General features: G+C 41.6%; 12 protein-coding genes across 16 annotated transcripts in view; 5 read left to right on the top strand and 7 right to left on the bottom strand.

The window, feature by feature from the left end:
* The window catches only part of ttc7a (tetratricopeptide repeat domain 7A), a 63,471-nt gene extending 46,626 nt beyond the window's left edge, over positions 1–16,845 (bottom strand). For 2 of the 3 annotated variants that reach the window (XM_085368922.1, XM_085368924.1), the window contains exons 1-9: positions 15,833–16,297; positions 11,938–12,101; positions 11,577–11,745; positions 7,711–7,841; positions 7,409–7,533; positions 6,544–6,622; positions 5,397–5,566; positions 3,535–3,598; positions 3,063–3,200 (exon numbers count right to left, since the gene is read on the bottom strand). In XM_085368922.1, coding sequence (XP_085225048.1) covers positions 3,063–3,200; positions 3,535–3,598; positions 5,397–5,566; positions 6,544–6,622; positions 7,409–7,533; positions 7,711–7,841; positions 11,577–11,745; positions 11,938–12,101; positions 15,833–15,962 — 1,170 coding nt within the window. In that variant the 5' untranslated portion in view covers positions 15,963–16,297. Of the gene's footprint in view, positions 1–3,062; positions 3,201–3,534; positions 3,599–5,396; positions 5,567–6,543; positions 6,623–7,408; positions 7,534–7,710; positions 7,842–11,576; positions 11,746–11,937; positions 12,102–15,832; positions 16,298–16,788 lie in introns of those variants that run through there. The other variant, XM_085368925.1, reaches the window with a different exon arrangement.
* A 2,204-nt stretch (positions 16,846–19,049) lies between these two features.
* mcfd2 (multiple coagulation factor deficiency 2, ER cargo receptor complex subunit) lies at positions 19,050–22,839 on the top strand. 2 transcript variants are annotated; one of them, XM_085369565.1, is made up of 4 exons: positions 19,050–19,126; positions 19,657–19,827; positions 19,922–20,081; positions 20,961–22,839. In XM_085369565.1, the coding sequence occupies exons 2-4, from the start codon at positions 19,658–19,660 to the stop codon at positions 21,090–21,092; spliced, it is 462 nt and encodes a 153-aa protein (XP_085225691.1). In that variant the 5' UTR covers positions 19,050–19,126; position 19,657; the 3' UTR covers positions 21,093–22,839. The 2 variants fall into 2 exon arrangements, with proteins under 2 accessions (XP_085225691.1, XP_085225690.1); XM_085369564.1 differs by having other exon boundaries at positions 19,654–19,827.
* A 1,870-nt stretch (positions 22,840–24,709) lies between these two features.
* Positions 24,710–26,834, bottom strand: prop1 (PROP paired-like homeobox 1). The gene is made up of 3 exons (XM_085369655.1): positions 26,741–26,834; positions 25,563–25,792; positions 24,710–25,081 (listed from the first exon to the last, which is right to left on the bottom strand). The coding sequence occupies exons 1-3, from the start codon at positions 26,832–26,834 to the stop codon at positions 24,710–24,712; spliced, it is 696 nt and encodes a 231-aa protein (XP_085225781.1).
* A 26,139-nt stretch (positions 26,835–52,973) lies between these two features.
* socs5b (suppressor of cytokine signaling 5b) lies at positions 52,974–70,579 on the bottom strand. The gene is made up of 2 exons (XM_085368921.1): positions 70,253–70,579; positions 52,974–59,952 (listed from the first exon to the last, which is right to left on the bottom strand). Exon 2 carries the CDS (start codon positions 59,931–59,933, stop codon positions 58,242–58,244), a length of 1,692 nt encoding a protein of 563 aa, XP_085225047.1. The 5' UTR covers positions 59,934–59,952; positions 70,253–70,579; the 3' UTR covers positions 52,974–58,241.
* Positions 70,580–78,423: 7,844 nt separating this feature from the next.
* LOC146620346 (rho-related GTP-binding protein RhoQ) lies at positions 78,424–105,982 on the bottom strand. The gene is made up of 5 exons (XM_085368920.1): positions 105,439–105,982; positions 105,085–105,143; positions 84,888–85,052; positions 81,622–81,717; positions 78,424–79,176 (listed from the first exon to the last, which is right to left on the bottom strand). The coding sequence occupies exons 1-5, from the start codon at positions 105,578–105,580 to the stop codon at positions 79,015–79,017; spliced, it is 624 nt and encodes a 207-aa protein (XP_085225046.1). The 5' UTR covers positions 105,581–105,982; the 3' UTR covers positions 78,424–79,014.
* An 11,192-nt stretch (positions 105,983–117,174) lies between these two features.
* Positions 117,175–119,791, bottom strand: LOC146620345 (uncharacterized). 2 transcript variants are annotated; one of them, XM_085369967.1, is made up of 4 exons: positions 119,776–119,791; positions 118,832–118,858; positions 118,228–118,412; positions 117,175–117,852 (listed from the first exon to the last, which is right to left on the bottom strand). In XM_085369967.1, exons 2-4 carry the CDS (start codon positions 118,848–118,850, stop codon positions 117,175–117,177), a joined length of 882 nt encoding a protein of 293 aa, XP_085226093.1. In that variant the 5' UTR covers positions 118,851–118,858; positions 119,776–119,791. The 2 variants fall into 2 exon arrangements, with proteins under 2 accessions (XP_085226093.1, XP_085226092.1); XM_085369966.1 differs by lacking the exon at positions 119,776–119,791 and having other exon boundaries at positions 118,832–118,850.
* A 6,163-nt stretch (positions 119,792–125,954) lies between these two features.
* On the top strand, positions 125,955–128,843 carry tmem254 (transmembrane protein 254). The gene is made up of 4 exons (XM_085369563.1): positions 125,955–126,065; positions 127,396–127,499; positions 128,043–128,102; positions 128,313–128,843. The coding sequence occupies exons 1-4, from the start codon at positions 125,979–125,981 to the stop codon at positions 128,431–128,433; spliced, it is 372 nt and encodes a 123-aa protein (XP_085225689.1). The 5' UTR covers positions 125,955–125,978; the 3' UTR covers positions 128,434–128,843.
* A 3,685-nt stretch (positions 128,844–132,528) lies between these two features.
* LOC146620343 (uncharacterized) lies at positions 132,529–140,910 on the bottom strand. The gene is made up of 11 exons (XM_085369562.1): positions 140,795–140,910; positions 137,480–137,807; positions 136,067–136,183; positions 135,711–135,952; positions 135,425–135,590; positions 134,876–134,975; positions 134,630–134,705; positions 133,908–134,033; positions 133,481–133,648; positions 133,318–133,375; positions 132,529–132,627 (listed from the first exon to the last, which is right to left on the bottom strand). The coding sequence occupies exons 1-11, from the start codon at positions 140,908–140,910 to the stop codon at positions 132,529–132,531; spliced, it is 1,596 nt and encodes a 531-aa protein (XP_085225688.1).
* Positions 140,911–151,883: 10,973 nt separating this feature from the next.
* LOC146620342 (placenta-specific protein 9-like) lies at positions 151,884–159,814 on the top strand. Its single transcript, XM_085369561.1, has 3 exons — positions 151,884–152,151; positions 159,235–159,326; positions 159,665–159,814. The coding sequence occupies exons 1-3, from the start codon at positions 152,088–152,090 to the stop codon at positions 159,812–159,814; spliced, it is 306 nt and encodes a 101-aa protein (XP_085225687.1). The 5' UTR covers positions 151,884–152,087.
* Positions 159,815–164,794: 4,980 nt separating this feature from the next.
* Positions 164,795–270,184, bottom strand: stk32c (serine/threonine kinase 32C). The gene is made up of 12 exons (XM_085369560.1): positions 269,765–270,184; positions 226,081–226,136; positions 197,043–197,194; positions 188,144–188,317; positions 180,796–180,833; positions 179,840–179,929; positions 179,325–179,428; positions 179,079–179,195; positions 172,913–173,038; positions 172,509–172,637; positions 168,863–168,930; positions 164,795–165,002 (listed from the first exon to the last, which is right to left on the bottom strand). Exons 1-12 carry the CDS (start codon positions 269,844–269,846, stop codon positions 164,795–164,797), a joined length of 1,344 nt encoding a protein of 447 aa, XP_085225686.1. The 5' UTR covers positions 269,847–270,184.
* A 1,580-nt stretch (positions 270,185–271,764) lies between these two features.
* Positions 271,765–278,979, top strand: LOC146620340 (leucine-rich repeat-containing protein 27-like). The gene is made up of 10 exons (XM_085369601.1): positions 271,765–271,977; positions 272,097–272,227; positions 272,654–272,712; positions 273,203–273,355; positions 274,130–274,325; positions 277,265–277,405; positions 277,498–277,603; positions 278,101–278,180; positions 278,657–278,777; positions 278,866–278,979. The coding sequence occupies exons 1-10, from the start codon at positions 271,765–271,767 to the stop codon at positions 278,977–278,979; spliced, it is 1,314 nt and encodes a 437-aa protein (XP_085225727.1).
* Positions 278,980–279,721: 742 nt separating this feature from the next.
* Positions 279,722–287,285, top strand: pwwp2b (PWWP domain containing 2B). Its single transcript, XM_085369558.1, has 3 exons — positions 279,722–280,118; positions 282,298–284,026; positions 287,073–287,285. The coding sequence occupies exons 1-2, from the start codon at positions 279,979–279,981 to the stop codon at positions 284,024–284,026; spliced, it is 1,869 nt and encodes a 622-aa protein (XP_085225684.1). The 5' UTR covers positions 279,722–279,978; the 3' UTR covers positions 287,073–287,285.
* The last annotated feature ends 1,073 nt before the right edge of the window (positions 287,286–288,358 follow it).

Here is a 288,358-nt window from a genome sequence, read left to right as displayed (position 1 = left end):
TAAGAGTCCAACAATGTTCAATTAACTTCAAAGAAAGTTTCACTAACAGCGGCTAACAGCTAAAACAGCAGCTAAAACAGTGGCTTACAGCGGCTAAAACAGCAGCTAACAGCAGCTAAAACAGCGGCTAAAACAGCAGGTCTTACTGACAGAAAAGTTCAGGATATCCTCAGTAACTCTCTTTAGCATCGCTGTCATCAGACAGTCATATTTAAAAGTGGGATAAACAGCGGTCTAACAACAGACACTCACTATAGATGAATGATGACTAAAGTTGTTTGGATTACAGCAACCACCAGAATTATGCACTTGAACTGGGAGGGGTAAGAAAACCGAATTCAGCTGACTGCAGTCTTCAAGCTTCTATCGGTGAGATTTTACACGGTGTACCTTTAAAGAGTGCACAAGTAGGCAGGTGGGGGGTGGGAGGTTTAAATTATACAACATTGATTCTGGAAACTACAGTTCATGTTTGGTTTCATAATCAGGCCAAAACTACATGACTGGGTTAATGACAATGTTTGGGTGGGTTAAGGTAAAATTTGACAAGCTGACTATCACATAGAGACACCTTACAGGTGAGAAACCAGCTGTGTCGACTAAAGGGCAGCATTTGAAGCCCTGAGACTGACCAAACATCTATCCATCTGTCCATCCAGACATCCTGTTAACTAGAGAGATGGACCCTATCCCAGCTGACTTTGGGTGAGAGGGTGGGGTACTCCCAGGTCACTAGTCCATCCCAGTGGGTATAATTCATAAAATGATTATTTCCTGTTTGAAAAACTGACATAAATAAACATAAATTATGACATCACCAGTGATTAGTGTGAATTATTAATTACTAGAGTTTAAATTTTAAAAATAAAATTTACTAAAGTTTAATTAAGTTTATTAGCAATAGTCCTTTTAAAGTTTTTCAGTCAGGTGCTTATGTTATAATGAAAGTGTTTCTGCTACTACTCACAGTGGACATTAGGAGACATAACAGTGCTGTAAGCAGGAAAAACACGTTAGACCTTATATAAAACTAAGATGGAGCTGCGGCACATACTTGACAGATTAAAGGGATATCATTCAGTTTCACTTGCTGGGCCCACGTCTTCATTTGAGGTTTGATAGCGTTTTAGTAGATAAAGGTGAATGGCTTGGGCATGAATTGAGCTGCGGTTTGGGGAAGGCCTTGAAGGGGACTGGCCGCGGCTCCCGGGCCTGGCAGATCCTCGTGTACTAAATATAAGTGAAGAAGTTAAAGAATTAAAAGGGGAGTGAGGGAGGGGCATGTAAACAAGAACGAACAGCTTGTAGAACTGGGGGAACCTATATAGATGAGAACCGGAAGGAGCATGTTTGGGGGCGTGGTCCCGCTTCTGAAATTCAGATACTTTATTTCCAATTATTTAGTACAACATTTGCCTTTTTTCCTCTCCTCCACAGCTCAAGACTGAAATACTGTTTGGAGACACGCAAAGAGTGGAACTTTTCAACTCAGGTTACTAAGTTACTGTCACGATCTGCGGGAGCAGACTGTGTGAGCTGTGAATTGTGGACCCAAACGCAGATACAAAGGGAGGCGGAGCTTGACTTAAGTTTCAAACGGAAAACAAGCCTTTATCATGGCTGATTACAAGAAGGCAAAACAAAGCAACAAGGACAGTAGCGAAACTAAACTAGAACGTAAACTGGGAAAACGAAAAACTATGAAAACTGTGACTCAACTCTAAGAACTATGAGAAGACGTGAGGGAGGTAACACAGACGACCTGGCAAAGACAGAATGAAAACACACAGACTAAATACACACAGGAGGTAATCAGGGGAAGTGGAAACATATGGAGAAACAGCTGACAAAAATGAACATCATGACGCCACAGGGAAAAGTAGCACTAAGCACGATGAACATATAAACAAGACTTTCAAAGTAAAACAGGAAACATGATGGGACACAGACATGACACGAACTTGATAACATGAGCCACGCAGAAACACACGAAGGGCGAAGGGGACTTAAACACAGGGGATGAAGACACAAGGGGAATCTGATGATAACTATAACAAGGCAACGTAGGCAAAATAGACATGAGCACATAAACAATGAATATCAAAATATAAGAAAATGAAAAAACACAGGGTTACGACCCAGGACTGTGACAGTTTGTGCTTCAGACAAACATTCTGTGCACAAAATGAGAACCGTGACCTTTGACTCTGACTTCCACTGACAGGAAGGGTATTGAACTGAACTGGAATGCGTACAAGAGTAAACTAGCTCTAGAGATTTATGTTTTTTAAATGCATCAGTGGTAAGATAAAATCTTTACAGTATATGAATAAGAGATAACGTTTATATTCCTTAGTATTACTACTTTGATAGACAAGTCTTTGGAATAGGTTGCTTATTTTCCTTTTCCTTGAATATGAAGGGAAAGCATAACAATAATATGAATTCCTGGTATGAAATTAAAACATGATTTCTTACCACAGAGACACCATGGACTGACTGATGCTACAGTAAGGATGCAATCAGTCTTATTCATGACGTCAAAGATGGAATGTATTGACTGGCTGACACCTGATTTTAAATAAATGGCCCATGCAGGCCTCATACATCAGCAAATTGATCCACTGGTGTAGGTGGAACTACCTCAGCGTGTGTGGTCTCCCATATGCTATATATGAATCAGTGAGACTTGTGGACAAACCTAATTTGAGACAACCCCGCTAACCTCCGCCTCTTAAACTTCCCACATCTGGGTAGAAAGTCACACTGGGGGGGGGGGACAGTTTAAACAAAAAATGAGAAAATGGAGGAGGAATTCAAAGCCAGAAGAAGAACTAGAAAAGAACAGGCAGTGTGGGGGATGGTGAGAGATGAAGAAAAGACTGAGAGGCAGTGAGAGAAAAAGACACATAATCCCTGTGCTCCAAGTGATAAGGACATTCATTAAAAAGTTTGGCAAAGGCAAAGCTCTCACTAACACATCTCATCTCTCCCTCTTTTGCTCGCCTCCCCTTAGACCTCCAGCATAGTGTGCGTCTGCATGCGTGCGTGTGTCAGAACACCTCAGAGAGCATGGCGTACTGCCCCCTCCTGACCATGCCGATGGTGAGCAGGTCATAGACTGAGGTGGCGTCCTGCAGACTGGTCTTGCGAGCCTCAGCCTGATCCGGCAGACAACTGATCACCGCGTCACCGCTGGCCTGGATAAAGAGAGACGTGGGATGAGGAAGACGAGGAAGCAAGGAAAGGTGGATGTGTGTGTGCGTGTTTACATATCTTTGTGGGGACCAAAACTGGAATTTTACCAAGCTTATGGGGACCAGCAGCCCTAATGGGGACAAAATCCCGGTCCCCACGAGTTTGACTCAAAATGTGGTTTTAGTGTCGGGGTTACAGTTAGGTCACGGTTAGGTTTAGGCTTTCATTTTGGATGGTTAGCATTATGTCAATGAGGTGTCCCCACAAATATATGAAAACGAATGTGTGCGTGTGTGTGTGTTGTGGTTTGTGTGTGTGTGTGTGAGAGCATCTCACCATGGATTCTGTGATGAGTAGCAGCAAAATGGCCTCCTCCACCACGTCCTGAGGACAGAAGCAACTGCCAGGACACAGAAAGCCGGAAATAGTACCAAGAATGGGAATTTTATCCCTCTCTCACTCACACACACACACATCCAGAAGTACACTGGTGTGAGTGTCACGTTTCTGTCTCACCTGTGGAGCTGTAACATAATACAGACCACCCTGGATATATCACTATACAGTAGTATCTCAGATGTCTCTCGCTCTCTCTCTCTCTCTCAAACACACACTCTTTGGGTCTTACACTTTTCCTTCTATTCATCACTTTCTTTGCCCCTCTCATCAACTCCGTGTCCTTTTAAAGGACACGTTTACCAGACACCACAGAGGCCTTTTCAGGAGGCAACTGATAACAAAAGCCACGAACAATGCCGAAGCACAGCCTGTTTCTCCTGTTCCTCCTCTCTCCTTCAAATCTCAGACATGGATTTAGATCTTCACTTATGATAGTGTGGGCTAGCTTAGTCATGTTGCGGTGACTAAGTATGGCTTGCAGGGCCCGAGCAACAAGCGCAGGATTCCTTTGCAAAGAGGGCAGAAACTAGACAACTATGTGGTGATCATTGTTGTGTGCTGTTGCACATAACCAGTTTGTCCTGTCGGGGCTGGCCAAGGGTTTCTTCTGCCTTCTGCCGTTACGCTACGCTGACATGTTATGTTATATAAGCACTATGTTCAAAGAACCGCCCTATAGCACAGATAAAACAGCAGCCTGCTTTCTGGTGTCAGAAATGAACTAATGAATGAACTGAAGTCTGGCTTCGCTCTGAGCCCTTTAACCTCCTCTAAAGCAGGTTTTCAGCCAGTGTTAATTAAGCCTGGGATGTGATGACCTCTAGTGGCATTCTAGTGGTTTCTCCAGGACAGAGCTGAACCACAGGCGCAGTGAAAACCACCCGAATCAGCTTCAGACATCACAGACGACCTGAAAGACCGTGTGATTTGTTTTGTTTCTCCAGACAAAACCTGTTTAAAAGTTCAACCTTCAGCTAAACTATTGACAAGTAATAGTTCTTCTTTAACTCCGATGCTTATGTTTTGTTACAAATCAGGTTAATTTTGTTAGGAAACAAAAAAAGCAAATTTATCTCACAATCTATAAAGAATATAGACCGTCCCTCCCAGCCCCAGAAAAGAGAAAATAGAGCAGCCTCTGGGAAAGTAACAAAGGAGGGAACCCATGACTGATGGACATGTTGTGTTTACAGAAGAGACAAAAATAGCAAAATCCCATCACAGGCATCACATTATTAAGAACAATATTGTTTTTTGGGGGCCATCTTAATGGTGTCCAACCAAAAAACTATTTTCTTGTTTCACATTTGTCTCTAATAGACTGGCAGCCAGCCCAGCATGTACCCCACCTCCCTCCAAATGACAGCTGGGATAGACTCCAGCCCTCCCAGATCCTGAAATTGGATCAGTGGTTAAGAAAATGGATGGAAGGGAAATTCATCTTAGTGTTGCTAAGTCAGTGGACATGGGAGTTAATGTAGGTTGTCATGCAGCAGGTCAACACTCGGGTCAAACTGCAGTAAGCACCAAGGTCTTAACAGGAGGGTAATTTAGACAAAAGAGATACTCGTGGGCTCAAAGTACTAAAGCGACACTCCTTAGTGAGATAATCTTTGTCCACTATTGTCAGCTGATACGGTGAAGTAACTAACACCATCATAGCAGTCATGTATAGCTTTATAAGCTAAATACTTAGCATGACTCAAGTAATTGCATTTAGCACGATTAGACTAGAGCAGACTGAAACAGAAAACCAAAAATACTGAAATGAAAACAAAAAAAACAGAGAGTGTACAAACCATTCTGTGCTGTAGCGATGTGGTGGTTTAACAGTGGGGTAGATGGCGTCTTTGGAGGCGGCGGCTCCTTCTCTGTGAAGCCAGGCTGAGGGTGGGGGGCCCAGCGGGGGCCAGTAGCTGTCCTCGCTCACAGAGCTCAGCAACACTTTTGCTAGTTTTCTCGCTGCAGACTAGGATGGAGCCACATGCAGATGCTGTATTAGTGCAGATGTGGAATACTGATACTTTGAGTCCTGTATTTATGCTGTTTTTCAGCTTTCATGGTTTAACTTTGTATGATTCTCAGTTCTCAATCTTTATTCATCTCAAGCAGCCAGGATACGATAAATAAGTCTGTCTGAAACAAACTATTTTAACTCCCTTCCCCCGCCTGTTAAGTGCGCTTTCTCCTGATTGGCTGCCCCTCGCAAAGGCTTCTTAACCACAGTTTGTAACTGAATTGATTGTATTTTAGGAGCTCCGCTCTCACTGGCATCATACAGATTCAAGAACAGTCCTGAACTTTCAGTTTACAGGGATTACTCATATCTGACTATATGTGATCATGTTTAATATGATCATCCACTCACCGCTGTAACAGTTTATACACATGACAGAAAAATGCAGAATCTGTCCACTTGAAAATTTGAATGATAATAATAATAAGAATAGAAATAACTTTCTTTTTTCTTTTTTTTTTACTGATCGTTTTACAGAAAACATTCCCGTATAAAGATGTGTTTTCAGTGTTTTTCTCTAAAGCCAAAACACTGGACTTCATCAGATTTGGTGCAGAGTTGGAACAGTCCCAAAGAAAGAAAATATTACATTTGAATGTGGACAGGTCACTGGCTTTGGTGGAAGGCGCGTTCGCCTACAGTCTCTCTAGATTACAAATTGTGCTGAACCAATCACCTGCACATCATATGGCAGCAGGTCAGTTAGTACTTGTTCTTGTGTTATTATGTATGTGTATGTATAATATTACACATACAAACTGCATGAAAGCTGGTGAAAGCATACGACTGGTGTCGAGTAAATGGACTTGAAGTATGTCACAATGGTTAAGTATTAGAATACAGTGCAGTGTGTGGGTGTGTGTGTGTGTGTGTGTGTGTGTGTGTGTGCGTATGTGTGTGTGCATGCGTGTGTGTGAGAGGTGGCCCACCTTTCTGAAGTTCTGAGACCCTCGTGACTCCACCACCCTCAGCACTCTACGCAGCTGGTGAGCACCCTGTGCAAGATGACTAACACACACACACACACACACACACACACACACACACACACACACACACACACACACACACACAGTAAGCATATATCAGTGTGACATGTAGGTGTGAAAGTGTAACATTAAACAAAAATAAATGTGCAGAAGAAGAAGAAGTTAGGCGATCTAGTATCACAGTGTTACAGAGATAAAGTCCTGCAGGACGTTTGTTGCCATGTAATCAAAGCAAAGGTTTTTCTTTGACTGAGACAACACACTCGAACTCTTCTTTACTCACAGCGACCTCATTTATGGGCAGTGGATGAATGAGTAAGACATAATATTATACTTTTTACAGAGATGGTGTTCCTATGTGACCATTCAAACGCACCTTGCTTTTCTATGTCTAAGAGCAACACTGCCACCTATTGATCACGAGTAAAAATGCATCTGTGGTGCACTAAGGTCAAGTGGTGCTGGAAAGCTTAGGCTTGATTTCTTCTTCTCCTCTTCACTTTAACACAAGCTAAACGACAGAGCACACAGCTCTGCTCCGCAGAGCGAGTCTTGTGATCAAAGGAGGAATCAGCAATAAAACTCTGCAGTGCACAAAACAAGAATCCAATCTGCAGCTACACATGTAACAAATTCTATTTAATAATTATGTAAATATAATCAGAACAAAATTGAAATCATCTGACTTGTACTCTTATCAAAGACGTTGGAATTATACTGTCACATGTGAGCATGTGTAAAGATGTTTGCTGGTCTATTTTTTGCTTTTGAAAAATAATATGGTTGTTATGGTTGCTACCCTCACCCCCTATGCAGCAGACAAAGGTAAGCACTCTGTAATGCAGCCTGCAGGAAGTAGCCCAGTTCAATATCACTGGGTGAGTGAAGTAAAATGGTTTTGGCTGACTTGATGTGGGGTGTTGTTACAACCTGAAAACACAGAGATAAAACAGACAAGATTATTAACCCCCTATGAAATTTAAAGTTTCTGTCAAAAGATTATTACAACAACTCAGTAAACAGTAAAATGGAGTAAAATGCCAAACCAAACACAGCCATAACAGGGTCACACACGCTCATGCTCTCACACGGGCATAAAAAGCCCACCTTATCGAGCTCCTGCAGGTAGGACAGAGCTGCATCACAGGCCCTGAGGTAACAGGACAGGGACTCCTCCTCTCTCTCAGAAAGACGAACACGGGACACGGCAGACAGCGTCTGGTGATCCAGAGACAGACCTGAAACGCACGGAGAGAGACCGTGGCTTTTTTACGAGCACCTGCTCTCAGCGACTAACTAAGCAAACAAACTAACAAAAGCTACCATTAAAAATGTAACTGCTTTAGTTTTCAGCTGGTCAGGTTAAGCTGAAAATGTAATACAGGAGCTGTGGGTGACTGGAAGAGGTCAGTTTACCTGATAAAATCATTAGTATTACTAATAACAACATTTCAAACAGGGTTTTTCGAAATGTGGCAGCTAGGGGTAAATGTTGTGACGTATATGTGAAATACAGAGGCTGAGCCTCACAAAATAGACTGAAAGTGGCGATAATCAAACTTTACTGCTTCAACTGTTTGTCCATTCATCGTTACTCGGTCTGCACTTGCAATGCTCAGTTGCTCTGACAGACTTCACCGAGATAGATCTGAAAATACAAGTAAGTTTAGTCTGTTAAAATGAGACTCGGATGTGCGTTGGACAGCTCTGACAATATTTACTAGTCCCAGAGGATGAATCCTGATCTTAGATGATCCCATGACTTTTCCTCGAGCATCTCTCAAGGTTAGTATTTGTGATTTCAAGTGAAGTATCTCAGCAGTTCTTGGATGGAAAATTGGTACAAATGTTAGCGTCTCCTTCAGGATGAGCATCTAATAACTATGGTTATCCTGTCTGCATGGCCATTTTCAGTTATACAAACGAAGGCATCACCTTTAGGGCTTTGATTGTCTTCCTGTGGAGGGTTAGGGCTAGTTCCTTTCTGCATTTCTATGCTCATGAACATCCTTCCTGCCTACATTTTCCCCTAATCCCCCTTAGTCAGTTGTGGTAGATGGCTGGTTCACCCAGAGGTTTCTTCCTTTCTTCCATTTGGTTTTGTGGAGGGGCTTTCACCTTAAAATTTAAAGCTTTGTGCTGTATACATAAAAATTTAACTGAACACTGTCCTTTTGTTTTTGTTTGTTTGTTTTTTCTACTTATAATTGCATTTCTGATGCACAAGTACAGAAGCGGCCGTTAACAGGCTGGTGCTGTCCAGATGATGTCTGCTAGTGCACTTATTTGTACAAACAAGTGGGAGGGGGGGGGGGACTTCTCGAGACCGCAGGAGGCCTGTGACGGGCAGCAGTCTCAAGCCAGACGCCAAGCTAAATCAAATAAGGAGACGTCATCATCCAAGTATTCACATCTGACTTCATTTCCAAAGCAACCCTGGGAAAAGTGCAGGAAGGAGACAAGCAGCTCCCGGAGGATCTGATCTACGTTAAAAGTGTTTGCAAAGACAATCCTTCAGTGGGCTTCAAAGCAATCAAAAGAAATCTGACAGTTATTGCAACAAATTCTCTCCAGTTTGATGAGCGTGAGGTCACATCCGATCATCAGGAAACAGGGAGTGTAGCCGCGTAATGATGATGATTATGATGAGTGAAACAAGATTATCCAGGCCTCCAGTGTAATGTTCTGTGAATGTGATCTGTGACCTTTAATGATGCTGGTATTCAGTGAGTCACATTAGAGCAAAAAAAAACAAACAAAACACTTAAGGCTGTATCTGACTGGAAAGAGCATATTTTTAAAATGACTCCAAAATAAAAAGTGATGGAGGGGGAGGGGGGCGTTCATGTTTGGGCTTGAGACAGCTTGTGATTGTGACTAACTGTAAATCCTCCCTTCACGTATGACTCATGATTGTTGTGCTTTTAAAAGAAGCATCTGTAGAAAAACGTGTCAAGACAAAGACCAGAGGTGGGAAATCAGCTTCCAGACGAGCTTTACGTTGTTAGCTTATTCCCAATCTGCTCCCTCGAGGTGTCTGCGGGACAGAACAGCGATGCATAGAAAGAAAATGCACCGCTTCATCAGGATCTTTAAGGTTAAAACACAATAGTAGCTCCGTGCCCAATCAAGCTGATGTTTTCCAGTCGTGCAACGTTTGAATCCACAGTCTGGCCCGTTGCCTCCCTTCCATTTCCACTTCCAAACCCCATAAAAGGTCATTGTGATTTTAAGGCTGTAACAGCTCCTATCAGAGGGATTAGTTAAGGGATCATTAAGGAAATGTATGACGAGAGTAGTTCAACCTTGCTGCTGGTGTTTTTCAAGGAAACCTGCCAGTTCTTAGAGCTGCTTTTGCTTACTGAAGGTGCAGGCTGACAAGCAGGAGATGTGCTGTAAATGTAAACTGTGCAGCGGTGTAGCAGACATCCAGAAGCCATACTGAAACACTGTCAGCTGTGTTATGAAGTGCATTATATTTCATGTAGATAGGGTTAGAGTGAGACCACTGCACAGATGCGACATTGGTGGAACGTCCTGAAAACATTGAGATTGCAATATATAATGTATGCTTTCCACCTCGCAAGTATTCTTTAAAACCACCACGGGTGTGTCTCAGCACTCATACCTGGCAGTATTAACAAGCAGTCAAATTTCTCCTGCGTGACATTTTTATACTAACTGTGCCTCCAAGGATTTTAGAGGTTTATGGAGCTCACTGGGACAGGCTTCATTAATAAGGACATATCGTCACTCTTTCACACAAAGACTGTGGGCACAGCCAGGCTCCAGTGACACTTACAATCAGTTGGCATTAAAATCACACATTCAGGAGTGGAGAGAGGAGTTCCTGGAGTTAGTGGAGCGTTAAAGTGTAGAGTCTACTGTTTGTAAGAGGAAAAAGTTTTAATGGCTTCTGTCAGGTATATTTTTAAGTAATGATCCTGTTTCTAAATTAAAAGAAATGTTATTGCTGCTGAGTGCGAAAAAATCAATTAAGGTCTAAAGAGATTTTATTATTATTACGTGTCCTTGGTAGCTAGCGGTCTTCTGCTGTCGGTGCGCTGCTGCCACCAGCTGTCAGTCAGTGACATAGTGTAGAACCAGTAGCACGGCTGCAGTTAGCGGTACACGCTGATCGGCCACAAGTCAAAATCACAGGAAGGTGAGGTGAATCACATGCACTCGCTGTCGCCTTACAGTGAAATGCATTGGGAAACCTTGTGTCCTTGGGTTCATATGCATCGTTACTTAGACACATACCTAAATGCTTTTGAGGGGCATCTGCAGAATGAAGTGGAACACACCTGAGCTACCTGCCCTGTAACCCCCCTCATCCCAAAGGAGCTACTGCCAACGTCCTTTAAAATTAAATAAAAATGATCAGGAAAACCTCAAGTCCTGGTCCAAACTAAGCTAGTTTCTCCCCCATGACATTTCCCACGAGCCCTCCTGCTTCCTGCTGTCCCCTCGTTGTCCTCTGGTGCTGGTGAGTGTGCCGTGTTGTCAGTGATTTTGCTTTTTCATCGACCTTTCAGCCTTGCAGCTTAAAAACAGCCACTACCGTGTGAGTACGAAGATTAAAGCTCACTCCTCTTAACTTAAATGCATTCAAGACACTGTAGGATTTTCTTTCTCTTTGGTGTACCTGCAAAAAAGTGGATGTGCAAATCTCTTTCTTAATGCTGCCCATTGCAACGACTGTCGATCATGGCAGCTTAAAGAAACAAAGTCACGCAGTAGACAGCCATACAGGACAGGAAGTGCAGAAAGATTATGTAACCAACTATATTCAGTTAAAACTGAGCAGAGAGCATGCGCAGAAAACTACACACTCCCTACTGCACATGCAACAGATTGGATTCTCTGCAGTGTTTATCTTTGTTTTCTCTTCAAAATTAGTTTTTCTTTTCTTTGCTATCAAGAACCAACCAATTAAACTCTTAGAAATAGGAAAGAAAAACATTTTTTACCTTTAATCACGAACGCCTCAGCCAGCAGGCGGAGGTGGTAGGTCGGCTGGTCATCCTGCGTCAGCTCCTCCAGCCCCACCCTGGCACACATTCCCTGGGCGTCCCGGTAGCGTCCCTGCACGTAGTGCACTTTGGCCATCAGCAGCAGAGCCTCGTTCAAGTACCGGGGCTGCAGGACAGCAATATAAAGAAATGCTGAATAGGAAGAAGCCACGGAAAAGGATGGAATTTATAGAAGCTGTCGGTGCTCTGTGAAACAATGGCTTTAGGGCTTTGTTTGATTAAATGAAGGAAGTCGTTTTTTAAAAAGCAGAGCAAAGTCTAAAACTCAGATGTCAGAAGTAAGTTAGATGAGACTAACTGTTAGACGGCCTCGGCTAAGGATGGTATTGAGGAGTCTTTTGGCCTTGCACAGTTTGGGCTGGGTTTTGTCCACCAAAGGTTTGGACCTGCGTAGCAGATCCATGTTTTCCAGCACGCACTCCTCCAGCAGCGCCTCTGCCATCAGCAGCGTCCCGTAATCATCTAAAGGAGGGGGCGGCATCAAAAAGGTTCACAGTGAGCGGAGTATGCTGAAGGTCTGAGCTAAAGGTCACAGGTCATTTGTTTCTGTAGCCAAAGCAAACCTCCCTCAGTCCATTCAAAACAGCAATTCCCAGGGAGAGCAGTTTAAACATGCCTGAGTCCTTAAGTCTGTTTAGAAACTACAGTTTCCATTTCTCCTAATATTTTTCCTAAAGAACTTTAATCTCGGTATCAGCAGATAAACACTCCCATCCACCTACAGCGATTTAAAGTTTACATGTGTAGTAAAACAACCCGCTTCAGATGGAGCCTTGCACTCAGTTACAGTCCAGTAGTAAACCTTAGTGTCTGTGTACACACACTCGATTAAAGCTTTCCTGTTTGGCTTTTTCACCGTGCGTATGTGTGTTTACCACTGCCAGCTCTGTGCGCAGTGTTTATGCCCTGATATACTTGACATATTTGCAAGTTTGGTTTATCAGCACAGTCAAGGCTGAAAATATCTGCGAGGGGAAGGTGGGGGCTAAACACCAGGACGTGTCTCAGCCCGTGGCCACATTAGGAGCAATGTAATAACTGCACCGTCAAGTTGGAGCCTAGACTTTGGCAAGAATCGGTGTTGTAAGGTCTGAGATAAAAAAACAAAAACATTCTGGTTTCACTTCAAGACTTATCAAGTAGAAAGATCAAATTTACTCTGTAGTTTGCTCACACTCAGTTCTCTTGAATATCATCATTGCTCTGATTATCTGATTTTCTCTATTTTCATTTTAGGAGCAGCCTTATCATTTCCTACTAATCACCTCCCCTTTAGTCAACAATTTCCTTGGATTTCAATAAACATTTGAACCTCCTGTGAATAGGATTAAAGCGTTTCTTGCTATTACTGATGAGCTTTACTTTGTTTGAAGCGTGAGTAATAATGCTGGTTTCAATATTTTCATAGTAGCACATGGATCTCTTTATGAAAGAGGTCACTCATAGTGATAAACACAAAGAAAGTTTGCTTTTTTAGTTCTAATTCCCGGATGTTTTCAACCCATTGCTTGTTCTTTTATGAAAAACTCACAGCATTGATTTGGTCTCTTCTGTTCCTACTTTGTCCCTGTCAGACATCTCCCTCTGGGAGCCAGCATTCTTTCTTGTTTTTATTTTATTTATTTATTTATTTTTGCTAAAAAAAAATTTAAAAAAAAGGAAAAAAGAAGCTCATTCAAGATTGTTTGAAACACTGAAGTTACTAAATTACTTTTTTCATTGTGTTTTAGTGGAGGTAGTTGCAAATTATCAAACACTACTGGTTAGCTAAAGGTTAGCCCTATAGCTAGATATGCTAATATATGAAGATTATAAACTCAGGGTTTGCAGGGAGATAAAGTACAGCAACTAGCTATCCAGTTAGTTAATGTTAACATTAAGTGGAGGTAGTTGCAAATTTTCAAACACTACTGGTTAGCTGATGGTTAGCCCTGTAACCAGATATGCTAATAATATGCTAAGAGTGATTTAAGGCAGATAAAGTATAGCAACTAGCTAGCTAGTCAGTTAAAGTAGTAGAGCATTTGGTTGCTTAGTAGCCAAATAACCCCTTTAGAAGTCAGTGCAGACCAAAATGGAGTAACAGATAGCACGCACTGCACTAACATTAAGGTGGACAGAAACACCACTCTAAATGTTTGCTAAGATGTTAGCTGTGCAGGCGTGCCTTCCACTCTGGTATGTCTGAAAGCCACCTGTTTTGTAAAATAACTTGTGTTCCTCTAAGCTAAACCTCTGTGGGTAAACAGCTTTCTAATTTGACCTGAGTACACACTTTCCAGCTTAGTTTATAACATCCAACATCCCTTTCCTCATTACACCCAGAATTTTTAAACCAAAACTGTAATGGTGAAAATGCTAATATTGAGGATTCAAAATGAGACTTCAGAAGCCTCACGTCCATGATTTTCTAACACTGGAAAATAACTCAAAATGTTAGAAATATTCCAGTGTTAGAAAATCAGCACTGCTCAGTGTTAGCCATTGTTAATCTTCAAAACTGACTAGGTTACTTTTAAACATATAACACTGTCAAAAGTGTTAATTTAACACTCAACAGTGTTGTATTTAACACTCAGAGGTGTGGACCCATTTAGACACTCTCTAGTGTTAATTTAACACTGGAGATTTTGCTGTGAATTAACGAAACCAGACACTGTGTTACTATGAGGTCTGTTTTAGTAGCTGAAGAACACAATTTTTTTTGATTAAGGAAGAAATTGACATTTTTAAATTGAGATTGAAACATTAGATTAGTTAGAAGCAACATTTCAATGCTCTAATATGAAATAATTTCAGATGTACACAGATGAATATAATGCTACACTACAACTTTCTGGTAAAATGGAGACACCTTGTGGTGAAAGCTTTTATTACATTTATAAAGGGTTTTTACAAAAAGTAGCTTTAAGGATACGTGCGATACCTGTGGGGAATAAAATGAATGGTCACATAATGTTTTTTAAATTCACAAATAAAAATGAATAAATAAATACATTTACTACACAGTAGAATATACTGTACTTCCCGTATTTTACTAAAAGCTCCAAATCTTCGTCTGCCTTACACACCTTATCCAAGTAGCTATCCTAAAAGATCTGCTGTTTTTAAGTAGCGCATTACCCCCATCTGTCCTTTCTGTTTGAGTGAGATAAAATCAGACTGTTACATCTTCCTCACAACATCACCTACAGCAAACTCCCCAAAGAAAAACATTTGAAACTTGAAAGCAGAGTACACCACCTATTACTGCTTTTTTACAGTTTTACAGTTGGTTGGAAGTTTAACAGCTTATTGCTTTACTTGAAACAAAGTTCCTCTATCTCTAATCTAAAAAGAAAAACCGTTCCACACACAGTTCCTGACAGATCAGCTACAGTGTGAGTCATGCATGCTCACAGAAATACCACATTAATTTAACACATGAGCGCGTGTGCGAGCAAGGAGAAACTGCTGGTCTGCACTATCAGCCAGGACCTCAGCCCATATTTACTCTGCTAAGGTGAGGGTTGGAGGCAGGTGCATTAGTGAGCTACCAAATGAATGCTTTATGAGGCACAGAAACAATATGCGTGTTTGCATTTCTTTGAGCACGTGTACAGTGTCAAGTGATTTCAAGGGCAGAGGCAGGCAGCTAATAACCTGTTGGAAAAATCTTGTTTTGCATGCAGGCAATACTGCTCATCTTGCACGCAGAAGGCCACTCAGTTCCTTTAATTATTTATATACCCTTTCAGTGTGTCTACTGTAAACTTTCATTGAGGCCATCCTACTGCCCTGTGTGACCCTCTCTGCACATCACATTTATTGCTGTAATATCAACGCTTGAATAGATTTGCTTAGAAAAACTTCAACAAGCAGAAGCCAGTGTTGAGAGATCAAGGTCCAACCTGTGCGCAAAAAACACTGCAAAAACTGTCCATGCTTGATCAACACTCAGTGAGTGTTTTGTGCAAATCATTAGAACTAAAGCTCGTGGATATTGCTATAAATCCTCAGTACTTTTAATTGTTTAAGAGAATTTCTTACCGCTTCTCCCCTGGAAGCAGCTTCCCGAAACTTAAAAAACTTTTTCTTTTTTTCCTTTTTTTTTACAGTGTACAGATCAATGAACAGTTAAAAAACAGCCAGGAAGTGACAACAGCCACCTGAACTTTAAAAAAAAACCCAGGTGCATACCACCATCAACTCACCGTCTTCGTGGATCCGCGCAGCCTGCATCTGCTCAACTATCGCCGGCATCTTGTCCCACTGGCACTCGGCCCGGTAGCGCTCCAGCTCCGCTTCCAGCCGGGCCTGAGTGAAAGAAATCCGGGATGCCATCGCCGCTCTGTCCCGATGGTGACTGTACTCCCCGGACACGATGGGAGTAACTGCAGACTAGGACCAGGAGAAATAAATGTGTAATCACAGAGTGCGGAGGGAGACTGGTGGAGGGTGGGGTGTGGGTTATTACGGGCACAGAAAGTCAACAGCAGCAAAGTCCAGAGAAATACATGCAGGCGTTAACATGGGTTTAATTGCTGTTACATTACACATCTGTAGGAAGCCCCAAGAACCCGCACACTCTGTTTGTGCAGGAACTATTGCTCGTGTTTATTATAACATTCACATTCCTGCTTTTCTGTCTAAAGCTTTTCCCCCTTCAACTTCAAATGAGTGTGGCATATGGAGAGGACTTGATCTGTAGCTGTTTGAAGGGAAGGAAGTCCTCTTAAAACCCATGCCCCTAATCTCTTGCCGTCAACACTTTAACTGGATCAGGTAGAGCTTAAGAAACAGCAATGCAAAGAATGCTGCAGCAAAGTGGGCAACCCAGCCGAGGCAGGATATACAGTACAGACACATATTGTGGGTTGTTTTTTTTAAAATAAATGAGTGAAAAACAAAATCTGTTGTAAATCTTTGGTTCACTGACGCTGGATCAGTACATCTGACAGCTATTGCGCTGTGAGGTGTAATTGCGCTTTATCAAGCTCAAGCTCAGGAATGTGATGTAAAATATAATTCAACTAAATGGGGGACGCTGGGGGGAATCACACAGTGAGCATTTACCCATGAAACCACAGCACAGGGTGCACATACAGAGGAAACGAGGGTCACTGACTACTCAGGATCTATCAGCTACTTTATGACATTAAAATAAAACCTCAAGCCTCCTGAACAGAGACTTAGCTGCTTCATTTTCTCTCTGGAAAGTTGACATTTGCTTGACATAAACGACGCTCGTCCCTCTTGTCGTGTCCACCACCCTGTGCCGTGCGGTGCTGACAGACCTCACAGCTGAGCGGCCACGCCCCCTGCTGACGTAGAGAACGTCTCAACTCAAAGTGACCCGATAAGATAGGTCCGCCACCAGGGGCGTGGCTTCGTTTGAGCATACAAAAAGGGGGCTCTTTAAGTGGAGGTGTGTATGTGTGTGTTCATGGATATTTAGAACTTTATGGTAGCAATACTTTTACATATGTAAATATCTGGGACATATCATTGGATTCTCCAGGCCTCTCTGAACCCCGGTGGGAATTTTCGCCAACCCCAAATTCTAGAGTGGCTCCGTGGTTTGGTGGGTCACACAATTTGATGTGAAGTTTGCTGGTTCTATTCAAGGAAGAGACAGACAAAGAAAAGCCCAACATCAGAGGGTCACAAGCTAGTGTATACTCCTTCAGCTGGTGTTGTGCCAAAAAAGAGAGTGTGTTTTTTATGGGTAACGTATTTTATTATGTTGGTAAAAAAGACTGTAGTCAACAGGATTTATGGAGGGGTTATATATGGAGAGGAAAGAAATGACATGTTTTGCTGGTATCTTTATGATCCAGCCTTATTGTAATTACATTATATTCAATCTAGTGCTTTTTGGCCACTTAAAATATCTCTTGAGAGCTATTACATTATATTTGTTGCAATTTCTGCTGCCCTCTTGGCCATATTCCTCTTTAGAAAATACATTTTTAATGTTGATGTGTCTTTTTAGCTGGATAAAGCAATAGTATATAAAACTCACTTTGCCAAAAACTGATTGCTGCTTTTACCTTCTGGTAGGAAAAGTTGCTTGTGGTTTAAAATGACTTTATATGATTCTTGACATAACCCTATTTGACAGGTTATCGGTCATTTATAAGAGTTTAAATACTGGAAATCACTTTTTTCTTGGCACAACACCAGTCCTTAGCTGGCAAAGGTTGTGTCAGGAAGTGAAACAATGTGGATCTTTTTCCCGTGGTGACCCCTGCATGCTCATAGCACAACAGGAGAGGAATTGACGCTGTGCTGCTATTGGCTGAGATCACAAATGCTGTGTGGGATGGGAATAATTAGGTTGGCCTCAAAAGATTCACTGGTTCCATAAACTTGTCATTAAGCATATTCATATTTGAGATGTGAAAAACACCCAACATTAGAGAAAATATGCCTGCCTCTGTGACAGGAAATCTTTACTGAGATTTTTCTTTTAAATCCATCTATCGTTTAATGTTTTATTAGGGAAGACAACACTGACACATACAGTCTTGTGGGGGGGGGGGGGAGTACATTCTTACTGATTCTGAGGAACTAAAGAGATTCAAGACTAAACTGGAGATGTTTGGCCAAAAGCAAACACAGGATAAGAGCACAAACACCTCATAGTGTCATGCACAGTGGTGACGGTTTGGATCAAAGTCCAGATTGAAACTTAATTGAAAGGCTGTGCTGGGACCTTGGGAGAGCTGTGCATAAACGAATGCAACCAAAGACCAATGAACCAAATTCTTGATGCATGTTCAATCATCCAGGTAAATCCCAAAAGGTTGGAACTGACCTCACAGCTCTTCGTTCATTCAGTGGTCTGGTTTTAGTCATTGTGCAAATATAAGATTGGGGAAACCTGCAGTCAGCTGAGACTGAAGAAGTCACTTGGATGAGTGACGAAACGTTTCTCCCACTGAAAACGCTACGTCCAGATGAACAGAATCAACTTTTTGGGGCCAAAATTCCTCCACGATGACGAGAGAGGCTTGTAAAGTCATACAAAAACTAAAAGTTTACAAAAAACCTTCAAGTTATTACCGCTAAAGGTGATTCAACAGCATGTCTGTCGCATGAATTCGTAAATTCTGTCAAATGATCAAAACGCTAGTTCGTGAAAACGGAAAGCACTAGAAATATATAAAATTATTCTATACGGAATATTCTACAAGGTTTAGTTTGAGCTTATTAATGTATAGCAATTGTACACGAATCTTACTGTAACCCACAACAAAATGATAAAACTAATTTTAGCTTTAGACAGAGAAAGACGAAGAATTCAGAATAACGTGGAGGGAATCATCTTGCCCCAGTTGAGCGCTCTCGGATAGCTGCAGCCAATCACAATGAGCTGTCGTGTCAAAGTGAAGCTACGGAAAGCCGCTCAGTCCGAGAAAGCTCGGATTGATCATTAAAGCAGCAAACTACGCACAACTGCACAACTGTTCGCGGATACAGGTGAAGATAGAAATTATTTAAACGTAAGTACATATACATCTTTTTTATTTCTTTACCAGTTACACCAAGTCATGACCCATGAAATTATGTTATTTCAGCGTAGCCCTGAGATGCAGCTTGTTGCTGTATTTATCTTATAATGGCTCTCAAGCTAACGGTCATACATCCCTCTTTTAATGTGGCTGTTTAACTGAGTTAGCATAGCAGTGTAATCTCACAGTTTACTGCAGAAACATCCCTATTAGTGCGGTCCATGCACTGTGTGTGTCTGTGGTGTTTTTTGTTAAAATGGGCCATAAACACATGGTGCTTATTTGTAGCACCTTGCTGTTGTCTTATAGAGCCAGATATCAAACTTATAAAACAGGTGTGAATGTAGTTTGATCAGGAGAAACATGTTAATCGGTAAGAAGGACATTCAAATGTGTTGCTGGATGTAAGTGAGGTGCTAAACTGAGGACATTTGAGTAGTAAGAAGGTGATGTCCAACATAGATATTCAGGAGCTGTGTTCCTGAACTTGCTGACTCTCAGTCTTTGCCTTTCCGCAGCAGAATGAGGAGCAGCAGGTGTAGTGTGCAGTGGGGGGGTATGCTCCTCTTTTTGTCCTGCTGTTTTCTGTGCGCTCACGCTCAGATGAACCCAGACCACCACCATCAGCAGCAGATCGTAGAAAGTGCAGCCAGCCAACATCGCCTGGATAGAAACATGGTTCAAGACAAAGAGTGAGTGGCATGGCCGTGCACGACTCAGGACGAGGTGAACTTTGGGTTCTGTCTAATCAGTAGCTGTGTTTGTTTGTTGTTCCTCTGGTGGCAGCCACATCATGGAGCATTTAGAGGGCGTCATAGACAAACCAGAGAAAGACATGACGCCCCAGGAGCTCCAGCTGCACTATTTCAAAATGCACGATTACGATGGGAACAACCTGCTGGACGGGCTGGAGCTTGCAACAGCAATCTCACATGTACACAGAGAGGTGAGAATTCATGTGTGAGCACGTTTTTTTTGTCATAGTTGGCATTAAAAGGATACATAACGGTTACTTTCCCACTTTCTCATACCCTTCTTATTGTGGGATGGGACTGAGACATTTAAATGCTTTGTGTTTCAGAAAGTTGGGACAGGGGCATGTTTACCTATCTTTTAGCAGCACTCTGTAAATGTTAGCTTTGCTCTAGTGTTTTTTTTCTTTTATATAGAATATCAGCATGTCTGCAGTTCAGGGTCTCTTCTCATCATAATATTTTTAAAATTTGTTTCATAACGCACCAGATGTTTCAGTGGGTGACAGGTCAGTACTGCAGGCGGTCTTTAAGCTCCAGGACTTCTTTATATGGGAGTCATGCTGTTGGAATATTTGCACAGTGTGTTAGGAATTGTCTTGCACAAATAAGGTATTCTCACCAAAGGCACAACTTGCCACCAAGTTGCAATACACACAAAGGTCACAGCTAATCAGTACAGATTTTTGGCCTTGTCCCTTGTGCACCGAGACTTCTCTGAATCTTTTATTGACACTGTCTCCCATTAAGCCCGTTACTAGCTTTAATTAGCTGGTAGGTTTTGAGCCTCATCTTTGTTATCCCGCTAACTTTTTAAATGTTCAGGAAGGTGTCAGGAAGTGTGTGTGGGACAAAATCGGTGACAATGCGGATCCATCACCCCTTAGGAAACAAAGAATTCATGCAACGTGACACCAAAGCGATTAAAAAACAGTTTTGTTAGCTGACACGTTTTCTGCTCCTTTATTTCTGTGGCTGTGATTAAAAATATTGTTGTGACACATTTTTCGCCTCACGATTCCTGCGCACAGAAAGGTCCAATCGTTTTCGCTGCTCTGCTCGTCTCTGTTTAGGAGAGAGGAGAGAGCAGCCAGCCAATGAAAGAGGAGGAACTCATTGCTCTCATCGATGACGTTCTGAAGGACGATGACAAAAACAATGACGGCTACATAGATTACGCAGAGTTCGCCAAATCGCTGGAGTAGAGCGTCTTTCTGTTGCTTCCCGTCCACGACGACAGCGAGGAATCAGCAGAGAGGCTGGAGGGTGAGCGTACCTGCAGCCAAAACTGAGAAGCCGCACAACTTTTTAGAGGACCGTCTTTGATTTCTTTCTTACAGATTATCGGTCAGGAGTATCGATCGTTCGTGAAACTTCTGACGGATGATTTTTCCAAGCTGAATCAGCAGTAATCTGATAAATGACAAAAAGGGTGGAACACAGGATGCCCTTTGTTTCAGTCTGGTGGAGTCTTCCACTTCATTAGGACCTTTTTTGTGTGTGTGTGTGTGTGTAGATGCCATTTCAAAGGGCCAGTTCACCTAAATTGGTATTTTTCTAGTTAATCCTTAGCAGTATACTTTCAGATCTGAATCCCCTGTTTTTTGGAGCTGCATATGTGCAGGTGGGGAGTTTTAAGGCGGCCTCATTCACACACAAGCCCTGAACGACTGGAGGAGCAGTACTCCGAGTGTGTGGATTAAAAAAACAAAGGAACAGGAAGTGATTAAGGTACAACAAGCAGGTGGTTAACTGAGGCCTGGTTAACCGCCTGTAACTTCCGGTTTCCACAGTGAAGCTTGGACTTCACTATATTCTAAATACTGTATTCTAAGCAAAGCTGCCTTTGATTTTGGGTGAACTGATCCTTGACATGTACAAAAGCTTGGGTAGAGTGTTTTCTTTTAGTGGTGCTACACTTTGATTCTCTCTGGCAGCACAACAGTCTGTAAATAGAGTGTCCTCACATTAAAGGGGACCTGTTCTACTCATTTCCAGTTCTATATTTTTATTCTGGGACTTTCGAGAGTAGCTTTGTGTTATTCAGAGTTCAGAATATGCCTTATTGATCTTTGATTGGCCACTGCACAACCACATTAAGGATATCTGTTCTCATCGACATCATACTGAAAATAAAAAAAGGTAAGTGGAGCGTTTAGATCAATCTGAAACCTGAGCTTTACTTTAATATACAGCCAAGAACATCCAACACTGTAAAAGTGTATTTATATGACATGATGGGTCCCCTTTATGTGAAGTAGTTCTGCTTCAGACGGACACACTCATTTACAAGCACACTCATGCTGAACACAGCGGGCCAAATGGTTCCTCCTGTCAATCTGTTTAATTTGCTGTTTGTGTGAGGATGGTTCCCATGACAACAGAAAGTGACCTTGACTTGATCACAGTCCGTATGTTTGATGTGAAGCCCGAGGCTGCAGGTTACAGTAGCAGAAATACTGTCTGTGTTTCAGTTGTGACACCTTCCCGATTAAAACGACAAAAAAAATGAGCCGGCGTGATAATCGCAGAGTCAGCAGGAGCTCGACGCACACCTGTCCTCGCAGAGTGAATGTAAAGCAGCGGCGTGTTGCAGATTCTTCATCACTGGATAAGCTAGACTAAACGCACACTGCCGTTAGTTTTTAAAGCGGACTCTGTTTTACGGGCCTTCAGGAAAGGACTTGAACACAACACATTTGCTTCAGACTTTAGCTGCCTTTAAAACAGACGTGAGTATAATATGTCAGGTTAGGTCTGTTCAATTCATCTGTGATTTCTTCTGAAGTAGTTTTATTTTTTTGCCACACGTTGATGACTTCTCTATATTTTTGCCATCTAGTATTAACTCTTCGGTCAACTCAGGTTTTTCTGAGTGCAAATATTTAAAAAGCATAACAGATGCGACTGTGTTGTCTCTGTAATGTGAAATATTAAAAGAAGACTGTATTCTGCACACCTTTTTCATGTAGTGCTGTCTGTGTTATTTGTTGTTGGTCACGTTTGGAAAAAGAAGATACGATAGAAGGATCGCCCTCTGCTGACCACTAGAAAGAATGCAGCTTGAAAGTGTTGTGCATTGGCTTCAATTATCAGATCCAGAAGGTATGTCCACAGTTTCTATGTAGGACATAATTATAATTATATCAGGACATAAAACTGTTTATATAGACATACTGCGGGAACTCCACCTCCTTTAAGGGGACAACAAGTACGTCTTCATATCCTAAATAAATATTACATTTCATGTCAAAGCTGCAGGGGCAGCGAGGCTATTAAGGATTTGTGCGTGCGTGTCTGTGTGTGTGTACACACACACATGTTTAGACATCTTTGTGAGGACAGAAAATTGGCATGCTACTATACTTGTTGGGACCAACAGTCACTTATGGGGACAAAGTGCCCATCCACATGAGTTTGAAAACATTTTTTAGGCTCAAAATGTGGTTTTAGTGTTAAAGTTAGGTTATGGTTAGGTTTAGGCTGAGGGTTAGGGTTAGGCATTCATTTTTGATGGTTGGGGTAAGCGGCTGGGGCAGGGGTGGGCAACTCCAGGCCTCGAGGGCCGGTGTCCTGCAGGTTTTAGATCTCACCCTGGGTCAGCACACCTGAAACACATGACTAGTTTGTGACCAGGCCTCTGGAGAACTACAAGACATATTATGGGGGTAATTTAGCCATTTGAATCAGCTGTGTTGGATCAAGGACACATCTAAAACCTGCAGGACACCGGCCCTCGAGGCCTGAAGTTGCCCACCCCTGGGCTAGGGAAAGCATTATGCCAATGAGATATTCTCACAGGGGTCTCAAACTCCAGTCCTCGAGGGCCGGTGTCCTGCAACTTTTCCATGTGTCCCTGTTGCAACACCTGAATAAAATTAGTAAGTCATTAGCAAGAGTATAGAACTTGACTGCATGCTGAAGTGGCAACCACTAACTCTACTTAAGTAAAATGAGGTAAATGTAAGTGTTTGGAAAAATGTACTTCTAAAAGTACTTTTATTGCACCATGTTCATTCACTCATGAGCTGCTGTAACATGAATCAAATGGCTGAACTGGCACCTAAGCATGCAGGCAAGTTCTATAGTGTCTTGCTAATGAATTGTATTCATGTGTGTTGCAACAGGGACACATGGAAAAACAGAATGCAGTGATTTGCAAATCTCATGAACCATCATTGTTGCATTCACCATAGTTTTAAACTCCATCCATCCTCTTCCACTTATCCCAGCTGTCACAGGGAGAGAAGCAGGACAAATCGCCAGTCTATCACAAGGCTAACACAGAAACAGACAACCATTTACACCTATGGGTAATTTAGAATCACCTAACCCCACTAACTGTGTGTATTTAAACTGTGGGAAGAAGCCAGATTACCTGAATTTGTCAAATTCAAACAGGGATTTGAAAATCATTGCATTCTGTTTCTATTTACATTTCATTTAACATCCCAACTTTAGATTGTAGTAATGTTACCTGTAGGTGTATTAGGGAACTATGAAAGCCATGACATGAAGCTGAAAGGTTTATAAAATTAAAAACAAATTCTAGTGTGTGCTCCTTGAGCTAACCTTTTTTTGCAAAGTAAAAAAAAAAGTATCCTTAATGTTCAAAGAACCTTTTATTGCATTTCTATAAATCCAGTAGACATCAGTCGTTTCCAGCCAAGGGACTGGGGAAGCTCGGGTGTGGCTAAGAAGATACATTTTATTTTACAGACTAGCTGGAAAATTCAGCAGTGAGAGAGCAAACAGGATGTGTGTAACTGTGAAGATGAAAAAGAGGCTTCTTAGTATTCTGTGTGGAAACATCTGGTGCTTCTTAGCTCCAGTGAGAGGTGGGATCCAGAGGAGGCATGGAGGTGAGCGAGAACATGGGCGAGGTGAGGTTGCTCCTCAGCGAGCCGTACCAGTCATCATGCTGCCGCTGGGAGGTTGGCTGAGTGGAAGCGCCGGGACATGGGCACTGGCTACCTGGCCCCGGGTGGCGGGTGTATGCCCCTGAGGGCAACATGGAAGAGAGGCGAGGGATGTGGGGCAGGGGCTGGGGGTAGTACTGCCGAGACATGCCGGACGGCTGGATGTGCACGCCTCCCAGAAGCGCCCTGTGGCCTGGCATCACTCCCACTGGGAGAACCTTCTGCGAGGCCCTCTCCTGCTTACGCTGTTTGGCTCTCCTGTTCTGAAACCACACCTGCTGAGACAAGGATGGGTTAGTCGAGGCTTTTACATACAAAGCATGGTGGGTTCAGCAACAAATAGGGCCACCACTGAATTAGACTGAACCAAATCAGGATCATTGATCAGACTGTTGCACGCAGCATTCCTGCAACACAACTTTGGGACAAAAATCTGAAGCATTCATCCAACAATGATACGCCACAGAGGTCAGGGTCCCTTATATTTGTAACTGTCCCAGGTCCTCCCAAAGCAAAAGGTATCAGTGATTTGTTACTGATTTAGTGAGATACAGAATGAACAAAAAGAGCTGAACTAGAGGTGGGTTGCAAAGTGGCTTGCAGATGTAGACCAGCTCTTTTGTTGAACTGTTTTATTAGCAGTTTTGAGCATTTGTGCCTAAAACACCCCGCCCTGTTTCTTTTTTTTGGAGTTGCACACCCCAACTCCTAAAAAGCCACAGTTGTCAGAGAGCTCTAACATGAAGACCATCCCACCTGTATGCGAGCCTCATTGAGTTTAGTGATTCGAGCCAGCTCCTCTCTGTAGTAGATGTCAGGATACTGATTTTGTCCAAACGCCACTTCCAGCTGCTCCAGCTGTTTGTGGCTGAAGGTGGTGCGGTGGCGTCTTCTGGCTGGGGAGGGGTATGCTCTGCTCCGTCTATTGAATCCTACAGCCACAGAGGTCTCGCACAATGTCCCCTTCCTCACCGACTCTCCTATATCTGTTTTCAGGGGCGAGAAAAGAAAAGGGGAAGGGGTTGTGTGGATCCTTTCTTTTTGTTTTTTTGTTTTTTAGGGAAAAATTTCCCAGGTCTTATTTCTTCACTTCCTCAACATGACACAAGAAATGCGGCCTTAACTGAAAAAGCAGCAATTCACCAATGACTGTCTCAAAAAAAGGAGGGATTACCCGACTTTCTGGTTCCCACTGGCATCAGGCAACCTGAGAGCCAGAGAGCTTTAGCTGGCAAACACAAGCTCGTGAGAAACAGACACCAGAAACTGGAGGATTTGTCCAAGATTATTACCACAATCACCAGCAAAGGGACTCATCTCCTTAAAATGAGTCGACTTGGTCTGCTGGTATCAGATGACATTATAAAACAGCTGGATGTCGAATGGCAGAGGCAATTATTATGATTACATGAGCAAACTTGGTAACTTGCGGGGGGGGATTGTGTCAGGAAGGGCAACCAGCGGGGGGAAAAAATCTGCCAAATCAAACATGCGGAGCTGCCCCGCTGTGAAAATCAGAGAAGCTGAAGTAGGGAGGTTTTATATAACAGTTTATTTTTCTAAAGCTTTAAACTTTTATATCGTGTGTTCATCACTTTCCAACACTACTATACTCTGTTTATTAAAGAGTACGAGAACAACAAAGCATCGCAGCTGATTAAATAATCTATCAATGGTAAACATAGAAAATACTGCCTTAAAAGCTAAGAAGGTAATCCAAAGGTTGCAAAGTAAACCAAATCAGCAGGATGACAGTATAATAAAGGGAATTAACATAACACCACTTCTTTACATAAAGTGGTTTTGCTAACTCTTTATAACAAAGCTGACAATATACAATGTGCGACTCGTGTGTCAATAAAATTAGAACTAATTTAATGTAGATGCTGTGGAAGAACACAAGAACGGGGTCATTAGGATGTTGTTTGACTCACCTGCACTGGAGCTGACTGTAGTCATGTCGGAGTAAAGATCCGTGCTGTCCTGGTGGATCCTCACACTCTCTCCCGCTACCTTCACCTGGGCCATCACTTCACTTCTGATCCCCCCTCACACAGACGCAGCTAAACTTAAAGTCACATGTCCCACCCATCTGTTTTACCTTCACCTGTGTTGGTGGGCCGGTTGAGTGAAAGGCACCGTATGTTTCTGCTGGTCCAGCACAGAAACCAACGGTTGTGTTCTAGTAGCTTCATGCTCATCTACAGTTTTGCAGTGCACCATTGCAAAGACTTGAATATATGCAAAGAAAGTTGAATGTAAAGAATGCACATTTCAGTAGAAAGCGGCAAGAAATGTATCATATGTAGAGAGGATATAAAATAAAAACTTGAATATATGGATAAAATTGTCAACATATGCAAAAGAACATGAATATATGGGATGAAAGTTGAGTATTTAGAATAACAACTTGACTACATGACAAGACATTAAGTCTTTAGCAAAAAAGTTGAACATATAAAATTAAAAACCTTTAATATACAGAATGAAAGTTTAATATTTGGAATGAAATATCAATATATACAAAAAACCCTGTATATATACAAAAATTACAAAAATTTTCAGTTTTCTTCCCATAGAAAATATGTGAAAGATGAATATATACATCCAAATCTGGGAAGTAATGTAAAATCCAAACTTCAAATATGTTGAATGAAAGATGAACATGTGGAATAAAAACTTGAATATATGCAAAAAAAATCTAATAAAAGCTGAAAATATAGAAAAGTGTATATGTAAAAAAAAATGTTAAAGCTATATGAAATAAATATACTGAGTGAAAGTTGAACATGTGGAATAAAAACTTGAACATGTGGGCTAAAGAGGATATTCTTTGCTCTATGTGACCACCAGGTGGCACTGTTCTGTCAGGTTGAGGCAAAGATTGAACATGAATTATAAACATTTTTTCATATGGATTTATGTGGTGCCTGTAGGGGGGTGGGGGACTGGGGATCCTCCATAAACCCAACCCCTCCGTGGTCACCTCCAGCCTTCGGTTCACTGTCTCCCGACTGAAAGAGCACCCCGTCAGCTGGATTAACTCAGCTGAACTCCAGCGTAACCTCCCGGGACCCTCAGCTGCTCTCAGAAATTCCCATGATGCTAAACTGAGTCCAGGCCCAGTGTAGAGGAATGGCCCTGATACCAGGAAGAGACCCACTAATGTCCCACTCAGCACTGAGTCATGACAGGGCAGCAAGAAGACAGCTCACATAGTTGGAGAGCAGCAGCTGGCTTTTTATCAGCGCGAGACGGCCATTCATCACGCGCTATATTTGTTGAACAATGCTATTTGTTTGTACATGTGCTCCGTATATACATATCCACTGTTAAGTAGCTTATGCAAGAGGCCCTATTAGACTACACGTTTACATTAGGAGTACATTCTAAGCAGGCCCTCTCCTTGTGTAATATTATAAGATGCCATTTGGCCTGAGCCATACGTGCAATTCCCAAGAACCAATAAATCAAAAGTTCAAATGCTGGACTCTACACGTGTGTGATCCAGCAGATCGTAGTCCTGCCTGGGACCAGGATCCCTGCCAGGAAAGTCTAACAGACAACGTAGAGTGATTGAATGGCTCACTGTATAAGCAAGGCCTGCATGATCGTCTGAACCAACTTTTCCTTGAGAAAGTCCCTCGCCTTGTTCTGGGTTCTCAGCGTATTAACATATAATTTGATTCCTTGTGACATGCCGTCTGCCAGGGCCAAATCCTGTGTGTCCAGGAAGAGCTTCCATCCTGCCTGCATTATGTGTGTGTGTGTATTTGTGCATGCACATGTGCCAAGCCTCTTCAGAGCTCATGTTTCCTGTTCCAGACAACCCAGCCACAAACCCCTCCAGAAACCCCCCCGAGCCTGTCTGTGTGTTTTACTTGCAGTTGCACTTCCTTTTATCTTCTTAATAAATATAATTCCTTGAAATGTGGAAAACGTTCTTAAAATCCATCTTCTTCTTCTCTTTTTTTGTTTAAAGACAATGGAGAAAAATAAACTCCTGGGAGGTTTAATGCACAGAGCATCCATATCACAAACTCCAAGCCATATTTCAGAGAAAGGGGGAAGTTATCATACGTCGTCTTCTTCGTCCCAGATGCGGAGCTTCGCAAACTTCATTTAAGCCACTAAAAATAACTTTTAACCAGAAGTGGAACCAAAGGCTGGATGTGGAAATAAGCCAGCTTCTGCTGACAGGTTCCACATATCCAGTTAAAGCTGTTAATTTTGTGCTCACGGCTTGTTTATCCTGAGGCCAAAAATGTGAAACAGCTAACGCAGGTTTTACGTGAACAATGATAACACCGACCACTTACATGAACACAAGCACTGCTTTAAAGAATCAGATGATGACACTAAAGTTCCTTCAGAAGAACTGCCTGTGAAAAAATGTATTTCTTGTGCAGCTTTGTGCTGATCTTCCACTAACTGTTTTATTAAATAGCTTACCTTGCTTTAATGTAACATTGGCTGATTGTTAATTTCATTTGTGGTAACCTGGGGTTTAATGAACAAGCTCCAGACACAACATATTCTCTCTGTGTACAGTTCACTTGGATATTTTGTTGTTGTCTAATATTGACTGTCATCCTCTGGGATCTGTTACTTTATGTTTAGTGTTAAACAGCTAGTGAGTTTATCCGGGCACTCTGCAGGCAGCAGCTGAAATAACTGTAAGTGATACTTACATAGCACTTTTCTACTCTGAGCACTCCAAGGGTGTCAAGGTTTCCTTTCTAATTCAATCTGGTATTTCTGTTTTGTCGTCTGAAAAACAGGCTTAGAAAACCCAACAAAAACTGAAACGGCAATTCTTTGGAGTCTGTTTTAGCAAAGCAGAATACTGAATGAGTGGACTTTGGCTCTGACTGAGAAACACGTCAGAGACACAACGTCACTCAGCATAACGGCTTCAGTCACTCGCTGCTTTACTGGCCATTTTCCTATGAGTGCAAAATTTACCACACAAATGACATTTTGTGTTTGGAAATCTGGCAATTGAGACCATAACACTATTTGCAAAATATTTACTGAGATCATACATCAAGTAATAACTACGGCACAGATTTATAGAAAAGTCGCCCCCTGCTGACCATTAAAAGAATGCAGGTTTAAGGCCCGTCTAGCCTGGCTTTACTTTTCAGGTCCGTCCTTTATATACAGTCTCAAACTGTGATGGTGGGCTAAAAATTCTTTTTTAAAAAGCTTCATTATTCTTGAGCTTAAGTTCAAACCCAAACTGCAGATATCCTGAAAAGTCCACAAAAGCAGTGGATTGGAATAATAGGCGAGGATGATTCACTAGAAGGTGACAGTCTTGACAAATTGCAGATGATGTGTAACTGGGAGCATGTGTGTGAAATGGCTTGTGAACACTTTGGAGGCCTGTGCGTAGCGTTTTATCTGCAAACATGTCGCTTTTTGTTTGCGCACGTTAACGTGATTCATGCCTTTTTCATGTCACAGCAAATGCAATATTGAACACCGCTGTCCCTGCTGGCCTGTTACAACACGGGCTTAACGCAGCACAAACCAATAGCAAGCAAAGAATAAACTTCATCCCCTTTTCTGTTCCCGTAAGTTTATCTTTCCATCTTTCTATTATTGGGCTGCAGCTTGTGCCAGACGACTTGGAATCTGTTGGGAGTATCTCTCATCTGTGTGTTGTTGTGCATCGTGTGAAAGTGGGGAACAGGAGGTGAGATGCAGGGATTCCTAGTAGGAAAAAACAATAAATATACAACAACTTGTTTGAGCTTGTGTCAAAACGGAGGTCGTGGGAGGTCATCAAGCCGATCAACGCAGAACTTATTGTGAAAAATATGGCGCTATAGTTGAAGGAGAGTACACACGTGCCTACACAATCTGATACTTTCCAAACATGTCCGCACTTACACACCACATATGTGTGCATGTGTCCTGCGTGGTAAGAAAATAACATGCAAGTTATATTATACCGGGTGCTCAGTTTCAAACATTACACATGCATGCACACACGTGCCCCCAGTGCATACAGGTCTCTGTGCGGCTGTGCTCGTGTCCAGCATGGACAGCACAGAGGAAATTCTTCCCTCCCAATTTCCCGGGACTGAACTGGGAGTGACCTGGTTGGCAGACGCACAGCCCCGATGGAAGGAATGTAACTCAACCCCCCCACCCCATCTCGCTCTCAGCCCCTCAACCCCCTCATCCATCCAGAGCAGTGTGGGCCCAGCTGTGTGAGGACAGACAGAGAAACATACAGTACTGTAGGGTGAGAAGAACAGCTTTTATACCCCCAACTAGTTGAGAAACACTCCCTCGTTTTCCCCCCCATGTGAAACAACCACAGACCCGCAGTCATGTAAACAAAATACAAACAAAAATAACAAAATGAAGCTAACAAAGACAAATAAAGAAATAAACAATCAATAATCGAGTGTGTAGTCTGTCGCAAAGAGGGTCAGGCACCGAGAACCGTCCTGTGACTGCTGTGGTTGGTAGCAGATAACCATTGTAGTTTGCATTGAAGATTGTAACATGTCTGCAAATATTTGCTAACCAGCAATAGTGTCACGAGTAGTGACATCACAGAAACAGAGAATGTTCACATTTACAGCTGAAACCAACACGTTTCAAAAGACGGAAAAGTTTTTACTCAACATTTTCCGTCTCCAGTTTGGATCGCACTTTTCTCAGTTTCATTACCACGAGTAGTTGCCAAATGTTTGCAGACCAGTCTGCAACTATATTCACTTATTCCATGCAAACTACAGGCAACTGCAGCAATCTGCTAACGACAAAGCAACTGCAAGGACGATTTCAGTGAAACACTGTATAGCTTTTTGCAACCTCCAGCAACCGCTAACCAGTGGTTGTCAGCAGTGTTGCCAACTTAGCGACTTTGAGTTTTCAGACCCCCTTAGCGACTGTTTTTCTAAAAAGCGACTAGCGACAAATCTGGTGACTTTTTCTGGTGTTAATGGAAGTTTATGATGACTTTTTGACGTGAAAGCACGGATCGCTCTTACACTCAACAAGCAGCGGGTGCTGCCATGGGCACCTCGCCCATGTCAAAGCGCTCACAGGTGGCAGATAGTCCTCACACAGCGGTCGCCCCCAGCCATGGCAAGCAGCTGCTGTCAGAGCAGATGTTCACACCTATGCGTCCAAACTACTTTCTCGCTTTTAACAATAATTGCTTAAAGAATTTAATATGTACACTCTAAATGCATTTAGAGTGTTTTTTTCCTTTTTTACGATGTTATTTTTCTCTCCTATAGCTAGGTTACAAGCATGACCAATTATGCAAATTAAGGGATGATGTCATTTAGCGACTTTTAGGACAGCCAATAGCGATTTTTCCTTACTGAGGAGTGGGCAACATGGGTTGTCAGGGGGTCACCAGACAGTTTTTAGGTGCTGTCAGTTTTTTATGACTTCAAATTAAATCTTCACACATCTGGACACAAAATGAATTCATTTCTGTTTTATGTTTAAATGTCCTTCTACTATCACTTCTGCTGTAACTGTTTAGAGTTAGCTCGTTGTTTTGCAGGCCATCATGAGGTGTCCAGTACGATACATTTTCCATGGGAAAATGTATGAACACTACCTTTCATCCCACACAAATGCTCGCATGCAGCCATAAAGCTAACGAAATAAAGCAGATTTTATTCAATTTTCTTTTGGACATATATTTGGCCTTTCCTCTTGGCACTATCCAAAGGCCAAACTTTCCAGTCTTTAAGCCTCCCAAGTAGAATCTAAGTCATTCCAGTCTTGTTTTCTCATCATTGCAGCCTCATCAGACACGTTCAGAACTCGCAGTCCTGTTCTCTGACAGCTTCTCAGTGTAAAATTTCTTCATATTCTATTTTATGCAGGCTGATTTACAGCTTGTTACACTTGGAAAGTGTATGTGGTTACTCAAGTAATTATTACTTGGCTGTTCCTAACCAGACATTTACAACCTGAACCATTTTGGGAATTAGCCTGTCTTTCTGACCACTGAGCCACTCTGCAGGGTGAAGTGGGAACCCATTATGACTCAGCAGATGGTGTGGCACGCAGCACCACCCTCTTAGTGCTCAAGTGCTCGCAGCAGTACTGTATGTTCTCTAATGAGCCTGAACTCATCCAGGATGTCACATTACCCTTCGCCTTGGGATTCTCATCTTTCCCAGCTTCAAATATAAAACCAAATGAGCCAGGTTTGTTCCGAGCCGGCCGTCCTGGCTGCTGCAGTGATGTCCCATTCAGAAAGTTATACAATACAGCTTTGACAAACATACTCAAACATAATAAGAATGAAGCACTTTTAGGCTGTCTCTCTCCGTCTTCTTTTCGCTCCGTCTGTCACGCTTCCATGGAAATGTCAGCTTTATTGTAGAGTGATTGAGATAATGGTGGCGTGTGGCAGCCTGCCCTGTGTGAGGTTTTCGAGGTTCAGCTGTTTGGCGGGGAGGGCCCGTAGATTTGCAGAGTTGTTGTCTGGATGCCTCCTGCTGCTCCAGACTCCCTAGGTGGTGTCCTCTTTCCTCCACGACAGCCTTTTATTGGCTCCACAGGCCTCTTGTGCTCAAAGGCGCTCTAGACCTCAAGCATGATACTCTGCCCCCACCCCTGCCACCTCTTTCTTGCCCTTATTCACCACTATGGGGGAGAAATTGGCCTGAAGAAGGATGTAGAGTGTCACGGGATAATTATCTTCTTTCCACATCGCTCCCTCCGCCTCGGTTCCCTCATAACATGTCTCATGGCTTCACTTTGCAACCTAAACAGGATTGGGCATCAGCACTCTCAGCTCTAAGCTATGGCAAAGATGTAGGGTAATGAAACCTACTTATATCGGATTATCGTGTGACAGATTGATGTGATATTATTACTTAGTTACTATTATAACAGAGCATTTGCTGTGTTAGCAAGAACTGCTATGCATGTTGTTCTTCCTTTACCCTGAAAAAAAGGTGTAGTAAACTTTCTGAAAGTGGGCAACCAACAACAGGTGCCAAAGGTACATATTTAAAGTAAAAAATACGGTGGCCCTGAAAGCTCAGATGTAAATGCAATTGCTTCTGTCCTGGATGCTGTTTGCACTTTACCATCTCGGCCTTTTGTGTAAAAGCATCTACACAAGTACAGGCACATGAAAAAAAATCTTTGATCAAGTGTAAGCATCTCTATAAAAGTAGAAGCATTCAGGTGTTTATGCCACTTTTTTGTTATTTTTTTTACTTTATTTTATTAACACAGTGACAGAATCTTCCCAAGGACTGAATGTCTAAGCAAATTCATGAAAAGGTCAGACGGTGCAGCGCTCAGAGAAACTGCAAAATACCCTGAGCGTCAACTAACCACTCAACATGTTAATTTCCTTCAGCCAGACTAGAAAAAATGGGGATGTTTGGAGTAAACCAAACAGAGCTTATCAGCACAAACACCTCATATAAAATGTCATCATGATGGTGGAGGGGCGATCATTTCCGCTCGTCTTGCAGCCACAGGACCTGGAAACCTTGTAGTCGGAGTCAACCTTGAGCTTCTCTGTATAACAAAGTATTCTAGAGTCACGTGTGAGGCCATCGGTCCAGCTGCTACGGTTTGGCCAAAACTGGGTCACGCAACAGCGCAATGATCCTGACCACACCAGCAAGCGTACAGCAGATTGGCTGAAAAAGTGAAGAATCAAGATTTTTGCAACAGCCCAGTTAAACTCCAGACCTCAACCCAGTTGAAATGCTGTGGCGAGTGACATCATGATGGCTACAACCATCTTTTGTATACAGTTCATGGCCACATCCTAGAGATCTTTTTAGTTATTCCAAAATATTGCTAATAGGATCATTTCTGACTTCTAAAGATCTCATTCCACAACAATTTCTCTTGTGCAACTTTGTTTCTAAATATTTTATTTGATGAGTTGTGCAACAACTTGCTTTTCAAAGCAGGGTGTGCGAGTGTAACCATGACGACAGAGGCTGGTCTACAAGAGCTGCTTGCAGCCTTTGTCATCAGAGAGAGGTTGCAAGCGGCCCTTATATATCTCCCAGATATATCGACACCACTGAGCTGACTGCACTGCTCACCATACACTCGAATGCCTTGCGTGCTTATCCTCATGTAGACATGCATGTTTTCTAACTTAATGTATGTGTAGACTATCGTTTGTCTCACAGACTACGTGTGCCCTCTTAAGTGGGACCAGCGCTTGCTTGCACACTGTGTGACCTCTGGTCGAGTGTTGGATTTCTGCTGCTATTACAGTGCATATTGTAGTCTGGTCTGCAGGCTATTCTTAGCAGCACCATAAGTGAAAAACATGAGGAGGAAAGCTAGAGGGCTTTTAAAGGCTGCGGATCAGATATGTGCTTTTTAACAAATCATCATCTGATGCACAGGAATCTGAGACAGGAATACTTTTACTGTCAAGGTCCATTTCCATTAGTTTTTAACTGAAGTGAACGCCAAAAATCAAAGGTAGACACACTGATAAATCAAAGCATTATGAATAATATACTGCTGCTCCTTCTAACTGAGACACCTACAGCTCTGTAGGTTCCCTGTCTTGATCCACAGCAGATTATTTATGATATAAAAGTTCCACTTTGCTGGGCCAGTTTGTCTTGATTGATAGAAACCACTGGTCACTGGGAGCACCTCTCAGGCCTTACAGATACAGGAAAGCTCCTACATCTAACAAGTTAACCAAAAGATCGGAGTGCTACGCTAGCCAGTTTTACAGCCTTTCCACTACTAGAAGCCAACCTCACAAACTATCGATATCATTCATATAAAACACAAGAAACAGAAAACACTGGCTGTAGAAATGGACAGTGTGAGCAGATTTGGCAATTCCACAAATAAAGAAAGAACACAGCAAAGTTATAATAATAATAAAAAAAGGAAACACCCACCAAAGGCATTTATTTGACACACAGCATCCCAGCTGACTGCGAATCATACCACTAATCTTTTGTACTACAGTTTTCACTCTGCCAGAGGAGAATCGTATAAAACTGAATGAGCTGGATGGCTTCCGGCATTTTGGACTCTAACTTTGACCACCCAATATGAGGTAAAGAAATTCTGACTAGCTCTGCTGCTGATGACTGTGACTATAAAAAGACCACCAAAGTTTAACTAGACATGACAGCTAGTCTGGAGTTAATTTTAGAGGACAAAAGTATTGCTGTTAAACAGTAACTACAGGTATGATGTGTCTTAAATATTCTGTTCTATCCATGATACTCTATAGCGCCTGTATGCTTGAATTTTTTGTGATAGCAAGATAAGCAACTAAATTCTTCTAACAAATATTTTCAGAAGCTCTTTGTATAGAAGGGAGGCTTTGAATTGCCTGTTAAAATATCAGTCAGACGGAGAGCAACATTAGAAATGCTTTTATGACAACCTGAAGAACTCAAGTCTAATATTTAGCTGCGCTTGACTCTTTATTTGCTTAAATCTCCACCATGTTCACCAGAAATTAGCTTCCCGTTTGCTTGGTGATAGGACGTGAAGTGGAAAAATTGTGTAGAGCTAATGCTAAATGAGCAATGAAGAGGAGCTGGAGCTAAGGTGTTCACCTCTGGGCCGAAAAAATAAAGCTAAGTGCCACAATCTGCATTTCCTCCAGTGACTGATTTTAGACTGGCTTCAAAAGTGAGTTACTATAGAGTTCAGTGTGTGCATCCCACTTCACTGTTGGAAAAAACAAACATATCCACCGTCTCTATGGTAACATTCTGATAACTTCACCCTCACATCCGGCTACAAAAAAGATAGCTGCTGCCATATTCGGGGTTAAAGTGAGATTTAGCAGGTGAAACAAGTCACAGCATTGGGGAAAGATACAGCCTGTGAATATAGTGCAGAATAGTGACATCTGAGTTTGGCATTAAAAAGTTAAAACTGAAATTGAAAAAGGAAACATTGGCAATGAAAACTTTTGTTGTTTTTTTGATTAAAAAAAAAACATTTAAGGACGGTGCGCTAGAAGAATGATGCCTAGCTTAACTGAACAACTTTGGAAAGGATGTTTTGACTTCTAGTGAAACTCCTAAACCATACCTAAGGGGTTTCCTTTACCCTTTCATTTCCTTTAACCCTTGAAAGTGGACTGATTTAAAGAAGGTCACTTACAACTAGCTTTGTATTTGTACACATTTGACGGAGAGCTGCCAGAGCAGGAGGAAATATTAGTGAAGTCACATTAGCTAGCTAAATTCCTGTGATGCTCTTAGCACCTAAAAGTTAGAGGCCAGCTATACTGCTTCTCCACAGGGCTTCACAAAGGTGCTCATATAATTTTTTGTTGTTTTGTGGATTTAAAAAAACATTAAAAGAAGCTGCACTAGAATAATGATGCTATTAGCTTCTAGCTTAACTGAACAATTTTGTAAAGGATGTTTTACTTCTGGTGAAACTCCTAAACCAAAACTTGCCAACCTTGAGACCTTGAGAAACAGCAGGGGTGTCCAAATTCAGAGGCTGCGTCCACGTGAGGACCCGGCCTTCGCAGTCTAAGTGGGCCGGGTCCTTCAAAAGCTGGATAGACCAGAAATGAGCGACTGTGAAATTGGACGGTCTACCCTTCAGAATTACGTCACGAGCTCTCTCGGTGGAGTGAAACTCAGCCGTCTGCTCCTTGCTATCTAAAATATAACCGGATGCTGGCATAAATTCTCGACCATCTCACACTTCTGTTTAATCAGTTTTCTGTTTGACGTTTATTCAGCTGTGTAAAAATCAGGGAGGAACCCTCCCGAGGGATTAATAAAGTTTTATTTAATGTAATCTAATCTAATAACTCTAATATCAGCCACACTGAAAAAAGCCACACAATAACATGTTTAAGTCATTTAAGTGACTTATATATCATGTTTAACCTGACTGGTGAAAGATTGCGGGGGTTTGAAAACGATGTGCCGGGAGTTCGCTGTTCTCCCCGGCTCAGATATTTGAAGTTTACACAGCTACATTCTCGCCTGAAAATATGTTAAAAGTTTATTTTGCAACCCAGAACGAGTAATAAGAGCAATATTAAAACTAAGTAGTAGTAGCCATTGTTGGAAACTGGAATTGGCTGGGCCAATCTGGGATACGGTTTTTCAATTTTGTTGTCCGGGTGGAAAATTGGGAGAAATTCGGGAGAATGGTGACTCCGGGAGATTTTCGGCAGGGGCACTGAAATTTGGGATTCTCTCGGAAAAATCGGGAGGGTTGGCATGCATGCACCCTTTCATTTCCTTTAACCCTTGAAGGGAGCTAATTTAAAGAAGTTCATTTTAACTAGCTTTTTATTTGTATACACATTTGACAGAAGGCTGCCAGAGCAGGAGGGAATATTAGCAAAGTTGTGTTAGCAAGCTAGCTTTCCTGCGATACTCATAACACCTAGAAGTTAGAGACCAGCCATACTGCTTCTGCACAAGGCTTCACAAAGGTGCTCATACAAAAGTTTTGTGGGTTTAGACATAAGTGGATTAAAAATGAGTAATCTTGGTTGATTTCTTGGCCCTAGATAGCATAAAACTCATGTAAAATTTCAATTGATTTCACTTGATGTAGCCTAAAATTAACCATGAACACCACAATCTGCCCTGTCCCAGTCAAACATGTGTAGTACTGTAAGCTTTACTATACTACTACAAACTAACCAGTTTGGCCAGTACTAAAATGTACTAAATTGCTTACTGCACTTTCATGCAACCTTTGAATGACAATGACAAAAGTAAGTTTCACAATACAAAAAAATGTAAGCACATCAACACACTTAAAATGTTCATTGTATCAAAATGTACTTGCTGAGCAAGTACATTGCACTTTTCAGTAGCGTTAGCTAAATGCTAAAGCACCAGGACCAAAACTTTAATGACATCAGCAACGTGAATGCAGGGATGAGAAGAACAAAGGATGTGTTGAGGGTGTAAGCAGGACTGTGGGATGCCAGTATTTTGTTATTACTGAGCACGTATCTCCATGCCGTCAGTTGGGAGGACCGCCAGGCTGCAGCACACGAAAACTTGAGTCACTCAGCGGTGTTGCCTAATCCACCAATGCGATTTAATTGCTCATTAACTGAAGGTGTTAGATTGTTCCAGCCAACTTTAACCCTGGCCATAATGCTAAAACTTAGCATTCACTTTGCAAAACACTGGATGACTTAATGGTACTTACATTAGGTCATACATCTTTTATGTACAATTTATTGTTTCATATTAATTTTCTGTACGTTAATAGCTACAAATTATCTTTAACATCACTGTAGTCATTTGACCCTTTGCTAATACAAAACTATAATAATCAATCATAATATATTGAAATGCAGTCCATTAATATACTGTATCTTCAGCCTCTCTTTCCTCTCACAGCCTTTTCTCCAGCAGTCACTAAATGAGTATAACTCTCTGTTTGTGGAGCTTTCTCGTGGTGCCAGCAGCAGCAGCCACACCCAAACAGCTGGAAAGAGGACAGAAGCACACAGCTGGGAGGGAGAGAATATGAGAGGTGGGTGTGCACCCAACTTTACACTGTCAACACCACCAGACAGGCAGAGGGGCTTAGAAAACACACAGCGCAGGTTCAGTGGCTTAACTGCACTCCTAATTCCGACCGAGTCGCAGTTTTAACTGCAAATTTGGGGGCACATTACGAGTAATTCAGAATAGAATAAAAAGCCTCAGTGTGTGTGTCTGTGTGTGTTTGTGTGTGCATGAACTGGAACAATGTGGTCATTTATGGGGTGAATACCGCAGTCTTTAACAAGGGCCCTTAACATATTAACCATGTGACTGTTAACATGTAACCATGTGATAAAACTTTGCTTGCCAGGCTAAAATGAAGCTCCCAACCATAAATGACACATGATTGTGGCAAATGTCATTATGTTCCTGCAAAAGTGTTTCATAAAATCACATCAGGTCTGCGTGTAATTTGCAATGTAACGCTATCGGGAATTAAGTATGTGCGAACGAGCGAGAGCAGCCCTGACTTTTGCCCTTCAGAGTACGAGCTGGGCAACCTTTGCCCCATTGAGGCTGTGATGTCACCCTGAGCACAGAACAGGCCGTGCTGGAAAAGAAGGCCTGAAAAAAGAAGCGAGAAACACGGTCCAGAAGAATAATTATATGAGAGAGGGAGTGAATCAGGAAATAGCTTTTGGTTTGGGAAACTCAAGAGTTTGAGGGAGCGCTGCCATGTGCTAAATGAAAACAGGATTTGAAAAAAAGAGAGGAGCGCGAGAGAAGGCAAAAGGAGCCAAAATGTTTTTTTGTTTTTTCACCAAAGAGTGGCAGGGTAGCCAGTGGTCAGCAAAGAAAATATCCCTCCCTCATCCCTTGTGCTCCAGCATTTCTCTTCCATCAAACTCTGCTGCCGCCCTCCTTCTCCTCTTGTTTGCCTCCTCATTCTTTCGTAGCTGGCAGCCACTCGGCTCTTTCCTCACACATTTTAATGGGTATCTTCCCAATCACGTTTTTATTGCAGGAAATTTCAGCCACACCACATTGCGTGAGCCGAAGGAGTGCTCCATTCTTAGCTCGGCACCGCCGAGTGCCAGGGTGTGCTGAGCGTGCCAGTGTGTATGCACGCATGTGTGTGAGTGGGGGGAAGCGAACTGCAGTGATGTTAGTGTCAGTTTGATGCCAACATTACAGGCCTCCATGCCCCCCTCCTCTTTGTCTTGGCAACAAGTGTAAATTCAGGGAAAGGGGCGGAGGAAGCCATTGCAAAAAAACACCCCCCCTCAAAAAAAGCAAAATGTCATTTCTGACTCAGTCGCTGTGGCATAACTTCACAGGAATTTTACTCAGAAAGCCCCTCGCCCCACCCAGAGCCACCGCCATCACCAAAACCCAACCTTTGTCTCCGTTTGTGAAAGCTTCAACTCCTCACCTCTCCCTCTCCTCACTTTTCTTCCCCCCCTGGCAACCACCTGGGTTTTTTCTCTCTGAAAAGAAAGCCGTGGTTTTGGGCCTACAGTTTAATTGAAATAATATTTGCTGTACTCCGCTGCCTCTCTAGCTCTAGTCTCCCTTAACAACGGGCATTATATTTTTAGCCTCTGAACAAAGTTCTGTCATTTCCTGTTGCAGGGCTCGCTTTGCTTTTGACCACAAGCAGACTCAAACAGACTGCTCTTCTTCCACTGTCACACTGTTCCTCGTACGCCCAGGCAAGGCTCTTCCCCAGTGAAGCATCTGTGTTTTCAATCAGCTTTTGAGACACTACATTTCATTCTAAAATCTTCCAGCCAACATAAGGAAAACAAGGGTTGCAAAACAAGTTCCCAACTTTTGTGTTTTCAGGACTTCTAACATCCAAAATCTGTTTCTGGTGTTAGAAGTAGTAACTTAACCTAAACCACAGAAATCTGTCTCAAGGTTTTGTATAGAGACAGATCATACAGGAGGCTATTACGGACCATATGGCACAAAGACCTCACATGCAGTGCAAAGACGTCTCACAAGACAAAGTTTGGACAGCAGTCTATGCGCTATCACTCTACAAATATACATTCAGCAAGAAGGCAGTGTGGCAGATGTTGAGGGGAAATGTAGGAGAAGTGCAGATCATCAGCGACTCAGTAGAATGCAGTGACCCTGGCAAGTGTTGGTGTAGTAATATAAGTGGCTACATCTGTGCATGCATAGATTCCATATTTATCTGTCACGTATATGTTATGTGGGGATTTTCAGCTTCTTCCAGCTTGACAGAGGTTTGCAGTCTCTTAACGCAGGAGAGAGCATTACAGAAACAACGGAACCTGAATCTGAACATTTTCCTCACACTCAAAATTCGATACCAGCCAGCTGCTGTTGTGAATTGGCACTATATTACCGTATTTTTCGCACTATAAGGCGCACTTAAAATCCTTTGATTTACTCAAAAATCGACAGTGCGCCTTATAATTCGCCTTATGTATGAATTCTGGTTGTGCTTACTGACCTTGAACCGATTTTATGTGGTACACGGCGCTAAAAAATCTGTCAAAAAATGTTTTAGTATGACTTTGGCGAAGCTGCGAAGCTGCACCGCTTGATGGATTGTCAGAGCATTACGGCTGCCGTAGTCAGGAGCTTCGCTTAGTCCAAACTCTGCTTCAGGTCCCAAAGTCAAACGAACATCGCGGCATCACTGAGAGTTAAAAACTGTCTAAATGCTTTCATCTTTAATAAAATGATGAGCGTTGCTGCTTAACCAGGTGTAACAATTATGTTTAACATCCAGGAATCCACGGGGCAGCACGGTGGTACGGTGGTTAGCGCTGTTGCCGCACAGCAAGAAGGTCCTGAGTTCAGGCCAGGGTCTTTCTGTGTGGAGTTTGCATGTTCCCCCTTTGTTCACGTGGGTTCGCCGGCTTCCTCGCACAGTCCAAAGACATGCGGTTAGTGGGGATAGGTTAATTGATTAATCTAAATCGGCCATAAGTGTGAATGTGAGTGCAAATGGTTGTCTGTGTCTCTGTGTGTTAGCCCTGCGACAGACTGGTGACCTGTCCAGGGTGTACCCTGCCTCTCGCCCTATGACAGCTAGGATAGGCTCCAGAACCCCTCGTGACCCTGGAAAGGATAAGCGGATGGATGGATGGATGTGTCCAGGAATCCATGAAAACAGAATGTATTACATTTTACGGCGTTAGAAGTTAGCAGGAAGTTAGATCGCTAGTTTCCATCTAAACATAACATGCCATGTTCTGACTGAGAGATTTCTGAAAAATGAAAACGTACAGCTCTGCTATCACTTCCAACATAAATGAAGACAGAAAACTAAACAGCAGTGACGTTTGTAGGGTTACTGAAGTTGGGCTAGCTGGTATATAATGATGTGCTACGTGATCGCTAGCAACACAGCTATGTTAGCATAACAAACAGTGAAGCTGGAGGATGAACGCTAACTTTTTTTCCACTCAATAAAAGTTAACGTGAGGGATTCTGGTGGTTAGAGACAAATGCAATCGCATGGCAGGATGTAAACGGACCAAACTTCAGTCGGGAGAACAACTGAGATAATCCATCCACAACACGAGGTTAGTCATTAATATACTGCAACAACATGGGAATAGAGCATCTGCGAGATAATTCTACATTAATGGATCAATGTTACGGAAGAGGAGGAAGCAAGAAGAATGAGTTGAGTAAAGTTTGACTTATCTGTTTTCTTTCGCTTAATGCTCCTCATAATCCAGTGCGCCTTATGGTCCAAAAAATATAGTATTGAAGTGCATTGAAATGAATTGAATTGAATTGTGTCTTTCTGTGTGGAGTTTGCATGGTTTCTCTCTGGGTACTTCGGCTTCCCCCCACAGTCCAAAGACATGCAGTTAGTGGGGTTAGGTTAACTGGTGATTTTAACTGCCCATTGGTGTGAATGTAAATGTGAATGGTGTTCTGTCTCTCTGTGTTAGCCCTGGCAATCTGTGGCCAGATGTACCATGCCAGTCGCCCTATGGTAGCTGGGATAGGCTCCAGCCTCCCTACAACCCTGATAAGGATAAGTGGAAGAGTTGGATAGATGAATTGAATTGTGTGTAGGGATATGTAGTGTGGGTACTGATGTAAGTGCACAAAGTCTACTTTAACAAATGATTCATGGTGTTGTTGTTGTACTTAAAGGAGACTTATTCTGGTAGTTTTTAACACTTTATTTCTCATTCTTGGATTTTACTAACTTCACATAATTTGCTGTTGACTGTAGTCCCCATTTACCTCATACGGGGCCCCGAAGCCCCAGATTTCATCCTTGGTCTTAAACAAGCTGTTGTAGCTCAGACTCAAGCAAAGTTTCTTTAAGCAAGCTTTCTTGTGTTTTATGAACAAAAAACTTAGGTAAAGGTAAGTGGCATTTCTGTGGTCACAGCCTGTGTGCCTGAGATGACCATATGACAGATATTCAGTCTGAGTGACATCGTCAGATCAAACAAAAGATAATCTGTCAGAATCAGAGAACAGCCTGAAGCCTGAGGGTTTGGCTAGTTGGGATTGCCAGCACACATGCTGGCCTCATTGTTTAATATAACCATCTACCGCTGTAGCAGATATATTTACATAGCAGATAACAGGGGAAACATATTCCCTTTAAGTTCTTTTTATTTTAATGATATTATACTCCTCAGTCTTTGGTGTGATACTGGGACACCACGGCAGCATCAGCCAAATTAAATTAGCAGAGAGTTTATCCAAATGTCAAGAACACTACATTAAGGGCTAAACTGGTAACGTCTGACTGCAATGAATCAATGCCGAACCATAAAGCTGAAAAAATATGATGTAATTATATGTTATTACTCCATTGTTTGTTCCCTCACATAAGCACCAACGAAATATGGCTTTAAAAAAGGACTTTTTTTGTTTTCCTACATTTTTTTCACTGTTAACAAATCATCTTAAAAGACCAAACTCAGTGGTGCTGTCTATATATTTGTGTTGTCTGTACTTTCCCAGTTTTTTGTTCCTCTAATGAGAAAAGTAGTGTAACTGTTGGGGACTATTTTATGGATTAATCCACATGAATCTCTGGAAGTAGGACAAAGTAACTCATATGGCGCTCACTCTAAATAAGCTTATACTGTGTGTTTGGATGATAATAATAAAGAAACATCGTCGATCAGTGCCAGGCTTCACTGAGGTGTAACAAAATAAAAGCTGTCATCTTTGAAACAGCTTTTATTTTGAAGCCCCTATCTTTAAAAATGTTGAGAGAGCCATAACTTGAATTTCATTAGTCTATACTTCAAGTATAGCCTCAACAGTTAAACCAGATAAAAGCTTCAAAAGCTTCATATGAATGCGCCCAAATATTTTCTTTTCCTCCATAAATTCACTCATCGATTTCCATTGATGTCTCTGATCATCTGGAAGGCATTCGAACAATCCATCATAATTCCAAAAACTACTACTGTTTACAAAGTAAAGCTTGGGCGAACCAGCATAACATCTGGATTTCGCTTATAGCACCAAGTAAATGTTTGCACGCTGAGTCACACTATTTTAGAATAAGACAGGATTTGATGTGACCAGAAATCAAAGGTTAACCATAGAGCGATGCCCCACAGCAAGTTACCCAATGAGTGACAACGCCATCCGAGTTGCTCAATGAGCTGTGGTTGTTTTGGCAAGTTTGCATGCACGATGTGAAGCTGAGCCCTGCAGGGAAAAGATGCTCCAAGATTTTCTAGTGAAACAAAGATTACAAGAAATGTCAGTAAAAATCCCAGAGAAGCATAAAAATAAAGGAGTTTCTAACTAAAGAAATTGCCTCAGCTTTGTAAGGAGGACTGGTCAGTCAGCATTTTCTTAAAAACACAAACAATTTAAATTACGTAGATAAAACTAAATGCTATTATCATCTATAGTGGATCCGTTTGAGCTGGTCCAAAACAATCCCTCGGCACGGCAGAAGCTCATATTATGTTTATACTCCTGAAGCAGAGTTACATGTGTGACAGTTGCCAGATGAAACAGAACACACGTCAGCAGCATGTAAACAGCATATGTAGAAACCAGGCCAGATCTGCCAGTGAAAATATGTCAACACATTAACAAATCAAGTGAACCTTGCACAACCTGGGTGGGTTGCGGTCGTATAACTGGTGCCCAGCGGTGTGACAACAGCTGTGTGAGTCACTGGGAAACTGAGAGACTTCTCCAATAATCCTAGAAGAGACCCCGGGGCCCAGATGAAAAGGCTCTGGGCTCCTTGTGGTCACCCTTCCCTGATTCACTCTTCTGGGAAAGCCAACTCAAAAAGGAAACCGCACAGCAGCCCCGATTCTCACTCTCCTTCCTCGTTTTCCTCTCATTCTTTTCTCCTTGTTTGTTTCTTTTTTTGACGTTTTGTCTCGAGGACAGAGACAGCGATGCTTTTCATTGTTTAAGTCGTTCGTGCTTCGGCATTCATGTGTGATTACTACAAGCCCTCAAGAACCAAATACATGTACAAGTTGTGTAATTATGTCCCATCAATATTGTTACATTTGTAATGCATCAGATGACTGAGTGTGAAAGTGTGCAGACTGCATTAGTTTTTTAGAACAACATGATATACTGTCTTTGTAGTGCATTGAGAAGCAAATAATATCCATCCCATAGACTGATTAGGACTAAATATTGGCTATAGTACAGGCTATTTTCTATAATTTGCTACTGTTTATGGGAGCCAGCAGTTAGCCTGTTTTGACATAAAGTCCAGCTGTGTTCTGGAGCTGTGTTTGTATGAAATGCAACAACCTCTTGGATTGAAAAATGAAGCCAACAGAATCACTGCCTCTCAGGTTCTCAGTTGGTCCAGGTCTGCAGAACGTGAGGGCTGTTGAAGGAACCGCCTACATCCACAGGGGTGTCTGGTGCTCCACAGGGGTGTGTACTGAGCCCTCTCCTGTACTCACTCTACACCTACGACTGCACAGCCACTAACAGCTCCAACATCATTGTGAAGTTTGCGGACGACACTACAGTGGTGGGTCTTATCACCAACGGTGATGAGACGGCTTACAGGGAGGAGGTCAGCGCCCTGACCCACTGGTGTCAAGACAACCATCTCACCCTCAACGTCGCAAAGACAAAGGAGTTGATAGTGGACTTCCGGAGGTGCAGAGAAGTACACACCCCCATCACCATCAACGGCGCTGCTGTGGAGAGAGTGAGCAGCTTCCGGTTCCTTGGCGTACACCTGGCTGAGGATCTTACGTGGTCAGTACACACAAACAAAACAGTGAAGAAGGCGCAGCAGCGCCTCTTCTTTCTCAGGAGACTGAAAAGATTCGGCATGAGCCCCCGCATCCTCAGGACCTTCTATCGCTGTGCCATTGAGAGCATCCTCACTGGATGCATCACCACCTGGTATGGCAACAGCACCGCCTACAACTGCAAAGCTCTCCAGCGAGTAGTGCGGTGCTCTGAACGGATAATTGGAGGTGAGCTTCCCTCCCTCCAAGACATCTACAGGAAGCGGTGCCTGAGGAAAGCGGGGAGGATCATCAAGGACTCCAGTCACCCCAGCCATAAACTGTTCAGACTGCTTCCATCAGGAAGGAGGTTCTGCAGCATCCGGTCCCGTACCAGCAGACTGAGAGACAGCTTCTTCCACCAGGCCATCAGACTGCTGAACACGTCATAGACACCTCAGCTTCACTACTGGAACTTCAACATTATGCACTCCATACTGTATATAAATGCCACTTGTTTTGCACATATTCAACTCTGTATATTTTATATATTTTATTATTATTATTATTATTATTATTATTATTATTATTATTATTATTTTATTTTATTTTTTTACTATTTAATTTGTATAAATGTGTACACACACACACACACACACACACACACACGTAGGAAAATATTTAGTATACACATCCAGAAATGCATACACTATTATATATTGTACATATATTTATTAGTTTCAGGTTGGCCATTCTTGTATTTTGCTCGTTTGTGTTGTTGTGTTTGCACATCTCTGTTGCTTGTGGGGCTCGCACACAAGAATTTCACTCGCATGTGCTGTGCCAGTGTGCCTGCACATGTGATGTGACAATAAAAAGTGATTTGTGATTTGATTTGATTTACATCCTCTGTACAGATGTTGCTTGGCACTGTTCTCAACTAGGACAACCCTCAAGGGCCGCTTCACCAGCAGGTCTGATAATCCTAACCCAGTACTTAACAGCAGTCAGGGTACTGCTGAATAGCACATGGATTACTGTGCAACCCTCACTACCAAAAAGCACAGCGTACTTACAGTGTAAGACGGGGAAATATTGTTTGTTTTTTCACTATAACACCAGGAAATCATGCAGCACTAAAATTTACTTACACACTACTTAAATACACTTACAGTATAATTATTCCTTCGTTTCCTGCAAAAACCTGACTTGTTACCTCCTTATTCTCATGCACATACATTTAAGTATTTGTTAATTAAATAGAAATACATTGTAATTTCATGCTTTAATTACATTTAATTAGAGCGGAATTGCGCTGTTGGCCACAGACTGTGCAACCTAAATTTATCCACCTATGGCACTTAAGGTCAAAAAGTATGAAATATGAAATACACATACTAATATATATTTAAAAAACAGATTTTTTTCATTAATAGAAGAGCACAATGGGTTCTTTGCCATCTTTGCCTTTAATTAGCTTGTTACATTGTATTCCTAGTAACACAGCCTCATCATCATCATCAGGGACCATCTTTGTCTACATCTCTTCATCTGTAAAGACCACAAGCAGCCAGTTTATTTTGTTTATACAGCGCTAAATCACATCAACAGTCACCTCAAGGCGCTTCATATTGTCAGGTAGACCCTACAATAATACAAAGAAAAGCCCAACAATCATATGACCCCCTATGAGCAAGCACTTTGACGACAGTGGGAAGGAAAAACTCCCTTTTAACAGGAAGAAACCTCCAACAGCACCAGGCTCAGGGAGGGGCGGGGCCATCTGCTGCGACTGGTTGGGGTGAGAGAAGGAAGACAGGATAAAAGACATGCTGTGGAAGAGAGACGGCATCACATTTCTTCAGAGACGTCGAGCATAAAGTCTTTCTAGCAGGAGGTCACAGATAGCAGTCCCACTGCGAGACTGACAACAAGATGAAAAAAGTTGCAGATCTAACCTTAATAGGGAATTATGATCCTGTGTGTGTTTGACACTGAGCAGTAATAATTCCACAATTTCTTTATTTTGTTTTCTTTTTTTCAGGGTCCTGAAAATATAATTCTGTGCTACGTTGAATCCTTTTCATTTTTCTTTCATTCACTGGAGAACCCAATACCCAGTGAAGGGTAGTACCATATTTATACTTCAATTAATTACAGAGTAACCGGTATTCTCAATGCCAATGACCCAGGCAGTACTAAGCCATAAGAAAATACAGCTTCACCACATATCCCATAGCTCTACCACAAGACCTATCGGAACCATCGCTCGCCTGTCCTGCTGCCTCCATAATGGTGCACCAGCCACCGCAGAGGCCATGGCTCCAGCTCCAGGCCCCATAGCTCCTCCACCACACTGCCTCTGCCTGCGCGAGGAATGAAGGATTAAATATAATGCTCGCATGTCAAGACTGCAAAGCAAGAGAAGGAGTACGGAGGAAGGAATTTGTCAGAACTTCATAAACACATACACGGATTCTGTCTCCCGATGCCAGTGCTCTGAGCGAGGAGAACTTTCTGGAGGCTCGTTGAGCCGAGGGGTGAGAGTAAGCAGGGCTGCTAAACGAGCCCAGGGTTTACGCAGAGGCCAGCCAAGCAGCAATAATACACTGCACCGGAGGAGAAGGACACAGGGGAGCAGGCGAGAAGAAAAGTGGTAGAAATAAAAGCAGAGAGCCAGAGAGAAAGGGAAAGAAGAGGCTGGATTGAGCAGGCTAAACTCCTGCTCTGTGAACAGGATAGTTTCAGAATTTATATATGTATATATCTGTGTATATATATGGCATGCACACATATACAAAGAGGAATGAGGAGAGGATCTGGGAGGCTTTAAGGGGGAATGAGAAAGAGAAAAGGAGGAGGGAAAGACAGAGGAATTAACAGGACATGCCCACTGAATTTTCCAGGGCCTCTGCCAGAGAACAAAAAAATAACTGTTCACATGTGGTCCAGCTTCTCCTGAACCGAGGGGTGGAGGCACTGATGAAGAAAAGGGGTGTTAAAGAATGTTAATCGTGGTTTGGTTTTAATCAGATTATGTTGAGCAAAATCCAGACCTTTGGCTTGAAGATAATGGACAGGTGGTCAACTTTCCAGGACTGAGGTGAGGTCAAAGGGTAAATCTGCCTCTACGCTGCTTGGAAGATTTTCTATTGAACATCTAGCAGTATCAGATGCAGTCAGAGTTATTGATTATCAGATTAAAGTGTGGAAAGGCAAAGCAGAGGCTGAAAAATGGGACTGGTTGAACTTCCTCTCTAAGCCCCTGCAGCCGCCTCGACTCTTCTGCTCCAGATGATTGTGCGATTGGCCCTGTTGCTCTTGGCTCGGCTTGTGGAAGAGGAGCAGCCTACAGGCCCAGCCCTCCTCAGCCCCGTCAGCCACTGGGAGGTGAGCTCCACAGTGGGTGTAAAATACTGTCGGGTGGATATATTTCTGCTATGAAATATGGATGTGAGCCTCGTGTGTGCGCGTGTCCATCTGTGCGTGTGCATTTGCACAAGGTTAACTGGAGGTCAACGCTCACTTTGCCGCCAGAGACTTGGCGGCAGTCCAGAGCTGGGAAAGCAGCAGCAGTGTCTCTTACTCACTCCCCATTCTATGTCTTGCTCTCTGTGCTCCTCTTCTTCGTCACCCTCTTCTTTTAGCCAGTGCTATTGCAGTTTGCGTGCAGATAGCATGCAGGGAGCCATGTGGCCTGTATCTGTGTTGAGCTCTGGACTTAGCACTGTATGTGTGAGGAGAAAAGTGGGCTCACTGAGCACGAGAAGCGGAGGAAATGAAAAGCCTAACTAGTTCACGAGTGAAACAGGAGTCAGTTGAGCCCGAGAGAATGTAAGAGGAGGAAAGTTTTTCCCCACGCATTGCAGATAATTTCAGAAAGTGGGGCTGTCAAGGAATTACTGGTACAGTAAAAGCTAGAAATACACATAACACTGACCTCATTAACAGATATATTACAATTTGAGCAGAGGCATGGCAGGCGTAAAAAGTTTTAATTCCATGTAATGGTCTATTTTGTCCTGCCTTGTTTCTGTCTCTTTTTTCAGACAAGCAAATGAAAACATCTGGAGTGAAAAAGCAACCAATGTCCAAATAAAGGGTCAAAAACCCAAGAAATTCTGTTATTACTACTGAATTAACACAAGCTTGATCATAACTACTGCTCAAGACCACTTTATTTATATGAATGTCTGTAAATGAAGTGTTTTAAAGTGTGGCCTTAAAAGAAATACATATACAGTCTATGGTGCAATGCTAAGTTAAATGACTGCTGGCTGTGGTTTCAGATATGAATATGGTAGCCATCAAGACCTGACAAAAAAGTAGGCGTATTAGCCAAATGTAAACTGTTGCTACACTAAAACATTTTCTACTTTTGACTCATGCACATTGTTCAAGTGTGTCCCACCAAAAACAAAAAGTACTATGTCAACCTTTCAACCCTTATTTTCAAATGAAAAAACTATTTTCAGCAGAGAACAGCAGCCCGTTCTGCAGAGATAAAGAAAAAAGAAAGAACTGTAAAAAAAAAAAAAAAAAGGAAACCCTTTAAATCTTGATTGCAGTGTGGCGGTTCTCACCCTTGACGGGTCTCTTGATGTCGGTGCCAACAACAACTGCTTATTGCAGCTCAATGTACTGGCAGAGATAGAGCTGTGTGTGCAGCGGAGGCCGGCACACCGGGCTGATAAGGAGGCGGCGTCTCAGATGGAACTGACCGGGCTACACAGAGATGAAATCTTTAAGGTTTGGCTCGTTGATAAACTCACAAGACCTTCATCATCTGCACTTTCATGCCCATCATCCCTCCCCTGTCAGTGACCCATATCTAAGTCCAGATTCCACAACTTATTGCTGCAGACTTATTGCCTGGTATCTATTTTTGGTCGTGCCAGAGGGCTGAAGAAGGGAGGATATGTTTTGACAGCATTGCAGCACGTTTTATGAGTTTGTTACTCAGTTTGGTCGCTCGTCCTTTGAGTCAGCTGAGACTTGCTTGAGATGTACGGTAGTTTGCCCTCACCCCGTCTCTCCTCCTGGGTGAGTTTCAATTATTCATAAGCGTTGGGTAGCCAACTTGAAACTGATAACCCTCATGCTATTTATACTTCATTTCAAATGAACAAATACTTAACTGTGAAGTTCCAGGCAGCTTGGCCGTGTCTGTCTGCATAGCTTCTGCTGGGCACAGTGAGGAAGGTAGGCCGCGGGCACCGTGCAGAGGCTGTGCTCCAAAGGTGAGCCCAAAGCACAGAGCTACAAACTATATATAATTTATACCCTCCAAAAATACCCACAACTTAAATAATCATTGGCTCTTTTTGGGGTCCAGACTGAAGTCCCAGTCTTCTTGGTTGGTGTTGTATGAACGTGCTCACCTTAGCAAAACACCCTCTTCAAGGTGAAACAACATGCAGAATATGAGCGCATTCATCTGTAAAGACTTTTAAATGCTTGGAATTCACTTAAAATTACTTTACTCGAGTATCCATGTTGCTGACGTTGTTATTTTTGTTCAATTTGATATTTAAATCTCTAAAGACAAACTTGATCTACATGTTAATAATATCAAATGAACAAAATACTAAGAAGAAACTAGATATTGTATAAAATTCCACGTCATTAAGTCAAAAGTGAAACGTGGTAATGCTTGTCCTAAAAGGATTTTCGGTTAGGTTTTGGAAACAGCTTTAGATACAAGTTTGTGTTTTTCTATAAAGCATTTCTCATCTCTCAGGGACACACAAGCTGTTTTCTACGGAATCACATATCTCACATTTTGATTTATGTGCACAATTATCAACACTTAAGATGAGCTTTTTGCTTGTTCGTCATATTTTTTTCCTATGAGAGACTTTTAGCATCAATACCATGGTTTTATATTACAGCTTCAGTAGCAAAGCTAAACCAATTTAATGGCTTTGTCAAAGTTAAACACTAATGTGTTGGATGTTTTTTAATAATTCACTTCAGAAAACTTCAATAAAGTGCACTTTGTGAAAACTGGTGGCTGCTAAACACAAGTTATTTCTTATTTACATTTTGCTACCTGGCTCATCTACTTGCCGTTCTCTCTGAGACAGAATAATTTGTTAAATTGAATGAAAGTTGTATTTTTGAGTCACACACAAAACAGAGATTTTGATTGGTTCCTGTGTAACAGACTGACATACCATCCATACCAAGAGGCCAGAACATAAAATGTAACTGGGTGAGATGCGAGCTATGATTAACACGTCAGCCTATAAACTGCAGGGCATCCACACAGAGTCTGCCTCGAATAAGTGAGTAATAAGGGAAAGTCTGAGGTCTCTGCATCCATGGATGGTGTCCTGTACGAGTGTACAAAGTAGGATTTGGCAGGTGGGACAACACTAAGGATTGGTAGTTTTGAGTGGGGGAAAATAAGACAAGCTAAACTGTAGTGAGCTGCAGTAAATCTACTTTTGGCTAATCCGGACATGTAAGATGGAATAATAAAGGGGGAAAAAAATACATACACATTATATCATGGGCCAGTGTGGATTACACTTAACAGTTTTATTTGGAATATTAAGACAATGAAGCATAAGCCAAGCACCAAGAGTGACAGCTACAAGTGTCGCATCATACGGCTCTTAAAAATGAACAGGTTATACTGAAAAACAACTGTTTTTTTTCCTCTTTGAATGATGATGCAGATACACAGAACAGACAGTGAAATGTGAACATGATTATGCCATTTACACGCTCCGAATTCTACCTGACAGCAGACGAAAGAAAGAAAAGAAACGGGTGAGGAAAAGCAGAAAAGAACAGAACGGCGATATTCGTCTGACGACAGTTTGGTCAGCCCCGCGGCAGCGGCTGTGGCCCCGGATTTAAAGGGCTTTCTGTGATTGGCCAAAACGAATAGGGCAGTCTGGGAACATCCCAGTGCTGCAGAGTAACAACCATTAGTTCCCATCACTGTCAAGTCCTGTTGCCTCGGCACCCACATCCACCCAGCAACCAATGTGCACATACAGCATTAAAGTGACAGAGGATTGCAACCATTGTTACACTACACTCCATTGCATATTAGGGAGCAGTAATAAGGAAAAATAATAATTCTTTCATACTTCTGTTTGCATAAAAGCACTTAACCCAGCTTTCTAAAATATATATATATTTATATATGGGAACATGAAAAAATTAAAAATCTCTTATTTATTTTTGTTTCTCTCTCTTTTTCTCTAGGATCTGACACCATGAGTCGTACCGTGGTGGTTGGTTTATATGTCCTACATCCAGGGGTATTGCTATTATTTTAAGGGACAGCTAAGGAGACAACCATCTCTCATCTAGAGCAGAGTTTGTGGTTTGCCTCCACACACAAGGCTCTCATAGTGCAGCCCAATAGTGTCATACTAATGAAATGTTAAGCTTTTTTTGTGGTATTTTGTTTGGCTTAAGAACACAGAATATACACACACAGCTTTACCTTCCCTTTTTTGTGTGTGTGTGGGCTGGGTGTTGCACAGAAACGTGGCGCTGGCTAAATGTGGTCCATGTTTATACATCCCTGGCTTGGGGGGGAAGGGAGGGTGTGTGAATACCTGGGGTAGTGCATTTGTTAGAAGAAGTGTTGATAGTGTGTGCAAATCTGTGTGTGTTCCAGACAGTGTATGCACCACTGAAGAATAAAATGTCTTTTCATCAGGCTATTACATAAATCCATCATTCATACGTTGGTTTTTTTCTCACCTAAATCTACAAGTTATATGGCAAACGTGCTACGGTTAATGTCAGATATTTCCCATGGGGAAAACTGGGTTGAGAGGGTCCTGGGACTCTCCTTGCAATGGGCCTGCCTGAGAATAAATGGGGAGGCGGGGGGAGAACTGGGGCAGAGAGGCGTTGTTCATAGGAGTCACTGTCGTCACCCCTCACATTCAACTCTGCCCGTCTCTCCACGGGAAACTCTCCCTGTGTGGCTCTGTCCGTAAGCTAACATACATCCACACACAAACGCACCGAGTCTTCAGCGAGGCGGAGAAAACGACTCCCATCAACACACCCTACAACACCTGTGAAATATTTTAGGAGCACCGGCTCCCCCCACCCCTCGTAACACCCACCCAAGTCTCACCATCTTCAGCTAACACACACGCGCACACGGTGCGGTCCACAAGAATTTGGACAGTGGAACATTTTCAGTTGTTTTGGATCTTTAATTCAGCAAAATGGTATAAAAATTATGAAAACTATTCAAATTTCTCAGTAGGTTTTGGAGTAGTCAAATCCCTGCGGGGGTGTGGATAGTGCAATTCCTCTGTTTTGGATCAAAGCAGACAAACAGTGATCCTCAACATAAGAGTGAAAGCAATCACTCAGTTCAGCAGGGATTAGTTGCAAAAGACTGAATCTGTTGACCCTACTTGTAAATTTTGTTCTGAGAAGTCGACTAAAAGGTCAACAACTCCAACCACACACTTATCTGTTCCTCAGCTTGATTAAATCCAATATGCTGACTAAAGACGGGGAAAAACACTAAACAAACATGTCACTGCCCCAACACTTGCGGCCTGCTCTGCATAAAACAAATACACAATTAAAGTGCTATTTATTTAGACAAATCCTTGTCCTTTCTGTGAGCATGCTGTTGCAGCAACAGGAAGCCAGGACTCAGCAAGCCAGCTACATCTCCTCCCTCCCTCCTTATTGTTCACCTCAGCCTAAACAGGACACCATCGTCACAGTGATGTCAGCGATGTGGCTGGACGGCGAGGGAACGGTTTGTATATTATAATAATAATAATAAAGAAAAAGCAACACAGACTGGACCTTACAGCACAGTGACCGCGGGCTCCAGAATGGCAACGCTGGCCTTTGATCTGTGTCTGCATATAGGATGCAGCACTTGTACTGTAGCAGCTGTGTGCCATTGCTAGGCTGCAGCGTGAGAGACAAGACACAGTGAGAAAGACGGTCTGACGTATGCGTAGTTTGGGGGTTTCATTTGTACAGTTAAGTGTGGAAGCTAAAATACCTCAAACATAGAAGTGCACATGCGAGAAAACCCAGTGTCAGCCTTATTCCACTCTTAAGGGTCACGCCTGCCACTTCAGCTAACACCAGTGATTAACATACAAAGAGACCTGCAGTGCTGTTAGTAGAGTACTACAACTTTTGAGTAAACAAGAAGTAAAACTTTGATCAGTTCACTAAATAGCCGAAAAAGCTAATACTGGTTGGTGAAGTCCTTTAACCAATCGTGTGACCACCTGCAGAAAAATCCTCATCTGATAAATCCATAGAAACTGGACGACTGTTTAGCAGAGGAAAGGTATTTGGTAGCGAGTTGATGGTGTAGCTCTAAGTCTTACATAGTGTAGCAGGGAACTAGCCATTAATTGTTTGTAAAACCAAAATCTAAACTAGTTAAAGTCTAACACTACATAAGCTTTAAACTACTAGTTAATACATGTAGGTTTGTGCAAGAGCTTTGGTCACAGATGCAAATATAAGAAATAAATTATATATTTGTTCATGATTCATCCTTACTGATGGGAACTACATCTTTTAACAGCTGAGTGGGCTGACATGAGCAAACAAACAAAAGCAGTTTGAGAGCTCGACAGAGTAGGCTCGGTGATCATGATCTCATCTGTATCTCAGTTTAAATATTTTAGTTTGAAACATTAATGTGAAGGATTACACCCTAATGAAACTACTCAGTCTCCACCCATCTCGCCCTCCTTCAGTCATCTATACATTTTATTAAAATTTCAACTTATGTCAGTTATTTAAAAGCCAGTTATTGCATATTTACAACTACTCAGGAGACTGAACAAATACTTGTGCTGATGAACTGATTTTAATACTGATAGCTTAGTTAGATCATTCAACATGCTCACAGTGGAGAGTTAAGCTTAAAGCTCACTCCTTACAGCTGTCTGACAAGCTGAGGATGAAAACAATATACATGTGACAGGTCGGCTATCTAAACTGAAACATGCTACAGCAGCACAACTGACTCTGGACCCAACAAGAAAGAACGGCTAATGCGCGCACAGAGTCAGAACAGATGTGACTAATGCACACCGTTATTTCAATAATTTGCAAGAGCTTAATCAACATAGCACCACTAAAATGTTATCCATTATAAAATCTTTAATGTGCACAATAAATATTGAGCTTATTGCTCCTTCAACTCTTCATTATGACCATCTTCAGTTCTATTTGATGAGAGCCGAGTGGATCGTGCTGAGGCACCTCCCACTCTTGTTTGGAAAATAAAGTAACATATTACTGGACATGTATGAGGCACACAGGTTAGGCTTAATAAGACATTATGGAAATGACAGGCTAGATAACTGAGGATATGCCCGCCTCTCAAGAGTTGAGGGTTCTCATCATTTAATACTGTAATTATGACAATGAACAGAGAGAGAAAGTAGCACTGCAGTCTAATCCTGGGAGTTGTTCTTTCCTATTTTAGAAGATTCTTGCTGAGCTTTTGAAATCCTCTTCATTCATCTATAACTATATGAAGTGTCTCATGACACAGCCCGATCTTGAACAAGGCTCGTTACTGCCTCACTACGCTGTAAATCGACTTGCTTAAAGAGATAGTCTTTACACAGCTGCTCTCACTTCCTATGAAAGACATTTGTTAGGATTCTTTATTGTAACCAAAAGAACCCAGGCCTAGCTGCACTGATGTTTCAAATGTAATTACATATGTTGAATTCATGGATTGAGATTTATTTATATATTTGAATTTTTATTTATATTTTGAATATGCAGATATTGCTGATGCAACAAATGGATCGTGAGCTTAAGGAGGCACCTATAAAACGGAATAAAATATCAACCTCGATTTCAGGAAGAACTGAACTGGGTGCATGTGTCCACATGCCAAACTGCCTATGGTCAGTGAAGAAGTGACAGGCTGCTTTCACAACTGCACCAATGACAAGATTTCCTCACAATCTGTCATGTTTCCAAAGCAATGCCACACAGGTGGAATAAAGCTGACAAGTTTAGCTTGCTTACTAAATGCCACACAGTCAACTGATTTATTAAGCATCACTCACGATACTGCTAAAAGAGAAACTAATGTTCCTTTAGGACTTACGCATAATCCTTAGAAATCACTTGTTTTCCTTCATCTCTGGCTTCACTGATGCATGCAACGAGATGGCAAAGAATATGACTTATGTAGCTCTATCCATAGGACAAGCTCTGACTGCAGTATACCAAAATAGCACCTCCAGATCCCCTCTCAACCCACACACACACACACAGACACACACACACCTTCTCTTGTAAAGGTGCTCCACTAGGTGCTTTGACAAGCTAAGGAAGAAAAGTAAGAGCGCACAAAGTGAGCTGTACAACATAGCCATGTAAGCCTAAATAGCAATTTAGGATGAACGGGGGAGGCATGCATGCAGGTCTACAGGCAGGGTGATGTTGTGGGATCAGGCAGACACTTAGCACAAAGCAAGAGAAAGGAAAAAAAAAAAGACACAAAGCACTGATATTTGTGTCTCCCCTCCCTGTCAAAACAACCTGTTCAACGCAAAAACATGTGCTTGCCAGACAGCATTATACTGAATATAATCATATGTACTTTTGTGATGTAAGTAATAACTAAAACAAAGTTTAGAATGAATCTTGTATAGCTTGTTACACTTAAACTCGATCCCCCACCGGTAAGAAAGCCATATCAGTATAGCTTCCATTTTGCTAATGAGGAATTTCTAAAGTCATGAATTCCTCCTGCAGCATGTCTAACAGGCAATGGAGAAGCCGCCCTATTTGACTTTGAGTGGCGGTTCCCTCTCCAGCCAGCGAACTCGTACTTTCTGTTTATAGTGATACTCCTTGAGGAAGTCCTGCAGGGCAGGAGGCAATGGCAGAGACCCTATACCATCGTAAGTGGTCCAGCGGCAGATGGCGGCCCGTGCCAGGTGCTGCAGGCCAAAGGGGAAAGTCCGATGAAGAGGCGCTGTAAGCAAAGGTTCGAAAAACATGCAGGCGCTGGGGTCTTTATAGTGCTCCAGCAGTCCTGTGACAGTGGAAGAGTGGAAAACGCAAGGATCATGAGCGTCAAAGCTGAAGTTGTGGTTCCACTGCTCGATGCGTGCGTGCAGGGAGCGATTGTAACGGCGGAAGCTAACAGAGAAGAGGTAGTCCTCCTGGGCTGAGTCACGCAGCAGGAAGGTGCCCTCGGGCCTCCCATCCAACAGCGCTTCTGCCTCGTAGCGGTCCATTACGCCCCAGTAACAGGGCAGACCTGTAATCTCTAAAAGATCTGGCACCAGACAATGGATGTAGTCTATCTGAGTATGAACCTTCCAGGGACCGTGTTGTTGTCGGCTAAGGTGACCATCCCCTGAAGCATGCCTCTGCTTGGGCCTCCTGGCCTGCAGACAAAGGGTGGTCGAATCCTCCTCAGAGTCACAGTCCTGGGATGACGCTGCAGCCCCCAACAACTGCCCACAGGCTCCTGATGATGCAGCAGCCAGAGCGCTCCCGGCCCCTGTGACCCGGCCTTCCCCAGAGGCCTCTCCCATGCCAGGAGCCATTTTTGGTCCCAGTTTGTAGAGAGAGGATCCTGGCACTGAGGCCTCCAGGGTGTGGATCTGTGCATTGGGTGGTGGGTCCACACCTTCCTCGATGCTGAGCCTGCGGCGCTCGCGCAGACGTTCTTCCTCATCCTCGGGAGAGGGGTGGGCTGGGTCAAAAGCATCCAGAAGGGCAGTAGAGGAATGCGGGCTGACTGGTGCTGTGTGCTGTTTGATCAAGTGCCATTTGTGAGCAAGGTCTGAGCCTGGTGGAAAGGGGCAGGTCTCCAACATGAGCTCTGTGAGGTGAATCTTACGTTTGGAGGTGACGGCGTTCTTAGAGGAACGTGAGCACCTGCGAGCAGGCAGGGGTAAGCACAACCCAACTGTATCACTTAGCCGCTGGCGCAGAGAACGACCATTCAGACTGCGTCCTACTGATACAGAGTCATTTGTCTCCTGGATAGAGCTGACCCCATAGCGCCTGTCCCTACGGTTCCCACTCCCGCGTAAGCGGCCGGACCGCCTATCTGCCTCCAAAGAGCTTTGGGTTTTGGTGGAGCATGAGTGTTTTTTCTTGCCCCCCCACGGGGCATGACGGGAGTAGGAGTCTCTGCGAGCCAAGGGAACACCCCCGGACCCACTCCGCACATCTTCAGCGTCCTTGTCGATAGTTATCTCTACAATCTGAGGTATGTCCGACACACAATTATGATGACGGCGCCCTGCTGTTACCACTGGCACTGGTAGGAGGCTTCGTGACGGGCTGGAGGCTCCTGATGCCTGTGCCCCACCTGAGCTGCCTCCTTGACCGATATCCACCACACAGTGGACAGTGTCTGCCTCAATCCTGCTTTCATGGGGTCCTGAACTGTTGTTGTGGAAGAGTGTCTGGCATCTGCTCTTCAGATTGCTCCACATGATGCCCACTTTCTTCATTAATAGGAGCCCCTGGGACCTGAATATAAAAGAAGACAAAGCTGATTAACTCACAGGTGAGAACATCCCAACAGCAGCAATGGTACCTACATTTAACACTGAGATACAAGCTACACAAAGAATGCCCTACATTTAAATTCCCCAGACGAATGTGCATCTAGTAATTAGACATGGTGAGAGTATAACGGGGCCAGAGTGTCTGGGAGGTGGGTGAGCTTGAGCTGTTGGAACAGCAGAGTTACGAGTTGCCAGGCAGACATGCAGGGACACAAGGCCACAGCTATAAATGAACCTAGGATCTGCTCACAGCTGATCTGCTGGTATGTACTGTATTACAGAGCCAGTCTAGACCTGACCAAAAACCTTCCCTGTAACAGCAGCAGACAGGGCACATGTATATTCACATACACTCTCACATAAGTGGTTGATTTATCACTAGTAGAATTTGACAGGGATTTGGAAGTTCTAGCACTAGAGTGCATTCTAATAATCCAAATTTTACAGTGAGCAGAGTTACTATAGAGAAGCAGCCAAAGATGCCAAAGCCCTAAAGGAATTCATAACCGACTATTTCTACAGCATTTCCTGTTTCTGATGAGTTTTTTGACATCGTGGCTTTGTTAGTGTCCACACAACTGGCAAAACAATAAGATGCGTATACCAGAACAGTATCTTCAACCAAACAGCTTAGCACTTCTTCACACTAGTGTTTAGGTTTAGATCCTGATGGTGCCGATATTAGCCATTTGCATATATACTGGTTTCCCCATTTATAACAGACAAATGAGAATTAAAGTAAAGAAGAGATGGGAGAAACACCCTTCAACCATGTTTGTGCCGCACAGTTCGTCCACTACAGAGCACTCTGCAACTTCACTATTAGCAACACATTTAATGCCACAAACAACAAATTCATAACTTATTGTGACAAGATTATTCCATTACATTATCTCAGCAGGGATACATTTTAGGGTAATATGTTCATTATTTTTGTCTGGAAAAAAGTGGGAAAAACAAACAAACATTGTCCATGATTTTAAAATTGCTAAATATTGTATGTTCTATAAAGAAAATCTAAATATATCTGTCAAGGGTCTTTAGGGTCTCTGTTGCTAAACGGAATTACAGCAAATTACTCATTTCTAAAAATAATTTTAGTCCATCTTCAGTGAACTTTGAATGAAACAAGTGCAAGACATTAGCACAGAAACCATATTGTACCATACTTAAAAGAACAGGCATTTAGTGAGCTACTAACACAAAATTCTTCAAGTCTCTCTGGAATCATCAAATCTAACTTCCTATCTTTTCTTTTGTTTTTGGCCGGTTAACTCAATCTTCTTCTGGGCTAAAACCTGTTACCCAACGATTATGAAACATCATGTCAACCAGCATGCAGAGTAAAGTTTACCTATAAATACTAACGAACACATCGTGGTTCAACACTATCAGCTGTGACAGAAAATGTTTCGCAAGGTAAGCAAACCATGCTGAGATTCAGCACATGACATTTGCTCAAGGCAGCTCACTACGTTTATCACAGACTTAGGACCCTGGCCCACTTATGGATTTGCTTTGTCAGAAAAAAGATGAGGACAGAACAACGAATCTCCTTTAACAGCCAATATTGGTTGCTATACCCACCCCAAAAAACAAACTGCAACACTGGTGTAGCTTACAACCCAGCTGGCATTACCCAAAGAATTTGCAATAAACTTCAATATGTCCATTGTATTTCACAACCCAGTCCATGCAAAATAGCTACCTGACAAAGACTATAAATAGCCATGTAATGGTCTACATGTAATCTGCAAAAAAACACCAAATGAACCTACAACTGGATGCCAGCTTCAAAGTGTGTACCTCTCTTGACACTGGCTCCATGAGCTTCTAGACCAATCAGCTGGCTGATACATTTCTATCCTTGAGGCCATTCACCATTTTGTTGTAAATGCACTGTGCTTTCCCAGAACAAACAGTCTAGCTACTTGTGAAATATTTCACTCTACTGCTCATCTTCCAATTTAAAGACCCAATTTGCACAATTGTTATTACCAAACAATCTCATGTGATTTAGAACCCCCCCCCCCCTCTATGTTTTGTGCAGTTTATTGACATAGGATAAGCTTATTAAAACAAGAGCCTGAAGTTGCAGACTAAGTGGTAAATAAGTTTTCTATTTTGCTAAAACAGCCTTCAAAATTCAAGCAGATGTCATCAAAATTCCACAACGCAACTCCAAATTATTTGCAAGCAGAGGTTAACTTTTATACCACCACCTCATCTGTGCAGTGAATTGGTTATGATTATTAAAAATGGAAATATAATAAAAGTAATTTTCTGCCATTTTTCCACAGGTAGTCAGTTCTTCCTCCTTCCAACAATGATCTGTACTAAGTACACATTAACTGGTACTAGGATAATGAAAAATGAAGCCAAAATTATGATGAATGACAGTGATATAGTAACCATGTATGAACAGACTTCAAAGCATGACTTGACAACTGACTACTATATGTTATAAAACTTCCAAAAAAATGCCTAAAACTTCATCAATATTATATCAAACTAAAGACATTTCAATAAAAATAGCATACTAAATCAGAGGCTTGGGGAAACAGAAAACCAAAAATTATTTATAAAATGGATCAGGTTATTATTTTAAAAAACCCCAAAACAAAACATTTAACAACATACCTCTTAAAATGCTGTGAATTAGTCTATTAACACTGCAGCTTTTTGAAATGAGCGTTACTGTATAAACTCAGAAGAAAAGGCAACTTTAAAGAAGCAGGAGTCAAGATAAATATAATAAAGATGATGGACAAATATAAAACTGAAATATGATCATCACTAAAATCTAGTTACAACCATTTGGAATACACCATTTTTAAGAAGGTGAGGTGTAATAAGCTCAATCTTTACTTCTTCAGTCAAGTTTGTTTATCCAATTCTTTTTTGCCAATTTATTTTTAATGAACACTTTTGTGTTGTTATTTTAACTATTAATAGCCAAAATAAAAATAAAATCACTAACACATAAAACCTCCACAATCACTACAAATAAAGGTTTGATTTAAGTCCTGTTGAAAACAGGTCCCAGACAGTCACGCGAGTCTGTTGTCGAGCTCTGTTTGTCATTTACAGACTTATTGTGTCTACATAAACTTGAATCAGTTTCAAAATCTATTAACCGAGAAACATGACAACATGGGATGCCATTTTCTGCTTTGTTGTAAACAACATTCAGCTGCGAGATAGATTTGATTGCATTATATAGGCTGTTTTATTTTGCATAGCAGTGCCCACCAGTGAACAGTGAAACACTCACTGTTAACAAACAGCAAAGGCAAATCCCAACTTGAGCATAAAAGAGGTTTAGGTTTATATTTCGACTGGTCTGGCAGCAAGTTGTATACAGGACAACCTTTTTAAAATCTCATTAATATATTTGGGTTATTTCCCATTTGGCATTTTCCCATTGTAATTTTCACCTGCCAACTACATGTGATACCAGCAATAAGGTAAAGATTTAATATTGTTATTGGGATTTTTTTTGGAGTAACATAACAATCAAATTATGAAAAAAAAATTTGGGGGATTGGGAGCGACGGTCCAGATGATGACCATCCCAGACTGAACACACTCACCCGAAACACTCAGCCTGCTAATAGTGACTTTGACTCATTAACCCAGGTCCATATTTTAGATGAAACAACTGATAATTTGAATAATTGTGGGTGTGCTACCAGCTCTACAGTCAAAAACTGCATTTCTTCATCTGAACGTGATGTACTTTCACTAAAGTTTCAACACACTGACTGTGTTTCCGCATTAAAAGACCGCTGCAACTGTGGCAACAACCAATGTCAGCATCAACTCTGGCAAAGTTCAGCCACACTTTTGAGCATTTAATTTTCTGTGTGTGGGACAGAGCTGCCCCGTGTCCCGCCCCTTGCATGCAGGCTCCAAAAGAGAAAGAGAGAACTGTCTTCTAAATAGGGAACAGAAAAAAAAATGCACCACAGATTTATGTCTTAATAACTAACAGAGGAGCACAGAAAGATAAGCCTCATGTACCAATAATAAACGTGTTTTTTGTGTTGTTTTGGGTTTTGGTTTTGTTGGGGGGTTTTTTTTGCCTCCAGTAACAAAACCAAAACATTATGATAACTTCAGCTTATTGACACTACAGTCTTTTATAATTTAGCCCTAGGGTCTGTTTAATACCTGGTTGCAGTACCCATCCCTACTCCATGCTCTATAAGTGTCTGTACAACAACGCGGATCAAGTTTTCTACATGGTCTGCTCTGCTGGATGTCTGTATTCAATGCACTCAAGGGGTAGTGCCAGCAAGAAGAAAAAAAAAAGATTATTCTGCGGTCTAACTACCGCTGACTGGCGATGGAGTGATGAACTACACATCATTTCTAACGGCAACATACAAATGACATTGTCTAAACTGGTTAGAAATGTTTGTTTGAAGCTGGGTTTAAAGCCTCTCCTCTGCCCTAAACAATGAAGCCAATGTCTTTGCTGCAATAGACTCAGAAAACTTCTCAGCGACTTTTCAGCGGTGCTGGTTGTGGCCACAACTACATTACAAAATTATTATTTTTATGTATGTGACACTGATTCTAATGCATCTTACTACGACAACAGTTTTCACAGGGTTTATGGTCATTACTCTCAAGCGCTGAAAACGAGATCATTCCTGTTTGTTGCCGTAACAGTGACAGCAGTGGGGAAAACCCACCACTGTAAATCATGCCTTCACCGAGCCCACTGCAAAAACCAATTTATCAATTCTTGGCCACAGTTTTTCCCCTTTTTTTCCTGTGGTTATTGTCACCCCCATCAGCGCTTCCCAGAAAGAAAGCACTACAGACTTAAATTGCCCTATAACACAGCAAAATAACTGCCAACAGCAGTCAGTGAACTGCTTTCTAGTTTTGTGCACGTCATTGTAAGCGACAGCTTTTACTCTGCCGCTTGTAACGAGGCACATAAAAATTCCACTTTATGCAAAATCTCCACATTGTATGGAAATCACAGAGATACACAAATATTATTGTGCCAAGTGCATCTTATCTGAACCAACAGTGCAGAGTAGATTAAATTAGCATATTGATCACTGAGTTACCAAGTCAAAAACATTTGACAGGGTTTGGCTTTTAAAGACTTGGGTGCTCTTAGGGGATATTAAAGTTCAGTTTTTAGGTTTGAATTATTCACAGTAACAAAACACAGTTAATCTGTCACTGTCAGAGCAGCAGAGGCTAAACCAAACTTGTGCATAACAGAGGTTCGAATTTATATCTGAGCTATCATGGCAACATTTTATAGGTGAAAATGATGCCATTGCCTGTGTATCAGATATTCTTACTGCCATTTTTCACTGTTTTTACCAACAACTACAAAAAAACTGTCATATTACTTGGATAATGAAATCAGATGTCACAACTCCAATTCCAAAGGTCAGTTCTTTCTTCAGCCACTAGTCTGCATAATCAAGCTTATGATGTTTCTGGGACCTGCTTTTTCCTTCACGTCAACAAGGTGCTGGAAACATTCCAGAGATTTCAGTCCATGTTGACGTGATTGCATCACAGTCGCTGCAGAATCATCACGTGCACATCAAGGACGAACATCTCCCGTTCCACGACATCCCAAAGGTGCTCTACTGGACTGACATCTGGCAACTGTGGCAGCCATTTCAGTGCAGTGAAGTCATTGTCATGTTCGAGAAACCACTTTCAGATGATCTGATCTTTGTGAAATCGTGTGTTATCCTATTGAAAGGAGCAACGAGAAGATGTGTACACTGTGGTCTTAAACGCTTAGACATGCTGAGCAGCAACACTCATACAGACTGTGCCATTTAAACGATGCCGAGCTGGAACTGAGGGGCCCCAAATATCCCCCATTCCACTGCATCTGAAATGTTGATATAAAGCAAGATGGAACCATGCTTTCATGTTGTTTATGCCAAAATGTGACTCTGCCCTCCAAATGTCACAGCAGAAATAGAAAAGCATCAGACCAGGCAGCATTTTCCAGCCATCTATTGTCCAATTTTGGTGAGTTTGTCAAAAAAAAGAATGTAGCCCCAGTTCTCAGCTGACAAGAGTCGCTTAAACCACATTTCTTCCATATTCTGATGCACAGTTTGAACTTCACTAGGTTACCTTGACCATGCCTATGTCTAAACGCATCAACTCACTGCCATGTTACTAGCTGATTAAGATATTTGTGTTAGTAAGCCAATGGTGTCCCTAAAAAAGCAGCCGATGAGCGTACATTCATAAGAGAGTAACGGTCAATCACAGCCGCTGTGCATCGCAACTAGGGCTGCCACGATTAGTCGACTTGTCACGATTACGTCGACGACTAATTTTATAGTAGACGCGTCGTTTGAAGCTTTGTAAGATCCCAAAAGACGCAGGAATAAGTAGCAGGATTTAAGAGAATAATAACGGACTGAAACAGAAGATGGCAGCACTGCATGTACAAGGATGCCAGCTGCCGTTAAACCCCGAAGAAGAAGAAGCTGTATCCCAGAATTCATAGCGCCCTGCTCAGTTTCCAACAATGGCGGCAGCTAGTTAGTTTTAATATTACTCTTATTATTCTTTCTGGGTCACAAAATAAATGTTTAGCATATTTTCAGGCGAGAATGTAGCTGTGTAAACCTCAAATATCTACTCAGTTTATCAAGACACCACAAAAGCGCTCCGACGTTTTCGGAGACGTCTGTTATCCACCAGCTCGATAGCTAGCCGGGGGCTAGGCTCACGCAAATCGTTTTCAAACCCACCGCCATCTTTCACTACTCAGGTTAAACATGATATATCAGTTACTTAGATAACTTAAAAATGTTATTGTTTGGCTTTTTTTAGTGTTTTATTTGTTCCTGAGTAAATCGGTTTGGCTGAGATTAAAGTTATAGTTTTTACACAGCTGAATAAACGTCAAGCAGACAGCTGATTATCAGAAGTGTGAGATGCTTGAGAATATACTCCAGTGTCCTGTTATATTTTAGATAGCAAGGAGCAGACGGCTGAGTTTATTAAACTTCACCTAAACAATCTTCAGATTTCATTAACATTTAATAAACTATCATCTTGCCTTTATGTTTAGTTAGCACATACCTTAAACACTTAAAGCTGTAAGCTAATGATAGTTATATAAGAGCAGATGCATGCTGGTGCAATAAGCTGTACGTTTTACGTCCAATGGATGATGATCTGATAGTCGACTAATCGCAAAAATAATCGGTGACTAGTCGACTATCAAAATAATTGTTTGTGGCAGCCCTAATAGCAACACAGTTTTATAAACCAGTATAAGTTCATCCACTTTAAGTTATCAGATGACATACACTGTAGCAAACAGTATAACAGACTTAAGTGGAACACGTTATGTGTGTTCAAAGGGTGGTTTCTCAGGATTTGTAACAAGTTTAAAAACCTGTCTTGGTCAAATATTGCCCAAACCTGTGGAAACCTACAGCCTGCTTTAGACATTGAGACTAGCCTTTTATTGATGTAGCACAAAATCAGTATTAGTTATGTAAATCAAAAATGTTGTAATTTTTATAGGATTTGCATTCTCCAGTGTAGTAGAGGGATACGTATCATTTTAAGAATTTCTAAACAGCTAATTTAACTTTTTAAAGCAACAATATTATTGCAATCATACTATAATTATATGTCTTCAGGAATAGATATTAAAGCCATATTTGACTTTTCCCATTGTGGGTCTAAACATCATACTAATGATCATGCTTATAAAAGTGCTTTATGTCTAAACTGCCAAATGTTGAAAGGCACTCCAAGATTTGTTCGAAGAGGTACATGGCTCAAAGTGAACTGTGCGTCCAGCCAATTCAATTTGAGAAAGCAAAACATGCAAACAACAGCCTCTCATTTGCCAAAGTTTTGTTTGAACACAACGGTTTTTCTGCTCACAACCTAAATTTGCCAGAAGTTTTCTTGATTCTGTAACTGGACTGTCAAAATGAACAAACCACTGAACTCCAAAGTAAAAGTGCATGCTCCCACCCTGCTGTGTGTCCTCCAAGTTGAACTGGAACTGTGAGGCTAATATTATATCAGTTACATCTCAAGAGCTTTTCCATCCCGGCTTGTGAGAGTTATTCTTTATCTTGCGAATCAGTTCAAAAAGCCCCAAAAACACAAACCATGCAATGTTCAAGTTTACAACAACTATGACTACATAGTCCCTGGCTTCCAAAAGCTATAACTATACAACTACTTCTCATGCACAAGTATGATTATATCATAAACTTGGCACCATATTCCAAATCTCCTTTGACAAACAGCTAAAAAGAAAAAACAAACAAAAAACTAAAGAATACACGTTTGCTGGTTAGTCTGACAGTTTTATGTCCACTGTGACACTAATTCAAACAATTACCCTAAGATACACAGAAGCACAATGCTCATGTGTTTCATGAAAACTGGCACCTATAACTGAAAATCTGCCAACTTGTACTTCAGTCTTATCTGTTCCTTGTTCTCATTAGTGTGGCTACTGTCATACTGGCACTGACTGAACAACTGCAAACATACAATCACTAGCTTTCAGGTCAGTGCATTTAATTAACACAGAATACAGACCACCATATGTCCAAATACCCAATCCGTGTGATAGCAAATATTAAAGAACTTTTGTATATTTCTAATTGATAAAGAACAGACAACACACACATGAGCATATCATAATGTAGACATGCGTCTGCAATTAAAGTCAATTCAAGTGTGAGACAGTCCTCCTGAACCTTCTGACTTTTGCTGTTGTCAACAATGGCTGCACCAAGTGTGATCCAGTCCACAGCCATTTCGGCCGTCCTGAAACAGAACTAGGCTACTTCTCCTCTCCGACAACCCAACACACCCATTCTCCTGGGACCACACTGATCTAAGAGAGGTCTGGAGAGAAGACAAGATTATGGGAGGATGCCTCCCCTGCTCAGACCAGACCAGAACAGAGTTAATGAGGTATTTGTAGCTCCTCACATTATAGAAGATTTGTGGGACATGCCATGCAATAAGAAAACATCAAAACGAATGAGCACGCCGATTGTTTTTCCCCATCGCTTAAAACCTGACAAACTGGACGCTGAAGAACTTCTCGGTTAAAATACACCTTTGAAGCAACATTTTCATCCATACTCAATAATGCACTACTTGAACTGAATCAACGCTGTTTTTCCACAGCAATTATTCGACACCCGTGTTCCTTTGTTAGTTGTTTGAGCTTAGTACATCGTTACAAACACATCATTTAATAAATATATACTTTGTTAATCTAAAAAGAAAATCTCAAATTAATAACAAAGACATATTCTTCCAAATCCGTTTAGATGCCATGCTAATTGCCTTAAGTTATGCGATTACAAAAACAGTCTTCGTTTCAGTGCAATCTTGACAGGTCCGTTATAGTATCGTTGGCTACATTACAGATTCATGTGCTATTAAAGTCAACAGAAATCCGACAATCGCGTTAAAACGTTATCATAGCTGCTTCATAGATCTGGCTGGAAGGCCTCTCGGGTCCTGGAGGCCCCACATTTTCCCTGTCCCAGCCAAGTTAGCTCACTTGCTAACCCGCTAACGAACCACAGCCAGCCCCCCGGACACCTCTAAATGTAGAATTAGAATAGAATAGAATTCAACTTTATTGTCATTGCACATGCACAGGGCAACGAAATGCAGTTTGCATCCATCCAGAAGTGCTTTAGTGATATAGATATATTACAATATATATTAGCAATAGTATAGATATGTAAGTATACTACAGAAATGGGTCTATTATGGTATGTTATAATGTACACGGTATGAAGTATGTTGTGAATATTCTATAACTAAGTATGTAAAGGCTGTAGTGAGTACAAGCTATGTACAGGCTATGAACGTAACTATTGAAAACGTTTTCCAGGCTCATAATTGCCGAGCTAGCTCGTGGACTGCAGTCATATAAATATAATGCTTAAAAAAGCAAATATTAGAGATATTTATCATTTAGTTGGCAAAAGATATAATCAAGTTACTGTCCAGGCTTGTGAGCTGTCAAAAATGCTAATTGTTAGCATTCCCCAGAACGGGAATTTCTAGCGTTTTAGTTAGCTTTGGCTAACTAACTAGCTAGCGGAGTTAGCATTTTAGCTTGTTAAAAAAATCCACATTTTTTTTTATAAGTTACCCAGACGGTCCTGTGTACTATTAAATGAGCTAAGAAGACAAACGTGACAAGTTCGGGAAGTGCAGATTAGTTTCTAAATTTCATATCTTACCCGTGTGTCTCCTGAAAGCTCTATTCAACAGCTCTCTTTGTCTGCAAAAAATGGCTATTAAGAGAACTCAGGCATATATCCCCCTTGCGGACCACGGTGTCGGCTGAAACCACTGAAGGTACACGAATACTTGACGGTATCATACCGACTATTTAATTTATTAATGTAAAATGTATTTAAAAAACTAAATCGTGCGTTAAGCGCCGTGGAAGCCCGTTCTTCATTATGGTGGGGGTCTTCTTTTCTGCCGTGGTCGTTGCTGCTTCTAGCAACCAATATGACGGTAGTCTGAGCAGACACAGAGTCTGAGAGGCGGACTGTGCTCAACGTGAGGGATCCCGACTGACAAGGGCTCGGTCCAATGGAGCAAAGGGAAAAGGCGACCACTTCCGACGAAGCACGCGGATAGGGAATGCCCCGCGGCTCGCTCCTCGTGATGGGCATCAAGTGTCACCAATGAACGGAGAGAGGAGGATGGGGCTCTCTGCTGGGCTGCTACTTGGAAACGTGGAGAGGTGAAGTGATGCTGGTGGTATCCCGGGCAGGCCGGTCCATTGGCACATTGATATCAACGGGGTAAAAGACGGCCAACGAGCCTTCATTCACCTCGCAGCCTGTGGGGTGAATGAAACCACGGGATAACGGCAAACCGTTTAACTCCACAACAATTTTATTCTTAGAGTCATAAGTGAAGAATGTAATCTAATAACTAGAATAATTAATTTAGCCTCACCAATAATCTTCTTATTCTGGTCATACCCAAGGCTGCTTTGCAAGGCAGGTCCCTCAAACTCCAGGGTGCCTGGAAAATTCAAGGCATAACGTCTTACGTTTGTACTAATTTCAATTAAAATATGTTATGAAACCCCAAGACCCAATATAAACTGACATTTTGAAGGCTTTTAGATGCAGAATTTGTGATCCAAACTCCTAAAATAATTTGCCTCCATCATCTGACCACAATCGAAGCTTGGTTACCACAATTAGACTTTAAAGCACACTACAAAGTAGCCTAATTCATCCGCGTGTGCGGCAAGCAAGAATACTTGTGGTGGAAATTTGCGTTAAATTAATTAAAGGACCTGTTACAACCCACTTCCCATGACCTCGAGTGCTGTAGACCAGTGAGTACGTCTCATAACCTGTTCCAAAGAACAATTAAAAAGTCTCTGAGGAGAAATTACTCACTTACACCCACACATGAGATCATCTCCTGGAGATGGATAATTCCTAAGCGCATGACACAAGCCGTAAGGGGAAGTGGAAGTTGTGTGAGTAATGTAGTAGCTGGAGCCGAGGGTTGTGAGTTCACGGAAATCACGAGCCGTCTGAGCACATTAGCTTTTACATCTCCGAGATACTGATCCAATTTGCGCTTATGAAAGGAAATGAAAGAGAATTGCATTAGCACTGATTCTTCAGCCAGGACTGATTCACACTGTTTTAGTCGACATGGACCTTCCCTAACAGGTCGCTGCTGCAGCAAACAAGCCACACAGAAAGGATATGATAATAACTAACTACGGTGATTCAGCTTCTTATGAAGAAGAAAGGTGTGATAGTAGTGTATTACAGGTCCATGCGAGCTCAGACCTAACATATTAGAACTGACTATTTATGAGTAGCTGAAAAAGCAGGGGGTGATGTTTATTCATGAAATTAAAAGCGATGAAGTACTCACTGAGAGAATATAGTTAAATGCCATAATAAACTTTAATTTATTGCAGTAAGCTACTAAGCCATAACCGCTGACAGCTAATATTCGAGGCTGGGCAGTCACTGAGTACAGGGATAGATTTGGATATAGATCAGAGGTGATACCAAGTAGAGGTTTGGTGTTTGGGGACTCATGTTCTGTTTCTTTGTACAGTGATTAAGGGAAGCAGTTAAGGGTGATTTTGTGATGTCCGCAGATCACATTTCGTGAAGTGGGGCTTGATTAAAATGTCAAAAGAAATGATCGGCCCCCAGCAAAGTTACTGCATGTTTGACTAGAGTTGGGTGAATTTATTGTTTGGACCAGTGAAACTGATACAGTAAGCATCAGTTTATTTAACCATGTCAGATGTCACTTTGTCATCTCATTGTCTGTTCAGAGAGATACACAGAATGCAGTGTTTTGTTAATGTAACTGTAACACATTTTATTGATCAAAGTTCAGGAGTTTTAGAAAATAAATAATGCATGTAATCATAATTAAACAAGCTCAGCGAAGAAATTCAAATTCAGCTCTGTCCTGAAAGCGTTGCATGGTTCTTTATATCCAGTGCTCGGGTATTAGTCATGCGGTGACAAAGGCAGGGTTGCCATCTTGTGGCAGCAGGATAGAAACAAAACAGTCCCTTTTCCCCAGATGTGCTGATTATATATGTAATGTACTTTTCAGACTTTTATAGTGCAATTTGCTGATCGGGTATCATTTTATGTAGGTCTCACACCAGTTTTCAGTGCTTTGCTGCAGCATTTCATATCAAACAGTAATGTCAGTTTAATTACAGCAAAATTACAATAAAGACTAGATTAATAGGTTCTACGTGTTGTGACAACTCATTATTAAACTCTTTTAATTATGTTTTATTCGTTTCACACAGCACTTCACCAAACCAAAGCCCTTTTTTCCTGGATAATGAGACATGAAGAAAATAGAGGAAGTCTTTTGCCATGAAGCCTTTTACTGTGTTGTTTATCTCTTTAAAGTGGACCTCAAACAATAATTGAATACAGATTAGGTACATTTCATGCTTGTAGAAATGGCACATATGGGGTGAGGAAGGTGGTAAAGGAAGAGTGAATATGTAATTGTTGAGAAAGGGCAATTCAACCATGCAGGGGAATAATGAAGCTCTGAGCTCTGTGGCTGGAAAGGGACCTCACCAGTCAGAGTAGCATTGTGTCTGTTAGTGCTGAGGGCCAGAGGGAAGACGGTGGAGGAAGGTGCATGGCAGCAGACTGGAGCTGGGGAAACTCCAGGCTCCCAAAGAGTCCTGCTACACACATAATGTGCTGTGTATCTGCATTTGAAAGTTCTAATCAGAATTCGGTGTTTTATCAGTTTTTCCTCTCTACATGACAATGAGAATAAGCTGACTTTCTGCATCGTGACAGTCAGCACTAATGGTGCAGACGACGCACGATCAAAAGTTAGAAGTCTGTGACTAGCACATGTCAACACCAGCAGGTGAGGAGATCTATTTGTTAGAGACCAAAATCATACCCAAGTCTTGCTTCTGAAGGAGGAGAAAAAACACATACCGCTTTCACATTAATAGATGCAACATTTCCCTGAATGTAGCTTTACCCCAGGACTCTAACAGTATCCACACACCGGGTTGTGTTTTCTAGGCTTCTAGTTGTATAAATGTGTCCATGTGTGCTGAAGCAAATGAAATCATTTTTTTTAATTTGAAGGATGATTTGTTCTCCTTAATATATCAAATATGTCTTGGAATTGGTGACTCCAGTAGATGTGTCAAACTACTCAGATACACAGAAAATACACAAACAAGAGATGATATTTCCATATATGGTCATAGGAAATTAGAGCAGGAGGAGATGAGGTTTTGTTTTTTATCACAGGATGTTAGAAAAACATCATGCCTGTTTCCAGTTTATGTGAATCACTCATATGGGATGTGAGCAGACGTGCTTCACTTTAACAATGCATGCATTATTAGCATTAGAGCCTTTTATAAGGCTTTTTTTTAGCTCCACATGACAATCCTCTGTCTGTTTGTGAGATCTTTAAAAAAGCTAAAAAAAAACCAACAAAAAAACTATAACTGACCTTAGTATCAGATTTTAACTACGAGAACTAGGTTTAGACATCCACATCTTATATTTTACATTTTGTAAGTGAATAAAATTCTTCATGTAAACTACAAAATAAAATTTTAAACATTCAACATCACCGCATTATATGTCCCATCCATTTTCCTACCTGTTCTGTCAACTCTGTTTGCAGAGGTGCTGGAGCTGGTCAGCAGTGCTTCATGAATTTGAAGATGTTACGCAATAAATGACAACATCCATCCATTCTCCTCGGGGGGCCCATACATTCACACTTATGGAGAATTTAGAGTTTCCTGGAGAGAACCCACTCAAACACAGGGAGAACATGCAAAGTCCACACAGAAAGAACCGGGTTGATGGTGGAATTGAAATCTGGACCTTCTTACTGTGGGGCAACAGCGCTCTCCAGTTTCATTGAATAACACATACCTGATTTTTTAACAGGTTTGGAGTACCTTTACAGTGGCGAACATTAAGACTCATTTGACTTCAATTCCTCATGAAGTACTGTGGTGATAATTGTTTCAGGTTTACAGTGTTTTTGTGGCAAACTACAATGTAAATGTTTAGCTAACAGTGCTAAAGTTCAGTTTTTAATGGAACCAGTGCTCCTGTAAATGTGTGGTATACAAGGATTTGACAAAAACGAAATCTCTATGTGTTTACAGAAAAGCAAAGAAAATATTTTGTACAGTTATATTTGCTTTTTAAAAAATAAAGTAGGACTTTCAACATGTGATCTTTGTAGTTCATTTATTGTAACATTTTCTAAAATACACTAGCATAAAGTTACTTTAAACTAAAATTAAAGAGCTTTTGTTATGTTGATAGAGTATAATATTATAATATTACTTTGCTTATTTAAGTACTGCACACTCAAAGTAATATAACTGTCCCCTGTTTAAATCTAACAATACTTTTTTATATATATTATTAAATGAACTCATCTTTGCAGTGTACAAGGATGCTGTAATTCTGCCAGTAAAGGAAACCCTGTGGCTTTTTGGTCAACATGCATGAAAGTGATACCAAGCATTAATAAAGAGTCTTAACTTCTGAGATGAAATGCTCCTCGATATTACGGGTCACATAAAAGGTGATTTATCCCCTTCAGAGCTATAATATGGAGATCTACACAGTTTTACTTAACAGTTTTGTAAAAAAAATAATTTCTTCAGTTGAAATCATGCTTTGGAAATTTTAAACTGCATTAATGTGTACCGTCAAATTTTAGCCATACGTGCACAATAATGAGAGACATGCAAATAACTTAGACTGTAAAAAAGTGCTATGTTCGATTTCAGAGTGTTAAAAAAAAAATTTTCAGCCATATGTGCCTGAACTTTGTTTTTTCAATATAAAATAGTTTATATCACAGTGAAGGAACTCGTACAAAAATGAATGGAAATGTGTTGTTTGAAGTTTGCATGAATAAATTATTGAACACTGATTTTTTAGCAGCATCATAAATGTTTATGAGTTAAATATGTTCCACTATGAGGTACTGTCATATACTGATACATCCAGTGATACTGTAAATTTCCACACCAAATAAACAGAGTAAAATTTTAAACTGTGTATGTAAAGTGAAGTTAATTGTTCCACAGAGAGGAACATATAGACTGCACCCAGTGAGTGGCGCTCCTGCCCAAGAGATAAATCAATTCATCTTATAATCTCAAAAATAGATTTAAACATAAACGGATTAATTTCCTTTTTTAAGTTTCAAAATAAAAGATGCAAACTTTTTTGTGTATTTGTCACGCTTTCACGTTTCAGATCAGCAAACTTATTTGAATATAATATAAAGAGCATAAATACCAATTGCAGTTTTAAAAACATAATTTAATTAAGAGAAACTGGACTAAACTTTCCAAACAAAATATGTGATCAATCGGAGATAACTCCTGATTTAACAAGAGTTAAAACTTTAACAAGAGTAAAACTTGTACTCAGGTTACCTTTCTCTAATATTAACGTCTGTTTGATGATCTCATATGTGTGACAGTGTGACAGTTATGCAAATATAAGAAATCAGGAAGTGGGCAAATACGTTTTCACAGCACTGTAAATCTTTAATGCATTAATGCTGTGTGTGTTTTTTAATATCTATTTCTCCTGACCTTCTTATCTAACCTGTTATGAACATAAGCATAGCAAAGGTTTATTCCACAAATGCATCCCACATCACATCTGGCCCACTCCAAGTTAAATCCCCAAGCTGACTTTTTAAGACAGTAAACACATTTATTGAGAAGAAAGAAGCATCAACGGGAGAATGCATCGGTGGCTGTGGCACTTATAGGTCCTGGATCCTGAGGGTGGACCTTCACACAACATAAGCAAGCAAAACTGTCCAGTAGATAGAAGGCTTGTTCACCCTGCAGTCGTCTGCTGCTCAAAAAGACAGTTACAACAACGCAGGCTGGGACAGAGAGGAGGAGCACCTTTTACATTAAAGCTTTAATCAAACATTGTATCTGACTCTGAACAGAAAGTTAACAGCAAGTTGGCACCTTTGATTAAAATCTTTTTTTTTTCTTTTTAAAGATTTTAAAAAGCTAATAACAAATGCATAAAAACAAGAAGCACTGGCATTTTTATGTCTGTCTTGCAAGAAAAGTTCAGTCCCGACCTCCAGTTGTTACATACCTATAAACATATTGGCTGGAGACCTTTGTTGCATACACTTTGTTTTGTGGAGGGGAATGGGTGGAGTAATTGCTCTAGATCCTAAAGTTTAATTATTATCTCCAATTCTATTTAAATTGTAATGCAATTCACAGGTGACAGATTCTTTACGAGATCGCTTAAATGACAGGGATAGTCCATGGGTGCTGGTCAAAAATTCCTTAAATCTCTTCTGGCTTTCATTTCAGGACCTTATTGCCTAAAACACTATTTTTTTGATTCAGACTTTTTGAAAGACTTTTTGTCTCCTGCACATGGGTTGTTCCAACTATTCATATATCTAGCTAAGTCGCTAATGGCTAGTTTCAAACTGGTGATTTGCCGAACTAAGTTGCACCATTTAACATTTAAAAAAAAATCATCTAAGCTTGAAAAGGCTTTAGTCATTTGGGTTGAAATGGTTGTGATACGATCTGAAGAATATCACATAACTTTATCAAAAATGCCCAAAACAACAGTTTCAGAAGGCTAAGTAGTTGCTACATTAAAACAAGCACCAATCGGTGATTATGCTGATCTAATTTACAATATGTTTGACATTTAATGCTATTGGCATAACATTTTGTAACTTGGAAATTATTTGAAAGTGTAAGAGATAATTTTCCTCATCTTATAAATAGCTTAATAAACATTATTTTGAAATATGGTCAAATATGTCAGCTATGAAGCTAACATTAGCCTTTTCAGCTAGCTGACATATCTTACATTATTTTGCAGCTACTAGGCCATTAGGTGGAAATATTTAGTGACAACAAATGTCCTTGTATGCAACTACTTTTTGTGGTGCAACTTGATGTAGTAATGAACACATCTCCAAAATGTAACGACCTAACTTATAAGTAGGATTAGCAACAGCTTACTAACTAACAGCTGTTGCAGCTAGTTCTTCAACCCTTCATACCACTTCAGAAGTTTGGATCAGTTGTGCACTTCCTAAAGAATTGAAATTCGGGACGTTCAAGGAAACATCCCAACCACTTTTTGTCGACTTGATAAACTCTGAAGATGGTGTGCTACGCTCATACTTGTGCCCGATAGAGCAATGTGCATCTTCTGTGGTTCAGTCGGTCTATTCTGGGATGGGGTCAGTTTCTGAAAGCAGAGAAATGTGCTTGGCTTTGCTAGGAAACAAAGTGTCACCATCTGTGCTTCATGTTGTGCAATAGATGTACAGCATTGGGTCATCTCAGCTATCGGACTTCGATAAAAGCGTGTGCATTGGAGTCTTTGGACGTTGATATGAATCAGAGTTTCATTTCTGAAATGAGATCCCTCGTCTCCTTTTCTCTTTGTAGAACTTCCTTAAATGTCGATTAAAGAATTATTGCAGAATAACAGAAAATAAAGGAAATACATTTATAAGCTCATAAAGTGTTATTTGCAGATTGACTTTTCATAAACTCTGGATTATATAGATTTCAAAAATGGATAATAAACCTCAGTCTCTGATTAAGACATCAGACTCCCAACTTAACTTTCCGAATGTTTTGGCATGCCACGCTATAGAACATTTTTTCCCATTTTCCATAAGGCAAAAAACAAGACTTTCAAACTTTAAGATCACTCAGTCCTAGATCCAAAATCTGACATCCGAACTGCGTTTGTCCCAACACAATCTTGTGTGGTTTTTCATTAGCAGGTTCTCAAACGACAAATAATTGGAGACAGACTTTTTTTGGGGGCCAAAGATCTTTTTGGAAGAAGTTTTAAACAAAAAGAACTGGGCCCTTATGTCCAGAAAAGTATCCTGGACACCGTCACAGTGTCACTAAAGCCAGCCTCTCTTTCAATAGCTCATTATTTCTGGTCTTTTCTCTTGCACATCTGATCTTGTATTTAGAAATATACTAATCAATAATCTACCTCCCATAAACAGAAATGACATGAGCTCTTTAAAATGTAGCATTAGTCATTCAATGTCATTTTGTGTTTTGTTTTTTTGTTTTTGTTTTTTTGTCCATACATGACAGCATACAACAACACTATACAGAAAAATGATTAAAAATGGTTATAAAAGAATGTACTTCTGAGGCAAAAGTCTTTTAAAAGAAGAGACTGACTTGGGCTTTGTGCTCCTTTGGTAGTAAACTGCAACCCTAACCCCAGTGCTGGACAGCAAGAAAGAGTTATGGCCATCAAAGAGCTCCAAAGTGGCTCTCGTTTTGTCCTTTCAGTCCTCTCTTTTGTCTCAGCTGCTGTCTGTGCATTTTTCTGCCAGTCTTTTGTTCTCAGTTCAGGTTTGGTTTGTGGTTGATTGCTGAATGATCTCTGAGTATATGTAATCACGTAATCAGACAGCAGTTAATGCAGCGAGGCCCCAGTCTCCTTTTCAGAGACCCCTTCTTTCTCTTGGGGGTCAGGATGGCGATGATGGCCTCGTCAAACACCGTCTTCAGGCCCTTCTGGGTCAATGCTGAACATTCCACATAGCAACATGCACCAATCTAAAGAGAACAGAGGGATCGTCAGTCACAGCAACGCAACGTTCAAACGGCACTGACATTAAAATAGTTTGGAAAATGTTCACTTTCTTGTAGATTGGTAGATATGCCAAACTGTAGCACTATCAAAGAGTTAAATACCCAAAGGCACAAAGACGTCACTTGCACAAAACATCAGGAAAAAGTTGATGAATCTGAACTTTACCAATTTAGTCTGCCAGTGTCAACGAACATGCCAACTTTTCACCCTTATGGGCTTCATCCAAGAAAAAAAATGGAGGTCCGGTCATTGACATAGAGATATCTGGCAAGTGATTGGCTTAAAGATCAGAAGAAAATTAAATTCCTGATCTCAAATACATCTATGTAGCATATAACTTATCTCCATTTTCTCTCGTGCTTCTTGGTAAAGTTGACATGTTTGTTATTTAACAGCTTTTTTCTATGGTTTATATGCAAGTGCCACCTTTGTACCTTTGGATATTAAGCAGTCCTAAAGTATGAACTGTAAGATGGATGTAACTGGAAAACAGAGAAGCACAGTTTTCACCATTTTTTTAAAGATTTATATTTTCTTTAGAGCTATAAAAGTGTCTAAGAGTATCTGTTTACCAGTCTGGGTTTTTGGATCACCTCTGCCACAATGCTACGACACCCATCCATTAAAAAGGAAATGTAATAAGAGTGGAAGAGGCTCAGCAGCAGCTCTGCTAGCTAGAAACACTGAATGCTATAATTGTATCAGGCTAGCAGTGTAATCATATATTATTTGCTTTGGCTATGGTTGATATTAGTGGGTAACTTTAGAAGCTAATGGCAAGTGAGCAAGGCCAGTACAGGAATGTTTATGGAGGCCGCTCAAGTATAGAAAACAGCCCGATGAATGTTCACATAACTGAATAAATAAGTTAGCCCTTTAAAGCCAGAAACATTTATTATTTCATGTCCAATATGAAAAAAGGCCCTTCAAACACCTGATTTGTGTAAAAAATTGCTTTGCAAAACGGCTAGACCAAAAACAGCTCTTTAGCGCCTAACTAACGAGCTTTTTAGAGGTTAGCATTCATTGGGGATCCAAATTAAAGATTTGTAAACACTTTTATTTCTTTTGTCGAGTCACTCCTTTGTACTGTCCAAAGGAATCACAGTAACCTCAAACATTTTCACTATCATGATTTTTCAGCTTTTCTTCTAAAATGTTGACTTTGATCTTCACCAAAAATGCCTGTTTTTACTGTGGCCAAACAAATTTATCTTTGATCTGACCGTCCAGAGCACGGTTATTTTAGAAGGCCTGAACTCTGCAACGGCCAACGGTAGCTTTGCTTTAAAGCTCTTTTTGAACAGCAAATACCATTAGTGGCACTGCTCCCAGGTGAAATCTGTCTGCAGTGTAGAACTGTGAAGGCACATGACGTGTTAACAAAGGAGCTGCAAGAGTTCCCTTTATATCTTCTGATGGAATTTTTAGATCATCAGACTGGTTTTTATATCAAAATATCTGTTACTGACTTGAATGTAACAGGGCAGCCAGTCATGAAATCCACACTACTTTTCCTTACAATGGGATGATTTTTTTCCTTCTTTTCTTTCTGAACTGTTTGGAGCTCCTTTAAATAATTTACCAGACTTACAGACTTTGCTTCTGAAGGCCTCAAAATGTTCTTTAGATGTTGGCATGATGGGATCCCAAACAGCAAAGCAAGCAATAGACCTTTATTTATACAGGAAAAGCTGCAATCTATCACTCCCTCAAAGTGTTTTGCATCAATTGTTGGACTAGGATGTATTTTTACTATGTACTTTTTCAATTAGAATCACTTTTGCTTCTTCAAATATGGGAAATAGTTATTTTTCACATGACTGGATAAACTATTTCTTAAAAATATTTGAAATTTACCCTTTAAAAAAAAAAAAATTCTAATCTTGAGTTGGATTATGGAAGATGGGTTACCTACAACAGCAACTATAGGAAACAATACCCAAGGTAAAATGCTGCTCACTTTGAGGAAAAGGGGTCTAATTTGACCCGACATGTTCTTCCAAGTTTCCTTGAGGCCTCAGAAAACTTCATGACTCCATGAGATGAGAATCGCATTGAAATCTTACATTGCCAAAACGGCACGAATATAGACTTTAAAATGAATCTAGGCAGTAATGTTTTGAAAGACTGAGCCTTATTCATGCTCTGACAGGAGTGATTAATCACAGATCGCCTTTGGTATCTATGGTGCAGAGTCTCGAACTCTGCTGGACATCTGTGTTGGTTCGGAATGTATTCCCGGATTCATTGTAACTCAAAGAATGCGCAAAGGTCTTGATTCCAAGAATTTCTAAAGAGACATTCCTAGGTCAAATCAACACACAGGAATCTAACTGGAATGGGCAGCTCAATTCTGCAACAGCGAAAGTGAAAATAGAAGCTTCCCTTTAGTTCGGCATACAAACCTCCTTTGCCAGTTTCTGTCCTTGCTCGGTGGCAATGGGCTTCTCCTTCATGTCATTTAGTTTGGCAATGGTTTTGGGGTCATCACGGAGATCAATCTGAAAAAGATACGCTTCTTTTAGCTGAGTCAACATTAGTATTGCTGTTATGATATAGATTTTATTAATAGCTCATATTTGCGTAACACAGAGGGATTTCATCATTGCATCTATACATAGGAATGAGCTGTAACTGACAGCGCGAGCTCTCATTTTGTAACACAGCCATGTTGGCCCACACTTCCTGCTCTTGTGCAAAGCAATTTCACAGACAACCACAAGTTTCTTCACTCTGCTTTTATTCACTGGAACGCTCTCCACCTACAGCCCGTCCATATCTCAGTAATAACCTGTTACAATCAACGAATCCAACTGCTAAAGCTAACAGGAAGTGGCCTTCATTAACCCATTTCTTGATTGGGGAGATTTGCGGCAGCGTGCACATATCAGCATCCAGCCAGTGGAGCGGCGAGTGAGTTATAGCAGGAACTGATAACAGCGCAGTAAACATCAACTGCCCTCAGTTTTAAGCAAGCGCGATATTGGCCGTGACTTTTAAGGTTTAAGAAATAAGCTAATGCTCTGGATTAATGTTGTGTCATAAGAATCAGTAAACTGTTAATTGCTTCTTTAACAGATTTAAACCTCACATTTAACACGGGGACATAAAACGCCTAAAGCGATATGTGACAAATCAGCCTGAGATCGTTGGTCAGGTTTGTACTGGCCGTTCCATATTTTTGCTGTTATTTAATAAATAATTTCTTCTGTTCTTTGGCTCATCTTCACAGCTCCCCGACTACATGAGTGGCTGGGCTTAAAGCTGCACTAATTAGTACTTTTATAGTGACAGTGGCTGAAAAACATAATTGTGGAATTTGAAAATGGTCTCTTCCAGACTCGGATCTACATCTGCCCTCAGCATTACTGATCACTTTAGCATCTTTCAGCTCGGTGTTTTGGTTTTACAGACCAAAGCTTTAATGTTTCAGTCAACAACTTTACCAACTTCATTACTTCCAACTTGTAATACACTGCAAAAAGCACGGTTCCCAAGTTAAACTTCTCTCAACTTTGAAGCAAACGATTGAAGCGACTACCAATCAGAGTGAAGGATACAGTTAATTGACATATGACACGATGGTAAGCAAATTAGAGGGTTAATACATACATTTTACATCAACCTTATGCATTGATAATATATTTCATGAGTTAATCACCAAACTAATACATTGCATGACTCATGATGTAATCACAACACCAGTGCAAAGCAGAAAAAACAAAGTCTGGATGGTGTTTATACTGAAATAGGCTAATTTCTAAGTTGAAGAAAACAGTGTAAGAAAAAGAAAATACATTGTTCTTTATCACTTTTCAACTTTCTTGGTAAATGGTAGGTTACACCACTTTTTTATCCCCCATATAACTAAATAACTGCATGAATCAGAGAAACACAAATAAATCTAGAGTCAGCTGTGGAGTACTACAGTATTAGCCAGACAGCTAATATCTAATTCCTCCATGCTACCACCTACTGTCTATTTCAGCACCTGTACTTTTAGATATGCGCCTACTCTTAGTTGTGTCTTAGTCCTCTTTAATGGGCAGCTGCGATGTTTTGTCATGTTCCCACCGTTCTCAAAGATACCTTGCCTAAGTAATATTAGGGCTGCAATTAAAGATCACATTTAACATGGATGAAGGTGCTTCATGTTTTCCCAGTTGATCAGTTATCATCATTTATCTTTTTTATGTGTAATCTAATACAATATTTTGTTTATAGTCATTTATAAAGAAATAGGTTTGATATTATGGTGTTTGGTGTGAAAAAAAAAATAGCTTAGCGGAGCAGAATGGATAGATGGATTATGCTAGGTGCTGATTTATTTTATGAAAATCTAGCTGTTAATAAAATAATGGCTTCAACTTTTAATACCACAGCAAAGTTCTGCTGTCTTCTGAATGTGAAATTTTCCTTTATTTCTCATACGTCAGCTCCTCAGCTGAGCTCTTATTACAACAGCAGAGATGTCAATCAGATGCTTTTAGAAAAGAGACACGAGGGTTATGTGAAGTACAGCAGCTCAGTGTGTGAATGTAAACACAGACAAAGGAGGCGGATTATGAGACAGAAGCACAGCGGGAGGATTACTTGACAGCTACAGACGGAGGAATGGAGAGATTGCTTTGTCACTGTAGCTAACTGCAAGGATGCAACTAGCATGCTAACAAAGCTTTCTGGTAAAATTTACAAAACTGTGTCCCAGTTTTTTCATTTTTTGTTGTGTGTTTGTTTTTTGTTTTTTTAACTGTTTTTATATTCCATATTATATATATTCATGTTAGAGTAACCAGCATGTTTGTTAATGTACAGCAGCACTTGCTATTGGCATTTGTGCTAACGCTAAAATTATGTAATCTCGCTTGTGCTAATCATCCTTATGTTAGCGACTGAGAATCATTCCTTTATGTAAGATAACATTAGACTTGACTTACACTTGCTCACATAACCTTATAAAAACAAAACCTAAAAAAAATAAATACATCCAGGAATATAAATTTACTTATAATAAGTAAATTTTTAATTTAAATAATATTTATTAGTGAATTAATGACGACAGGCATTTTTTCACTGATCTTATGCCCCTTTCCCTGATTGTATGTGCATCTTCTCACACACACAAACAAACAAACACACTCACACATACATTGTGGGTAGAGTGGAACTGACAGGATACAAGTGAAGTGAAATAATGTTAATCAGGCCGTTGACAGCACATAATGTTACCATAAGAGCAGTAAAATAAGTCTTCCGCCAAGCTTAATAAGAATGAGAGCGAGAAACCGGCAGCGACACCACTGTCACCAATAAAGCAAAAAACTATAACAAAGCTGTGAAGGAAAGTGTAGTTGCACCACCTCCATGTATGTATATAAAGTGGACTTCCACGTTGTCACTGTTGTACTTGGTCTAGCTTTCTGAGTCAGGATCAGACTGATACTGGATGAAAATGATTAAAGTTTGTTCAATATGTCTAAGTAACTGAGTTTATTTTTCATTCCTTTTCATCTCTATCTGAAAACATCAGGTATGAGCTCAACAGTGTATTCTTCTCTGGTAACCTCATTTCATTCCAGCGTGTCAGAAATGACAAATGCAGGTACATCCACCACATATGCGCAAAGCAGCTGAGAATGGGAAGCGTCTGTTACGTGTTTCCAGAACCAACCTGCGTGCCGATGAGCAAGTAAGGGACACTGGGAGCGTACTCCTGCAACTCGGGCACCCATTCTTCACGCACATTCTGGAAGCTGGCGGGGTTGACCACAGAGAAGCAGATGAGGAAGACATCGGTCATCGGGTAGGACAACGGCCTCAGGCGGTCGTAGTCCTCCTGGGAGAAGACAGAGCAGCACCAGTTAACAATCAGAAGATATGATTCACTCCTGTTCCTCACATCTGAGAAACTCTTACTCATCGATTATTAAAGGATTATGAGATGAGCTCAGAATGATGACCAGAGAGCTACACAGTGCCAAAGTGGCTCCTGAGCCGTGTTATGTGCATTAGGGTCCGAGTTAAAACAAGAAACGAATGCCAAGAAGATGACGTTAATGTGAGAGTTCCCTTTCTGACAGACAATCAGTTATTATATCACATTTGCAGTCCTCTAATGCGAGCTGAGCACAAGGCATCACCACAAGATGCTGAGAACCAGACACACTGCCATCTCCGATATCTGTGTGGTGTAAATGACCAATTCACCAATGCAACACTGCCTGTGGGAGCCAAGTTAAGATAGTTCATATGTTTTAGTATTTATATTTCGCTGTTGTTAAGCTTGTTTGTGTAATTAATAATTTTAGGAAATAGATGCATGTTTATGGTGGAACTAGGTTACGTAGTACCATGAATACATGTGCCTTAAAGACTCGTGTTTATAGTAAAATCCGGGCATCACGGATGTATGCAAATTAGTGCATGCGGTGCGGGAGGGGGGAGAGAGAGAGAAAAGGAGTTAACACGGCATAAGCTATACGGGGCAGCAGGGTAGAACAGAGCCACACGGTTTTCCTACCGTAGTAGGTTATTTTGTTGAGGACAAGTTAAACCTGACCACTCCTGTAAGATGCAAAAACTGTGGAATAAATTTTTTGTTACATCTTTTCACATCGGAGTCCCATGGAGTTCTTTTTCCTCTTCAAACTGACGTACGCGAGTGAATCACGGGGAAACTGGTCTCACGGCTTACACATTTTGTAGGAAAACCTGCTCGTTGTGGAGTAATTGACGCGACTAAAGAAGGAAAAAACCCGAGCTGCTGCAGCGACAACAAACGTGAGTAAGTGGAGCTAATTCACGAGGAAAAATTGCTGAGTCATGGTGGATGCTGAACTGTGTGGTAGCCAACCTGCATGATTTTTGGATGATAAAATAAGGATTTTGGTGTTGCTATTCGGGAAATTAATAGCATGAACAACGAAGAAGAAGACACAGTAGCAGAATTGGAAGCTAGGGCGGTGAAAATCACACCTAAAGCTATGGAGGAAAGGCTGCAACGTATTATCAATTTACAGAAGGCCAAGCTAGCCAAATTAACAGGCACAGTGAAACAAGTGCGCCAGCTGATGGAAAATGAATGTGATACCAGCCTAACAGAAGTAACACAGTTAATGAAGGATTTTAATGAGCGGTTTGGAGAGTTTTGTGGTTTGAACACAAATGTTAAAGAGGTGCTCCAGCAAATGCCGGAGGAGGATTTAACTAAAGACCAGGAAAATTGGTTTGAACCTAAGGCTGATTCCTTTAAGGCTTTTGCTGAGACAGCTTCGGCTTGGATTGACAAGATGGCCATGCGCGCTGTGGAGGCTGAAAAATGCAATGAAGATGTGGATCCATCTGACAGCATATCTAATGCATCTGTCTCAAAACGCAGTGATAAGGCATTGTCAGAACACGGCTCCTGCGCTTCGTCATCGGTGTCGTCCACACGCATGAAGGCAGAGGTGGAGCGAGCTACCTTATTGATTAAGGCATCGTCTTTAAGACAGAAACGCTTGCTGGAGGAAAGGGAGGCTAAGCTCCAAGCTGAAAAGGAGGAGCTAGAAATACAAACAGCTCTTGCAGCAAATGAGGCAAAGATCAAGATCTTATCGGAATACGAAAGTCGTGCATCCAAGGCATCCAGTCGCGTATCCACTCGGGATGGAATGAACTCCTACGTGGCATCACATAAGGTTGGAGATTTATTTACTTCACAGCAGTCAAATAGCCCATCCCCCACACGAGAAAGACAAGCGCAGAAGAAGAACATTCTCCAAAACGCACAGCAAACACACACTGTTACCTCCCAGCCATCGCAGACACCAAGTGCTCTACAGGATGTGGTCGAAGCACTAACTAAGCAACAGAAGTTAGCTACGTTGCCCCCGCAGAACATTTCTGTGTTTAAAGGGGACCCATTAGAGTATCGGCTGTTCATGCGAGCTTTTGAACATGGTGTGGAGGACAGAACAGAGAGCGACAAGGATCGATTGTACTACATGGAACAATACACAAGTGGGCAACCACAAGAATTGATACGGAGTTGTCTTCATATGGAACCTACACATGGATATCAAACGGCTAAGAGACTGTTGGAAGAGCACTTTGGAAATGCCTACAAGATATCAGTGGCATACATTCACAAGGCTCTTAACTGGCCAACCATCAAGTCAGATGATGGAGAGGCTCTGCATGCTTTCGGCCTCTATCTTACTGGATGTCGTAATGCAATGATGGATGTGGAGTACATGGAGGAGTTGGATAACACGGCCAACATGCGTGCTATCGTTTCCAAGCTTCCGCACAAGCTGAGAGAAAGGTGGAGAACATATGCTTGTGGGGTCTTAGACAAGGCAAAACGCAGAGTCACATTTGCAGATCTGGTGGAGTTTGTCAATAAGCAGGCCAAAGAAGTTTTGCATCCATTGTTCGGTGATATAAAGGACAGCACATTAAAGGTCCAAGTTAGAGGGCAAGTGGATGAGAGGTTGCAAAGGAGAAGTGGAAACAGAAAAGGATTCACTGCAGCTGCAACTATCACCACTACACAGGACGTACCCTCTAAAGAAAGGAACAAGGTCAGCGGGAAGCAGGTGTGTGCATTTTCCAAACCCTGTCTTTTCTGTCGTGGTGAAGAGCACACCATGGAACAGTGCAAGAGGATGAAGAAGTCACTTCATAAGGAAAAGATTGACTTCATGCGAACTAAAGGACTATGCTTCAGCTGTCTTAAGCAGGGACACATGAGTGGTTCGTGCCAAGAAAAGGCAAGTTGTCAGGTTTGTGCACAACTGCACCCCACAGTGTTACACATGAAGACTAAGCCCAGTGCTACAAGCAAAAGGGTAGCTTCTGAAGTGGAATCATTAGAAAGAGAAGACCAAACAGAGTCAATCGTGAATGGATTTGTTGAAATGGAAGCACCTGCTCACGCTGCAGAGAAAACAGAGCACATTTTGGCAATAGTTCCAGTACAAGTGAAACCTAAAAGAGGACAAAAGGTGACACACACTTATGCTTTTCTGGACCCTGGCAGTACTGCCTGCTTTTGTACTGAAGAGTTAATGCATGAGCTTAACTTGTCTGGCAGAAAGACAAAGATTTTGCTGAAAACAATGGGAGAGGAAAAGGTCGTCAGTAGCCACATTGTGTCTGGGTTGGAAATAAGCAGCTTAGACAGCAATGACTTCTTTGAGTTGCCAGAAATGTACAGTCACAGTGACATTCCTGCTTCTGCCGACAATGCTCCTTCTCAAGACTACGTGAACAGGTGGACCTACCTTCAGCAGGTGTCTATACCTAGGATTGAAGCAAAGATTGGACTGCTAATCGGGGCTAATGCACCTAAAGCTGTTGAACCTTGGCAAGTTATAGCCAGCGAGAATGGCGGTCCATATGCTGTGAAGACAAGGCTCGGTTGGACCATCAGCGAACCCCTCCAAGGAAGCAGTTCACAAAAGGCACCATGCGGACTGATTCAGGTTGCAGCAAACCGAATATCAGTTAGCAAACTGGATGAACTCTGGGACCAGCAGTTTAAAAGTGACTTCCCTGAGCGTGAAAGAAACGAGAAACAGGAAATGTCAAGAGAGGATTTGCAGTTTCTGGAGATAGCGACAGAGTCAGCTACTAATGTGGACGGACACTACAGCATCGCTCTGCCATTGCGGAACAAGCGCATTAAGATGCCCAACAACCGCAAAGTGGCTGAGCAACGTGCGTTACACCTAAAGCGGAAGTTGGAGAGGAATACTTCATTCCACGCAGAGTACTCGGCTTTCATGAGTAACGTCATAACCAACGGTTACGCAGTGAAAGTGCCAGAACAGGACCTTGATCGTGACGATGGAAAGGTTTGGTACCTACCGCACCACGGAGTTTACCATCCCAAGAAACACAAGCTTCGAGTGGTCTTTGACTGTGGAGCATCGTACAAAGGCACCACCTTAAATGATCAGCTGTTACAAGGACCAAATCTTACCAGTACCCTTCTTGGGGTAATTATCCGGTTCAGACAAGAGGAAGTGGTCATCATGGCAGATGTGGAAGCAATGTTCCACCAAGTAAAGGTGCCTGATGAGGATTCTGACCTTCTTCGGTTCCTGTGGTGGACATCTGGTGACATTACTCAGAATATGGTGGAGTACAAGATGGTGGTTCACATTTTTGGTGCAACTTTGTCACCAAGCTGCGCCAGCTTTGCTCTGCGCAAATGTGCTGAAGACAACCGAGATCCAGCCAACAGCCAAGCGGTTGACACAGTCCTGCACAACTTCTATGTGGACGACTGTTTGAAGGCTGTGAGCTCAGAAGAGGAAGCCATACAGTTATACCACACTCTTAGAGCTGTATGTCAGAGGGGTGGATTCAGGCTCACAAAATGGATAAGCAATAGCAGAGCAGTTCTGTCTGCTATTCCAGAAGAAGAAAGGGCATCGGAGGTTAAAGATCTCGATCTGGATCAGGACACACTCCCCATTGAGAGAGCGCTGGGAGTCCAATGGTGTATTCAATCTGACAGCTTCAGGTTCAAGATTGTAATGCCAGACAAGGCATCCACTCGGAGGAACCTTCTGTCCACTGTGAGTTCTGTCTACGACCCACTGGGTATCTTGTCACCAGTCACGCTTCAAGCAAAGAAGATTCTGCAAGAGCTTTGCAGGAGAAAGATTGGCTGGGATGTCATCATACCTGCAGACCTAGCTCACAAGTGGCACAAGTGGAAGACCCAGCTCCGCCAGCTAGGGAACATAAGCGTTCCAAGATGTTTTAAACCTGTGGGCTTTGGAGAGTCAGTATACAATCAGCTGCAACACTTTGCTGATGCCAGTGAAGAGGGCTACGGTACAGTAAGCTACTTGCTACAGAGGAACAGCCGTAACGAAGTCCACTGCGCATTCATGTTGGGAAAGGCAAGAGTGGCCCCACTTAAGCCCATTACAGTTCCCCGCATGGAACTTACCGCAGCAACCATGGCAGCACGCATAGACAGGGTTCTGACATCTGAATTGCAGCTTCCGCTCCAACCATCTGTATTTTGGTCAGATAGTACCACGGTACTCAAGTATATCAGCAATCAAACAAGTAGATTCCGTACCTTTGTTGCTAACCGTGTGGATGCAATCTTGAAATGCTCCAGTCCAGAGCAATGGAGGTATATCAACACCTCACTGAATCCTGCCGACTTTGCATCAAGGGGGCTCCGAGCAGAGAGCTTCATGCAATCCCACACATGGTTACAGGGGCCGGATTTTCTCACCAAACCCATGGAAGAGTGGCCAGAAGAGGTGCACCCAGTTGAAGGCCTGACTACAGATGACCCAGAGGTAAAGGGTAACCTGGTGTGTGCTAGTACAATCAAGGAATGTGAAGATGTAGTGCTGGAGTTCCTGCACTACTTCTCATCCTGGTTTAAACTTAAAAGGGCAGTGGCATGGATGCTTAAAGTCAAGAGCATTCTGCTGCAATTGTGTCGCAAAAGGAAGGAGTTGTGTGCTGTTAAAACACAACCTGAAGTCGAGAGGGATATGGAAGGTTTCAAGGACAGCCTGTTTCAAGGGGACACCAACAAGCTAACGGTAGAGAACCTTGCGAAGGCTGAAGAAGCAATCATTCGCTACTGTCAGAGAAAGACATTTCCTAAGGAGATCAGCGCACTTTCTAAAGGTCAGGGGGTGAAGAGGACTAGTAGTCTTTTCAAACTGAGTCCAGTACTTGAACAAGGCATCCTTAGGGTCGGAGGGCGACTCAGCAGAGCAGCACTACCCGAGGAGGCTAAGCGGCCAGCAATCCTGAGCAAGGATCTTCACGTCACGAAGCTTATCCTCAGAGAAATACATGAGAACTTGGCTCATAGTGGTCGCAATCATGTTATCTCCAAGTTGAGAACAAAGTTTTGGGTACCCGGTGCCAACTCTGCAGTACGAAAAATACTCGCTAGGTGTATTGCCTGTCGGCGTGAGCATGGAGTTGCAGGACAGCAGCAAATGGCCGACCTACCCCGAGACAGAGTTCTGCCAGATGACCCTCCATTTACTAACTGCGGAGTGGACTACTTTGGTCCGTTCGAGATCAAACGTGGTCGAAGTACGGTGAAGAGGTATGGAGTCATTTTCACCTGCCTAACCACTCGTGCAATACACTTGGAGATGGCAGCCTCGCTGGACACAGATTCCTTCATCCATGCTCTCCGTCGCTTCATAGCCAGACGAGGCCAGATAAAGACCCTTCGTTCTGACAATGGAACTAACTTCATTGGTGCAGAGCGTGAACTTAAAAGAGCCATTGCTGAATGGAATGTGTCCAAAATTGAAGACCACCTAAAACAACAAGGCATTCAGTGGATGTTCAACCCTCCCTCAGGACCCCATCATGGAGGGGTCTGGGAGAGATTGATCAAGTCAGTGAAGAAAATCCTAAACGTTACCTTGAGGCTGCAGACACTGGATGAAGAGAGCCTGCATACACTTCTGTGTGAGGCGGAGGCCATTATTAACAGTCGGCCAATAACCAAAGCGTCCAGTGATCCAAATGATCTGGAAGTACTCACTCCCAATCACCTGTTGCTGCTCAGGAACAAACCATCTCTTCCTCCCGGACTGTTCGACAGGCAAGATCTCTACGCAAGAAGAAGATGGAGGCAAGTGCAATACATGTCGGAAATATTCTGGAAACGATGGGCAAGGGAATATTTACCACAACTTCAAGAGAGGCAAAGGTGGACCCGTCCATCTCGCAACTTTTTGGTTGGAGACATTGTGCTTATTGTTGACGATACAGCCCCACGCAACTCTTGGATTACAGGGAAAGTAATCCATGCTATCTCAGACAAGGCAGGAATGGTGCGGCAGGTTAGGATCAAAACCAAAACGAGTGTACTGGACAGGCCCATTACGAAGATTTGCCTTCTGCAGGAATCGGACTGAAGTAATCAACTGCAGAGACTGAAGTTTGTGTACCTTGGCTCCACAAGTGTAGTTTGGTAATTGTGTAATAGGGTCACAATTAGGGGCCGGTATGTGGGAGCCAAGTTAAGATAGTTCATATGTTTTAGTATTTATATTTCGCTGTTGTTAAGCTTGTTTGTGTAATTAATAATTTTAGGAAATAGATGCATGTTTATGGTGGAACTAGGTTACGTAGTACCATGTGCCTTAAAGACTCGTGTTTATAGTAAAATCCGGGCATCACGGATGTATGCAAATTAGTGCATGCGGTGCGGGAGGGGGGAGAGAGAGAGAAAAGGAGTTAACACGGCATAAGCTATACGGGGCAGCAGGGTAGAACAGAGCCACACGGTTTTCCTACCGTAGTAGGTTATTTTGTTGAGGACAAGTTAAACCTGACCACTCCTGTAAGATGCAAAAACTGTGGAATAAATTTTTTGTTACATCTTTTCACATCGGAGTCCCGTGGAGTTCTTTTTCCTCTTCAAACTGACGTACGCGAGTGAATCACGGGAAAACTGGTCTCACGGCTTACACACTGCCCTTTGTGAGCCAGATCAGGCGCTCCCTTGTCCTCGCCAAAGATGAAGTCTTTTCGACATAGTGTCTGAGTTGCGCTCATATAAATATTCACGACCTATCTCACGTCTACTGATGGCACGTTTTTCCTGCCGCTGGTTAGAGACATGGGGAATCAATGAATCTCCCATAAGGAGATATGACTCAACCAGACCAACTTGACTGAGTGAATCAGTCTCAGTTCTGTCACTTTTATTGTCTGCGACACTGAATTCAAGAAGATTGAATACAACGTCTGACCAAGATGCTGCAAAAGGACAACCAAACACTGGAATTAAACTCTTTCATCTTGATGCCTTCAGCGAGTTCAATTCTTTGCCAAAGCAGACAGCACAGTGTGCTATCACCAAATCGCCTATAACTCAATTACAAACCGCTGGGAATGGCTTTGCAAATGAGCAGAATGACAGGAAACTCCTCAAACAGCAGTACATCAGCCAGGCAGAGGCGTCCTCCTTTTTTGTCACCCGGGTAATGGATTTAAGATATACAGACTTTATATTGAATTGGAGCAGATGATAAAATAAGCATACAAATCTTCAAGCCCTGTGCTCATGTTGTGCATTAGTCAACAATGCCTCACTGGAATAGGTCAAGTGGATATAATTCAATACTTTACGAGTATTTCATCCTCTTACTTCCAAATGAGTGCGATATTTCACAGATGGGGCTCATGCAGGGATTTCAAACAACTCTTAGAGGCTTTTTTTTCTTAAGCTATGTTCACACAGGTACCGCAACCCTGAACTTTTCTCTGCAATACCAGATAAAAATACACGTAAAGCTAATCGGATTGGAGATTGCTGCTCACCTGTGACTTCCCAAGCACAAAGCGTGTGGGATTCTTGGATTGAATCAATGTGCGATTAACAGATTAACCACTGGCATCATGCACGCTGCCTCACGCAGGTTCTATTCAGGCTTCTCCATTAACCAAAACACATAGAACATTTCCAGTAGTGACAAAACATTAAAGCAGAGCGCTTCTTGCCGTGTGCCACATCTGAAAAAAAGACATCTATAAATGTGGTAAACACTCCGACCTGATTTTCAAGATGTCCTTATTTCATGCGTAAAAAATTGCCTCAGAGTGCTCGGGGGAGTTGAGTTTTGTTACACTGGCTGGTTGAGTGTTTTGACAGCACAATAAGTTAAGTACATTTCCTGTGTCATCTTACCTGACACTAGCTGAACCTCCGCACCCGATAAAACCATTTTGAGTGCAAACTATCCGGTGCTTGTAGCAAACCTGAGAGCAAAATTAATAAGAATAATCTTTAAACCTTGTGCACGACACATGTTATACAGTTTAGGCAAAGGTGAAACACGAGCATGACTAAAATGATCTGATGGAAAGTTTCTCAGCGGTCAGATTTTGCAATTATTTGCACACTGTCAGCTATAGCATGTTACACATGAAGTCCAGGTATATAATTTCTTAACTTTAGAGCGATATTTCCAGTGGTTGACAAAAATAAATTTAAAGCCTATTACCAGGATTATCTAAGAATAAACCGTCTCCAACAGACATGTTATTTCACAAGTAAGAAGGAAAAACCATCATACCGAGCAACTAATGAGAAAATGCCGGTGAGCTGTATTATCAGTGTTTCATAAGCTTTACCTAAAATAAGAAATGACATCGGGATATTCCTGTGTCTGCTGCCTCAGTTTTGACCGGATTTAAAAAATACTCCGAGAACATCGACCTCAAAGTGCATTACTAACCTGCACTACACACATTTAGTGCATATCAAGGTGTAGAACTCATTCTGGGCACTGCTACAACACTGAGATGTGGCAATATTGAATTGTTTAACCTTCATGTTCAGCGTCATTATGATTAAGGATCATGACTTGTCAGGTATTTCATTCTTTGGGTTAGCCAACATTTAATAAACCTGTCAGGTCATGCCTATCCATTAATAATGACTCATTTGATACAAAAATAGTAATAAAAAATGAAAAAAATCTGATGTTTGGTGTGAGCAGCTTTGGTCTTTAAAACAGTACCCGTTGTTCCCTGCACACCAACTCATAGCTTGCAGGTAGAATGGACTGTTTTAGATCTTTAAGTATTTTTTGGTTCTTCATGTAATCCAAGATTACACCTGGTTTTTCTGGGCCTAGAAGCGACTTTATTTGAATTAACGGGAGCAGTGTTATCAGGTAACAATTCAGATATTGTTAAGAATGGCACATCCATAGACTGTTTTGGTGTAAGGGTGCTGCGATGAATATTTAGTGCATCCTGGATGAGCTGATAGTGACATTAACTTGCTCTTACAGCCTTCGAGGTCACATCTGATTTTAAAAGGGTTATTTCTTTAAAAGTGATGGAAAGAGAAATTTGCCAAATGTTTTAAAATACATGACTTAATATAATGTTTTACATACAAAACATAGGATGTTCACAAGTGTCCCCCCTCCAGACTCGTCTCATACCTTGGCGAGCACATCTGGGGTCACTGCTACCAACTTTCAACCACGTCAAACTCACGAATCCGCTCTTTCTAACAGTACGTGTTTCGATTATTACCCGTAGAGGGTTGCAGAATTAAAGCACTTTGAATTAGTCTTTTAAATACACGTATTTAACGGGCAAGGCAACTGTTTGAAGTGCAACTGCATTAACGGCGAGGAGTCCGTTGATCAGGCGCTTGATTATCAATACGATTGCTTCAAAGTAATACAAGAGAGAAGCAAATTCTACCCGCCCAGCAAAGACACTGAAAAATGTTGAAGGTGACTTTGCCAGATAATATTGATTAAAAACTGAAAGCATCTTATCAGGTTAGTGAAGAGACGTCGAGAAAAAGATGCCTTTTTGTTTAATTTTCAATGGCATAAACAGATTTTTGATACTCTGTCGGCTGTGGATGTTCTGTTCACAGAGGCATAGGCATCTGCATTTCTGTAATAGCATCTAAATATGATCTAGATATCTGGTTGAAATTCACATTTTTACTTTTGGTGGTGGTGCTGGGGACATTGTCCACCTCCATCAGATCCTACACTATGTCCATTTAGATTATTTATTTCCTTTGCCTTTATTTCCTATAACCTTTGCCTGCACAAATGAATCCGATTTCCCCACAAGCTGCAGACGCAGTGGAAGCCGCTCAGCAGTTTACTGTAAACAGGCCCGAAGCTTGTTTGATACCCATCTCTGTACAGTTTCCTCAGCGCACGGCAAACACAGCAGCCATTCAGAGTCTTCACAGTGTATCGTCCAACACGTCTCCAGCGCTCAATCCCGGATTTAATGAACAGAACTGTTTACACCATCGCTGCCGTGAAGGTGCTCTGGATAAAAGTTTCCATTAAAAATATGTCCCACATTTTTATTAGTTCAGTCCAGCAGTTCATGAGCGCATCGCAGACGCTGCACAACGATCTGTCCAAGTTAGCCGGGAGTGTACCGTAAATATTATGATCAGCGGGAAAGGAATGATGGAGGGGGAAAAAAAGGGGAACAGGAGAAGCTTGTGCATGTGTACATTAAACTCTATCAGCGTCTGTCTATACATGCCCATACACTTCCATCAGGGCCAGACTCAGCGCCTTCAATGAGCCACTGTGAGCGCTCGGCTGTGTGACTGCGCTCTGTTGACTCAGTGACATATGAGTGCTATATCAGTGAGTCATTCCCTCCTCCTCTCCATCTCCACAACTCTCTCTCTCTTCTATCTTTCTCCCTTTCTACTTCCATCGCCTCCTCGGGGCTCTATAAACCGCCTATATCAACAGCGTCAGAGACGCTCGCTCTAACATGGCTGCCGGGTGGGAAAGCAAGCCCAGGCAGAGACGCTTCTGATCACAAAGTTCCGACTCTGATCTGCCAAGCTGCACATTTCAAAATACTTTATTTCACCTCGGGAGTAAAAAAAAACAGCAACAAAAAAAAAAAAGGGAGGGGGTGGTGCCTTTTTCTACTCCCACTAATGGCGATTAATGATCATTAATCACGGACTGAAGCTCTAATGCACTCTGTCCATTCATGCCTGTACAGTGAGAGCATCCTGCCATAGTTCATTCAAAAAGTTGGCTGTTCAGCGTTTCTATTTATAGATGTTAATGACAGCAGTAAATAGACAACAAAGAAAGAAAGAACAAAGCTTTTATTAACACTAATATATAAAACTGACAGTCCAAATGTATATCAATTCTTTACCACAGGATGCAGTGTGTTTTGATAATGGAGCATTTTGGTAATGGCCTTAAGGGATAATCCACTAATCCAAGCGCTTACTCACTCAAATGAATGAACAAATTTGGAGAAGGAACCAAAGGGAAAACCAATGACTTTCTCTATAAATATGAGTTTACTCATCTTAGCATTACTCAGCTAGTAAAAACAGTTTGTATGATTTAGTATTTAGTATTTATTTTATTTATTGTCATTGTCAAAGAACAATGAAATTGTTCTTTGACCGAGGACCTGTCCTGGGGCAACCATATCACCTTAGTTGCACGGAAGGCCGAACAGCGCCTCTACTACCTGAGGAGACTGCGGAGCGCACACATTCCCAGACCTCTGATGTTGAACTTCTACAACTGTGCCATCAGCAGCGTTCTGACGTATGGATTTCTAGTGTGGTTCCCCAGCTGCACCAAGGCTGACCAGCAAGCACTCCAGCGGGTGGTGAAAGAAGCTGGCAGAATTATTGGAACAATTCTGCCAGAGATTAGTAATATCTTCCCCACTCGCTGTCTGAGGAGGGTGCACAGTATCCTGCGGGACCAACATCACCCTGCGCGCCACCTTTTCCACCTGCTGCCCTCAGGGAGAAGGTACAGGTCTATACAGGCCAGAACATCCAGACTGGCCAACAGCCTGTATCCACAGGCTGTGAGGCTCCTGAACTCTGCCCCCCTCTCACGGACAATAACCATATCCAACTTCTTAATAGCACTGAACTGGTCTGCATTGGTGCATCATATCTTTATTCTCTTCCCCACCTGTCCTAGGTGAACCACACCACTTGCCCTATGACAACAAGGACAGGATCCTTAATACCCACATCCATCCCTGAACTGGATGAGCAGAAGAAAACCGACAGATGTTTTCATTCTAGACTTGAAAATCATCACCTATTCACTCACAGCAGGCCTCCAGAGAAGCTGGCGTATTGGGATCACAACACTATGTACATGCTGGGAATCAGTCCTATGCGTCTTTCATGTTGTTTTCAGAGAGGGCACATGCCTGTGTTGTAAATACACAAGCTGCTAAAAACCCGTCTTGGCATTGTAAGCTACAAGCCAGATGGGTGCCAGCTGTGCTGCACATCATGGCAGATTTCACAAAGACAAGAAGAGAGTTAAATCATTTCAAAATGTAAATCCTGGTGCTGACTTCAAAGGCCAATCCAAATGGCAGAAAAATGCATTACACACCCTTTGCTAAGTCAGAAGCTGTAGTCTGGTATTTCAATCAAAGTCCAAGCACAAGTTTCAAAGCCACAGAGAATATCCAGTGTTTTTTTCATTTATCAACACCCTTTCATGCACCGGTCTCAACAGCATAGCCAAGTGATATAATGAGCCAACTCCTGCTAATTTTTCCAAAAGGTCAACAAAGACTTTCTTTTTCAAGATTCAAGACCTCTGGGCACTGGTACAGCTCATTGGGTAAAGCAAGCAACCCATAAACTGAAAGGCTGTTGCAGACCCTGAGGCCTGCTGGGACTTACTGTATGCCTTCCCCCTGATCTCCCAGCCTTCCTGTCTTCTCTCCACTGCACTATCCCAATAAAAGCAGAAAAAAACCCCTAAAAAGGCTTTGAGGCCTTTATTGTCATTGGTTCAAAAATTCCAACTATGTCAACCTCATATGATGTGACATTTGAAACAAGACAGGACAGAGCTAAGAAGTCCTGAACGTGCGGTCGCGTTCATCATCGAGGAACACTTTCTGAGCCACAGTGCAAACAAAGTAAATATTAATAAAGCAAGTTTACGTTACCAGCAGCATTTAGAACTAAATGTAACGAATTCTAAAGTAAAGCAATGGAACAAACACCTTTCAATCACGTGTTAATTTTGGATCTGGTTTTCCACTAGAGAGCACTTTTAAAAATCCTGTATCGGTCGAGCTCTAGTCTAGCATTTCAGTATTTAGCCTTAGATTTTTATAAAGTGTGATGAGCTTTTTTCACTATTCTGATACTTTATTAAAAGGAGAATCCATTAGTTGCAAACTGACTGATTAATCACTAATAATCGTCAGGCAATGTGCAAATTAGTTGACTCCATTCAAGAGAATAGCACTAGAGTTGTTCTGAAGTGTAAAATCTCTTTCTGAGGCGTGCCCACAGCACTCCTGTTTCTCTGTGTTGGAGCAGCTGACTGGTGACCGGCTCATGGCTGAGTAAAACCAGTTTCCCCCTCTTCCAAACCCCACTCGCGTCCCCACCTGTCATCCTTTCACCCCTATTGGGTCACTAGGCCACCTTGGGTTGCTGAGTCAAAAAAGACTCATCAGACTGTACCCAAAGCCTGGACAGGAAATGTGAAAGTGATCATAGGAAGTGCATCTGACATGCTGAGCAAATCAGCAACAATCCAACTACAAAGTGGAAGTTAATAGCGTAGTAAGACACGGATCCCTCGGGGTCGCAGCTCCTGAGCTCCTGTCCTTAAATGTCGTTTCCATTGGCTCTAGTGCACTTAGCATCCACTTCCTGTTTCCTCCTGCTCCTCCTCGCCAGTGGTGCTAGATTTTCTTGAGTGCAGCAGCAGCAGCAGCAGCAGCAGAATGACTGAATGAATGAATGAATGAAGTAAAGACTTTCCCCTCTGCTCCCTCGCCACATTGCAGCAAATTAGACTTCACAGACCTTCCATATGGAATAATTCAAAAGGCGGTGCTTGGAGTAGAGACGCAGACAATAACTGGCAGGGAAGCAATAGCAACAACAGATGCGGCGCAGCGGCACTGGGTTCAGAGCCGAGCTGTGATTATGTGGCACTGAGTGACATGTGACACCAACGTGACAGCACAGAGTCGCGACCCCAATGCGTACGTAAGGTTGCTGATAGGCGTTGGGAATTAGCGAAGCATTATGGGAGCTCCAGCCTACGCCAGGAATATAAATATTGCAGGGAGATCGAAGCCAAATGAACACGTGTAGCGCAGGACAGAGGTGGACGTAATGAAGGGCGAGTTTTACATCAACAGGAGAGAAATGGATAGGAAAACGAAACAGAGGCGTCTGAATTTAACCAAAGCTATTTCACCCCCCCCCCCCCCCACACACACACACACACACACACTTGATTAGCCTCCCGCATCTGTCTCTCTCTCTTCCTCTTTCTGTCTCACACACACTATTTTCCTCCCCCTTTCCTCTTTTTGGGGGCATCGAGTCTTTGATCAGACGCTGAAGCTATAAACATTACCAGCTGGCCTTCTGCTCCACATAAAGAGGTCAGCCGAGTCGGGGGCGGAGGCACGGGAGAAACGTGAGGGGGCACATTTTCAAGAGCAGTAACTCTACTCTGGGAGGCCGGCGGCGCCCACAGCAGACATCTGGGAGAACTTCTCCATTTCAGAGACACTCTGAATCAGCTGAAAACAAACCCTCCTCTGACACACACACACACACACACACACACACACACACACACACACACACACAGCCTATCAAACACGCCAGAATAGACAAAAGGTTGTGTTCCTCTTTTCACAAGTGAGTAGTAACACTTCTACCATCTGTTTTCTTGGGGGAAAATTATAGCGCAGCCACAGGTAGCTGTTTAAGACAGGGAAGAAAAATGCAGGCTGTCTGCGATCTTTTCCCACTCACAGATTTGTGTGTGAATCAGGGTTTGTGAAGGAAACCAGCTAAATATGCCAAAGCTGACCTTTCTGAGCTTTGCATTTGTCTCTCTGCTGCATGGATCACATCGGAACAGGTCACGAGGAAAGTGTTAATAACTACTCAGCTTCTGGCAAGAGTGTAGTTTTAGGTTGCTGTAAGTATGAGGAGGTTAATCATGCGCGACTGACTGTTCGCTGTCCTGCAGTGCAGCTGAAGTTAGACCAGAAGGCCTTAACGCAAGAAAATCATAGTTGAGTGCATTCAGTTTTTCTCACCAAAGCACACTGTGTGTTAGTCTCGTGTCTAAAAAAGTGCTGAATCCATTTCCTTCCTCCTCATTTGCACAGCCAGTGTTTGAGTATTATGAGTTGTGCAATATACAGTAAGCATGCCTTCTTCTTCTACTGCTCAGCTGTTGAACTATTGCTAGGTTATTCTGAGCTGCCAACTGTTAATGAGCAGGAAAGAGACATACCCTACACAGGAAGGTCTATGCAGCTGTCCACATGCTTTTCTGGTTCTTGTACATGCACAAAATAAAAATCTGTTACACACACTAAACTCTTGCTTTAAATCACTACTGGAGGTTTAAAAATCTACAGGGTGCCTTTAGTCCTTTGCTTTAGCCATAGAAATGCCTGAAAATCGTGAAATGATACAAGAGAGGCCCATTCAGAGCTTTTGCCATTTGAAATTATTGGGATTTCTGAGCGCATTACACATAATATGTGGCCTGATTGTCATCTGAGTCACAAACATGATCTGACTAAGCTAATAACACTGTCCAAACAGCAGACTATAGAAAAAGAAAGTGATCTCATGAATTTAGCGATTTGGAGAACCTCGATCAGACATTTCCTGTTGCTGCTAATAAGACTTTCACAATGATGGGGGAATTTTAGAGCTAACAAACAGTTTCGAGTTCATCAGTACTGCTTAGATGTCTTGACTGGACAGCTCTCCCTAGGTCATGCCACGGCATCCTAATTAGGTAATGTGATAAAACTGACTCTGTAATTCCTAAAATCATTAATTTCCTTGTTTTTTTGTGCTTGATGATTTACTCGTGTTTTCACCAAACCTCTCCAAAGATTCAGGCCATGAAGTGCTACCCTGACACTGTTCTTTAAAATTTGATGGCACAATTATGAAATCCTTTTTCTCAAAATGGCTGTGAAGCATCCAGACTGAGGTAGCAAAGAAAGCCTAAACCACGATGCTCCCACCACCATGCACACGTTTACTGCACATCCAAAGTAGCCTCGGTCATGTTAGTTGGCACAACTAAAAAAAAACAAAAGAAAAACAAACAGAGATGACGATAACATCACTTGCTCACTCACACTGTCGTCACAGTTTGTGAAACGCTTATTTGGAAGGTTTTACTGCACTTGGGATAAAACAACACTTGGTCATCAACTTCATTAACCTCCTAAGACCCGAACTCTTCCATTGATATTTGGGCTGATTGGGAGACGATGAATGTAAAAACAAAGAATTACCAGATTTTTTTTTACCTAATTTTTGTTTCTGAGAAAAATGAGAGCCACATATGAGGATATTCATTTAAAATGTCGATAGAACAGTAGCAGTATAATGTCCTCGTAAGTGGATATCAGGCCCTTGTAGAGCAAACTTGAGTATTTTGGTCTAAATAACCCAAAATGCCAGGTCCTAGGAGGTTAAAGCCTAATCCTTGTGCAATTTAATCAAGGTGAATAACGTTGATATTTTTTTTTTCTTTGTTGTATTTTGAGCCTATTGTGCTTTATTTTCTTACCAGTTCAATAAATGCCTACATAATTATTTACTTGGAATATTCCAGAACCCACACTAACGGTCATCAAACCATAATGAACCATATATACTTAAGTGTCAAATCTCATTATTAAAGGTGCAGAGATCATCAAATGCTTATTAATGTAACAGTGTATCAGAAGATACGCTAAAGCAAGGTATCTGTACCGAATCGGAGGTGGAAAAGTTGGATCAGTGGACCACTAACGTCACTGAACAATAAACATAGAAGAACATGTTACCAAAGGTGAGGCACTGCGCAACTAAACTAGGCTTAAGTTTAAGCTACTGTGTCTGTGCCCACCTGAGGAGATATTTTTTGGAATTTCAACCACCACAAATGTGCTCCTGTGAGTTCTTCCAAAAACCCAACTGCACAGTACGCGGTGTGGATGATGCTGCGCGTCAAGCAAATGCAGACCGGCCGACAAGTGGGCCGGAAAAGAGATGGAGCGGCGGAGTTCGTCAGGAACAGAAGCAGCAGGAAAAGCGCAGACAGTGACAGTGTTGTTTTTAACACTCAGCTTGACGTCAGCTCTTTGTCTGTTTGTAACTTTGCTCTTTTCCGTGGCTGACTCATGGACCGACAAAAGCACAAGAGTAGCCCACAGAGCGGCTGTACGACATATTTTTTGACTGCCCCCATTTGACAAGAGATGCTCTCTGCAGGTAGATGGGCCGCCTAAATCTGCTCAGGTAGAGCCTGCAAGTTACCATCGAAAATGTAAATGGCGATCTGTTAGAACAAACAGTCAAAGTTCACTGTGAAACTACTTAAAAAAATAAAGGTCCACTGCAAACTTCCATGTAAAGCCAGCAAATGATAAGTCGTTTAGCAGTTAAAAATGGTTGATTAGGTGTTGATTAGTCTTTTGGGAACGGTCTAATCATTCCCAGTAGGGCTGTTCGATATAACGATATATATCGGATGACGATATAAAAACATCTATGTTTCATTTTACGCTATCGTTTGTTTTGTGGTGTCGCAAAATAAACTGTTTGTTCATGGTTTTGATGGTCACTGTAGTGGCTATATTAATTTCTTAAAGTTCTCTCTTTCTCTTATATTTAATAGAAACCACACTACTGACGGACAAGCGCCTGTTTTTATTGGTTGTCTTTAGCAACAACGACGGTAAAACCATCGCATGTCCGCTAGTTTATTTTCCACATAAACCTTTCACAATAAACCTCAAGATTCTGTTGAGACTTTTCAAAATAAACGGAATCACGTGAAAAAGTATGCAGAGTATTGACGGATGAGAAGCAAAAAAAAAGAGCCGTCAGGTGCTAAAAAAATCAACCTTAGACTCAAACGTTAGAACAGGCTTTTCCCCGCAGCACGCCGTGTAATAAATACTCACAAAGAAAACGGCGGCCGTTACAACCTATGTCTAAAAATGTGTAGTTTCATACATCTGTTAAAACACTCGACTCCAGGTACACGACGCCCAACTGGAAACACTTCACCTACCCGAGATTCACAGAATTTACAGAAAATATTATTTTTTTTGTGATTTATATCGTTATCGGACGATAGAGGTTTTATATCGGGATATGAGATTTTGGTCATATCGCACAGCCCTAGTTCCCAGTGAATAACAAATATTATTTTAGTTTCAAAGGCACAATTTTTGCTTAGTTTGAGGTTGGTAGTACCTGCCAATGTGGCCTTTAGAAATTCTTTTTGGAGCCTTTTTCAGCTTCTTTCCTAACATAATGCTTCAACGACATCCTGCGAAAGTTAAACCCAACACCTCCCATCACCTTTACTGGGACACCTGGATACAAGTAGCTTCACTGGCACACAGGTTCATGTAGTCTCCAAACTACACTGTCAGTATATGTCAAACAGGCATCCAACCTGCAAATGTTTCTACAGATTGTGTTTGAATACAATTCTTTTTTAGTTCTTGGTTTTCATTTTCAGCTAATTTGCTGATAACCATCTCCTATAATCAATAATGAAAAACACTGATGAAGACTTTGCATACAGTCATAGTGTGAAATCTCAAAGATTGAAGCACCAAATTTTGACATAACTAACATGTAAAGAGTTGATGTGCTAACTGCTTCCTCTTTAGCTGCTGTCGCTTAGCTATTCACATCAAACCAAAACCGCCATAAAAACCAAATGACAACTTTTACACTAAAAACAAATAATTCAGGGTCTTTCCTATACGCACACCTCGGTGAGCTTCTGTGTGCTGTGTGTTTCAAGTAGCTTCCTCCATCTGTGTGTACACTGGCTCTTCTGCTGAGGGGACACAATATTTTGTGTGTGTGTGTGTGTGTGTGTGTGTGTGTGTGTGTGTGTGTGTGTGTGTGTGTGTGTGTGTGTGTGTGTGTATTACAGTTGTAACTCTTGCCCACTGAATGGCACATTGTAAAGAAAAGGCCCATGCATTAAGCAGCCCTATTAACAAACCTGTGACATCACTACTGGACATAGGAGCCCTGTTCTCCACATAATAGAACTATTGAAACCCCTTCACTGCCATCACTGTCCACGCCACAGCACACTCAGGCAGTTAAAGCCATGTGCGAAACCCATCACCTGTTGCAGCTTAGTGCCTGGCCTGAATATGAAGCCTGTGGGTGTTTCCAAGGCACTGTTGGATAGTTATTGGTCCCAGGAGCACATGGAGAGACCGAGATAGAGCTGGAGCGTGTGTGCATGTGTGCGTGTCCTTGACGTGCTTGGCACAGAGCCAGAGGAAAAAATAAACTTTACCTGACCAGCTGTGTCATACAGTCCCAACAAGTACTGCTTTCCCCCGACGTTGACGCTCACTGTAAGGAAATGACAAAGAGCAGTTTAGAGGAGGAACCAAGGGGTGAGGGTGGGGAGTGCTGGTGGGTGGGGGGGTCCCAGCCCCTCTGTGCTATGAAGACGACAAACAAGTGGTTTTGATTATAGCAACAGATGCAATGCAGTTGGAGGAAGAGTGGTGGGGTGGGGGTCTCTAAAATCTCTCTTCTCTTAGATTCGCATGTGGCCAATTATCAGTGAGCACAGAGCGGCAGCAGCTCAGCATGTCACGCTATTATGAGATAATAAAGGCGAACAGCAGAACTGTGTTCCTACCTGCATAATGATCAAAGACCGTGGGTACATACTCCTCTGGAAAGGCGTCATTGGCATAGCTCATCAGCAGACACGTTTTACCCACCGCACCGTCTCCGACCACGACGCATTTTAACATGATAGTACCGGTTCCGTTTGCCATGATCCCGACCTTCCCAACGACATCATCGGCCCCTGACGCCCTTGTTATCCTGACCTCCTCCTTCTGTTCCTCCTCTTGCTGCTGCTGCTGGGCGGTGATCCCCGCACGGCGGGCATCACCAGCGTCGGAGGCGGACTGCGCGGCTCACCGAGTCGGGCTGGAACTGCATCGTTCTCCCCTCCTCCCCACTACCCATCAGGTTCTTCCAAATGTCAATGAGTTCCTTTTTTTAATTGTATTTTTTGTACGACTGTCAGAAAGAATAAGATCCCCTCGGCCCAAGCCGGCTTTCAAATAAGCTGTCTCCTTAAACCCAATATCGGAAGCGTTTTCTGGGAGAAGCGGTCTGCCGGTACTGCATGTCTACCATGCCCGCTCCACGGTGCAGCCTGCGCTCTTGCTCCCTGGCGCACTGTGCCGCTGGTGGATAAGGTGGGTGCGCTTAGCCTACTGAAGAGGCGGGGCTTGGGTTTAAAACCAAGGGGTTCCGGATAAAGTACAGTCCGCCTGCTGTGAATGCCTGGATCACAGAGTAATTACACTATTTACGCTTCTTTAGAAGGATCCCGTGTGCAAACATTAGATTTCTGTTAGGGGGTGTCACAGGAAATAAAACAATATCCTGTTTTTGAGATAAACTTACCATTAGTTTCCACACACACACCATCTGAATCGTTCTCAATCCAAGGCTGGTACAAAGTTTATTGGCTTATAAGCTTCACAGTAGGATGTCCATGGAAAGAATTTTACATTAAACCTCCTTTAAAGTATCAATAAATCTTTAAATAAAGACAGTAGTGATATATGTTGGCCAGACATGCATGTGTCACTGAACACTTGTTAATAAAATGAAAGAATATACCCAGTCTGTCGGTTTGGAAATGGTGTAACCTAAGTCTAAGTCAACATTCAGCCTCTAAATTTAGGCGTCTCCCTCTCTCTCTGTTTGCTTTTCACATGACTTTGTGGCTGCGAGGATGAATAGACGATCCATCCTTACTGTCCTGCTGTGTGTGTGTGTGTGTGTGTGTGTGTGTGTGTGTGTGTGTGTGTGTGTGTGTGTGTGTGTGTGTGTGTGGGATGGATGGAATATGCGATATGTGAGATGGGACCGGGGAGCTGCAGATGGAGACGCCACAGGAGGAGGCATGTGTTTATGAAAGAAGTGAAGGAGGCACACAGATTTGACCTCTGCAATGCAGTTGGCCAGGTGTGGGCTGTCTCCTTGAATTAGTGCACCCCTAGCCATCTTAATAAGGAGCGACTCTTTTTGAAGTGAAAAGGAGTGAGCAGGCACATGTGCAGCCTATTTTCTTCTCTCTCCAAATCTTTGTCTCTGCTTTGTGGGCATTTAAAGAGTCAAGACCTGGAGAAAGCTAAGGGGAATCCCAAAGTCAGCTAAAGACTTCTTAATCTTAAAAGTTTGGTGCAACAAGAGACAAGTTTGTTTTGAAGAGCTCGTCTCGCTTAGACCACACATTTGATAGCGCTGTTGCAGTCCATGTTCACACCTTATCTTTTGTTTTATTTCTGAGTTTATAAATGTGAGATGAGGCAGTGCAGCAGCAGAACAGCAGTAAAATATAACCACACCAACCAGATACCATCTTCAAGTGAAAACACAATCTACATTTATAATCAGCCAAGTCACAGTTTGGCAGGAAACGTCTCATATCTAGAAACTGATTGTGTGAAAGAAAATAATAATAATAGAGTCAGCAAATAAGCACAAGCCACAGTAGCACAACAACACCAGTTTGCAGGCATTTAAAGTGAGATGTCAGAAGTCAGAGGCTTTACTGTAAAGTTTTACAACATCAATAGTTTCTATTCTTCAATCTATCTCCGTGTGTTGTTCAAACTAATCTTTATAACCGCCCACCCCTTCCCTCTATAAGATGATCTCTTGGTTGATGGTCCCTAGGCGACTACGACCTGTCCAATCAGCTGAAGGGGGCGGTGCCGAGGATTCTCCTGCTATCATCACATTTGACAGCTGCTGCAGCGGCTCACATGACCAAACAACAATTACCTCATACATGTAGTACTCCTGCTGAAGGTGTTACATTGGAGGCACCGCTCCCTGCGTTGGGCTGGATGGTGGCAGGAGGAGGAGCATTCATGAAACCACTGTTATGATTTCACTTCCGGTAGATATCAGTGGGTTTTAAATGACAAGGTTAATTATAGCCTCCAGTCAAGCCAAGCGCCCACAAGATGTAGCTGCTATATGGCGCCTTTCATACTGCAAAGTGACAACACCTGCATAAAGTTGGATGTTGTCTATCATCATGGATCTTTAGCAGTTTTAACCTGACTGATGTTCGACATGTTAATCAATGCGTTTGAGTGTTTTGGGTGACCACGTGTGCACACCTTCCACATATTGAGATATGTCCCACTTCCTGACGTGAGACACGTGCCTCTCGCGAAGAGATGCTGATTTATGGATGCGTCACCCCTGAAACCCACAGATGATTACCGGTCAGGTCAGCAGCTGAAACAGCTACTGCAACGGGGAGGAGATACAGGACACCATAAAAACAAACTTTCGCTTTCAATCATGCTTCTAAGCAGTTGAGACGATTAAAATGAAAATTCCGAATTTGAAATTTGCCTCCTAGAACATGCAACTGTAGTATGAATTTAAAAATCCTGGGTGATTTCCAGAAAAGCTGTCCTCTGAGCTTCCCCTCTGACCTATCCCAGCCAGGCAAGAGGAGGTGGGTACACCATGGACACATTGCCAGCCTTCACAGTTTCTCATGGCAAGGCAAAGGATGTAGAAACTGCATGAACTGTGATCTGATTGTTCAGAATGAGGTCTGTATTTGACTTAAGACACATGTGGATGTGGGTCAAAAGAGAATCAAAGAAGAAAGAGAACCAGGTTACCTTGAAAACACACAGGTGACAGATTTGAACATAACCAGCAGACTTGAATGGGAAGTCCTTACAAATATGAATATTATCCAATAAAGAAAAAAGTGCAAATAAAATCATGTGAAGCTTCCATTATGTTTTAAGGACATTTCACGAAGGACACATATTGTGTTCAGCCATAGAGTATATCAGCGCTGGCAGGTACCTCAAGACTTTGCTGCCGGGGAGTTCATTAGTGAGCTGCTGACCTTATTTTCTGTGTGAATGACATTTAATATCAACTCTCTATTTCTGTAAGGAGCCAAGTTTAGAGGTGCAGGCTGCAATAAAATATGCTCCACTGTTAAATTCTGCATGTCACAGCCTGTAAATCTGTGTGTTCCCAACAGACAAAATGACATTATGATTACATGCATTTAATGTACATAGTCAGTTGTGTCGTGTTACATTGGTCTGGCTGGCCAGCGGTTTGTTGTTCTATTTTAGTAAAACCAAATAAATGTTAGAACTCTTCACTCTCACGTCTCTTATCCAGTTTCCTGATACTATCTTTCAGATGGTATAGTACACATGTATGCAGACAAACACTCACAAGAGCTCCTTCTCTGAGAGTGACCAACATCAGTCACAGTGGAGACGTGTAAAGCGGAGAGAGTGGTGCAGTGCAATCACAGAGTGCTCAGATGAGCTCCTAATTTAGCGCGCGTAGCCTTCTCGGACTCCCTGGGAGGGTTTGGTTAAATTACAGGCCATATTTTTAGTGAAGGCTAGGCTTCATGCCTGGAACTGCCAGGGCAGCTGAGGACCATCACTCACACGCCTGTCAGCCCCCAGTTTGCTCAACATCGGAGCTGTTAACGCCTGTGAATGCATGTGTGTGTCTGGTGAGCAGGAGCAAAATGAGGCCATTCTTAGAAACGGTCACATTTTTATTGCTTGATGTGAGCTTCTGTATGTGCGCCCTGTAAATATTAATTACTGGGAACAACAGTGTTGCTTTGGATCGCACGCATGCCGCAGACAGAGAAAAACCAAAGAGGCCAGAAGTCTCAAGTGGCAACCTCCAACAGCCAGAAATGAAGCTGTGGCATGAATAAGGCACGGCGGGACCACGGAGCGACGTTCAGAGCCAACTTTATTTGATTCACACCACACCACCACCAACCCCTGAGTCCCCGTGTTTTAACACGGCGGGCGTGATTGCGGATGCCGTGCAGGTGCGTCCGCACGGCCCCGCAGACCACGCCCCACCACATACCCCCATCGCCCGATTGAGGCCGGGGAGTAATCCGGCCGAACCTACTCCCCCCCCCCCGCGAACTGGGGCGAGACTCGGCCCCTACACATCGGCGCCCCAGCCCCTGACCAAGCGACGGGGAAGCGTCCGTTCTGGTGGCCGCCCGCGCATCCAGCGGCAACGGCGAAGCTGGTCCGGAGGTCGGCCGCGTAGCAAGCGGACACGGCCCCACAGGCATGGCCGTGCGCTCCTGCACACAGGCGGCTGGGCAGACGTCAGGCGCGCAGAATCGACTGGTGGCAACGAGGCTGGACTAGCCAGCCCGCCGATCCCCGGCCTAGCGGGGCTGTCCCGCTCCTCTGCCTCCAACTCCGGCTGCACAGGCTGCCCTGGAGCAGGGACCTCCATCTCCCCGCACAGCTGCTCCGCCACCGCCTCCGCCACTCCCGTTTGGAGCGGCTCCCCGCACTGCGCCTCCGCCCCCAGCAGGCACCGCCCCTCGCCCCCCTCCGGGTGGAGCGACTCCTCCGCCTCCGGCAGGTGTAGACCCTCGCCCGCCTCGTCCTCGGCCTCCGATTGGAGCAGCTCCTCCACCGCTCCCGGCAGGAGCAGCCCTTCACCCGGCTGCTCCTCCTCCTCCGGCAGGCTCGGACCCCCGCGTGGCTCGTCCACCACCTCCGGCTGCCGAGGTGACCCACACGGCTCCTCCACCGCTTCACTGTCCTCGGGACACACTTGTGGGGGTGGCGCCCAGGCCCAGAGAAGCGCTGCCAGCTCTGCCATCTTCCCCAGGTGGCGTTCGCTCTCCTGCCGCAGCTCCTCCCGTTGGCGACGCACCTCCGCCGCCTGCTTCCGCTGGGTGGCCGCTATTTCGGCCACCATCTCGGCCAGCTCTTTCCTTTCCTGGCTCTGGTAGGTACCCGCCATGCCGCCTCCTGGGTTTCGGCACCAATGTGGCATGAATAAGGCACGGCGGGACCACGGAGCGACGTTCAGAGCCAACTTTATTTGATTCACACCACACCACCACCAACCCCTGAGTCCCCGTGTTTTAACACGGCGGGCGTGATTGCGGATGCCGTGCAGGTGCGTCCGCACGGCCCCGCAGACCACGCCCCACCACAGAAGCCAATAAGGAAGTGCCAGAAACTGCACTTCCTCTAATGGCAACTTCAGACTAGTAAAAACGTAACACATTCCCCTGAGACTCCCATATATTCAGCAAGTAGCATGTTTATAGCCTGCTGCGAAAAAATGGTTTTGTTATGTAGAGCTGATTTCTACCTTCATAACAACTCTACAGAGTGAAGATTTTCCACTGTGTTTTTGCTGTTTGCACCATCTGGCATTATCTTATAGATCATAAGGAGGAACTGTGAGGTACACTACTCTAAGAAATTTGTGCTTAGGTTTTGGTGAGTGAAGCTCCGGCATATTATTTCTGTGTTGTTTAGCAGAAATCTACACATAAACGTTACTGCCAAAAGTATTTGCTTGTATGCTTTCACACACATATGAACTTGAGTGACATCCCATTTTTAATCCAAAGAGTTTAATATGATGTCTGCCGAGTCTTTGCAGCTATAATAACTTCAACTCTTCTGGGAAGAATGTTTTCTGGCGGCAGGAATCTGGGCAGGCCAGTCAAGTATTTCTACACCAAACTGGCTCATCCGTGTCTTTATGGACCTGACTTTATGCACTGGTGCACAGTCATGCTGGAACAGGAAGGGGCCAACCCCAAACTGTTGCCACAAAGTTGGGAACATGAAGTTGTCAAAAATGTCTCGGTATACTGGACTATTAGGAGTTCCTTTGACTGGAACTAAGAGGCTGAGCACAACTCCTGAAAAACAATCCCCCCTCTACCAAACTTTACATTTGGCACAGTGTGGTCCTGGCAACTGCTAAACCCAGACTCATCCATCTGATCACCAGACAGAGAGTGGCCATGGCCATGTTACCTGGTGTCACGTTTCCACTGCTCCTGTGGCCATGACTGGAACATCTGAATTTAGTGATTTGTATGGGTGCATAAATACTTCTGGCAATATAATGTATATGTGCCTTTACAGTTTATAGCTGTGTCTTGCAAACCAAGCTTGCATGCATTAATTGATAACCCTCTACAATCTCTCATATAAGTACCTTCACAAGAATGTGGGTCATGCCATGTTACGCTGGTCTTAGACACTTCCAGCGTCAGATGTGGCCACAACCCTCATCACATGAAAAACTCAGCTGATTACGAGTGGAAATCACTATGTCTGGAAGTAGCCTAACCCTGAAACAGATGCTAAACCTCATGATGTTGCACACCACCAAGTGGAACCAAGTTTAGGTTTAGAGGAACCGCTTCTGTTAAGCAATCACTTCTAACTATAAGGGCAAAAAGAGAAGAAACAAGCAAAGTCATTTACAGCAAACAGAGACAGATGATTAGCACCATAAATATTTTTTTTCCAAACAAGGTCCCATTAACAGAAACATCTGATGGTTGGTGGTTGACTCATAAATTTATTCAGCGTGTGGGGGAGCTGCCAAAGGATCATGTGAAATATGTAGCTCAGCTTTTCATCAAGAAAAACAAACATCAACAACATTTCTCACTTGCATTTCTAAACATGGAGCAGTGGCAGTCATGGCAATGGCCTCGAGTAAGATTGATCGTAGACACATTCGCCGTGTTGTGATTATGAAACAGGCGGGATGATGTGATTCTGTGTGGCCCTGGTGTCGTTCATTTTGGTTCAATCTAAATACATGGACTGTTATTCCATATGGCAACAAAGAACAATCCCTGTGTCATCCATCATTACATTAGCAAGGTGATACACGTTTTTGACAGGGAATTGATAGATTGCCATGGTAACTCGTGTTGCACACCTGATCCGAGTATCAAAGCACCATCTGCTGAATTCAATTCAATATCATTTTATTTATGTAAAGCAATTTCACAAAAACATTCATCTCTTTATATTTTATGGCAAAGAAAACATTATTAGAGAGATAACCCCAGTCGTCATGGCGTCTCCTATGATCATTTGGCAACATTGGCGAGGAAGAACTCCTTTTTAACAGGAAGAAACCTCCAGCAAAAAACAGGTCTAGTGTGTGAAGGGAGGGAGAAGACAGAAGCAGGAGCACAGATAGAATAGAATAGAATAGAATAGAATAGAATAGAATAATCCTTTAATTGTCCCACAGGGGGAAATTTGGTTGTAACAGCATAAAAAAAAACACATATACAAATAGAATAGGACACAGGACATAGAACAGAAACACACAAAATTTTTACATATTTACATCATGGACAATAGTTATCAAAACAGTACTGTACAGTTATTAAAATTAAAGTACAGATATGTGGCAAACCCAGGTTGTAGTGTGCAAACAGAGCAGGAAATTGAAAGATGTTTAAATAGTTAAGAATATTTAGAATAATTAGAAAAGTACAGATTGTGTATTGTACCTGTGCATTAAAAAGTACATTTAACTTCCAATAAGTTAGTGTATATACACTGAGAAAAGTAATGTGCAAGTTATAACAGTATTAGTTGTTTGGTTTATTAGTGCAAATTACAGCGCTGATGTAAACATCTGTTTGTTGGGAGCAGTTTTGATTTTGCAGTCTGACAGCTGCAGGGAGGAAGGACCTGCGGAAACACTCCTTCATGCATCTAGGATGCAGCAGTCTGTCACTGAAGGAGATACAAACAAGATACAAAACTACAAAGAAACAAAAGTATAATGCAAGTATAATTTCCACTGATTTCACTGTTCCAGCGCTAACTATAAACTTTATCAAGAAGGAACGTTTAAAGTCTAATTTTAGAAGTACTGAGGGTGTCTGTCTCCTGAACCCAAACTGGGAGCTGGTCCCACAAGAGAGGAGCCTGACAGCCGGAAGCTCTGCCTCCCATTTTACTTTTAGAAACTCAAAGGAACCACAAGTAAACCTGCAGTCTCAGAGTGAAGTGCTCTGTTGGAATAATATGACGTCTTCAGGATATTTTATGGCCTGATCTCTCAAGACTACATAAGTGAAAAGAAGGGAAATGGCATTTCCAAACATGCAAACAAACTGGCAAAAACTTTTAGCTTGGCCTCATGAGTCGTGTCAGTGGACAGAACTGCCATTTCATCCTGTTTAATCCCGTCAGTCACAAGGACGGACTGAAGTTTGAATTATGTTTTTATAATAGCTCTTTCCTGGATCTCAAAACACACCCATAGGGGGACAGCTGAAACAATCTGGGAACCCATCACTTATGATCTGACGACTTAGCTTCTTAGTGATCGGCTACTGTTTCGGGGAACAGATAACTGATATCCATGCCAAGACTTATTGAGGGGTAGTTCAAATAGAGAAATGAAATAAGTTTAAAAACCTGAAAAGCTGGCCATATCAGGGTCACTTTATATCACTTTTTCAATATAAGCTGAGTCTGTTACTGAGGACTCGAGGGGGGGGGACGGTTGTTGAAAGAGAAACACAAAAAGAACTGCTTTCAATCCTATGTTGGTTCAGTAGTAGTATTCTTTACTCTCAGCTGTCTGCATCTTGTTATTATGCATCATGTGCTTGTGAACACCTGCTCGGCAATAACAGTCTGCAACATTTCCTCTGCTGATCTATCTTTAGGGACCACAACAGGCTGAAGAGCCATGTTGCCTCCTGCGTCTTAGCCTATTGTGTGTCTCTTTTTTATCCTAAGGGACAGGAACCCACGCCAGACTCTAACAAAAGGACAACTCCCTTCCTCTCATCTTAAGGATGAAGGCAGGAGGCCAAAACAGTACAAACAATATACGCACGTTTCACTGTTGCAGGAAAAACAGTGCAAAGCCTCGAGCCTGACATCCTGTGTACTATCCTGGGCTTTTTCCTTGGCGTGTTTGATAAGGAAACATGTGTACAGGTCATCAGGTCGGAGGAAGTCACAGGACATTCATGCAGAGAATATAAAATGATGAAATTAAATTTATCTTGACCTGACAGGTTAACCTTGGCTTTTAGGGTCACTGGTGCTCGGGGAAAGTAAACAGAGTGGCTCTTTGTGAAAATATAAAATGTGGCACTATGGACTGTTCCTACAGACCAACAAACAAAATGTAAGAAAAGAAATTTCAGATAGCTTACAGCCCGTCAACATGATCTTACTTACATATCTATGATTAACACGGGTGATGAGAGAGGTCTCCCTCAAATCCCCCAGTGAGTCCACAAAGTTCAAATATCTAGCCAACGCATCCGATCAGGAGAACGACATCCATAGTGCACAGTTCACAGTGTAGCCAGCATTGGTCCCCCAGGGTTCAGCTGTCAACATTAAATATTACTGCAACATCCAGAGGTTTCTGGTGTAACCCTGTATATGGATGTAGCTACCATAACTTCACCCATTAGTGATTACCCAATGTGAAGTTTCAAGCGGAGCAATTTTGCTGTCTCCAAAAACTCCAAAACTGAGGGATACACCACGGGATGTGGTGTATAAATTACAGAGAAGACCCAACCACAAGCATGCCCTGCTCTATTGTCCTTATCCAGTCTTTAAGTCTGACATCATTAGTCAATTCTGGGCCAAAACTCTGCTTCAGGTCCCAACGTCAAACAAACACTGCGGCATCGCTGAGAGTTACAAACTGTCCAGATTCTTTCATCTTTAATCAAATGATCCGTGTTGCTTCTCTACCAGGTGTAACAATTAAGTTTAACCTCCAGGCATCCATGAAAACAGAATTTTGACGGTGTTAGAAGCTAGCAGGGAGTTTGCTTGCTAGTTTAATGGGCTGTAGTCACATTCATATGGTTTTAGCTTTAAAATGAATAGTGCTAATAAAAACCGAGAGAGGCCGACAGTGATCACTGACTTCTTTTAGGGGCTTGTTCAGATTAAACAGAACACGATACAAAGCATTCAAACATGTTAAAAACACAACAGCCTTAATAAATGCAGAGTAGTTTGGACCCGGAAGCAGGGTTCATATGTCATCACTTAAAGACCGGATTGGCTCTAACAGGGAACATAATTTACAAAATAAACTTCATGTTGTATTCAATAGATGTGAAACTAGAGATAAAGCCCATCAACTCATCACAGATCTGCAGACAATTACCCCAAAGACTTCTGTATAAACACTCCTTTTTGAAATCACAGGAGTCGCCCCCTGTTGGCGATTTGGAATATTGCATATTTATAGCACTTAACAGTACTACGTTTAACCACCATCATATTTGATTCATACACTTCTACATCATCAGAATGTAAATATTGAAATTATATTGTGAGTTTAGTTATTTTCCCTGAGTGATTTATTTTTTAGTTTTCTTGTGCTTACGAGTTCTGATTAGATCGTTTAGTTCCTTTTGCATTTCCCCCTTTGATGCCTCTCTGTCTTCTTCCTGCGTTCCCTGTAAACTGAAAACTAAAACTAGCTGTGAAAAAAACATCTTTGTTCAACTTGAACTTGAAAAACTAAACTAATATAAAATTTAAAAAAAAAACGAATAAACTAAAACTAAACTGAATTCAAGGCAAAAAAAAAAAATACTAACAAAGTAGAAATTACAGAACAAGAATCACTGTATCAGGATACCATGATGTCACAGTACTATGCTGTAAGTTATGAGTCATGGAGGCAATGTGAACGTTCATTTAGAATAAACTTTATTGGCAAAACATGCGAACATAATAACAGAATCATAATCATAGTTGTATATTCTCTATATTCTATATTATCACACACTATATATCAGCCATGTAACATAAGAACAAAGCTTAACAGAATCAAATATATTATATCAACATCTTCATTTCCCAAAACAATAATTAACCTCACAGAGCTTCAGAATCTTTACAGCAAACAACATCCTCTGTTATCAGATCCTTACAATTAATCAATAAAAATGGAAACATTATACAATAATCATCTATAGATTATTTTTGTTGTAATTATTTTTTAAATAAAGTCTTATTACAGATTACATGTAATTTCAGCATTCATTGGGATTTAACACGTTTTTATATTACGCTCCATAATGTTTCTGCACACAAAGAAAATCCCCTTTTTCTCATATTTACAACTCACAGGCACCATCTACTGGCTGTAGAATGTGACCTAGTTTCCTCCCCAGCTTCAAACCAAATCTGTCACATCTGGACAGCAGCGGCTGTGCAGATGTGAGCAGAGCCAAATCTCTGGTCATGAATTAGCTGAGAGTACATTCTTGGAAAGGGGAAGCCAAGAAAACACTATTATGCAATATAACTATTGATTTTTGTTTAGTTCTTTTTTTTTTTTTACATATATATATATTTTTTTTTTTTAAGTAAACTTGAAGAAAATCAAAAAAAAAAATCAAAAAATGTGCAGTAAATACTGCAAAAACATGGCTTTTTAAAAAATATTTTGAAACTATTGATCCTACGTTAAACACTTGAGCCATTAAAAATACTCATCATAGCCATCAGTAGTAAGGGGGCTCCTCTCCAGTGACTCCGTTGTCCAGTCCATTTCCTCCCATCCATTCCTCATTCAGCTCCCATATGATATCTTGCAATGACAGCACTGGCAGTGAGCTATCCTGGACCACTGGCGGATGTCCTGCATCCCTGCCGTACTCAAGAGGTGCTGGAGTCGGAATACTCCCCATCTGCGAACTCGGAACTTCCAGACAATCCGTTGGGCTGCTCTCTTGGCTGCTGTTGAAGAATCCAGAATCAGGAGTGTCTGCTTTGAATATTTGAAGGAGCTCATGTATGTCTGAACTTGGGTACATGGAGGCGGCCTGGCTGGAGCTTGAGTTGTAGCTTACCATCTCCATGGGAGGCTGATGCCATGCAGGAACCCCAGTGGAGTTTTGGCAGCCTGGCTGAGGCATGTATTCCCACAGGCCTGAGCTGGGGTTATTGCCCATTGAGCTTCCTGGTTGAATCCCATACGCGGCTCCACACTGTCCATACGCTCCGGTGGCATTGAAGGCAGGAGGAAACTGTCCATTGTTAAACACCTGCTGCATTTGAGGTGCGAAGGCCTGTGTGTGGTGGTGAGCCTGTGAACTGTCCGCTGGGATCTGAGACTGGCACTGGTCTTTGCTGGATCCTTTTGATTTTAGGGTGCGAGCTCTTCGGTTCTGAAACCACACCTGGACGGGAAATGAAGGAAAAATACGTGAGCTACAGCTAAAGCACTCCATTCTGCTGTGTTAATAATCATCTTTCTCTTTTAAGCAGAAGCTATCAGCTGTCAGTGTGTCTCTTCCCTCAAATAAGCTCCTGATAAAAACAGCTGGTGTTATCTCAACAGATAAAGACATACAGTGACTGCGGTATCAAGTCCCCGCACAGCAACAGCGGAAGACGTACAAAGTCCATGAGGGTCTTTAACCAGCTTGCAGGTCAAATAATGTCATAATTATTGTTATTTTATTAAACAAAAATGAAATCCTAACCTAATCTAAACTTACAAACTGTATTTATTTCATCTTTATATCTTTCTTGCTCCATCAACAAATATTTACCTGGATGCGGGACTCGGGCAGGCCTGTGGTCTGGGACAGGCTCTCTCTGATGGTGATTCCAGGGTATGGGTCAGTCTCGAAGGTGGCGCGCAGCAGCTCCACGTGTTCTTTGGAGAAGCTGGTCCTCTTCCTGCGACTGGCAGTGCGAGATGAGCCGTTGTCGAAGGCCACAGGATTGGCGTCATCTGTGGAAAGGAGCAAAAGCAGATTTTTCCATCAGATCAGACGGGATGTAAGACCAATTTTCTTGCTGTACTATCTTAGCAGCTACATAAAGATGTAAAATGTGGTAATCCAGCTAATAGCTTTCTTGTGATCTTGTTGGAGTGAGTCACTGTGCAGTATCCCAGGAAGCTGACTGTTCATCCGGGTGCAGTGTTTCCAGCAGGACAAATGTTTCTTCACTCATCTAAGTGACTCTTTCAGTCTCCAGACATCACTTGGATGAGAAACGCTGCGTCCCAATGAACAGATTCAACTTTCTGGGATTTTAAAAATTGTCAACCTGGATGACTGAGCATGCAAAACAGTGCTTTTTGCTGAAAAACCTGAAAACACACAGTTTAGTTTTTCTAAGTTTTCAAATCTGGAGAGCAGCTCTTACCATTTGAGTCCTTCCACATGGCAGCAGCTAGAATGGATCTCTGGATGTACAGCAGTTGAGAATGGAGGTCGCTCGTCTTTCCCTCGAAGTGTCTCTGAGTGTCCCCTGTTTACCTCTGGTCACCTTTTATGGGCTGTCACCTGAGGGCTCCACAGGGGATCCCGGTGACATCACAACAGCTGGATGGCTAACTCGAAGTACCCCCACCCCTTGACTCCGGCCCCACCCTCGTACCCATTATCACCTAAGTTGATTGATCGTCGAAACCAGTTAATTAAAATACGACCTGCATGTGATTGTTTGTGTTTTGTCGGCACATGATGGCTGGCCAAGAAACAGGAAACATACAGAGCAAGATAGAGCGCGAAGATTAGCCAGCAACTTTTCTGTGCACATATTTCTATATCTATACACAGTTATATATTTTATTATGTATTAGTTTGTGTTTTTGCATATATTTTTACTGTGTTAGTGTTATATTTTATTTGTGTTAGTGCTCTGTGGTTTCATTCCAGTAATGTGGCTCAGTGAAATGTGCATCAGAAGGATAAAGTGTTATATTTTCACTTAAAGGAGGCCACTTTAGAAGCCACTCGTCTTTAATCTAAATATGGCAGCAGGGAGTCATGTGATTAGTTTTAAACAGTCTCCTGATGATTAATCAAAACATTAACAATCTTAAAAAGAACAAACACTTTTTTTTTGTCCAATTGTAAAATAGGACTGAGTTGAAGCTTGTCTGTCAGTGTCTTTGCTTTGCTCTTCATATGCAAAGCACCAGTTGAGCTGTTATCACAAGAGGAAAAACAAAGAGGACCTTCTTGATTAATTGTCCTGGTCCAACAGTAGCCTCAGTAATTGGTGTGTGTGTGGGTGTGTGTGTGGTGGGGAGAGGGGGGCAGATTGTTTAACATGTCCAGGCCTTGGATGCAGTGACCTTTAACCTTTATGTGTCAAACTCTCTTTTCTGTCTTTAAACTAAATCCCATATTACCTCCTGCACTTACTATGCATCCCCCCTCAAATGTTTGCCTAAGTGTTTGGACACTTTTTCCGCAGCTAGATTTTATTGATTTTTCTAAAATCAAGATATGCGGTGCCAGAGAGCAAAGTGCCAAGATCTGTAGTATGCATTATTAAAACACAATGCAACTTTGAAGTCTCTGTGAGCTATCTGATACAGGCGTCGACGTTTTAGTGGTTATCTGTTCCTGGAGCAGAATCAATGTCTCGGTGTGTGAGACCGGCTCCATTAAGTCCCCCTTAGTTTTTTTATCTGTGGGTCCTATATCCAAATCCCATCACACATCCATTATCAAACTGCAAAGTGATGGGACCTTCCACCATGACCAGTGTGAGGTAATGTTTTTAGCAGAGCTGGAATAAATCCGATTTTTATTTTTAAATTGAATGAAATGCAGATCTGTCTTTGAACATAAATGCCATGAGTGAGTTTGCACACAATGACGACGTGATTAAAGCCAGCCAAGCAGCTGATCAGCCTACAGGTTGTTCAACTAATGGAAAAGAGTCTTAGTTTGATAACAATGCCTACAGCGAGCTCCACAAACAGCCATCTGATCAGCTTATTAGTCATTTAAATTGCAGAGCCTCTAAAAAATGAAACAGTAAAAAAGTGCATTACAGCATAGGGGAGCGATTCACTGCAATCTTAATGCTACGATTATGACTATTGATTATTGCATTATTGCAGGTTTTCTGTTTATTTCCACAAGAGACACATGCAACCTTTTATTACTTTCTTTATAATTGATGTAACGTAATACTGGAAGAAAAATCTACAGGGGGAATTACGGGATTGCAGTTTGAATAAAAATTAAATGTATGGTTATGCTAAAGGTACATAAGTCTCAGAGGTCATTTTAAAAAAATGGGTACAGAAATCTTTCAGAATACTAAAATAAAGTATGACTTTTTCAAATTAACATGAGCTCTCTATACAAAAATATATATAATATTTTTTAAAAATTACAATTTTATGCAATTTTGACATTTCATATCAGGAAAACATTAAAAAAAAGAAAAAGAAAATTGGAGCAGAAGATTTTAAATAAATAAACAGCCCATGTCTATGATTTCTGGGTCTTCAGGCTGCAGTGTACAGAAAACACACATGGTTCTCTAGTGGAAGTAGTTACATTAGCACAATTCTTTCTCAATACAGGTTAAAATCATACAGTGCAACAACAATTTAAAAGAGAGAAGAAGAGGAAAACTGTAATAAGATCTGATCAATCATAATATAAAAGTCCTTTTATATATATATATATATATATATATGTATATATATATATATATATATATATATATATATATATATATATATATAACATCAACCTTTAATTCTCTGTGCAAAAGAGGAGAAGGACATCTGACTTGTTATCAGTGCAGTTCAATAGCCAGCATCCATGATGGAAGGTGCATTAAAGCACAGAGCATAGCTAACGTGTACATTTTTAGGCATCGACCTTTATTTAACCAGAAAGTGGAACTCTTGAGATCAACAATCTCTTTGACAAGAATGTATTCGGTTCAGACAGTCAACATTAACTTAGCAATTTTTTTTGTCAGTGCAAGGTCCACACAGAAAGGGTGCCAGGGTTCAAACCCAGGACCCCCCTGCTGTGAGGCAACAGTGGGCCCAGTGGTTTTCCGTGAAGGCTCTGTTTATTTAAAAGAAGGCAAATATCATTCTGGATACAACAGCATGCATTCTGCTGTAAAAGCTGCAAAATGTGCAAGAACAAAAGAACAATTACATAAGAAAAAACTTCAACACTTTTATGTGTATCTCTGCACTGATTTTAATTTGGTTTGAATATAGCTTATAAATTCACAAAGGATTAATGGAGAGCTAGTTTAGCACAATGCATTATATAAATCCAGTGTGTCTGTTTATGCTGATAACTGTCGTTGTATGTGATGGTTTATAGTTTTAAAACATGACTGCTGTCATTTCTTGACACCCACTGTTTGTCTCAAAGATATTATATGTTAAATTCTTCGCAATGAAATATTATGGCAGCTATAAACAAGTACTGAAAACAACTAGAGAATCAGACCTGTCTAAAGACATTCAAAAATCCTTTAACCTCACCTCAGGGTGATCAGTTTCAGTCTAAACTCCGTAGCTTTGTAGATGAGTAAAAGCACAGATGTAAAATTCTACAAAAGAGAAAAAACCCAACAAACTCGCGGAGTAAGACATTCAGGTTATATTTTAATTATAACTGACATTAATTACTGGTATTCGTTTATTATTAGCAATAATTTTTTGTTTTGTTTTGGGAAATATTCTATCATCATCAAACTTTTCTAGACATTTGTGGAAGAATGCGTCTTTCTGAAGGTCTTGCTGAGTTGAGCGTGGTTCTGTAGCAGGATCCCACCTTTGCAACGAGTCAGTTGATGAAATGTGTTCGCTCCTAGTTATTCCGCGATCAGCTGTAAGCGGTGTTACTGCTAACTGGAAGCGTCCAGGAGCCACAGCAACTCCGCCGTGAAGTGGCAGACCCCGTAAGGTTACGCAGCGGGGCCACCGAGAGCCGAGCGCGCACAGTGAGTAAAAGAAATAAGTAACATTATTTGTTTTATCTAAAAAAAAAAAAAAGAAGGAAAAAAAATGCTCTGGAAGCTTCATGGCATGGATTTCTGTGACTGAGCAGCTCCTTTGGGTGTAAACGTGACTCAGTCATTTTTCTATATAACCTGTATAATTAACATAAGCAGGACAAGCCGGTCATTTGCTGCTTTTACCCTGCGCGTTATTTAGTCTTCACAATACCCAGGCTGCCGTGATTATTGAGGCAGGAAAGAAAAATCGCTTTACTGAGATTATTGGATGTCTAGTAGTTAAAAAAAAATAAAAAGAGAGAGAGAGAGAATGAGTTGCATTTTAGTGACGCACACGCAGTCTCCATCCTTAAGCCAAAGATCTACATAATCATTTGTGAATTTATATGTATTATTAACATATTTCATTTTATATGGTATTTTCAGCACCATTGTGCAGCTATAGAGACAACCCATAAACTGGAATTTTTAGTTTTCAAGTTAATTCATTTATTCAGGTGTTCAGGGCAATGCAAAAACTCAAAACTCAGCAGAGTTGCAGAAATGATAGCGCACACACATGCTGACATGCATGCTGAGACACTGACATGCAGGACGATTAAAGCGCACCTTTTAAACAGAAGTTAAAACTTAAAAACTTCAAATAAAAAAATAAAAAAATAACAAGCTATATACACGCAGACCAAGTGTTTTCTTCATGCATTACCCACACTTATTTTTTAGCGTTTTATTTTTGTTATTTTTAAATGACCTTTACTCCGATCAATTCATCAAGCGCTAAGAGTAACGAATCAGGCAGCCGGAGGCAGAGAGGCTGGCTGCGCGCCTCAGCTGTGCTCGTCCTTGGGGTGCGCACAGGTGACTGCCGCTGTGACCGCGGGTGAAGCAGTGCGCCTGGCGTGTGGCTCTGAGATTTTCCCCACTCCTGCTTTAAATCACTGCCCCGAGGTAGCTGTTCACAGGAGGCCAAAACAACCTCAGAGCACTGGGTAATGCTCCGGACAGTCCCCTGTTTGGAGTGTAAGTGTATCTCCAGGGTTGTTAAAGAATACCAAACAGGTTTATAACCAACTGATGTTTGTGTTTTACTGCAGTGCATTGTCTCCCTTTGTGTAATTTTCTACATAGAATAAATAAATAGCTGATTTAAAAATAAATGAATAAATAAAAAAGGCTACTAGCACTGTGCCATCAACCCCCTCCCAGCCCATCCGCAGGTTTATCCCTATGGGGACTAGAACAGCAGTAGACTGCAGTCATGGGTACAAGTGGTTGATGTGATTATTATATAACACTGAAATAAGGTAATTTAACTCATTAAATCAGCTGTATTAAGGTAAAATTGAAATCACCCTTGTTTTCTGCTCTGCAGCCTTTAAGTTTACTTTAAAGTTGTTTTTGCATTAAATTTCCTTAAGTGTTTTTTTTTCTGAAATTCACTGAAAATCGCTGTTATCACCAGATTTGTAATTAACAGGTTTTATGTCAGCACATCAGTTTGAATCCTTGCCAAGTCAGCTAATCTTATCGAGCTCGTTCAGCCCTCAGTGCCACACAGAGTAAGCAAACAGTCTGAAGTCCACGTAGAAGCAGAACTTAGCAGCTGATACGAAAACATCGTTAGAATTATGTTAGCTTACCTCGCCTAGCTTCAGGCACTTGAAGCTAACATGCAAGCTAGTCTGTGAATGCTGAGGGTTAGCATGTAGCTAATGTACCTTTGTTTGACCAAGAAATGGGCCAAACTCACCTCAAAACGTTTTCAAAATGCCTTCAGAGAACTTGCAAAGTACTTCTCCTCCGAATTAAAAAAAAAAAGTAAATAAAAATAAGCAGGGAGAAGTTTTTAAACTGATATAATTATCAACAGTTTATATGTTCAGGCTAAACTCTGTAGCTAGGTAGATGAGCAATGCCACAAACTTACAAGATACATGTAAAATAATAAAATAAACAATTTGAAACTACAAGAATTAAACTCAAAACAATTATTTTTTAAACATATTAATGACCACAATTCATTATTGTTTTTGTTAGTTTTATATTACAGTTTGGCTTCTGATCATGTAATTTATGTTTCCATGGAAACTTTTACTTTATTCAGCATATGTAATTCATTTTTAAGAGGGACCAAAACACCAAAATAATTCACTTTAATGATATTAAGTGGAGATGTTTGGTTATGGACCCGTGAGTGTCTTTAATAAAGCGACACTAAACTAAACTAAACTATACTATAGGAACCTTGCAATCACTGAACTCTGTATATAAAAGTATTCTAGAGTCAAATGTGATGTCCTCTGTGTGACAGCTAAAGCTGGGGCCAGACTGAACCAGGCAAACGGACAACAATCCCAAGCAGCAAATCTACAGTAAAATGATTGGAATTATTAGATGTGTCTAATAATGTGTATATACACACATTTTTCATCATATTCTTACATGCATATATCCAAGATTCTTTTTTAGATATATATTTTATACCTTTAGAATTAGAAATGCACCAAAATTTTGTTCTGATGTGCACTAACTGGTGGATGTTCTGAATGATAATAAAGAGACTACTCTATTCTATTGTAAAATAAATAATAGCTTGAGGTGTTGTGATGCTCTGGTCAAAGTCCTCAACCTGTCTTAAATGCTGTGGTGGGACTTTACGAAAGCTGTAACAAACCTCAATGAACTGAAGTAATGTTGTACAGAAGAGTGGGCCAAATGTACTCCACAATGATAAGTGAGAAGCTGATAAAGTCATAAAGAAAATGATTTCTGTGAAGTTTTGCTAGTCTATGTGGTTCTGCATAAATCATGGGGGTAACCTACTGTAGTTTTCACAGGACTGCAGAGAGTCCTTTTTTTCCACATAATATTTAATTTTACATTTCTTCAGTACTACTCAGTATATAGTGACACTTATAGGACTAAAATTTATAAATGCAATTTTTCAAAATTCATCATTCAGTCTGAATGCCGACCGTTCAAGATAATTCTTTCATTCAAAGTAATGCAGAGCAAGTAGGAAAGCATGAGCCATAGATGTCCCTCTGTCTTCCTCTTTCTCAGATCTGGATCGTTTAACGTTACGCGTAGATATTCAGGGAGGCAACAGTGACAGAGATGGAGAGCGACAGAGAGGAGGCTTGGGGGTTCGCATCAGTGCGCCCAGGACCCCACAGTTACAGCTGGATACCGAGTGCCGTCTGGTGACTGAGTGTGAGAGCTCCCCCCAACCTATTCCTACTTTAACGTAACATCACTTTAACATAACATCACTGCTCAAAGTGCCTTCCAAAGGAAATGACCTGGGCTACCGGATGGACAGTCCGCTGATTAATGAAACTATCCTGTCGACTTAAATTAATTTAAAAATAATATTTTTAAAGGTAAAACGATAACTGTCATTATTTCAGTAAAATTTCCCCGTTTGTGTAGTAATCTACAAAAAAGGGAAAAAAAGAAAAAAAACTGCCCGGATGGTTTAAATATCCGGGTTTAATTGCACGGTCATATTTGTACGGGGCAACGGAGAACTACAGCAGCAGCAGCAGCAGCGATGGCTACAAGTGATGGACGCGATTATTTTCAGAGAGCACGTCTCTTCTGGATGGTCACCGTATCAGTGGCGCTGATATGTTTCGCTGTAAGTTCGTTAAATCACCTTTACTTCGGTACAACTGAGATATTATTACCGTCAGCCTTTTTTCTCTTATTTGTAACTGCTCGCGGAGCCCGTAGTTGTGTTGCACAATATGTACTCCGGGTAATTTTAATTTTCTGAAAACTTGGGGGCTCGGGGAGAGTTTAGTCCTCCCTGTTGTGGATTGCTAATGAATTTTTAAATGGGGAAAATTTTTAAATATCGGCAGGTTATTGTATGGAGTCATTGCCAAGGGTGTCGATGTAAAAGGCTAATCTTATTGAGGTTCATTCAGTTCTCGGTGTGACACAGGTCAAAAAAACAGCTCAAAGTCCACTGTACGTGTTAACATTAGCAGCTGATTCAAAACTCAGTTCACGTTAGCTTTCTTTCATCAAGGCTGCCCTCGGTCGTGCTCGGTGAACACTGACGTAAGGGGCGCTTAAGCTAACAGGTGAGCTAGTTTGTACGTGTTGGGGTTAGCTTGTAGCTAATTAACCTTTTGTCTGGTCAAGAAAATATGGCAAAGTGACCCCAAAGGATTCATGCCTGCTTTCCAAAGTATTGCCATTAAGGAGAAATGACTCAAACGGGGGTAGATGGAGCGTAACAGTTTAAATGCACAACAAGGCTGCACTCTGTAGTGCATAAATCGGCTACAGTCATGATCTAAACTGCTGGAAAGAGTCATTCATAGTACCGTTACACAGCAGGAAAATAAAATGATACACTTTATTATTGCCACTGTGGAGTCTTCTCATTAAAACGGCACGTCATTGCCTGTGAGCACCGAGAGAGTCTGATGTTGGCAACTCTGGGCACCATGGAGGGGACTTTCAGCAGGAAAAAATACGACTTACTGTGGTCATATGCATGCCATGAAATGAGCGTATTTGTCATACAGTCATTAGAAACAAAGATGTCTTTGAACAAACTAAAGTTCTCACACGGTATTGAGCAGAAGTCCTGAGCCACCCATCTTTTAAACTTACTTATTTCTTTAATTTTTTTAGAACACTGGGCCGAAGTATGGCAGTTTACAAAAACGTGCAAACATGCATGGAAATGCAGTTTATAGGGCAAAAACAAAGCTTAACTGTAGTCTTCACATTTTGAACTCTCCTGGCCGAGCGTTCATGTGATTTCTTTAAGTAGTCTTTGGGAATAGTTCTCAAGACTTGAAGGACATTCCAAAGGTCTTCTTTGAGCAGGGAAAAAAAACTTCAAAAGACCTTCAGAATGATTGCTTATTAAAGATATTGCCCTTCAAAAAATTAGAAGGAAGTTTTGTTTATTGCATACAGTGTTTTAAACTCCTTCTTTCTGATTCCAGTGCACAGTGTTTGCACCAGATGTAGTCCCATTTGAGCTCCTTGGTCCATTTGGCACCTTCTCCAAAAACCTTGCGTATAACCATCCTGACCTACTGTACAAAGGGTAAGTAATGAAGCACTGACTCCTGCAAACATCCAAACAGAGAATTCTGGTAATGAGGTTTGGTCATTATAGCTTTTGTAATGAAAGCCAATCACTTTAGGAGATCTAAAGCGACATTTTTCTAATGATTTGCAAATCACCAGACCCAGACACCCCCCCCACCACACACACACGTGGATCGTTGACGCCACATTCATAGGTTGCAAATTGGCACTCATGCTGTGGAGTAATAGGACAACAATCAGAGCTTAATGTATTGTTGTGGTTTCGGTCACGTGACTCAGCTGCCAAGTCGGTCTGTTCAAAGGAAATGCAGCTGGAAGCCATCATCGAGACACTGTTGGTTTGAAATATGAAACGACTGATCAATTTAAGCTTATCAGCACTCGGTGATTGGAACAGCATGAGGGGAAAACTTGTTTTCAGACCAGAAAAGTCCTCACTGTTAACTTGTGGGTCTTTTCCCCTTTTTGGAAGCATGTGCATTATCCTAGTTTTAAATGTTATCACTGGAGAGTTGAGCTTCCTTTTTTCCTGTTTCAGGTGGTGGTTGACCTGTGCTATTCATCTTTGTGAGGCCCTGGTTGCACTGAAGTTGTGCAGGTAAGAATGCAGGAACTTTAACATCCAGTAGGTGGTGCTGCAATCTAATTTTTTTAGCCCAATTTCATGTCAACATGTACATTTTTGAATTAAAAAAACAAAATGGCCAGCTGCATTCAAATTGTGCATAATTTTCTGTTTAAGGGTTCAACAACCATTGCGCATATGATGAATCTACTTCCTAAACACACTATTTACTTTTTCCTGCAGTAACAAAGGCATCAAGGACATGTCCACTCGGTGCCTGTGGTTTATCCAGACCTTTCTGTTCGGCTTCGCCTCCCTCCACCTGCTAATTAAGTACGACCCAGAGCGTTCCAAGCAGGACTGACCTTACCAGGAGAGGCCTACAGAACAACACATCTGAGCCTAGAGACCCCTTCTTGGGCCCTCAAGTCTTTCCACTGTTCACTTTGATTATAAGATCCTGCTGGAGAGCATGAAATGGAGCAATACTCTTGAGCAGTTTCTTTAATAGTGTCTTTTAAAATAATTCTAAAGACATGGTGCAGTACAGGTGGGTTGGTTTTGGGGGGGGTTCCCTCTTTTCTCTGCTGCTTGGATGAACGTGATGCCTGACAGGTTTGCTGCAGATGGTATTTTGCCATCATCCTCAAAAGTGCTCTTGGATTATATGAAGAGGGGAGATGCTGTTAAATTTGCCTTTCTCAGATTAAAGTGCTGTGATTCATAGTCTTAATGTTGACACTACAAAATGAAGGATGAGTGAACTGAATCCACTGTGGGGTGTCTTTCTTCTTCCTTTTTTTTTTTTTTTTTAAAAATAGCATTTGTGTGATTTGAGATTAATAAAAAGTGGTCTCACCTCTGTGTTTATTCAGTTCAGATGTATTTATGTCGTGGCAAACCAAAATAGTTTTCCTCAAGGTGCTTTATACTGTGAGGTACATCCCCTTTCAGTAGTCCAGAGAAAACTGCAATTAAATGACCTATAGGCAGGTACTAGGTAACAACGGGAAGGAAGAACATCCTTTTAACAAGAAGTCTCAAGACAAAAACGTAATGACCTCCTGTTGTGGTGTATAAACATGGGGCATCCTCAGTGAATCACATTATGTTCTGCAGCAGTCTGAACCTATAGCAACATGACAGGTTCAGGGTCACCTGATCCAGCCCTAACTATATACTTTAGTCTCCAAACTTTGCTATTTGATCATCTTAAACTGGAGATCATGACCCTCTCAAATCGTGTGTGTGTATATTAGTTCTATGATCATGCCCATGAGCAACAAATCTAATGCACAGTTGAGTGTGACTAGTGTTTCACATAATTGATCAGACTATTAGAGTAATACTGGATTATGTGGATCCTTTACCCAAAACTAAAGCCACATCTACACATCGTGACAAGATTCCCAGAGGCTATACCTTTTTTTTTTTTTTTTTTCTCCTCCCCCACCTTTACCAAAAGTTCCTTAAACTGACCAAGGCTCAAATTTCATGTGAAAGGTGTTCAAGATGAATCCAACTGTTACCTAAACTGTTGTTTAGAGTCTTATCTTTAGACTCAATCAGACACTTCAAACATGTTGTGCAAGTTTTGCCTTCAGTTTCTGAAAGCACTCCACTACACCCATCAGTTAGCCAAAGGAAAAACATGCTCAGTCTAAGATGAAGGCCCATTATGACAAAAAGACTATTTTCAGTACTCTTTAAACAGGTGTGAACATTTTTTTTGGTCCAGTTTGCAAGCACAGTTTGCTGGATCCTGCCTAGTAAGTTATGTAATCCAAATAACTAGGATCTGCCATATGAACATGTTGAAATGTTACACTCCAAGAACTATCCACTATCACTGTGTGCGATTGCTTAATATAAACCCTCTGATGATGGGCTGATTGAAAAAGGTGTTTTGTTTGGTGCTCAGTTAAAACATTTTCATTGTTAGGTATTAGATAATTTAGAGTTCATCCTGTCCCATCTGTCTGAATCTGCTTGGGATGATATAGTCTGCCTGATCCATATTTAGCTCACTGAAGAACTTTGTCTCGATGCTTTGAATCTGCTAGAGCATCAACTGGGGTCCCAGAAATCTTCCTGTAAAATCTGTACTAAAATTACCAGGTCAGCCAAAATTGTCAAGTGCAGACATGCTCTAATCTTCTTGATTTACCAAAGTTCCAAAGGTTTCCTATAGACTGCCATCTGATGCTGCTATGTTCTCCCTTGTCACCATCTTCCAGTTGCCTCTCTGTTCCAAATTGCACTTCTTGCAGTCTAAAAGAGTGCAGGAAGATATAACTGTGTGTACCTGTGTGTCTTGAAGTATTCACCACAGCTCTTTCCGTCCTTTTTGTAAAATCCACTGTCATGTCCTTCTGCATTTCTCTCCTTAACACCATAACATCATCACCTCTGCTCCCTTCACCTCCACGTCCCCTGTAATCTGCTCTAATCACTCATCTCTCCCCCTGGGGACACTCTCTACCCCTTCATCACAAAAATTCTCTTTTATCTTCTGACAGCCAACTTGTGCATACACACTGACAACATTCAACATCACCCCTTTGATTTCCAGCTTTGAACTCACAATCACTAGTCACACACTCTACCTTCAAAATTACCCCAACTCCATTTCTCTTCCTACCTACACCGTGTTAGAACGGCTTGAATCAACCTCCACTGCTCCTAGTTTTGCTTCCCTTCCATCCAATATATCTGCCTTTCTTCTCTCCATCATATCATCTCCCTCTTCACCAGTCATATATTTAAACCGCCACACTCTTGCCTTTCCTCCTCTCTTGCCTTAAGATGGTATTTCTTTGTCTTTGGCCAACAGTACTACAGTTTCCACCAGAATCCTTCTGACCAACAGAGGCGGTCATTGTTAACCTGAGCTTTGACCAAACTGCTATGGAAATCTCATTCTTTATGATCAATGTATTTGATTTCTATAAGATTTTATACCACATGCCCTTCCTGGTGGAGCCCTCCCAGTTTATCCAAGTCTGGTACTAGCATTAGGAGTACACTGGCTTGTAAACACCCCCCCCCCATGTCTGGGTCAGATGTTTAATTAAACATTTACTTAAATGATTGTATGTAGATTATGTAGCTTATCTACTTATGTTAATTATGTAGCCCAATTAGCTAAGTAATAATAATTGTTAATGTAAGAAGTTATTGTTTCCTGGCTAGGAGCTTTAACCGTTTCGGGAAGCCTTGGACTCATCAATCACAGCTCTGAATGTATATCTTCTGACAAGAAGGTGTTTGTGTATGACGTGGGCTAAAGCAGTGTGTGACGTGGGCCAAATCAGGCTAACGCAGTAGCACGGGGTCACAGTGTCCTCTGCTTACAAACTTAAGAGCATTAGCTTGTCTTAAATGGTCCAGTCTCAACTAGAGCTTTGCCCAGACATTAGTCAGTTGGACAGTGCAGACACTACTTATTTTTAAATCCTGTGTTACTTTTACTTTTGGTGAAAGTACACCAGCATTGAAGAAAAACCCAAGCTAGTTGTCTAGTCTAGCTAGTCCCTTACTTTGCATATAAACTTCACAAATGTGAAAACACAGTTACAGTTCATTTGTCCAGAGTTTTATTTGGAGAACACTTTTAGGAGGGTTGAAACTGCCACTGTGGACAGTACAAATACAGAAATATTTACAGCATTTTAAAAAGAACATTCAATGAAAAATAGACCTTATATAGTGAAGCTGTACATGCGCTACAGGAGTCACACTCCACCCTTTAGCTAATGCAGACTGATCCACGTTCTGCCAGGGGGTGGAGCCACAAGTTGGCCACCACAGACTAAAGCGTGGCCACCCATGACAGCCGTTAATGAAGACCCAGAGGGCTTGACACACACTCAAATAGTTTTTTTGCAGAACTGTTTCTCTATAGGGACATATTTTAATTGTAATTAGCTTATATGCTTTACCAACAACTGGGAAAAAAAGCTTTATCCACTGTTACAGATTTATTTAATCACTTGAGGGTTACATAAAAAGCTTATATAATAAGAGTAAATGAAGAAAGATCTTGGCTACTGGTGGCTCTACAGTAATTTAAAACACAGAGAAAAATACTTTATTATGTGCCAGCCCAATGTTAACCCATTAAATGGCCCAAGTTGGGAACCACTATAAAAATAGTCTGAATAGCATTCAGTTAGAATTAGCATCATCAACTGGGATGCAGTTTAACCGCTTCACAGTATATTTAAGGTGCCATGATGAAGAAGAACAAAAGCAGCATTAGTAATAGAAGGAACATGTAGATTTGCACTATAATCTCAAGGTTTTGCTGACCAAGCATTCTCTTAATGAGTCTCATATAACAGAGCTTGCATATCATAAGAGTGTGTGTGTTTGTTGCAGGAATGGTTTGCATGTGTTATCCCGACGGCAGGAATCTGTTTTTAGTCAGTCTAGTTTTGTGTTTAGGATTTCGCTGTGATCACCGGTCCAGCCAGCATATAGAGGGGTAGCGCTCGCTCAGCGTCTTGCGCAGATGAGCACTCTGCATCTTATCCCTGGTTTCCACCACACACTCCACCTGTCAACACACACACATACAGTTAGTCTTCTTATGTCATTCTCCGTCTCACACACACTCTAGAATTAGGGCAGTGAGAGGTTTGCTTGTTGCATTATGCAACACCTTTCACCTCCTGACACTTGCTCTGAATAAGCAGTACAAATTGTCAGTGGAGACTGTGGGGGTAAGAATGCAGAGCCAGGAGATTACATGATAAGTCTGCTCCATCCCTGAGCTTTAGAAATGAAGGAGAATAAAACAAATCCATTATTTTAAAAAGCTACGATGGCCCAAGTTTTATCAGTCGAGTTATGTCAGTTTCTCCCCGGCAGCTTTTCTTCATTTTTTTTCCAAGTTAAAAAAAAAAAAAAGGCATACTATATATAATGTTTGTAAGTCTTAAAGTCATCAAACTGACTCAGTAGTTTCAGTTGCATAGCAACACTGTGTTTGCAACTTGCTAAAACAACAGCCAAAATTGGCTAATGGTTGTACCAGACCGAGTAAAGCTGTAGGTGGGTACTGAACTGAGCAATGCTACTTTTTTCTATCTTTTAAAAATGTATTTGTATTTTTGGTCTTTTAATTCCCGCCAACTCCCTGACAACTCCAAGCCAAGAGTTCCATGGCAATAAAGGAAAAGTGGATGAGCGGATTGGCGAGGAGGAGGAAAGAGAATGAAGTGAAGAGGACAGATTAGTCGCCTACCTTTGCCTTGAAGAGCTCTGACTTATCGCTGTGTCTACGATGGCAGACGTCCAACAACCTGGGAGGAAAAAGACAAAAGAGGCGAAGGAATGAATAAACTAAAGGTGGCACAGGGCAACGTTAAAAACAAAACCGATTAAGTCCGAACAGGTTCCTACACTACCTGACGTCCTCTCTGGTCAGAACATCCAGCAGCTTAGCCATGTCTCCTGGCCACTCTCCCAGCTGCACTGAGAACTTACTGATCCGGTTGTCCAACACCAAAGCTCGGTCCATGCACTGCCTCACCACTTCCAGCTCCATGTTAGCGCTGCTCACCACCACAGCCACCCTGCAGCAGACACAGAGGAAGGCTTAGTTTATCTGCAGTCAAAAGGATTAGCACTGCTGACATTGTTATGTTGCCAGAATGTGAGCTTTTCAGGCGTTAAGGAAAACATTGAGCCCTCAGAGTTAGGACTATATTTAAAATATATATATTTCTTTTTTTAAAGTGGGAATTTGCACTGTTTGAAAACTAGAAGGTTGATGAGTAAAGAGAAATTACATGGTTCGGGTAGGAAACCGTGAAATTAATACACTTGACCCACTTTTTGCCTTTTAGTTCTGGTAGTTGGCCGGCCAAAATGGCAGCCAATCCCATGGCTCCCTCTGTGTCCACAGTGGAGCGTTCAAACTCCTGAAACCGCAGCATTGCCACCAGAGAGTCTTCCTCACTGTAAGAAAAGGAAAGAAAAATGCACTCCTTCGATATCCGATTACCAAAATTAGACTTCGACATGGGCCCCAACATCCATAAAGATATAACTGACAAGATGATGGGCCTATAATTTGAGGTGATTCACATCTGAATCTTCAGAGCCAGTCCATAACCAGACAAAATGAAATGTGATTGTGTTCACACCAGATGCACTTCTTGTGATTGTTTGTTGAAATTCTGAACCCTAGGCCATCTCCTGTCTCACCAATGTGTCGACGATGGCTCTGGTCCACCGTGTCTCAAACGCTGCTTGGTGTTTTTCTTTCTCCTAACACACTTGAACAGCAGTCTCTTTTATGCCTTTTTCCATTGATGTGTGATTGTGCCTAACAGAGAACCACAGGGTTTCCAGCAGAAAGGTTAACAGCCTTTTTGGTGTGAAGCCTGAAGGACTGAGCCAGCACCAAGCCAAAACTGGCTCTGCACCAGCACCACTTCAGTGTAAAAGAGGTATTTGTGTTCTGGGAGTAATAATACATCTGTACAGTGAAGTCAGATATTTAAAAAAAGACAAAAGTTTAATTCTATAAATGTAATGTGGACGTGCAGTACCTGACAGTGATGACTTTGTCCACCAGTTTCTTTGCCAGCTGAAAGGTGTTAACACCAAGGGAATGCTCCATGAGATCTGAGAAGAGACAGATGATCATCACAAGCTCCTTTATTGCAGGGGAAAAAAGTACAAAGGAGTTTCTAACAATAAATAATGTGCACATAATCTTTTTTTTACTATCTTCCCCTTCATGAGGGGAAGGTGTGGTACGTGACTTCAGCAGAACAAGTCGGAAATGAGTTTACCTCCATAAAGTTTCTTATTGGGGTTGCTGTGCATGTCTTTGATTGGACCGTTCGTTTTCAGAGATTGTAGCAGCAAAGGGAAATCTTCTGGTTCAACTCCCTGTTGAAGAAAGGTGGGTCAGCTATTGGTTCTCATGTGTTGATGATGATGATTTCTAACCTGCATTTCACTGTGGAGTAAAACTGTTGAGGTCGCTTTTGCAGAGTGTCCTGGATTGACGTAGGCAAGACCAAGCTAGCATTTTTGGAACTGAGTTTTTGGATGGTGGACAAAAAACAGTGTTGGCTGTTTTGAACCCGGGAACCTCTTCCTGTGAGCCAACAGTGCAAACAGAGTCACTGAAGCACAGTCGCAGTTTGAGTTAAATGTTAGCATTAGCATGTTCAAATGATACTGACATGCTAACATTGAGCATGGTAGTGTTTACCATGTTTGCTATCCATATTTAACATACAGGCAACCTGACAGGCTGATCAGGACTGAATGTTAATGCAATGAGCATACAGTGAAGATGTAAAGATTCAAAGAGCTTCTCAATGTCTGCTTACTATGACAAGAATGCGAGAGTCGAGGTGTTTGATGGCCGCAGCGGTGCCAGCCAGTAGACCATACTGTCCTGCAGCAGGAATGACCACTGCCTCCAGTTTGGGCACCTGTTCATAGATCTCCATGCCCACAGTGCCCAGCCCTGCCAGGTACGCTGCATTTTCATCTCTGCTCAGCAGCAAAGAGAGGAAGAGCAGCCTTATGTTAAGATACTAAAACATTACTTAGTACTGCAAAGACACAGACAGAAACTCTCATTCCAGCTCCTAATATGAATGTTAGACTGACTCTTCCAGGTAGAGGTATCCATTCTCCCTAGCCAGATGGCAGGCGTGGTTCTGGGAATCGCGGCCGGTGCTGCCGTAGGAGATAACCATGGCGCCGTAATCTCTGTAGATCCTGAGGCGGGGCGAGGAGCAACTTGACGGCATGATGACAAACACCGGGATCTTCAGATCCACCGCGTGGTGCGCCACGGCCATGGAGAAGTTACAGTCAGTGGCCACGATCACACCCATCCTCTGCTGCTCCTGCAAGCACAGAAACACACAGCTGACATATAATCACATGCAACAAATATGCACGCAGAGCACACTTCAGTGGATCCTTACAGCGTCTTTTTCAGCTCCCCCGCCCCAATCTACCTGTGTGAGGGAGGTGAGCAGGTACAGCACTCCTCTCTCCTTCACAGAGCCGGTGTAGTGCAGGTGCTCCTTCTTCAGGTAGATCTCCATCCCGTACTGTTTGGACAATCTGGAGTACTGAGCACACAAAAGAAGCAGCATATTTCAAGAGCTCCTGCAGCAGCAGTAACCCGTTAAAGATAGATTTGCTAAGCTGGCTTTATATAACCACTCAGGTGCTCACATGCATGCTGAAATAGTTTTCACTTCATATAATTACTCCTGGCGTATGAAATCCATGGTCTTTGCCCCGAGTCATGTTCAACTTTTTTGTTATTTTTGCGTGAATTCCCCTAAATGCTGGTGCTCGTCCAGCTCCAGGAGTCTCTGCCTGCTCTTTGCTTTTTGCCAACAGCCGTTAATCCAATCTGCTTCACACTTGGTGGGTATAATGCAATATAAAGTATGAAGCAGATATGAGGGCTCCTCCTAATTTGGCTAAAAGCTGCAGTGCATTATTAGCGATGATGTCCCCACGAGGGCTTCACCTTTGGGTGATCTTTAGTTATTATCACCTGTCCCGCTAACAGTTGCATCACCAGTAGTTATGTCGAAGCAAGCCTCAATTAAAAGAGTTTTTCTTTGGGCGTTTTGTGGTTATTAGCAGCGACACACAACCACGCACAGTGAAAATGCAGAGATGTGCAGAGACATTATAAAAGAGAGACATGGCACTCCTGACTTGAAACTAATGGGAGGGTCTTGAATCAGCGAAGATGATGTTAGAAATATAACGTCCAAGGACCCAAACCCACTCTGCAGACTAACTGAAACTAAATGCACCTAACCTAAAAATGTAAATGAAAATGAATGAAAAACAGAAACGTAATAACTCTGCTTCTGGGGGGGATTATTTGGGGAAAGCAAAAGCACATATCAGAGGTTTTTTTTTGTTTGTTTTTTCCTGGTGACTACTGAGATGGAGAGAGGTGACGAGGCCTTCTTCTAGAGAGACTCTGCCTTCATCACTCCATCAATTTACATCAATTACATTATTGTGAGATCACATTTAACTTAAGGCAAGTTCTAAAATGAATCCCTGATAACCCAAATGTTAGAATTTCCCATTTTTAAGCAAAATCAAACTTGTTTACAACCTGGTACAAAAAAACTCTGCACAACTTAATTCTAACATAAAATCATCAATTTCAAATGTATCAAAGTAACGCAGACCATGAAGGCTTTGTTCAGTTTTTCCATGAGCAAAAATCTGCATCCCATTTAGACTAGTTCTGATATTAGTTCACCCTCTTGTGGTCTGTCTACAGCAAACTTCCTTAGGAATGAAACTGAAGGAAGTGATTTCAGCTCCCAAACAAAGGTCAAAGGTCACCTTATTGCACGTTCTCCTGCACTTATTCTGTGTTAGTGTACCGTGCAAGGCGTCTTCTGGATCCCTGACTGGATCCTGAAGGCTGCTGCGCTGATGTCCTCAAAGCGGAGGTACTGGGCAGGAGGTCTCGGGATCATCCTGAACTCGCTGACTCGTCTGGTTTTGGGGGGGTCCATGAGGACAACCTCAGGAGCCATCGCTACTTTTGTTTCGTGGACTTTCACATCACCGTTGAGAAGTTCTTCCACACCAAAGTCCTTCAGACGCTCCGGTTCAATAAGGGTGGGTCTGCGGCCCACGGTGCCGTTACTGACGGGACCATATTTGTAAGAGCTGCCGGGCTGACTGGGGCCCAGATACAACTCCTCTCTGAAAACCACAAGCAGGCATTGGGGTGTCACTTAAAAACCATATCAAATCATATTCAGAGAACTAAAGTGTGCTTTTGCACAGCTGATGAGTCCTTCTCTTTTAAAACCATAAGACTACAGCTCCTGATCCTACACTCGTCTTTTTCACAGTGTAAATTCTTAATTTTCTGCACACATACTGTTGCAAGCTAACACAGTAAAAATAACACACGGAGGCTTTAGCAAAGTACCACACAGTCATGAGCTGGAGCGCAGCGAGATTTGATTTGCATCTTCCAAACCCCGAAGATAAAAAGTGAGCAGATGTGAGAACGCTGATGTGAATATAATAGCTTTTCCAATTAAGCAGGTTGTTGGCGTCCACTAGCTCTCAGATCATAAAGGTTATTTCTCCCAAGTATGTAAATGCACCACCAGAGGGAACTTTTAAAACCAATTACTGTTTTCAGCTGCATGTTTTTCCACAGTGAGTAGCTTTGCAATCAGCTTGTAGCTGGTTTCCAGTGTTAAACCAGTTGTTTCTGAAGGATCGGGACTTTTTTTAAAAATTACAACAGCAGGGTATGCTTCAGAAATAGTAACATAGTACATATAGTACTATATACAGTACAATAGTACATCTGTCAAGCATCAGATCTGATTTATTACTTGATTCACGACAAATTAACACAATTTTAAGATATAAAGAAAAACTAAAACCGGACCAACAGCTTAAGAAAACAAATTTAACAAAAGTGTATTTGCACAAATTCTAATTTCTATCCTCTGGATGTCAGCCAGAATGTAGGGCGGCGCTGCGAGGCCTTTGGCAGACAGTATCAGCTGATATTCTCCACATTTTAAAAGTATACATCATCACTAGAGCTACAAGTTTTATTAACAATAGACATGAAGCAATAACTCTTAGTATAATTCACCTGAAATATAAAAAATAAAAGGTTTATTTACTCAAATAATTAATCATTAAGGAGAAAGTCCTTGGTATAAACTGAATATGTATCAACAAAGTGCATAAGGAGTAATGCATAAATGTTTTTTGAGTGTAACTGGATGTAAGAACTTTGAAAAAGTGACAATTCCCCACTTTGCTTCGTCGATACGACCACTCTCACCGGCGGTCCGCTCACATTCTTCAGGCTAAGATGAATTGATTCACCTTTCACGTCGACCCTGCTTCCACTCTCGGTGACGGATTACTATTACAAGTCACCTTATGATTCATTGGGTCATTCGGCTCCTCTTTTAGGAGACACACAAGCGATTAAAAAGGCAATTTAGTGGTAATAGCAGGACAGAATGATTTATAAACGGCCGTTGGAGCTAATCAAATTGCGCGATTCATTTAAATAGCTTATTAAAGTTAGGCTGGGTATGGGCAGATTTACTCAAATGACACAACACAAAACTGGATCAGACTCCCGCGGGATGTTTCTGTCAAACAGTCAGCGCAGAGGCCTTTTACACAGCATAGACATAGTAATAGGATTATACTCATTGGGGATTAACTCAGTCACTCAGTAAAGCAGATCACATATAGTTACCAGCTACGTTTGAAACTTTGAAACAGGTTTGAGTCATTCCAATCATCGTCAGTGAGGTAAAATAAGATAACTGACTGACGAGGGTGCTTTTGCGAGCGCGCAGTTCTACAATAACATCAACAAGCCACCAGGTGGAGTAGCTTTCCCAAACAATGGTCTAAATACCCTTCAGTGGTGCCAGCTCTCTATACAGAGAACATCTCGCTCTATTTATATCGCAATGATCTTGCCGTAGACAATACGGCAAACTTTCACCTCGCCTCCTGGGTCCATTACTGCTCTCTCCCCACTTGTCCTTCACTCTTTTAGCCCCATTATTCAAGCACACAGTGTGCGCTCTTAACACGGCTATGAATAAGAAAAGTCCAAGGCTGCACCTGTGATTAGGGTGCTTTGCTTCAAAGGCAGAGTTCAAAAACAGCATCAAAGGAGGGCAAAGAGCAACATGGCAGCCTCAGAAAGCCTCATCAAAAGGGAAGATGAAGCGCTGAAACAGTAAAAAACAAAAAGTTGCTTATTTTATTATAAAACAGCACAAAAAATCCCCACAAAAAGTAAGGACAAAGCTAAAAGTGAAGGAGATATTTAAGCCCACCAGGCTTTCATCAGTGCACTATCTCAGCTTCTTTATGTCCTTTTAAAGACAAAATGCCCTGTCTGGCTGCTGAGCTGCTTCCTTTTCTGATTGAAGAATAAAAAAAGTTCATCATATGGGAAAGGAAATGTCTCCTGGCACTACATGACTGTATGTATTCCTGATGTTGCATCACTGAGTGTGCAGTTCTGCATCCTTTCGGGCAACGTGTCAACAGCTTTCTTACATTCGTCGGCTGCTTTGTTTTTGGCTCTTTGGTTATAACACGAAAAGCTCCAGAAGTTTTTAATGTGCTCAAAGAGGCAGAGGAAGATCAGTTTGCTTGTTAAATCTTGACGGTTGTAATCTTCCGTATAAGTCAAACACTGAGGGAGTACTTGTAAAATCTGTTTGACCCTGAATGTGATGTAATTTATCAGCGGCACAAAGAAATGCCAGTTTTCCACCAAAGCTTAAAATCAAAGCTTCCTTCCTTTCTCTAAATCTGTCACAATATCCTGAAATGAAAGAGGATGTTATGGTCAAGAATCAAGCAGAGAGGGTAGCCTATCACGGGTTGGGATGCTGGCAGGACGAGCAAGGAGAAGATGGAGAGATAGAAGGAGAAGGCCAGAGTATGTGGATCTTTGATTTGGGGGTTTGCAACAGCCAAGCATGAACATTTGGTGCGTTTTGTTGAGTTTCACTTATAATTAAAGCTGAAGAAGAGACTGGACACAGCAGATGAGGAATGGAGGTCATTTAAGGAGGAGCTACCTCAAAATTCTGAGGGTAGATCTGAATCTAGAGGGTTGAGCTGGTTGGGGGAGAGGTCTGGGGCTCCGAAGAAGGCTACAGGTAATTTCCCACCTCTGCCAGAAGGGGTCATTCTCCTCGCTGTCTTTAAGGGCCGGCCGTGGTGAGTACAAACGCTCAAGTCGCTCGCTCAAATGGCTCGAGTAGAATAATTGAGCGGCAAAGTTCATCCTGGTTAGAGGACCTTCTTCCTAGAGTCCAACAAGTGTCTGTATCTGAATCCCTCTCCTGTCCCTGCTGCTGTGTTGTGTCCGAGGGATAAGAGGACACTGACTGGTGCTGCTCCCACGGCGTAATGTCCCACGCCCCAGCTCCTTCCTTTTCCTGTCCAGGGGCTATTTAAGAAGGGATTACCCATGGACATGTGCGCGGTGGCCATGTAGTGCTTCTCCGGTGGCACGGCCCCTCCCAGAGCTCTATTCCTGTGCTCGCACTGAGATTACTTCCCCTTTTTGTGACGCAGTGCTAATCAGACTGTCTAAGGAGATAGATACAGACTTAGGGTTTAACTAGGAAGCAGCGATCTAGAGGCTCAGCAACACAGAGGAGACAACAATAGATGGAGGATCAGAAATGCATGATTTTTTAGCCACCAAAATCAATTAAAAAAGAGACACTTGCAGCAGTTTCATCATTATGTGGCATTTCTAGTATCACGAAGTGATGCAGTTGTTGCAGCCTCTATGAGATACAGGGAGGGAAACTGTAGGAGATTTTCCATTCAGCTGTCAGATGTAAGTGCTTACATCTGTAAGAAAGTGAAAAAGGATGTTGCAACAGGAGAGACTATGTTCTGGCACCACAAATGAACAGCTGAACATGGTAGAACTGTAGAAAGACAGGCTGCCAGACATGAGACGCCAAAGGGAAAGCTTAGGTTTAGACTCTGTTCAGCTCTGATCAGGCGTCAAAATCTAAAACCTGAAGAGCAGCAGTGTGTCCAGCAGTCACCGGAGTCTCACTGGCAACTGATAAGCTTATTTTCAATTAGTTTCTTAATGAGTTGTTGCCTTTTTAGACAGCTGTGTGTGGAAAAAAGCTCCAATAACAGTTAGGAAAGTGGAATTGGGACTCTGTGCAATCAGTTTTGCAACTTTCCAAACTTCACTGCAAATGGTCAATTTTGGTTAATGTTTTTCATGGTCCAATGACATCTTGTAAAACCATATTTCAAGGAAAGTGAAACCTATACAACATAACTGGTCTCATATTACCTTCAGCTTATACACACTAAATCTGCCAATCTGCTTCGTCTGAAGTGTCTGCCAGCTGGTAGTTTGGGGAAACCGTCTTCTCCAAGACATCCAGAGGTGGACTGGCAGCTGAGAACTAACAGTCATTTACACCCACTTCAATCCATAAATTCTAAGTTGCGACAGAACAGCTAGAGTTTGAACTCTCAGCTCCTTTTTATCGCTGTTGACATACACATGAAATACCACTCGAACAGGTACGAGATAAGATCACAACGTAGGCTATTTGTGCTTGAGTATGTCAAATATTGCACTATATCTCTGCAGAGTACTTTCATCACAATCTGAACTGAGCCATAAGGAAAGTCAAAGTGACCAATGTCTAAAAAAAATAAACTAAAATAAAACTAACAAAGGGAACAATGTTATACATCCCATTTCTGACAAGGGCTTTATAAACACTTCGAATACAAAATTAGCCAAACGACCAGAAGCTAATTTAGGCCATAGTGTACTGCATGCTTAGTGTTTGGTTGTTCTAAAATACTTTATAAGGAGTAAGCTCTGCAATTTTTCAGTGAGCACATTTTGTGTAGCAATAAACCACCACAACACATATGCTAGTTTTTGCTAGCGAAAGTTATAATCCTACACTGGGAAACGATGCCTCCTGCAGTGCACACGTGCTAACGTTAGCAGATAATGGTTCTGGTTTAAAAAAAAATAAAATAAAAATGAGCTAGGGACAACCAAGATGTCAAATTAGAGGCTTCAAAAGGTTTTCCAAAAATGTTTCGTGGCAGTGGCTCCATCCGTTTGTTTTGATATAATTCATCAGTAAACAAATGAAAGGTGAAAAAAAATACAACAACAATCATGCAAGATGATACAATGCTAGGTTAAGCTAATATCCATTAGGACGTTGGACGATGGTGCTGTAGTGGTTAGCGGTGCTTTGTCATAGTAAGACGTTTTGGGGTTTGAATACAACTGTTTCCTTCCTCCCACAGTCCAAAGACATGTACGTTGGGTTTAAAGGGGATTCTGAAATTGGTTTTGATTGTGAATGGCTAACACGATGGCCTACAGTAGATATCCTGCCTATCCTATGACAGCTCCATCCCAACCATGATCCTTAATTGAATACGCAGAAGAAAATAGATGGACGACAACAACTGTTTACTTTGATTTAGTTTGATCACTGTCGCTGAGACATCAAAGTAAGTGATCTCTCCTCAGGTGCTAGCATATCAAAACACTGACGTAGCAATGTGGCAACGCAACCCCAGTCAAATTTCTCCTAAATGACTGCAGTAAGGACTGAACACAGAGCATGCGTTAGGGTCTGTGAACTTTAACTTATTAACTCAGGTGTATTGTGGAGTGAAAGAAGTTAAATGACGCACAAAAAAAGTTAGGGTACTTTTTTAGCAAACAGGGCGCCATGTGTTCTGTAAAGGTTTTGGTGCAACACTTACAGGTCCTCTCGTTTTATTTTTTTATACTGTAAGGAGTCCATTTCTGAAAAAGCTTGAGGATCCTGATCTAGTGTGCAAAGTAATTAAAGTACAAACCTGAATAGTGAGAACATGCGAAAAGGTTTCCTTTTTTAAACACAGCAAACACTAAGTGGGATTGCAACAATCCAGGGAACCCAGAGGCCAATTATTGACTTGTCTCTAAACCAGACTTCACACACACCACCACACATCTCACTCAGATTAGACTTAGCTTCTTACAAAAGTGGCAAAAACATGGTGTGTGCCAGAGAGCTGAGGTCACATATTGGCAGCGAGGAGCAATAATGAGATCCGTGTCGAGGTGGAGACGATGAAATGACCACCGCCGAGGGTCCTCTTAATCTCTCCACGACTGTGGTGACATCTGGTCATTATAACTACTGGCAGGCGTTGCAGTAGAAAACAAAGAGACGTATGGACAGGAGGACGGAAATAGGCAGTGGGAAGGTGACCTCGCTTCCAGCAGTCTGTCACACGGTGGCTCAGCGTGATGCCGGCTGTGATCCTCTGGTTGTGAGCTTCTGCAGATGCTCTGTTCTTTACGTTGCGTCTGATGCCTGAAAACACGCATTAGCTAAATGGTCACAGGGTGAACTCTGACACATATGTACATTTATTAGCCTGTTGATTGTAAAAAGGGGGGGTTGGGGAGGGGAACTCCAAATTCCAGTTCTAACTGCAGTTCTTTAAAATTCTAATGGTACACATATATATATGCGTGACTATAATGTGTGTTTGTGTGTGGATTTCATTCATATTAAGGCTTACTGCTACATTTACAGCTGTTGTGTTTTCTAAATAAATGAAATAGCAATTGGGGAAATTGTCTTTATGTTTTATCAAATGTGTCCAAGCTTTTGAATATGCAGCATATAAAAGTTTGTTTTTGATTTCTGGTGTATTAAATTTATTCTGACAGGATGAAATTATTGTTCTTTCCTTGTGTTGTTGCCCCTTTCAGTTTTCTTATCCCGTTTTCCTGTTGATGCTTCTGTAAAGGCTGACCATGTGTGAGACACATAGCTATATTTCCCCGTGTCCTCGGCCTGTATCTCTGGTTTGGATTGGCTAACAGACATAAATGTCCGCTGACTCTCTTTCTCTCCGCTGAGCCCTTTGCTCACTTTCCGCCAATGTTGTTTTCTGCTTCTTAACCTGTAGATCTGCTTAAGCGGCCAAAGAAATGAGCACAGAGCAGGAAGGCTGTAGACACTCTGGCTTAATAAGGTTAGATAATGCGTAACAGTCTTTGCTGTTTGTGTGTGGCAATGTGTGTGAGTCATCGACACAGAGAGAGAGAGCAGGAGAAGTCAGTTTACTGGGAATAACAGGAACCAATCAATGCGATTACAAAGGGCATTGTCTGCTGCTGAATTGATTTTGATTTCTTCGTCTTCCTGCTGAACAGAAATAACCTCCTGGTGGATGTTATCAGATAGCCTCAGACCCTCTCTTGATTTAATCAAAAAACTGTTTAAATAATAAAACTGAAATTAAAAGAAAATTGTCTACATCAGTCTTACCTTGTGTCTGGATAGAGATAAGATTGGATGCACTGCAGGGTAGCGATGTAAATCAGTGTTGTTGAGTATTGCAGCATCGACAGCGATCAACTCGAAGGAAAATGACGACGGAGGCAAAAATGTCCTTAATATTTTGGGAACTTTATTCCTCATTAACACGCGGCAAAACTTTTCTCATGGGTGCCATTTTCGTTGTGGTATATATATATTTTTTTTTTCTTAGGGGCGTGATGACGCAGCATCCGTGCTCTTACAATGAAACAGTGCCTCCTTGTGGTGGCAACTAAAATACTGTCTCTGTTAAACCACAGTAACCATAATGCAGTTAAACAATGTACAACATGAGTACACACAACGAATATCTTAACACCCCCTCTTGTACTCAGGTTGCTGGAATCTAAGAAAAGTTGTACAATAAACGATAAACAGTTGTACAATCTCTACCACACTTCCTTTTCCCTTTTTTTTTTTTTTTTCCTTTTTAAGCACCAAACATAATGTCAGCAAACTTAGCAAGTTTTAGCTTGGAAACAGGTTTGGTCATAACATCTGCCACCATTTCTTCAGTGGCGCAATATAACAGACACATTTTTCCTTCATTTACAATGGACCTTACAAAATGATATTTAATGTCCACATGTTTGCACCTCTGTCGGCTCACAGGGTTTTTAGCCAGGGCAATTGTTCCCTGGTTGTCCTCGTACACTATTGTTTGAGTGTAGCTGTAGTCATCTATACCTTTCAAAAGCTGTTCTAAATATATACACTCTTGCATTGTGGAAGCCAGAGCCATATACTCTGCTTCACAGGTAGAGAGCGCCACAGTGGGCTGTTTCTTGGTCTTCCATGAAACTAAAGAACTGTTGTTACATAGACGTACACAGTAACCAGTAGTGCTGCGTCTGTCGGCAGTGTCACCTGCCCAGTCAGCATCACTGTAGGCCACTAGACCCAAATTTTCATCTGTGTTTCTTCTAAAACACAACTTCTTATCTTTGGACCCTTTGAGATATCTCAACACATGTTTCACAGTTCCCCACTGTTCTTCTGTAGGCTCATGGAAATGTTGCGAAAACTTGCTTACCACAAAACTCAGGTCAGGACGGGTACCTGATGCAAGGTATATAAGACTGCCTACAGCCTCTCTATACATCCTCACATCTCTTATCTTAGTAGCACCTTCTGTGTAACACAACTTCTGATCACAGGGAGTTCCTCTGGGTTTACAGTTCTGCATGTTAGACCTCATCAGTATCTTGTTGACATAGGTTTCTTGTGACATTGTTACACATCCATCAGACTGAGTGAAATCAATACCCAGAAAATGCTTAAGTCTGCCCAAGTCTTTCATCTTAAATTTGACTGAAAGCATTTCTTTCGCATCCTTCATTACCTTTTCATTGCCAGCAGCAATTATCAGGTCGTCCACCCAGATGATCATAATCACCTTACCATCTTTTGTCTCTTTGGTATAAACACAGTGGTCTGCTGGGTTTTGCCTGAAACTGTTCACTGTTAGGTATTCATGCAAGATCCTATTCCAGTTACGACCAGATTGTTTTAACCCATACAAGGATTTTTGTAATCTACAGACTAGCCCTTCTCCCTCTTCATAACCTTCTGGCTGATCAATGTAGATTTCATAATCAATGGGAGCGTGTAAATATGCTGTCTTCACATCCATTTGATGGAGTAACAGGCTCTCCTGCGCTGCTTTCTGTAACAAAACTCTTATGCTGGGTAAGTTGGCTGTTGGTGAGAATGTCTCTCCATAATCTATCCCCAACTGTTGGCTGTAACCTTTGGCTACGAACCTTGCCTTGTATCTGTCGTTTCCCTCAATGTCACTCTTAACGGAATAAACCCACTTCCCCCCTACAGTTTTCTTTCCCTTTGGCAAAGTGGTTAGGGTGAAAGTGTCATTTTCCCGTAACGAGTGAATTTCTTCATCCATGGCTTTGATCCAGTTCTTTGAGTTAGCTGATTCTATGGCTTCCTTAAATGTGTTTGGGACACCACACACTGCCCTGTAGCAGTAGTCTATGGTAGTGTGGATCTCATCGCCGCCACTGTTGGCAGCTACAAAGTCATTTAAATGTCCCGGTTTTCTTCTCTCCCTTAGAGGATACCTTTTGTTGACAAATCCATCACTTGTCACACTTGTCTCTTTTCGTTCACGCTCATCAGGTATACCACTTTGTGGACTTGTGTCTGTCACAATAGGTTCTGGAACCTCATTGTCCTTGTCACCTTTCTCTGAAGGTCTGTTAGCCATAGGCTGTCTTACTCTGCTACAGTCATCATTTAGTTCTCCCTCATCTGTCTGTGTTTGTCTTTCTACATTTACTTTGCTCACAAACTTAACAAGTCTATGTTTCTGAACTTTCTCAGTTTCAGGGTGGTAAACTAAGTGGGCGGGACTGTTCTTATCATAACCTACAAAGAAACCTTGGTCACATTTTGAATCAAGTTTCCCCTTGTCCTGTTTGTATGCATAGCACACAGACCCAAATTTCTGCATTTTTGACAAGTCTGGCTTTTTACCTGTCAGCATTTGGTAGGGTGTTTTCCCTGTTCGCTTACTAAAGCATCTGTTCCGTGTTACAGCAGCAGTTTGAATGGCATAGTTCCATAGGCATTTCGGTAGCGGACTCTCAATTAGCATGCACTTGCCCATCTCGAAAAGAGTACGCCACCCCCTCTCGGCGGTACCGTTCTGATGGGGTGAGTACGGGGCTGATGTCTCATGCTTAATGCCATTTTTCCTTAACAGGGTTTGGAAATCTCTGCATGTGAACTCTGTCCCATTGTCTGATCTAATGCATTTTACGTTGCCATATGGTGCAACATCCGCTAGAAATTTCTCTGTTGCCTGCACTGTATCAGTTTTCGTCTTCAGGAAATATACAAACACTGAGTTTGAATAATCATCAGTGAATGACTGCACATATTTGTACCCATCAATAGATTCAGTGGCTATCGGACCTGCTAAATCTGTGTGTACCATTTGTAAAGGAGCCTTTGCTCTTGTATCAGGATCTCTGTTTCGGGTTTGTGCAAACTTTCCCTGGATACACACTTCACATTCCTTTTCAGGTCTATCGGTTCTCCCCTTAATCTGCATACCGTTAACCACACTTTGCAATCTTACTACATCTTCATAGTTGCAATGACCTAATATCTCATGCCATGCCTGTATGTCATGACAGGTGTTACACTTATCATTACCCTCAACTTCAGTCTGCAAATAGTACAACTTGCCATACACATGAATGTTAAAGTTAGTACCGTCTTTGTGGGTCAACGTGTCCTGCCCTTGTTTAAAGGTGACTGTTGCTCCTAATGCAGTGGCTGACTTTACAGAGAATATGTTCTGGGGGTATGATGGAATAAACAGCGCATCTTTCAGCGTTGCTTTGCGTCGCTGGCCTGTATTGTCAATCAGGAACACCTCTGCGTCCCCCCTCTGTTGGGCGACGCCTCTGCACTGGGTACCGTCTGCCAGTTCTACGCTGTGTGACTCCGGTCTGAACGCGTCGTCGAAGCTCTTGAACTTGGCGATGCTGTTAATGATGTGTGAGGTAGCCCCAGTGTCCACCAACAGGCCTTTCTCCTCAATGTTGTACGCTGACTGCTGGACTTCGATGTCTACGCCCTTAATCCTGAAGGCATAATCCGACGTTTCTGGTTTGGATCCGTTGCCGCTCTCATCTGCGACCTTCCGCGCGCCATCTTGTTTGTCTTTATGTCTACATGTGGTATCACTGTGTGTGCTGCTTTTGCAATGACTGCACCACGTCCTCCGTCTGCACACTTTTGCTCGGTGGCCTTTTAGTCCACACTTGAAACACACAATGTCCACATCGCTCTTGTATCTGCATTGTGCGCTGGATCTCGTGTGCTCACGCCCGGTTCTTCCTCCTGTTTTCATTACGTTGTCGCTACACTCGGATGCGCTTGACTTTCCAGTGTCTTCGAAACTCCGTAGCTTTGTTTTGAACTCAGCAAATGTCATATCGTCTTTATCGTGAGTAACGTGTATTGCAAATGGCTTAAAACTTTCAGGTAGACCTTTTAAAACCATAGCAATCAATAATCCATCACCTAAAGTCTCACCCGCATTGCGCAGTGCTGTAATGGCGGCCTCTGCTCTGATGACATAGTCTGTGACAGTCTCTTCCCTCTTTTTCTGAAGCGATGATAGCGTGGTGTACAGGTTGATGATTCGGGGCTTCCCCTTTCCAGCGTAGTAGTCCCTCAATATTTCTAATGCTCTTCTCCCATTATCAGGGGCATCTCTCATAATCAGTGAGAGGCTTTTATCGTCCAAAAATTGGATTAACTCGGCGTAAGCGTCAGCGTTCTTCTTACCGTCTGCTGCTACTTCAGCCTCACTGTTCGGTTCCTTCAGAACAGTGGCTTTTAATCTCAACAAGTGCAAATATCCTAGCACCTTAGTTTCCCAAAGTTCATATCTGGTCTCATCTCCGTCAAACATGAGTCGAGGCAGCCTGCTTGCTCCTCGTTGATCCATGTTGCTATTTAGCCGTTAGCCCGCTATCCGTTGTGGCTCCGGATCTTCATGAGAAAAAACTCTTCTTCGAGTCGGCCCTGGGCCCATAACCTGTTGAGTATTGCAGCATCGACAGCGATCAACTCGAAGGAAAATGACGACGGAGGCAAAAATGTCCTTAATATTTTGGGAACTTTATTCCTCATTAACACGCGGCAAAACTTTTCTCATGGGTGCCATTTTCGTTGTGGTATACTTTTTTTTTTTTTTCTTAGGGGCGTGATGACGCAGCATCCGTGCTCTTACAATGAAACAGTGCCTCCTTGTGGTGGCAACTAAAATACTGTCTCTGTTAAACCACAGTAACCATAATGCAGTTAAACAATGTACAACATGAGTACACACAACGAATATCTTAACAAGTGTAATACAGTACTGCTATGAGTTATAAATAAAACCTTGAAATCTTGTTCTTCGGGACATACACTCACTGGCCACTTTGTTAGGTACACCTTGATGATACCGTGTTGGACGTCCTGTTGTCTTCAGAACTACCTTAACACTTTTTTTTCATTCTTCTATTGTCCAGTTTTGGTCCATGTGAACTGAAGGTAGCACCTGGTCTTCTGCTGCTGTAGTTCATCTCCTTCAAGTTGTGCATTCACAGATGTTCGATTCAATTTAACAACAACAGTCACCTCAAGGCGCTTTATACTGGAAGGTAGACCCTACAATAATACATACAGAGAACAACCCAACAATCATATGACCCCCTATGAGCAAGCACTTTGGCGACAGTGGGAAGGAAAAACTCCCTTTTAACAGGAAGAAACCTCCAGAAGAACCAGGCTCAGGGAGGGGCGGGGCCATCTGCTGTGACCGGTTGGGGTGAGAGAAGGAAGACAGGGTAAAAGACAAAGTTCTTCTGCATACTTTGGTTGTAACAAGTAGTTATTTGAGTTACTGTTGCTTTCCTATTTGCTATTCTGTGATGCCAACGAGGCATTTTCACCCAGAAAACTTTTAACTCACCGGATATTTTTTTCCTTTTTGGACCATTGTTCTTAAATCCTAGAGACGGTTGTGGGGAAATCACAGAAGATCAGAAGATATCAAAACACTTAGTCCTGTGTGTCTGCCACATTCAAAATCACTTTAATCACTTTCCTTCCATATTCTGATGCTCAGTTTGAATTTCAGTATGTTGTCTTGATCATCTCTAACAGCCTAAATGCACCGAGTTGCTGCCACGTGATTGGCTGTTAGCCCACCTGACGCTAATGGTCGATTATGTGTCCTTTTTTGCTGAATAACAGCCTGCAGTGTCTTAGCAGTTGTCTCCTGAGCAATCCCAGCCCATGCTGCCGTTGCGTTGGAAGACAAAATCAAATCAAATCTTCATATATCCTTCTTTCTTCATGATTCCTTCAAACTTTGATGAGATTCTCAGTTCCAGAAACATTGAATAATCCCCACAGCTTAATACTCCCGCCACAGTGTTTCATTGTGGGGACAGTGTTCTTCTGATTGTTCTTTCTCCAAACATAAACAGTTTCATCTCATCTGACGAAAGGGCATGCTTCCAGTATGAATACCCTTTCTCCAGGTTGTCCTTAGCACACTTTAGTCTGGCTTGAAGGCATTTCTCTCGGTCTGTGTCTTCTTTGAGACTCCAATTCTTGACTTGACTAAGTCGTTCACGAGTGTATTAACAGTTGTCATTAGACACGTCTCTCGCTAGTTTTCTTTCCAGTCTTTGAAATCTTTTGCTCCCTCTGCCAGGCTTCTTCTATACTGTGTGGCTCTCTTTGAATTTCTTGATGATATTTCTCACTCCACGTCTTGATGCATGGAAATGCTGTGATAACTTTGTGTGTCTATCTCCTGCTTTCTGGGCATCACCAATTCTTTTATTAAGCCTAAACTGTTTTTTATTTTGGTGCTTTCTTATCTTACAGCTCAAACCTTTCCTGAAGTTTTGGGTGTTTTTCTGAAATGATTCTGATATTTGTGCAAAAAGAAATCATTTATGCTTTCTAAAGAAAACTCGAATGCTTAGAAATACTGTGTTGAAAGTCCCTTGTTCTCTTAAAACAGCAGTTGGGAAAATTTGGTGGGGGGGGGGGGGGGGGTCTAATAATTTTGTCCTCATCTGTACCTAATAAAGTGGCTAGTTTGCTATCTTCCATATAAACAAAAACAACAAGCCACCACAGGTACTTTTTTTAGGATGAATGCAGGTAACTCAAAACTAAATACAACCTTGTTTAAAGGCTTGCCAGTGTGCAGCTGAAAAAGAGGAGTCCCCTCCCCAGACATCTCTCCCGCCCCTTCCCAGAATCTGAACTTTTTGTCCCGCTTCTAATGTTTTCATTAGGAAAGTGAGCTCAACCAAGTCAGGGAGGGAAGGATTAGAAAGCAAAGGACCGAACACGGGGCAGAGAGGGAGAAGGGAAGAGCTTTATGGAAGCAGAAATCTTTGGGTTTTTATCCTAATTTTGAGTTAAAAGAGATTTCGGGGCTCTCACTTCTTTGTTTCTTTTCTCTCACACTCCTCACTCTTTGCCACCAGCTGCACGCCAGGTTTCTGTCTTCATCATGAGCTGCCCCTCCGGCTCCTCGATTGGACTCCTCCTCCTCCTGATTGGCTATGCCGCAGCAGGTAAGTGCGGTGTGTATCGTGGTGGAGGTGGGGGTCACAGGTCAAACAGGAAGAGTCAGAGAACACAGAACAGAGATCAGCGTTTTGATTTGCTAAAACTGATTTATGGATCAGCTTAGTGGAGATACATCCGATCATCTCCATCCTACTACATGTTTGTAGCACAGTGCAATGGACTTTAGAGGTTTACAGATGTGTGTGCGTCTGTGTGTGTGTGTTTGTGTGTGCGTGCTCACATGAGCGCCAAACTGACATCATGCATGTTTGAGTGTGTTCGGGATTTTGCCAGCACATCTGTTACTAATTTAACTGCAGCTCTGGCTACACTTGAGCGAATACGTTGCGAGTATTTCTCAAACGATCACTTCATGTATCGTGTTCATCTGCCGCTTCAAACCAGCATTTCTGAGCTCTGCGTGTTCCAGTGTCACCGAAATCTAATGGAAATTCAGAAATATGTGGGACAATCCCTCAGAGCCAAATCTGTGTGTGACAGCCTCAGAGTGTGAATTACACTGACTTCATACTACAAGAATGGCCAACTGCAGGAAGCAAACAGAGTGAACACACACAAACACACAGACCACAGTTGATGTCATCTAAAAACTTCGTTTTTATTTCACACACTAAGTATGAAAAGATAATTGGGTCATACAATAGTTATATTAAAAAGAAAAGATGTAAATGCTACAAAAAGAAAAAGTAGTGAAAACAGTTGAACTGTCACAGAGCAAGAGGCAAAAGCAGTGGACGTGACAGTTGACTTGTACGCACAGAAACCAGATGGCTTTTCTGATGAACTTAACACGCTGAAAATAGTTCAAGTTCGTTTGTTTTTATATGAAAGAATGGAAGTGTCAGTGAAAAGTGAAGTCAAGTGCAATCAGCTGATTATATTCAAGCAAAGCACGGCTAGTGCTGTCTTTAGTTATTTCACAGTCAGCTGAAAGTAGCATTCAGCTGACTGATGTGTCAACTAAACTGGAGTCACTGCATGCCACCGAACCAGCCATCCATCCATCATCCATCCATCAAGCCAACCATCCATCCATCCATCTAGCAGCCATCCTTCTATCCATCATCCATGCATCAGCCATCCATCCATCCATTCATCCATCCATCCATCCATCCATCCAGCAGCCATCCATGCATCAAGCCAACCATCCATCAAGCCAACCATCCATCCATCCATCCATCCATCCAGCAGCCATCCATGCATCAAGCCAACCATCCATCCATCAAGCCAACCATCCATCCATCCATCCATCCATCCATCCATCCATCCATCCAGCAGCCATCCATCCATCCAGCAGCCATCCATCCATCAAGCCAACCATCCATCCATCCATCCATCCATCTAGCAGCCATCCTTCTATCCATCATCCATGCATCAGCCATCCATCCATCCATCCATCCATCCAGCAGCCATCCATGCATCAAGCCAACCATCCATCCATCAAGCCAACCAACCATCCATCCATCCATCCAGCAGCCATCCATCCAGCAGCCATCCATCCATCCATCCATCCATCCATCCATCCATCCATCCATCCATCCATCCAGCAGCCATCCATCCATCAAGCCAACCATCCATCCATCCATCCATCCATCCATCTAGCAGCCATCCTTCTATCCATCATCCATGCATCAGCCATCCATCCATCCATCCATCCATCCATCCATCCATCCATCCATCCATCCATCCATCCATCTAGCAGCCATCCTTCTATCCATCATCCATGCATCAGCCATTCATCCATCCATCCATCCATCCATCCATCCATCCATCCTTCTACCCATCCATCCATCCATCCATCCATCCATCTAGCAGCCATCCTTCTATCCATCATCCATGCATCAGCCATTCATCCATCCATCCATCCATCCATCCATCCATCCATCCATCCATCCACCCACCCATCCATCCATCCATCCATCCATCCATAGCTTGATTTCAAAGTCAAAGTCAACTTTATTTGTCGATTCTGCCACATGTACAGGACATACAGAGAATAGAAATTGCGTTACTCTCAATCCCTAGATAAATAGCAAATGAACATTTAAATATATTTAAATATAAAAGTGATTAAAAATGCAAGTAAAATAATTAAAAAGTAAAAATTTAAATAAATACAATTTTACATATAACAAGAAAGCTATACAATATACAATATAATGGGTAAGTGACATTGAGTGTAAACCAGGCAGAGTAGTGCAAATAGGCAAATAGTGCAAATGGAGATTTAGTAATGTACGGTAAGAGAAAGTGTAACAACAAAGTCTTATGAGGTAATGGCAGTCCAATGCTCCACAAAGTGACTGGTAACTGGTGCAGGCCAGTGAGTGAGTCAGAGAGTGTGTGTGTTTGTGTGTGTGTGACAGAGTTCAGTGAGACCGTGGAGGAGAGAGGGGAGAGGGGGCAGAATCGGGAGGGAGTTAAGCTTCCTGACAGCCTGATGGATGAAGCTGTCCTTCAGCCTGCTGGTCCTGGCCTGGAGACTCCGCAGTCTCCTCCCCGACGGCAGCAGCTTGAAGAAGCTTTGCATTGGGTGCGTGGGATCAGCCGCTATGCAAAGGGCTTTTTTAGTGAGACGGGTGCTGTAAACCTCTACAGGAAATCTCTGTCCTAATTTATGCAGTAACTGAAATCTTGTATCACCAACCTTCCACACCATTCAAGTCATTGTGGTATGCATCGACCTGGCGTGTAGTTATACTTCTCAGGAGGTTCATGTCAGGTTACATAGAAGGCTGTTAAAATGGGGTTCTGGTTCTGGTGTTAGGTACAAAGTAGATCTGACGCAGAAGTATAATTCACGTGTAAGCAGGGATGACCTCCCGCTTCCCAGCTACCTCCTCCAGCTCTTCCGGTGGGATACCAAGACCAAGCCAGCCGAGAGATGTATTCTCTCCTGCTTCTGCTTCTAGGAGGCTTCCAGGAGGCTGTTTTACTCTGAACCCTTTCCAAGTGTCCAAGCTTCTCACTCTATATCTATTTGAGAGTACCACCACCCCAGGGGAAGTAATTTCATTCCTTCTGTCATTGCCAGAAGCTCGTGACCATGGGTAGAAGTAGAAATATGGGTCCACTGGTAAATCACCAACTGTGCTTTTATGCTCAGCTCTCTCTTTACTACAACAGACCAGTACTGCAGAAGGTTTTAAACTGAAAGGAGAAGGTAAAGTTACCCAACCAAAGTGTCAGTTTGGATGTCAGCAGTGTGGAGTAAGGAGGAAAGGTCTGAAATGTCAGCTGACTTGTAGCTTAAACTTTAAAAGTAATGTGGCTGTCAGTTAAACAGTGAGCTCTGACCTGTATTGACTTTTCAATTTTACACTCAGCTGAACTCCTGCTCTCCTATAGAGAGCCATGCAAAGCATCACATACAAACACGCTCAACACACACACCAGGTAGTTGACCTTTGTCCTCAGCTGCAGCTGTGTTAGATCGTCATATCTGTGTTTGCTTTTCCTGTGGTGTGTTTTCTTGATGTGTGTTTACGTGTGCATGTGCATTTCTTAACCTCTTGGAAGAGCTCTGAAAGAGGAAAAACAGTCTTCAGCGAGATGGCCTGAAAGCACATGCCAACATAAACAGGAACAAATGCCTTCTTGCCGTTTGTTAACACAAGCTGGCGATTTCGCATCCGACCCTTTTTATTGCATCTGCAAAAAAAGGCAGACTCAGTGGGCGCCACATACATCACAAACTTCAGCATGTAGCTCCCCGTTGCAAGTTTTACTCTAAAAGAGCAGGCTGCGCTGTGTACACGCTGACACTTAGATGGAAGCGCAGTTGTGGTTTGGAGGGATTTCAGCCCCCCTCACTCCCAACCAGATCCCCCTTTCTTCCCCCTGTTGTTTTTGATTTTGAAACCAGCAGCACATTCACTACAACAAAAGATTGTGGTTGTTGTGAGATGCAACAGCGAGAACCGCCACTTTGATAAATTCACATCTGGCTCTTTAGTGTAGATCCAGTGTAGGAAAACTTCATGTCTTTTGCAGACTTTTCATAATTCATCTGTCACTGTCAAATCAAAGCAGCGAGCTTTGCCAAGTCCTCATACACAAGAGTGAGTGCAACAAAACCCCCACTGCGGAGCACACACCGAGGCAGACATCTGCTTAGTCCGCTTGCTGGGAAGCCTGATGAATTTAATGTACCTTCCATCATCCATCGCTCTTTCTTGGCCCGATTCCTGCATGTACTGAACTTGGCACTCGCTGGACACCATAATGGTGCTTGTAAAAATGTTTCCATGAGAGGCTGTGGTAAAATCAGGGCAGCTTGATGTTCAGGTACAGCTGAACAAGGGAGTACAACTCTTTGTGTGTTGGCCACAAAAGAAAAAATGACTAATTGACCCCTAACTACAATACTTAGTTAGGGGTCAGGGTCAGCCAAACACTTCATAAAGATCACTAATTCTCAATAACATGCTGTCAAGCCTTAGCCGTCTACATTCACACCAAGTGTTTCGTTGTTTCTAAATGAGAGTGACTTCACAGCTGCAAGCATTCAGCCAGTGGATGAGACAGTCACTTTACTTTATAAAGAATAAATACTATCAAGGGGAGCTTGGCCTGTCGCCGATAAGAAGACGTTAAAAAAAGAAGCAGAGAGCTGCAAGTGAACGGAAGCGTCCCCCAAATACCCGGGCTTCAAAGAGAAACAGATAATTGGAAACTTAAGTGTGAGAAGGGAAATGCCTGGGACAATGCATGTGGCCCTCTCTGGCCTGCTGAAGCGAATTAACACCAAGCATCACGGCTGTCTCCTCAGCATACTAACTGTGGCCTTCAAGTAGGCCTGATCAATCGGCTGCTGTTTAACTAAAGAGTCACATAATTCAAGAAAATATAAACTGTTAAAAGGAGCATTGCATTTGGAAACGAGCAGATAAGCAACATAAGCTAAAAGCACATTTCCTCTGGTTAGTTTTCAGCTCTACATTAAAGATGTACATCAGATGGCAAAGACTTGTTTCTTTATAAGGACATGTAACAATAATATAAACTTTGATATTTGTTTTCTTTGCAAGATAAAGTCAATCTGCACAGAAACCTTTTCAGTTTTAAAGACAAACTAAACCCAAAGTGTAATTCTTGAGCTTGTTTACATGGAGTACCGTTGTGTTTGCATGGCCAAACGCTGCACGCATTTAACATATAGATTTAAAAGACACATTCAAGGGGCTTAGGGACACAGCACCCATCAATAACTTAAAATCGCATTTAAAGTACACATGGTATCTTACTGGATTCACATGTTTGCAGGCAATCTGAAGGTTTTATCTGCAGGCTGATTATTTAACCTTCAGAATAATTCATTTATATTTGAAATATATTAATATTCTCTATAATATGAATGTTAACGGCACAGAGACAACACAAAAAATTAAAAACGAAAGGTTTCACATAGTTTTAGGAGTACTTGGCGTAGGGTTTAAGTCCTGTTTGTCTTCAGCTTGGCTAGAAAGAATTATTATCGTTTGTTACGCTGTATGTCTATGATATATAAGGACTTCAGTTCTAATTGGTCACCATGTTTTTAAGTGTTTAGTCAAACAAAACTCTGTTGACTTTCGTGACTGTAGATGCATATACATTCATATGGTACGATCATTGTAGTAAGAAAACTTCAAACTACAGTCAATTGTTTAGCTTAGCTTGACAGAAATAGTGGAAAACATAAGAAATAATTAAACTGGCTTTGTCTGAAGGGAACAAAATCAGCCACAAGCTCCTCTAAAACCTCTCAGACAGAGCAGGAAATACATTTTCATCCTCAAACACTCAGTGAGACAAATGTAGAGATGATGATAGATGCAAGCTAGCTAGCACAGACGCCAGTTTGGGAGTGTTTTTTGTCCTTAGACTAATTCACCTCACCATGAACTCTTCTTCTTCTCATATTTCCCTCCAGTCTTGTTGTCTTTTAACTCCTCTTCTCTCTCGGTTTTTGAAACAGTTTGACAAAGCCCCGAGCTGCCACTCAAGCTAACAAATCCAGAGCCTTTTTGGTGGCATGGATGGAAGAAATATTAGTGGGTAGCCACAAAATTTTGCTTCACCACGAGTCAGTAATACATGAGAATGTGATAATGAAGTCCTGACCACAAGTTAATAAGGCACTGTGGCAACATCTTAGTAATGCATGGCCACAAGATACGAACTCTGTTTACCCACCCGTCAAGTACGGCTATTATCTCATAAAGCAGGAACGAACTGGATTTAATTGGATTTTGTTTTATTTCTGAATGATTATCAAGACCCATCAAGATTTTCATCAGACTGTTAACATTTCCCATGATGTGGTAAACTCCACACGGTTTGCCAACAAAGGGTTTTAGGTTGCCAAATATTGTGTATAAAAAACACTTTGGACTCATAGATATGAGCAATGTTGACAGGAAGTGCCTTTATTTCTTATTTAGTGGTTACAATGATGTTAGAAACAAGAGGCAAGAGTTTGTACATTATTCTTCGTAAAGCTACAGTATGTTGGCAAGAATATTCAGTTTGAACCACACCCATGTGGTTATTATTTGAGGCTTGCTCTATTTTTTAAATGTATTCATGCTTTGGGGGGATAACAGCCCTATTAAGCCCAGAGTTGTAGGTAAATGGCAGATTTCACATCTTATGGCTATGCACTGCTAAGACACTGCCATGTTTAAATGATGTGCTTCCCGTGCATAATTAAACTGTGACCAGCAGCTGCATGTCCCGTAAAAACATGCCTGCTTTTGCATTATCTTTGCATGCAGTTGCATTGTTCTAATTTACCTCCAATCCTGCGTGAACACAGTGAGCCTAGGATTACACAACTCTGAGCTGATATAAAACAGATGAGTGATCCGTCTTTTAGTTCAGCTCTCCTAATCAGCTGGCTAGTTCCTGTAGTGTGTGACTAAAGTTTTGTTAAGCTCACAGGAATAAATTCATCTCCTTATTCTCGTCTCTCATACGGTGTTAAAAACAGCATATTATTAAGTACCTTTCATGATTCATTATTATATCTTGTTTGCTTATACTGTGCATCTGTAACACTGAGTATACATCTAATGTGTTTTCAGGTCCTGAGCCCCACCTTCTGCCTCAAGCAGCGCGTTCAAGCGCCTGTCAGGAGCACACGAATCTTCACCACCGCCTGGATGTAGTGGAGAAGGTGTAGTTTCTAATCTAACCTCACATTTAGGCCTCAGTGGTTTGAAACCATCAGGGTTTGGAAGTCCCTCCCTCCTTGGTTTTGACAGAATGAATGCCCAATATTCCTCAACATTTCCTTTTTCATAACATTATTAATACACTAGTGATCTACTCCAGATCTCTACATCATCTCATCCAGCAAACCCCAGTCCTACTCAGACCTTACCTTGCATTACCAGCTGTTTTGGGAAACTGTTTTATTCATTCAGATTCATCAGTGATGATTCTATTATTCATACTACAACTTATTAATGTATTATTTACTTGTCAACCACGCATGTCTCACGCTTCCTGCAGCAAGTGGAGGACACAGTTGAAAAGTTGGAGGTTGAGCTGGCTGCTCTTCTGGATGCCATTGAGGCCCCAAAGTGGCGCCACCTGATGGACAATGTGGGAAAGACGGCTGTGGACATCCTTGAAGATCCAGTAGAGAGAAGCCAGTCCTGAGCCAAGCAGACATCCATATAGGGTGGACTTTGAATTTTCTTGTTAAAGAGAAACTGTCTATGCATTTATTCTATATTTTTCCATATGAAGTTTGTATCATACAAAAAAAAGAAAAAAAAAGAGGAATTGTTTTGAACAAAGCCAAGCCTCTGCATTATGTATACTTACAAATCCTGTGACAGCCTTGTCTCTATTCTAGTCAGTCCTAGATTCCTCTTCACTGTACGCTGCTATTTAGAGATCAGTTCACCAGGGACGCCTCTGTTCACCCAGTACATGCCCCTGCTCTTCACTGCCCCCTACTGTCTGCAAACAAACTTTGCCATTAAAGCTGCATTTGGGTAAAAATGACACACACGCCAAATTATTGGAAGGAGATTTATTTTCATTATCAAAGCGATTGAAGCAGCATGTTTTCTGAACACACGGAGCAGTTTCCGTTTCAGCAACAAGGCCTTTTACTGATTCCCTGTAAAAATCCTGCAGCACAAGAACATTATGCAAAGTAGGATCATAAGGGAGGAAACAAGTGGCATGGATCACATTTTTCTTCTTGATTTCTTTTCTCGACGGGGCACTGAGTTTCAAACTGTAACCACAGACTTAAGACACCTACAGAATCTCAAAAGAGTCGGTGAGAAAATGGTTGAGACATGCTGCTGCTGGTCAAACTATATAGCATGATGGCTTGTTTTAAAACACAGAACATTAATACATGAAGAAATATGTCGGGAGGGTTTGCACGCACGATCCAAGTAGGAATGATCACTGATATCAAGGAACGAAAGCCTAGATTAGTTTGGTGTAACTTTGAGAAAAGTTACGCCTAAATTAACTGTTAAAATCAAATATTTTCCATTTACATAATTAACACATTGTTCCACACACTCCTCAGGCCTACGGTGAGTCTGATGCTGTGCCGACAGAGTCTGAGAAATAACCACAAATGGAGACAATCAGTTTTGTTTTGTTTTTTTTTTCTTTTTCTTTTTTAATGCAGCAATTTCTGTATTGAGGTGAAGTGAAAACATGCCCCAGTTTCAAATCTTCATCTTCTGCTGCAGAGACAACAATGCAACACTTAATCCACAACAGACACACAGCTGCTGACCTCATTCCACTCACCATGAGGGTACGAGCCTGTATACTTGGAACAAAGCATTAAGACAACCTACAGGATGTCAAAAAGGTACTGCATATCATCTAAAATATCATGCCGTCCATGTAACACTGGGATTATACAATTTGTACAGCTTAAAGTAAACAGTCACGCAGGCCGGTTATACTCTGATTTTGGACTGTGTCGATAATCAGGTGAGCGTCGAGGTATGCTATTACCAAAAGCTTGTGCATGCACAAATCAGCCGGTAGGGCTCAAGCTCCAGGCTTTGGCAAAAAACAGGCTTATACTGTAAAGGTACATGCAAAAATAAAAGCACAGGGCTCAAGACTATTCAATTTCTCACATGTTTTGGCAGACTTGGAAGATAACATTTCATGTCTCTTTAAGAAAGCTTCTTAATCTAATCATAATGTAGTGTTTTAAAGAAACAGCTTACTTTTGGGAAACACACCTATTTGCTTTCCCTTTGGGAACAAGGTCAAAGCATCTGTCACGTTTGAGCGTCAACTGTACAGCTAGAGCTGGGGAACTGTTAGCCTAGCTTAACAGTAGAAGTTACGTCATTTTATCAACTTCCTACTTGTCTGAGTTTTATTGGAGGTTTAAAAATTCAACAAGCGCTTAATAATAGATCCATTTTATTAAAAAAAAAAAAACTTTATCAAGCAGTCAGCCTGCGTTTTGAAAGTATCAGCTATTAGGTTAGCTTAAAATTAGCTATGGTGACTACACAGCAGCCATTTTGACATAAAATGCTAAATAAACATAGGTCAACTTATCACATTAATTAAAGCTTTTCAAAGTTAAAATAACAGAACGTTTATTAATGTCATTTGTAGAACATGTTTACCTGGTATTTCATATTAAAAAGGCTGGTGTGAAGAAGCTGTAATCACAAGTCTCCGTATCCTAGCGTCGAATGTTAGCAAGCTAGCTAAGAGCTAACATGTCATAAGCCAAATATGATACTGTCTTTTGTCTCTTTTGATAGAGGTTAATGCTATGTTCACATCATATCAGAGTTACTGTGAACACTGTAAATATTTTTCAACCCTGCATGTGCGAAACTGCATGTGAGTAAAACGACTCAGCTCCTAGAAAAAATATTCATTGTGAGCTAGGCTAACACATCGATCTGTCATATGAGACTAATAGTGAAGAAGCCCACACCTGAATTAATAAGCTATGTATTATTACAGTAGACTATACGGAGCTCTGTGTGCTTTATATTTCATGTTAGATTGATATTCAAGTTTCCATTTGAAACATGTCAACTGGTAACACTTTACTATCAAGTGACATTACTTGAATAAAATGTATCAGAGTTTGGCTTTTTTTCATAATTATGTTAGAACAATCTGTTACTAGGCAACTCTCACATTATAACACTGAAAGAACATTAACACAGAATTTATCAAGTTCTTATTTGTAGCTTTAAAAACAGAAAGACGTTACAAAGCTAGAGCTGCCCTGCCAGCAAAATCCCAACTCTTGCCTGTCACATGACCATCAGCCCGAAATCAAACCATTGGTGGTTCAGCAGCCCAGTTAGTGGTGTAGCTACATGTTGAACGTTTTATCCATCCTTTAAGGACCACTCATTCACTACATCTAGCTGTTTAACCAGCAGAGCACATTAACACTACATTAATATTTATATAAGAATTAATCACACAAGACAAATGTTAACTTCTAAGCTTTTACAGGTTTTGGTAAGGTGTTTTGCCCTGTGGCTACTCTTTATGTTAAGCTAGGCTAATCACTACCTGACTCTAGCTCTTTATTTAAAACAAAGACATGAGTATCGATCTTCCCCGGAAAGCCACTGGGCCTAAATTAATCCCCCTGTTGGCCACAAGAACAAATTTTTTTTAAAATACAAAAGCTTCAGTCATCAAGTTGGTTAATAGCTGGGCATTAACTGTTTCTGTTGGCTGTTTAGGCAAAAGTAAATAAAGAGTGAAGCAAATATTGTAGCTAATACTGTTTTACCTGTTCATGTGATATTTCACTCATGTCCTCTAATTACACTGTGGAGGCTAGACCATTCGTTGACCGAGCAGAGTGGGAGTGCAGAGATGCACTTAGGCCAACACTGTTCTGTCTGCACCTCACAATTAACATTACAGCAGGCAATGGCACAAAATTAACTGAGTGCAACATTAAATTGTGGCTCCAACCCCCAAAGGTCAGTCAAAGCTGCCGGGGTAAACAGCTTTACTGGTGGAAATGCTGCATCAAGACAGCAAACAGGTGTATTTCCCAAGATGCATTACCTGAAATAGACAGTTTGCACATCATCACGTTATGATTGTATAAATTACGATGTCTTCACTTGCAGAAATAACTGACTTTATGTTATCAGAGGGATAAAGAGACATACATTCACACACTCAAAGTTCCTTAGAAATGGTTGCAAATGGTAGAAAAGCTTTGGCATATATTGCCTACAAGTTGTGCCTGCACACTTGGAAAGAAGAGCGGGATGAAGTGGTGTGAAGCTTCACACAGCTCTTCCTTAAGTTTACACGTCGAGTTAGCAGTCCCACATAAAACTGTGGTCAGTTTAATTACCTACACTGTATGCTATTTACACGGTTTTTCAATTTGTTAGGCCTTCAGGTTTTTAAGGTGGTCTTTTGCTACATATTCTCAGACTGAGATTAACGGCGCCACCCTAAAATGTACCACTCTCACTACGACAATCAAAGAGTAGCTCATCTGTGCAGTTTGATGTACCGACAGGGCACAGCTACCCCAAACCAACCTCTACAGGGAGATGATCTTTATCCTAAACTAAGCACTTAACAAGATGATGAAGTCTAGTAAAGCAAACAGAGCTTTCTTATAGATGTGTAAAGGATGCCATTGTTGGCAGTGAGCTGAGTTTCAGAACCCTCTTTGGGTCAGAGCTTGGTGCAGGGCTAAAATACTAAATCTTCGTAAGCATTTTGGACACAGTGACAAGCACAACTTTTCATTCTGATTGCTGGACTGATTTTAACTTCAGTACCTTCTCCTCCTAAAAAGGCCTGAAGGGGAAAAAAGAAAAAACAGCTAGCTGGTTAAGACTTAAAAGAGGAAAATCTGCCCTATAACGCATCCATGGCTACGGTGTGATTAACAAATACCGATCATCATCGACAGGCACAACTTTAAACAGGTTTATAACATGAAACCAGTCACACTGTCTTTGCTGACTGCAGACAGCCATCAACACTTACTGGAAATGTATCACAGGAAGGTGTTGCAACAAGAGGAAGGCGCTCCAGGAGGAAAAAAATGTTCCAAATTAGGGCACACATCACATGAAAGGGGGGGAAGAGTGAACTGAAGACACAGGCAATAAAATAAACCGAGTGCCTTCGTGTGATGAATAATTCAGTCGTCCCCCATCGGATCTGGAACAGGGATAATAAAGGGAGGCACCTCCACCAAAACCACTAACCTTATTCAAAAAGCCGTAGACTGCTATTGCTCGGGATGTCATCATGCTCGTGTGGCTCTCTGCTTATGGAACGACACCTCCTAGTAAGTGATACCTTATTATTTTGTCATGCTATACTGTAACATTGCATAGAAGTTGGAGCTTACTCTAGGGCGGTAGGTACAATAGGCAGGGACTCTCTGGGATTCCGCTTCATTCATGCCTTACCAAAAAGATGCTATGGGGGGCGGGGGGTGTAAATGAGGGGAACCGTTATGGGAGCTGCTGCTGTGCGCCAAGTTGCCCCGCTGTCATTTTTCTCCGCTGTAGGCTATGACATGAGAGAGAGGTGAGAAGGTATCTGTTGGCATGGCACAAACACCGCAGCCGCCAGAGAGAGCTGCCATCGTCACTGTGAGGCGATGTGGCGCTAGCAGCTGCCGGGGGAGGAACACACTGAGCCGCACATGCTCAGTTTGGAGGCAGACTCGGGAGCCTGCTCGGGATCAGCTTCCGGTCCTGGTTCTGGCTCGTTCGCGTCCTCATCGGCGGCTCCGCTTTCTGCCTCTCCGTCCCCGTCGCCGCTAGCGTCATAATTCCCGGCCTCTGACTGACCCTCCTCCTGACGCTTTTTCAACCTGAGGAACACAGTGACTCATGAATATGTGTGCATGTTTGCCAGGTGCACTTCTTTTCGTTCTTCTCCTTCCCTTCACTCTCCAATCGCCTGCTACAGGTGGCTGCCTCTAACCTGGACGTCTCTTCCTGTTCTAAGGTAGTTCTTCCTCGCCGCAGTCACCAAGTACCTGCTCAGAGGGGATACATCTTATAGTTTGAGTCTGTCTTTAATATTATTATCTCACTACACAAACCCATTCAAGATAAACTAACTGTGAACTGGCTCTATATAAATAAAACTAAATCACCACATTTATGATGGCAGCCGAGATATGCCCCCATGTTGTGTAATTAAATTATTTTTCCAAACTTTTGAGCTATAAAATCCTCAGAAAAATAGTCAAGAGGCCTTTAGACTTTACTATATAATGCACATCACTGCACATAATTCTAGACATTATGCCCTCTATTATAAATAGAAGTAACATGCCATTAATCAGACCAATAGGATATAATAAGACATTTGCCACAGAGGAGGACTGCAGTAACATTGCAGCGGCAGGACCTGGTCAATAATAAATGAGGCAATAATTTAGAGCAGCACTGAACCAATGTTGCTCACTTTACATACAAAGATACATTCTATGATAAATGGACTCTAAAGTAGTCATTTATGTTGTGCAGTGTGTATTCTGCAGATGTAAAGAAAACATTAGATGCATTAAATTTAGCTACACTCTTAAAAAGCCTCCTGTCATGTCTGATTTACATAACCGAGCCATTTCATTACAGAAGCTTGGCTGTCGTAAAGGTCTGGAGTAATATGTAATGCTATACCAGTAACTCTACACTGCATGCTCTTGGAGGATTAAATTAGCATTTGCTGTACCTGTTCACATATGGCGGCCCTTAACTTGTTCCCACTGCAATCGTACGAGCATTTCCAGTGCCAGCCCCACATTCACCAAAGCAGTCGTGGTATAAGGTGACAGTTTTTTTTAAACTCATCATTATGACTGCAAACCTTTGAAGTGCAGATTTATTTTTATAGATCTGACTATCATCATGAATTGTTATTGTGCCGCCTTAGTTTTGAAAGTGCGTGTGGACACGTAGGGGGGAAAATACACTGATATCGCTGCAGCAACGTCTGACAGCAGGAGAAACTGGAGCAGTCAAAACAATCAGACGGGTCTTAAACAAACCTCCAGATTAGTCAAACAATCAGTATGCACAGTCAGAAATGTTTGATTGTGTGCTGTATCTGCAACGTAACAAACACAACAGAGGGGAAAAAGGTGGAAAAAATAAATGAAGTCGCCCATACAGAAAAGAAATGTAGTAAATATTTATGTATAATGTGACTCATACAAGGTACATTCCTTATACTATCGTATGAAAGTGGCATCCTCAGCATTTTGATCATACAAGACATTACACTTGATCCATATTGTTGTTGTTATTGATATATTTGGGAGGTTTTTATGGGTTTTAATATCGAGCTAATTGTTTACCTATCAATCTAACCTTATTTTCTTCCTTGTTTGCTTATGGACAGCTCTCTTAAGATCCTGCCAAAGCATTTTAGTTGGTTTGAGGTCTGGGCCATAGTAACACCTTGATTCCTTTCTTTTTTAGCCATTCTGTTGTAAATTTGATGATGCACTTAGCACCGTTGTCATGTTGCATGACCCAGTTTCTGCCACGCTTTAGCTGACACGATGGTCTCATTTGACTCTAGAATACTTTGTTTTACAGAGCAGATCATGGACTGTGAGGTATCCAGGTCCCATGGTTGCAAAAAAACTCCAAAAACCAAACTCAAATCAACACCCCTCCACCTCCGTGCTTGGCCGTTATTATAAGGAGTTTGAGCTGATGAGCTGGTTTGGGTTAGGCCAAACATGGCACTATCCATTACAGCCAAACATCTCCATTTTAGTCTTCTATGTTTAAAAGACATGATTACAGAAGTGTTGTAGTGTGTTCAGATGTAACTTTCCAAAGCAAACCTCTGCATCCAGTGAAATGAAGCTTTTTCCTGGCAACCCTTTTTAACAAACCATCCCTGCTCCCTCGTTTTCTAATCGTACTGTCATGAAATGTAACATTTAACACTCTAACTGTTGCCTGTACAGTCTGAGATGCAGGTGTTTTGCAGTTTCGCTGAGCATTGCATGGAAGACTCCTTGAACGATTGCGGCATTGTCACATACGTGAATGCTCCACACCTAAAGACAGGCGTCCATACTTGCTGATGCCTAATTAATCAAGTGCAGCAGCTACTTATACTCTTAATTCCTATGGAAGCAGTAAGGGTGTACAGTGGTCCCTCGCTATAACGCGGTTAATCTTCCGCGGCCTCGCTCTTTTGTACATTTTTTTGGTGCAATTTTGCATGCTTTTTTTTTTTTAAACAGCACATTGTGTTCTGCGTCCTGATTGGCTGTAGACCATTGTCAATCAATCTCGTGCCGTATCTCCTGTACAGTACAGAATGCGTTCAGCCTGTCAAATACATAAATCTTCTGTTGCTAGCAGTGTGACTGTGAAGTGCTGTACTGTAAGTTTTCTCCCCAACAAACACAACAATGCCGACGAAACGCTTTGCACCGTCAGAGTCACCTGCGGTAGCACCCAAAAGGTCAAGGAAGATGCTAACCATTGCACAAAAAGTTGGACTTGTGGACATGTTAAAGGAAGGTAGAAGTTACCGTCTGAGTTACCCGTCTGAGAAAAGTGTATAAAGTGTGTAGTGAGTGAAAAAAAATAAAGCTTTCACCTATCACAGTTTTTTTTTTTTTTAACTTAACTCCAGCGATAAACGAGGGAACAATGTACTGAGCTTTTTATAGGACTGCAAAGAGTCCTTTGGAACTTTTTTCACACGACTGTTTATTTTCACAAGTCAGACATTGTGTAAGACTCTACTTTTTGTCCGTTTCTTACATGAATCTTATGAAATGAGCATGCAAAAACATCTGCATGGGGAAAAATGTAAAAGGAGACACTTTCATGATTAAACAGTAAAGGCGTTTAAGTTTGATATAATATCTACAAGCACAGGCTGTGAGAAATTTGTATTTTTTTGCATTCCCCCCCAGATGTTTCTCAGCACCAGTAGCACCTTGAAAAACAAGAACCTTAACATATTTGAAACTATGTATTATTACAGGACTGAATGCTAGCATACTGGTTAATGCCGACACTTTACAGCAGGAAGACAGCACCTGCTTTGGTCCTCCTGATCAACTGAGCCTCTTATATGCTCTCCCTGTGCCTGCATTGGTTCCTGATTGACATGATTGTGACATAACTGTTAAGCTGACTGTTGATTCTAGCAAGGGAAACAAGGACAAGGACGAAGATGCTTTGTTACCTTAAACTGCTATATCATTTTAAAGTCTCAATTTGTCTTTTGTGCATGGATTTTATGCAATTTAATAAAAGAAACAGTAAAATGTGCCAACCTCTTGTCTCAGGGGTTTATGGGCAAAATATCTAGTTTTAACTGTAATTAAAGTGTCACTAATTTAGCTAAATTACTGCCGTTGGTTTTCTAAATATATGATTGCTGCCCCCCAAAAATAAGAGGTTGCGAGATAGCTTTAAGATCAAAGACAAATGAACCCCTATGTTGCCTCACAATCTAAGAAAAGAAACATGAAAGAAGATTAAATTTAGCTCCAGCTGAGGATATCAATCCGATTGTTTAAAGGGCAAACAAGGCAAGTGGCAGGAATGTTTCTGTCCTTTGCATTCGTTCTAAAAGGATGACACTAATGGTAGCTAATTTCATTCTGGCTGCGTTGAATAAAAAAAAGAAACCTCTGCTTTTAGCCCGTGTTATAGACGGTCTGCTGCTCTTCTGTTCTCTTACTTCTCTCGGTTGAAGATCATGAACTCTTGCTGCACCACTTCAAGGCACTCCTGTAGATAGTCGTTCTCCTGCAGGCAGATGACAGACAAAGCACACTCATCGTCACCTTACACATCGACCTCATCATCATCAGCATCATCAAGAACCGCAGATTAAAAAAAACACAAAACAAAACTTGACGTCAACTTCAATCTGTCAAGTGCGTGACCTCCCAGGGATATTCATCCTTCCCCCTCGTTGCTCTTTTAAACAAGTCATGAATTGTTTGTGAGCTCTCCTCAAATTGGATGTTTGGCCCAAGACGAAAATAGAAGCTCATATTTCCAAAAGCACTTGGGGCCATGACAACGGCACCGAAGGCTTCATAATTTAATAATCTCAGTAATAACGCAGTATGAGTACACGCAAGCGGGCACACACGCATGTATGTGCTCCACACACAGCGCCTCACAACCCTATTGTTAGAGGTGCACGCTCTTTGCACATGTTCATCAGCCCTGATAACACGTGACACACGCACACGCGCTGATGTCATGAGGAGCGTCTGATGGGTGCAGGCTGCTTTTCATAAATACAGAGAGGACGTCTCCCGTCTGTGGTAAATAATGTCTCAATCAAACATAACACCAAGGCAAAGAAACAGAGACTGCACTGCTGCAGTTACACTGATCCTGCTCACAGCACACACAAATCAGACAGCAGACCTCATCACGCATTAAGGCAAAATGAGGAGGACATTTATATCTTGCATTGCTATTCATCTGCTACCTCAAAATCCTTTTGTTTTGCTGTAGTTGTTCGAACTGAAATTCAAATTGTTAACATTTAAACTGCAATAATTTTTCTTTTTTGGGGATTATTCATTTCATCCTTTAACAGAACAGCCTATTAATTCAATTTTAACTGTACAGTGGAAAATCACAACAACAGCTCTTTATATTGTAAAGTGAGAAATAGAGAGAGAGCTCTAAGGCTACGTTCACGCTGCAGGTCTTAATGCTCAATTCTGATTTTTTTTGTCTGGTTGTTCACACGACAAATAAAATGTGACAGCAAACACGCTCTAGTGCGAACGGTTCACGGCCCGCATGCGCAAAAGAAGACATGCAACGCACTCTGTTTACGGAAGTAAAAATGGCGGCTACAGAGATTAATTAGAGAAAGAAGGACACTGAGAAAAAAAGAGAGCACGTGCTTTAACAATGGCCGCCATGCTTTCTCGTTTGTCTTCTCCAGAGCTGATAATCGGCGTCCGTCTTATGTCAGTGACTTAAAAGACGGATTTAATGCGACATGAACATTCACACAGCAGTCGCTTTCTAAGACATCAGATATGTCTCGGATTAAACCACACATGAAAGTGACCCAGGTCATGCTATGACAGTTTGAAAATATCGGATTTGTGCTGTTCAAACTGTCATAGCATGATCGGATATGGGTCGCATAGGGTCAAAAAAGGTGCATTTGATGCGCTTTCGCCTGCAGTGTGAGCGTAGCCGAACAATCAAGTTAGTACTTGGTGACAGTGGAAAGAAAAAAATCTGTTTTAACAGGAAGAACAGGCTCAGGTAGGGGGACGCAAACTGGCCAGACCGGTGGGGGTTGAGACTCCAAGGATCGACAGCAAGTATTCAACGATATAGAAACTGTACTGTATTGCCTCTGTGAGCATGATTACACAGGTGTCTCGCTTTATCCTTCTACTGTATCACAGAGCTAAGAGCACAGGTAATTCACTACAGCTGAGGAAAAAAAATGCCAGCTGGCTCACTGCCAATCTAAAAATATACAGTGTTGACAGGATGTGACAGAGCGGAGACAAAGGTAAGCCGGAGCTGCATTGTTATCCTGGAATGGCCCGGGCTCTTTATAAAAACTGTACCAATGAGTAATGCAGTGGGTAAAAATAATTTACACGACTCTTCTGGTGTTCCCTTCATAATCTTTCGCTTTTAGCAATGACAGTTAAGTCTGTCTGTAAGTATCTGGGCAATCAAACACATTTTGTAATTTTGTTCAGTGAAGTTAAGACTTTCACTTCTAATTAAAGGGTTATGAAAAAAAAAAGCTTTGGATTAGTTGTTTAGGAATTGCAAGAATTCATATTTAGAGGCTCAAAAGTAAGCAGGTTATTGATGAGATGTTTCGTGCTCGGTTCTCTCATTATTTCATGAGCTGAAGCAGATGAAAGATACGGAGCTGATTCCAAGTGTTGGACTTGGAAGCTACTTGGTAGTTTTTCACTGAAACTCTCTGTAAAAATGGATTGACATAGAAATGAAGGAGCCCATCATCAGGCTGAAAAAAACAAAATGAGCCTATCAGAGAAGGACCGAGCAAAAACGTCTCAAGGAGGCAGGCATTTAACTTTCATAGGCTACAACTGAGAGATGCTTTCATGAATGGAAAAACACGCGACTTATCACAATATGCAAAACCACCATTTACACTTGACAAGAAGGCCATGGGTGACGTCCATGGTTCTAGGCTTCATCCAAGTACTAAAAACAATCTTTGTATTTTCAATCTCTAAAAATAGAGACTGTGTATTCAAATGACTGTAATTCCTAAACAGTTAATGCGATGCTTTTGTTAAACCCCTTTGATCTTAAGTTGAAAGTCTGCACAATCATACAAGGACTGGGATTCAAAGTCTACTGCAGTGCTGCACAAAGGCTACATTATAGAAGATGTGTAATTGTCCAAAAGTTAACAAAAACCTAACTGTACAAAGCAAAAACCACACTAATCTGCTGGAGGTAAGGCTACAAAGATCAAAATAACAGGTAAACAGCAAATCATATGGGTGCCTACGAGAAAATAACTCTTTTGAAGATGAAAAAACGAAAATGATCCCTTTGTATGATCAAAGAGAAGAGGCCTTTTAACAGATGCAGTGACAATTCCACCTTCATACTCGTGACTCCAAAATCCTCCTCCTTAACAGAACATAGTGCTTTTAATGCAGAGGTTATATAACTACTAAGAGGACTTCATCTCTGGTTACTAAATATGAAAGAAGATGGAGATCATTTTGCCTTTCTGAGGACTGGGATCCTTTTTATTATTTTTATTGACTTTTCTTTGGTTACAGTGTTTACCAGTTCTCCGGTTTTCACTATTCTTTAGATCAGGGAACTTTTGAGAGATACTGACCACTGCAGACTGGGAACACGTGAGCTGTGGTTTTGGAGATGCTCTGACCCAGTTGTCTAGCCATCATAATGTGGCTCTTGTCAAACTTAATTAAATCCTCGCACTTGTCCATTTTTCCTGCTTCTAACATCAACTTTGAGGACAAAATGTTCACTTGCTCCCTAATATGTCCCAGCTGCCAACAGGTGCCATGATGAACAGATAATCAGTGTTATCATGTCACAGGTTGTTATGCCTGATCATGTATATTCTAAGCATTAAAATCAAATCAAAACTCCCAGCAGCTACCAACACACTGCTTTAAAAAGTTTCTTTAGTGGTAGCGCTCACGACTCACTAAGAAGCAAATTAATTGCAAACTAATGGTTTAGTTTGTGCCTTCTATGCATAAAAGTCAAAGCTGTTGGTATCAGAGGTATCACACTAAGTGTTGCTTCATGAGATAAAAGAACGGACGCAGCAGCTCTGTGCAGAGCACCGTGTCACTTACAGACTGTGAATCCTTGCTGTTGTCTCGTGATCGGTTCTTTGCCAGCCTCTTTTTCTTCTTGTGAAGAGGACGTGACTCCAGGATCATCTCCTCCAGCTCGAAGGTGGGGTCGCAGTGCAGGCGACCTTTCTGTGTGAGCGAGATGCACGCGAGATAATTAGAAACAAACACAGGAGCAGCATCCATCGTAAATGGAGTGCACGCGCTCTGAGCATCAACAGGGAACAGCACACATGAATGCACTGACATGCAAGCAGGAATATAAGGTGAGTGCACCGCAAAGACGCTGCATGCCAGCGTGCATTATTTAGTTGCCAAAAATGCTCATTATGATCAGCAAGCATGAAGGAGTGCTTCAGTCTGTGTGTGAGAGAGAGCGAGGTATGTGATGGCTTTACACTAACATTGGGAACAAATCCAGCCTCCATTTTCTTCTCATACACAGCGTCCCAGTTGACGTCAGAGAGGTAGGGAGCGGTCTGCATGTCAGACAGGCTGGAGAAACGATGCTCTGGGTTCACTGTCAGTAGCTGGAAAGAAAAGACGCACACACACTTCATCAACATCACTTTCTGAGTAGCAACATCACCTTCGCACCTTCTCTCCTCGCTCACAGCCAGGCTGATCTCCACGGGAGGTGAAATAAAACCCTTACATGAGTTGTTTTTTCCCTCCTTTCCTTTTTACCACCTGCCATCCCTTTTCATCTGCTATATCTTACTAATATGCTTGTATGTGTTGAACTCAATGATATGTTAAACCCGCAGGACTGTGAACCTTACATTGTTTTGGTAGAGGTGCTGCCTTGTGTGAACGCAAGAGTTAAAAAAAAGACTATAAATAAAGATTATTAGCTTTAATAAAAATGATCAAACCCAAGAGGCTGGAAGTCTTGCATTAATAAAAGGAACAGATAAAATGGATCATCTCTTCAAAGGGAAGAGAAAATGGGAGCGGATGTGAGGGTGAGCTTGAGCAACCATTCTCAATGTGACGAGCAGTTCATCTCACTTATCATTGGAGACCTATATTCGTTTTTTTTCTCTGCTTGTGACTTTAATAATATAAAGCAAAATTATTCACAGGGCACAAAAAACAAGACAAAACAACTTTGCACTTTAACCAGTCCAGTTTCAGAACATTGTATTTGCACCACAACAGACCAGTACAGACATCAACCAAAGTGTGAGTGCTTTGTCTAAACCAGGGGTTTCCAAGTCCAGGACTCGAGGTGTCCTGCAGGTTTTAGACGTGATCCAGCACAGCTGATTTAAATGGCTAAATTACCTCCTCAACATGTCTTGAAGTTCTCCAGAGGTTTGGTTATGAACTAGTCATTTGATTCAGGTGTGTTGACCCAGGGTGAGATCTAAAACCTGCAGGACACCTGATCTTGAGGCCTGGAGTTGGACACCCCTGGTCTAAATCCTTATGAAAACTCCTGATGGAGATTGGATTTTTGATGCTTTCCATGGAAGATTTGGAAAATCGTTTAAGAGATATAGGATGTGATTTTTGGTCACTATTCTAAAGCCGGAAACTAGTAACTGTTTTTCAGTTACAACAGCACGAAAGCTAAAATATTTTTTTTTAATAAACACGTATTCCCATTGAGTGTCCCAGTAAACGATAGCGTGCCAGCCTGCACACTACCAGGACCCTGTATCGGTTTCATTTTTGTGCCCCAACTATCTTAAACGTCTGCTGTCAAAACCTTTTGATCATGCATGTTTATCTAGCTAATAGCAATCGTTTGGCTTTCTGACATGCAGATACAGAAACCATGAAATCTGCTTTTTTGGTTTTGCGTTTTATCACTATACATTCTTATAATCTGTCTGTGTAGGTTTTCAGATCATGGTAGTGTGAGAGTCAAATGCAGCTTCATTTCTTTTTGAAGAGCCCTCACCTCAAGTGGTTAAGACTATTCCTACAATCTTTCTTTCATTTATAAAAGTCTTTCATTTATAAAACGTCTGGTACTGACTCTTGGCTGGTGTCATTTTTTAGATTGGATGGTTGAAGCCTGAAGAAACACAATAAAGAGATATTGGCAATTTAACAGTTTATTCTTTTAACAAACAGGGGCTTGGATGGCTGGTCTCCAGCCTGGTCACACACTGCTATGTGATGACATCCTATTCTTCATTTGTCACAAATCAGCCAATGTGGTTGTGTTAGTCACTCTGGCACAAGCAGCACATCCAAACTGATCCCAGTGGGGTTGAGGTCAGGACTGCAGGCAGGTCATTCCATCCTAGTCAATGATAAGCCTCGATCTGCGGAGAGTGTCGTCATCTTGGAGGATAGAGTTCGGTCCCAGACTGTGGAGATATGGGATTGCCACTGGCTGCAGAATCTCATCTTGGAGACATCTCTGCATTGAGATTGTCTATAATAATGACAAGTCGCATTTTTCCAGTGAGGGAGACGCCACCCACACCGCCACCGCACTGTCTCCACACTGTTACCTTATTGGTGCAGCAATCAACACTGCAACATTTTGACCGTACAACCCAACAGGTGTGGGAAAACTCCCGACTCATCGATGAACAGGACCAATCAGGCCCCTGACTGTCAGCACCTGGGGTACCAGGAGCTCTAAAGAAGAGCCAACAGCAGAAAAAGCTGTTTGGCACTAGCAAGAGAAGGTTTGGCAAGTTTTTCATGGGCGCAACCCACATACTCAACTCTGCTGCTCAATCTACAAATGTGGTATTATTTATGGGGAAACAAACAAATTGACCAAAACATAATTTTTCTTCCTTCTCTGTAGAAAACTAATAATTATGTTGCCACTACATTTGAACAGGAGGACGAATGCACCTTTACTAATAAATCCACCAACAGGAGGAATTGTTAATCAAATCTGACTCCAATCAGGTTGAATCAGAATTGTTGCACTGATCAGAACAGATGGACACCACACATGAATGGAGTCGCACAGTCCAGGGAGAAAAGAAGAGCTGGTGCTGATACAGTTGTGTTTTTAAATGGAATGCCATGTGCTTCATTTTTCACCTCGGGGGTAAAACGCTGGAGATGACAATGGGATGTGGTTTTTGTTGTTGTGTTAGCTCGCTTCCTGCGCTTTATTTTCTTCTTCTTTTGGTCACAGGCTGATTCAGTTTTCTCCTGCAGGGCCAGTTAGCTCAGTCTCGGTGGAGTCCAGACACGGTAATCGATCAGCAGCAGAGCGGAAGAGACCGTCGCTCCGTCCAGAACACTCAGTCATTCAGACGCAGAGCACATGCACGCACTCCTGCTCTGCACTTACACTCTGCCAAAGAGTATCCTCCTGAACAAGCCACAGTTTTCCTTCCCCACTCAAAAATCTTGTCTTCAAATAACTACAGAAATATCACCAGAGGGGAGGAGAGGACTAGTTTCCAGAACAGTTTTGCTTGCTTAGATGACAGCACGCTGATGCAAAGCAGAATAAGGTGGGTTTTTATTGCAAGGAAAGTTTGGAGCAGAATTATTAGCAGACTGTGACAGCACTGAGCAGCTCCTTCAGTGGGAGACTGCGGCACCCACGGTGTGGGACGGAGAGATTTCGCAGGTCTTTCCTCCCCACTGCTGTCAGACTCCATAATAAAGACTTTAACTGATCAAGCACACACATCCATACATATGCAATAATACTAAGTGCAATAATCCTTTCTGTCATCGTTGTATTTTTACTCAGTTGTATATAGTATTTGTATTTGTATTCTATTTTTATCTTATTGTATATTTATTTTATTTTATTCTACTGTATATAGTATTTTATTTTATTCTATTCTGTACAGTTGTGTACTGTATTTATTCTTATTGTATTCTAATTTTTGCCTCATAACTTTTGCACTGTCCACTTCCTGCTGTGACAAAACAAATTTCCCACGTGTGGGACTAATAAAGGTTATCTTATCTTATCTTATTAACATTTGATCCAGAGCGAGTTATCTCATCCAACTGGCACACTTTCGCTTTTAAGAAAACATTTTCAGTCTCAATATTAGACTAAAACACTCGTTATGATAAGTTAGCACACAAAGATACACATGCACTGTTTCGTCTCTCACCCACACGCTCAGTTTCTGTGCTTTCATCCCATCTGTCATTTTCTTTCTCCATCCCTTCTTTGCCCTCGGGGTCTCGGATCATCCCCCCTCCCCACAGCACTCACGCACACACAGAATACCTGCACCATCAGTTCCACTGGCTCCGCTGACTTTTTTTTTACCTCTACATCCTGCTCCTCTTTCTTAGGAAGACCATCTGCACTCAGGCAACATGGGTCAGAGTTAATCTGCCTTCACTTAATTAAAAACTGTAACTTTAGTTTCCTGGGACTGGCATTCACATTCCTAACCTTTCCATTTATCAGTTAGCTCATATACATTTTATTAAAATGTCCAAACCGAATGTTTATAGCTTCTCTCCTAAACCTTGGACGAAAGCGATGCATACTGACATAGTGAAAGAGATGTTGGCACAAACACCAGCTGGTAAAGAAGACGTGAACCTGATTAAAGACAAGCCATAAAATTAAGATTACAAGTTTTTGCCAGCAAGGCGAAGGCCTGAGCCAACTAAAAACACTGCTCTTTGCTAATAATGAGAGATAATGGACTGCTTGCTGAGAGCGATCAGTGAGCTTTGTCGTTCTGAGCGTCAGAATAGAGCTCATCGCTAAGCCTGTTCATACATATTTGACAATTTGGATATTTGTTTACTGGGTAGATATTTGCTTTTCAGTTTTAGCAATTGGATATTTATTTTATTGTAAATGTAGAAATTATGCATCTCAGCTTGTCCATCTCACACCCCTCTCACTCACGGCGCTGTCCCTATCCGGTTGTTCAGTCTGACGTCACTAGCCGTGTCTGGGCCTAAACTCCGCTGCAGGTCCATATATCAAACGATCACTATGGCATTACTGAGAGTTGAAAAACTGTCTAAAGTCTTTCATCTTTAATAAAATGATCAGCGTTCTGCTCTACCAGGTGTAACAATTGAGTTTAACATCCAGGCATCTATGAAAACGGAATTTATGACATTTAACGGAGTTAGAAGTTAGCAGGGAGTTAGCTCGCTAGCTTCTATCTAAATACAATATAGCATGTCCTGACTGCGGGGTTTTGGAAACAAATTAAAACGTACAGCTCTGTTATCACTTCCAGCATAAATGAAGACAGAAAACTAAAAAGCAGTGACGTTTGTAGGGTTACTGAAGTTGGGCTAGCTGGTATATAATGATGTGCTACGTGACCGCTAGCGACACAGCTATGTTAGCATAATATAAACAAGCTAACTTTTTTCCCCACTCGATAAAAGTTAACGTGAGTGTTCTCGGTGGTCAGGAACAAATGTAATCGCATGGCAGGATGCTGTAAAAGGACCAAACTTCAGCCAGGAGAACAACTGAGATAATCCATCCACAATACGAGGTTAGTCATTCATATACTGCTGCATGGGCTGGGCTGTAGTTACATCCTAAGGTTTAAAAACTGAGCTTAAATAAATGATTAGTGGTAATAAAAGCCGAGGGAGGTCAACAGTGATCACTGACTGTTTTAGGAGCTTTTTGAGATCAAATAGAAGAAAATACAAAACATTAAACATGTTAACAACACAAAAGCCATATTAAACGCAGACTACTTTAGGCCCGGAAGTAGGATTCGTCGTGTCATCACTGAACAACCGGATTCAGTTCACCTCACTGGTTGCTAACTTGGCAACTTTGTATCTAAATTTAGTTACTTTTTATACTCCTTCTTTAAACTAAAAAGGCAGAGGGAAATAAATCTGTAGACAGTATCTGTCTCCGAGCTGTGCACACTGGGTGACAGAGTAATAGAAGAAAGAAAGGTGCTTTCTGTGAAGAGGGTCATATTACATCACGGATAAGCAGTTGTTCCTATGATACCTTTTTCAAATTTTCTTGCACTAGCTGCATAGTAGGATGGTGCTGTGTGTTACAGTTACACTGTGGAAAACAACAGTTAGAGATTGAAATACAACCAAACGTTAGCGCGACCGTGTGCAACGAACATGCGAACTCGCTGCTTTTGAAATGGTTGCTTCAAAGACGAATCAGCGACCACTAGCAGTGAGCTCGCCGTCTTCAAGGCGACAGCAATAACATGGACTCAGTCAAGTTACATACAATCCTTTTGTGATAATACAGAATTAGCAGTGATAAATCGATGTTACTGACTATGTATATAGAAATTCACATTAACTAATTTGATTTTCAGAGTCCAGACAGATCCTTGCAGATCTAGTAGTTGCTGCTGGACGGAAATTTAACTGAAAGATGACAGACGTTCAGCTTGAGTCCCTTATTCCAGCGGTCCCCAAACCCTATTTCAAAGAAATATTTACGCGTCACCATAGCGACCAGAGACCATTAAGGGGCAGAGAGGAGGGCGTTACTCTCAATGTTGTTGGCACATTATAGGAGGACGTGTTACAAAATAACACAAATTTTTTGGACATCAAACTGGTCCGTGGTGCAAAAAAGGATGGGGACCGCTGACTGAAGTGTAAGTGTAAGTTAATAATGCCCCATCGTCCTCCACTCACCTTCCTCAATAGTGAAACCAGATCCTTGGGCCAGGTTGGGCTGTACTGGACACTGACGGTACTGAAGAGCTGAATCAGCGATTCCACCGAGTTACTGGCGTGGATGTCATACGGCCTCTAGCAGAGAGACAAGGTGACAAAAGGAGGAAAAGCAGCAAGTTGAGGAAGAGAAAGACGAGCGAATGAATGGAGGCGAGCTCGTTCTTGCAGCCCGATAACATAAAAACTGCAATTTCAATGTCTCACCCATCCGCGCAGCACTTCGAAGGCCGTCACCCCTAGTGACCACCAGTCTACTTCAAAGGCGTAGCCCGTCCCTCCACTCACAAAAGACTGGAAGATCTCTGGGGCTGAAAGCACAGCAGAGAGACACTGAAGAAAAAGCTTGTATAATGACAGCCTGTGCATGGAGCATTCCTTTGCAAAAATGTCATAAGAAAAGCACATTTTTCCTCGGCAATCGCATTATACAATAGTGGAACATTTGCCTCCCATTTTCACAAATCAACAGGATGTTTAATTTCTTTGATATCATTCACACACGCCTGTTTAGTGATAATGAGAGCGTAAAAATGTATTCAGAAATTGAAGGAACAGCGTCTGGCACCTTCTAGCAAATAGTTCTAGGAGCTTTAACTAACCGAGACAGTTAAATGGTACAACTGAGCATTTAAAATTACAAAGAAAAGAATAACTTAATTACGCTAGGCCCCCTTTTCTTGTAGCTTTCTTTTTCATGCACAGTATAAATGTTTAGTTACCCATGTAGGGCTTGGTTCCAGCTAAGGCCGTGGCTCGCTCTCCGTCTTTTATTATTGTTGCTATGTTGAAGTCCGTCAGGTGAGCGTGACCTGAGGAAACACGAAAATCCATCAACATTTTCTAAATAAACATCTGCGCTCACATCAAAAGGAAACTTTTTCACATGTGACAAGAGAAGGAAACAAATGAGGACACAACGTTCCCTTTCAGTAAGCTGGAATGTGATATGCAAGGACAAAGTGTCCTCATTATTTTGTGTGTCAGTCCGATGTCCCCGACTCCTCTGACCTTCTTGGGGTCGTTTCTGGGGTGTCGTACTCGTCGCAGCGGATTGGGAACGTCATTGCCGTCTCTAAGGGTTATTTATTGTACAATTTCTGTTTTCCCCTGATGATCAAGCACTTTTCAGAATCCCTCCGTCAGCTTAAGCTGATAGAAGGATTTTGAGAAACACAAATGCACGACAGACATATTTATTGTATAGCTAGGAGGAGAAGTACAAAACACAGACGCACACACACAGGGAGGTACAGACAGCATTAGAATCACATGCAGTCGAAAAAAGAAACACAGCTTAAAGTCATCCAATGTGATAAGATAGTTAGGCTTTAAAGCTGCTGAATCCACTCCATCGATACGACACAGTCCTAACATTGCAGCTTTTAAATGACATGGAAATAGGAGGACCTGAGGAAACTGAATGTGTGCATATAGCAGGAATACATATAGTATAATCAGAATAAAACTGATTAAGAGCCATATGACAAAACTATAACAGGTATCTGACAATAAATAAATAAATAAACAATGCACAAAGAATACTGTGATATGCCCTTCAGACAGGTCTGTGGTCTAAATGTGCTCTTATACAACTACGATACATACTGAAGGCCTAAAAGTCCTGTTTTGTTTTACATCCTGTCTTATAAACAGAGCAAACTGTTCACACCCTTACCTTGTTCATCCAATAGGATATTGTCTGGCTTGACATCTCTAAAAAAGACAAAGAATACGTACACATTAAAACATGTTGATGCAAATATCAGTAGAGGATATTACTTGCATTTTAATAGCACATCACTGAGTTTCTGCTGTGTACAGGTAAACTGACCTACAGCTTTCTAAACCCCTATGGATAACATCACATAGACCTTCGGAGCATGTGGGTTATCGATGCCGCCTTTAAGCGTCTCCATTTGGATTTCTGTGGAAATGAAATGGAACCACTAGAGATTGGAAACATCTCCGCATGTGGCTCTGGGGCTGCAGATTTGAGACCTCTGATCTAAGCTATCCAATGGCACCGCAGCTTCAATTTAAACAGCCTCTTATTTATTCCTGGCTGATACAAAGATGCTGATGTGATCATAGTTGCAATCATCAAGCAAGTCTGAAGTTATCTAATGATTCTGTGAGCAGTTCAGGAAGTTTGAAAGATTTCCTACTATAAATGTTGGAAGGAATTAATCAGGGATAAATTAGCTGGAAAAACTCCATGATATAAGCTTGGCATGCGTCTCTTGCACAACTTGAGAATTTGAAAACAGCCTCACTCATACATCTCTCTTAAAAAAGAGAGTCTATTTCATTGTGGCCCTGGTGGTAGCTATTCTAGTCTAAAAAGACCTGTAATCATGCCAGCTCCAGTCATGTGCTGGATTTTATACAGCCTGAAATCAGAACTGAGAGGACACCCAGTAGACCCAGCTCCCCTTTAGACCATTTTACTATAAGTAAGGTAATTATGGACTCCTCCCCCTCCGAATATGGCCGAAAACATTTGCCAACCCTGGCGTCATTAACAAAAACAAAAACTGCAGTGTTCATGCTAGAGTTGTTAAAATGTGCGTTTCAAAATGTGCTTTATAAGTTGTTGTTATTAGTAAAAGTGTTCGTGAGTTTAAGCATTTGCTAACTGTCTAATCTGCTCCCATAACAGCACCTCCCATCATCATAGTTTGTGGTCAAGTGGGAAAGACCAGGATTGGACGTGTACAGTATGTGTAGATGCTAAAGCGTGTGGGAGGTGTTTTGAAGGCTGATGCATGTGTGAATTACATGTTTGAACAACATGATTTGGACATCTGTGTCAACAAGCAGAAAATTCCTTCATTCCCTGCATTTCGGAGCGCGTGAGAGCACACTCATAACTGATCCCCGGGAGAGGTTTGTCCAGAGGGACTAACAGGTCTGTCTGCACATGCTTATTACACTGAGCACACAAGCCCTGGACATATCCAGGAGCGCGCGCGCACACACACACACACACACACACACACACACACACACACACACACACACACACACACACACACACACACACACACACACACACACAGCTTGACATTTTCCAGCCCTTCAAACACTCCACGGGCAATTAACAGAGCGCGCACAGCTTATTTAATTATGCCGTACATCATGCTGGTGTGGAGAATACATGCGGTCTACAGAGAGCATCTACATACCCCACAGGACACGTGTGTTCACGGTGACTGTGCGACTGACGTGAATATCTGCTAAAACTCGTAGAGGGGAGCGGAGGTGGTGGTGCTGCAGACTGATCCAGCAGAACAAAGCAGGAGGGAAAAGCATGCATGTCCACAGGAGGAATCCCTGCACCAGTGCCAGCTACAGCATCGTGCCACGCTGTTTGAAGTACGGAATTCACTTAATGTATTTTGCAGCAATCACAGAGACATCAGTCTAACATGAAGCTGCATGCCAAGTGATTTCTTATTTTGAACAGGAACAAAGCAATCCAGCGTGAGGTGATCTAACTTGCAGAGTGGATAAAAAAGGAGAGAAGAGAGAGAAGGGATTCTCCAATTCTACTTCCTTTCTTCTCACAGGACTAATTTTACCTCCTTGGGCATGGTGGCAGCTGACTGTTGCTAGGAGACCAGAGACCCCCCCCCCCCCCCCCCCCTCTTTTTTTTTTCTTCAGTTGGTGCAACAAAATAATTGTAGAGTATTCTCCTGTCAAAAACTTCCAGGGTAGAAGAAAACTGTTGTGCTGGAGGAGGGCACTGATACAAAGGCACTAGATTACGGCACACACACTTGAATCAATGGCAGAAAACATGACGTTAAGAAGAGGACGAACAAAACACTGAAGCATTTTTTAGCTGCTATTTATAGCCACTTAAAATGTATGTGATGAAGATGCTTTGCCAACTATACAATGAGGGGAAAAACTCTGGCTTCACTTTCAGAAAACACTTGCCATCTCCGTGAGGCTGCCAGCAGAAGTGTAATGATGCATATCTACTGCAGACAGCCATGTCTGAGAACCTGAAGAGAGCCACAGATACATATCAAAGAAGCCGTACGCATACAGGAAGAGAATAGCACCGTCTCGCTTCACTTCGGCACATGCCCAGAAACTGTTTTCTGAATATTTGCTGAGGAATGACAAAACACAGCTTGAGGGGTTACCTAGTCACTCGGAGCATTGAATATCTACTAGCAACTAAGTGATAGGTGTCAAGCAAATCCTAAACAAGGCTTTACTGCTATAAGGTAACCTGCAGAGACCAGAGAAAGCCGCATCAAACGTCATCTTGTCAGTCTGAAACTTTTGACCCACTAGTTTTGTGTGCATCACAATGTATTAAAAATGAACTTTAGATTGCACGAGCAGGAGTTTTAAGCTCAGGCTCCGGCTTTAGCTGTATTGCACAGACCTGAAGGTGACAAACCTCTTTAGCTCTTAGTGAAAAAAAGCAAATTCAATAGCAAGTCAAACTATTCTTTTCCTTCCATATTCTTTTATGTTATTGTTAATTCTGCTCCTTAAAGGTGTTTTTATTTTTTATCACGATGCCAAATATGATGTATGCTTCAGTGTATCAGTGCATTTCAGCATTCAGACGCCTCACATTAATGCGCTACCTTTACTTTAAACCAAATCTTAGCACTAAAATGTTTATCATCTATGATTTGGGGGAATTGCTTTTTGTCCCCAAAAGGGAGGCAGGTCTGTACAGTGTGACTATATACACAGATTTATGTCCCCACAACATAAATAACACACACACACAAACATGCATATGGACACACACAGTTGCTGGAAGAAGACATGCAGCCCACATAAGGTTTTGAATAAGGTTCAAACAGTTTTTCAGCCATCTGTGGCTCTAAATCTGCAGCCTGCAGGGATGCATCTCTTTCACTGACTGGACTGCACGCACGCTTACAGCTGCGCTCAGCATATCTGGACAAAGAGCTGTGTTTACTGAGTCCACTGTGGATGAAGGATGGGGACAATTACAGAGAAACCCATATGACCCATCCTTAGGTGTGCAAAGTAAATAAAAACAGCGACTTCAGCGCCTTAAAAAAGGTTATAATCTGAGCTCACACCAAGAATAATGAGAAACTGAATATAAAATATATATTTGCTTGTGTATGGCTCATTTATGCTTGTTGTGTAGAATGTAAACTATGGTGTTTCACAAAAAAATAACAGAAAATGGCAACTTTAAAATGAGAGAAAAGACAGAGACTGCATCTGTGATATCAGCTGTCCATTTCTTTGGTTTTGATGACCAGACATCACAGTCGCAGAGTAACTCTCACTGAAAATAAGAAATCACACCATACTCCTGTTGCAGGGACACATAAAGCGGGCCTGGTTTAAAGCACAACCAGCTTTACTGCCCTTCTGGACACTAATGCTGAACATAACTTACAAAAAAAGCACTCCACAGAATTTTAAACTAGCCATCAAAACTATAATATAACTATATCTGACAACAGAACTGGACTTTTGAAAGCTTTCAAACTGAGGCACTGACTGAGTAGCTCTCACAGTAAAAGCTAGCTTGGACCACGGCTTTAAATCTAAATCTAAGTATATAAATGTACGCCATTCACTTTGTTTTAAGCCTTTCAGTCTAACGTGAAGGGTCTGGGTGGAAAATAAGGGGTTCAAAGCTCCGTATGACTCCACTTTATATCTCAGTCATAAAAGTAACGACTGAAATTTTAAATTTGATTTCTTTAACAAATGGGGGGCCAGGGTAATACAGCATAAAGTGGTTTTGAGTAACCTTGCTGCTACTGTTTGCACCAACTGTAAATGGGCGGCTGCTGTATCAATATGTTATATGTTATTAAATTTTAATTTCTCTTACAGGCCTCTGATAAAGTCAAAGCTGCACTAGGCTAAAACATAAAACAAAGTATTGCAGAATTTGAAGATGGACATCCTGCAGCTCTTCACTGCTCCAGGCCTCTTATAACTTCAGGGGGATTTTTAACACATTCTTTTACATTAAAATGATCTTCTTTTATTGCAATACTAAATTGTACTTTGTGCATTGAATATTTCTCTCTTTGTATTGCTTAAAAACTCTCCTGATCTAGTCTGAAAAGAGCTGTGATGGTCAAAGGCTGCTTAATGGATTAGATTTTCTGAAGCCTGAAAACAGACCAGGGGATGTAGAGGAGTCTGGTTTCCCCTCAGACCACTTAAACTGCAACATGCTGAAAGCAATAATAGATTTTGTTTTTTGTTGGACCACAAAACCCTGTTTCCAATCTGTGCTAAAGGGCAACATATATTCTCGGCCATACTGTGGCCATGAATATATAAATACATCAGATCTTGTGCAAAGGTGCTTTTTGTTGTAAGGTAAAGACACGACAATAATACAGAGAAAACTCCAACAATCAGACGACCCCCTATGAGTAATTACTTGGTGACAGTGGGAAAGAAAAACTCCCTTTTAACAGGAAGAGCCCTCCCTGAACCAGGGACAGGGAATACGATTCAAAACCGTAAGATCCAAGTGGAAGGAGATGAGGAAGATAAATGTTGGGTCAAAAATATCCATCCTCAAACAAATGAGTCACATTTAAAACCTGGAGATAAACATATAATGCAAAGAAAGGGGCTGTGACTTTTTATGTTTAACCTTTCAAAGCAGAAAACAACACTCACTGGTGTTTAAGAGCGATGTGAGGCTCGACTCCTCACATTCAAAAATAACTGGAAATACTGCTGCAACGTGCAGAAGCACAACACAATGAAACAAAACCTCTTGAATACTGAAAGTTACAGACACAACCTTGAGCTGATCTTCGGTGTTTTTTTCCCCACACAGGGGAAATTCTAGTTCGCTGTATCCAGTTAAGCTACGTGTTCTCGCTGGCTGGCCCTGCAGCATCTAATGTATTTGGAAAGCATTGCAAACGCGTCTTATGGGTGTATTTGGGAGTTTAATGCGTCTGTCTCTCTCGGGTAAACACGCTGTGAATCAAAACCCAGAAGGCATGACATCCAATGTCACGCTGGAAATGAAATGTTTTTATTTTCTTCAAGGCAAAAACTGGAGTGTCTGGGACACTGGTCAATTTATTCTTCTTTCAGTTCAGAGGACAAAAAAAGTCGCATACAATAGTAAACAGCAGTATATAAAATATAGTCATAAGCATTTTTACAATGTCATATTTTTGTACCTTTGTACACCACCACAGTGGATTATACATCAAACAATAACGATGTGATTGAAGTGCAGACTTTCTGCTTTTATTCAAGGGTTTTAAAAAAGGCACCAAACTAACTGTTTAGGAATTACAGCTGTTTTTATACACAGTCTCCCGTTTGTTTGTGGTTTCTGCCTGGTGCTGTGCTTTACAGCAGAGAGTGACTTTATATTGTGGGTCACATACAGCCCACTATGACCTAAAACTGGTGGGACCAGTGAAACTCCCCTTTCTGTCAGTGTAAAGTTTAGCTACACATTTATCCCCTGAGACATCTTATTATTCAATTTAATTTAATTCAATTTTATTTATATAGCACAAATGACCCAACAGTAGTCACATTAAATCCCTTTATATTAAAACATATAATATAAAGTAATATAAGAAATCAAAGGCCATTTTTAAGAAATGTTCCTGTAATAATTGAATGAAATCTGTCAGAACGACTCTTTGGGCTCAAATTGTAAGAATTTTAAATTTATTTATTTTCCACTGTGGGAAAAAAATAAATGAAAAAAGCAGAAATAATAGATGGGGAAAAGAGGATTTTTTTCCCCACACTGTCATTTAATTGTTTATCTATTACTTATCTACTTTGGTGTAGCATGAATGGCCATCTTTATCAGTTGGAAAAGCTGTAACACTCATGAAAATACAGTTAAAAACTCTGCCCCACTTCACATTTTCCAAAGCTGTCCAGTGCGAGTCCTCACTGGGCCAATTCTGGCCCCCAGGTCTTATGTTTGACACCTTTGCTCTATAGCAGAGGTGGAGAAGCCCAGGCCTGGTGTCCTGCAGGTTTTAGATCTCACCCTGGATCAACACACCTGAATCAAATGACTAGTTCATCACCAGGCCTCTGAGAACAAGACATGTTGAGGAGGTAGTTTAGCCATTTAAATCAGCTGTGTTGGATCAAGGACACATCTAAAACCTGCAGGACACCGGCCCCTGAGGCCAGGAGTTCCTCACCCCTGCTCTATAGGGTTGGGATCAGGTGACTGACTTGGCCAGTGAATAATATCCAATTTCTTTGCCTCAAGAAACTCTTGGATTGCTTTTGCGGTATTGCTTTGGGTCACCATCCATTTACACTGTGAAGCATCGTCCAGCCGTGCTGCTTCTATCAGCAGTCACATTATCAATAAACATTAGTGAGCAGGTTGCACAGGCAGGCATACACGCCAGTGGAACAACACTGACTCCACAGTGTTTGATAGATAATGTGGTATGCGTCAGATCATGATCTGTTCCATAATTCGTCATGGAATAATGAGGAAACAGACCTCATCTGGCTGTGGGACTGATTGAAAGTCAACTTTCCAAAAATATTTTGAGCCTCTGAAAACAGGAGACTTTGAATTCCTGAGCATTTAATTCAATACTTTTGTTCAACCCTCTGAATTAAAGTTGAAGGTCTGCACTTTAATCACATCCCACCTGTTTTAATTAAAATCTACTGCAAAATCACAAAATGTCTAATTTCCTAAATAATTATAGACCCAACTGTGCACACTTAGGCCTTTTTACTTGACTTTGTCTGCTGGACATATTTGCATTTCTCTATGCACATAGATATGTTTGTTATTTCCACCTCCAAAACCTTTACTCCACTGCAATCTTGCAGTTCTATGCAGAAAAAAAAGGGTGCAGCTTTAACTTTGCTTTACGAAACAACCTTCAGAAGGGTTTGAAGGGCAAATTTATGAAAGAGTTTTCCATATAAAAGAACACTTCATGCACTGTTTATAGCCATAGACTTTTCAACAGCTTGAAAGCTGCTGGAGGCCTTGAAATGAAATGAAAAGAAATACCTATGGATGATGTGCTGGCTCTGCAGGTAGTCCAGCGCCAGCGTCATCTCACAGAGGTAGAGTCTAACTGCGTCCTCGCTGAACTGGACGTTCTGCTGCAGGTGGTAGCGGAGGTCTCCTCCCAGCAGGAGGTCCACAACCATGAACATATCCTCCTCGTCCTGGAACGAGTACCTGGGTGCAGTGGGATGAGACGGCCCTCAGTCACAGCCCAGTGTGGGAAAACATATGCTGCGCAAACAACCGCAAAGACTGAGCACACAAGACCGCAAACATGCTCAGTATGCTTTTCATGCAGGACACAGAGTGCGTTACATGTGCAAATATTATCAGACACACGCATGCTGATGAGAAGCACGAAGGGTCGGCGGACGAATCTGCACAGAAGCAAATGCAAACATGCACAAATATGGCACATGCACACCTCACAGCCACAACATAATATCCATGCCAGCTGTCGGACAGAATGCAAAAACAGAGGACGTCACTGTCACATCAAAGCTCGACAATAACTTAGCTCGTCACCTGCTACACATTTTTTGTCAATCAGGCTTACTGGTCACGCACAACAAATTAAAACACAGCCTCTTAGTGATCCAGGTGGGGATTTGTAACAGTCCACTCCACAAATTCAGCTTCAAAACATTAAGCCACACCGGTGAACACAAATGTTTTTGTACAACAGAATCTAATCTCTCATCTGAGAAAAATAAAAGCAGAATAATATCTTAATAGACCCGGAGAGGAGGGACAACACACCAATCCGTGGTGAATCCTTCCATCAAACTTGGCTTAATGTGGTTGCCGCTGAGCCAATTCTTTACTTTCCCATTAAAGTTCTGATGCTGTGGCGATACCATTTCTTTTTATAGCTCACAGGTTCCCTCTGTATCTTTGGGCTTGGCTGTGAACACTCATTGGGGGTGGGGGCATTCTGATTGCTCCTATTCAGGTGCAATTTCCTGCTGCTCCGTGAGAGAGAAAGGGAGTTTGCTGCAGAGGCTGAAATCATTCAATCTTATCCACAGAAGGAAAAACCCATTTGCAGAACTGCTGGCTTTTTCTCTTCTCCTTAAAACACCACACGATTAACTGATGAATCACCCTCGACATTCATGTGATAGGATAAATAAATAAAATAAAAAAAAGAAGAGGTGCTGCAAAACAGGGCAAAGAAAGTTTCCAATACACTTCCGTGCCACTGCAGCCTGCACTCAATAGGAAACGACAGCAGAGCCACCCTACATCATGCACAGTACACAAAGCTGCCCTGACCTGTTTAAGGTCAAAACAAACAAAAAAACTAATATTGGCCTCAGCAGATGGCCAGCCCTAGGATGTTGTTTGCTTTTGGCAGGGGTTCCACACTGTCACCTTTTTATCACCTCATTGTCACAGCCCGATTCCTCAAACCCAGTTGACACACGAGCGTCCGCTGAGGTGGCACTCGCTATCTCAGCGTACCACAAAACTTTCAGCTTCCCTCGTCCACCGCTTAAATATCAGGGCTCCTGAGAGAGAGAGAGAGCGAGACTGCAGAGGCTTGGACTGCTTGTCATTTCCTTCCCCGCTTTCACTGAGGTGACACGGAGATGTCAGATACAGGCTGACAACTGGAGCATATGAAAAGCTCCAGCACTGACAAGCCTTGTCACCTTTAAGACTCTCACAAAGCACGGGATGGAGAAGAAACACAAACGGTTTTCTCTCTCTTTTTCGTTAAGGGGGCTTTGCTCCAAATAAACACAGTGTGAAATCCACAAATTCGGCAGTTCTGACACTTTAAATAAAAGCTTCTCCTGCTGTGAAATATGATCTGAGCTACCCTGGAAAGGAAAGTGAGGTGTATTAGTTGAAGAGCACTTGTCTGAAGAGAGTATTTGAAGACATCCATCCTTCCAATTTCCTTTCTGGCACTTGCTCCGGTCTTGGTCGCAGTGGTGGCAGCTTAAGGGGTGAGGACGCGCCAGCCAAAGTGCCGATAGTGTTTGTGACTTTGCAAAAGGAAAATCCAAACAGGCGCGCCAGCTTCACAGAGCGATCGCCCTGCTGTAGAGAAGAGAGGAAACTATGCAGGGCTTGAATATTTCGCCTGCTTCATTCAACTACTTCTATTTATTTTTATGCGTCAAAACCGAGACTGCGTTAAAGGACAGAGAGTTTTGAAGTCGACTTGGGCGCCTTGAGCTAATATTTTTGCACAAGATGCAGTTATTTGATCGAATGTTCACACAAAAAACAAATTTAGATTTGGGAACCTTTAACTCTTTCATATTTGTCTTGGAGACATTCACTGTAATATAGCTACGGTCAACATAATGTTTAACCACTAATCTCATTTTATGTGCTTCTGCTGCACTTGAGATGAGGATAATTTATTGAGCGCCGCTCTCCTAATGAGCACAGAGGAATTGCTGCACAAACCCTCGAGTATGAATGAATGCCTAGCAGTTATTTGGGAGAAGAGTCTAGGGAGAGCCGTGACTGTCCAAAACCACGAGGAAGGACATGCTGGAAATGGCCGGGACAGGACTAGGTTGCCACGATTGCGGGGACTAAGAGAAGAAGGTTAGCCGGCTGGAAGGAGTACAAGGAACAGGCTGAAATAATCAGGCCACAATGACAAATGAGCCCGGGGAGGCAGGGAGGAGAGAGGGAAATAGAGAGACAGTGGAATGAGTTTTGAGGAAAAAGCTAGAGTGAGGCAAGAGCTTGTGATTCTGTTGGCTCTAACCGCTCTACAAAGTTTCGATGGCCTACATAAAGTTGATGATAGAGATGGCTCAAACTGGCCGTGTGGTTCAGTCACAAGACTTTTGCATGGTCCTTTGAGGATTCCAATGGTGTGAGTGAGCACTGCCTCCAACAACTCACCTTAAGACAAAACACCTCCACTGGCCTGCTTTCACAAGGTACACTTTAAATCCTATGCCCTAAAAAAAAAAGTTCTTCTTTAAGAGTAGTGTGTGTAGGGCACTTTGAACAAAAGTCCCAAGTCCTTTAGTGCTGGCAAGTCTAGGACGAAATAACCTTACCGACCGCAGTAAATGCTCATCATCCAGTTTTCTTTGGGCCACATTTGGCCTTGACTTATAACTTTGAGTCAGGTTGAGTCTGGCTGCCTCAACTGAACCAAATGTCAACCTTATATGAGCCAGATGTCAGATGTGTTGTGGCATTTTGGTCAGATCTGGCCCACAGATGACTTGTCGTTACCTACATCTAGTCCAGCTTATCACTTACAGTCAGATATAATTATTATACTTGTAGAAATCTATATTCAACCCGACCACATTACGGCAAGACCACAAAACACTCGGCAGAACTGAGGCATAAGTGCCAAAAGTAGCCCAGAATAGGCCCAGATGTGTCTGAGTCTGCATATTGCCTGGAAGCATGCTTTATTAAATATGGCTCAGCCGCACCAATGTGACCACTTTCAATACAAAGTGATTGCAGAGGACACCTGTGGGGAGGCAGCCTGCCTTCCAACAACCATGACCCCACTCAAACCGACTGTAGTCACACAGACTGGCGAAGGATTGCAGACACACTGCAATCAATCTGAGTCAGTCTATGCTGATAAGAACTTGTCTGTTAAGCGTCTCTTTGCAATAGGGGATTCAACTCAATTTGCTTGTATTCTGATTATATTCCTATATAAAAGCAGGGTTGCTGAGCACCCATGCAATTTTGCAGTTAATCTTATTGCTGTTTTCTTACTGTCTTGATGCGCCGAAGTCGCTTTGAAGAAAGAAACTGACTGCAAGTGGCTGCGAGCCTAGTCCCCATCTTCAAAGCAACCATTTCAAAGACAACAAGACTGTAAGCACGCGGTTGCAGCAGTCTCCGACCACTGCTGTTTCTCGTGTTACTGTAGCATTAGAGAAAAGATCTCGCAGTTCGTCTTTTATGATGATGATTTAAAGACTAAAGCCCCTCATAGGGCTTGTTATAACTGCTGACTGGAGGTGTAGAGGCTAATTTGTTCCATGGCCTCCCGAGGCCTTGTTCCATCCAGGTCTGCAATCAATATTCCTAATGGAGGCCGAACAGGAGAGAGCACATCCATCCTCGGAGCTGCTCTCGCTTGCTTTATATGACTCTGATGGAGGGAAGGATGCATGAGGCAAAACACTTCACGCAGCTGCTCCAGATGACTCACCCTTGTTTTGATTTTTCAACCTTTTACATTCTTCGAGATGATCCCAAGAGAGTGGGGAAGCTCTTTGACAACAGTTGCCGTGATGTACGTCCATTTGGTCACTGGTGCATCTCCTTAAGGGAGAATTGGTTGGAGCATTAAAGGGAAAACCAAACATTTACTATGATGTACAGACCAGGGGATCAAATTCCTTTCTGCACCCTACTGTTAGTTATTCTCTGCTTCAGGGTGGGGACCCCTGCACTCTGGAGTTTCCAACATTGCGAGTAAAAGAGGAAGTCGGCATCTTCTCACGGTTTGCAAATCCTTACAAGGATTTATGTGGATTTGGAGTGTGCAGCAGATGATAGTTAATTTTTCCTCCTTTAAGGTAATCCATTCAGCGTACCCTTGACTCCTACACATCATTTCTATGCGGCGAGGGAATGGTCGCAGCAATTACTGTGGGCTGCAAACTTGACATCCGCCCAGCTTAAAGCAGCCTTCCCCCGGCTGATGGGATTCAGTGTGGGCTTTCAGAAGACCGCTTCTTAATGAATTTCTTGTGATGCTACGGACGGAGCGGTTCAAACGCACAGGAGAATTCAACGACGTCTCAATGAAAGCGAAACCTCCATTTCCTGACGCAGCGTGCCAGGCTGTGTAGGTATCAGCTGGAGGAAACCTAACAAATCCTTATATTATGCACATCTCTCTTTTTTTGACAAAACAACCTCCTGTCTTCATAATAATCCCCCTCCTCCTCCTCCTCTTTGTGTGATTGTGGAAGTCATCTTCATCTGACAGGCGTTTGGTGGATTTTCCTGCGTTTTTTAAGACTATCTGTTTGCCTCCCTCCTGGCACAGTATCAATAAAAGCACTCCTGTGAAGCTTATCAAAACAGGCGTTTCTTGTAAGCTGGATCTGTTTGTGTGTTTGTTTTTTAAAAATAGGCATTTCCCAAAATGCCCTCAGCTGCTCTATCACATATGCATTATTAAAGCACCGAAGTGCCCAAATTCCAAGGACCAGAAATCGTATGGTTCTGTTTGATAAGCCTATGGATACCAGCAACTGTCTGATCAGCCTACCCACACAGGGAACCAATTATTTTCTTAGCTATACAGTAAGGTGGGAGACAGGAAGATGAGGCAGACGTCTCATCGGTCCTCTCTCATTACCTGCCTGGCTGAGATGTTGCATCACGCAGCAGCTAAATGGAGCAGTTTATCCGATGCATACAGGTGCATCGCAAAACAATCCTGTCACGCACAGATGCTCACAAAGCGTCTGGTAAACTGGGACAGAAATAAACTTGCGATAGAGACTCAAGCAGTAGATTGATTTGCTTTATGTGTCACTGTGTTCTCACATCCAGCTTTCAGGGAAATATCTGAACTTTCTTGTGATTAGACGTTTCCGTCAGTCCAGCGTAAATCCAACTGCTTATTAAGGAAGGAACTAAACAAACCTGTATTTGAAGTAATCTTCTGAATACAGGTTTGCAAGAAAACACCTCTCTCGCTCTCTAAGCGTCAGAGACGTCTGCAAACCTGAACGCTTGAAAACATCAACGCAGCTGCTTAAGTTCAGGGTAACAGCTGCATCCAGACATATTTACACATATCTGCCTGTCATATCATCTAACAGCAATGGCAACAGCCTGTTGACAAAGTACTCCTGCCTTCTGGATCCCTCACTGTTACACCTTTGTTTGTCTGTCTGTTACTGCACTTAGACAAAAGTTAGACTGCCTGAAACATTTCATGGCATTATTAGATTTCAACACATCACAAAAACAACTTAAAATGCTCAAACGGTAACACTGCATTCAAGAATCCCTATTGATCCAACCAACAGTCATCATTGGAACTTCTTTCCAAGAGTGACTTGACAAAAATAAGTCAGACGACTGTAATTTTAGTTCGTGGGCCAGATACAGTCTCATCTCATAAATGGGTCAGACCATATAACACATAACAGCTCTTTTTAAAGCAAGCTGAAATCATAGGTCAAGTGAAAGATCCTCCTCCTTTAAAGATCTGACAACTTGTTGGCTCAAGACTTTAGTGTGAAACTCTTGAGCCAACCCTCATATCTTCATATTTTGCTTCCAAGAAGCCAGACTTTCTTAGCAATAGTTCTTCAGGCTTCCTGAAGGTCATTTTAAGTGTTTCACCATTTTTTCCAGCAACATTTTTATTTCTTCCTATTATTATTGTTTTGTTAAGCCAATTAACACTGAGCTGTGAATCATTTATTATAAAAAAGACAGATGAACCACTGTTATGTCTACACATAACAGACAACTTGGCAAATAACCGATTTGAGACATGGTCTCAGTGAAATGTTGGCTGTCAAGAAGCCATTTTTAATGAAGAGAAACAGGGAGAAAAGACTGAGGTATGTCAAATTACACAAGGATTACTCTGATAGTCAGTGGCAACAGTTCTTATGGAGTGATGATTCAAAATTTGACATTTCTGGTTCAAACTGCTGTCAACATGTATGGAGCAGTGTCTACAGCCATGGTAAAACAGCGGAGGCTCTGTCATGGTTTGGGCCTTCGTTTCGGCCTGTACCGTTTTCTCCAAAAGCTGATGAACGCAGAAAAATCCCATCAGATTTTGATCCACTATGTACCATCTGGAAAACATCTGACTGGCAACAGCTTTATTTTGCAGCATGACAATGATCCCAAACAACTGCCAATGCAGTAAAAGCATACCTGGAAACGCACACTGGAACTTTATCAGTCATAGATCGGCTGTTCCAGAGGATTCTGACAGAGAACGGAAACAAAAGGCGGCCAACATCCAAAGAAGAGCTTTGAATGTCCTTCGGGAAGCCTGGAAAACTATTCCCAAAGACTACTTAAAGAAATTAGAAGAGAGCTGCCTAAGAGAGTTCACGTGGTGTTTTAAAATAAAGGTGATGATAGGACCAAACTGTGCAAACTCTTTTTCCTCTTAATTGCCCCTTGGGGATAAATAAAGTCTCTCTGATTCTGATTCATTATATTTACATGCGTTTCAATAAATCTGGACCCATTTCCTGTTTTCCTCACAAAACAAAGAAATGGGGGGCGGCACGATCCTGTATTCTCCTCATTTAATGACTAATCCATTTATAAAACAGATAATGAGCGGCCCGAGCTTAGCAAGTCCAATTTCAGCAGCGTGGCTCAGTTTTTTCAGCTTCATTAAAGCTGCTCTCATTACATGTACTTTACAATTTACAGATCACAGCTGAAAAGCACCAAAAATTCACATGTACGTTTTTGTAACTGAGCAGCAACATTTACATGTTTATTATTCAAATCGCTCGTCTCGATTTACAAACACTTTATTGTTTTTGGCATAATCACAAATGAATTCTCAACACATTTTATTGGAGCTATTAATGACCTCCCTGCAATTTTCACTAATGTTTCCAGTGGAACTCGTGTTTGAGTCTCAGGGTGTAGAGTAACTAAGACTAGTGCTCTTGATTATATTTTAATATGCGTGGAAGTGACAAAGCTCAATTGGCTTCCATTAATTAGGAGCAGAGGCAGAAACTCCTCGCAGATGAAACACAAACCGTCCGCTTGCACGGATACCGCTACAGGTCTGCAAAATCTGTTTACAAAATCATCCTCAACGTCCTAAAATAACACGTGTCAAAGATAATGGTCCAATTAGAATGAAGACTTATGGCGTTTTGAGTATAGGACCAATTATACTTGGAAACGAGAGGAACTGCTCGAGTATGAGTTTCTGTGTGCTCCCGGTGAGATGGACAGGCCATTTTTTTGGAGCATCTCAAATGCAGAGAGAGGAGGTGTGAAACTTCTCAATCCCACGTAGCCACAAAGATACAGTTCAGCATGCTTGTCACTAATGGGTATTTAAAACAGTGCTGCTTGCAGAGAGAGAGTGAGGGTGAGCTGAGCAGCACAGCCAGAACTAGAAAACTAGAACACAGAAGGCTTTGGCAGCCATAAACTCCTGCAGGGAATTATAAAAAATAAACAGGCCTACTACTGTACGCTCATTAAAATGCCCTCAGTTTGTTGTAGTGAAGTAAGAGTATCTAGCAGGCAAATGCATTCTGCAGATTGATCTTAAATCATTCACAACTTGGTAAGGAATGAGCCCCGGACACGGCTTTGTCTCGCTCCGCGTAATCAATCCATCACGGAACGTGGGAATATTCTGGCAGCGATTGCTCGGAGACGACGAGCACGTGCACAACCGCTCTACCAATTACAGAGGAGCAAAGTGCTTTGTGTAATACGGCGTGAATGCCGTGCCAGGTCCCCAATTACATTTAGAAATGTGTCCCGCCCGGAGATGAGCATTGAATAATGAACGCAGCCTCCATTCACCCACATATCATACTCGAGGGAAGAGTGAGGTCATTTCAAACCACAGTAATTATCAAATGTGTGCTTCATGGGCTCAGAGCCAAAATTAATATCCCAGAATATCTCTCTGCTATAAATCGTTTCTTAAGTTAATAGCTGTTGGTTTCTGAAGGAGAATTTGTTCAAGCTTTAATTAAACTTTTTTTTTTTTTTACCCACATGCAACACATAACATTCAAACAGAGTGCTTCTATTTAAAGGATGCGACAGATTTTTACAGCAAGCGTGCACACGTCTACTGGGAATCACTTGAGGGCGGACGCACGGAGCGCACAGACAGGCGAAGCAGGCAACCGACACAAACAGAGCCGACCACACTGAAAGTGTAAAAACATAGGATAGTCACCAGAGATTTACTAAAAAAACATGTTCAATTTCCTGTAGGATCTCAAGCTCTCTAAAGACGTTTCGGACCTCATCTCTCTCTATGCACTGCTGTTTGTTCATGTACTTCATGGCGTACATCTTCTCGGTGTCCCTCTTTTGTACAATGCATACCTGCAGCAGGGAAAGGACAGAACAGAGGGAGGGGGGGGGAAAGGGAGAAGAGACAGAGAAACAAAATTGGGCACATTAGTACAAGATAATATAAATATTTAGCTGCTTTTCGTGCAGGTGTACAAATGCGGTCACGCTGCTGTGCGAATAAAATGTTTTCTAAACAGCCTACGGCATCATTCAGCTGCTGATTAACGCGATAACCTGAGTGGATGCCCTGCACTCATAAACCGAGCAGCTCAAATAAACTTCATTTTCGAAAACACGGGAGACAACAACAGAAACCACTTCCAAACAAATCACCTCATTATTTATTTAAACACTGATTACAGTTTTTTCTTTTTCTTATCAGGAAGTATCAGTGAAGGGTCAGGAACAGGACAGGACTCCAGAGGGGTCGCTACAATAACATTACAGCTTGCAGTCATTAAAAACAGATCACAGAGTCCTGCTTAGCAGGTCACCGCTGGACTTTTATCTTCTATGTTTTCTGCCTGTTTTTTCCAGTTTCATCTTTGTATAAAACTCACTCCAGGAAGACTGATTTAAAGCTGGTGAGGAGAGAAGGAACACATACAACATTCAATAACACACATACCCATTACACGTGTGCTGTGTCATAGCAGACTTGAAGACAAGAAATCAGAATCAGTCCTTTTGATGTGGCTTTCTAGCCGTCTCCAAAGGATGGTGAGGGCTAATTTGCATGACTGTTGAGCAGGGATGCCACCAACGCGCGATGCCATCAGTAAAATGCTTAAATGAGCCGGAGGGTGAATACACATTTACAGTAGCTTCTGCAAAAATATCGCCTTTCTTCAAACCGAATTCTTCTATATCACACGAACATGAAGCCTGCAGACAAATATGCTAACTTGGCGGCTCACCCAAGTAATAGGCGACTTGTTTTAGCATCTTTCTTAAAAAATGCTTTTATTTTGTCATCTAAAAAAAAAAAAAAAGACATGATATCCAATTGTATAATTCCCTTGCTTTTATCCTGAAAGCTCAATGTTGGCTAACCAGCTACCCAATGCCCTTCCCATCTCGTGGTTTCCCTATTGGCTGGCTTCATTGGTCAGGTTGGTGAACTACTTCTCTACATCATTTAGTTTTTTAGCTTCAGGCTCCCTTTATCCAGAACTTCCAGCCGGTGGAGAGCTGCTTCATGTGCTACAAAAAGGAACAAACACAGTAAAGTTGGATTAAATCTAGGGCTGAACGATTATGGAAAATAATCTAATTGCGATTTTTTGCCCCAATATTGCGATTGCGATGCGATATGCGATTATTTTTTAAGGTCTTTGTCTTCTGTATTATTAAACAAAGACAAGCAATACATCATATAGTATGGCCAATACTATATTACATTAATTTTAAACTGTTCTTTCCTGGAAGACAGACCTCTGTTATGATGACATGAGGTGATGCATGAATTGATGACTGACATTTTTATTTAACTTCTTCAATCACAACAGTATATTTGAACATACACAATAGTTTATTTTTAGCTTACAAACATCTGAGCATAAAGTGCTGACAAGGAACCCTGGTGTAAACATTAAAATGAAAGTCAGTACAATGTGCAGATTGCAGAAATATACATAAACAAAATCAGTGGCTTTACCACACTCAGTTTTTCGACATCTGTGAACTACTAGACAGTCATTCAATTAAAAAATAATATTAAATAAATAAAACTAATAAATAAAAAATACACACATCTTACTGATCTCTGCAGTCAGTAACATTACACATAAAGTGCAAACATAATAGCAATTGTATAAACACACACACAAACACGCCTTTAAAGTTTAAAGGCGTGAAATTGGACGGACTAGCCTTCTGATTCAGAAGGCTAGTTCTGATTAGCGTCACCGCTGTCTCGGTGGAGTTTAATAAACTCGGCCGTCTGCTTCTTGCTATCTAAAATATAACCAGACACTGGCGTAAATTCTCGACTGTCTCATACTTCTGTTTAATAAGTTTTCTGTTTGACGTTTAGTCAGCTGTGTGAAAACCAAGGAGGAACCCACCCGGGGGATTAATAAAGTTTTATTTTATCTAATCTAATAACTTTAATCTCAGCCAAACCGATTTACTCACGAACAAACAAAACACTGAAAAAAGCCCAACAATAACATTTTTAGGTTGTCTAAGTGACTTATATATCACGTTTAACCCGAGCAGCGAAACTCCGCGGTGATCTGAAAATGATGTGCCGGGAGTTGTGCCGTTCTCGGCCGCATCAGTAACCCTCGAGCTCCCGGCTAGCTGTCGAGCTGGTGGGTAGCAGACGCCTCTGAAAACGTCGAAGCACTTTTGCAAATATGGGATATCTTGATAAACCGAGCAGATATTTGATGTTTACACAACTACTTTCTCGCCTGAAAATATTTTAAAAGTTTATTTTGTGACCCAGAAAGATTAGTGTTAGGTATTTTAGTACCATGGTAGCATTTACTGGATATTGTTTTATAGTGACATTATGCAGGAAAACTCTGTCATTCAATAAAATATAAAAATAGCGGCTCCGTACGACTCCCACTTCCGGTTACGTTTAACCCACGCTCGTGAATCAATGAAGACTTCCATGATTACGTATCCAGAACATGCGGAAGTGCTTACGTGACTGATTTCGTCTCGAACTTAAGAACTGTAAGTTTAATGCATCCTAATGTATTTCCGGAGCCCTATCCCGAACGATTATCGCCAGAAAACAGGTCAGTAGAAATGTTAAATACTATTTGTGATAAGGAAAGTAGGCTGATTAAAAAGTCCTGTAAAAAATATATGATAGAATGCAATGAAATAATACCCAGATTTGGAATACCTCACCAAATTAACAGTGATAGAGGACCTTCATTCACATCAGAAGTAATTCAAAAGTGTGCTAAAACTCTAGCAATAGACTGGAAATATCATGTGCCATACCACCCTCAGAGTTCAGGAGTTGTAGAAAGAATGAATAGGACCATAAAAAAATCGCCTGACTAAAGCAATGATAGAAACAGGAATGACCTGGATCAAACTACTTCCTCAAATCCTCTGCGAGATTAGAATGACTCCATCCGCAGCAACCAAATTATCTCCATTTGAAATAATCATGGGAAGACCGTTTCCAACACCATGGTCAGCCTCCAGAGGGGCACCGCTATTGGAAGGGGACATAGACACTGCATTGTCTGACTATGTTCATAACCTGGTAGAAACACTGAATAATAACTATCAGAAAGTTTGTCTCTCTCAGCCTCTCCCTTCCATAGATCCAACCCATCCGTGGAAACCAGGAGATGCGGTGTTGGTAAAGTCGCTAAAACCAAGGGCACTCGGGGAGGCCGCGTGTTCCAGCCCCCAGACTGTACTTGCAGTGACGAGAACCAGCATCCTAACAGACGGACAACCTCAGTGGATTCATGCCAGCAGGGTTAAGACCAGCCCCACCAAACCACCTAAGGCGTCGGATCAAGTAGATGACGACTCAGGCGAGCCAACGCCCGGATTCAATACACCTACACACACACACAATCACTGATTAACACACAACGCCTGAAAGAGCCAAGACTCAGAAAGCCCTTTGATCCCCCGCCTGAACAACAACAAGGTACTCGAACATCCAGCAGGAACAGAAAGCCTAGAGTACCACACAATGTCTAACCTGATAAAGATAGACTCGTTTCATCCTGATAATGGAGAAAATGAAATGCCCATTGTCATCACACGACGCTTATACGGTGTCTCTTGAACCTGGGACCAGGCCAGGAGACGACTAAAGAACTGTCTTTTTTATATATTTAGGTTATTAATCATATCTACTGCATTAACCTCAGATGTTACCAATGATGTTCCTGATGTGTATATTGAACATTAGGTTGTGAACTATTACATTTTATGATTTGCTTTTTATATTATGTTATTACATTTGTGATTTTTCCTTTCTATTTGAGTTATTATTTTAAAAAATAATAAAAGAGGGGAACTGTTAGGTATTTTAGTACCATGGTAGCATTTACTGGATATTGTTTTATAGTGACATTATGCAGGAAAACTCTGTCATTCAATAAGGCCCCCTTGTTTTAGTTATTTTTCTCTTTGACCCAAGAATTGATGTGTGAGAATCACAGGCTGGTACAAGGTTGAAATACCACAGAGATCACTCCCTCAGCTACATTAGTTTCTTAATCTTTTAGACGCCTGTTGAAGGCCAAATGGTTTGTTTCAGATTTCACTAATGAAAGAACTCTTCGTTTTGTGCCTTGAAAATATGTCGCTGAGATAATCACAATTGTAGCTGAACTAATAAACTACACAAAGGATGCTTCTTCACCCAAGGGCAGGAAGACGCTGCCTTATCTTGGTCTGTACTGGTTTAAACTGATAAATCTGCTGTCTCATGAATTTTACCCTCTATATAAACTGTTATACTTGTGAATAAAGTTGAGTCACTTTGGGAAGACAATCTAAAGCAGTCTCTGTTTTCTTGTTCTCCCAAGCTGCTCCCGAGCTCGTACTAACACGCTGAATGGCATGCTTGAATATTACTTGAGAATATATTTGACTGTGTTACAGACTAAGGGACATTCTCTGCTGATAGGTGAAGGTACATTCTCTGCTGATAGACGTCCACGCCTCGAAGGAAGTCGATCCACGGATTAGGCCCTGGAAACCGTTTCCTTCAATTAGTATGAGTAATTTTAAAACTTAGTAGCGGCCGCCATTGTTGGAAACTGGAGTTTGGCTGGGCCGCGCTATGAATTCTGGGATATGGTAGTAATTTGGACAGCCTTCGGCGCGTCGCTGTGACGTAATCGGTCTACAAATGCTGCCTCAGGAGGATGCAGCCCATGAATTTGGACATGTCCAGAGTATAATCGCAGCCTTTGCGGTTAGAAAATTGCACTTGATCATGTCGCGATATTATCGCAAATGCAATATATCGTTCAGCCCTAATTAAATCCATTATTTGAGAGGAGCCAGCCTCACCCCACTGTCACGATCTTTACACATAAAAACGGAATTCATTAATTGGAATGTGGGTACTGCAGCTCGATTTCTATTAGAGACCGTCGTCTTGGTTTTGTTTATCTGGGTTCCAACAAATGTGTGTGTGTGGATGACAAAAAGACCCGGCACAGGGAGAGTATCACAGTGGCAGCAGGTCAGCAGGAACACCATTACTCATCCTTGTAAACACATTTAAAAGATGTCAGCCTTGTTTTAAAGCCAAGGAAGGGGCCGGGGTGGAATATGATTACCGACCACCTACATTTAAAAATGTCCTCTGGTTTTCCTCCTTAACTGGATTTCTTCCAACAACATGGCATCTTGTGTGCATGCTAACACAGTGAATGTGAAACTTAGAAAAACCACATAAATCTCAGCATCAGTCACTGTCCAACTACCTAAAGGACAAAATCTAAGCAGCTGTTTTGGCCACTGCTGCACTGACTGTAACATTTGCCAACCACGTGAAGCATTTAATGCTAACCCCCCCTCCCTATTTCTGTTATAGACACTCAGCCATTCCTGGATTGAATTGTCCACCAAGGATCTTCTCGCAGGTCTGCTCGTTACAGTCAGATCCACACAGATGGCTGTTACATAGCACTCTGGCCCTGATGCACTGCAAAAAAAACACCCTTCACAGCATTTTTCTTATTTTTTCAGTCTTAGAAAACAGAGGGAAAAAATGCCAGAGGGAAAAGAAACTATCCCTCGCCTCCATCCAGATGGATGTTTGTGCAGCTGTGCATGCTGCAACACTTTTCACAAATATGATGATACCGTCCTGAAATGAGTTACCGAGCCCTTCGCTGCTATGTTTAAATTATGTTTGCATTACAAACAAATAAAGAGGCTTCAAGAAGCTACATACTTCTGCCAATGAAATAAGGGTTTTTCCTCTTGATTTGCTGGGAAAGAATGATTTCAAGACTGAACACCAAGCTTAATGAGGTGTTAAAATAGACATTATGTGAACAGTGACAGGAGGAAAGCCATTACTGTGTAAAACATCATCTACTTAATTGTACTCGTGGTTTCCCCTGGAGCACAGAGCTCTAATGTGTGCCAGGTCTGACTCGCTGCCTCTCCATTTGCTTCCATCTGGATCTTCAAGTTCACCCCCCGCCTCCCCCCCTCCCATCACGCTCACCAGCTCATCGTAGCTAACATTCATCAAACCCTTTCTTCGTCTCCTGTTTGTTTGCCAAGTCTGCTGTTATTGTTAAAACTGTTGGTATATTACTGCACACCAATGTGGAATACAATAACATCAATTTCAAGACAGAATTTCAAAAACATGATTTATTAAGTTTACTACGGTTTGTGTCACAAAATTTATTCAGTGATGCAAATTTTAAAGTTATTTAATTTTATTTAGTTTTGTACCTGATGTTGGTTTTATAGAACATAATTAAACAGACAGTATAAAGGCAGCCACATTTCGTTTTGAGAAAGCCGTTTCAAAAATGGAATCTTACTTATTAAAGTAGAAAAGATCAACACTGGAGAATAGAAACTAGATGTTTGCGTTTCCCCTCGACTCCACAGTGTAGTTACTTAAAAGCAGTTCTATCCTTTTCGTAGGTTTTTAGAGATAAAAGCGGGATTTTCAGATGCGCTTACACCGATTCTTTCTTCAAACAAGAAGCACAATAAATTTTTAGAGATACTCTAGACTTCCTATAAGTGTTATTAAAGAAAGTGCTGCTTCTTCTCTTTTCCTTCCCCCCCCCAAACGGTCCCCCATCCGCAACTCCTGCACAACATGGCTTTGTGTTCAATACCGATCATGTAAACAATACACAGAAGTTCGTTTAGCGTAGAAAAGGGGGGAAAAAAAACGCTTTACAGAATAAAGCAAAATACATTTTAATATCGCTTCACCTGATTCAGTTCCATATCGAAAAGGAGTGAGAAGAAGTGCACGCGTATTTAATCCGACCCCGTTATCAATCAATATTTATTCAGCTTCCTTACTGATATGATCTGCAGAAATAATAATGATTTCTAATATAACATATACACCACATTATACAAGATATCATCATGTTTACGTGATGATGTGATCTGATTCAATCTGATGTGATGACTTACCCAAAAACAAGTGTTCTCATTAGTTTACATATTCCAAGTGAAGCGTGTCGAATGATTAAAATTATCAGTAAATGTGAAATCTTGAGGTCTGAAGTCTTGACTGAGAGAACAGTAAAGATGATGAATGGCTGTACACAGCATGTGCTCAGTTAATGACAGCGCTGATTAAGAATCGTGTGCTTTACATTTTTTCACTGGTTTTGCTGGATGTGCACTTTTTTTTCAATGTGCACATGAAAAGCAAAAAATAAAATAATACTGTAACTCCTTCTCTTTCAGCTCCGTCCAGTTTCTGTGTTTATCATATTTGTGGGATGTGATGCGCTTGGAGACTGTTTTTGCTGCTGTGATGCAACATTTCAAATGTAAGTGGTCTGACTGAAATCTGTTCTCATGTTCAGGGTTGAAAGGTCACCAAAGCAAAGCAAGTGAAATCTCAGAAATGTTCAGTTTCTCTTTACATTTTTTACTTTAACAATATTTCTACGGCACATTATGTTTATAATGTACAAATTGATAAATATCTCAGGTTCACAGCTTGCTGCTTAGGACCGCAAGGTTTACAGTTTTGGGTTCATGTATAATCCATCTGCAAAGAGAGCCGACGGAGGCACAGGGGGAGCTGAAGGTTATAAATAGTGTCCGACTTTATACATGAAAAATCAGTTTGCATGGATGTTTTCCTCATCACGCTTTTCTGTGCTGACCATATTCTGTTACCCTGCATTGCACAAAGCTACTTTGAAATGTATTTATTGGTGATTGTGTGTCAGTATCGTAGAATGTAAAAACACAACATTTCCAAACCAATCAGATATCAAATTATCAGTCATCTTCCACTACCCTCGTGTTATCTGGAATCCTCAGGAGCCGGTCAGCGGAGTGAAATGATGACTTTTAAAAAGGATTTATTCATTTATTCATAGAGTGTATTAGCAATTCAATGCATTAGACCAGTTTAGTATGGAGCAGAAAAAAGTGACAATTTGGAGACGAGAGGTGTGAGGTGGAATGTTTTGCAAGCTATTTGCATATGAATGGAGACGTTTTCACCTAGAATTAAATCAGTTGAGATGGAAGATCCCCGCAATTGCAGAGTGTGGGACTGAGGTGCCATAAAGAGATACCTTCTGAGACAAGTTCTCTCAGAGAAGTCGTGGACACTCATATGTTCCTAATTATTCTGTAACATTATCTCTAAAACGCTAACGGTCGGTGTGAGTCAGCCTATCGTTAACACTGCTGGCCAGGCTCTCGTTAAATTCTAATTTAGGAACACCTGCTAGTCAGACTGCTTTGAATATTTGTCAGAGATAAAGGTCAGTTTGTTTTCAAACAAGCAGGGCGGAAGAGGGGCAAATCTGAGGACGGTGCCAGATCTGTCCGCTGGCTGGCCAGCTGCGCATCTGGGAGAAGAGCTGGCTAATAAATTGGCACAGCGGCCACGTCAGGCTCTGGACTGACCAGCCTCCAGCCAGCAAGAGTCATCCAAAAACAAAAAAAGAGAGAAAAAAGAAAAGAACAGTGCTGCCTAATAAATGAGTCCCAGGAAATGTTACTTCAGCATAAACAAAATGATCAGGAAACTTTAGAAAGCATTTCGTGCACACATTTAAACTTAAATATCTATTTAATCTGCTTCAGTGGCACTGCCTGGACCGACAGCAGCTGGCTGGAAAATGGCAACGTGTTTCCCAGCCTTATTTAAACTTCCTAAAACTGAAAAAGTAACAGAAACATGTCTGTGGATCCTTTAGCAAAAACTAGCACAGTGGAGAGTTTTTGGAAGCTTTTACTTTTATCTCAGACACAGTTTTGGAAGACATGTTGCTGGGTTTTTGATGATGCCGTTCGGCTAAATCTATCGACGTTCAGATAAAATGATAAAAATCTGTGTGGTAGGACTCGACTTAAGCGGTCAAAGAAGTGCAGGAGACTGATGCTGTCCAGTGTAGCAAGTGATTTATTCACCATTCTGTGGCCCAAGTATATTTACAAAGAAACAAATAAGAAACTCAACTCTATAATTAACTCAATTCAAATAAACATAACTGAACTTAAATCAACGGAAATTAAGGTCAAACTGCACACAGCTACACTGACCTGAACCCTTCTTCTGAAACACCTGAGTTCGTCTGCTTAAATAGTCCCCTTAATCAAACACTTTCTCCTCTGGACTATTCCATTCAGTAGGTAGGTGAGATGAACATGATTATATTCATCCTCTACTACTCCTCTTGACTGGCAACATAAACTCTGGTGTAATCAATACATATCACAACATTAAATCTATTTCTTTATAAACCCTTTAAAATCAACTTTATTAAATTATAAGAATTCTTCCCCTCCTGCCCTTGGTCTCTTCCTGTGACCTCAGATGAACCCAGAAGGTATAAAGCAGGAAGTAGAACTACATTTCCTCCTTTTGCTTCTGGAAGACAGGTAGGTAAAGGTAAGTTCAAACAATACAAATTAACAGTTGAAATAAATAACATGTTAACTTAACAAACTTGTATGAATTGATTTAAACCAAGATGTTATATTATATAATCTGTAAAAGTGCAGAACATAAACAAACCCAGGATAGTAGATGTTTGCCTATTGCAGATTACATGTGAAATATGGTTAAATCAAAACAAGAATGTTAACTAAGAATGTAGACAAATGGTCTTCTCACCCACTTTGTCACAATCTGTATTAAAAGTGCCTTTGGGGTTGCTCCCTACAGCAGCAGTCACATAATTGACTTCCCCAAACACTATGGCTCTTAGTCCCAGTCTGCTACTTCCAACTAATTCTAGAGAGTCTAGAGTTTAATTTTTAAATTCAATCTATTAGGGCTGCTCAATTAATCGAATTTTAATCACGATTACGATCTGGGCTTTCAACGATCATTAAAAATGACTGAGCCGATTATTAGCCCCTCCCTCGTGCTTTACTCTCGCGCTGCTCCGTGTGGCAAATCGAGCGCACCTCTCTGCATTTCGAACACGTGTCAGAGCAGCGGTCCACAACCTTTTTTGCGCCAAGGACCGGTTTATGCCCGACAATATTTTCATGGACCGGCCTTTAAGGTGTCGTGGATAAATACAACAAAATAAAACTAGTACCAGTACCGAAAAAAAGAAAATTTATTCATACCACACGTGAAAAGACCAAGGAAAACAGAGTAAATGATAAAAAATGATAACAAAATAACGCTGAAAACCGATAAAAACCCTGAAAACTATACATTTCACACCTGAGCCTCAACTCTCGCGGCCCGGTACCAAACGACTCACGGACCGGTACCGGTCCGGGGAACGCTGATTAAGAGGACCCGAGGGAAGCTCGGAAAGCTAAGCAGAAGTTATTTGGAGAGGAGAGTGACTGCCGCTGGTTGAAAAGAGAGGTAAAAAAAAACTTCAGTGGTGTGGAAACATTATGGGTTTGCGGAGTCAGACGTGGATCAAGTAGACATAGTGTGTAAACTTTGCTACGGTGTCGTAGCTGCACCACAGAGCAACACTGCAAAGTTCACTAAACATAGATGTTTACATTTTTCATTTATTTTTTATATTGCAAACATTTGCACTGTTATCAGTATTTGCACACTATTTTATATAATTTTTTGACAATCTTTAAAGTCATTATTCAATACATTGTTATTGTTAAATAAATATCGTCAAATAATCGAGATCTCAATTTCAGTGAAAATAATCGTGATTATCATTTTTGCCATAATCGAGCAGCCCTACAATCTATTACATTTTCTGTAGTTACTGTCTAAAAAATGCACTGTTACTATGTTGAATGTTCATATCAAACATGTATAATGAAGTTAGTGGACGCACGAGCAATTGCCAGTGGTTGGAAACTGTGGAACAACTGAATTTAATGAACATAAAAACAATAAAAAAACAAGATTACACGGAACAAAGAAAGAAGCTTTAACTGACCTCAGGTCAGCAGGTAGCTTTAAAAAAAACAAACAAAAACAACAGGGCCGCAGTGAAAACACCCTCAGATCGGATTCAGTGATCAGTCAAATGATCTGGAAGCGGCACTGGTGACCTTACTAATATGATTGTAAAAACTGAGCGGTCCAAAATAGTCCCGAGATTCCTGACTTGCTTGTTTCAGAGAACGAGATGATAAACATGAATACGTCTTCTGTCTTTGACTTTGTGGATCAACAACAAATATTTCCACCTCATTTCTGTTCCGTTCTAAAAACTTTCAAGAGATCCAACACGCAACGCAGCTTCTTAATTTGTGAACAGTGGGTAAGATCAACTGTGTATGAATGATATATGATGATTCCTCATGATAGTACCAAGTGGCAGCATGTAAAGATTAAAAAGTAATGGACCTAGGACAGATCCTGAGGGACCACCTGATTAAATTTTGTGCAGATCTAAAACTTTAGGTATGATGAAAACCATTCACGAACTTGACCTTTTAATCCAGTTGAATAAAGGTCATGATGTATTTTATTTTCTTTAAAAACAAACCAAAATTCCCATCAGCAGGAATTGTACTTTACAACAAACATCACTAAAAGTGAGTAAATAGAGTTTATAAGCGGCGAGTATTTACTGAGGAAATCTCTGTCAGTGGAAAACGCTACGAGCAATATGAGCTTTTGGATACACAGACAATTTGTGTTAATTCACTGGGATTTGTCAACATGGAAAACTGTTCTATATTGTGTTTCCTTTGAGCCCAGCAAGTTATGGGAGTGACAAATAGCCAGCTGCATTTACTGATCGCAAACATACAGAAACAGTCCGAGTGTTATTGAATTCAGCAGTGCAGCTATGAGACCGCTTTAGTCTCGTGCACCAGGGGATTTGAAGGGTAGTGTTAATGAGCAAACACAACTGAAAAGAAAAAAAGCTGTTCATATGAGCTCTGTCCAGGGTTTAGACTTGGCTCCAGATTTCATGTCTCCAAGCAGCGGGAAGGACGGCGGCGCTGGCTCTGGGTGAGATGCTGTCACAACGCTGGCTGTAATCTCTGACCACCAGCTGCACATAGCACCTGTTTATCTCTCCTACAGAGCGCTTTTTAGAGGTGGCCAGACGAGCGCACAGACACACACAATAAGCATTCATTCAGGGACCACGCCGTTTCTCCGTATATTTCTCTATGTGCTGTTAGAAGCTATTGGATGCAGGGGGAATCTAAAGGCAAGGAGTAGCGCCACAGATGAGAGCACCTGCCTGTCTCTGCCTCACAGAATCCATGCTTTGCATCACAACAGCTCAGATGCTCACTTTTAATAGTTTTGAGCTCTGGAGCATGAAACCAACTTTGTTTTTGTGTGTGTGTGTGTTTTTGCAGCACAATCATTATTTAATAAGGACGAAGAGAGGCGAATGACACTAATAACAAGGAGCTTGGCGGGCTGCTTCCTGGAGTTGATCTCCGTAGGGTCAGCCAGGGGCGCCTGGCAAGCAAAGAGACACGTACCTACGACTGAACAGCACATGAAAACATCCAACACTCTAAATAAAGGCAGCTCAGTTATTCACCCATATGTTCTAGAAACTTGAGAATCCTTAATGAGGCGATACGAGCAGCAATTACAGATTAACAGTGGGGCTTCTGAAGGGAGCAGCTACATGTAAACTCTGATTTAAAACCAGAAGTAATCCATTAAAAAAAAAAAAAGCAACATAAATTCATTAATTTTTCAGCAGAGTGCACATTGCACAGAGCCAAGTGAAAGAGATTATTCAAGGATGCTGTAATTAATATTGCCGTAGAAGAAAAGGCCAGCGCAGCAGCTGCTGTGTATTACAGTGTCTCAAGCGTTCAAATGTGAACGAAACCACGATTCAGGTTTCTATTTAAACAACGCAGCCTCCCTAAATTTGCTGGGAAAAATTCCACTGGGACTCAATGTGACCTATCTGCTGGTACGACCCATCTACAGATCATGAGACTAATTATATATTCCACTGAGATGATCTGTCCAGCTCTAATCTCAGCTGCCGAACGGGTGGAGGATGTTAATTCAGGAGGTCACTGGATAATGATTCCACGGGGCACTGGAGAATTCACAGTAAAAAAAAAAGAATATAAGATTCAGTCTCTGGAGTGAAAAGCGCTGGATTTAGTTGAGCTAAGGAGGGGGAAAGGTTTCTGAATGTAACCTAGCACGTCTCCACTCAAGGAGGTAAATACAAAAAAAAAAAAAAAGTTCAGTTGTATTAAAGAGCCGAATACACCATGAGAAGCTTTTTCAATTCCCTTATTCCTTATTAACTTAATAAAGAATTATGAAAGAAGATGAGTGGAAAACAGTGAAGACTGACAGGTCTATTGGCAAGAGCCTCAAACGATGCTTAAAATAGCAAATCAGGAAGTTCATTACTATCTTTTAATAATGTGTGTCATCCATCACCGAGAAGAGATCGCATCACATGTAGTACCATTACTCATGGCTTTTACAATATATATATATTAGACATCACAGTAAGGCAGAGCGCCTTAATAATAAGCACAAAGCTCAGAGTTTAAGAGAATTGCTTAAGGACACACAATTGAATCTAAAGCATGACTGAGGTTGTAAACCCTGGCACCAGTGCCCCCAGGCATTACAAGATGATTTATGGTGGCCATAAACTTTCTATAAAAGATGGACGTATCTTCAGGGTCTGAAAAGTGAAGCCAGTGCGGAATTACCTTAAACTTGGGCCAAGTCCTGTTGCAAAACGAGCTCCATGTTAAGACAGACCTCTGCTCTCTTGTTCTCAGACCTCAGAAAATGCTCTCTTGATGAGTTTATGGTCTCAGTCGCTATTTGGAGGTCATGATGTTCATTTTGTAAACTATCATCAATAAGGGTGATAAAGCAGATGCTTTATAAGACGCTAAATGCTTTCAGTTAGCATCATAAAATCTTACACGCTGCATTAAAGTATAAGAGTAAAAGTAATTCAGAGTGGTTGGCTCTCATATTGGCACTGGCGATGGTTTTATTATGTTTAAATATGCTTCATACGCCCAGACCCATGAATTCATATCAACTTAAGAGCTTGAACTAAAAACAAACTGTAGAAATTTTATTCTTGTTGTTTTATAGTTCACCATCTGTTGTAGATGACACCGCTAACCGCAAATGGGAGACAATCTCTCAAAACATATATTTTTACCATTTTATGGATTCTTTTATGCATTATACTGAACTGAATTTATAAAGAAGAGAGTGCTCATTAGGACAAACAGCAGAAAACTAAACTTGCTGGAAAGAACAATTTAAAAAGCAAAAGACACATTTAATAAGGGCTGAATTCTATTCAGTTTCAGGTCCTTGTACTGCACGTGCTGGCCCAATGCACTTCTATTAGTAGAGCAATGAAACTAATCTTTGTAACCCACAAATATACTGTATATTATTCAGATTGACTGATGGTTACTGGGAAAGTTATGGCCCTCCACAACAGTCCCAGTTGTGGAAGGTCACTAAACCAACTCGTTTCTGCACAATATTCACTTCTATTTCTTTATAAGCTTAGTTTTGCAGCCCTTCACAACAGTCCTAGTTTCTCATGTGGCCATTTGGGAAAATTAATTGCCAACGGCTAGATCAAGAACCACGAATGACCTTTTAGTGTAGGATAGCAATAATAACATTATTAAACCCTAATAATAAGATACGAGGTCTTGAGACAGACTACCACTCTTTCACCTTTTTTTGTATCAACTAATATATTGATGAAATCAGTCCCTAAACATTTCAGAGGAGACTGACCTGCAGCCACTCTCTCTGTGATTTTGCAGGCTAAAACTTTATATACTGAGTTTATATCTCAGTATATAAATCCAAATCTGCCTTCTTCCACTCTAAATCTTTCATATGTAAAAAAAAAAAAAAAAAGAAAAGAAAAAATACTGATCTAGCTCTGCACCCCAACCATCTGCCTCAGCCTCCGGCTCTTTTCTACCCAGGCCTCCCTCTGGTTAATCTCAGTGTTACGCACTCCTTGAACACATGCACTTATTAAATGCTTATTAGCTGAACATATCACTTGGTAACAAAAAAGCCCTTTCATGTCGCGCTTCAAAGCAGAGCGTCCCTGTTAAATCCCACTGATGGCTGTATGTTGTTTACCTTTCCGATCCACCTTCCTCCACCGCCTCGTCCTCTCCACTGTTCTGCTATAGTTAGCAGTCCTATCAATTGCTGTCAGAAGGCCTAAAGCTCCAGGGACTACAAGGCTTGCAGCGAGGAGAAAAAGGTTGGGTGTTAAATTTAGTGGGCTCAGTCAGGAAGCTGCAGATTTTGTGTTTTCTAGGTCAGGTAAGTGCCAAGTCAGCCAGAAGCCTCTAACTGAGGCACACGGGTGAAACATGGACAGAGAGGGAAACATGGACAAGAGGGCCACTGGTCCAGAGAGGGATGACGGGGGGGAAGAGAAGGAGGGCAGCCCGTGTCTTTTCTATTAAGTTCTCCAGAAATGTACTGTGCATTCTCCATTGCCTCAGGTTAACGTTCAGCTCATGCCTGTTGTTGGTAAGAATGATTTAGAAAGACGTGCCTAAGTAAAGGGTAACCCGGAAACGTGCAAATGCGCCCACTCCCTTGCACCAAACACGCTCCTCTCACCCACGTTTCATTCTGGTAAGAGTGCTTTGAGTGAGTCGAGAGAGGAAAACACAGTTTCAGGGTCGGATAAACATGTCATCCTGGGAGAAGAAAGAATAATTTGCACTTTCATTTGGTTCATTCCACTGGATGTCTCCTGCTCCACAGCGGCTGCTGTCAGCCTGCAGGAAATGAACGTGCTTACTGAGCTCGGCCATCCATTTGCTCAGCTGCGGGAAGACGGCAGGCATGACCATTAATACCGGACTTCTCTGAGGCTTAGCTGTGCAAAATGAAGCTATGTGATACAAGCAAAAAAAAAAAGAAAAAGAAAAGAAAGAGGGATACATTTTCTTCTCTAGTATAAGAACAGTCTCAAGTACAGATATAAATACATATAAATGATGGCACTTGCAGCACAAGCACACCTGCATAACAACACATTATTCTAGCAGACTGAGAGCGCTTCGCTCTCCAAAGGAAATGATTTGCTTTAGGCATCATTTACAAAACTCTACAGAAATGTATTAACTTTTCAACATGCAGTGCTATCTTCAAAAGCCCTATTTGTCTGACTAACACCTCAAAAGTTCAGTTCATCGTTTAAGGGCACGTTCTGCATATCTGACTAGCTCGAGTCAGTGAACTTTTGGCGCTGTGGCAACAGTGACAGTAGATAAAGGATGTACATGACCAGTCAACCAGTTGGTTTCACTACTTTTTTTCAGTCCCATTTATCATTTAGGAATAAACCAACATATTGGTTGAATGTTGGTATCGGTCACAACTGGCTGTGTTGAATGATATCTTCATATCAACATATAAGATGGAATTGACTGCAAGTGACTGACATTTATCAAGTGTGTCACTTTTAAATTTTAAAAAATCTGATGAACAAAGATGAAAATAACAATGCAGATTAGGCTGAGCCTATCGTCCATCGTTTGTACAAGGACGATTTATTTATTTCTTTGCCCATGAGTAAGTTTGCTAATAACGATGGAGCTAATAGAAGCAGTCAACAGAAAAAATAATAATAATAGGAGCGCTGTTTTAACAGCAGCCTTTTTCATCTGCGAGCAAATGCACCCAGCTCACAGTGCGCCCAAATGTAGCGCTTCATTTACTCAAACTCACAACAGAAAGAAAAAAAGGCAGTAGCCTATGTTCAGAAAAAAGCATTTGTACATGGACAGATAAAATGCTCATGCAAGATAGTCGTGCTCGCACTATACGTCTGCATAAGCGGCACACCACTTTGGTTACGTTCTTAGGTTTCATCCGGTTTAAACATGCTCCTTTAAACCTCTTTCATCCGGTTTAAAGCCAAAGAAATCCCAAACTGGCAACTTTATTTTTGTTTTTGCAAGTAGTTCGTCCATGTTTGGACTTCTTCTGTGTTGTAAATGCATGAATCAGTCCGCCCATCAAAAGGTCTTGTTGATTATTGGACTGACGATTGTCAGTTGGAATATTTTTACATATCGCCCAACCCTAATACATGCCCTATTTTACTAATGTACAGACCAGCTAACTGTTGGTTCTAAGATGTTCTGAAGCGCTGACAGACAGCAGCCGCTGCCTCTTTGCGACAGGAAATTGCAAACAAGCAAATCAGTGTGGTTCTATAGTGATTTAATGTAGAAAGATTAAAGTACTGTTGACTGCCAAACTAATTAATCTTTCAGTTCTCGTCATGAGCCATATCCATGGGACTGCTATGACAGAATAAATTTAACAAAGAAATGAAAGCACAAGATTTTACAGAAACACAGACAAAAGCTGTGGATGCATTTAATCTGGATTTGTCACATTAAAGTGAAACACCGGTTGTCCTCTCAGAAACGAGAGAGGAAAAAATAAAAGAGGATCTGTGCTGAATGCACTAAACTAAGAAACACTTTACATACACAATGATAAACTAATACAAAAATTGTAAAGACACACTTGCCTGTAGGGCTGAACGATATATCGCATTTGCGATAATATCGCGACATGATCAAGTGCAATTTTCTAACCGCAAAGGCTGCGATTATACTCTGGACATGTCCAAATTCATGGGCTGCATCCTCCTGAGGCCGCATTTGTAGACCGATTACGTCACAGCGACGCGCCGAAGGCTGTCCAAATTACTACCATATCCCAGAATTCATAGCGCGGCCCAGCCAAACTCCAGTTTCCAGCAATGGCGGCCGCTACTAAGTTTTAAAATTACTCATACTAATCTTTCAGGGTCACAAAATAAACTTTTAACATATTTTCAGGCGAGAAAGTAGTTGTGTAAACATCAAATATCTGCTCGGTTTATCAAGATATCCCATATTTGCAAAAGTGCTTCGACGTTTTCAGAGGCGTCTGCTACCCACCAGCTCGACAGCTAGCCGGGAGCTCGAGGGTTACTGATGCGGCCGAGAACGGCACAACTCCCGGCACATCATTTTCAGATCACCGCGGAGTTTCGCTGCTCGGGTTAAACGTAATATATAAGTCACTTAGACAACCTAAAAATGTTATTGTTGGGCTTTTTTCAGTGTTTTGTTTGTTCGTGAGTAAATCGGTTTGGCTGAGATTAAAGTTATTAGATTAGATAAAATAAAACTTTATTAATCCCCCGGGTGGGTTCCTCCTTGGTTTTCACACAGCTGACTAAACGTCAAACAGAAAACTTATTAAACAGAAGTATGAGACAGTCGAGAATTTACGCCAGTGTCTGGTTATATTTTAGATAGCAAGAAGCAGACGGCCGAGTTTATTAAACTCCACCGAGACAGCGGTGACGCTAATCAGAACTAGCCTTCTGATTAGCTAATCAGAAGGCTAGACGGTCCAATTTCACGCCTTTAAACTTTAAAGGCGTGTTTGTGTGTGTGTTTATACAATTGCTATTATGTTTGCACTTTATGTGTAATGTTACTGACTGCAAAGATCAGTAAGATGTGTGTATTTTTTATTTATTAGTTTTATTTATTTAATATTATTTTTTAATTGAATGACTGTCTAGTAGTTCACAGATGTCGAAAAACTGAGTGTGGTAAAGCCACTGATTTTTTTTATGTATATTTCTGCAATCTGCACATTGTACTGACTTTCATTTTAATGTTTACACCAGGGTTCCTTGTCAGCACTTTATGCTCAGATGTTTGTAAGCTAAAAATAAACTATTGTGTATGTTCAAATATACTGTTGTGATTGAAGAAGTTAAATAAAAATGTCAGTCATCAATTCATGCATCACCTCATGTCATCATAACAGAGGTCTGTCTTCCAGGAAAGAACAGTTTAAAATTAATGTAATATAGTATTGGCCATACTATATGATGTATTGCTTGTCTTTGTTTAATAATACAGAAGACAAAGACCTTAAAAAATAATCGCATATCGCATCGCAATCGCAATATTGGGGCAAAAAATCGCAATTAGATTATTTTCCATAATCGTTCAGCCCTACTTGCCTGTCTGTGCTTTCCTCTAGTTTATATAAAACAGACGTTTGAAGCCGTTCGTGTATGAAGGCGAGGAAATGTAAGGACCACATAATGAGGATTACATGCATCAAAGAAGGTAATGGAGACCAAAGATGCACAAAAAGGGCCTGAAGGCTCATCTCCACTATAGGTTTACTGAAGCTGTTTGAGGTGTAGCTGAGTGCTCCATTAAGAGTGGAAATATCTCATACATATTCATCAACATGATATAACTCGCAGTTTGCCATCTGCTATCTTGTTATATATCACAAAAACAAGAAACATACACTTTATATAAAACATGGACGTAGCCATCGTGATGTCATCCACTGTTAAGTCCCCTTATAAGCCTGAAGCTTGGCCATACCCTGAATAGCTGTCCTTCCTGGCTTTTCTAATGATGACCTTTAGTTACAAAATGTACTTCATAATTTATTCATCATGACCTGAAACTAGTGACTGAGCCCATAAACTCATCGGGAAAATGTGGACAGGGCAAGAGAGCTGAAGGCAGTTTCCAAAAGACTTCTCTAGTGCTTTGCAACCAGAGAAGTTTCCCTCTGCTGGGAGTTTAAAATAAATAAACACAGGCACTTCGCCTTTGGCTTAATTTTTCATTCTCGGCGGCTACGTCCGTACGAACATATTTGGTGGAGTTCACACTTGACATTTTGGCCATGTCAGTTTGGAGCTGATGCCACTGTTCAGGAAATTTAAATATCAATTAAGCCAGCAGTCACTATCCGCTCTTTAAGTGACTTTCGGATCCAAACTACTCTGCGTTTATTAAGGCCGTTGTGTTTTTAACATTTTTTAATGCTTTGTATCTTGCTGTATTTAATCTGAACAAGCCCCTAAAAAGAAGTCAGTGATCACTGTTGGCCTTTCTCTGTTTTTATTACCGCTGTTCAATGTTAAACTTAATTGTTACACCTGATAAAGCAGCCACACCGATCACTTGATTAAAGATGAAAGAATTTAGACAGCTTTTAACGCTCAGTGATGCCGCAGTGTTCGTTTGACTTTGGGATCTGAAGCGAAGTTTGGACCCTGAAACGACCAATGATGTCAGACTTAAAGACCAGATTAAGTTTGGGCAAGCCCGTAACTGAAAAACAAACAAAAAAAGAAAAGAAAAAAAAAGGTGCTTTTCAATGCTTTTCCACTCACACCACTGCCAAAAATAATGGATTAATCCTGAAAAGTCAATAAAGGAATGCTTTTGTTATTATGAAAGTAATACCAACAATAATCCAGCAAAGGAGAATTTGGACTTTTATTAAAAGTGAGTCTGTAAGATGTAAAACTGATCGCTGTTTTCACTGAGAATGTGCGATATACCTAGTTTGCTACCTTTGTTAACTACAGGTATTTGACATCATCATAATCCTGACTGGTCACAGCTCCAGTCCTCTCTCTAGCTGAGGTGTCCTTCTCTGGGCAAAAGTAACTTAGTTCCACATTCATTCCCTTGTGAGACCGACCGCTGACTGACCCGTCAGTATTACAGCTTTCACAAAGGCATTGATTGATTGATTTGTGTTGGTAAGCCCTGCCTACGTTAACTGGCAGGCTTTCTGCTCTTACTACAGCACATAAGCAGTATGCAAACATCATGCTGGCAGACTTGTTATTTCATTCTTATCTCCAAGCTGACAAAGACAAATAGCCTTTAGGATGATGACTAACCACTACATTTGACAAATGGGACACAGCATCAGCTAATGCAGCTGCAGTTACTGTGCTGCCAACTTCCCCCCAAAAATAAAGAGCAGTACAGAGTTACTCTGTTACACTAAACTCTGTGGCAAACAACTCAACAGTTTTGCAATGACGACACAAAGTATCAGTTCATATCTCATCAGGTACTGGTAGTTTGGAATAAGCAGTTAGTCAACTCTAAATATGGAAAGTTTTAAATCAATTTCAGATCACTTTGTTCTGGTAAATGTGGTTGAGCGCATCCAAAGACTAAGAAAATCAACCCCTATAACTCCTTTAACTACAAAGTCAGCTTCACACCCTTCTTTTGGATGGTTTTGTTACTTAATTTTGTCATACTGAAGGCACTCACACCTAAAATTTCAATTTATAGTATCTTCAAAGGTTGCAAAGACATAAATATCTTAAAGACTCTTATCTTTCCTGAGGTCCAGCCTGAGGGCACGGCATCGCTGATCAAAGGACACAAAGTTTGCAGGCAGACGGAAAAACTTATCTGACCTTTTAATGTCAAATGAGAATTATTTGATCGCAGATTCTTATCAGTTTTAATCAGAAAATGTAACCTTATCTGAAGAAAAACGCTGGCTACTGTCACAGTTTTGAAATCCATTCTCCATGCTTCTGCACAGATATCAAAAAAATGTGGAGGTGGAACAAAGCTCTCTCTCCTGTTTGTAGAAGGTACATAATGATGCTGTACATGAGAATACTGATACTTGTGTTATTCTCTGGGGAAGAGTGGTTGGAATGATAATGAAGACAACCAAGAATTTAACCCTATTATTAGTAGAAATGCAGCAATACCCAGAATACCCTGATGATTAATACGTCTATGTACGAAGGCACACTTTGGCAAAGTTGGGCGGTGATGAAATAAGATTCAGGCTCCAGCGGAGAATTTAGAGGTCATGACAGCTTTCTGGCTCGCAGCAATGCTGCCATTCTCATTTTCTACCCTATAAGTTATATTTTGTTGGCAGGAATGTTAATATTAACGCCTCCAAATGGCCTATTTTTTCTTTTTTGGATTTCACAATCTGCTGGTCCATTTCTTGTAGATAAAAAAAATATGGTTGAAATCATACCGTTGAAATAAATAAACCAGGGAATATCAAGCTCTCTGCGTGGTATGTTAAAGCAGCTATTCCAACCATATGGCCCCGTCTTCTTCTTCTTTGTGTTGCTGTGCAGTGTAGGTTTACTCGGTGAAACCTATAGAGGTGTAGTGTAATGGAAGAGCGCGCATTTCTAGGCTAATTGGTTGCCGAGGGCTATGCTGTGGCTGAGCTGCAAGATGAACTCTGCAAAACCAACTTTCATCTAAGTAAAGATGAGAGTTGGTTTTGAGAGGTGCAAAGAAGGGAGGGATGAGAAGTAAAAAGCAGCTACTGTCAGTCTTTAGAGACAGGAGGACTGATTGGCCGTCTGGGAGCCCAACGGAGGTTTAAAAATACAGAAAAAAGTTGAAAACGTTGAAGGCTTGATCACCTCCTGACCTTTCCATAGATATGATGAGTGTCACAGCCTCTTGCGGTGTCAGTTTCCCTCATCTCCATCTCGTTTTTACTCCCACTCATTTCCAGCAGCTGTCTCTGTTCGTCTGCCTTCCCATTTCCATCCTAATGAGGCTTTATTCCCACTGAAGCATCTGCACGGCACAGGGAAAGAAGACGCAGGAACCGCCGGCTGAGTTCATCCACAGCTTCTGACCTTCCCTGTCTCTCTCCATCCACCTCTGTTCTATCTGTTTAGATGTTTACCTGTCCATGTGACTGTTGACATTAGGAAGCTGTCACTAAACTGCTGTCACTGCCAATGACTGTCATGTCCCCCTCGAGTGTTAGCCCCCCTCCAGAGCTCTAAAGCACAGGCTTTAATAAGCCCAGCAAGAGAAATGCCAGCTTCCTATGCAGCCTGAGCTGAGAACATTGGAGTGACAAAGAAGAGGGGGGCGAAAGTCTGATGCACACAGGGAAAAGTTAGAGAGGAAAAGAGAGAGCAGGAAATTATTCTTACTCTTAGGACTCATATGGCCCAACAGGCCTAGCCGTCATGATACAGATGAGCTACATCCTCCTGGAAAGCAGCTACCATTACAGTCTCCCCCATCTGCTGGAAGGCAGATGCTTCAAAACAGAGTGAGAAGTAAAGAGAGACGGCAGGAACTCAAACAAAATTAACGCCATATTTTATCTTTAATAATCCTATATATTTATATATTTATACTTTACCAAAACAGCTTGTTTTTGTGTTTTTTTAAAACTACCATCTCTCTTAAACCAACTTGAATTGAATAGTGAGCACAGCCACTAGGCATTATGTAACAAAAAGCCAGGGATGGGAGGGAGGGAGACGGTACCTGCACTGACGTTTAAAAAGAAGGAATAGGAGGAGGAGGGGGGGTGGAGGTGGTGGAGCACTCCAATAGGGGGGAAACAGAGCTTTCAGTAAAGCTCAGTCCAAAGCACTTTCCTAATGATTTCCCTGTAACATTAGTCCTCGAAGTCCCCGTCACAGCAGACTACTGTGAACGGCACCAGACAGTTAATGAGACAAAAACAAGAAGCTCTTACAGCCAGGAGGCTGCTTCCAGATGAAGCTTGATTAACTTAATTGATTATCTGTGAATAAGTCTTGAGCCTCTCCTCAGTTCTTTATATTTTGCCTGTACTGAGCCAGATGATCTTCTTGAGCAACATTTCTTTAGACTTTCTGAAGGTTATTTAAAGTTTTTCTTTGGACATTGACTGCTTTTTCACCCATTTTCAGTCAAGTCCTTGTACTGATCACTTCCAGAGCAAAATTTTTGGTTTCCTTTTGAAAACCACTTACAAAGCACACAACTTAGCAAAGAACCAATTTTAAATTGTATTGTTAGTGATTTTGTTACTAGCACCCTGTCACAAAACACACCATTTCTTCCCATTTCTTTGGCCTGGACAAGTAGGGCACAGAAAAAAAAGAGGACAGGCCGAAAAATCTATGTACACCAGAGGAACAGTACTTGAAAGTTATAGCAAACACCTGACACAGGACCTGAAAGATGCACCTGGTCCTTCAGTTGATCCATCTAGTGTTCACCAAAGCCTCATCTCATGGTATCAGTGAAGGGTGGCTGTCAAGAAGCCATCATCAAGGAAGGGAAACAGGGAGAAAAGGCTGAGAGATGCCAAATTACACAAGAACTGGACTAAAATCAGTGGCAGCAGGTCAAAATTTGACATTTCTGGTTCAAATTGCTGGTAATATGTCTATAACCACCTGTAAAGCTCTGTACTGTACAGCTCTGTCATAGTTTGGGTCTGCATTTCAGCCAGGGTGTTGGGGATTTTGTCAGAATTGATGGAATTATGAACTCAGAAAAGTACCACCAGACTTTGATGCACCATGCAATACCATCTGGAAAGCGTCTGACTGGCAGCAGCTTACTAAACACAACAAAACACCATCATTCATGGACTGACCTGAGCCGTGTGGCATCATCTTGGCAGAGAATAGAACAAAAAGGCAGCTAATATCGAAAGAAGAGCTCTGAATGTCCTTAAAGAAGCCCGGAGAAGTATTCCTGAAGACTACTTAAAGGAATTCCAAAGAAAGGTGCCTAAGAGAGCTCAGGGTGTGCTGAAGATAAAGATGCTCATACCTAATATTGACTCTCAAGCTCATTATGTAAACTCTGTTTTTGCCTTTTATAGTGTATTTTCATGTACGTTTTCCAAATTTAAACTGATGCACCCATTTCCCATTACCCAGCAAGTTAAAAAGAAATAAGGTGTGGCTCAAACTTTTGCACAGTCCTATATTTCACACCTATAAAATGTTTTGGCTTCTGATAAACCTTTAAAAGCACTGACCTGCTACTCCAACTATCTAACTGTTTTAAACAACACGCACTTACCAGCAGTTGTGTTGCGTTTTTGTCAGGTTAGCGGCTCGGACCTAAAACAGCCCTACATTATCTCTAATTCAGTTCTGGACCCAAGCTTTTATTTGTACTCCTGTACTCAGGCACAAATTAGACTTTTCAGGTACAAACTGTAACACCCAAACCCATGCTGTCATTATGCCAGGATCAGCTTACATTTTCAGACTGCAGTTGTAGCAGCGGCTACGCTCGGAGAATTTTGATGCAGGATCTTTGGCTGCCAGCAGGCATGCCTCCCTGTGCATTTTTTTTTTTTTTTTTAAACTGGTGACTGAAGGTAAAGGTTTCACCGCGCATCTGTCAGCTGTCAATTAGGGCACTTTAAGTCCCAGAGTGCGATATGAGTCCTTGCGGTGCTTAGTCAGGGGCAGAGCACGTCTTCTGTAATAAGAGTCAAAGTCGTGTCTGCACAAGCTTTTAAGCTAGATAACACAAGGAGGAGCTCTTATAAAACAAGAGTGAGACTGAGAGGCCTGCTGCAAGAAGATACACACCCAAGTGCTGGGCTTGTAAAGATGAAAAGTGAGCAGAGGAAAATGAGTGTTTCAGGAGAAGGACGCGGTTTCCTCTTTTTCCCCTCTGGCAGCCTCACAGCAGGAAGTTATGAGGTAGCCCCAACTAGGGTTGCCAACCGTCCCTTAAAATACGGAATCGTCCCGTATTTAGAAAAAAAAGTACACGTCCCGTATTGAGCTAATAAGGGACGCACTTTGTCCCGTAATACAGTGAGAATCAAAAGTAGTCTATAAATGTTAATGGAATTAACGCTTTGTTTGAAAACATAATTCCCAGCCCCTCTCCTGCTTTGTGACCAATGAGCTGACAGCACACTTATGACAATTCGAGTATGACAATTCAGATTACCGCTTATCTCATTGGTCGAGGAAAGGTCGCTTACAGAGAAAATACCGGAAGACAACAGGTGACCACAACAAGAAGCATGGCCAACAGGGAAACAAACGCTGACACTGCGGTGCAAGTCTCGGACGACAGTACACCTAAAGCTGGGCAAACACTGTGCGATTTTTTCAGTCGCGTTATTCAGCTTCTGCTCAAACTGCACGATTGACTCGCAGGGGTTAGAAGTTCATAGGTCACGATGCAGGTCTCACACTATACCGCCCGATGCTCTGATGCGACCTGAGTGCTCACACTGTGCGTCCATAAAATGAAGGTTATAACAGAAAATCTGTCGCTCTCCCTCTCTCTCTCTGTCTTTCACTCACACAGACACACACCACCATCAACTTTGCTAAATTGCTAATGAAAAACATTGATCAGGCAGCTGTGATTGAGCAGCAGTGTAAATCCAACTATTTTCACGGTTGTTGTGGTCGTGATCGTTTTGTGATGCCACATCGAAAAGGCTCGGATGAGCTTTCCAAAGTTCTACAAGTTGTGCCTCCATCGCTTGTGTCCAGATCACACGCTGCACAGCCGTGCTGCGCCGTCTTTTTCACCGACGTTTACGTGTTTGCGCGTGAGCAGTGTGAGCGGCTGTGGTGAGATCCTCACGAGCGATTGATGATCGGGAGCTGGTCGTGAGGTGTTAATCACTTCTCGTTACCCCACGTATACTACACGACGCACGATGAAGGCCAAAATCGGTCCGATCACCAAAACGGTCGCACGACTCAAAAATCGTCTCAAAATGGGCCTAAAACCGCACAGTGTAAGCCCAGCATTAGAGCAGCAATGTTTGTTCCCCTCAGAGAAAGGGAAGAATGGGAAAAGGAAAACACCTGGCTGGAAAACGTTAATATGGGCATGTGCAGTGAATATCAGCGCTATGTGGCCAGAAGTGTGATAATATAATTTATTTTGTGTAATAAACAACTGCAAGGATGGATGATTACAACAAATAGATGACTAATACATAAAAGTAATACATAGATGAATAATGATGATGAGTTAAGATGCGTAATCATGGGAACAAGCGGGTTTACAAACAGGAGCAGCTGATTAGCATTAGAAAAGCTGAAATAATACCTCAGCTGAAGCCAATTGTACTAAATGCACTAAATGTGCACAGTTACAAGAATATTTTTCTTTCTATTATTTTCTATTATTTTAAGTTAAGCAGGACAAAGTTCTTTTAAAGAAAGATTTACTTATATTCTCAAAAGTTAAGCATGACAGGCTTCTGTTTAAGAAAGAGACCTGTTTTATTGTGTTAATGTTGTCATTTTGAGCTAAAAATAAATGGCTAAATGATCACTTGTTTCACATGTGTTCATATCACAAAGAATAGAATATGCATCTGCTTAAATCAACTTCAAGTCAAATGGTTAAAAAAAATAATTTCACACACAAAAAAAGAGCTAGAAAATTCACCACACTGGGAAGGGTGAAGACAACTGGGTTGCCCGGCCCTGGCCACGAGGTGTCCCTTATTTATTTTTCAGGGAGTTGGCAACCCTAGCCCCAACCTACCTCACATCTCCCCGCTGTGCAAGAACGAGCTCAGCAACACAAGCATTCTCTCTCTTTCTCGAGTGCATACGTGCACATCTACAGTGCTGCATGCCGATGAACCCATTTTCTTGGAGCACCTACACAAGCTGCAATATACAGATCATGTTTCACAGCGCTACAGCGAGAGGCAAACACCTCCCTCTGTTTGTGCTTCATTCTAGCTTCTCCCTTCTCTTCCCAACCACACACACCAACACCTTTCTCTTGTGAATTTTATTTTAATCCTTAACATAAAGACAACTATAAATTAGGATAACCAAACCTGTTTTACTACCTCCTACACCTCCCCCACTTAAGTGTGTTCAACAGGAAGCTAAAGGTTGGTGCTGTTAAAGTGTTCAAAAAAACAGCAGGAGCTCGGTGTGAGGCCACAGTGGGCCAAAAAACACACACAAGATGACCTCCAGCGAGGACAAAATGTATCTGGACGTCTCTGTGAGCATCTGTCTCACTGTGTAAATGTAGCACAGTGTCTGTGCGTGCATGGCTGGGGAGAGATGCAGCACAGCTGAAAGCCGGCGCTCAGACAAGGACCCGGTGCATCGTCCGTGTCTCATCTCAGCCAGTTTACTTACAAACTCTTTAAGTTTGAATTTTAAAGCCGACAATGTGAATGAAACTTATTTACATGTGGCGTTCATCTCAAAGAAACTAGAGTGAGTGTAAATTGTTATTCTAAAAAGATAATGCTTCCCGGCTTACTGCGGATCCACTATCATAAGGGAAGTGACAGCAGCTCGAGGGAACAAAGCAATAAGTAAAAATTAACATAAATTCACATGGTAATGTATTCAGCATTGGGCAATGACTTACAGAGGGACATGTTTTTAGAGGGAAAAAGTGTTTTTGTAGAGAGCAAAGAATTTGCACAGGCGTGCACAGACACAAGTATAATGAACAAATATTAGCAGTGATATTTGGGATTTAAAATGAAGATACACAATTGGGGCTCCAGAGATTGGAATAGTTTATCTCACACACACACGCCCGCCTGCCTGCACGACCGCCCACACACACACACACACACACACACACACACACACACACACACACACACACAGTCCTGAATTCATTACTGAAGTCTCATCCAGACGTTCAATTGGTACACAAAGGAATTCTTCGGCAGGAGGCAAAAAAAAAGGCCCACAAGTTAATCCAAAATGACTGTTTTATCAACAATGGCCACCAACGGTGATATTGGCACCTGTGACAAGGTTGAAAAGAACTGTGGGTAATTTAGTTTCACAAAATGCAGCGTGCACACACACACGCCAAGTTCTCCTCCTGCCTCTATTCAGCCCAACCGCGCGATGACAAATAGAGCCGCAGAATTGTGCTACTCTGTAATTAAATTGAGACGTGGGGTCAAAATTCCCAATAGATTGAGTGAGATGAAATATAAATTGGCTCTCCTCTGACTTTATAGAAATAATTACATAAGCTGCATTTATAACTGTTATTAAATGAGCAAAAAAAGGACGGCTCTGTTAAGCAGCATACGAGAACTAAAGTGTAATCCCAGCACGTTTAGCTTAGTTTGCTCTGATTCTTTAGAGATGACGACTGTGGTGGGTAATTAAGGGCAAAGAATATACAAGTCGCATGAAAATTGGAGACCACATTACCTTTCCAAAGCTCCCCTTCCCGATGGCCCGCAGAATCTGGAAGTGGTCAAAGTTTACTGTGGAGAAAATGAGAAGCAGTTAGTGAGAACGTGTCAGTTTGAGTTGAGCTATAAAACAGGGAACGTGACATGTACGGCACTGTGCAAAAGTCTTGAGCCATCCCTCATTTCTTTATTTGCTTCCAGGGATCCAGACTTCCCTGTAATTTTAAAGTGGTATTAAGGAATAGCTCTCCAGGCTTTTTAAAGTGTTTCTGATTTTTAATCCAGGGCTTGTATTTGACCAGTTTTTGTCTGTTAAGACACTTCACACTAATCTATGAAACATTCAAACATAAACACACACCTAAATCACAGAAAGGACCAGAAAACTTAACAAAGAACCAATTTTAAATTGTATCTTTACACATTTACTTGCGGCCTATTGCAAAAAAGCAAAACCCCACATAATTTGTTCCCACTTCTTTAGTTGAAGAATGCAGTTAATAACACCGTTAACACAGACTGACCTGGCAAAATACAAAAAAAATGAGGGGGTGGTTCAAGACTTTTGCTCGGTACTGTATGAGAAATGGAAATCCAGACTCTATGTGCACTTCACAATGTATTGGTGCACTTTGGCAGTACTGTGAAGATTAAATGTTTTTTTCAAAGAATTAAAAAGTAGGAGCACAGTGGGAGAGAATAATGTGTGTGTTGGATAATGAAACATGTGAAAGATGGAAAAGTAGAAATAATGAATCACAACAGTCAAAATGTGAAAAAGCAAAAACATTTTCCCTGGAGGATCTGTGCAGTGACACACCGTCACAGTATCGACGATTAGCAAGCAAAACAAAACCCCAGAAATAACATTTGTTAAATGAAGACTTAGCTAAACTTTTTTAAACTTCACATCTGAATAACAAATAACACACGCAGCACATAGAAACAAATATCTAAAATGAGTTTGATCTAGATCGCAATAAAATTTGACACTCTTCCAGAAGTTTTATGATCGACTTTTACAAGATCAAATTTGAGCAAGTAAAGACATTTCACATGAAGACCAGGAGAGTTGTATTTCAGAAAGACATCCAGCTCAGAGCGCTGACTCATTCATCTTAGGTTTTTTTTCCTATTTCAGTATGCATAGTAACACAGCCAGATGTTTTCATTCATTGCCACTGGAGCAGATGCATGTGTGTGTTCTGCAGACTGATTGAATCCTTCTGTACGCAGCTTAAAATGAGTCCTGAAGGACATGGTTGGATGAAGTGGTGAGGAAGAGTGTCATGTTTTTTCCTCTGTAATAAATAAACAAAATAATAAGCACAAATATATGCAATTTTAATTCCAAATTATCCATCATAGACCCCAGAAAAAGCATAAATAAAAAGAACACCCAATCCATGATATTAAAAAAGCCTTGATCATTAATAGCAAGTCTTTTTAATATTAACCAATATGAGTAAAGTTAGCTTAAAGGCAAAAAAGCCAAAACCCTTGTTTTTCAGGCAGAGGAGAAAAAGAGGGGCTCTGTGTAAGATAAAGAAGCATTTTTTTGAACTGTGAATTGTGCAAAGCTACTCTAGTAGAGTCCAAGAATAAGAATATCATGTTGGAAATGAAGATGAGGATGATCAAAACGCATTTCCTCCAACAAATAAATGCTATGGAGAGCAGAGCTGCTTCAACATTTAAAAAAACAAAACAAAAAAAAACAAAACAACGTCTTTGGCTGAGCACAAACACAAGCGCTCAGGAATCCGATTAACCAACAACAGACAACAGCCAAGATTTGTTTCAACAACTCAGAGTAAAGAGTAATTAGCCAACACTGTAACTGTTGGCCAGTAAAATCAACATTTGCTAACTTTCACATTCAGCAGCTCATTACGACACTTAAAATAAATCTAATTAAGACATTTAAATGTTGGTTGTATTTTCCTTCCCGATGCATGTGACAGGTTAAGACTTACATCTCCAAATGTAGTGGAACTGATTTGAACCAGAGGACTCAGCCACACTGTTACTATGTACTGCATAAACATGTTTACCGATGAAGGTAAACCAGATGCTGTCCTGACTGTGTGACTAAATTCTGTGCTTAAAGCATCAAACTAATTGAATATGATTAACTTGCTATGAGAGGTTTTAACTCCACGTGTGACTTTTTCTGGGTTCATAAACCATTTTCAGGGTCCATTTTCAAACTTGGCCAGCACAAAAAAGGATGCATATTTCACTTCGCATCACCTCAGTAAGACCATGTCAAAGGCCAAATTAATAAGTCTTCTCATCAGATCTTGATGCTTCTTTCTTGTGTGACACAAAAAATAGGAGGAGACAGATCTTGGCTTGTGTTGTTTTTTAAGTTGATTCATTCAAAACTAACTGTAAGATGCTTAACTACATTGCAGTCTGTGTTGCTGAAGTCCTAAATTATCACCTTTAAAGTGTTTGTGCTAATAACATCATGTACAGTAAGACAGGCACATAGAACAGCACTGACTGGGAGAAGCTTTGAACAGTTGACATACTCGGTTCAATTCAACATATAAGACTTGAATGCACAAGCATCTTTCAAAAACCTATTAAATCTATCATCTGTGATATTATTATATACAATTATAATGTATTGTTCATCTCCCTTAAACAAACAGGCAGCCTTAAGGTATGAAATATTCATTTGTCTACTGTTTCAGTGGCTGATAGTGTCCCACAGGCCTTAATGTGAGTTTGAGGCAATTATGTTTAAGTTGTTTAACGATAAACAGATTTTGAATGAAAGCGAGGGAACTTCGGTAGCATAAAAAAGTCTATATTCTTTGTGTCCATATGGATCAGCCATATTACCATTATTTCCCCGTAAGGTTGCCAAAAGCACCAAGTTAATACTTGAAAAAACTGCAGCAATACACAAAAATATAATCAATATTCTATTTATTCGGTGACAACGCCGCTTTTAGCCTTTAATCAGAAAGCCTTAAGTTGGCTAGTTAAGCATCGGGCTAACGTTTAAAGCGTTCACTTTGGGGAAGTAACTCGCAATACTGCTACTGCTGTGTAGTCTTGGTTAAATTCACAGCATATTACATAAATTACCCTGCAATAACTAACTGTTATAATAGCGGCACCGTATTGCATCACACTGAGTACATTTCAATCATTTATCCCGGAGTTTGCTAGCTAGCAAAATAATAAAAACAATTCCAAAATTAGCATGTGTAACGTACACACTCGAGAAAATTATTTACTAGCACTTACGCAAACTCCCCCATTGTGAAAACGTACAAATCCATCTTGCAGACTCCTTGTATTTTTCGTTTTCCAGCAAACACTCATTAAAACGGCAACACCGGACACGTTAGTGCACTCACCCCCGACTGTTCGGGGAGGGAGGGGGTCACACATTGAAGAGACAACGTGCAGAGCTACAAGGCAGCCGAGGCAGAGAAATGTTGGTTTTAGACTTCTGTATCTGATAAGAAAACTATTCAAAATCAGATAGTGATTTATGGTGAATGAAATACGGTTACAGTTTCACGAAGTTTTAAGCACCAAATCCAAGATTCTTCATTACTTTATACAGAAAAGCTGGACATGGTATGCAGAAAAAACAACAACAACAACAAAACAAATACAAATAAACGAAAAAAAGTTTTGTAACTGTCAGTTTCCTTTTAAAATTCTTAGTGTGAACAACATTACACAAACAACCACGTGTGTCCTGCGATCACCAAGCATTTAGAAAATCTATTAGAGGATAATAAAGTGTTTTCATATTCTTGACCAAGCAGAAAAACATATTTTAGCATATAAATTAGCACTCTCTTCTCAACAAGTCCTTCAACATGCTGATGTTAAAAATATAATAAAAGGCATCTATCAAATTGTTAAAAGTACTAATTACAGTGTATTTTAATTGTTTCTAGTACTTTAATTCAAGCGTATCACTGCATTGAGAAATGGGTGGTTATCTGTTGGATAATGGGATTAAGCAGTGTTTTTGTTGACGTTCATAAAAGATAAAATATGTAAAACAATTAATAATGAACGATGTTTAAACACTTTACGAAAGAGAAAAAAATATCCAGCTGTAACTATAGCATGCATCAGCTCAGTAGTTGAGATCACAGCTCACTGCGAGGAAAGTCTTTATGCTGGTACACAAATGAGCCTCGAAACTGCAACTAAACTGTCACTGCGAGGCAGAGCTGTGGTGGTAATAAGGACAATGAAACCTCTGCACAAGCATTTTCCTGACAGGAACAGATCCATTATTACTATTAATATAAGATTATTTCATGTATCACAGATTATCATCACATATTATTGTTACTTCCTACATCCACCTATGAAAGTACTAAAGAAGAAGCTGAAGGCTCCAAGATAAGCTCTTTGTCTATAGAAAGGATGTAGCCCTGAATTTATGAGACAGGTAAAGATACCAAAATACAAAAACAGATACAAAAAACTGCACGAAAATGTAAATGTAACATATATATAAAATTTTTATTTTTTTAAAAAATAACAAAGTAAATAAACATAAAGATTTATAAAAATATGTACAAAAAACAAAATATGTAGCCAAAATGCCAAAACCACAGAACAAAAGAGAAATACGCACTTTTCTAAACACTGTACACTGCCAGGTTTCCTGTTCAAGGTTAACCCTGCACGTGCAGACTCCAGCTGTGGTAATGTGGGTGGATGAAGATGGTCACTGATGGACCTCCACCCCTGCCTTCTGGTCATCTGTGTTACTGATTAAGACTTACCTCTGCTCTTCGCATGTGCATGTGTGTGTGCGCATGTGTAACAGCAGGCGTGATGCCAACTCATGCAGCTTCTCCTTATAAGTCACTCAGCACCCTCTCCGTGTAGACAAAGAGCAATAATGGGAGAAAAAAGACACAGACTGGGCTCCTCCAGGCAGACCCATTGCTAACCAGCCTCTGAGTGCTGAATGAGAAGGCAGGCCCCCGCCTTGCCAGGTGATTTCAAAGACAAGGGTGTGTTTTCTGTAGTTTGTCTGGGAGACAGTCTGATACGCTCCCTCTGTACATAGCTAATCCCCTCATATGGCACGGCTCAGACTGCACCTCAGGTCCAAAACACAGAGGCACTGTAGCATGAATGTAGCTCTGTGCAATATTAAAAAGGATAAAGAAAATGAAATAAAAATTTAATCTAGCGCAGTGTTTTCATAGATTCACCAGGTCTTTCTCCCAGCGAGAGCGATGATTCAGCTTCTCATCTGGGTCCTGTGCCAGTATAGCATATATTAGCAGATGGATAAACAGGTTTGGAAATCCCTTTCCCGTACTAAGGTTTGTGACATCAGAAGTGAGGAGGCTGTCTGGCAATTTTTGTGCCTTTACCAAAGTGACGTTCCAATATTCACACCTGCTCCAGGCCTGCAGAGGCGACAAAGTAAGTTGTGCTTGAACTTTTCTTTCGAGGTCTCTTCTTTGATTCTCAAACTTTTTCCTCCACACACTTTCACGTGGCAACATAATGAGTGGCTTCCAGGAGAGACTCGCCCTTTCAAACTAATGATTCATCAATAATGTTTAGCCAGAATTGAAGCATCTCAATACACAGCATGTCTGTGCTCTGGCACTCCTTGAGTCAAAAGATCTAACAACTCCAACCAGATGTTTTGGCTGTGCTCCAGTTGTTGTTTGTTGGGTAAAAACTGGTTACTCAAAGTTCATTATGAGTTTGTTTTGCTTTGTAGTTTTAATTGGCATGTTTATCTCTGTTTACTTCATACAGCTTAATAATAGTATGTAGGTTGAACGCCACAACTGGTTGTCTTAAGGTTGACTTAAAACAAAGAATAGAAACCAAACTGTGAATGTTGGGAGTTAAATTAACTTTAAGGTGATTGGCTGATGACCAAAGCACATCATAGTTTGGAACCATTTGCATGTGTATATGTTAGTATGACTGTATGGTTGATTTGAAAATGTAAAGTTATTTTTAACGTGTGGCTTTTATTCAAACTCTGAAGCACTTTGTAACTCTGCATTTGGATTTGCTCTACAAATAAGGGTCCATCAAGTTATGAATGCATCAGCACATCCATGATTCCTATATCACCTTCCAAAGGTGCTCTATTAGACTGAGATCTGCTGACGACAGTGGCCATTAGAGTATACTGAACTCACTGTCGTGTTTAAGAAAACAGTTTAAGATGATCTAAGATTTGTGACACGGCACGCTGTTCTGCTGGAATCAGCCATGAGAGGAGAGGTACACCGTTCTCATGAAGAGATGGACATGTTCAGCATGTTAATACTAGTATTATTGCTACTTGGTTGGTACTAAGGGGCCCAAAATGTGCCATGAAAATACCCCCCACACAGTGACACCACCACCGCTAGTCTGCACAGCTGACATAAGGCAGGATGGATCCATCCTTTCATGCTATTTATGCCAAATTGTGACCCAACCATCTGCATGTCAGAGCAGAAATCGAGACTCACCAGACCAGGCAACATTTTTCCAAACTTCTCATGTCAAATTCTGAGAACTGTAGCTTCAGTTTCCTGTTCTTAGCTGACTGGCGTGCATGGTGTGGTCTTCTGCTGCTGTAACGCATCTGCTTCAAGGTTCAACATGTTGTGCAAGATGCTCTTCTGCATTCTTTGGTTGTAACAAATGGTTGTAAGAGCTACGGTTGCCTTCCTATCTGCCATTTTTCTCTGACCTTTGACATCAATAAGGCAGTTTTCCCAAGAGAACTGCCGTTCACTGGATATTTTCTCTTTTTGTCACCGAAAAGTCAACAGATCAGCAGTTTCTGAAATAGTCAGCGCAGCATCAACAGCTATGCCACCTTTCTCCCCTATTCTGATGCTTGGTTTAAACTTCATCATGTCCACATGCCTAAATACACCAAGTCGCTCCCATGTGATTGGCTGATTAGATATTTGTCTTAACAAGCAGCTCCGTACATGTATCTAACAAAGTGGCTGGTAAATTTACCTTGTGTTATGGCTCCACACTAGTAAACTTGGTCTTCTTTCCAATTTAACATCAGTCAAAAAACATGAAGGGTTATGAAAAGATTAAATCAACTGTGAACTTCTCCTCACAGGGTTCATGCTTTCACCGAAGACTTGAGTAAACGCTGAATCTGCCTCCAATAAAAGGAGGCCAACCTTCACACGGCACTGAGACACGCTGCTGGCGTGATGTGTCAGATGCTATTCACAAATGAAACCTAACAAATATTCATTCTGCATCTTAAATGATTTTACGCAGTTCACCATGACACAATCAAAATCATCCACCTCCACTGTTTTTCTTTTTAAGTTTGTTTTTTAGTAACCATTGATCTATGTACCCAGTATCACAGCACTTCCTCGAAGTATGAGTCACTGGGTAATGGGAAACGAAACAAAAGTCCCCCCTCCTCCTCCTTTTATCCAGCCTGGTGAAAGGAGCTGCTCTTTAGATAAAGGGGTAAAGGACTACAGGCCTTGTTCCATGCTGAGGGGGTAATTATTGTGGACATAGCCGTTCCTGTAACCATCCCTTCATGCACAAGGCTGAGAGAAAAGAATTGTAGAAGCTATATAGGTCACTGAGGCTTTAAATCCCAACATATAGTGGACCACCACTACGCTGGCTAAGGTAAAGTGCCAGCAGTTCAGTCAATAAATGGCTATAGTATAAATATCCACGCTAACATACAGTGGGGCAAAAAAGTATTTAGTCAGCCACCGATTGTGCAAGTTCCCCCACTTAAAATGATGACAGAGGTCAGTAATTTGCACCAGAGGTACACTTCAACTGTGAGAGACAGAATGTGAAAAAAAAATCCATGAATTCACATGGTAGGATTTGTAAAGAATTTATTCGTAAATCAGGGTGGAAAATAAGTATTTGGTCACCTCAAACAAGGAAAATCTCTGGCTCTCACAGACCTGTAACGTCTTCTGTAAGAAGCTTTTCTGTCCCCCACTCGTTACCTGTATGAATGGCACCTGTTTGAACTCATCATCTGTATAAAAGACACCTGTCCACAGCCTCAAACAGTCAGACTCCAAACTCCGCCATGGCCAAGACCAAAGAGCTTTCAAAGGACACCAGGAAAAGTATTGTAGACCTGCACCAGACTGGGAAGAGTGAATCTACAATAGGCAAGCAGCTTGGTGTGAAAAAATCAACTGTGGGAGCAATCATCAGAAAATGGAAGACATACAAGACCACTGATAATCTCCCTCGATCTGGGGCTCCACGCAAGATCTCATCCCGTGGGGTCAAAATGATCATGAGAACGGTGAGCAAAGATCCCAGAACCACACGGGGGGACCTGGTGAATGACCTGCAGAGAGCTGGGACCAAAGTAACAAAGGTCACCATCAGTAACACACTACAACGGCAGGGAATCAAATCCCGCAGTGCCAGACGTGTTCCGCTGCTGAAGCCAGTGCATGTCCAGGCCCGTCTGAAGTTTGCCAGAGAGCACATGGATGATACAGCAGAGGATTGGGAGAATGTCATGTGGTCAGATGAAACCAAAGTAGAACTTTTTGGTATAAACTCAACTCGTCGTGTTTGGAGGAAGAAGAATACTGAGTTGCATCCCAAGAACACCATACCTACTGTGAAGCATGGGGGTGGAAACATCATGCTATGGGGCTGTTTTTCTGCCAAGGGGACAGGACGACTGATCCGTGTTAAGGACAGAATGAATGGGGCCATGTATCGTGAGATTTTGAGCCAAAACCTCCTTCCATCAGTGAGAACTTTGAAGATGAAACGAGGCTGGGTCTTCCAACATGACAATGATCCAAAACACACCGCCCGGGCAACAAAGGAGTGGCTCCGTAAGAAGCATTTGAAAGTCCTGGAGTGGCCTAGCCAGTCTCCAGACCTCAACCCCATAGAAAATCTGTGGCGGGAGTTGAAAGTCCGTGTTGCTCGGCGACAGCCCCAAAACATCACTGCTCTCGAGAAGATCTGCATGGAGGAATGGGCCAAAATACCAGCTACTGTGTGTGCAAACCTGGTAAAGACCTATAGTAAACGTTTGACCTCTGTTATTGCCAACAAAGGTTATGTTACAAAGTATTGAGTTGTATTTTTGTTATTGACCAAATACTTATTTTCCACCCTGATTTACGAATAAATTCTTTACAAATCCTACCATGTGGATTCATGGATTTTTTTTTCACATTCTGTCTCTCACAGTTGAAGTGTACCTCTGGTGCAAATTACTGACCTCTGTCATCATTTTAGGTGGGGGAACTTGCACAATCGGTGGCTGACTAAATACTTTTTTGCCCCACTGTACATCAGGGAGCTTTTTATTTACTTGTGAAATGTAATCAAATTCTGTGTAACCAACTATTCTAATGTGATTTTAATGAAAGTACTTTCGTACTACTCACAGTGAGTGTCCTGCACTTTTGTATGCACTCTTCAAGTGTTTGATTTCTACACAGCTCCCTCAGCGGGTGTTGAAGCAGATGATTAAAGGACAGAGGACATCCATTCATTAAACAAACAAGGGAACTCTTCACAGTACATCCACACGACACAAGAAAGGCTTCAATTACCTTCATCTACTCTATGATGACGCTTGGGAAAATTATCTTAAAATCGATAGAAGACTGCTGGTTGTATTTTCAATTTGTGCCACATCACAAGTGGTACTCCAGAGAAACAAGCAAGATGATGGTGAATGAGGCTGGTTTCTTTTTTCTTTTTTTTAAAGTATCTGCAGCAAACAGCATGCTGCCTCTATCTACCGCACTCGGTTTTCACTGGACGCTGCACAAAAGACAACGGTCTTAGTGAATGTTAGTGAATGGACTTACTATGGAGGTAATGGGAGAATGACAACATCTATTCCTCCTATGGGGGCTGTAAGCTCCTGAAACACAAGGATAATATGCTGAGCAGGCTCCACAGGGGTCCTCGATGGGGGGATTGGCTCATGTGGAGGTGTTGATGTTGGCATAGAACCCATGTCAGGTGACAGAGAAAGTGAGAGTGTGTGGATGTGTGTGTGGTCATATATACTACCATGCAAATCTTTGGGATAGTTTTCCATCTCTCATGGAAAGTCATACTTTTATTAATGACATGAAACGTGACTAGAAAAATCAACATCAAGAATTTCATTAGGTTTTTCTGCAAAAATCTCACTTTATATTCTGTAGTGCTTATACTTTGATCATTTCAGCTGCTCCCTTGTCACAAGGAAGTCACCACAGCAGACAGCGCCACATGTTTGATTTGGCAAAGTTTTATTTTGTACTGCTTGCACATGTTTTAATTCAACGCCTGTTTTGCATGAACTGATTAGGAATTGGAGCCATTTTCATACAAAGTCCAGAATTTTCAGATGGGATGTCAGTTTCACGGGAAGGTGAGGCCTCCGGCATCGTCATTTCCAGACAAATTAAGCAGGTAAATGTAGTTGCTCGGCAAACTCTTAAAAACTCTCAAGTGTTTCCTAAATTATTAATCTGATACATTTCAAAAAAGAAAGAAAGCACTGCCAATGAAAGAGAAGCTACCCGTGAAAAGAAAGGCTAGATTAATCTAAAAGCCTGGAAAAAAATATTATTTGAACAGATGAAACCAAGAAAAACTTGTACTACAATTGAGGGATGAGTCTGGAGGAGGGAAAACAGATCATGATCTGTCAAAGACGGTGGATGAAATGCTATGGCATGAGCACATATGGCTGCCAGTCTTAGTTTATCACTAGTGTTTTTTGATGATGTGGCTGCTGATAGAAGTAGCAGGATGAAGGTTTTGCGTGTACAAAAATGGCTGTAATTCTCTAAACAGTTAATGTAGCACTTTTGTTAAATCCCTGGAGTTAAAGCTGAAAGCCTGCACGTCAATCACATCCTAATTGTTTGATCTCAAATTCACTGTCGGTACATACGGAGGCAAAATACCAAAAACGCGTCACTGTCCAAATACTTATGGACCTAACTGCATCTATGACAGAAAATAAGAAGCAGCATTATAGAAGCACTTTAAGATGCAGATTTTGAGTTTAATGTCACAGTTAAACCCAGCTTCCACCACCTGTTAGCGGTGCACCTAATATAACTCTAAACTCTGCTAATGGATGTTTTTGGCAAATGCACCCTGACTCTTATGCTTTAATGCATCTAAGCTTGAAGCAGACATTTTCTAACGCCGTTTTCTTTGCTTGTTTTCATCTTAGCCCGAGCTGTGAAAGTGCTCCATCACCTCAAGCTATATAAGGAGAAAATGAATATGATTTCAGCCTCCAGAACCAGAGCTGCTCCATATAGCTCATCTCAGTCCACAAACACCATCTAATCGTCCGTCAGCGTGTCTTTGCCTTTCCGTCACTACTGATGACATTCAGAGAAACGCTGTATCGCTTACTACTCTGCAACACGGAGCGTGGATCTGTTCTCGCACCTTTGTTGCTCCGGAGCAACTTCAAAACAAAAATGAACAAAAATAAAATCCAATAACCTTGATGGTAGTAGCTCGGGGAGCTCATGAAAAACTCCACTTGTTTCTATGATGGTTGCACTCAATAGAATCAACTGTAACACAGAGGATGATTAAAGCAAAAACAGGGAAGGTGAAAAAGGTGAAAACGAGGAGGGCACCTTCCTGACCATGATGAAAAATACATTATGCAATTCGATCATTAACCTTGCTAATAACACACCAGGAGATAATGAGTTAGAGAGACAACTTTCAAAGCCATTTTCTTTAACTAGGGTTTTATTAAAGGAAAATCCAAAGCAAACTGAAGCTCAGTTAAATGCATAGTTTGTATTTAACACAGGAGAGGAGGAGGAATATGCTGAGGCATGCAAACATTTCAGTAATATATAAGAGCTAATATGACTTTAATGTGCAGCACAAAGGTTTTATAGTCATATTTGGACATTAATTATAAACCCTGAGATAATGTAATCTTCACAGAGGTTCATTATTCTTTATTTATTATTTTATTATATACTTTATTTATTCACCATCACAGCTGCTGCTCCCTGCATGAAAGAAAGAAAGAAAAAAAAAGTTGTTGAGAGAAGGAGTGGTGGCAATCGATCCAGAGTGATGAATTATGAGTTCCACTCATATGTAAGTAACCACAGATAAGAGAGGTTTGACAGAATCAAGTATAAACAGATGCTGGGGGCTGTTTATCACGAGGGACGCAAGTTTGCGTTATTTATGAAATATCGTCTACTTGAGAAACATTAGCTGGGCTGGTTTACGGCGTCGTAGTTTCATCCTGGCATAGAAGTGTATTTAAAATGTTAAGAATGGGAAGACCTCCCATACTTTAGTCAAAAATTCCTTTTGTTTCATGTCTGTAATTATGAAAATGTTGAAGAAATGATTATCTCCTCTAACCTTACACCCCAAGCTTTCTTCTGAGAAGCACTATTAGATAGTGGAGAGAATAACTAAACACCAGTTAGGCTCAAGGTACAACCACTGAGAGGACTGTTAGGGTTTGTGTGTCCCATCATTTGTGTCTTGGATGGTGTTCAATATAACCCCAGTAGCCCCAAAAAGTTGAGACTCTGGTAAAAATGTAAATAAAAGTTGAACGCAATGAATTGTGAAGGTAGAACATAGAAGACCTATCAAATGTTTAAACTGAGACAATGTATCATTTTAACAAAACAATGAGGTCATTCTAGGCTAAAGAGAAGAGGGACCATCCAGTTTGTTATCAGCACTCAGTTCAAAAGCCTACATCTCGGTTGGTGTGGACATGCCTATTAATGCCTAAGGAACTGACAGCTTGCACCATCAGTGCTGAACAATATCTACAGGTTTTAGAGCAACAGGTCAGGGAAGGCCCTAACTTTTTGGTTTGTTTTTTTTTGTTAGTGCCATCAAATCATTTTTTTTTTTCTTAAATTGCTAGATTTTGTCTGCTTAAAGATTTCACGTGTTTTTTAGGTTTCATTGTGAATTTGTAACTCTCATAGTGCATTTTACAAAGCATCAGAACTTTTCTGGAATTGAAGTTGTAAATTTTTACTTTTTAAAAGACTGTTCAGACCTTTTCCCCCTGCTCCGTACAGGGAATAAATGTTTTTTAAAAAGAAAGAAAAAAAACATTGGTATCAACTTTGGTCAAAATGGGTATTTTAAAAATCTGTATTAGTATCCACTACAATTTCACAACTACTGCATTCCTTGAGTAGATACAGTACATTCATCTGCACATATAAACACGAGATCTCATCTTCTACTATGAGGCCTCAGATTTCACCACGACTTCCCCAAAGAGGATATACCAAAGTGGAGGAGAATTATCACATAATCAATAAACTGGACTGTGATACTGTTCGACTATCATGGATCCAGCTGGGGTAGAACTGTGAAGGAGGCGAAGCACTACACTAATGGGGATGCAACATAATATTGCTGATATCAGTAAAACTTGAATATATGAACACCAATGAAGGAAGATCTCAGGGATTTACAATGGTCAGAGTGATCGCCAACAGCCTGGCGATCAAGCTTTTCAGAACGTTTGCCCATTAATTCATCGAATCGCTGCTATCAAATATTATCAGATTAAAATTTAATTGAATTAGCCTTACTATAGTTTCACGATAAAACTGTGGAGAAGACTATCCAACTCTAGACTCGTCTATGTACCGCCACTTAATGCAAAGATGCTGAGCTGGTAATACTAGATCTCACTAAGAGTCAGTGATTTAGAATCTGTATCAGGAGGCATCATTCCCTTTCTAAACTACTACTTATTAGTTATTTAGGACAACTAGGGTTGGGGTCGGAGTTGGGTAGTTCCCTGTTTTTGTGGGCGTTTTGTTGCCAATTGTTGCTCACAAACTCTTAGGATTGGGAATGTTGTTCATTAAAAGCCCTTTAAACATCCCACATTACATAGTGTTGAGGAATGCTCTCACCAGGATTTAATACCAATTTCTCATTTAGGATACCATTGTGTTTGTAATCAAGCAGGAAACCTCATAGAGGTGATTCACGTTGTGATAAATGACTGCCCAGTTTGCGTGCCGATGTACCAGACATGCTCTCTGTTTAATAATGCAATACACCGATGAAAAGTTTGCAGTTGCCCCTGGGTTCGTGCAAACACATAAATCAAAATGGGAAAATGAGTTGTGAAATATCTGTAATAATGAACAAATATCAAGGTACGGCCGAGTCCCTTTTAGGATGTAAAGCAGCTCGCTGCAGAAAGTGAACCCTGAAATGTTAATGCAGAGCGCATTTAGAGTACGACCCAGCCATCAAATCACACTGAGTGAATGCACGCTGTGTGGACGAGCCCATTGGAGTGGGATCAAAAAACCTCCTAGCATCGATCCCTTCCTGTTACGTCTTTTGAGAATATGCTTCTGCTCCTAATCCAATCCTATGCTGTCTGCTCTGTGCTATGTTATCAGTGCATGTACAAGCCATTTCTCAGCGCTTTGCAGACAGGTTTCCATTTGCATAGACAGTGCACAGAACCAATATGCCAGGTTTATTGCATCTGCAGCACGCACTGTTGGATGATGAGGGCTACGTGCTTTGTGCGACTTGTCATTGTGGTAGAAGAATCAGAGTGTGAGTGCATGTGACTCTTCGCTGTGCATGTGACACTACACAGCGCAACCAAGTAAGACCTGCTTGCTTCACAGCAGCTTCTTCTCCCACATGATTACTGAATATTTTATGGCAGTAGTAAGCCATATTTCACGGTCTGTAGTAGTAGAAGCTGCTGCTGGGACAACCCTACACTCTTTGATATTGAGCATCAAATTGAATGGAATTGAGAGGCCACAGGAGAAGACTGTACTACACAATTTCAGCACATTTTGAATCCAGGATTTCTCGAGCGATCTTGATCTTCCACTGATTTTCTTTGATCTTTATTGATGGATGGGACTCTTTTGAACAGCAGAGGAAAAGCTGCATGTTGTGAAAGGGCGATCGTTAAAGTTTGCTGCGCGATTCATTTCAAGGAGTTCCAGTTATTAGACCGTGCTCAAAAGACGCCTTTGCACAACTTGAAGCGTATTTGGTAGTCTGTGAGAAATATGGGTCACAGATACATTACTTGTTTATACAGATGAGACTACCGCCTCTGAAAGGAGCTCCTTAAAGCTCGGTGTTTTCCTGTTTACTTAGGAGACTTGTATGCAGCAAAAGTTTACTCTAAAACTACTGACACAAAAAGCAAGTGATCGCCTCCTTCAATTTCAAACTGACACGACAGGGAAGTGCATCCGCAGCCTGCTGAAGGCCACATTTGATGAATCTGTTTACTTAAATCACTATCATCACTGAGCAGCCATCATCATCATTTTCTCCTTGTACACTGGAGTGCTAATACAGCCTAATTGGAGGCTCTCTAAACAGAGCACCTTATGAATATTCACAAGCACAAAGGAGCTCATTGTCTTTACAGGCATGACAATTTTAGCCATGGGTCTCAACTGATAATTGGACAAGGATATGGAGGTACATGCAGAGGGCGTGTCCGTGCAACCATGCACTTAATGCCCGCGTTTGCTTATCATTTGAGTCTCCTCGCATGTGCATTAATTTGTCATGCTTTTCTGATCTTCATCTGCTGAACAGCTTTTATGACAACACAAAAGAGTCACACTGCTAGAAAATGAATGCAGCCATTAAGGCTTTTTTTTTTATAGCTCTGTGCATATGCACGCCTCGCTAATGTGATGAACCTCTATTCAAAAACAACTCCTAGAGCATGTGACTCACACACCATACCTAGTTCCTAAGGTTACTCATCAAATTAAAATGGAATTGACCAGCTGGTACGCTAAAGAAGATCAATGGAGGGAAAGGTCAGGGATGTGCCTGTCAATTGCCAAAGTTTCACTAAGTGTTTCATTATCAGCTGCTAGGAACTACTGTGTCCCTCCCTAAGCAGACATGCCCGCTTACTTCTACAACCATTATTCACCTCCTACATTCTTCTCCCTGACTGGAGAGACTGGTCCGTACATCTGGTGTACCACGTCTACCTCCTGGATGTGTCCAGACTTCTGTTCATTCTGCTTCTCCTTTTTTTTTTTTGCTTTCTTTGATTGCCTTCACGTGAATGAGGCAATTACTCCAGAACCTGCGCATCTTATTCACATTTTCCTCTGAAGAGGGAAAAATACAATAATCTGGTAAATTGTTTCTGTCTAGCCTGCTTTTTGCAGAACAGTCCAATCAATATCCCGTTTACCAGTAGGGATGCTGTGATTCAAGTTTTTCTCCATTGATTTTGACTGTGGAAAGTTTGAAAGTGACATCAGTGTTTCCCACAGATTTATGGGCTATTTGTAGTATTAGTGGGTATCAGCTGCCGCTCTAGTAAGTTTTGTTGGTGGAGACAGTCTCCAGTGTTGGACTGTTTGTTGGAAGTACTGGTTCTGGCCTGTAGCCTCAGAAGTGTCATTTAAATATGACCGCAAAAGAAAGTCCATCAAAAGAAAGAAGAATAAATTTACTCAAATCTGTGAAGGACAGTCAGAGAGAAAAAAAATTATAGTTTTTAAAAAAGAAAATTTTAATTACAGCAAATTAATAAAATCCTGGACAACTTGAGCAAACCACGCAGGGAACAATCGCTACAAATAGTTACAGGTTACAGAACAGGACAGAAAACTGTATTTAACCTGCAGCCAGCAAATTAGGTCACTGTTCTGTACCGATACAGATCCAGCTCTATTATCAAAGACAATGCAGTGATAATGCAACTGTAGCATTTAGGCTACTTCTCTTATACAAAGGTGCATCTACAAGAGTATACTTTGAATGTGATATGAAGAACTCGCACAGATGTCGAGTAAATCTTTGTAAACCGAGAGCCATGCTGCAGCGAATGAAAAAGGAGACGTGAATTTGGACTCCCTGCAGGAGGCTGTATCATACATCTTAAGGCAGTCAAGACGAAGAGGATGCAAGATGAGAACACTTCAGATGATAATTCTGCACTGCAGCATGGGGACTCTCGCATGCACGGCACTGTCACAAAGAAACATCATCTGGACCGTGTGAAAACTTCTGAGGTTACCATGGCAATCAAGCCTTTTGTGTGTGTGTGTGTGTGTGTGTGTGTCTGTTACGTTACGGTGGTGGCACATCATGTAGTCCCTGCATTGGCATAATTAATTCTGTGTGATTCACAACTCCTGGGCCAGAATCTGCACGTTGTGCATTCATCTCGTCTTCTCTCATTAATAAAACACAAGGAAGGCATTGTGTTAGGTTTACTATCTATAATTATGATTATCTGGAGCCAGACCACAAATATAGATTGTCTACACTTTAAGTCAATGTTAGTGTTCTCCTGCAGCATGGAGTCAAGTTTCTACTGTGACAGGAAAATGGATTTACTGAAAAGCCCTGCATGACTCCTCAAAGGTCATCATGAAACCAGGTAGGCCTCTGTATAACCGCTTAAAGTGAAGTTACTGCAAAACTACAACCACTGCTTCTACAGCTGGATGCCTTTTAAAGCTTAAACTATTCTATAAACGACATTATTGGGATTTTCTGAAGTTTTTTGAGTTCTGAAAACCATGAAGGACAAGCATTTTTACAGAAATTTGCAGATGGATTAATAATGAAAACACTCAGTTTTAACCTTGACATTTAAAAAACAACGACTAGATAATTCAGGTTCTATTAAGTGACTGACATAAAATGTTACTGTGGTTGGGATTCTTTGCATTGCGACTGAGCAATAAGGAAACCAGCATTTCTTAGCAAAGGTTCTCTTGCATCACAATCCTAAGAGTAAGACTTGCTACCCAACAGCCCCTGGAGCAATGCATTAAGGCAGTTATTTATCACAAGTTCCCATACAATAATCAGTGAGACATGAAAACAACATGTTCAGAATAACCATTCAAATCAATAGTTAGGGGATTTAGTCCCAAATAAAGGTTTAAAATGCTTCATTTAGGATAAAAATCACAGCAGGTTGTAGTTCTGACATGTATTATTAATATCTCTAGCTGATTCTCCCAAAGCACTGAACAAATGCCATGCCAATTATATATGCAATTTACAATTACGCCTCAGACCAGCAGTAGTGAAAATGATCGCTAAAGCCGCATTCACGCAGGCCTAAAGACCGTCAGAGACCCCATGGTAACCACCAGTCACAGAATTCACACTTTTTGATAGCAACCGGTGGTTCACGGTTTAGAAAGTAATTTATTACACTAGTTACTACATCAATTCTGCATTACTCTGTAAAACAAAACCCATTGTCACTTACCGGTTAACAATATAAACCTGGGACTTTGTGATTGCCGAAGAGTATAGTAACATGTTATACCTGCACTTGTTAGTGGAGGGCCACTGACTAGTCTTTACGCATTGGGGTTGCTGCACTACAGTTGCTTTAGTTGCTAGTAGGTTGCTCGAGTCACATACTTATTGGCAAAGCTGGAGAAGGTTTTCTGGCAAATCAGCATCTTCCATGCAAACTGCCACTGCAGAAATCTAGTGACCTAGCAAGTAACCAAAGTAAGCACAATGTGGATTTAGTGCAGCACCCTGATTACAACAGATTTTAGGGTATTTCACAGATGAAAGTGTCATGAGCCTCTACTATATGAACCTCAGCAGTGACATTATAACTAGTGTTACATTGTCAGAGGAGCAATATGACTAGGTCACGTTTGCCTGTGTGGCTGCTGATTGGCTCCTTAGGGCCAGGGATCGTTGACACAACAGAAATCGCCAACTTTCTCCTCTTATTTGTAACTGATCTGGATATGTTAACACCAACTTCATTATTTTAAAAAAACAACAACTTTTTTTCTTAGTATTTTTACATAACACTTCAGGAAATGTTAAACTTGCCTACACTTTTGAGAGAGTTTCCACTATATTGTTAACACTTTACAAAAGCTGATGTGTGAGTCAGTGTGTAGACAGCTGCTCCCTGCTTCTTGTAACCAGTCCCTATTAAGAGCCGTGTCTCAACAGCCAACCCCAACCACCATCTCCGTGCTTTTTCAGTGGGACCTAGTTTCACAAACCACTGGGCCGTGACACATTGTGGTGAAGAAATGGACCGCGCTCTGGGGTTAAAATGCCATACTAACCTTTCGACTGTTAGCAGAGGGATACATTAGAGATCTATTTAAAGCACAGTGGGAAATGGAATGTAGTGGAGGGATAGGAAGAGCAGTCACAAAGAGCCTCTAAGATAAAGGACAAAAAAATGAGATATGTACTATAAATAGAGCTCTATACTGTCCAGCAGTGTGATATATTTAAGGTAGAGGTACTGATGTAGGAAAAAAGATAACTACACTCTTTACTTTTAACCCCTGAAAGGTGAAAAGTACACAAAGGGCTGGAAAACGCATGTTCACTTCCTATGCCAGCTGTCCTCACATTAACACATAAATGTATGTGCTTCAGTGGGATGGTGTGATTTCAGGAACTATTTAATATGCAGACATATGTTGCCTGCGTGTATTAACTTAAAGAAAGAACCCGTATAAGTATAACTTACAGTGAAACAACAGAAGGCAATGAGATCTTATAAAGGAAAGAAAGAAAAGAAACAGCCAAGCACAGACCAACTAATGCCAAACGGTGCTTGAGGTGACTCGTGACATGCATAGCGCCGTATTTAAGGACACGGACACTGTGGCCCAGTTTTTAGGGTTTTTTTTTTTTTTTTTTTTTTCACCTTAGCAGCTCTGATTTGAGGTTGCGGCACGACACTTCATGCTTTGCCCCAGATACACCTGACTTCTGTAAGTCTTTACAGGTATATAGGACAGAGCTGTGTATTCAGTTCAACAGTCAGGTGATGCCCAAACCAGATTTTCTAACTTCAAATAAACGCCTACACCTGTAAGTAGCACTGTGGCTGTTTATGCAAACCTCTGATTTGTGAAGTGAAGCAGGTTTGTTTGCATAAATCCTCCCCCTGGGGTATGTGGAGCAGCTGGAAGGGAGGAGCCTGTGTCAGATTTAATAGTGTCACAATTCGGTGAGAATGAGAAAAGGGATGTGTGTTTTTGGGTGCCACTATAGCAAATCGGTAAATCTGCATGTGTGGAAACAAGCACTAGTAAATGAGAAACTTATTAATTAGGGATAAGAGATTAAGGGAAAAATGGTTAAATATGTGGATCAGTGAAGGAGAAACCTGATTTTCAGCCATGTGTTGTGTAAAAGTGTTTCTTAGTGAGCTTTTATAAGAGCACGTGGCATGACAGACTTAAGACACGCAAAGTACTGCTTTGTGCAGCTGGATGAAAGGGAAGATTATTATGTTTAGTGTCCAAAATAATTAAACCCAAAGCCCTTGGGCTTGGGCAGAAATCTGATTACTGACAAACTGCATGTAAGTAAACCTGGGTTTTAGAGACATAAACAAGATTTGATTTTCTGCCCCAATTTCCCTCAGTAAGTGTATTATGTGTATGCATGCAGTGTGACAAACTCTCTGCCAACACAACTGATCCCAAAACAGCAACACAAAGAAGAAGAGTGACTCTGGGTGGTTTGACAACAAAGAGGCACACCAAACCACCATGCCCATCCTGTCCCTTGTCAGTGATATTAAAAACGGTGTCACTTCCTCTGATCTCAATCAGCTACCTAAAAAACTCAGTCTGTAAGAAACAGGTTGCCTTCACAGACTTTGTAAAACATGCTGACAATGAATTGATGAGGTTTATGCTTCTGTTAACAATAGCCTTTATGTTGTACTAATCTTGTAATATCTCATTGTAGTGGTGGCAGTATTACAGGGAGTGCAGCATTATTAGGCAAATGAGTATTTTGTCCACATCATCCTCTTCATGCATGTTGTCTTACTCCAAGCTGTATAGGCTTGAAAGCCTACTACCAATTAAGCATATTAGGTGATGTGCATCTCTGTAATGAGAAGGGGTGTGGTCTAATGACATCAACACCCTATATCAGGTGTGCATAATTATTAGGCAACGTCCTTTCCTTTGGCAAAATGGGTCAAAAGAAGGACTTGACAGGCTCAGAAAAGTCAAAAATAGTGAGATATCTTGCAGAGGGATGCAGCAGTCTCAAAATTGCAAAGCTTCTGAAGCGTGATCATCGAACAATCAAGCGTTTCATTCAAAATAGTCAACAGGGTCGCAAGAAGCGTGTGGAAAAACCAAGGCGCAAAATAACTGCCCATGAACTGAGAAAAGTCAAGCGTGCAGCTGCCAAGATGCCACTTGCCACCAGTTTGGCCATATTTCAGAGCTGCAACATCACTGGAGTGCCCAAAAGCACAAGGTGTGCAATACTCAGAGACATGGCCAAGGTAAGAAAGGCTGAAAGACGACCACCACTGAACAAGACACACAAGCTGAAACGTCAAGACTGGGCCAAGAAATATCTCAAGACTGGTTTTTCTAAGGTTTTATGGACTGATGAAATAAGAGTGAGTCTTGATGGGCCAGATGGATGGGCCCGTGGCTGGATTGGTAAAGGGCAGAGAGCTCCAGTCCGACTCAGACGCCAGCAAGGTGGAGGTGGCGTACTGGTTTGGGCTGGTATCATCAAAGATGAGCTTGTGGGGCCTTTTCGGGTTGAGGATGGAGTCAAGCTCAACTCCCAGTCCTACTGCCAGTTCCTGGAAGACACCTTCTTCAAGCAGTGGTACAGGAAGAAGTCTGCATCCTTCAAGAAAAACATGATTTTCATGCAGGACAATGCTCCATCACACGCGTCCAAGTACTCCACAGCGTGGCTGGCAAGAAAGGGTATAAAAGAAGAAAAACTAATGACATGGCCTCCTTGTTCACCTGATCTGAACCCCATTGAGAACCTGTGGTCCATCATCAAATGTGAGATTTACAAGGAGGGAAAACAGTACACCTCTCTGAACAGTGTCTGGGAGGCTGTGGTTGCTGCTGCACGCAATGTTGATGGTGAACAGATCAAAACACTGACAGAATCCATGGATGGCAGGCTTTTGAGTGTCCTTGCAAAGAAAGGTGGCTATATTGGTCGCTGATTTGTTTTTGTTTTGTTTTTGAATGTCAGAAATGTATATTTGTGAATGTGGAGATGTTATATTGGTTTCACTGGTAAAAATAAATAATTGAAATGGGTATATATTTGTTTTTTGTTAAGTTGCCTAATAATTATGCACAGTAATAGTCACCTGCACACACAGATATCCCCCTAAAATAGCTAAAACTAAAAACAAACTAAAAACTACTTCCAAAAACATTCAGCTTTGATATTAATGAGTTTTTTGGGTTCATTGAGAACATGGTTGTTGTTCAATAATAAAATTATTCCTCAAAAATACAACTTGCCTAATAATTCTGCACTCCCTGTATTTGGCTTTTAAAGTTGTATTCATCTTTAATACACAGAAAAACCCTATTTTCTTGAGCACCAATGGCTTTCAGGTTTCACCAAAACAAGGATCTTTCCAAACCTTAATCAAAGTGCTTTTGGTGTCGAAACCCAGCCACAGACAGGACTGAATTCTAACGCTGGTGTCTGTCTTCAGCAGTTGTGTCCTCTGTACCACAACCACTTCCTGCTAAGAGTTTAGCAGATGGTTTATGTTTTTAGATATCTAGGGTTTGAAATAAGCAATGGCATGATGGCCCCAGTAAAAAGGGTTATTTTAGGCGAGCTGACAGGCCAGTAACTGGCCCGTTTGGTGTGCTTCCACTAATCACAGCTACAAGCTGACCTATGAAGCAAACTGGCTTAAGCAGCTCTCCCTAATCAATTATTTCACATTAAGTAAAATAATTTTTCACACACACTGAACAAAATAATGGATTCATTCAATTTGAAGACAAAAACAAATGGTCTTTTTTATTTAAGCAGATTTCTTTGAATTTGAATTACCATCCAAAATGAAAAAAGCAAACAAATAAATAAATGTGAACTGAACTAAATGCACCACAGTCTGGAAAAAAGTGAGCTTTTATGGAGATGCAAACGTAATGAAAAGGAACGTGCCAGAAGGCAAAACGAGTCAGCGATTACAAGACAGAACACAGCACAATCATCAGATCTTAAATATCCTGGTTTAACAACTACTGGAGGCCAAAATTGTAACTGAAATTGAAATTTAATTAATTGCATATCAGAAATAAAGGACTCAAGTGAAAGTGTTTCACTGGCATTTGTGAATTTTTTTTTTGATGCATGCAGACAAACTTCAAATGTTTCATTGTCATTTCTAAATTTACTTCACAACTATGAAACTCAAATTCACCATGCACAGTAAACACATCTTTAAACATCACGAAACCAAATTAATTCGTTCCAGAGAGCTGATCCATACAGCTCCTTGATTCCTTTTGTCCTGTCCTCCTGCCCTCAAACCCTTCTCGGCACTTGGCTGCCCCTCCCAGAGCCTGGTTCTGTCTGAGGTTTCTTCCTGTTAAAATCTTAAGTCTCATATAAGACATCAGTGAAAGCGAAGCTCAAACTCTGGAACAAAGATTATACAGTGGATTTCAGTAGATTCCCAGCTGTGTGTATTCTCACTGAACCTGTGTTCAATCTATTATTTTCTGCATTTTCGTACAACTCTGTATTGTTAATGGCCTTAGGCACATTTTCATAGTTTTTACCACTTAGGAAACATCCTTTTCCAAAGTGTACATGTCTGCTAAGTTGTTTTCACTCTCTGGAATATCAGTACTGGGGTGCTTTTCAATAATATTCTTATTATTATTATATAATAAGGTACTTTTATTTGTTTCATTACTATGAGCTACAATGTCATTAATGAGGACACATGATGACATTTCCACAACAAAATGTGATTTCTGATGTTCTGATTTTCCTTTTGCATATTTCTCACACTGAAATGTTGGATATCATCAAAGCATTCTGATATTATAGAATGATAACCTGAGGAAACAGAAAATGCTGTTTTTAAATGGTTATTTCAATTATTACAGGAAGAAATGCTATGTTTTTCTGAGATGTGCAAGCCCAGGGTTCCTGCTGGGTCTGTGGATGTCAAAAAAAGCTTACTGCCGTGAGGACTGTGTGCGCCTGAGGCTGGGACATCTGCTGAACTGGACTTAGTGTGACGTATTACTCCTTGTACACTTAGGACAGACAGTGAAAATGTAGTGTGATGCTTAAAGAAGATTCAGAAGCTTAACTGCACTAATGTGGATTTAGATTTTTAGGTATTTGTATGGTGTGTAGCAGAATAACTGATGGAAAGTTATTCTCTGCTATAACAAATATCTGCTGACCTATTGATGAGCAGGGGTTATAAATTCTGAAACCAAGCCAGGAAACGGCAATTTTACCACAGTTCATGCTTTTTTTCTGCACTCTGATACTCATGTGTCCACAAGGCTGATAAAAGGTGATCGTTGAGGTAACGGGTAATGTTGGAGGTCTGATTTTATGTTATTTTCTGCTCTTCATGATGATGATGATGATGATGATGATGATGATGATGATGATGATGATATAAAAAAAAAAAACAACAACAAGATGGTAAGCTTGTTGTTTCCAAGTGCTGTTGTTAGTAGAGCTGATCACCGTTGTAATCATGGCCAAAATAGGAAACTATGGTCAAAGCTAACAGATGAGAGCTTGAAATGGAAACATTAACAGTGAGCACAAAAGTCACAGCAGCAACCTCTGCATGATAGAACTGAATTGTGAAAATTAATATGGTAATCGTTTTGTCAAAAAATGTTAAATGATATCATCTTAGGCCAAGATGAAATGAATGCCACTGGCACTGACATTTCTACCGTGAAACAGGCTGCGTCTGTGCTTTTGAACTTCATATGGAGCTTTTTAAAAAAGCCTTTCAAAAACGGCTTTAATCAAAAATATTTCAAGTCACTGAAAGATGAGCTTTACTGATCTCACAAAAGTATTTAAGATGCTTTGCCAAGTTGGTGCTACTGGTCACGAGTTCAGCTACTGGTGAAGGGCAGGAGCTGTGCTCCTGTCTGTCTGCAGCACTAATGTTTGAAGTTGTGTGTCATCTGGAGGAGGCGACAATGTCGGCATCAGTAGTGTTGCAAATGAGTATTTAAGTAAGGTTATCAGTTTTTTCACAGGTCTACTGAGGACATATGCTGCCTACTGTAATGACAAAGAAATTGAAAGGTACTATAAGTATGAATTCTGCTAAAATCCTTACCAGCCATCATTAAACTACCAAAACAATAAAGCTTTTTGCTACCAACTACCAAGCATCCGAGCTGGAGGGGGTATGTGTTGCTGTGAGAGCAGATCCACTGTACAAACAGGAGTAGCATGCAAAGTCAAAGATAGCTACAGCCATCAAAAAGCTCCAAGTGGAAATCCTTCAAAGAAAACAAGAATGAGATCCTGTCTTAGTTCCAATAGTTACAGCTAAAACAAAAAAATTGGAAAACTGGAAAATATCTACCTCTTCCTAAAAATCAAGGAGCCATTGAGTTTTAAGTGTTAAATCTTCCACGGTGATTCTTGCAAACTGCATTTGTGCCTCAACAGAATGAAAAGCTTTACAAGCACAGCAACAGTAATGGAGGCACTTCATGAACAGTCGGCAACCCCCTGCTGTTGTTGTTGGGAGTTTTTTAAAGTACTTAACAAAAAGGAAAACACGTACACACTTTAAGAGTTTTTTTGCACACATCCAACCACTTTTCCTCCTTAAAACAATGGACATACACCTGACATAGAAACAATGCTCAGATTATCGGAAAACTGGTTTTAATTGGTTTCCATGGGCAATAACATTTGAGCTGGCTGCTAAACAGTATGCTGGAACTTAGTCACTGCACAGATGCCTCACAACAGACACAGTCAAATATAGCACACACACACACACACACACACACACACACACACACTGTCTAAGTAATGAATTAAATAATGGGATTACAAACTACAGAGAGTTTACATCAGTCAGTCTGTCAGGCGACTTTGTGATTTGCGATTTGGTGTGCGGTTGCATGAGCGGTGGGAATGAGCTGAATATTGAGCTGAAGTCAAATATTGAACTCCACAGACTCCTGCAAGGGTGCCCAGAGGTAACACTTTCTTGACTTTATTACATGCTCCTTTTATCAATTCTCGTCTTTCATCTCCCTGTGACAAAGAAGAGCGACTTCGGGGTCAACAACACAGCTCTGTGTACTCGCTCTCCTTGTACAGGTCGGGAAAGAGCAAATTCAGTGTTTAAAAAGACAGAGAAGAAAAACAGAATGAAAAGACAAAACTGTCAGCCGCTTTGACAGCCCGTTGCATTCCTCTTGTCCTAATCCGTCCTCCCCGCACAGACACATACACACACCTCGACAAGGAAGAGAGACCTTTATTCCCCCTGTTGCCACCTCAGCATCAAGCTGAGCTCATCTCTTTGATGACTCCTTGGCTCAGGCAACCGGGCTGCTACAACTGTCATCGCCTGCGCATCACCTGAAGCAAACAAGATTACATAAGACCAGAGCAAGGGACAAAACAAGGCTGCTTTTATGAGCCCGTCTCCAGCAAAGAGGTCTCATCTTTAATGAAAAAGCAACCGTCTGGGAAAAGGTGACATGTAACGTTACAGTATGAGCTTAGAAATCCTTCTTGGTGGAGCCTACTTTGGGAAAAGTGCAAGTGTCAATAAATGAGAGCTGAAGTCCAGATATCGTTCATGCCGGCTCATTGTTAACAGCGTCCCGGCCTGGCGAGACGATTAAAGACGCCAAAGCTACTGCTAAAGGTATTAGTAACACCAGCAATTTTCCTACTATGACGAGTCAAAACGCTGCGAAAAAGGTTGACTGAGAGCTGTCAACGCGAACATCAGGTGCAGACAGCCGCACGTAAAAACACTGTTAGATGTGACACGCACAAGCAGTCCGTCGTTGTTAACATAAGTGGAGCCAGCTATGCAACTGCAACTAAAAAACACAGAAAACAAACAATCAAAAAAAAAAAATATATATATATATATATATCATGGCAGCACAAGAACAAGCTCTGAGTACAAGATCCATAGAGGCTGGGGTCTATCGCACCAGGCAAGACCCCAGGTGCAGGCTGTGTAAAGATGCCCCAGAGACAATCCAGCACATAACAGCAGGGTGCAAGATGCTAGCAGGCAAGGCATACATGGAACGCCATAACCAAGTGGCCGGCATAGTGTACAGGAACATCTGTGCCGAGTATAAACTGGAAGTCCCGAGGTCAAAATGGGAGATGCCCCCAAGGGTGGTGGAGAATGACCGAGCTAAGATCCTGTGGGACTTCCAGATACAGACGGACAAAATGGTGGTGGCTAACCAACCGGACATAGTGGTGGTAGACAAACAGAAGAAGACGGCCGTAGTGATCGATGTAGCGGTTCCGAATGACAGCAATATCAGGAAGAAGGAACACGAGAAGCTGGAGAAATACCAAGGGCTCAGAGAAGAGCTCGAGAGGATGTGGAGGGTGAAGGTAACGGTGGTCCCCGTGGTAATCGGAGCACTAGGTGCGGTGACTCCCAAGCTAGGCGAGTGGCTCCAGCAGATCCCGGGAACAACATCGGAGATCTCTGTCCAGAAGAGCGCAGTCCTGGGAACAGCTAAGATACTGCGCAGGACCCTCAAGCTCCCAGGCCTCTGGTAGAGGACCCGAGCTTGAAGGATAAACCGCCCGCAGGGGCGTGCTGGGTGTTATATATATATATATATATATATATATATATATATATATATATATATATATATATATATATATATATATATATATATATATATATTAGGGGTGCAACGATATTCGTATCGATATTGAACCGTTCGATACAGTGCTTTCGGTTCGGTACGCATATGTATCGAACAATACAACATTTGTAATTTATTTTATCAACTTTCCTTCTGAAGATGCTGTCTGTGTTGAGCGCTCAGTGAATCTGCGTTCGACTACTCCGCCTAGGCTGCACTGTCGAGCGCAGATCCACTGAGCGCTCAACACAGACAGCATAGTCAGAAGGAAGAGCGCAGGGCAAGCTAGCAAGACAGAAGTTAAGCTCTCTTTGCAACATGGACCTCTCTCACCCTCATTCAGATCTGGCGTTTGGAATTATTTTGGTTTTCATGTGACGTATGACCCTGAAGGTAAGCGAGTCATGGACTAAAGTAAAACAGTATGTTGGATGTGCCATGCAATGCTCAATTACATGGGTGGGAACTAGTGTGTTAGCGCAGTTAGCTCGTTAACGTGTTGGCCGTCTAGCCCCATGCACGGGGCGATCGGCGGTAGCTCGTTAACGGAGATTTGCCGTGTTGTGGCGTTAAGGTCATTTCAACGAGATTAACCTGAAAGCACTAGTGGGAACACAACGAATATGACTGCACATTTACACCGACATCATCCTAGTGCAAAGACCAAAACAACAAGCATGCTACTAACTTTAGCCGAGTCATTTAGACAGCTGTTAGCACATGATTCTCCTTATGCTGCTGAGAATATAGCCCAGAAGAAGCGGATAGTATAGCTTTTATTTTGGAAAGAGACATTTCTCTGTAATAAACTCTCTTTTCCAAAGATGAGTGATTCCTCAATCAGATACAGGGCTTGCAATATCGCTAGCCCGACGTCCTGGGGCTAGCGATTTTTTCAGTCGGATTACCAAAATCTATCTCTTCCCTGCCCGTCGGGCTATTGTAGGAAGGAAAAATATATGTCAATGCTTTTGCATTCTTTCAGAAATGTAGCTGGGTAATTATGTCATTGGCATCGGTGAGCCTCTGTCAGTATGTGACATATTGAAATCGCGTTTGAATTTGCGCTTGTTTTTTTGCTTTCACTTTGCAATCATGCGAACTGTGTATAGAGAGCGACAGCACTGATCTGTGAGTGATGATAATTTGTGCACCAATTCCTCTGACATCGTCTTATCAATCGTTAGCTTACTATGCAAACATGACAAGTGAAATCTCCCGCAGCTTAAACATGTGAGAGGTTGATCGCGCAGAGAATCGCTGAGCGTTATGTGAGTGTGTGTGTAAAAGCAGCAGAATATATATTTTAGTTCTGCTGAGCCAAATAAGACAGGTCAGGGTGAAGAAGTGACAGCCAAAGAAAAGCTTACCACAAAACGGAGAAGTTATGACAAATCAGACTATAAGGCAAAAAGAAAGTGCAGCTTTATGGTTTCATGGACAAAATAATTTCTGTGGCTGCAATATGACGAGCTATATAACCAGGGCTGCACATAAGTGGTCCGCAGGTGCGCATTCGCTGTCAAAATAAAAAACGCGCACAAGGGTTAGGGTTAAATTTAAAAACTGTACTTTTGAGTTAAAATATATATTTATAATTTTAATAAATGACAAATTAAAAAGGCATGAACATTTTTTTTTGTATCGAAAAAATATCGAACCGTGACCGTATATATATATATAACCACATCTTAATGTGACAGATTCTATTCATATAGTGTAATAATATAATCACGTAATGGCAATAAATGTGGTCTAAATTGGTCATTTTTTTCTACACTTAATGGACAAAATACTGGGCCGTGTGTACATTACACCCACAGAAGCTTTTATGACATCCCATCCTAAATCCACAGTTATCAATATGGAGCTGGTTCCCCATTGCAATAGCAGCTCTCACTCTTCTTGGAAAGTCTTTATACAAGATTCCCGAGTGCGTTTGTGGGAATTTTTGTCCATTCATCCAGATAGCATTTACGAGGTCAGACGATGATGTAGACTTGGCTTGCGATCTCTAGTTTTAGTTACTTTACCAAACTCATCAAACTGTGTCTTTACTCTGGAACAGAGTCATCCTGCATCGGCCGTGAATGCCATGAAGGCCCTGGAACACAGTTATTATGCTGATGTTAATGCCGGGTTTAGTAATAGGCAATTATTAATTCAGAGAGAGAGCTGGCGACTTACCATCAGTGCTCTGTACCTTTACATGGTCTGACACTTTGTAGCTGAGCTGCTGTGGTTCCTGAATACACTCGACTAATTTTTAGAGATCAGCTTCAAGAAATTAATCAAGCGTAACATTCGACCACTAAACCTAAATTTTTGTTCAGGAATTTGTGGATAACAGCAGTTTTATATTTTTACATTTATTTTACGGAGCTTGCACTCTCTGCTGGATTAACCATTACAGATACATAAAAAATTATTTTGGGAATTACCAGTAGTGTTAATTTTAGGCAGCTGTGGCATAAACCCTTACACAAGGCGGTGGTGTGATGAATTTGTTAAACACTGCAAGTACAGCTAGTTTGTGACAAATACATAGCAGAGCTGTGAGGCTCTTGCAACAGAGTCTTGCAGACTGCTGATGGTAATGCTCGCTCTGCTCTGCAGCCTCAGTGAGTTCTGATTAGATTAACCATCCAACTGCAATCCAAGATGCTGGAGTTTGAGTCCATCTAAGCCTGGGACAAGACATTCACTGGAGGGGCAGCTAAATGAGATGCAGGACAGCCACAGCAAGGAAAAACAGTGAAAAGCTAGTCAGCCGCGACTGGACTTTCAAAATAAGAGCAAGGCGATTGTTGATAAGTAAACTTATGTTAGATGGCATCAGTCTCTCAGGATTTTTTTTTTGTTTTTGTTTTTAAATAAATGCTACAATGAGTTATGTTGGCACCTGTGTGATCCCTTCATTCCACGTTTCCTTGTGAATACATAGTAGTAGTTTGGAAATAAACTGATGTATGCATTTAATGATGGCCAGCCAAGAGATTAATTCAGTCTGAATACTACATGCTGAACAATGTCCGTGCTCAGCAGTCAGAAGACACTGCAATATGACCAGGACAGTCTTCCCACATCTTGCGTAACTTACTGCTGAGGCCAATTACAGTGGACTGCCACTGTGGCAAGAGGCCAGTAGCTGCAGGCAGCCATGAAGTTGAGTGGAATAAAAAGACAGTGAGAGAAATTGAGAGTCTGCAACAGAGATGAAACAAAGTGAGCGCCTCAGTATTCAGCGCAAATAATCAGCCATCCCTCCCTGCATCTATCTTTATCCTAAACCAAATCTGCTTTCAGTGCCTCGTGCATTTATCCTTGATGGAAAAAGAAGCTACAGACGTGCGAGCGTGCACGTGCACACACACACACACACACACACACACACACACACACGCGCATCAAAAAAAGTTCAGTGTCCACAGAAGTGGAAATTTGCCTGTGGCTTTACATGAATGATCAAACGGATACAACAATATAACACCACCACAAACAGACAACACAATTAACAGCATGTTCTGCAGTCATAATCACGAACGCAGTTTAAAGACTTTGTAGATGCTCCGGAGCGAAAATAACAAGTTCACCAACTCCGTGCTGACGCTGAACTGAAACAGGCATTTGCCAGTTCTGCACTTTTTCCCCGAGTACTGTAGCGCATTCACAACAAGTGTCCTCTTTCAAAGCTACTCAGACTAGTTGAATGCTCCCAGTTCACACGAGGACTTGGAGAGAGTGAATTGAGTCGTTGTCTAGAGCCTGGCCAGCTGTCAGCTCCTACTGACTCAACAACTTTTACAGCAATTACCCATTCTAGATGCTGTTGGTTCATTCAGCTATTATTGTTTCAATCTGATTTGCTTCATTAATTGACTTAAAATCTTTAATATTCCCATGGTGTAGTGGGTAACGCATTCACCTAATACAAAAATATCTCTAGTAAAAACCTGCCAAATCAAATATGTGGAGTTATCTGCTGTGGTGACAATTGTGAATAAGGATTCAGCCAAAAGTAGCTTATTCTACTTAAAGTCTTTGTTTTTCTGATAAACAATGGCTTCAAACTGTCATATTTGGATTCTGAATAACTGACACATTTTTTTTAAATCCAGTAAACAATACAAAAAATATATAACACCAGCATGTTTGTGTGAATGTCTACGTCTTGGCTAAATCTAAAGCTGCGATTTTAATGCTTGAGGTGTTGCAGTTTTTTCCACATGCAGACTTTACTTAGCCAAGCCGCCCAGTTATATTAATTCAATTCAGTTCAATTTTATTTATATAGTGTCAAAACACAACAATAGTCATCTCAAGGTGCTTTATATTATAAATAAATACCCTAAAATAATAGAGAGAAAACCCCGACAATCAGACCACCCCCTGTGTGCAAAAACTCTGAGAGAGTGGGAAAGAAAAAATCCCCTTTAACAGGAAGAAACCTTGAGCAGAAACAACCTGCAGCCATCTGCTGTGGATTTGGGTATTATTGGGTACCTAAATATATTTAACAACTCCTTTGAGTACTTTTACTTTATGTTTTCATCTCTCCAAAACAACTTTCAGCAATCTGTTTACATCTTATTACATCCCATTTTGAAAGTTCAGTAGCTGTTAAACCAGTTAGTCCCAAACATTCAACAGGATCTGAGAGACTCCACTGTCTCGGGCTATTTGGTGTTCAAGGTACCTTGGTGTTCATCTGAACAATAGACTGGACTGGACTCATAACTCAGGAAAGGGCAGAGCAGGCTGTACCTGCTGCGGAGACTCAGGTCGTTTGGAGTGGAGGGCCCACTCCTGAAGAAATTCTATGACTCTGTGGTGGCTTCTGCTATCTTTTATGGTGTGGTCTGCTGGGGCGGCAGCATCTCTGCTGGGGACAGGAAGAGACTGAACAGGGTGATCCGAAGGGCCAGCTCTGTTCTAGGATGCCCTCTGGACCCAGTGGAGGTGGTGAGTGACAGGAGAACGGCGGCTAAGCTGTCATCCCTGTTGGACAACATCTCCCACCCCATGCAGCAGACTGTGACAGCACTGAGCAGCTCCTTCAGTGGGAGACTGCGGCACCCACGGTGTGGGACGGAGAGATTTCGCAGGTCTTTCCTCCCCACTGCTGTCAGACTCCATAATAAAGACTTTAACTGATCAAGCACACACATCCATACATATGCAATAATACTAAGTGCAATAATCCTTTCTGTCATCGTTGTATTTTTACTCAGTTGTATATAGTATTTGTATTTGTATTCTATTTTTATCTTATTGTATATTTATTTTATTTTATTCTACTGTATATAGTATTTTATTTTATTCTATTCTGTACAGTTATGTACTGTATTTATTCTTATTGTATTCTAATTTTTGCCTCATAACTTTTGCACTGTCCACTTCCTGCTGTGACAAAACAAATTTCCCACGTGTGGGACTAATAAAGGTTATCTTATCTTATCTTATTTATAGCGATGATGTTCAGCTGGCTGGAGAGACACTCTAAGCAGACCCTGCAGCAGGAGGTGAGGAGTACCGCCTCGCCCAGCTTACCAAAGATGAAGAGCACGAGGACTACCAGCTACATTTCAGCTACAGTGGAGCCGGCATTCAACCAGAGCATGAGAGACTCACTGAAGAGAGAGCTCATGAAACTGCTCAGTTATTTATGGTTGATTTAAAAAAGCATGTGCACCTCCTTTCATGGCACACTTTCACACACATCTCCACAGAATATAAATCTGTGAGAAATCCCGTGTCTGAGGCAGGCTCAGCAATTCCCCAAGCTTTATGCCAAGCAGAGATAACTGGGCTGAGGGCGGTATCAATCTTCTCATCTAACTCTTGGCAAGAAACCAAATTATCGCCATTTTCCAAAATGTCAAACTTTTACTTTACAACTTCACGAGCCTAGCAGGTTGGCAAGGACAAGTTTCGAATTTAACAAGTTCTGCATGCTCATGAATAAGAAAGACTGCTCTCAAATGGCGATAAAATGCATGATTAAATGTCTGACGGAGCAGACTCCATCACCATTTCTCCAAACATCGACTTCTCTTATTTTTTCCTCACACTCTCTGCTGTTGTTAAAGAGCATTCGAGCGAGTCGCAAACTAGCAGGATGTGCACCTCAATCAATTCCACAGGCTCCCTTTGCTAATCAAACTACCTGCCAGAAAAGCCCTTCTGGCAGCTACGCTTCGACATCAACCTGACCGCCTGATTATGTTTGCAGCCTTCTGAGCCAAAAGCTGCTCTAATATTACTGCCTAATGTATGCCATATGCTGTTTTCCAAGAAGCCAAAGGGATACTGTTTCTAAGAGACCTGACAGGCAGCAAGAGACATCTATATGGAATCAGAACGATGCCACCTTGAAACGAAACCGAAAAATGGATTGAAACCGAAAAAAAAATATTGTAACTGAAATAAATGTACTGAAAAATCTTGTATTGAAACCGAAAAAAAAATTGATAGTGAAAAACAATTAATTGAAACTGTAATTTTTTTGTTTTCGCTTACAATTTTTTTTTTCGGTTTCAAACCATTTTTCGGTTTCAATCCATTTTTCGGTTTCAAACCATTTTTCGGTTTCAAACCATTTTTCAGTTTCAATCTGCTGGCACTGTTTTGGCGTCCGGGGGCGCGCTGGGGGGACGGGGTTTCCGGCCCGCATGTATTTGCATATATTATAGAGGCCACTAGTGCTGACCAAGCTGCCATCTTTCTCTCTTCCCGTCTTTCAATGGCTGCTTCAATTTCAGCTTGAACTTCCAAACCGCAAGTAAGTAATCATTTTTTGTCATCTTTTCTTGCTGTCCCACTGGGCTGGACATTAGTTTAGTTTTTTTAGCTACATCTGGTGAAGTTGTGGTAAAATGCTGGTATTAGCCTATTCGTCGTAGCAAGCTAGCCTGAAGCTAATATTTGCTAAATTTAGGGACACCCGTGTCTCTTCAGGAGTTGGAGGCCGGTGTTCTAGGAGCGGATCTCAGGATCTCAACAGGCAGTGTTGGGCAGTAATCAATCAATCAATCTTTATTTATAAAGCACTTTTCATACAAAAAAAAAAAAATGTAGCACAAAGTGCTTTACATAGTTAAAAGCAGCCCACCCCACCCTCCAACTCACTCCCCACACTCTCATTAACATAAATGATGTGAATACACACACATACCCCCCCCCCCCCCACACACACACACACACGCGCACACTTAAAGAGTAAAAATTGTAAAAATTGGGCTGGGCTCGCATGAGCCAAGTGAGGAAACACTATAACAGGGAGCCGTCTGCACCGGGAGCCGGTCACAGACCGCAGCCTCCAGGCTGGGCACACAGCAGGAGGGAGGCAAAGGAGCCCCCCAGCCAGGCTGAGAGGACCCCCAGAGACCCAGCAGCCACAGTCGATCACAGCCCCGGTGCAGAGAGCGCCCTCTGAGGAAACACTGGAGATATGACACAATAGGCTATATACAGGATAAAATGATAAAATAAATAAGAACAGGATACAATATAAATATAAATATAAATAGAGTAAGAAGGTTAAAAAATGAATAAGAATAAAATCAATAAATATTAGGTAAAGTCTAAATTAATAATAGAATAACAGGATAGAATAAATAAGCATAAAATAAATAAACGTTAAGTAAAAGCTAAATTAAAAAGGTGGGTCTTGAGCCTGTTCTTAAAAACATGTACGTTCTCTGCGGCCCTGAGCTCCTCCGGCAGGCTGTTCCACAGACGAGGACCATACCACTGAAAAGCTGCCTCTCCGTGAGTATGTGTCCTGACTTTAGGAACGATTAAAAGGCCAGTACCAGAGGACCTCAGGGTCCGTGAGGGTTCGTATGGTAAAAGCAGATCTGAGAGATAAGAAGGCCCAAGACCATTAAGACATTTAAAAACCAATAAAAGAACTTTAAAATCGATCCTGAAACACACGGGGAGCCAGTGCAGCGATTCTAAAACCGGTGTAATGTGGGCCCGCCCTCTGGTCTTCGTCAGCACACGAGCTGCCGAGTTTTGCAAAAGTTGTAAAGTTGAAATATTCTTTTTAGGAAGACCAGAGAGCAGGGCATTACAGTAATCAATGCGACTGGTAATAAAAGCATGCATCAGCATCTCCGTGTTGGCCCGAGAGAGAATAGGGCGGACTCTGGCTATATTTTTTAGATGATAAAATCCAATTTTGGTTACATGTAACCAATACATGTAACATAATACATGCACCGGCGTTACGTATTTAAAATACAAAATATGAGTAAATGTATCCGTTACAATTACTGTTCAATAGGTGATATTGAGAATACAGTTAGTTTGTTGAAATAAATGGATTACATGGCGGTATTTACCTGTTTCATATGTTAGGCTATGGTCTCTCTATTTTTGGTAATTCCACGCCGGTGGAAACCCAAACAAAACACGCAATAAGAGCCTCTAAAAATTATTATACAAAAATGATTTAATATGAAGGCAATAGCAGAGTGTTACAGGCATCGCCCTAAACAATGTAGCCTCATGGGCAGTGTAGTCCGTGCTGCAGGGAGAATGGACTGCCATACCCGTTATGTATCTGTGAGCGAGGAGGGAGAAAAAGGAGAAGTACAGCTGTCACGGAGCAGAAACGGGAGCTGGAAGGATGTAAATATAATAATAACCACTAAAGCCAAAAAGAGTGCCTGACGAGCCCAGCTGTAAGTAAGCTATTAGGACTCGACTGTACACTGTGTTCGTGTTTTCCTCCGAAACAATAAGCAGCCTTTCAACGCCTCTCTCTGTCTCTCGCTAGCAAACTTGACCCAGACAACAAAGTAAAGCTAGTTTTCCGCTATGAGCCCGACACGAACCGGACGTATTAGCCAGAGGTCCCTTTACTACGGTTCGGAGCCGCTGACCTGTTTTATATACGCGCTGAATAGTTTTCTACACGAGATCGCTGCAGCCTTACCTAATGTCCACCTACTGTTACTCATTTATATTAAGATTTTAACATCTAGTTGGTGTTGGTATGGCGAGTAGCCTTCAGTAATAGTAATAAATCACACAGCAATAGTACATTCATGTAGTTGTAAAGTATTCAGAATACATTACTTCTATAATCTTTGGTGGAATACATTTTAAAATTAACCTTCCCAACACTGTCAACAGGTTAGCACCTCATACCACAGTGCATCAAAGCAGTCTCATGAGCGCTGGGAAGGAGGAGCCCAGAGCCCAAAACAGACAGTGCAGGAGATGACAAGGTTAGTAATTGTATGGTGAAAATTACAGTGGGGCAAAAAAGTATTTAGTCAGCCACCGATTGTGCAAGTTCCCCCACCTAAAATGATGACAGAGGTCAGTAATTTGCACCAGAGGTACACTTCAACTGTGAGAGACAGAATGTGAAAAAAAAATCCATGAATCCACATGGTAGGATTTGTAAAGAATTTATTCGTAAATCAGGGTGGAAAATAAGTATTTGGTCAATAACAAAAATACAACTCAATACTTTGTAACATAACCTTTGTTGGCAATAACAGAGGTCAAACGTTTACTATAGGTCTTTACCAGGTTTGCACACACAGTAGCTGGTATTTTGGCCCATTCCTCCATGCAGATCTTCTCGAGAGCAGTGATGTTTTGGGGCTGTCGCCGAGCAACACGGACTTTCAACTCCCGCCACAGATTTTCTATGGGGTTGAGGTCTGGAGACTGGCTAGGCCACTCCAGGACTTTCAAATGCTTCTTACGGAGCCACTCCTTTGTTGCCCGGGCGGTGTGTTTTGGATCATTGTCATGTTGGAAGACCCAGCCTCGTTTCATCTTCAAAGTTCTCACTGATGGAAGGAGGTTTTGGCTCAAAATCTCACGATACATGGCCCCATTCATTCTGTCCTTAACACGGATCAGTCGTCCTGTCCCCTTGGTAGAAAAACAGCCCCATAGCATGATGTTTCCACCCCCATGCTTCACAGTATGTATGGTGTTCTTGGGATGCAACTCAGTATTCTTCTTCCTCCAAACACGACGAGTTGAGTTTATACCAAAAAGTTCTACTTTGGTTTCATCTGACCACATGACATTCTCCCAATCCTCTGCTGTATCATCCATGTGCTCTCTGGCAAACTTCAGACGGGCCTGGACATGCACTGGCTTCAGCAGCGGAACACGTCTGGCACTGCGGGATTTGATTCCCTGCCGTTGTAGTGTGTTACTGATGGTGACCTTTGTTACTTTGGTCCCAGCTCTCTGCAGGTCATTCACCAGGTCCCCCCGTGTGGTTCTGGGATCTTTGCTCACCGTTCTCATGATCATTTTGACCCCACGGGATGAGATCTTGCGTGGAGCCCCAGATCGAGGGAGATTATCAGTGGTCTTGTATGTCTTCCATTTTCTGATGATTGCTCCCACAGTTGATTTTTTCACACCAAGCTGCTTGCCTATTGTAGATTCACTCTTCCCAGTCTGGTGCAGGTCTACAATACTTTTCCTGGTGTCCTTCGAGAGCTCTTTGGTCTTGGCCATGGCGGAGTTTGGAGTCTGACTGTTTGAGGCTGTGGACAGGTGTCTTTTATACAGATGATGAGTTCAAACAGGTGCCATTCATACAGGTAACGAGTGGGGGACAGAAAAGCTTCTTACAGAAGACGTTACAGGTCTGTGAGAGCCAGAGATTTTCCTTGTTTGAGGTGACCAAATACTTATTTTCCACCCTAATTTACGAATTAATTCTTTACAAATCCTACCATGTGAATTCATGGATTTTTTTTTCACATTCTGTCTCTCACAGTTGAAGTGTACCTCTGGTGCAAATTACTGACCTCTGTCATCATTTTAAGTGGGGGAACTTGCACAATCGGTGGCTGACTAAATACTTTTTTGCCCCACTGTATACTTTATCTTGATTGGCAAAAGAAAAGTAAATACAAAATCTGCTTCTCACATATAGGGCATTTCCAAAACTTCAATTTCTTTCATTACAGCTGTCCTGTGCCAGAAGTTCTGTTGACCCACAGTGAGAGGCATCATTTCAGAAACACCAGGAAGACTGAAACTCATCGCCGGGATCAAGCAGGGCTCGTGATCTTCACCAGCAGCTCCCTCACAAGAAGGATAAACCCAGCATTTCATGAACACTGATGGAGACCTTTGCTTTGTGTAATGTTAGAAGTACTCAGATAATCCTCAGAGGGTCTGGACTTTTACATAATATAATAGAATAGAATTCAACTTTGTTGTCATTGCACATGCACAGGTACAGGGCAACGAAATGCAGTTTGCATCCATCCAGAAGTGCTTTAGCCATGATATAGATATATTACAATATATATTAGCAATAGTATAGATATGTAAGTATATTACAGAAATGGGTCTATTATGGTGTGTTACAATGTACACGGTATGAAGTATGTTGTGAATATTCTATAACTATAAGTATGTACAGGCTGTAGTGAGTACAAACTATGTACAGGATATAAATATGAAAAACTACAGAAATCTGAGATATACAGTTATACAGAAATGTGAACTATGCAAATTATAAACAGTTGTAGGATTAAAAATCATATGTACAGAATGATTATTTACACAGAACTATACAGTAGTGCAGTTAAGTAATAGCTATAAGCTATAGTAATATCTTTAAGTCCTGTAGAAAGTTAAATATATGTTGTGCTCACTGGTTACTCTGGTATGAATGACTCTGAATTACTTTATGATAAATAACACTATTGTCAAAAAACAGTGAAAGAATTCCAGATCACAAGTTTTTAGTTCAAATACAAGTAACAACCTTTGACTTTAATCAGGTTTTATTTAATTGTGTCAGAGAAAACATCACGTGCTTTTCATGTAGCTGAGTACATTCAGTGTTTAAAACAGAAGTTGTGCAGGTCTGAGATCAGCAGTTTTCTGAAACACCAAACTGAGGTCCTGTTAATGCTGATGTATAGTGACACAGTTACAGGGGTGATTAATCCTTTTGACTTTTTGTCTTTAAATTTATCAATAAAACAGCTGCAGCTTTCACTGACAGCACATGTGGTACTTTAACCTTTGTACTGTTTTCTTCAGTTAATTTTGGAGTTACTACAAAGATTGAAGACATAGGATGATCTGTCTGCTGTCACTGGGTGGTGCTGAGGTCTGAATCTGAGGACAGCTCCTGTAATCACAAACAGAACAGAATCATCACAAACTGAAATATAAAGTTTATCTCTCAAATCTGAAATACAGCTGATCCTTCTCCGGCCTCACACACTCGGGATCTGAAGTTGTTCAGTCCTACAGTTCTGCCGACAGCTGTTTATTTTTTTATTTGTTTTAAAGGCCTTATATACTAACACATTTTCTAATATCATGTTTACCTTTGAGTTGTTGATGCTTTATAAATGGACATCTGCAAAGATGAGATGATGGAGCAGGTTTCAGTCGAGGTTCAGTCTGCTGCTGCATCCTGGTCACAACATACAGAGGTGTTATCAGCTCAGTATTGAACAAGAAATATTAATGTTTCAAATTATTTGTCCTAAAGGATGCAAGCTGTACAGAGTACTGAACATGTGACTTTGTGAACATAATTCATTAAAAATAATTTGGACAGTTTTTTAACCTGAATATTTGTAACAAACTCAGTAAAAAAAAATAATCAGGGGAAAAATGTAACATTTTAAGTTAAGCTGACAAGCGGAAGTAGTTGGTTTCAGTACATAAGTATCGGGCTTTGCTATTTAATCCGTAGCTATTGACTAATGAGGGGAATTTAAAAGTTGGCTTTAATGTCCTTCCACATGTGGAAAGCGACAGAAAACATGCTGCTGTTTGCACATATTTAATAATCAGCTCTGCACAGGAGCAGAAGCAGAGTCCAGCCTGTTGCTCTTACAGTATAATACTCATAATAAAAGTACAGTAACCGTGGTTAGTCACTGAGCAGCCCGGTGCGTTTCTCTTGATTTCTTTAGTCAGGGTAAATTCATTCACCTGCACGGGGTAGCTAAACGAACTTTACAAAACAAGTTTCCCCGACAGCCGAGTGCTCATTTTAGCTAGCTAGGTCCTTAGGTAGCTAGCTAAGGACCTAAATTACGGATTAGCTTACAAACACATTTAACTTACCAAAATTAATGCGGTGGGGCCTCAGGTCCTCCTGTCCGGTAGTCCAATTTACTGAAGAACACCTCAGGCTGTCACTTTGAAATAGTCGGTAATGTAAACACTGGACCTCTCGGAATCTGCCATTCCCGAACAGACACGTGCGAGTTTGTCCGTGACCGCAGCCGCGTCGTCAGTGTTTTCTCCAGTCATTGGTCAGCATTATAATATATGCAAATACATGCGGGCCGGAATCCCCGCCCCCCAGCGCGCCCCCGTACGCCAAAACAGTGCCAGCAGAGTGAAACTGAAAAATGGTTTGAAACCGAAAAAAAAAATTTGTAAGCGAAAACAAAAAAATTACAGTTTCAATTAATTGTTTTTCACTATCAATTTTTTTTTCGGTTTCAATACAAGATTTTTCAGTACATTTATTTCAGTTACAATATTTTTTTTCGGTTTCAATCCATTTTTCGGTTTCGTTTCAAGGTGGCATCGTTCTGATTCCATACATCTAGAGCCTAAGTCAGCATCCAGAAGGCAGCGCATCTTTTGCTCCGTTTGTTATCGAGGCTCGGGGTAAAAAAAAAGAAAAAAAGAGAGCCAGCTGCTTCACGAAGGCGGTGCCGAATCAGCGCTCCGCAAATGTTCAAGGTGATCAGTTTCACATTAACAGTTGTCTCTCTTTAATGCATATGTGCCCTCCACCCACGATGCCTACTGCTCCCTTTGTGCTCAGCAGACGAGTATTTTCATTGCTGCATGAAAAAGGAGCGCGCTCTCAAGCAGATCCCCGTAATGACAACATTGCATAATTAACATCGAATGCATCTTTGCCACCTAAGATCAGGCCTCGGTCTACGCTTCTACGCATAATCACAGCGGTGGTGACACAGCCGGTGATTAAGACCACAGTTGATGGTGGCGGTGATACTCCACCAACTGAATTTTTCACTGCTGGTGTTTTGTAGGTCAAGCCTAAGTGACACCTGCGTTACACTGATGATGGGAGGATAAAGACGAAGCTGATCTCTAGTTTTTCCCCCTTTTTTCACACTCGGCATAAACAAATCACACATTAACACAGCGACACAGTCTTGAAGAGGTTCTGACCTCAGCCTTAAAGTTTCCCTTTAATCGCACAGAAAAGCTAAAGAAAGCCAAATGTGCACAGCCCGCTCAAGAACATCTCTCCTGGCTTTGATTAACTGCTGCGAGTGCGAATGCCGTAGGGCCACTCCAGTAACCACTCCCCTTGATAGTGATCTGAACTACAGCTGGACACTTTTCCTAAAGGCAAGAGCTGTAGACTTAATCGGGTTACCCTTGTGTGCAAAAGGGGAGTACTAACACACACACACACACACAGAGCATATGACCATATCCCTGCAGTGAAATGACCTCATTTACTCAAGTTTTCCGGCCAAATAGTTCTGCAGCAACAGTGGATTTTTTCCCCCCTCCTGCAGTCCATCATCAGAGATTCAGCAATCCAGTGCTGAGCTTATTGGGCTCGCTTCCAAGAGGCTTATATCCCCATACACTGACAAGACATTACTTAACATTACTTTCCACGCATGACACTATAATCTTGTCTTGATTATGCAATTAGTTCTCCGTCTTTGAACACACAATATTTCCAAAGAGCTCGTTCAGGCATCAAAGTGTTTCCCCGCAGCGTGAGCATGGAGGTATATACTGCGCTTCAGTGGCAAGAGCTGTGGTTTTTTTTTTGGGGGGGGGGGGGGTTGTGCTTTGAGGACTGTGGCTTTAGCGAGACAACGGACTCTCCATATCTGTCGCTCTCGCCTTTTGCCTTTATGATCTCGCCACATATAGCTACAGACACGCGTCTCCCTCTCCCAGCCTCTCCAACGTTAACGTCTGCCCTTTGAAATGGACGATGAAGACAAAAAGGTGGAGGTATAAGGAGAGAGACGGAGAGATGCAGCTGGAAAATAAATGCAAGTTAAGGGCCAGGTCAGCGTAAAATACTAAAGCACATACATTTGGTCTGAGATTTGGATTTTTACAGCTTCATATCGAGTTCGGTGAATGTGCGTTTTCATTTTTTTGGACACTGGTGCTAAAATATAAAGACATTCGTTTAAATCTGTAGGTTTGTTTTGTTTTTTTCAAGTGGGCATTATGATTGCTGGAATACTAGTGAGGGATTTTTTAAGGTCTGACATTTTTCTTTGATGATCATAGTGGACAAACTTCCACACTAAGGATGCCACTCTCGACCAGTGCTGAAGTTAAAGGTGATGAAATGACATACGGCTTAATGTCTTAAATAACTGTAACTGTTCTTAACTTGTATTCAGAGTGAAAATTAATTACCCAAAAAAGAAAAAAGAAAGCGAAAATGACACGGAAAAAAAGACAATTCAGAAGACTCTGATTAATATTTCATTATTTAAAAGTTCCACGCCAAATATCGCGATAATACAATTTAAGCGAGGTTAAAATGCCGACACTGTGAGCTATAAACAACAAACACAGATAGTCCACAATATTAAAAGAGTGAAACGCCCAGTCCAAGTTATAGTTTGATAGTACTGGTAAGATTCATTTCACCTGCTCGGGGTCTTTCCATGTATATGCACTCAGCATCAGGTCATGTGATGAAAATGTACATTTAATCATTATTATTATTATTGTCATGATTATTGTTGCTGCTGCCTCCTGTAGTAGAAAGTTTGACTTCAAGCCTTGAAAATTTCCCACATGAACACTGTCTGTTCGCCGTGAGCAGCCAAACTCCGTCTAAACTCCTTTGACAGCGTTTAATTTCCTAACAGGAACTTTGATAACTGAGCCTGTGCCAAGCGGAGGGATACCGTGAAAAAAAATGCCATCGTAAGTGAAACATACACAATAATAAGTTCCAAAGTTGTTAGTGCCACTATTTGCTAGAGATTTGGTGACACCTTCACTTACCATCTTCCTTTTCGTCAAAAACGGGTCTCTTTGAAGAACTGTTGGCTCCCATCCTCTTCTTCCACTTGCCCCAGTGAAACATTGATGCTCAGCTTGCATTCCTCGCCTTCTTGGAAGAGAAACTACAGCTCTGTGTCGGACACCCTCCTCCTTAAAAGACAGTAACAACAGCCGTGCATTTCAGCCGAGACGTGTCCGTTATTTCGTTTTATTTCTCCCGTATTTGGTCTGCCGACAATTTGACCAGCGCGAGTTGAAGTCCTCAGAAGGAAGCGGAAAGCAAAGTGCAGCGCTTACCGACGGACAGGGATGATATTTAGAGCTAACACTGTTTGCTAAGTTGGAGGTTTGGGCTGGAATAACCACTCGGTGCTCGTAGTGTTCAGTTGCCTTGCGCAGCCAGACCGACGGACTCGTGTTTGATGGGGCTTGAAGAGTACAGACTACGCGGAGAGGGACTCAGTTGGAGAAGCCCTAACCGGAAGTGAGTCAGTTAACTGTAAAAAATAAAAGCTCAAAAGGACTTTTCAATCGCCTCAAAATTATTAGACGATGTATTTATGGTTTTATAATCCTCACTTATTTTGTTTTAATTTAGTGTTTTATTTTTTCTTTTAAATTGGAATTAGTTTCAGTTAGTTTTCAAGTAAGTTTAATTGTTTTCTGTTATTTTTATTTTTATTGTTTTTTCCCAGTCTAAAAAAACATAAGCACAAATATACATTTGTTATCTCATTTAGGTAGATTTCTAAGTACATTAAATCATTTCACTTATCTTTATTCTTTTCGGGGGTTAAGTTTCTACATTTATTTGAGATAAACACATTTTCACACCCATTTTTTCTTTTATGTAGTTTATTATAATTAGCCAGAATAATAATGTAGTAATGGTAGTGTCAAATCCCTCTAATTTGAGATTTTAAATTGCATACAGAAACTGAAGTGGCATTAATACATAAAAATTATTCATCCAGTTCGACTCAGCAAATTTAGATCGCAAGTGTAGGTAAATGTGTCACAATGGCCATCAAAAGTAGCCTACTGAACAAAATCTCGATAAAAATTTTTTATTTATACGTTAATAATGGGATACCACTTGATTTTTGCCGCTTGTCCATTAGACTTTTATATTGAAAGCAATAACCGGAAACTACTAATTAGTATCCTCACTAACTTGACTCTTGCGAGAGTAGTGTGACAGTTGTTGGCTAGTGAGTATAGTCGACGTAACTCTGTATCACGGACTGTCGTGCAAATCAATACATTAGGAGCGGTGTGTGGACGTAAAGCCAGGATGGCTCAGGACAGAGTGGAGGCTTCCCGGCTCGCGTTCACAACAGAGGGAAGCCGTGTTTATCCTGCCGCCCAAATGAACCTCAGTGAATTATTCCACAATCTCATTAGAAAATGGATGGGTGGAGTCGGTTCACTGACTGTGGAACGGGATTAACACGTTATCTACACAGTGTGCACATTAGATCATTTGCTCTTCTTTTTTTCTCTGCATATAATAAAGTATATAAACATTTAACTTAAAAATATATACAAAAAATTTACTGAAGAAATATCAAGTTAGTCGCCTTGTTCTTGTTTTGCACGTGGACAGCTGCCAGCTTGTGTTGACCACGTTGCTATGGTTACAGCGTCAGGTCGCGAGACGTGTCTAAAAGTTAGCATAACATTTTTCAGTTTCGTAGTTTTTTCCGACCTATAAAGTGTTTGTTTTTAGATAACACTGAGCCGTGTTCACATTGGTAGTAGTGCTGAAATAGCAGGTAAGCTAACACAGTTATTGAACAGTTACATAATGGTGGGCTAATGTTGTCCTTTAGTTAGTTAGTTAGTTAGTTAGCTCGTACCCAAGTTAGACGACGTCTCTTCATTTATTTAAAACTTTGACGGTTTTGTCTTTTACAGACAAACAACAAGAAATTTCTCTGCCAAAAAGACACTCGTGTATTTTGAGTATACCAGTAAAGCGTCTCGGCCTCCTTTGTGCAATGACTTCCCCGGAGAAGGAGGCTGAGCTTCCTGGTGCGCAGCTTAGCTTTGTCTTTGGGAGCAGTGTTGTCAGAGCGCCGATCCCCCGCACTCCTCCCGAGGATGCCGATCCACAGGAGCCCGCTGAATGTTATTCAACAGAGACGCTATGTCTGAGCAGATCTCAGCTGAAACATGTTCCAGACAGTCCTTTGAGAAATAGCAAGCTAAAGGTCAGTGTGGACTCTAAACACACACCAGCTACATGATGTATGCTCCAGTGGCTTTCAAGCAGAAGAAAAAACGTTTCTACCACTGCATCATTACTAACTGCTCCCTCTGTCATCTTCAGTATTTGAGTCTTGAAGGCAACCAGATATGCAGTATTCCAGGCTCCGTGTTTATCAGCTTGCCCAACCTACTGTGGTTAGATCTCAGGAAAAACCTAATTGAGTCACTCCCACCTGAAATTGGCTTGCACAGGTACTGTATGCAACATTTAAAAAAAACAAAAAAATTATAGACCAGTCTAATGTGCACGTGTTCATTTGAACTTATCTGGACAACTTTGATCTTACAATTTACTCTTAAACCAAGGCATAGGCCTCTATGGGACTATAAGAATGTCATGTTTTAGAACATTTTCTGATCACTGTTAACATTTCAAAGCTATTAACATAAGTTGAACACTTTATGATAAGCACACAAGTGCTACAGTTGTAAATCTAAATGTAGCGAAATGAGATTCCCAGGCCCTAAAAAGCATTTCAGGATATTTATACAATATGACTGTAGAGTGGCCTGTACACTTTCCTCCTGTCCGTGTATTCAAGTTTAAGAGCAAAGATGCTTTCTGACGAAGGCCTAACCCCTTCAAACAGTTCATAATCTGTCTTTTTATGGATGTAGGTGCTTGAAAACACTGCTCTTAGAAGGGAATCCTATCTCTGAACTTCCACCTGAACTGGGTGAGTGGTCCCTCCTTATCAAAAAAAAGTTGTAATTTTCAGAATGGAAGTTATACATATTGACATGTGAATTACATGTATGCAGTAACTACAGGATTTTAAAGGGGACCGGTTTTGCTTGTTTAAAGCTACGCAGTTTAATTCCTTGGACTCCACTAGTGTCGTTTTGCATGATTCACAGTTCAAAGTAATCATTATTTATTTTACACTGGGTCACTGAACAGCTCTTTGTTGATCATTTGTCCTAAATAAACAGTTTTTTTGTTTGTTTGTTTGTTTTGGGGCGTGTTATCGTCCACTTACACTCAAAGAATAAGTATTTCAATGAACATAAAAATTCATGGACATAAAAATTCATGGACATGACAGAAAATAAAGACACACATAATGGATCTCTTTTAACAGGTAGCTGGTACATTATGAGTAATGTAAGCCTCTTCATTATTCAGTGTACGTCTTTATGAATGAGTCATTATTTGCCTTTTTGCAGGAAATGTGATTAGCCTCAAAGGTCTGAACCTAAGGGACTGCCCAATCCACTTTCCTCCACAAGAGATTGTGCAGCAGGGACTCCAGTCCATCCTCCAGTACCTGAGGAGTGCTCTGGCTCACCGGCCAGTCAGCACAAGGAAGAACCCTCCAGGTGAGTCAAAGGCACTTTACCTTTGAACAACACAAGCAGCATGCACGTGCATCCTAGCCATCTGCTCTTTTTGTCAAAGGCAGGACAGCGCGTTCACAAAAATAGCTCCTTGCCCTGGTACCGCTTCTCTAGTGTGACTCCTGTTCCCTTGGAGACGGCGCGTGCAGCTCAGCCGACTCCCCACCACCACCACCACCACCATCATGCGCCTCCTCCCTTTTCACTGTTCCAGCTCTGTAATATTTTTAGCCCGATGGAAATGATCGATAACCTGTTGGCTCTAATCAGGAGCTCTCTGTCACTAAGCCCTGTCTGGAGATAATCACTGTGAGAAGGCTGAAACAGGAGAGGCTGCTGCTACTGCACAATAAGCAGAGACAGAACCCTCAATCAAATTATTTATCTCCCTGCTTACAAGGTTATTAACAAAGATAGGGTCCCGAGTTTCAGATGTAAATCTCTTCTCATTTAATTGGCCAAGAGAAGGAGTGTAGTGGGTTTGAATTTCCACGCTGTATTGTTATCCACCTTTAGCTGTGTTAAAACTGAACATTTATTCTTGTTAGAAGTTACTTTACTATAAAATGAGTAAAAATTTGTTGGTTACATTCTCCTCCACATTCCACACAGATATTTAAAGGAGTGGATTTACCTGTGTGAATTAGCTTCTTAAATGCCTCCTGCCAGCCACTGCAGCTGCAGACAGTATCGAATGTTGCAGTATCTGTTGCCCCCACACCGCACTAGTAGCTGCCATTGTTGTTTCATTCCTAGAGTTGCCAGCAGTGGAGAAACTCCAGCTGTTAGAGCTGAGGGGTATGGAGGAGCAGGAAGAGTCAGGGGATGTGGAGGAGCTGCAGAGGTTCAAGGAACTCAAGCATCAGTTGATCCTACTGGACAGAGCTGAGCTGGGCTCAATACCACAACGTGATAAAAACCTAAACCCCAAACTTCTCCTTTCTGGCAGGAGGTAAGAAAAGATGTTTGGGTGGGAAAAAATGCCCCATAATGACACAGAGAAAAAATGTGCTTGAAATTCTTGCAAATTTATTTAAAATGAAGAAATGAAAATGTAAATAAGTATTACCAGACTTTTCTCAAAACTTTGTTGAAGCACCTTTTGTAGTGATTACATCCTCAAGTCTTTTTGAGTATGATGCTGAAAGCTTGGTACACCTATTTTTGGGAAGTTTCCCCCATTATTCTTTGCACTCTCTTAGGCTCGATCAGAGTGGATCAGGTTGGATGGGGAGCGTCAGTGCACAGTCATTTTCAGATTGCTATAAAGATGTTCAATCAGGTTTGAGTTTGGTCTGTGGCTTGGCCACTCAAAGGCACTCAAGGAATGGTCCTGAAGTGGTCCTTTGTTATCTTGGCTCTGTGCTTAGGTTCGTTGTCCTCATGGAAGATGAACCTTCGCCCCCAGGTTGTCTTCAAGGATGTCTCTGTAGATTACTGCATTCATCTTTCCCTTGTCCCTGACTAGTCTCCCATATTCTGATGCTGAAAAACATTCCTGCAGCACGATGCTGCCACGACCACACGTCACTGTAGGGATGGTATTGGCCAGTTGATGATCACTGCCTGGTTTCCTCTAGAAATCATGTTTGACATTGAGGCCAAAGAGTTCAGTACCAGTTGTTGTTTTGTTTCTCTTGGTCTGAGAGTCCTTCATGTGCCTTTCAGCAAACTCCAAGTGGGCTGTCATGTGCCTTTTACTGAGGAGCTCTGTCAGAGTAGCCTCCCTGACTAAGGCTCTTCTACCCTGATAGCTCAGATTGGTCAGGTGGCCAGCTCTAGGAAGAGTCCTGGTGGTTCCAAACCTTCCATTTACAGATGATGTAGGCAACTATTCTCACTGGAACCTTCAATGCTGAGCACATTTTTATGGACCCTTCCCCACATCTGTACCTCAATACAATGCCGTCTTGGCCTATAGACAGTTCCTTGGTACTGGGTATGGCTTGGTTTGTGCTTTGACATGCACTGTCAGTTATGGGACCTTGCACAGACAGGTGTGTGCCTTTCCAAATCATGTCCAGACAACTGAATTTACCACAGGTGGACTCCAGCTGTAGAAGCATCTGACAGATGAGCAGTGTAAACAGGGTGCACCTGAGCTCGATGTTGACTGTCATGGCAAAGCCTGTGAATACTTAAGTGCATGTTATATTTGTGTGGGGTTTTTTATTTTTAATACATTCGCAAGAATTTGAAGAAAATGTTTTTCACTTTGTCATATGGAGTATTGTATGTAGAATGTTGAGGTGGAAAATGAATTAAATTAAGTTTGGAATAAGGCTGTAACATGAAAACATGTTGAACAAGGCTGTAAATCTTTCTGGGTGCATTGTATGTGCTTATTTATTTATTTTTTTCAAAGAGTTAGCAGAGAAGGTCGGTACCTGTGTAAGATTTGTAAATTACCTATGAGGCTAGAGCCAACAGAGAGTTTCTTCTAGCAAAGAGCAAGAAACAGACGGAATCACAATGGTTCTCTCCAAAGGTTTAAATCTCGGCCTTCCACAGTTAGCTCATGAACTAATTGATAGAAATTCACATTTTTCTGGTTATTTACTCTTAAATATCTCTTGGATTAGTTCTGTAGAAGTCATATACTCTGTCCAGGGAGCACCATGCCTCTTGAAAGCTGGGATAGGTTTCAGAGATGTCTCTCTTGGCTCTTAAGCCCTATAACCTTCTGCATTCTTCTCTGGTTGCACGATAATAGTCACATACAACCGGCTTGTAAAATAGCTTATTGTCTCATTACGCTATAGTTTTTAAACAGATATAACATGATAACTAGTGGACTTTGGTCCTGCTGCTCCATGTATTAGTGCAGGACATTGCTAACTTAGCTGTTTCCAGTCTTTATACTACTCCTGATGTTAATTGGCTGATGTGTTCATCCATGTATCCATGTAATGAATCCATTAGGCACATTTCTCTTTCTATGTTTATTCTCAGACTGAACTCAAGTAGCCTTTTATCATTCGCAACTCAAAGTAATCCTTGTTTATCTTAGTTTATCCTCTGAAAACAAAACTTTTTTAGCTCTCTTCTCCCTCCCTTTTCTTCTAATTGGCTGCTCCCCAAAAACAGCCATGCCCACTCAATGACATCAGAGTAGAAAAACATCCTGAAACAGATTGTTCAGAACAGTCTGGTTCACAGGAATGAATTACATATGCACTGACCTCATTATTTGAAAATTTGGCCATGTTTAAAATGAACATCTACCACTTAAACAGTTTAATAAAACATACCAGGGTTCAATTTAATTGTCAAATAAGACAGGAGTATTGATATTTCCCTCCAACTCCATACACTAGAAACTAAACACATGCAAAATGTCACACTGTTGTTTCATAAGAGGGATGAAACATATGCATTGGACATGCATTTGTTAAATATTTTCATTGAGATTTTAAAACTTCATGCATCTAATTAATTGTACCTTTGTTTTTGTATAATGTACCCAGATAGCAAATATCTGTTGGGGCCAAGTCATTTTCAACTACTCAATTATCAAAGGTAAAATTTAAATCTGAATTATTATGGTCAATACTGAGGGTTTTTTTTTAAACGAGATTATTCATAGACTTTGGAAACAGTTGAGCTGGAAAACTAATGTGAAGTTGAGGCTTTAAGGGAGCAACTGCTGTAAAACTGAGAGCATCTTTAATAATCACTTAATCTCAGTTACCATTATAACATTATTTTACTCCTTGACCCTCCGTGGAGTGGAGGGCAGAGTTTGTGGCCGTGTGCTTTGTAAAATTATGGCAAAACAACTTTTTAATATCATTCTCTGTGGAGGAAACCAGGTGATAAAAATCTAAGCTGAGAGCCCAGAGCTCAGACGAGCCATAAATATGAAGCAGTTTGTTTGAATTTATTCTTCAGAAAAAAGACAGCCACCAAGGCCGGCATGATTCCCCAGCTCCCCCTTTTTGACTCGCCTCCTTGGAAGAGGCCAGAGGAAAGGAAGCAGGCTGCAATGAAGGAGTTGAACGAGAAGAAGGCTATTCTCGAGCAGAAGAGAAAGTGAGCAGATTTCGGCCTGGAGAACAAGAGTTGTTTTGGGTTTTTTGTCTCTGATCTGTTACAGAGTGTATTGTTATCTGACTCTCCTGTAGAAGCCAAGTGTCTCTTCAGAAGTGCTGCACACAAGCCAGAATCTCACAAGACAAGAAAATGTCTGAGCACAAAGAGAAGAAGCATGAAAGACAAAAAAGGCGTGAGGTTTGTGTGTGCTTGGGTTTTCAGCTGTCATCCTGCCCACCACCAGAGGGCACTAGAGCACCACCTCTGACACACTGGTTAAAGGAGAGAGGCATAGATATATTGCCATTAAATGAATCATTTTGATGTGAGTGAATGGGTTTTCAGACAGTAGCACCACCATGGTGGTGATGAGACAGCAACAGTTTCCACTGGCGGTAATGGAGCATGCTGGAGGAGCCATCAGTGCTGATATACACAGGGAGACACATTATAAATCTATCATTTGACTTTCAGCTCCATTTTCATACATATATATATAGTGGAGAAAGGGTGCCCATTATGTTTGCATGGGATCAGCCCGACATAAGGGAAAATTTATTGTAAAGGAAAAAAGTCTTTTTTCTTTTTTTTAACTGAACACAGTGCAGCCACAGGCTACATCTTTGTATGATGCATTGCAAGAGTTGTATCGCTTCACAGGTAAATGTAACAAGTACTTCCTTACCCTGTTTCAGGAAGCAGAAGTAGATTCAAAACCTGGTTTTGAGGACAGCAGTGGTGCTCCTCGGACATCTGGCAGGTGTGAAGGGGACAGGTAATGACAAGCTCTGGGTCTGCTGTTAGTTCTGCCAGTATACCTCTAAGCTTTAACAGTGACTGCATTTGTCTCTGTGAAGAGTACTTGTCCTACTTGTGGTTTAAACTTATAATCATCTCATCAATGAGCCTAACGAGAACTCCACAAGTACCCACTAAATGGCATTTTGCATGGTTTAGCAGATGCGAGTTCTGCTACTAAAGATGTAAAGCTAGAGACACCTAGTGGACAAAGACAGACTGCACACATTATAGAACATAAGCAGATTTCTTTGTTCCTTTTAAACAATGTTATGTTTTTGCAAAAACAGATAAACCAGGTAAGACAGTGCCACTTTTCTTATTTTATTTTTACTGATACAAGGAAACAGAGAAAGTAACCCTTTGGGTTATATCTGTAAAGGCTATAATACTTAAACACCTGTATAGTGTTGTATATATAGATTTTGACCTTTGAACTGCACGGCCCTAAAGATCGGCCCGGGACCTGGAACGGCAGATTTGTGCCCGTGCCGAGAAGATACAGGAGAGGTGCAGGAATCCCAGGGGCACAACAAGCGAGCAGATGGCAGCAGCGATGGAGGATGTGGAAGAGGTCTGACGTATAATTCCCATTCATTGTGCAACTCATTATATAGGTTAATATAGATTATTGATCTAAACTCCACTTTTCTGACTGACAGATGAGGAAGTTACAGATGCAGCTCCTGGAGAGGAAGAGAACTCAAGGACGAGATCTTGAAAAAACTTTCATGATCTTTACTGGGGACACCTGGCCTGGTTTCCTTGATAAGTGACAGAGACTACACACCTGCTGTTTGAGTTTTTGTGATATTTAATTGATATGGAAATAAATCAATAAAGCGACTAAATCCTTTTGAATCATATTGTGTTGCACAAGTCTATAAGGTAAACATTTCAAATCCTAACTTGGCAAGGGAGTGTTTAGAAAGTTTCCAGTTCACAGCTGGTGTGTTTCTATTTTTCTTTTAACTTCTGCAAGATGCTCTCTCCACTAAGCAAAGTAATCATGTTAACTTTAACTTACATAAAATAAATACTTTATTGTGTCAAAATAAGCTTTTCAGAAAAAGCGTTATTGGCTCACCGGGCATGTATTACCTACATGCAGAGTAAATTAAGCCAGTCTTAAAATAGATAATTTTAAAGGGGAACTCGACGTTTTTAGCTCCAAATAGATAATAATATCCTCATTAATGTAATTTACAACAAGATACATTAAAGTAAAGTGGCAGGTTTTTGTCAAATAGCACATTAAATGTTTTATTTATTTGTGTGCGTGTGTGACATTATATATAATCGTTGTCAGCTGGCTCTGCATCTTGTGATTATTATTTAATTGCCATTTTTGTCATCATCAGTTTTAATTTTTGATTACATATTATTTTAAAATGCTTGTATGCGTTTTCAGTTTTCATGTGTAATTGTGGTATTTGTTTTGAAGACGGACGCCATAAACCTGCTGCTGAGTTTAAAAGAGGGGGGGAAAAAGCGAAAAGTGCCGGGGTAATGAATGGCATCAAGCAGTACAAAGTGAGACAGAGAAAGGGTAGGCCTTGTCTTGAGAGATTTTCTGCTCCTGTAGCACAGAGAGCGTGATGTCAGCGGTGGCAGTACTGTTGTAATTGACTTGGTGGGGGTGATGGCGTCATTTTATGCCCTGGTGTAGCCTCCTGCTCCAATAGCGAAGGGGAGACGGATCTTTGGCCGACGCGACCGTGGCTCCCTTGGCCGGGATCGAGCACCGCCGAGCCGGACAACTCACCCCGGGAAACATGGAGGCTGTGGCCGAGGAGCTGCGGGCCGGCTCTCGGGTACCTGTCACTATCGATCAAATAGTTAACGATACACTGGTGGTGACGCTGACCTATCGAGAAAGGATCTACACGGGGATTTTACTCGATTGCAACAAAAAGTGAGCACTATTTTTTCTAAACTTCTTTTATATATTATCGTCTAAAAATTATTTGCTGAATACTGCTAACGGCTAATTTACCTTGGATGCTAAGTCAAAGCTAACTATTAGCGACCTAGGCCTTTATACAAAAGGCTTGCAGGTTATTGTAGCTGACAAGGTGGCTATCTGCTAGCTTCTCGGCTAATGTTAAAGTGATGTCATTTTTGCCTATAATAAGACGGCGAAATACTCGATTTTACGATGGAGGAAAACTATATAAAGGCATTAGCCCAGCCTGTAGAGACTGTTAGTGACTTCTGTTGAAAAATATCTACTGTCAGTGGGTTCAGCTATAGCTTATTGTTAGCCTAATCAAGGGAAGAGCAGCTAAAGCGAATCCAGTAAAATAGCCAGGCCTTAGCTACACACTATTTATTTTTATCTGTTTTATTATCATGCAATTGTACAGAAATGTGAATGTGCACTAGTTTTGTAGGCAAATGTCTGAGTACAGTAAGCTGAAATTTATTCAAAGGCAGCAACATTATAACCTGTCATTTCTGACTAGCAGAAACAATAGAAAATTATTAAAATACATTTGAATGATCACAACTGTGTCTCATTTTCGGTCAATCAAGCTTTGGTCTTATCTGTGTCCATCTTAGCCTCTGACAAAGCAAAACATAAAAAATGGGGCTATTGATAGAAAGCACAGTCTGTTCAAAAGAGAACCATACAAGTAATTTGACATGTACCAGTGTCATGTCTTATCAGGCCCTCTTGTTGTGTGTCACATGTATAAGCCTTGTGTTCCTCCTGGTGCTGTGCACCTTAAAAGCCACTGGCTTTAGGCTATTTATAGACGAGCAGAATCAGAACCTGACCAGCTTTTCCCCTTAGTATGCTTAGATGGTTTTTCGTGCAAGAGCTCATGCTGTACTGAAAATAACCCACCCAAATGGGAAAAGGTCGGCCTTGGAATAACTTAAAATAGGCCTATATTTTAGGCCTTGTCACTGACAAAATTTGACTAATTCCTCCTTTTCAGCTCATGGCAATACACTTCCTGTCATTGTCCGATGCAAACAGATTGTTGCATTATTTTTTTTAATCTTATTGTCTTGCCCTATCATTCTGACAGATCTCCACCACAGCATGAAAAGACAACAGTGTGGTGAATCATGCCTGGCCATATTCTGCGTCCTTGTACTGCGCTTAACTATTACTGTGTGTTCCCTACTACATACAGCCTTGTTTGTGCTGCGTCAATCAGAGTAAAGAGTGATATTCAACAGCTATAGGGGCGCATATTTTGTTATGGGAGCCTAAAGCTAAGAGTAACAAGCCTCACCAGGAGACTATTATTTGGAGATGCCTGCCAACTACTTCTCTTGGGGAGGAAAGCAGGCTCCCCAAATGTGCACTAATTAATAATCTTGCCGCACATAAGCCCCAAGTAGACACGGATGCAAAAACAAACTGAAATCTCCTGGCTCCTTCCCTACCTCTCTGAATCCCGAGTGATTCATGGGATTGTTTTTGTTCAGTCAGATGTTGGGGAGGAGGGGGTGGTCTCGGGCATCCTGTAGTCTCTTTGTCTGTTGTCTCCTGACTAAGGCAGCACAGCTATGTTACTGTTGCTTGCCAGCCACCTCTCAAAGACTTTCTTGGCAGTTAGGACCTCACTGGACATGTTTGCTGATCCCAGTGTGTTTATAAAAAAAAAAAAAAAAAAAAAAAAAAAAAAAAAGCACACACACACACACGCAAAAATCACATAAAAATCACTTAGGGAAAATTCAGCAGCACTGTTGCTTCTGTGGCCTGAGGCTGAGGCACAGATAACTGTCTGTCTGCTTGCACAACAAACCCCAACCCCCACATGTTAAGAACCTTCAGCACCCAGGTGACAGGGAGAGTGACATCAATGTCTCGCGTCAAAGTAAAACCAAAACTAGTTATATATGTTTGTTTTTTTTTCGACAATGTGAACAGTTTTGGCTGTTCTTTTATTGTTTCAGTGCTGTCCTACTTGCCTCAGGTTGTGTCACATGTTGAGGCATATTGTTCTAATGGAGGGGATTGTTGAAGTAAAAATTCTCAGGGTTTAGCACGACTGTATCATCTTTGCTGTATAAAGCTTAACAAGATCCACAGCTATTTATACACTGTTTCTTTTTTCTCTCGTTTATTTTAGGACCGGGCTATTTTGTCTACCAGACTTCACAACAAAACTCGGGGACTGCCAAGAATCTAAACCTGCTTCTGAAATCCAAGAAGTTCTGAGCGAGGACTTGGTTTCCAAATCTCCCAGCCAGGTTTCACACAGACCAAAGGATGAAAACACTCTCCCTGAAAGCAGCATACCTACACCTCCTCTACCCTGCCCCGTTCCCACACCAGTGCCAGCTGGACAGACTCCTTATCCTCCTTATTTTGAAGGAGCCCCCTTCCCCCAGCCCTTATGGGTGCGCCACACCTACAGCCAATGGGTACCTCAACCCCCTCCACGACCAATCAAGAGAAAGAAGAGGCGAACGCGAGAGCCCGGCCGTATGACCATAAGTACTATCCGTCTGCGGCCTCGGCAGGTACTGTGTGAAAAGTGCAAGAACACGCTAAATAGTGACGAGGACAGCAAAGATGGCATGAGCAACACCAAGACCTCTAGAAAAGAAAATTCACTACAAAGTGACGATGACGGCTACGACAAGGATACTCCTAATAAGTTGTCAAGAAAAGAGGACACAGTCACAGCCAAGGACACTAAAAGACGGGAAAATGGCACCAGCCTTGATAGTAAGCGTCTCAGAAAGGACAAAAGGTGCGAGGCTGATGGGGAGAAGTACCCTGGAACTGATGTTATTCCACACAGTCCCGTCATAAAGATCTCCTACAGCACTCCACAGGGCAAGGGGGAGGTTATGAAGATCCCGGCGCGAGTCCACGGTTCAGTCAAACCATTCTGCCCCAAACAGCTGGTGCAGAATGGCGTGGGGGAAAACGACAAGGCAACTTCTGATGCCACCAAGGAACAGCGGCACATTCTAGATGCCACAAGGTCTGGCCTCACTGTGTCCATTCCCAAACTCAAACTAACAAGACCTTTTGCAAATGTAGGTCAGGACACACCTTCTCCAAAGATCCGTTTGAGACCCCCTCAGAGGGACACTGAGGAGAGCGTGGTTGAGTATGATGCGGAACTTCTTGGAGGCACCAGGAGACGGAGCCCTAGGGGGCCCGGGCCGTGCCTCCCACACTCCGAAGACTCAGGAGAAGGCAAGAACTCTCTGGAATTGTGGTCAGGGAGTTCAGGTGAGGAGGTGGATCGCGGCCACAGCGACCTCACCCTTCTCATTAACTTCCGTAAACGTAAAGCGGATTCTTCTAGTTTGTCGGTGTGCAGTAGCGACAGCCTGGACGAGTCAAAGTCCTTCAGCTCGGACGGCACCTCACCAGAGCTGTGCGATCTGGCGCCTGGTGAAGACCTCTCTGTAACCTCATCTTCTGTACCTTCACGGGACGACTGCAAGACGGTGCCGCCTCTCACAGTGCGGCTTCACACCCGCAGCATGACAAAGTGTGTGACAGAAGAAGGTCACGCCATAGCGGTGGGTGACATCGTGTGGGGGAAAATCCACGGCTTCCCCTGGTGGCCCGCACGCGTCCTGAGCATCAGCGGCACTCGCAAGCAGGAGACAGCCAGTTGCGAGGCCCAGTGGCCCCAAGCCAAGGTGGCGTGGTTCGGTTCACCCACAACCTCCCAGCTTTCTGTTGCCAAACTGTCGCCCTTCAGAGAGCTCTTCAGGTCCCGCTTCAACCGGAAGAAGAAAGGGATGTACCGGAGAGCTATCCTGGAGGCAGCCAAGGCCGTGGGTCACATGAGCCCGGAGATTACGTCACTGCTTTCTCACTGCGACACGTAGGTGAGTTCATAGCACTTACATGTGCCTGTATCACTTCTATGACTATGTTGGGCAAAGGGGTATACTATAAACTAGAGCTGGGCGATATGAGATTTTTTCATATCACGATATGTTTTTTCATTTCAGGCGATAACGATATCTATCACGATATAAGCCAAATAACTATATTTGTAAGATTTAAATGTGCCGTTGCTCACAAGTAAAATGTGAAATAATCAGCAGCTTGTTTTTATTTAAGTATTTATTTCCCATAATAAGTTCAACAGGGTAGATGTACTTAAGGAACATGAGACTTTTTCAGATAAATAAAGGCAAATATTGCAAACTACACAAAAGGCAGCCGCTAAAGCGTTTAAGTTTCAAAATAGAACAAACGAAACAGACTAAATTGTCAATTCCACTTAGAAACAAAATATTAATTCTAAAAATAAATCTTAGTTTGTTTTACAGAAGAACAGACAAAACTGACTAACTTTTGTCAATATCAAATAAACTGAGAACTAAAAGGAAATTCTCAATCTGTCCTTGTTGTATAGCTGAGCTTTTCAAACAGTTTTAACAGTTACTTTAGTCTGACAAAAGCCGAATGACGAATTAGCGCTTCCAGTCAGAGACTGAGGCTACGTCCACACGTACACGGGTATTTTTGAAAACAGAGATTTTCCGTTTTCGTTTTAAAAAATAATCCCGTCCACACATAAAGGGAGAAATGAAGGAAAACGCTGCTATGAACATGCCAAAGCAGCAGGTGGCGCTAGATTCCTAACCGTGCAGAAATGTTGGCCAATCAGAAGTCTAGAAGCCTCGGTGGGAAAAAGTAAACAAAGCTGGGGCATAGAAGCAGAACCGAGTCGTATGTGTGGAGGGACAGTAACTGTGTGTGTATGTAAGCATTTAAACACTGCAGAGAGTACAATTAACAGTATTGTAGAAATTCATTTCACCGAAACAATAACGTGGCGCACAGTGTGACGCATGCACCAGTTTATTGTATTTCCAGACTTGCTTTCGGCATAATTTACAGTGCACGCTACTCTGTTTTTTGTCAGACTTGAAATAGCCGAAATACCTTCACACTACGGAACTTCTATGGCTCTTCCGTTCAACAATCTCTCCGACGTTGGAACCATCATCTGTTTTCTCTTCGGTCACGCTCGGTTGATTTTTCTAGTCGGCACACTCATTTCCTCCATTACGCGCTGGCTCCATTACCCGCTGGCTGCTTCCCAAACAAACACACGTGCGGCTTGGCACTTGTGCTGTACGTAACAAGTCACGCGACGTGACGCTGCGGCTGTGATTGGTTCGGCTCTGCGCTACTTAATTTGGATTGGCTGACCTTTTTTTTTTCTTTTTTCTTAAGAGGACAAGAGCGGCGAGGTCTATCGCGATAGCTTAATTTCTCTATCGAGTAAAAGTTATATCGCGATACATATCGTTATCGTTCTATCGCCCAGCTCTACTATAAACATAGAATATTACAGAAATCGTTACCGATCACCTGCATTTTTTTCAAACAATGTCTACATGGTAGATGAAGGAAATGCTTTAAGTGAACCTAAGAAGATAATACAAGCAGCCAGTTGGTGTTGTCGTTGTGTGCTCCCCCACAAAAAAACAAAACAAAAAAACAAGGCCCACACAAACACACGGACCAACACCAACTGGCTGCTTGTATTTTAGATTGTATTTTATTTTTTTAGATGACAAAAAAAAACTCGGTCTAGTCATCAGTGGCCCAACTGGTAGTTTTAATCACAATGATTGACTATGAGAAACAAGTCTGACTCAGCAAGAACAAATTACAGCACAGAGCTGGTGCAGATGAGCAAGAGCTGCCAGTGTAGAAATGTTGGCTGTGCAGACACAATACGGGCTGCATGCATGAGTCAGTTGATTGACAGTAAGTCGGCACGTTTCTCAGTTTTTGGCATTTTTTGTTTTGTTTTTTTTAATATGAACCTTTTCTTTCTTAAACTATTAGAAATTGAGTAACTTTGATATTTGCATTGATTCTATGATTTGACCCCCCCCCCCCAAAAAAGCGCACACACCAGAAAGAATGTACAGCCAAGCTAAAAGTGTATGTTTTTAATTTATTTCAATTGTGTCCCTCTTGATTGTATATATTTCTCCTGTTTGCTATTTATTCCTTTATATTTTATGCTGGAGCAGTTAGTATAGAGCCCCACAATTTTGTAGTACACGTGCAATGACAATTGTTAAATATTCCCTGTGCCTCTCCGGCTGTATTCACCAGCTCTTCCCTCAAATATCTGTGAAACCTGTAATTTGATGAGCATGTTAAACTTTAGGGCAGAATGCTGAGCTAAAAGAAAAAGAGCTTGTGCTCCAACCCGCTCTAGTACCAAACACTTTGAGCTGTGTCGTGCCAGCCTCGCTGCATTCACGTCCTGAAACAGGTGCTGTGTTTGAGGCAGCAGAGCAAACATTAACACAAGCTCTAATGAAGGCACAGGCTGTGCGGCTGCCTGTCAACAGGGATGGTTTGTTTAAAAGGCTCATTTCAGAAAAGGACTCGCATCAGGCTGTACTGCTTCAATTCAAGCAATCAGAGTGCATGACCATAAGTTGTTTCTTTTTTTAAAGTCATCTCTTATTTGGTTGTCGTCCAAGTGTGGTGACCTAGCCTGGGTAGCCAAGCAGCAGGTTTCTCAACATACACTCAAATGTTAAATATTGTCTCTGAGTGATAGAAGGGGCAAACAGACCATTTCCAACCCCACTGTTTACTCTGTTACGAGCACAGCAGCCAAGAGGGAATTGGTTATAGCAGAGGATAAACAGTAAGGGGTTAAGGCAAGCCTATATTTGGTGCCTTTTCCAGACCTCATAAAGGAAGCGTTTTTCTTCCTCTGTCAGCTACACAGAGGTTTCACATGACTGATATAACATGTTGAGCACAACACCAAACGCACTGCTGATTCTTGCAGACTCAGTTAAAAATGACCTGCACCGGATGCATGACCTGCCTTGTTTGCTCATTGTCTATCCCCCTTTTGCCTCTCTCTCTTTTTTTGCATAGAGCCTGAGGACTGAAGACAAGTCTCCGAGGTTTTTCTGAATTCTCAGACTATGTCATCAAGACCCAGGAGGGAGTACGTGTGGTTGCCACGGCTACTATTTATACGCCCTCTCATTTTTTATTTTATTTTCTTTTTTCTCACAAGGCTGGTGGAAAATGGCCGCCAAGGTGGAGTGTTCTTGAGACCGGATAAGGGAGCAAAAAATATAAAGGCCTGGCATCTCATGGTCTTCTTTGAACTATAAACTATTCCTCCTTTTTTTTTTTTTTTTTTTTTTTTTTTTTTTCCTAGATTTAATCATATTTCAATAGAGCCGAATAACAACACTACAAGGACCTGAATGTATTTATTGTCTGTAATGTTTTATTATGATCCAGTAAGTTCACCCTTTCTACTACAGTCTCGCAAAAACCTCCCAATCTGCTGCTGTCATTATCGCGGGCCTTGCCGCCGTCGTCGTTTGGCTCCAAGGTTCCCCTCCTCCAGCCAAGAAGGCTCCCCCTCCTCTTCCTCCTTCATCCCTCGGACACAAGTTTAAAAAGGAAAAAAAGTCTTACCCCAAAACCTCTTTTCCTCTGAAAATGTGAACAGCTCCATCCAGAGACAGTAGTGACTGTTTCCAGCTAGCGATCACAGTGTTTCATCCTCGTAGCCTTCCGCGACATTAGTTGGATTTGTGGCTGTATTTATACTGAACTCTGTTCCTCTCCTGATTCATGTCGTGTCTCTTTTCCATTTCATTTTCTAACGTTACGAGTGTCATGTCGGCGTACTCTACCCCTCCCAACGCTTTTGTTTTTTTTGCTTGTTTTTTTTCCCCTGAGAACCATTATTAATTATTTAAAAGTGTCACGTTTAAGAAAAAAAAAAGCACTTTATCTGTACCTTGGTGGCCTGCTGTAAGCTCACTGTCTGAAACACTATTGCGAGATACAGCCCTGTTAGGCTGCAGGGGAATTCAAAAGTCTTTGTGGTTGACTATCCATGGCCTTGGAGATACAAAACAACTTTTTTTTTTTTTTTTTTTTTTGTCTTTTTAGTCGTACAATTTCGGGGACACCAGACACAGATGGTTGTGTACACTGTATTCTCGCATTTTGACTTGGGTGCGTTTCTCTCTCACTACAAAAAAAATTCTCCATGTTTTAACATTATCCACTGGATAAACATGGACGAACAAGCGCGTCAGAAGTCCCCTATGCATTATCAGTTAAAGCTTTATGAGTGACTTTGGGAGAAGAAGAAAAAATAACATGCTGTAAGAATACTGTGAATTCAACTGCTG

This window comes from Diplotaxodon limnothrissa, linkage group LG13, assembly GCF_057381915.1.
Source record: "Diplotaxodon limnothrissa isolate DT_005_m linkage group LG13, D_limnothrissa_male_GT1.1, whole genome shotgun sequence".
In the NCBI taxonomy this organism is placed as follows: domain Eukaryota; kingdom Metazoa; phylum Chordata; class Actinopteri; order Cichliformes; family Cichlidae; genus Diplotaxodon; species Diplotaxodon limnothrissa.
Note: the sequence above shows the minus strand (reverse complement) of the source record. Positions and strands in the feature narration are given on the sequence as shown.

What these genes read in the sequence shown, in the direction of transcription:
- mcfd2 (XM_085369565.1), top strand. Translation starts at nt 19,658, where the DNA reads ATGAGGAGCAGCAGGTGTAGTGTGCAGTGGGGGGGTATGCTCCTCTTT. An exon ending in AACATGGTTCAAGACAAAGA is followed by an intron (nt 19,828 to 19,921) that starts GTGAGTGGCATG and finishes CTCTGGTGGCAG; the next exon opens with CCACATCATGGAGCATTTAG. An exon ending in TCTCACATGTACACAGAGAG is followed by an intron (nt 20,082 to 20,960) that starts GTGAGAATTCAT and finishes GTCTCTGTTTAG; the next exon opens with GAGAGAGGAGAGAGCAGCCA.
- prop1 (XM_085369655.1), bottom strand. Translation starts at nt 26,834, where the DNA reads ATGGCCCAGGTGAAGGTAGCGGGAGAGAGTGTGAGGATCCACCAGGAC. An exon ending in TACAGTCAGCTCCAGTGCAG is followed by an intron (nt 25,793 to 26,740) that starts GTGAGTCAAACA and finishes CCCTGAAAACAG; the next exon opens with ATATAGGAGAGTCGGTGAGG. An exon ending in TCAATGAGGCTCGCATACAG is followed by an intron (nt 25,082 to 25,562) that starts GTGGGATGGTCT and finishes TTGTCTCAGCAG; the next exon opens with GTGTGGTTTCAGAACAGGAG.
- socs5b (XM_085368921.1), bottom strand. Translation starts at nt 59,933, where the DNA reads ATGAAGAAAGTGGGCATCATGTGGAGCAATCTGAAGAGCAGATGCCAG.
- LOC146620346 (XM_085368920.1), bottom strand. Translation starts at nt 105,580, where the DNA reads ATGGCAAACGGAACCGGTACTATCATGTTAAAATGCGTCGTGGTCGGA. An exon ending in GGTCTTTGATCATTATGCAG is followed by an intron (nt 105,144 to 105,438) that starts GTAGGAACACAG and finishes ATTTCCTTACAG; the next exon opens with TGAGCGTCAACGTCGGGGGA. An exon ending in GACAGAAACTGGCAAAGGAG is followed by an intron (nt 79,177 to 81,621) that starts GTTTGTATGCCG and finishes TGTTCTCTTTAG; the next exon opens with ATTGGTGCATGTTGCTATGT.
- LOC146620345 (XM_085369967.1), bottom strand. An exon ending in TGCCCGAGTCCCGCATCCAG is followed by an intron (nt 117,853 to 118,227) that starts GTAAATATTTGT and finishes TTTCCCGTCCAG; the next exon opens with GTGTGGTTTCAGAACCGAAG.
- tmem254 (XM_085369563.1), top strand. Translation starts at nt 125,979, where the DNA reads ATGGCTACAAGTGATGGACGCGATTATTTTCAGAGAGCACGTCTCTTC. An exon ending in CCTGACCTACTGTACAAAGG is followed by an intron (nt 127,500 to 128,042) that starts GTAAGTAATGAA and finishes TTCCTGTTTCAG; the next exon opens with GTGGTGGTTGACCTGTGCTA. An exon ending in GTTGCACTGAAGTTGTGCAG is followed by an intron (nt 128,103 to 128,312) that starts GTAAGAATGCAG and finishes TTTTTCCTGCAG; the next exon opens with TAACAAAGGCATCAAGGACA.
- LOC146620343 (XM_085369562.1), bottom strand. Translation starts at nt 140,910, where the DNA reads ATGAACTTTGCCGCTCAATTATTCTACTCGAGCCATTTGAGCGAGCGA. An exon ending in TGCTCACCTCCCTCACACAG is followed by an intron (nt 135,953 to 136,066) that starts GTAGATTGGGGC and finishes CTGTGCTTGCAG; the next exon opens with GAGCAGCAGAGGATGGGTGT. An exon ending in CAGAGCTCTTCAAGGCAAAG is followed by an intron (nt 132,628 to 133,317) that starts GTAGGCGACTAA and finishes GTGTGTTGACAG; the next exon opens with GTGGAGTGTGTGGTGGAAAC.
- LOC146620342 (XM_085369561.1), top strand. Translation starts at nt 152,088, where the DNA reads ATGAGCTGCCCCTCCGGCTCCTCGATTGGACTCCTCCTCCTCCTGATT. An exon ending in GATTGGCTATGCCGCAGCAG is followed by an intron (nt 152,152 to 159,234) that starts GTAAGTGCGGTG and finishes ATGTGTTTTCAG; the next exon opens with GTCCTGAGCCCCACCTTCTG. An exon ending in GCCTGGATGTAGTGGAGAAG is followed by an intron (nt 159,327 to 159,664) that starts GTGTAGTTTCTA and finishes CGCTTCCTGCAG; the next exon opens with CAAGTGGAGGACACAGTTGA.
- stk32c (XM_085369560.1), bottom strand. Translation starts at nt 269,846, where the DNA reads ATGTTTCACTGGGGCAAGTGGAAGAAGAGGATGGGAGCCAACAGTTCT. An exon ending in AGCCAGCACATCATCCATAG is followed by an intron (nt 180,834 to 188,143) that starts GTATTTCTTTTC and finishes TGTCTTTTTTAG; the next exon opens with AGATGTCAAGCCAGACAATA. An exon ending in TATCCTATTGGATGAACAAG is followed by an intron (nt 179,930 to 180,795) that starts GTAAGGGTGTGA and finishes GTGTTTCCTCAG; the next exon opens with GTCACGCTCACCTGACGGAC.
- LOC146620340 (XM_085369601.1), top strand. Translation starts at nt 271,765, where the DNA reads ATGACTTCCCCGGAGAAGGAGGCTGAGCTTCCTGGTGCGCAGCTTAGC. An exon ending in ATTCTCGAGCAGAAGAGAAA is followed by an intron (nt 277,406 to 277,497) that starts GTGAGCAGATTT and finishes ACTCTCCTGTAG; the next exon opens with AAGCCAAGTGTCTCTTCAGA. An exon ending in GGCAGGTGTGAAGGGGACAG is followed by an intron (nt 278,181 to 278,656) that starts GTAATGACAAGC and finishes ACGGCCCTAAAG; the next exon opens with ATCGGCCCGGGACCTGGAAC.
- pwwp2b (XM_085369558.1), top strand. Translation starts at nt 279,979, where the DNA reads ATGGAGGCTGTGGCCGAGGAGCTGCGGGCCGGCTCTCGGGTACCTGTC. An exon ending in TTACTCGATTGCAACAAAAA is followed by an intron (nt 280,119 to 282,297) that starts GTGAGCACTATT and finishes CGTTTATTTTAG; the next exon opens with GACCGGGCTATTTTGTCTAC.